At 39.5% G+C, this 288358-nt stretch overlaps 2 protein-coding genes and 3 pseudogenes across 26 annotated transcripts; 2 read left to right on the top strand and 3 right to left on the bottom strand.

Annotated features, from left to right (window-relative positions):
* Positions 1-37188: 37188 nt before the first annotated feature.
* LOC102909594 (small ribosomal subunit protein uS2 pseudogene) lies at positions 37189-38302 on the bottom strand (annotated as a pseudogene).
* Positions 38303-63431: 25129 nt separating this feature from the next.
* Positions 63432-173294, top strand: Cast (calpastatin). 21 transcript variants are annotated; one of them, XM_006979358.4, is made up of 32 exons: positions 63432-63865; positions 76156-76218; positions 91539-91610; positions 123310-123369; positions 127366-127431; positions 128002-128040; positions 129633-129689; positions 130557-130670; positions 131979-132065; positions 135309-135377; positions 136547-136645; positions 137963-138043; positions 138634-138669; positions 139291-139377; positions 139508-139597; positions 140517-140618; positions 143868-143951; positions 145771-145818; positions 147402-147497; positions 148731-148826; positions 150669-150770; positions 151247-151330; positions 155041-155091; positions 155243-155314; positions 160565-160681; positions 163454-163558; positions 165218-165310; positions 166722-166757; positions 167243-167335; positions 169102-169173; positions 171570-171621; positions 172685-173294. In XM_006979358.4, the coding sequence occupies exons 1-31, from the start codon at positions 63791-63793 to the stop codon at positions 171612-171614; spliced, it is 2391 nt and encodes a 796-aa protein (XP_006979420.1). In that variant the 5' UTR covers positions 63432-63790; the 3' UTR covers positions 171615-171621; positions 172685-173294. The 21 variants fall into 21 exon arrangements, with proteins under 21 accessions (XP_006979420.1, XP_006979422.1, XP_076408087.1 ...); XM_015998048.3 differs by having other exon boundaries at positions 63638-63865; positions 167261-167335; XM_006979359.4 differs by lacking the exon at positions 63432-63865 and adding an exon at positions 64355-64508.
* A 1246-nt stretch (positions 173295-174540) lies between these two features.
* Erap1 (endoplasmic reticulum aminopeptidase 1) lies at positions 174541-209596 on the bottom strand. 5 transcript variants are annotated; one of them, XM_006979356.4, is made up of 19 exons: positions 209464-209596; positions 201639-202179; positions 196888-197026; positions 194279-194413; positions 191609-191729; positions 190211-190365; positions 189533-189646; positions 188301-188432; positions 187881-188012; positions 187692-187763; positions 185792-185946; positions 184382-184461; positions 183537-183720; positions 182150-182306; positions 181257-181441; positions 179928-180089; positions 179304-179444; positions 178806-178887; positions 174541-176609 (listed from the first exon to the last, which is right to left on the bottom strand). In XM_006979356.4, exons 2-19 carry the CDS (start codon positions 202160-202162, stop codon positions 176457-176459), a joined length of 2823 nt encoding a protein of 940 aa, XP_006979418.1. In that variant the 5' UTR covers positions 202163-202179; positions 209464-209596; the 3' UTR covers positions 174541-176456. The 5 variants fall into 5 exon arrangements, with proteins under 5 accessions (XP_006979418.1, XP_076408080.1, XP_006979417.1 ...); XM_076551965.1 differs by lacking the exon at positions 209464-209596 and adding an exon at positions 208986-209092; XM_006979355.4 differs by lacking the exon at positions 209464-209596 and adding an exon at positions 208953-209081.
* An 11460-nt stretch (positions 209597-221056) lies between these two features.
* LOC107401472 (integrin alpha-5-like) lies at positions 221057-252024 on the top strand (annotated as a pseudogene).
* Positions 252025-266022: 13998 nt separating this feature from the next.
* LOC102916198 (protein spire homolog 1 pseudogene) lies at positions 266023-269525 on the bottom strand (annotated as a pseudogene).
* Positions 269526-288358: the final 18833 nt, after the last annotated feature.

Here is a 288358-nt window from a genome sequence, read left to right as displayed (position 1 = left end):
CAATCTTCCTTGGATCACTGCTTTCTTTGTTTCATTCATGTATAGAAGTACACTGAAATTGAAGTAAGGTTGTCTACAGCATTAGACATTAGTCTGTCCCATTCTTTCAGGTCCTCAGATGCCAGGTCTAGCAGACACAAATCTGCATATATGAGTCAACAAAAGTTGACAAAATGGTAATAACAAAAAAACCACTCCAAATCCAGAAGACATGAAGATGAAAGCAAAGTGTTTCAAATTTTAGTTCTGTTAATGATACTTTTCTTTACACTTTTTTCTTCTCAATGCTGAAGATTAAAACTGGGACCTCAGAACAGAGGTAAGTGCCTACCTCTGAACTAAATTTCCAGCCTCTTTTAATGGTTCTTATGGTTTTTGCTGGTGTTGATTATTTTGGTCTTTATTAGTTTGTTTGTTTTTATAGTTGTATTTTCTTAGGAAAATGTAGTTTTTTTAGAGATTTTTATTTTATTCCTGAAATTATAATGTAATTATATATTCCTCTTTTCCCTTTTCTCCACAAAAACCCTCCCACAAACCTTTCTTTGATCTCTTTAATCATTGTTACATGCACGCATGCATATATGTTTATGTGTATGTATGTATGTATGCATGTATGTATGTATGTATGTATGTATGTATGTATATTTAGGACTATGTATACATATTTGGTATTGGGTAACTAATTGATATGTCCTTCTAGAGGAAGACTATTTCTCCTGTATTCAGAACTCCCTAGTTGCATGAGTTCTTTGTGTATTGCTGAGGCCTCATGGGCTTTACTCTGTCTACTTTAGCAAGTCTATTGTCTTTGTTCACCTCCTGTTTATGCAGTCATGTCGGTGAGACTTTATGGATATAGCTTCTGACATTACTAAGTTAAACAGTTTCACAGAGAACTACATCATCCTATGGCTCTTGAAATCTTTCTGTCCTGTCTTCCATAATGTTCCCTGAGACTTAGGTGCTGGAGTGTTTTATAAATGAATCTGTTGAGACTGAGCTCCACAACAAATAAGAAATCTCTTGTAAAATGACACAAAACAAAACAAGGAAGTTTAGTATATTGACTTATACCTATAATTTCAGCCTTGGGGAGGTTGAAACAGGACATAGCCTGAGAAGCACAGTGAATCCCTCTAGATTAGTCTGGACTGCAGAGTGAAACTCTATCTCAAACTAAGGGGTTGTTTAGAGAAGTTAAGTACAAAACTTGGGCTTTGGGTACTAGGGTACTGGGAAGCAGCAGCAGAATGTTGGGCCCTAGGGAAGATCAAGCAGGTCATGGGGTAAAGGAGGGGTTCCAGGTTAGACCCCAGAAATGTCCAGAGCAAGTGGTGATCTACAACCAAGATTAAGGAAGAAACAGACAAGCAAGCAAGGACACTTGTAGGCTCAGCCATGTAGAGTTGAGGGACTAGGAGTTAGAAGGTGAGAGGGACTTACACACATCTTGTGAACAGAGGTTTCTCTCCTGCCTGCAGTTCCCAAATAACCACTCAGAGGTTTATATTATACATGCTTGGTCGATGGCTCAGGCTTATTATTAGCTAGCTCTTACATTTAAGTTAGCCCATACTTGTCTATGCTTTGCCATGTGGTTTGTCGCTTTTTACCTCATTTTCTACACATCTTGCTTCCTTGGAGGCTGGCTGCCTACTGCCCCCACTCTACCCTTCTTCATCACTATCTTTAGTTTAGTTGTACCACCTAACCTTATTCTGCCTGGCTGTTGGCCAAAACAGCTTTATTTATCAACCAATGAGAGCAACACATATTCACAGCATACAGAAGGACCATTCCACAGCAACATCTAAAGAACAAAGAGGAAAACTTCAGGCTTCTTCCTTTCCCTCCAGCTCTCAAAGGCCTAACAGGCCTACCAGAGTTCCTGCCTTTATTCATGTGGTGAATTAGGGGGGAAAGATCCCACAAAGACCCTTAGGACCCTCAATCCTAGAGGAGAGGCCTGGCTTTCTGCTCCAGAGACCCTCGCTGCATTGCAAGGGGTTTTTCTATGTACACTGCTGTGTGTGTTTCTTCGCCTTTCATGAAAGCCCTTTCTTCACTAGCTGATTCTAAGATTTCTGAGATTTTCTCTGCCATTTCTGATATTTTCTCTGCTGCTGTCTATTGTGCTGGAGACTTTTACTGCCTTTTAATTCTTTAATTGGCCATGAAAATGAACCCAATCAAGATGGTTATCTGGTAACAGAGTAATGGTACAGAAACTAAAAGGGGCAGTAGGAGTGTTCCAGCTATGGAGAAAGCAATGGTTGTTGTGTTTTGATTGTATGCATTTATGTTATGTGTGTGGTGTTATGTGTTCCTGTGGGTATGTGCAGATACATACACATAGGCTGATGTCAGTTATCATCTCTACCATATTTTTGAGGCAAGATCTCTTATCAAGCATGCAGTTCATCAGCTCAGCTAGACTGGCTGAACAGTGAGTACTGGTGATTCAGCTGTCTCCCCTCCCCTCCAGTTCTGAGATTACAGATCCACATTACCTCTCCCTACACAGATGCTGAGGATCCAAAATCACATCCTCATGCCTGCACTACAGGCAATTTATCCACTAAACCATCTTTCCTGCACTCAAAGCCATGTTTTTAATCTAGCTTAGTGTTTCTGTCTCACAGTAATTTGTCAAGGTTTGTGTTACAAAAACACATTATCTTAATGATTAAACACATAATAGAATGGTATGACTATGGATTTTATGACTTGAAATGTTTAGAATAATATTCTGTAATATAACAAAAGGGACTATCACATCTTTCAATGCAACTCTTAATGTTTTATTCTTTGAAGAGAAATTTTTTATTAAATTTATTATTATGGTCTCATCTTATTTTACTTTTAAATTTTAAGTTAGCATACAAACTAGCAGGTTTCATTAGAGCATTTTTACGCATATATGACAGCATATTTTGTTTTTCTTTGTTCCCTTTCCTCTATCTTCTCCTTTTCCTTTCCTTCTTTTGCTGGTTTCCTTTCTCCCCACCTCAAGTAGTTCCCCCTTCTGATTTTATGTTCCATTTGTTTTATTGCCCTCTTTTTCCCCTTCCTTAAGAGCTCTTGCTCCATTCTGGGGGTAACTTCCTACCCCCCCTTCACATATAGGAAATGTAGTACTTTCTTTTCTGGGTGTAATTTACTTCTCTTTTAGATAATGCTTTCCAGTTGCATCAATTTTCTTGAAAATGCCATAATTTCATTTTTCTTCTTCAACAAAAAATTTCATTGTTTACATGTACTCATTTTCTTTATCCATTTATCTGTTGGTGAACATCTAGACTGTTTCTATTTATTGTGAATAGCACAGCCATGAACATGATTGGCAGCTCTCCATTTCTTTTCTTAATGATAGCTGTTCTGACTGTTGAAAAGAAATCTCAATGAAGTTACACTTTGCATTTCCCTGATGCTAAAGGACATTGAATACTTTAAAAAAAATACTGACCATTGTGTATCTTCTTTTGAGAACTAGTTTATTTTTGTATTTAATTTTTGCAGCTCATTCTCTAGACTGTGTGTTCAAACTGCTGCTTGTTTCCTTTGCCATCCAGAAGCTTCCTAATTTCATGTCAACTCTTTTTTTAAATAACTTATTTTTTATGTGCATTGGTGTTTTACCTGCATGTATGTCTGTGTGAGAGTGTCGAGTCCCCTGGAACTGGAGTTACTGACAGCTGTGAGCTGCCCTGTGGGTGCTGGGAATTGAATACAAGTCCTCTGGAAAAGCAGTCAGTACTTTTAACTGTTGAGCCATCTTTCCAGCCTCTCATGTCAATTCTTCATGTTTTTCTTGTGATATTACAGTTCTTTAAAAGTCCCTTACCAGTGTCTCTGTCAAAGAGGATTTTTATCTGTTTTCCTCCAGCAGTTTTGATCTACTATGTGTGGATAGCATGGTCCCAAGATGATGTTGCTGTTTGGGAAGGTTATAGAACCTATAGGAGGTAGATCTTTGCTGGAGGAAGTGTGTCACTGGAGGTGAGATTTGAAGGTTTATACTTTTGCCCCACTTCCTGTTCTATCTTCTTGCTTCCTGTGTCCATGGAGATGTGATCAACTAGCTTCCTGTTCTTGCCACCATGCTTTTCCTAATTTTGCTATACCTTCTTGCAGGATAGACTCTATCCCTCTGGAACTTATGTAAGCCAAAAATCAACCATTTATTCCCTAAGTTACTTTTGGTCATAGTGTTTTGTCATCACAACAGAAAAGTAATGTTTACAGTGAAAATACAGTTTTCTCCACTCCATATGTTGAAAAGTTGTCATTTTCCAAGTGTGTGTGTTCATATTCTGACCTGTCCCTTGAAATCCTGCCTCTTGGGGCTGCCCTGTATCCTGACATAAAGGAACCTCCCCCCTTTCCTTTCTCTCTTCTGCTCTCTCTCTCTACTCCCAGGAGGTGTGCACTCCTTGACCCCACTCTCTTCCTCTCCCTCTTTCCTATCTTTCTCTTCATCTTTCTATTATAATAAATTCTCTACATGCACACTGTACATTTATTTAATGACTTTCCACATGTCCCATCCCCACCCCCAGCCAACCTTGGGTCCCCCAAGTGCAAGTTCATAACCGTATGTCTTTGATACCATTGTCAAGACTTAGGTAGTTATAGCTGTGTGGGTTTATTTCTAGGTCTTTTATACTATTATTCTGTTTGCATACCTGCCTGTATTTGTCAAGATGATACAGTTTCTGTTACTGTGGCACTGTGGTATAATTTGAGATCAAGCATTATAATATATTCAGCATTGCTTTTTCTACTTTGGATTGCTTTTCCCATTTGGGATCTTTTGTGCATCCATATGAATTTCAGGATTGCTTTCTAATTTTTTTACTGCTTGGAAACTTTGTAGGTTATATAATAAATTTTAGTAATCTCAGGCCAGTCCTGCTTCAACTGAATCCTTCTCAAGAAGTCTCTACCATGTTGTTGTCTAGTCTTGTGAACAATGTGTTTGAAACTTTGATAAGCGTTACATTGAAACTATATATTGCATTTGGTAATATAACCATTTTATTATTTTAATTTTGTGAATCCATGAGATTGGGAGGTCGTTCTATATTCTATTGTTTTGTTTTAATACTTTAAAGTTTTCATTGTAGGCCTCTTTTACCTCTTTGGTTAGGTTTTCCTAAGTATTTTTTGATCTATCGTGAATGTTGTTTTTCTTTGTTTATTTCTCATCAAATTTGTTGTTAGTCTATAAAAAGCTGCAGATTTTGTGTTGGTTATCTAGTCTGCTACTTTACTGAAAATGTTTATTCTAAGAATTTTTTCATGAATTTTTTTAAGTCTCTTCTAAGTATAAGATCATGCTACCTGTAAAAAGGAATAATTTGATTTCTTCCTTTCTTATTTGTATTTCTTTTGTTTCATTTTCTTGTCTTGTTGTTCTAGCTAAGACTTTGATCCCAATAGTGAACAAAAATAGACAGATTGGACACTTCTGTCTCACTTCTGATTTTTAGAAGAAATATTTTCTGTTTTCTCCATTTAGTTTAATGCTGGCTCTAGGTCTTCTATCATAAAAGGATGTTGAATTTTGTCAAAGGCCTTATTTGGCATCTGTTGAGATGGTCTGGTGATTTATCTTTTTATGTATTTATTCATTTTCATCTATTAAATCAAATTTCCATCCCTGGAATGAAAGAAACTTGATCATGGTGTGTGATCTTCTCAGTATGTTTTTAAATTTGTTTTGCAAGTGTTGTGTTTATAATTTCTATGTCTGTGTTCATCAGGAAAGTTAGAATATAATTTTTATTTATTTCATTTGTTTTAGGGTCCTATTTTAAATGTATGGAATATCTCTACTTGTTTTATTTCTCCTCAAGTGCCAATATTTTAACAATTTGGATTATCTTGTCTAGGAAAATAAACATCAATTTGTGCTACAGTCAGTCCAGATCCCACTAAATATTAATCATTCATGGGTGACACATTACACTGAGATTAGTCTGTATTTTATGCATGCTCTAGGACAGGGAGGAGCAGCTCTTAAAAGCCTAGAAATCATATCACAGTTCACTTGACAAGCAGCATCCATCCAGTCCTGAGAACCTGAGATTTCCTCTGGGGTCCATGGAGGAATTAGTAGGGTTGCTTTCTCTCATGGCTGAGAAGCATGTAGAAAAGCTCTTAAAGGCTAACATCTGCCTTTGCTGAAGTCTCCATGAGAAATGAACATAATTCTACTCTAACACCTGGGCTCTTACTACTCTTGTCTACCAGCAAAGTGAGAAATATGTGCAAGTTACTGCCTTGGATCTTGTAGATAAGCTCATAAAAAGACCTTCAAGTTACTAGGGAGTAAGTAAACAAAAGTAAAGGCCTGGGCCCAGCCAACAGGAAGGTGTTATAGACCTGCATAGCAGTGGGTGCCAGTAGTGTCTGTTGTGTACAGGATATGCATGCCACAGTGTTAGCCCAGAAAATGGCCAAAGTGGTTATCTTCAGTATGCAAGTATTCATGAGGGAGGCTGTTATATACCTGTCTCTACACAGGTAATCTTTTCCTCAATGTTAATGAAGGTAACTACTACTCTTTTTTTTTTAAGATTTATTTATTTATTTATTGTACAGTATATAATCTGGCTGCATATACTCCTGCATGCATGAAGAGGGCACCAGATCTCATTACAGATGGTTGTGGGCCACCATGTGGTTGCTGGGAATTGAACTCAGGACCTCTGGAAGAGCTGCCAGTGCACTTAACCGCTGAGCCATCACTCCAGCCCCAGTAACTACTACTCTTGATAGTCTTTGTTCTTCTTGGATCATGAAGACATGGATGGTAAGCAGAGTATGCAGAGGTCATTGCTGCTACAACAGCTATCCCTTTGAAGCCAAAGCAGAAGTAGCCCATTTGCAGGATTCAGGTAGAACATTTTTTCCCTCCCAGCTTCAAACAAAACATGATAGAGGGCATATTTTTCTCCTCACAGAGATAATGCAGCAACTAAATGATATCTAGAGCAGCAGCTAAAGAGAACTGGGGGTCATGATACCTCCAAGAAAAGTACTGGAACAATTGTTGACTTCATACTGTAATACCAAAGCCAGGATAGTATAAGGTTCAAAAGCACTTGTACATAGTTCCTAGTATCCATACACCCATGTTCCTTCTATTCAAAGTAATTGTTTCAGGGACATGAGAAAAAAGAATATAGAAGAAAGTTGAAAACTTGATAGGAAACATAAAATTTGGTTAGTAAAAATAAAACATATATGTATGGAACAAAGTGAATTTGCATTGTTCACAACATGTTAAAGCCAAGTATTTCTGTTCCTTTTTAAATTTATATGAGAAGTTAAACTAAATTAGAAACATGAGAGTAGTATTCCTAGAGCAGTGGTTCTCAATTTTCCTAAGTCAACCCTAACTCTAACCCCCTAGTACAGTTCCTCATGTCATTGTGACCCCCAACCATAAAATCACTTTCATTGCTACTTCCTAACTGTAAACTTCTGTTGTGAATAATACTGTAAATATCTGATATGCAGGATATCTATCTGGTATGCCACCACTGTGAAAGGGACACCCAGTCCCCAAAGGGATCATGACTCACAGTTGAGAATGGCTATCTATCTAAGATGTTCATTGAGGAGAGACTTGGTTCACTCAGAGCCACCAGAATGAGTCAAAAGAGATGAGGTTGATTCTATAACTGGTTTATGCCTGGTAGTATGTGATTCAAATGATAGTAGAGTAGGCTGAATAATGTTCTCCATATCCATAACCTAATTCCTAATTCTTACTTTTACATGGCAGAAGGAACTATGCAGTTGAAGTTATATGATTGACACAGGCAGGTTATCACCACATCATCCAGATAGGCCCATGGAATCTTGATTGCCCTTATAGGAAGGAAGAAAGAGGAATGAGAACCAAAAGACAGAGCAGTGTAGTAATAGAAACAGGATAAGAGTGATGTGGCTATGATTATAAGAACAGCTGCTAAGTACTAAACAAACCAAACAAACAGATTCTCCTTCAGAACCTCAGGAGGAATGACTTTGCTAATATCTTGACTTTAGCTTACTCAGATCAATATTTGGTATTTGACCTCCAAAAACATAAGAGAATGAATTTGTATTATTTTTGAGTCACTTTGTTACATGAGCAATATTAAGCATATGGTAGGACATTCTGTGACCTTCATGGATCATAGTTGGGTACTCAAGATGATAATCCCTGGAGAATGAAGACTCAGATGAACTCATCCGACTGCACTGTATAGAGAGTTCTCAGTTGCCAACAGGCTTTTCTCCCAAGTCCAGAAACCTGAGGTGTCTGAGATACAAGTGCTGGCAGGGTTGGTTTCTGATAAGTCCTGGCTTCCTGACTGTGAAGAGTGACTTCTGACTGTTCTGACCCATATTCTGTGCCTACAAAGAAAGAGTGCTCTTTTTCCCTTTTTTTTTTTTTTTCTCTGAGACAGGGTTCTCTGTGTAGCTTTGGAGCCTGTCCTGGAACTCACTCTGTAGCCTAGGCTGGCCTCAAACTCACAGAGATCCGCCTGCCTCTGCCTCCTGAGTGCTGGGATTAAAGGCGTGCGCCACCACCACTCCGCTCTTTTTCCTCTTCTTATATGGACAGACACCAGGTTAGGACAATGCCCTGAACAATTATATGTTTAATATAATTTTTTCCAAATACAGTTATGTTAGTGGTTATAGCTTTTACATACAAATTTGGGGAGGGGACACTATTGATTCACTAAACGATAGTGACAGTATAGTAAAGGCCTCTGCATTCAGGAATAAGGACCTAATATACATCATTATTGTAAAGATAATATCAAGAAACATTATGAAAAATACTTCCAGTATACCTTTTAATTATCATGTTCTTTGCAGATTTTGTTTTGTTTTGCTTTTTGTTTTTCAAGACAGGTTTTCACTGTGTAGTGTAGCCCTGGCTGTCCTGGATTTCACTCTGTAGACCAGGCTGGCCTTGAACTCACTGAGATCTGCCTGCCTCTGCCTCCTGTGTGCTAGGATTAAAGGCATGTGCCACCAGCTTCTGCAGACTTTCTTATTGACACAGTTTGCCCAGGAACTTATCCATCTGTTCTAAGAAGGAAAGGAAGACTTGGTTGTACACTGCAGTCTTTCTTTAACTCACTTGTATGAAATACTAATTACAGAAAATACAGTGGTAACTCTGTTAAAGAAACAAACAAACAAACATATAGCCAGGAGCCTGCTGACAGTAGCTGCACAAACTGGAAACGGTCTCAGGCAGGGTATAGATGCTACCATCCCAGCTACAGAAAATGCCTTGGGAGCATTCTAATTGCCACCTACTGGCAATTAGATTTAGTCTTCCATCTCTCAAATAACGTCAGCAGCGGAGACATCCTGCACCTTCCAACATCATACTCCTTCATTAATTTACTCTGACTCATCCTCCTCACACTCTACCACCAGATGAGTGATTCCACTGAGCGATTTATCTTTCCTTGTATCAAGTAGCACCCAAGCCACTGCCTTCTTTCTTCCTTATTTCCTACCCCATAATTACTTAGTGTCTCTTTTGTGCATGGACATTCATATAGACTGCTTTAATCAGACTCCATTGCGATCCAGCTATGTAGACATCATTCCTCTGGATTGCCAAAGAGAGGAATCAAGTAGCTTAATGGCTTAGCACTGTTGCTGAGTCACTGCAACAAGCAGCAGTAGAGGGGCCAGAGAAACAGAGAGGAAAGAAAAGCCAGAGGATTTTGCCCTAGAGGATGATCTATGGAGCTCCATTGTTATAAGAATTTGCACATCCTTCTGTGTGAGAATTTATTGGATGTGCTGCTCAGACATAACAAAACCTCTGTGCTATTCTATAAATAGGCTCTAGCTCCTGTGCCTAATGAGATCTTACAGTCACCTAAAGGAAAGTGTACTCTGTCTTTGCTGTCAATTTCCTGTTCTACCCAAGCATAAGAAGAATCATCTCTACATTTCTTCCATAATTTCTTTCCACTCAAGTTGGAACATGACCCTGAATCTGTCTACCTAGTATCATGCCTAGTCAGGACCAGGAGAGAGCATGTCATTTACCACCCATTCAAGCACTAGGGGGAAAATATTCTTTCTTTGTCACATTGTCTTTAGGACAGAGCTTTCATCTCTTTGTAAAGACATGCAATGGATTATATCTGTGTCCTTTCTTTTCAGTGAAATCTTAATTGAGCCACATGGGATACATACTAAAAAGGACTAACCAGGAAATGTTGTTCTTTCTGTTTGTGAGAAAAATGAAAGATAATAGCCATGATAGACTGCAAGTCTTATGTGTTTCACATCATTTCTTCTCAATGTATTGAAGGTTTGACTCAAGTTTAGTAAGTGCACATAAAGTAGTTGAATTGGGTTGTATGGCTGTTACTGAAACTATATATCGAAGATGAAAAAGTGTAATGATGATTGATGGTAAAGGAGTAAATTATACTGAGTAGCTTTTAGTTTTATTGCTTATTTTCCAAGATACCCAACAGACACAGGGAAAGTTTACATATCTGTGGTACTCAAGGTTAACAAGTCTCTAGGATAGCCTTAGTCAATTAAGACATTATATGGATGATGAGTTCTCAGACAGAGAAAAACCGGTGTTAATGGCAGAAGCAACAGAAGCAGAGATCTCAAATGAAGGGATGGGAGTAGAGGAAAACTAAAAGGAACAAATAGCTTCTGTTGATCTGGTGAGAAGACTCCCAAGGACTAGAAATGTGTTCTTACCTAAGGGTCTCTATCTTAGCTGTCTGTGATTCCTGTTTTCCATCCTTCTCTGCATATCTTTTCTATGCCCCTAATCCTCTGAGTAAACCTGAACCTGAAAGAGGCTTGTGCATAATTATTTAAAGAAAAGCTTCAAGCTTAAGAAGTAGAGTAGTTACAGAGCATCAAATAACATCTAGGTAACTGGAGGAGATTTTGAGAGATACCTCAGCTAGTCTGTATGCTGCTTCCCTGCTGTGGAGTTTGGATCTGCTTTTCTTCTAGTTCACATATCCACCTTCTGTTTCCCCCTCTACTTTTCATAGAACATTTCCTTCTCTCTGCCCTTCTCTTCAAGTTTTCTCTCTAACGCAAATGTTTCTTTCCACCTCCTGTATTATCTCCCCTCCCCTTACTCTTCCTCCCCTATCCCTGGGTGTCTCTACTGCCATCTGCTTTCCATCATTTGTTTTACTACCAATTTTCAAAGTCCATAAAATAGAAAGGAAATTTTATTAGAATATATTGTGTTTATCATGTTTTGTGACCTCCTTCATTTAGCAGATGATGAGGATTTCATGCTTTTAATAGTTAAGAGGAAATGCCTAATCTATATACTTTCTTGTTTGTGTTCTTTATTTATTTTTTCTTTTCTTTTTTCTTTTTTTTTTTGTTTTTTTGTTTTTTTGTTTTTTTGAGACAGGGTTTCTCTGCGTAGCTTTGTGCCTTTCCTGGAGCTCACTTTGTAGACCAGGCTGGCCTCGAACTCATAGAGATCCGCCTGGCTCTGCCTCCCGAGTGCTGGGATTAAAGGCGTGCACCACCACTGCCTGGCTTGTTTGTGTTCTTTAATTGGTTGTTTTCTCTAGGATCTCAGAGAAAGTAAAGATTTCTACTCCCAAGACTACATATACAAGGTTACTAAGGAAACAATAGATTTTCTGATCAGTTTATATGGAAGTTGTTTTTTAAATCTCTCTAGTGTTTATTTAAGCAGAGAAGAGAGGAAAGATGCAATCGGTTATTTATTAAATTAGATTATTAATCCAAAAGGTACAAAGCTGTTACTACACAGAAGCTCATGATTTCAGCTTCAGTAAATATTCATTCTCACTCTCCCCTCCCTGCCTCCCCTCTTTCTCCCTCCCTGCCCCCTCCTCTCTGAGGACCTGAAGCTGACACATCAGCTTTCCTAGATTATATAGTAGCATATTTCTTTTCTGAATCTGAAAATAAAGTTTCAGAATGTATTTTACTCTTCACAGACCAAGGCCAAACCCCTTATCATAATTCTGTCATCCTGTCAAATGATCAAAATGCATGCATATTTAATGTTATCAGAGAAGTTACCCAGCATTTTTTAAGTACTGCAATGATAATCACTCCATTTTTGTCCAAGAGTGTAGCCAGCTGCCATCTAGTGTCTTAACAAAAAACTACAATTAATGAGCCATGAAGCCGATGTCTTCAGGTCTCTAAATTGAGGGCTGAACTCCAGTTGGTATGTCTTCAGACTGCTCTGTGTATTAGGGATCTGTCTGTAATGGGCTATTAGATTTTTCTTATCCACATTGAGCAGCAGAGCCTCACCTGCCATAGTCAGGTGACCAATGCATAAGAACATCAACAGAAACTCTATGGTTCCAGTCTTTGTGAGAACAAGGGGTTGGGGGTTGGGGCCTTAGGAACAGCTGAAGCACAGTGACATAGGAGAACATGCATGCTTTATGCCATATGAATATCTCAACTATCAGTATGCCTTGTAATGGCTTTTCCACTGCACACTTTGCAAATCAGTGTGAGTGTCTGCTATGACAGATACTGTGATGAAGCTGTGAATATAAGACAAAAATCCTACTTAGCTTCATGCTCTAGATAGGAAGACACATAACACACAAAGTAAATCCATATTAAAATAAATATTACAAGAATAAGCAGAGTCATGAAATAAACTCATTGGAGAAGACCGCTTGGTTCAATGTGCACAGGAAAAGCCTTTCTTAAAAAGTGGAACTTCAGTGAAACTCAATACCAATGTATTTATCAAATATAAAGTACCTGAGAAAGTCACTCCATATGGAGTGATCCACATGCAAATGCCTTGGGGCCCCTGTGGCCAAAAACCAGAGGAAGAGAGGTAAGTAGCTGAAGTAGTTTAAATGACAGTGGAGTGTTTGTCCCTAAGCATTGTTGATTCAGGACAATCAACATTTTGCCCCTGGGCATTTAAATTAAAAAAAAAAATCAATGCATACAATATCACACATTTATTGGAATTCCTATGGGTACAAAGGGAAGAAATCCAGATTAAAACAAATTACCAGGAAACAAAATTGTGGGGTAGAGCACTTGCTGGATTATGTAATTAGAAAGGATTTAGGTGTGTCTGGAAATGCTAGAACTGGGGCCTGCCACTGGCTCCCTTCTCTGCTGCTTTTTAGGTGTTGGATTCAATTCCTCTTAACATTTGACTAGAACCATGGCTGTTCACAGTTCTTAACTTACACAGTGTTCCCACTGAGGAAGAAATAAGGCTTCTTTCTTCTCTACTCAGTTGAAAAGCCCTATGAAGGGACTCCACGTGCATTCACTGTCCTCAGACCAGCCACCCTGGCCTGTCCTAAGACATACATACATCTTGGCAGCCAGATTAGTGGTCCTTTAAGATGAAACAAAGAAAATGTGTTTAATGACATTTTTACTATCTAAATAACGTGCCCTTTTCAAGAAGTCTTAAATATTAAAATATAAAAAGATGAAAGTCACTAAAATGAATAATAATTCCTACCTAAGGGCTGTCTGGGGAAAAGGTGAATCAGAGCTAATAGCCCCTTTAGTAGCATATATAAATCACCCACTTTCTCTGGATTTGGTTCCTATGTTATCCATCCCATGTTAATTCAACTTAATGAATAGATTTCCAATATTTTTTGCATACGTCCTCACTGGAGATTTGGGAGATCTATGTAGTGCAGGCATCAACATCACTCTTTTGTTCCATGTCTCACATTGTTTCTGTCTCATTTCAGTCTCATTAGGGTTTGGACTTCTTATATAGTTAGCAGTAAATATAATTTTCTCCATCAACCATTGCTGTTGGCAAACATTAAATTTATCTTCCTTAACAATCATGTTGCTAGGAAAATTTTACTACTCTCTAAAGACTCACAAAAAAATGCCTGCATGCTAGATACTTGCTAACAGAAAGTAGCTTCTTTTACATTTTACGGCAGCGTGTGCGTGTGCGTGTGCGTGTGCGTGTGCGTGTGCGTGTGCGTGTGCGTGTGTGTGTGTGTGTGTGTGTGTGTGTATGTATGTGTGTGTCTATGTGTATATGTATCTGTGTGTCTGGTCTCACTGGTTCTTAGCTGCCTTGGAGAAAGCTTTATATTTGATTGCTTTTAACTCAAAAAGTAGTATTTAACCTTGCTGAAAATTGATTCAATATTGGATAAAATTATGAATAGCAATAATATTCAAATGCAAAATATTAGGCATTGCTCTAGATTCCAAGGGTTTATTTTTTAAAATTTTCCTCCATTTATTCACTTACTGACTTGATTAGTATGAATTGAATACTTGCAAAATGCTAGGCACTGAGAAAAAGACAGATGAAAACTGAATACTTACAAGGGTCACACTCTATGGTAATTACTTGATTTCATTGTTTAAATTGAATTTTATTGCATATAGAAAGAAATAATAAATAATATGTGTGGTGGTATTATGTTCCCCAAAATATTGTGTACCTTAATAAACTTACCTGGGGTCAGAGAACAGACAAGCCACTAGTTAGGCAGTGATAGCACACGCCTTTAATCCTAGCATTCCAGAGACAGAAATCCCTCTGGATCTCTGTGAATTCAAGGCCACATTGGAAAAAGCCAAGCATGGTGACATACGCCTTTAATCCCAGAAAGCCAGCCTTTAATCCCAGGGAGTGGTGGTAGAAAGCAAAAAGATATATAAGGCATGAGGACCAGAAACTAGAGGCATTTGGCTGGTTAAGCTTTTGGCTGGTAAAACATGTGGCTGGTTAAGCTTCAGGCTTTCCAGCAGCATTTCAGCTGAGAGCCATTGGGATGAGGACACAGAAGCTTCCAGTCTGAGGAAACAAGACCAGCTGAGAAGTTGACCAGGTGAGGTTAGCTGTGGCTTGTTCTGTCTCTCTGATCTTCCAGCATTGACCCCAATAACTGGCCTTGGGTTTGATTTTATTAATAAGAACTTTTAAGAATCCTGCTACAAATATGTGGGCTCTTTATTTAAAACCTTACAAATGTAGGACTGGACAGATAGAAATGTACACAGATAGTCTTATTCAGCACCATGTGACAGTTTTGTTTTGTTTTTGTTTTTTCGAGACAGGGTTTCTCTGTGTAGTTTTGGTAGTAGTTTCTCTCTGTAGACCAGGCTGTGGTGATATTGTGTCCCCCAATATATTGTGCACCCTAATAAACTTATCTGGGGTCAGAGATAAGCCACTAGATAGACATAGAGGCCAAAAAATAGTGGCACACACACACCTTTAATCCTAGCATTCCAGAGGCAGAGATCCATCCATATCTCTGTGAGTTCAAAGCCACACTGGAAAGAGCCAGGCATGGTGACACACATCTTTAATCCCAGGAAGTGATGGCAGGAAGCAGAAAGTTATATAAGGCATGAGGACCAGGAACTAGAGCCTTGTTAAGCTTTTAGGCTTTGAGCAGCAGTTCAGCTGAGATCCATTCAGATGAGGACTCAGAGGCTTCCAGTTTGAGGAAACAGGATCAGCTGAGGAATTGGCTAGGTGAGGAAGCTGTGGCTTGTTCTGTTTCTCTGATCTCTCAGTGTTCAACACAATACCTGGCTCCGGGTTTGTTTTTATTAATAAGACCTTTTAAGATTCATGTTAAACCAGGATGGCCTCTAACTCATAGAGATCCTCCTGGCTCTGCCTCCTGAGTGCTGGGATTAAAGGCATGTGCCACCACCACCTGGAGCCCATGTGACAGTTTGTAAACAATGTGGTAGAGGTGAGCTGAAGAACATACAAGAAGAAATTGAGGATGCTGTGGGTCTGTCCTTCGTGGTACATGAATAGGTGATGAAGTGAGAGAAATTTCAGGAACATTAAAGGGCTAATTATGGCATTAAGAGATATATTAAGGGGTATGAAATAATTTTATTGGACAGAATCAGATATGTCTTTTTGTGGGATGGAACAGGAAGTGTGGGGTAGATGCATAAAGAGAATAAAAGACTTGGAGGCTAGAATGCAGATTTTCTCTAAAATAAGCTTCAAATTTTGCTCTGTAATCCATCAAATAATGTGTAAGTTTAAAAATGCCTAAAAAAAAAAAAAAAAAAAAAAAAAAACAACTAACAGCACCTAAGGCAGGGAACATTTTGGAAAAGGAAGCAGAAAGATTGTAAGAGCTAATTCCCAGAGGTTTAGGAAATTTGATCTGAGACTGCGTCTTCTACTAATGTCAGAAGCTATGCCCATAAAGTCTCACCACTAGCAGGACTAATAAACATAAGCTGAACATAGACAGCAACAATAGACATGCCAAAATGGTTAGGGAAAGACCATGTGTCTTAACCCTGTACAAAGAACCACATGCAACTAAAGGATTCTTAGACTGGGAGCAATAGATTTCCCCAGGGAACAGCACACCAATTGGTTAGCTGATATCAAATTAGTAGCCCTGAAAACATACAAGTAACATTATGCAAACTGAGACTGTTGTACTTATAAATACATATGTATACATATATACATATATTCATGTAACAACAAAAAAATGAAAAGGAGGCCATGCATTTGAAAGAAAGCAAGAAGTATGTGGGGGTGAATGGTGAGAGGAAAGAGGGAAAATGACATAATTATATTGTAATCTCAAATATAAAAGATAATAAAAAATGTTGGAGCTGAAAAAATGACTTTGTCATCAGCTCACAAGGTAAGCTTAATGAACCAAGAGGCAGGAAGGCTATAGAGAGTGTTGGGATTCTTCATTATCACTTGTACAGGCTAAAGACCAGAAAGCCTGACTCTCTTGGGGATTATGGAAGCAGAGAATAGATGTCATAAGTTGTGGGAAACAGAAAGCTCATTTCATTGTACAATGAGAGGGAAGGAGCAAGGAGGAAGTCTTTTACTATGTAGGGGACAAGTGATGTCTCACTGTGATACAGAAAACTGAAAAATGTTATTCAAATTCCCAATACAGAGTCTGAAACTCCAAGGAAACATTCAGATGAACTATCAAGCCTTTGATTAAATGTCCAAGTTCCTGCCATTCTCCTAGGCATGGAAATACTTACATTTCATAGACTGTCTCCACGTGCTACACATCAAAGTTCAAACACATGCTCTATACCTTTATACAATCAGAGTAAGTACAGAGAGACATCAGCTTGCCAATGCTCATACAGGTAATGATGGGCAGAGTCAAAATTTGAATCTGGGTTTTGTGTGCTTCTAAAATGTTCATATTTTTCAATATACTTTGCTTTGCTGCTGTTCTTCAGAATTTTCTGCTAAGCTTTAGGAAATACTTAAGCTTCACCATTTTAAATGCAGTTATAAAATCTCTCCTTGCCTGAAAAAGAAATAAGTAGAATCATTCACTTTGTCCTTAGCTAGGGCAGGAAGAGAAATGAATGCAGTTAAGTATCTCATGCTCAGAGGCATGCAGCTGGGCACCTCTGAGGCTGAGAACATAGTTCTGTCAGCTGGGTTCCAAGAAAGACTACCTTCCCATGATGTAAAAAAGACATTTTATTCATAAGAAATGTTATTTACAGGACTTTCATCACCAGCTCTTCATTAAACATTATTTGGGACTCTGAAACTATTACATGTAGTTGTCAGCTGGTAAAATTTGTTTTTTCATTACTATTATCTCTTCCTCTGCTAGTATAGCTATGTTTTCAAGAAGCTTTTGTAAGACCCAGATAAAGCTGCTCCAATAGGAGAAACAGATTTACTCCCAAAATATGCAATACAGAGTTCCTTATATTATTCCTTGTGACCAACCTTGTAGAGCTGTTTAGAGTGCATTGAAAATAAACTCTCGTCAGAATTACTTAGATACCCAATGGTGCAGCAGTTCTACACATAGTTCAATTCTTTGATGATTTCACACATGTATACAATATATTCTGGTCATTTTCAACTCCTATTACCCCCTCTCATCCCTAACCCCATCTTGCTGAACCGTCTCTTCCCAATAAGGCCTCCTCTAACTTATATGATTTTGTTTTGTTTTTGTCCACAACTGAGTTTACCTAAAGCTGTTTAAATGAGCCAGTGTGGGGAGTCATTCCCCAAAGCACAGCAACTTGCTAGTCACTCCAACACTAAAATTTAGACTTACCTGGTTTTATTATGTTCTTTCTTGAATTGAAATCATGAAGTTTATGTCTAGTGTTAACTGTAAAATTCTTATAGCTTTGCTTTATATTTTTATATCTTTAATCATATTGAAAAAATTATGTATGATAAAAAGAAATCTAGTTATACACTGAAATTTATATATATATATATATACTGACATATATATACACACATAGAGAGTATATATCATATATGTATACATACACACACGCATATATATTATATATACATGTATATATATAATTATATGTGTAATTTTTCACTATGGTAACCAGTCATTGTAGGATCTTTTAATAATTGTCCTGTGCATTTTCTGTGTATGTATAATGACACCATTGTCATATATCAACTTCTCAAGGCATAGTCTGCACTATATTCTGTTCACTGGCCAGTTTCTACCCCTGTCCAACACCACACTGCCTTACATAATACAATTTTATAGTTCATCTGAATAGTGACCCCCCACCCCCAGCTTGTTCTTCTCTTTCATAATTGTATAAGCTATTCTCAGTTCTTTTACTTTATTCAAATGTTAAAATAAGCTTGTCAAGTTCAACAAAAAAAGGAAACTCAATTGAGGTTGTAATTTGAATTGCATTAGAAGAAATTAATTTGAAGGTAAATGACAGCTTTACAATATTGAGTCTTCTTATCCTTGAACATGATTTCATCTCTCCATTTATGTATTCTCAAATGTCTTTCAATGGAATTTCATACTTTTTCATAATTGCATTTTCATAATGGCTTGACTTACTGCCAGGCACCTTATATTTTTATAACTATGATTTATGCTATCTGAATTTTATGTTAAATCCTCACAGTCTTATGAATAAGACATTGTCTATTATTGTGTCCATATTATAATTAAACTAAGGTTCAGAAAGATGAAGTTTTGAGTGTAGGAAAAAAGGGGCTGGCTAAAGAAACCCACCCTGACCTTGGAGCCTAGAACTAGGGAAAGATGGCTCAGATCAGGGCAGAAAGAAACACAGTTTGGCTCAGTCAGATCAGAGCCATCTCTGCCCCCCTGGCCAACTGACTTGTAAAACTAACCAATCACGGAAGTAGGACAGTAGAACCCTGGGCCCCAAGTCAACCGCTGGCTGACTACACCCTCAAGATATCCTATGTAAACTGCACTGACTGGTCAGTTAGAAAAAGGCTGTTCTCTCCACCCTGGTAGAGGCAGCTACTCTCCTGGACTCCTTCCCAAATAAATCTCTTTCTGAAAAGAGTTTTGGGTGTGAAGATCTTCATTCACTGGCTTAGAAAAGATGCCTGCTGAGATATCCCTCAGTGGGCAAAACAAGGGAGAGCTGAAAGAGCAAAACAAGGAGGAGCTGAACAGAAGATCTTTGCTGACAAGTCTCTCTGTGGACCTAGCAAGAGAGAGAGCTAAAAGTAACACTTTTCTCTGGAGCTGGAGGAGATTGCAACATTTCTGCAGGGGTTTCCCTTTTTGCAGAGTGAAGCAAAAGAAACATCATCTTAGGCTGGAGAAGCAGAGCTCTGCTAGGAAGTCCCCTTAAGTGGAGGCTTAGCTGTAGCAGTTCTCCAGGAGAGGAGCAAGATTGCTATATCCTGCAGGGAGACCATTCCCCATCACACTAGGTATACCCTGACTTTCCCAAACAATCAGGATACCCTTTCCTGCTGAAGCAGTTCCAGGCCTGACTTTCCAGAGAAGTCAAAAAAATTTTCCTTACAGGGTTGGGTTGCTTTTTTGCAGTTCCAACCATCAGAACTGTGCTGAACAGCTCCGGGTGTCCAGGACACCTTCAGGGCTGTTGTTCTGAGCAGCTCCAGGTGTCCGGGTTAACTCTCCCTCCAGGGCTGAGCTATCTCCTTGCAGTTCCAGCCATCAGAGCAGTCCTAAGCAGCTCAAGGTGTTGCCTGACTCCCCAAGTAGTCAGGACACCTTTCCCCAGAGTTGTTGCAACAAATTTCCTTACATTGTTAGTGCTGAAACCAGGGACCAAACCCATAGAGTTGCAACCAATTTACTTACACTGAGGATGTAGCTTAGTGTAGTAAAAAGCTTACCTAGCATGTACATGGCCCTAGGTTCAATCCCCAGGACTGAAGTGGAAGGCAGACTTGTATAATTTGAGTTATTTTTCTCATGTCATCAGTAGCTAATGAGGGTTAGGAGACACAGAGTGAGTGAAATCTAAATCCAGTGCTCTTATCTTCCATTTTATACTCTGTCCCTTGACAGTTGTCTTTATTGACAACATTTTTCAATGAAACAGCTTAAGATACAAATAAATGGCAGTAATAAAATTTATAAATCTTGTAAAAACACTAAGAACAGACAGTACCACACAAAGTTTATGTCTCTATATAACCCAGGGAACTCTATTAAAATGTACATCTTGATCCCATAGGTCTGGGGTGGAGTCTGAAGGTATTTGGAGATTCTTAAATATATCTCCAATAACTTTGAAACTTTTTCATAATTGTGCATCTTTTGTTAAATTTGATACTTGCCACTTTAAATTATTTAATATTGTGGTTTCTTACTTATATGCTATGTCTAAGTCACAAACCTATTAATTTCTCATTTGATAACTAAAAGAATAAGGTACAAAATGATTAATAATGTCAATCGTGGGAAGTGGGTCCTACGAACTCACTTCAAGAACCACTCTAATAAACAGAAAGATTACACCAATGAAGTCCTACCAAAATGGTTGCCTACACATGACCCAAACAGTGATGAAAACAGCAATAGACACAATCATGTGTAAGGGGAAACCCGAGGCTTCCTCAACTCCAAACAAAGAACTACAGGCCATTAGGGAATGCTGAGAGTGGGAAAAATAATCTTGCCCAAAGAAGAGCACACCAATTGGTTATTCAACAATAATTGATCAGTCCTGAAGTTATACATACAAGTAACATTATAGGGACTGAGACTGAGCAGGTTGTATTTTTGTATTTAGGTATACACATGCACACAGACACAGACACCACACACACACACACACACACACACACACACACACACACACACACACCAATTAAAGAGAAAAGGCCATAAATTTCAAAGAGAACAAAAGGGGTGGGATGGAAGAAAGAAAAAGAAGGGAAATTATGTTATTATTTCATAAACTTAATAAATATTAGAAGCATTTTTAAGTGAAGAAGGTGGAGGAAGAAGAGAAGGCAAGAGAAGGAGGAAGAGGAAGAAGAAGGAGCAGCAGCACTCTAACAATTATTGATGGGGAAATTCCACCAGGTGGCAGCAAAAGGTCTTTATTTTTATCTCTAATGATTTTTCTGCGTCTTTGTAGCTGAAAGGCTGACTATTGGCAGATAACTGGCTGCAGGGACATGACTCAGGGCCTCATACTCTTTCTTGCTGCCCCTGCAGGCCTGCCCACAATAGCACTTGTGCTTACAGTGTATTTTCATTAGAAGCATTTAGCTGCCACAATTATGCTCATAACTTTCCACAGAAGCCTTGTCAAGAGATTTGTAAAGGGGAAGGGAAATCAAGATTTCCCTGGGTTGCTTTTCATAGTGTGGGTGCCTAATTCCAAAAGGGAGGTACAATGTGAAACATTTGGTTGGAGATGAGAAGAGGAAAGGAGTTATTTACTGTGGGGTCAGAGGTGCTGCTCAAGCCAAGAAACCTGCAGTCCTGTCCCAGATGCAGGAAACCGATCCTGGTGCAGAGGGCTGTCAGCTTCACCCCAGAGCCCATAGGGTTAGGGGTTATGATTTAGGACACCCAAGCCTGCTTTTGGGGGGCTGTTATCTTAGCCCGAGCAGCCTTGTTCCCAATTTCAGGAAACCAATCTCAATGCAGAGGACTACCAGCTTCATTCCAGAGCCCAGGATGGGTATCCCAGGCAGCACCAAATTGTCCAAATTGCCATTCCTTCTCAAGTCTTCTCTTTAATAATAATAATAATAATAATAATACATGCTTTAATCATAAAAAGGAATCCATCACTTAATCTTTCTCTCTCTAAGCTTGGTCAGGTGAAAATACTCCAGTACCAGTTGCAAGGGTAATGAGTTCACTGTACTGTTGGGACTAATCTCCAGCATAAGCCTGTGTGTGTGGAGGCTCCAGCACTGACCTTTAGTGTGCTTGGCGACATTCTGTAATCCTGGACAGGTCTTGAATTTTCTTCAGCCCTTATCCTGCAGTAACCTCTCTTCTACTGATATGTACAGCCCAGGGCTGTCTCCCAAAGGGGACTAGCACAGTCTAGAGCAGTTTTTCACAATGCAGTGGTGTGGAGAGTGTGCAACAGAAAAGTGTAGCACAACAGAAAAGTGTAGCACAGGTTGGTCATGATTCCTAAGGCTGAGAGAGCTCATCAGCTCATTGGGGTTCAGGCAGGCTCCTGAACATAAGAAGGGCCAGAGGAGGAGGGTAACCCTGAGTAGAAACGAACCATATTATTTAAGGATTCCTGCTTTTTTGTGTGTTCTGGGGGAAGCAGGGAACACACTACTGACATTCAATGCTCTTTACAGGACAATTGTCGAGCTTTACTCTTCAGTCTTCGGGTATTTCTTCTTCACCTGTATCTCCAGAAGGTGTTCCTCTTAGTCTGTAAGTGATCTTCCGTTGAGATCCTAGGAGACCTCCTCCCTAGCCCTGACTCCATTACAAAGTCCTATGAAAGAGTCAGACAGAGGAAGTTGCCAGAGGGATGACCTCTGGCCTCTTGTATTGTTACAACCCCTCAAAGCCAGAGGCTCTGTCAGTGTTAATAGAGTATGAACTGTTCTTGCTGGTCAACTTTAGTATACTTTATCCTCACTACTGTTCTGTGAGGTAACTCTTTATACATAAGTAAACAGCAGCATAGAATGGCCAGGTCACTTCAAAATCATGTACCTACTAAGTGTACAGGTATAATATAAATATGTGACTAATGTTTTGGCCCCAGTACATGAGATTTTAGATTCCAAAATATAATATTCAGTAAGTGTGCCTTAAACTATTTATGAAAAAAGTTACACTTTGGAAGATAACTTGAGAACTAATAATCCAAAGACAAGTTTCTGGCCCAAAGAATGGTACAGCCTTTGGCATCTGCTGCAGACCACAAGGTTCTGTTCTTTGGGTCTGAGGGTTGCAGTTCTAAGCACACCCCAGGGTGTGGTACCCTGCTGACTGGAACTATAGCTTCATTTCCTCAGCACTGCGGTGACCACACCTCTCATCAAACTCCGCCTTATCACTCTGACACACCTAGGCTACAACTTGAATCACAATTAATACTCTGAGGTAGGTTACCACAGTGAATCACTTTGCAGAACAAAGATGCCTTTAAAAGACATTCTTCCAAATTGATTGTATGTTAATCTTTAGATCACAGTCTTCCTGGTAATCTACTAAAAATGACCTATTCTACACACACACACACACACACACACACACACACACACACAACCAGGATGACAACTTAAGTTTATACCTTTATATCTACAAATGCACATTGTAAAATAATTATAGTAGATTAAATAGTCCTGTCTAGTGCCTAAAGTGGTGAGGAAGATTTGAAGAGAATTTCAGCCAGAAAGAATGGTGTTTACACAAGTAGACGAAGTCCAGAGATCTACCCCTTAGAGGATATAGCTCTGCTGTCTAAACAGGGCAAAGTTCTCTGAGGATGTTGGCTAAGGGAACAGGAGGAAAGTTCTTGGCTTAGAATCAGAACACAGCCAAGTCTTGAGTCACATTAACGTGGTCCTGCTCAGCTGACTTCAGGGCCTACATCTAGGAAGAGTAGGTTTCCAGCCTGACAGAAGCAGCTCTGCAGAGCCCCTTACCCTCCTGGGAAGTCTGTCAGAGCTTCATGCATCCTGGACCTAAAGGCAGTAGAACAGAGATTTATAGTCAGGCTGGGGTGACTATCCATTCTGGCTTCTCAGGCATGCCCCAGATTTTAGAGCCGAAATTCTCGCATCTCAGGAAAGCCCTCAATCCTGGAAAAACCAGAATGATGGTCACCCTATTCAAATCCAGGTTCCTCACCTCACCATCTGTGTGACTTTAAGAGAGCTGGCCTTAGCAGCAGGCATCCCCTCTACCCACTTCTCTTTCCTTAAAGGACCTGTCATGGTTAGAGCTCCAACAGACTTCTGAGATCAAAAAGTGACAGTAGGGAAGGAAAACAGCCCTAGGTCAGAGGCAAAGATGGAAGGTAGCTGATCCACAATGGCCAGAAAACTGCCATACCAGCCTTTGACTGTGTTGAAAAGTAAACTCCCATCATCAGACAGTTTCCAAAAGGCACTTGGAAACCTAGTCTCCTCCGGCTTTGTTGTAGCCTTCCTAAAAGTCAATGTTTGGATACTAGGGGAAAAAGGAGACTTCATCTAGGAGTCTTTGTTCCTTTTCCAATATATATTGATTAGGATTCACCTATATACAGAAGGAGGAGTAGAAATTCAGCCCATGGTTTAAAATTGGTAATACAGTGGTGGCTGATTGCTGATGGAAACAAATCTTACTGAACAATTTTTACCTAGGAGTGAAACATTCAGTTGCTATGTGCAAACAGGAGCTAGAATTTCTCACTCAACATGACTTAAAAGGCTTTAAATGGGTACCATGCACACAGTACATTGTGGAGCCTGATGCCAAATACACTCTTCTGATACTTTTTCTTTAGGTGCATGATCCTTCCCAACACTGAGCTTTAATCTCATTCATCTAGGCAGTAAACTGAAATCTTACGGGCCACAAGAATACATTATATAGATTCAGCTGTATATTAAAGCTATACTTTGACTGGCCAAGGGTCTGTTGAAAGACAAGCCATTTATTATGAATATTTGGTGTTATCAGCCTTTAATATTTCAGCTGCCTTCTACTGTGAAATTCTTGCATGGCCAAATATTTTCAGACCCCCTGAACTTCTAGGTTACTAACTCCCCCCACACCCCAGCCTAGGAGACAAGCTGGCTGGAGATGCATAGCTTTGCTTCTTGTGCAAATGAAGCTCAGATCATCTCCTGCCTTGAAGCCTAGTGGCTCTCCAGATTGAGAACAAAAGATATTTTTACACATCAAGGTACAAGGTGGAACAACATTCCTTTTTTTTTTTTTTTTTTGAGACAGGGTTTCTCTGTGTAGTTTGGGTGCCTGTCCTGGATCTCTACCTGTAGACCAGGCTGGCCTCGAACTCACAGAGATCCACCTGGCTCTGCCTCCCAAGTGCTGGGATTAAAGGTGTACGCCACTACCACCTGGCAACAACATTTCCTAAGGAGGCAGATAACCTAAGGGCAGGCATTTTCTGTAGAAGCAGACAGAACGACATGGCGAGAGAGAAGAGAGGAAGACAGACGGTAGAAGAGAGGAAGATAGACGGTAAGCCGATCTTGGGTAGTTTTCTGAGTGCCAGGAGTAGAGAGTAGTGGAAATGGAGAACAAAGAAACAAAGGACAAAAATGAGGCTGGAAGCATAGGAGTTTACTTGTTAGCAGGACTATGAGTTAGGGAACTGGACGGAACTGAAGCTATGGAGACACAATTTCATCTCAGAGAAATAAAGTAGATGGATATGGAGCTTGGTGTATCTAGAATTATTCCTGCCTTAAATGCCAGATGGAACTACAGCTGTATTGATAGAATTTTGTCTTAGATGAATAAAGTTAGCAGACATAGGAGCACAGTGTATGTAGTTTTTTTTTCCCTCAGATATCCCATACCAGATGTAGCTAAACCCCTGGACCCCTGGGAATTCAGTACTGAAACATCCTTTCAGCTGAAGGTGGTAGTAAGAAGTGTCGGTGTTGGCTGCACAAACACAACAGCAAAGTCCTGTGTGTCCCAGATACCCAGTTCTGATACCCAGAAAAAGGATAAAAACCTGGCTGGCCTGTAGAGCATCTACCCACTTAGGAAAATACTTCAGGCAAAATAAGTTTTGGTATACATTTACTGTGAAGAGCAAAACAAAAATAGGCAGGTCTTTTAGTTAAGAAAAAAAAAAGAACTTTAAAGTATACAAACCGTGGATGGCCATTTGTTGATTTATGCCTCGTGGAAGACTCTAAAAGATGATTCAGAGGCAGTGGCAATAGTAGGGTGTGGTGATATTTTATTTGTACTGAAATGTTATTTTAATTTTATGTTAATAAATAAAGTTGCCCTGGGGTCAGAGCTATTAGAGCCATAGTAAGAGCGTGGTGGTTAGAAGAGCTAGGTAGATTTCTGTGTGTTCAGGGATACAGCCAGTATTGGAGACATACGCCTTTAAGACCTGGAGGGCGGTACTTACAGGCAGTGATGAGGCAGTCATGTGGTTGGGTTTACAACCAATGAGAAGGCAGAACAGAAAGATTATTTAAACAGGGACACAGGAAGTACCTCCCTCTCTCGGGGAAGCTAGGAGCACTGCAGGAGGTAAGATTTTATCTCTGAGCTCTGACCTCTCGGCTTTTCTCTTTTACCTTGGCTCTGTGTTTCTTATTTTAATAATACGATTGGTTACATCTACATCTGGCGCCCAACGTGACAAGAATCCATTAAAAACTGCTTGGGGCCGGCTCCCTAGCCGGAGCAGCTGGCTCCCTAGCCCCGGCCCAGGTCTGCTTGGGCTCAGGCTGGACTGTGAGCTGCTTGCTTAAAGCCAGTGCTACAAACAGCTCAGGCCTGCCCTGCTAAACAGGGCCCCTGCCTGTAAAGCCAAGCCTTGACTCGGCTCAAGAGGGAACAAGTGGCTGGCTTTAAGCTTTAGCCGGCTACCCCTTCGCTTTCACTTTCACTTTCACTTTCGCTTTTGCTTTCTCTCTTTCTCTCTCTCTCTCTCTCTCTCTCTCTCTCTCTCTCTCTCTCTGGATTTACACCTAGGACTCTAGGTGGCTGTTTTGAAATTCGCTCGGATTTCTACTGTTCTACGCAGATTTGGTAAGTCATAAAGGAAACTATTTAAACGACAAATTTTTTCCACATTTAAAAAAAAAATGGGTTTTCTGTGTACATTGGAAGAAAATTGGGTTTTTGAAATTTTAGGCAGTCTGACAATGGAACAACTATATGAGAAGATTAATGTTGATCGAATTATGCAGTTTATCACCATGCTTATTCTCATTTTACTATTTAAAAAGATAGTCGATTTAAGTGCCAGGATAACAGCTTTAGAAAAACCTGTTAATTTTAACAGTGAAGTTGGTTCAAGTTTGGATCATAAGGTTACAGAAAGAAAGCCTGTTTTCACACAGTCATCCTTAATTTATCCTGTAACCGTACAGCAGATGCCTGATCAAATGGCTACACAAAATATCTGGGCTCCAATTGAACTGATGGATTTTAAAAGGTTTAAGGAGGCAATAGTATCTTATGGCATGCATTCCCCATATGTAAAGCAAATGTTAAACTCTTGGTCAACATATAATAGGATTATACCACAGGACTGGCGGGACCTTGCACAAGCTGTTCTGGAACCCAGCCAGAGAATTCAATTTCTAACGTGGTTTAAGGAGGAAGCTAGAAACGTAGAAACACAATGGAGGGATAAAGGAATACAAGTTTGTCAGGATCAGCTTATTGGAGAAGGCCAATATGCTTCAATACAAACACAATGTTTATATGATGTTCAAACCGTAATTTTATGTCGAATGGCAGCCTTGAATGCATGGGACAGAGTTGATGAACCAGGAAAAAAACCTGAGTCATTCACAAAGGTTATGCAAGGCCCAAAAGAATCTTTCACAGATTTTTTAGAAAGACTGGCTTCAGCAGTAAACAGAATGGTCTCAGGATCAGAAGCTAGTAAGGCAATAATTGAAGCTTTGGCATTTGAGAATGCGAATACAGCATGCAAAAGAATAATCAGGCCGTTAAGGGCAAGATCTGCACCTTTGGAAGATTGGATTAGAGAAACAATTAATGTTGAGGTTGATGAGCATGATACGTGGGTAGGAGAAGTAATTTCAAAAGGTTTGAGGAGTGTTAGATGTTTTGGGTGTGGAAAGCAAGGACATTTTAAAAGGGACTGTAAACAGGTCATTCCTAGAAGCAATGTTTCTTCAAGGAACAATGGCAACAGAATGCCCCTTCCTTCTGGAGTATGCAGAAGGTGTGGTAAGGGAAAACACTGGACCAACGAATGTAGATCAACAAAGGACAGACAGGGTAATCCTTTGCCTCAGTTTTCGGGAAACTCCCGGAGGGGCCTCATGCAGGCCCCCATAGCAAATCCAGTTCAAACCTTTCCTGCAGCTGTAGAGGAAATCCCTGCTCTGAGCGATTAAATAACCAAATGACTATTGGAATAAATCATGCTGGTCAGGATGATGAAAAAGAGAGAATAGAAAATTCAGGAGAAAACATAAAGAAAATTTTTTGGCAAACTTCTATTAATGAACAGAGACCAAAATTAACGATAAAAATAAATGGTGTTTTGTTGTCTGGTCTGGTAGACACAGGTGCGGACATTACCATAATTGCACCAGAATTTTGGCATCCAGCTTGGCCTCTTCAAGAGGTAAACGTTCAACTGTTAGGAATTGGGACATTATCTGGAGTGAAACAGAGTGCAAGATGGCTGGAATGTATAGGTCCAGAAGGACAGAGAGGAAAATTAAAACCATATGTCGCTAACATAGCTATGAACCTGTGGGGTCGAGACTTGTTGCAACAATGGAATACTCAGATTAAAATCCCTCCAATCTCAGAAACAAATCATAAACTAGCACATGTTTCTGAGAGAAATATTAGAAGGCATTATTTTGAGTGGTCACCAGCCATCCATATTATACAAGAACAGGGCACAACAACTGATAATCTTCCAAAAATACCAACAGCTCTACCTTTAAAATGGTTAACAGACAAGCCTGTATGGGTTCAGCAATGGCCTTTAACAACAGAGAAACTCCAGGCTTTAGAAGAGCTGGTAGAAAAACAGTTAAATGCTCAGCATATTGAACAGTCAACCAGCCCTTGGAATTCTCCTGTATTTGTTATTAAAAAGAAATCTGGTAAATGGAGAATGGTAACAGACCTTAGAGCAATTAACAAAGTAATTCAGCCGATGGGCTCTCTACAATCTGGAATTCCTTTGCCTACTCTGTTACCAAAAGGATGGCCTCTCATAGTTATTGATTTAAAAGACTGTTTCTTTTCAATACCTTTACAAAAAAAGACAGAGAAAGATTTGCTTTCACAGTGCCTACTTATAATAATTCTCAACCGGTTAAAAGATTTCAATGGAGGGTCCTCCCACAGGGAATGTTAAATAGCCCAACTCTGTGCCAATATTTTGTACAACAGCCATTGGAAGTGATACGTAAAAAATTTCCTAAATCTATAATTTATCATTATATGGATGATATTTTACTAGCTGACTCAAATGCAGATACTTTAGAAAGAATGTTTGAAGAAGTAAAGAAAATTTTGCCTTGCTGGGGATTACAAATTGCTCCTGAAAAAATACAAAGAGGAGATTCTATTCATTATATAGGATATAAAATAGAGCTACAAAAAATTAGACCCCAAAAGGTGCAAATTAGGAGAGATAGACTACAGACTCTTAATGACTTTCAAAGATTATTTGGAGATATTTCTCATCTACGAACTATTGTTGGGGTAAAAAATGATGAACTGACTAATTTGTTCAAAACCTTAGAAGGTGACAAGGACTTAAATAGTCCAAGAGAATTATCACCTGAAGCTGAGAAAGAATTGGCCTTGGTAGAAAAGAAAGTACATGAAGGGCACGTGGATCGTATTGATCCAAAGCTGGATTGCATTTTGGTTATTTTACCTTCTAGGCATTCCCCTACTGGAATATTAATGCAGAGGGAAGATATTATATTGGAATGGATATTTTTACCAAATAAACCAAATAAAAAATTAAAAACTTATGGGGAAAAAAATCTCTGACTTGATTTGGAAAGGAAAATTGAGACTTCGTCAATTAGCAGGAATAGACCCAGCAGAAATTGTCGTACCTTTAACTAAGGAGGACATTGAAAAATTATGGACAGAAAGTGAACCTTGGCAAAGAGCTTGCAGTAATTTTTTGGGAGAAATTAACAGCAAATATCCCAAAAGCAACAGAATTGATTTTATAAAGAGAGCTGATTGGATCTTGCCTCGAATTGTACGGCAAAAACCCATATCTGGAGTTCGTACATTTTATACAGATGCCAACAAACAAGGAAAGGCAGGTTACAAATCAGAAAATTTAAGTAAAGTGGTACAAAGTCCTTATAATTCAGTGCAAAAATCAGAATTGTATGCTATTCTGTTGGTATTAATGGATTTTTCAGAACCTCTCAACATAGTAACTGACTCTCAGTATGCTGAAAGAGTGGTATTACATATTGAGACTGCAGAATTTATCCCTGATGCTTCAGAATTAACTTCACTATTTATTCAATTACAAGATACAATCAGGAAAAGGAGTCATCCTTTATATATAACTCACATCCGATCTCATACTGGTCTGCCAGGCCCTCTACCACAAGGCAATGATGAGATTGATAAATTATTGATAGGAAATGTGCTGGAGGCCTCAGAATTTCATAAAAAACATCATGTCAATAGTAAAGGTTTAAAAAAGGATTTTCCCATAACCTGGCAACAAGCCAAAGAAATAGTAAAGAAATGTCCTACTTGTTCCTTCTATAATCAAACACCATTACCAGCAGGATGTAACCCAAAGGGTACTCAGAGGAATGAAATCTGGCAGATGGACGTGTTTCACTTTATAGAATTTGGAAAACTGAAATATGTACACCACACTATCGATACTTATTCAGGATTTCAATGGGCAACTGCTTTGAGTTCTGAAAAAGCTGATTCTGTAATCACTCATTTGCTAGAAGTTATGGCCATCATGGGTATACCTGCACAAATCAAAACTGACAATGCTCCATCATATGTCTCTGTTAAAATGAAACAGTTTTTTGATTATTACAAAATAAAGCATATTACAGGTATACCACATAATCCTACAGGTCAAGCAGTTATAGAAAGATCAAACAGAACTCTAAAGGATATGCTAAATAAACAGAAAGGAGTAACAAAAACCCCCAGAAATAGACTGCATAATGCTCTATTAACTTTGAATTTTCTGAATGCCAATGAGAAAGGAACAACAGCTGCAGAGAGACATTGGGTAATAGAAAAAACTACAGAATTAAATCAACCTATATACTTTAAGGATGTGCTGACCTCAGAATGGAAGCCAGGGTATGTATTACGTTGGGGACGAGGTTTTGCTTTTGTTTCTACAGGAGAAGATAAGCTGTGGGTACCATCAAAATTGATAAAGGTTCGATTTGAACAAGAGAAACCTCTTAATTAGAGGAGGTGATAGTTCATCAATCTGCATGAACATCCAATTTAAACTAACTTGTACCTGTAACACATGTCTTTTCATTTAATCAGATAATAACTTGCCAAAAAGGAACATCCCCAAAATTAGTCTTGGGGGAAGGTTTTTGTTTTTGTCTTTTAGGAGAATGAAGGTTAAGGAATCTGAAGGACACAAGACAAATGAGACAACTGAAGAAAAGGGACAAATCATCTATCCCAGGAAACAGAGTATATGGGAGTATATGGCATATGGGTATATATTATCTAAAAAATTTTATGTCTTCTTAAATGTTTGTTTCTGCTTTTTTCTAAAGATTTAACACTATTGGTTTTCTAATAGTCCCAGTTCAATTAAAATTTAAAGCTGACTTTGGAGTTGGAGAATGGCTCTCTCCTTCTTTAAACTCAAGCATGTTGTTAAAATGAAAATACAAACTCCCTGTATCATGCCAGAAAGAGCCATTTTCTGCTATGGGACAGGACAAAAGCCAAATTAATTAAGGGACTATTCTATTACTAATCTCAACTCTTTGATTTTATTCTGATTCTTTAAACTTTTCTTAAAGTATAAATTTTATATCAAAATTTACAAGATTAATAGATACATATACATTTTAAACTTTGTTAAGATAGGAATGTTCATATAGAGTACTAACTAATTCTAGAAAAAAGGCTTCAATTAGCTGCATATATATGTCTTTGTGTTCGAGTCTCTTATCAGTTTTCTGCAGGAAATCATGGCCAGGCCTAACATCAACTGAAGTCTCCAGGAAGAAAATGGGGCCCCACAACAACAACAACAATTCCACGTGGACAATAATAATATCACTGAACTGACAAACATCATCTATAGATCAGCTTTGAACTACAAGGTGCTCAGAGCAATTTTGAGATGACTAGCTGAGATGATCCTGTGTCAAAGACGACTTGAATAAGGACTTGAGATAAACCCTGAACTTTGGCTTTATACATAGACTGGATAATAATGAAGGATATAGTTATCTTTCCTAGAATTTGACAATTAACCTAAAAAATTTTCTTTCAGGATAAAGATAACTTCGCCCATACCCAGCAGGAAGCAATTTTAAGAATATGACACCCACATTGCCAAAGAAGTGGTGTGGGGCGGGTGGTTTTTTGGTTCTTTTAATGGGTTTTGGGTCTGGGATAATTTTCATTATTTAGGGGGGTAGGTTACAAGTTGTCAAGGGTTAGGAAAAAGGCTAAGCAAAGGAGATTAGATTTAAGGTTTTTGTTTAAAAAAAAAGAAAAGAAAGAAAGAAAGAAAAGAAAAGAAAAAGACAATTACTAATTTTAAATACTTTACATTATTACCAACTATTAGGATATAAAGAAATGAAAGTTAGTAGTTAGACATTACAATAGAAATTGTAGTCATATTAGATATGTTTTAAAAATTGAGCAGATGTATTTTAGACAGGTCATCTTCAAACCCTTCAGAGATCTACAGAATATGGCATTTAAAATGTTTTAATAACTTAGAAATTTTTCTTTTTTGAGACATGTCGGCTCCTGGCAGTACCAATCTACTTCAGAGAAAATATGGGCATTGAAGAAACTGCATATGGAGTTAATTTTCATTGTGGCAAAAGTTAGCCACTGGACAACAAAGTATCCTCAAATCAACAGAAAAAATGGACAGACAGAACACGAAACAAAGGACTACCAATTCCTGCCAAAATAAGTGTGGTTATGGCTTTATCAAAAGGCATCTTCTGAGGCCAGGACAATATGGCACCATCCCTGAAGTCGCCTTCACAATCTGGAAAAGGTACAGTACCCTTTTCTTCGAAGGCAGCTGAACAGGCAGTGGGCCGATGGCTTCTGTTGTGCAATGGAACAGCAACTGAAAGCTCATGCCTCTCAATAGTAGACTGGCATTTAATAGAGGGATGTGGAGAAGGGGATGCTTAGATGAAGCCATATATACACAGCCAAGAAGAATGGACAGCTGAATTCAAAAACCATCAATTTCCAGAATTTAAAATCCTGAATCATGACATGACACTAGTGGAATTCAGGTGTTTCTGGTATATGGACTGCTCTCACCCAATGTGAGGTTGAACTGTTGACCTTGTGTACAACCTATTTCACAAATGAGTCTGTCGGATACGATAGGCCTATAGGCTGAAGATGATGCCCCAGCGCTGTGAAGAAACCTCAGGTGACTGTCCAGGCAGCTGGCTGTTTCTGTCAACTCACAAAATTTTTGGAAGTTGCTTTTGTGCACTTCTTGTTTTTATTTTTGTTAGCTAATATTATTTCCTTCTTGGGTCTCTGAGGGAGTTGAAGATTAGTTAGTTATAGTTGAAGATTAATTAGGATAGAAAGTGAATTAGATACATTTTGGACTTACTAAAATAGGATAGATAAGGGAATTATTTTCTCTGATTTGTCAAATACAAATGGACTAGACATCGTTTAGGTATTTGTTACTTGTATATATTGTATATAGTTATTGTACTTTTGTATATAGTTTTTCTTTTGTTAGTTATAACCTTTTGCCTTTTTTCTTTTTATTAAAATAGAAAAGGGGAAATGTGGTGATATTTTATTTGTACTGAAATGTTATTTTAATTTTATGTTAATAAATAAAGTTGCCCTGGGGTCAGAGCTATTAGAGCCATAGTAAGAGCGTGGTGGTTAGAAGAGCTAGGTAGATTTCTGTGTGTTCAGGGATACAGCCAGTATTGGAGACATACGCCTTTAAGACCTGGAGGGCGGTACTTACAGGCAGTGATGAGGCAGTCATGTGGTTGGGTTTACAACCAATGAGAAGGCAGAACAGAAAGATTATTTAAACAGGGACACAGGAAGTACCTCCCTCTCTCGGGGAAGCTAGGAGCACTGCAGGAAGTAAGATTTTATCTCTGAGCTCTGACCTCTCGGCTTTTCTCTTTTACCTTGGCTCTGTGTTTCTTATTTTAATAATACGATTGGTTACATCTACAGTAGGGGCTAAAGTGCATTATTCTAGTTTAGAGCTGGCTATTTTCTGGATTCAAAAAGCAGTCCTATCCAATGATTCCTTAGAGTAGAAGATCTTGTGAGGAATATAAATTGTTTGTCCTGCACATATTGATTATGTCCTCAGTCCCACAAATTAAATCATGTACAATATACCTTTTTATTTTTTGAGACAGAGATTCACTGTGTAATCAAATTTTCCTATTTGATCTGGAACTTACTGTGTAGCCCAAGCTGACCTCAAACTTATGATTGCCCTGTTTCTGCTTCCCAGGGGCTAGGTGCCAGGTGTGCATTAACATGCCCAGCTTTCATATTTTCTTTAAACTTTCTCATACTGACCTACAACTCCTGACCCCAGCTGATGCTCCTTCACATGGTGAGAACCTGAGGTATATGCATGTGTCACCACATTTGCCCATCCAGGCATAATGCCAGTGCTTTTCTGTGTCCTTTGTTATGATTGGATCTTACAGGTCACAGAATCCAGATCACAGTAGTACCATTTGTTTTCCCAATAGCTCAAAAACAACCAGTCAAGTAAAGATTAAAACAGACACTGTTAAATAAATAGTACATGGTATGAAGTATGAGCATGGAGCCTTTGAGTGGATGCTTTCAAAAGTCAATAACAATAGTTACAGCTGCTATCAACTAGGTTGTCTGCTGGGAGCCATACACTTTGTGAGTTGTTTTAGAGTTATATCCTCATTTAATTCCTCCATTGATGCTTAAAAGTTACATTCACATTCTAATCTTTCAGAAGACAAAAGACAGAAGACTTGAGGTCTTGCTGAATCAGAATTCAGTGTCATTGTTTAAAACTGGGCCTGCCTGACACCAAAACCATGCTCTTTTCTCCTATTCATTTGTGGAGATTCAAATTCCTTTCCCCTGACTTTTGGCACATCTCCTTGGAAGAAAAGGAAGAAAGGTGAAGGGTGGTTTTGTTGTTATTGCTTCTTGATTTAATTTAAAAATTTCCTTAACTTTTCAATGTAATCTAATTCATGATACCAGGGTCAGATTTAAGTTGCAGCCAACATTTTCTCCCCATTTTCCTAGGTTATTAATTGTCTATTTTCTATTTGTGTGTTACATGAAGCTCTCTCCAAATGCTTTGAGGTATAATAAAGAATTAATCACACCTGACTCAAGGGAATGGTGTCATGACTCATGTTATGCTATGGTGTTTTGGTTATCTGCCAGGCACACCATTGTTTGGGAAAGTGTTAGTCAACAGGATGTGTTAATTCACAGACTGAAAATATAACACTGAATGTGCTTAAAAGAGGTGGGAATCCCCAGGAGTTTTAGGCAGGGATAAGGGAAAGGTTTTGCCACCCAGAGGGGAAACTTGTCTCTCAGAAAGAGATTTCGCACACTTCTAACAACTTGTCAGACCTCCTTACAGGATGAGACTGTATGGTGGGTCAATGGTGGGCAGGACCTCATTTTGACCAGGACTGCTTAGATGTGCATATTTTCATTCTTCTATTTAAACTTCAATATCACTCCAGGACTGCAAAGACAGACTTCCAGGAGCCACTGGATCTTTTTGCCCCTTTTCCCAGTTTGGTCATATTAAATAAACTTCCTTCTTTTCTTTTTTTTCCTGAAAAGAAAAGAAAGAAAGGAAGGAAGGAAGGGAGGGAGGGAGGGAGGGAGGGAGGGAGGGAGGGAGGGAAGGAAGGAAGGAAGGAAGGAAGGAAGGAAGGAAGGAAGGAAGGGAGGAAGGGAGGAAGGGAGGGAGGGAGAGAGAGAGAGAAAGGAAGAAAGAAAGAAAGAAAGAAAGAAAGAAAGAAAGAAAGAAAGAAAGAAAGAAAGAAAGAAAGAAAGAAAGAGAAAGAAAGAAAGCAAGGAAGGAAGAAAGGAAGGAAGGAAGGAAAGAAAAAGAAAGAAAGAAAGAAAGAAAGAAAGAAAGAAAGAAAGAAAGAAAGAAAGAAAGAAAGAAAGAAAGAAAGAAAGAAAAATAGAGTCAGAGGAAAGAACATGTCTATTTTTTTTTGTGTGTGTGTGTGTAATGCTTCTGGAAAGCATTTCTGCAGAATTGTAACAGAGATAACTGCCTGATTATAAAATTCTAAGTGAATTTCCATCTTTGTTCTTTCTGAATGCATTACTAATGCAAGACCCGCAAAGCAATATTTTTAATGGATATTTTAAAGAACAAGGGTGTTCCCCAAGCGAAAAACAAGTAGCCAGAGGCACAGTCACATTGAGCTCTTTTGTTCCATGGCCTCTTCTTGCATTGTAGTCATTAATATAAACATCTTTAGCATTTCTGTGCCACTATTGCATTGCTTGAAGTATAAACTAACCTCTGTAAAATAATCCAATCACTAAGACAACACCATTTAATAAGCAAATAGGATCATTGCCTTGGTATGACTTTGTGTTTGCACTTCCTTTGTGCAAGGATTATTTCTAGAGATGAGAATCATGGCATAATTTTGGGTATACATTTCCATGGCAACATGGATTTGACAAAGTGATATTGATATCTTTCCTATTTGTTTTGTGTGATTTTTACAGCATTGTCCTCTCAGATAGAAAGTTAATTTCCTGCCAGATTATTCCATTTGTGATAAATATTTGAAGCAACAGAGAGTTATAATTTGGCATTCAGGATTCACAATAATATACATAATTCTTTAAGCAGCCATAAAGAGTTCAGTGAAATGTCATGTTTTTCATGACAGTTCTCTTTTTTCTGCTTTCCATTTCTTTCTTTCCTTTTCTTTTCTTTTCTTTTCTTTCTTCTTTCTTTCTTTCTTTCTTTCTTTCTTTCTTTCTTTCTTTCTTTCTTTCTTTCTTTCTTTCTCTCTCTTTTCAGACAGGGTTTCTCTGTGTAACAACAGCCTTGGCTGTCCTGGAACTCACTCTTTAAACGAGGCTGGCCTAGAATTCACATAGATCCACCTGCCTCTGTCTCTGACACGCTGGGATTAAAGGTACATGCCACCAAGCCTGGCTTCTTTTTTCCAGCTTTTAGGAACTTTAGTTTCCTTTCAGCTTTTATCCCTTTGCTCAGGTGCCTGCAGAGGAGCTCAAGACCACTTGGCTCCAACCTGCTCAGTGACCTGTGCTGTGGGAGCTTCTGACCAGTCCCAGTGACTGGCTGGGCAGATTTCAGTAGGGAACTGCTGGATGGGTACAGAGGTCATCTGCGCACTCTCAGACCAGTCTGCCTGCTCTAGCTGAGCAGTAGTGAACTCAGAAGCTGGTTGGTCCATTTGCCTTGAAATTCTTCCTTGGTCACAGCCTTCTCAGCAGCAGCATGTTCTTCCTTCTCGGTCTCCTCTGGTCTCTATAGAAGTAAAGATCATGCGTGACTTCTTAAGGGTTCTCACAGGAGATAGTGCCATGCATACGGATTACTTCCCAGGCCAGCATTCATCATATCAGACCCACTGAGTGAGCTCCCTTTTTACACAGGATGGCAATGCCCATGTAACACAGAGGAGAGTCTATGTTATACAGAACAATGTTGGGCAGGTTGACATAAGATGCTTCTGTGAGGGCCTGGTGGTCAGCCCTGGGGTCAGTCTAGATGATGTGACTCTCTGAAGGCTGCTTGGATCTCCTTAGTGAAGACCCCAGGCTTGAAGTGGTCAACACAGAGTCTCCAGTGGCAGCAGCAAACTTCAGCAGCTTGCTGGCAATCCTTCCTGGAGGAGATGGTGCTGATATCAGCAGGGTTCTCAATGGCAACAATAGCCGGAGCTGCAAACAACAGCTCCCAGGCCTTCTTCTGATTTATGATGTAGATACCATGATTTTTCTCTTTGTAGATGTACTGCTCCATCTGAAAGGCAAGGTTGGTGCCACATAAGTGGGTTCCTGCAGCAAGAAATTTGAGGACATCCTCCTTCATCTGCAAGACATTGTGTAATTTTCCCTTTAAGTAATGGCAGGAATCAAGAATAATGCTGTCTGGACCTGTCCCTGGGCAACATGGAAAGCCTTTTTTTTTTCATTTTTATTAGTACATATTGATTATATAAAATTATAGGTGTCATTCTGACATTTCATTCACATATATAATATACTTTGACTACAGTTATCCTCACTCTCAGAAGGGGTCAGAAAATAAAACACCTTTTCAATATAGAGCTATAGAGTGGGATAGCAATGGTGTTTCTCTCTCTCAATGTTAAATATCTCTCTCACTCTCACTAAAAAATATAAAATAGAGGTTTTCCCTCTGTCTTTATTGTAATGGAACAGAATAAACTTTTCTCCTCAAATTATTTCTTGTAGTGATTTCCAGGTAAATAATTGAAACTAGAAAAACAATATTTGGGAAAGCATCACCGTGCTTGCTGTTCTCTGCCTTCTTCCCATTTTCGTACGCATCCAGTGTCTCACTAGTCAAACGGTCTGCAACAACAAAGGAAAGACCAGTTTGAGGGCAGAATGAAAGCCCATAGCTAAGGCCAGAAGTGTTCTAGAAATGAAAATGACCCTCTAAATCAGCATATTGTTTTGTTTTGTTTTGTTTTTCAAGCACTAGAAAATGCTATGTTGCATTCCCAATTGATGTTATCTTCTATGCTTTAAAGTTTGAGGCTGAGTGAAGAAAGCTCCTCACCACCATCTGAACCAATGAAGTGGAAGGGCCAGAGAAAGAGAAAGAACTTGACTTCTGAATAGCTCTGGGACAAATGACCTGATAGGTCCATGGAGACTAATCCTTCCAGTTTCTGGGAGTTGGGGCCTAGGGCTAGGAGCAATAATGACTCAGAGTGGAAAGGGTGAGATCTAGAGACTCCTTGATAGTACAGGTGAGCAACCATGCCAGCTGCTGCACTGTGGGATACCCCACAGTATTTATGCGGAGCCTACACTCACCTGTCTGCTGCCAGTTTCTGAGCATGGCAAAAGTAGTGGAAGGCCTATTCTTGATCCATGCAGAGCACTCATGGCCGGCTTCTCTCTTGGACTTCCTGTCAGCCAGGTTAGACACTTGGAATTCTCCTGTGGTCTGAGATACCTGCCAGTCATCCTTCCACCTCTGGAAAGGTATAGGCTGACACTACAGTCTGATGCCCCCCACTTCTTCCCAACCTCCCTAGTCAACCTTTCCTCCTACACAGTTGTTTCCCAGTGAATCTAACATATATTTAACACCATTCTGACATTCGCTGCTCAGATAAGAGCTAGTGCAGGTTGAAGACCCGGGCTATTCAAGGAATCAGGAGCCTTCATCAACTTAGCTGCGTCCTTTCACATAGATAACACCAAAAGCCAAGAGATATCTTTTTCCACAATAATTACCTGATTGATCTGCTTTTCTCCTAACTCCTATAATGATTAAAATAAAGGAGATGGTTAGGCCAGGTCTTCTCTAACATATACCTTCCCATTTCTCTTACACTATAGTCAGTTCATCAGAACAGTCACAGGCCTTTTAGTCTAGGCACTGCTTCCTTCTCCAGTCTTGTTTCTTCCTATTCTACCCCCCAACCCTCTAGCTTGGCCTTTTTTTTTTTCCTTTCTCAAAGGCATTGAGGATCTTTCTCCTGACATTCCTCATACACTCTCTTTCTTACAAACAGGCCAATCCTCCCCTGACCAAGCCACTCATTCAGTGTCAAAGACCCAATCCAACATTGATGCCTCAGAGCAGGACTCTCTGGCTTCTTCTAAAGTCCTGCATCCTGACCTTCCTCTAAGTTCCCATTTAGCTTTCTTGATAAGTTCCTCCAATACTGTCTATATTGTTGTCATCTCTCACTAAAGCTAAAACAAAATAGAAGCTGTTTGTTACCAGAAGCCCTGTGGCTCTGTGCATAGCAGGAACCGCACGAACAGTTTGTTAAATTAATGATTAGTACTCATTAAACAAGGTTTAACATTGGGTGTGACCATCCCAGCTTCACGGCTTCAGGTAAATGCTGTGGCACTTCTCAGTACTGTGGTGGTTTGAATGTAATTGGCCTCCATAGTCTCGTAGGAAGTGTCACTATTGGGAGGTGTGGCTTTGTTAGAGGAAGTGTGTCACTGTGGTGGTGGTGGGCCTTGAGTTGTCCTATGCTCAGTATTCTTCCCTCTGTCTCAGTTGACTTGCTGTTGCCTGCAAGATGTAGGACTCTTAGCTACTAACTACTCCAGCACCATGTCTTCCTGCCTGCCACCATGCTCCCCATTATGATAATAATGGATGGAACCTCTGAACTGTAAGTGAGTCACCCCAATCAAACATTTGCCATGGTCATGGTGTCTCTTCACAACAATAAAAACCTTAACTTTCACCTTAAGTATTTTATTTGGTGGAATATATATTAATATATAGACCATATTCTAAGTCTCAGACAAAAAACAAAACTATGCAAAAACAACTGCAAGCTATATAGACTATATTCTAAGGTCTCAGTCAAAACAAAACTATATAAAAACAGCTGCATGCCAAGGGCAGAAACAAGGAACTATTGAAGTTGAATTTCAGGAACCAGTATTACAGAATGAGAAAGACAGGAGTACAAAGACCCTACTCCAATTCTATATCTGTACCTCAGTGGTGATGGTAGCTTAGAGTCTATGACTCACCACCTCTGTAAGATGAAAATAAGAATATTTACTTTTAAGGGTTAATGTGAGACCCACTTAGGTGATGTGCAACAGTCTTTAGTGGGCACAGTACAGTCTTTGTAATGGACCTATGCCATTAGAGAGGTGTTTATGGATAGATGAGAATCACACACACATGAGAAGAAGTCATGGTTTCTTTGATGTTCTAGAAATCAATAGCTGTTTGTCAGGATATCTGGAGTGATCCTGGAAGATTATCAGGAAGTTAACACAGTTCTGAACAAGAGGGCTCTTCTAGACTAGCTGATCTGACCTCAACTTCTAACATATCTGTAGATGTAGCCAACCGTCTTATTAAATAAGAAACAGAGAACCAATGTAAAAGAGAAAGCTAAGAGGTCAGAGCTCAGAGAAAAACCTTACCCTTCTTGTGATGCTCCTAGCTCTCTGAAAGAGACCTACTTCCTGTGTGTGTGTCTTTAAATAGTCTTTCTCTTCTGCCTTCTCATTGGTTGTAAACCCAAACACATGACTGCCTCGTCACTGTCTGTAAGTACAGCCCTCCAGGTCTTAAAGGCATATGTCTCCAATGCTGGCTGTATCCCTGAACACACAGAGATCTATGGGATTATAGGCGTGCGCCACCACCGCCACGCTCTTTCTATGGCTCTAATAGCTCTGACCCCCGGGCAACTTTATTTATTAACATACAATTAAAATTGCATTTCAGTACAAATAGAATACCACCATATTTCCCCTTTTCTATTTTAATAAAAAGAAAAAAAAAGCAAAAGGTTATAACTAACACATATCCTCACTTTTTCTCCTACCCTCCAGCATTCCACCCATAAGCCTCTCAATCAAAGTGCATGCATATATTTACTTCCCATCTTTACAGTCCACTGCTCTGCTGCCTGGATACATATTGTCCCTCTGCATTGCTCTAAGTTCAGTCTTGACTAAGCTGGACAATGAGTCCCAGCACCTCTTGACTGATGATGCTAGCAGAAGTGAATTTCATTTACTATGTTTTAATGCCATGAATTTTGTGAATACTAATTTAAACCACTGCTAAGGGCTATACCAGCTAGGACTAGTATATTGTGGACTAGGCTTAGCGAGATTATAGAACAATTCAATTCCTGGTTGTCTCTGGACTCTTAAGGGAGAAGGCATGATCTACATTCTCACAGCTTCCTAGCCTGTACAAGGCACTAGGGGTAAATCAGTGAACCAAACAATCAATTACATCTCCTGTACATAGGGTTTACTGTCAGAAAACACAATTTTTGTAATATGTTCAAGGTTCACTTGTGTTATAACAAGCATTAGCACTTATTTATTTTGATGGCTAAATTCTACTGTGTACCTGTTCATCCTTTGATAAAAGGTGCTTCTGCTTTCCAGCTCTTGTGAGTAATGCTATTACAAATATCTGTGTACACTTTTTTTTCAGTGAATACTTATTTTTAATTTTCTCAAATATGTATTTAGAAGAGAATGGCCCCATTATGTAATAACGCCAGGTTTAACTGTGTTTATTTCGCAATCACCATTTCACTTCAACCATTTTACTTTCCAACCAGCAATGTATGTGTCTTCCAGCTTCCATACCTCCTCAGCAACAGCTGTTACTACATTTTCTGTTATTATCATTGTAGGCACATAAAGGCAGTGGACTGACCCCCTCCCTTTCACTGGGTTGTCCTGGCACTCTGGTCAAACAATTTCATCAAAAATAAACTGCCTATTCCTCTTCTGACAGTTATTTTCTATTCTACCTGATTTCCATGTAGGTCAGTACTACATTTTCTTGATAGAAAATTTTAAATTGGAAGTGGAATCCTCTAACTTTACTTTTCTCTCTCAATGTTTACTATTTGGTACCCAATGTAGCTGAAAGTTCAATAGAACTTTCATTCAATACAGGCCAAATTTTGGGTAGTGTTGAGATCAATATTAAGCCTTCTAATCCATGAATACAAAATGTATTTCTGTTTGTTTAGATTTTGTTTAATTTCTTTCAATAATTTTTCTTTTAGTTTTCAGTGTGTAAGCCTTGCAGTTATTTGGTTAAGTTTTTCCCTTGCAGTTATTTGGTTAAGGTTAATTTTTATTGGTACTATGAAAGGTGTAATTGTTCTCTTAATTGAATTTTCAGATTAGAATATTCTCTCATGTAAAACTCAATTTGCTCTTCACTCAAAATGCTCCAAATGGCAGTTAGTAAACCTATGTGATGTCTTCAATATTCTAGGCACATACTTACATTATATGAATCTTTACTAGGTGCAGAAATCTAATTCCTATTTCCCTTCTTGCAGACAAATGTTCCATCTCCCCTTTCCCCCAGGATGTAGGGTGAGTAGGATTGGTAAAGACCAGGATTGAACATGATTTGAAAGAAAGGGTGAGTTTTTCATAAATAAGGCAAGCAAGAGGGGCTGGAGAGATGACTCAGAGGTTAAGAGCACTGGCTGCTCTTCCAGAGGTCCTGAGTTCAATTTCCAGCAACCACATGGTGGCTCACAACCATCTGTAATGAGATCTGGTGCCTTCTTCTGGCCTGCAGGCATACAGGCAGACAGAACATTGTATACATAAAAAATAAATATATCTTTAAAAAAAAAGTCAAGAAAGATTTGAATCCTTAGTAAGAGAGCTTAGAGAAGGAAACCATGGTATGGCTGTCCTTCAGGGAGATCACACCTCAGGCCTCCCCTTTCCTAAAACCTGTTCCTTTTCTTTTCATTAGGGTAGGTCCAATTGCTAGTTCTCTAACCAGTAACTCATCCTAACTTCCAAATTTCAAAAGCTCAAAAATTATTTCTTTTATTATTTATTATGCTTGTGAGTTCCCTGTGCCAAGCTGTATCAGTTCCCTGGGAAAATAAAGTTTTAAATTTTGTGTTCCATTGATGTGATGACTAACTAAACAACTACTCATCCTCTCATATGATACAAATAGTTTTATATATCCCATTTTGCTTTTGCCCTTTTTTCAAGTGATTTGGGACTCAGCAAAAGTAGAGAGTGTTCAAATACTTCCTGCCTTATTCATTACATATATTACCTAAATTAAGGACGTTATGATTACCATGTGAACATGAAGTCTTGATTTACAAATGTAAATGTTCCTCTTTCTTCTTTTTAAATCCATGGCCCACTTTCATCACTTGAATTTCCAATAAACCAAATCAGGGAGCATGCACTGTTCTCTTGGAAAAAGAGTGAGGCCCTATAGGACAAAGTTGGTTTCCTGACTCTCCTCTGGTGCACTAGTTTTAGGAAATACCAAGAGTGTCTTCAGTCCAAGTCCCACCAGCACAATGTCTCATATAGGGAACCCTCTGAGGTGAGATTTGTGTCACCCAAAACCAGTTTGTATTTAGAGCCACCTTTTAAAAATATGTTCTATGGAACTGTAATTTTCTGTACTTTTTGAGTTTTTAAGAAGCTCATTGAAACCTCAAGACTGAAATACATCCACAAAGCTACCTGTGATTAAAAGCAAATAAATGTTTGCATTCTGTTTGGCACCCAGGTGTTTGGAGGAATCAGAGGAAAAATATTGGACTAGATTTCTCTCTTTACAAGGTTCCTCATTTCATAGTGAGTATAACCAGGTCTGTCTCATAAGCTGTTAAGCTCTTGAAACACAGCAACACTTAATGAATGCACTCTCCAAACCCCAACAGCTCTCCCATATATTTTATATAGTAAAGAAGGGTAATTTTAGGATAAAAAAAAAATCGACGTATACTTGCAGCTATTTTTCATATCAACCCAAAACTTTCTCTAATTCTTTAATGCACTTAGTTTTTTTTTCCGAGACAGGGTTTCACTGTGTAGCTTTGCGCCTTTCCTGGAACTCACTTGGTAGCCCAGGCTGGCCTCGAACTCACAAGATCCGCCTGGCTCTGCCTCCCGAGTGCTGGGATTAAAGGCATGTGCCACCACTGCCCGGCTTGCACTTAGTTTTTAAAGCTATCTGTAGTGTTGCTGGTGGTTTAGTAGCAATGGCTGCCAATTTTATTTGCTTATATCCTGGGGTATGGCTTGTCAGCATTCCAGGACTCAATTGAAAATTATTTCTGTTGGTAAATGAATTCGGCTTCTTAGAATGTATTTTGTAAATATTTTCCCCTGTGATCTATTGTAGGGACAGTAATCAAAGGAAGTTTATGTCTCTAAAATAACATGAAACATATAAACAAACCGCTCAATTAACCTTTAGAAATTATAGTGCTGTCATATTTTTAACCTCTAAGAGTTAGGGTAAAGATAGTTTGCTAGACTAGCAATTGCATTAACAAAACAATTGTCTTATCATAAAAGTAAATTTAACTGCTTAAGTGAAATATAACATGAGAAATCTATGTAAATTTGTGCATTGATTCAAAGGTTGGCCTTATATACTGAGTTCACTTTTCCAGAAAAAGTATAACTGGGACTTGAGGAGAGATGGCTGCATTCCTGAGTCATCATTAGTTTTGAAAAGTAATTAGGAAATTTTGCAGAGGTTTTTTCCTTGAGTGGACTGGCTATGAGGCCTTGCTTGGGTGTTCATATGTGCAAAATACAAAGTACATAGGAAATGGTTTACTTGGCCATATACCATAACTGATTCTTCCCCTTACAGAAAAGCTTTCAATTCCATTTCTACTTCTTCACTAGAAATGTCTTTGGGATTCATTAGAAGATTCTCCCAAATTCCTAGGATGTCTTGTGCAAGAGCCTTACAGACAGCTGACATTTCTTCCTCTTATTTCTGATCAGTTGATTCAAACATAGTTCTGCAACTCTCAGTAGATACACTGTAAGCTCATCCAGCCCCTCACAGCAAACATATTCCAGATGATAAGAGTAGGCTGAAGAAATTTGCACTTCCCAGGGGCCTGTGCAATTCATAGGTTTGAATATTTCCTATCAGTTCCATCAACTCCCAAGGGTTTCTTTTCTAAATGACCCATTAAATGCGTTGTACTTTTATTCCTTAGAGATTGCAACATTTCTCTGCCTTTTTACTTTTTGTCTCTTTACCTCTGCCTCTAGGGAGAATATTGCAGAAGAGATAACTTGACCTTAAGGGTGTCATTCCTTTTCTATATACATGTGTCTTGAGGATGATTTCCTCTGCTTGTGAATTTTTACATCTTTTGATAGCCCACTCATGACTCTTTCCTGATAAGTATCAATAGATCCAGCATCAGTGGGTCATATACCAAAATTATGTAACTCCCATTTCTAGGCCTATTTGTCTTGGGAAAAACGAGGTTACCCTAAGTCAAGGGGATGTACGAGCAGAGGATTTGCCATAAACTTAGACTGCAGGAACCTGGAGCTGTGATCCAAGTATATGCACTAAGAACTTTCCCTGTACTTCTCTCGGCACAGTACTCCCTTCTGTCCTCTACAGAGTAGAAACATAATCTTAGTCGGATATAATTGCATTTTTTAAGAACATAGAAAACCATATTTAATGAAAAAAGCTTTCCTTGGAATTTTCTCTGTAGTTCACCTCTTTACGTAGACTGTCTTCACTCAAGCTCAGGAGTACTCAGCCAGGAACCAGAATTCACACTTACATACCCAAATTCGCTAACACTGAAAGGACCAAACATTAGGCTGGGGAATTTTTCTACTAGTTGTTTTTTGAAGCATTATTTTCCTACCACAAAAGAAAATTAAAATCTTATGTGTATTCACTAGTAAGAAGAGAAATTTTATTTTTATTTCCACTTGAAAAGTTACATTTTGAATAAAGGTTTACAAATAAGGACTTTAATTTTGATTTTTTTCTTCATTATAAAAAAGTTGCCTTGGTGGCATATTATGATGTAATGCTAATTGTTCGTAGGATAGTTAATTGTTAGTATTGAAACCTAATTATCTAGCTGCCACCTTGTAGATGTGGGCAAGTGTCACCAAGCATGTGTTTCATATTTAGTTGCATTGTATGCTACAACTAAGCCAAGGACTCCCAAATATAGTAGGTATGTATAATGTTTCTAAAATTCACAAACTAAGAATGATAAACTATTAATGTAGTTTAGTATTTGCTACTTTTACTATATTCCTTTATTATACATATTTAGGGAAGGCATAGGGATTATAAATTCAGTTTAAATAAAGGTTAAAACTATTTTGTGGTAAAGGGCCTTAGATTCAAGATGGCCAAAGTACTGATATTATTTATATATTTGCTATAAAGAGAATTATAGGTTTTACTTTTCTGATATCAAAAGTTACGAGAAAAAGTTACTTAGTAAATATTTGTTCCCATTAACTAGACAAAATATGTTATTTGCAGGATACTGGCTAGAACCAGAGATCAAGAGAAATAGGCAACACTTAGACAAATATTGCATTATTTTCTCACATAATATATACGTACATGACCAAAAAGTAAAATAGTGAGGAGGAAAAATGGGGTATAATGGGGTAGGAAGGGAAAATTAGAGAAAGTAATGGGGAAAGCAAATGTTTATTGTTACATGAAGAAAATACATGTAGTGTGTGTGTGTGTGTGTGTGTGTGTGTGTGTGTGTGTGTGTGTGTGTGTGATGAAATCAGACATGAGGAAGAGAGGATAATAGGGTAGTAACAGATATATGCATAAACATTTCTTTTTTTTGTTTGTTTCTTTTTTTTTTTTGTTTTGTTTTTTTTGTTTTTTTTTTGAGACAGGGTTTCTCTGTGTAGCTTTGAGCCTTTCCTGGAACTCACTTGGTCGCCCAGGCTGGCCTCGAACTCACAGAGATCCGCCTGGCTCTGCCTCCCAAGTGCTGGGATTAAAGGCGTGTGCCACCACCGCCCGGCCTGAACATTTCTTAATGAAATGCATTATTTTTCACAATTAACATGTGCTAATAAAAATTATAAGAGCTGCAATGACCAAAGCCAAAACAATTTGGGCAAGAAAATATATAATCATAAACACTGTCCTTTTAGAGTATGGGTTTCACAGCTGTCTTACTCTATAGCTGAGGCTGTCCCTGACTTTGTGCATCCTCTTCCTGTGCCACCTGAGAGCTGAGTTTATAGGCACGGACTATCATACTGGCCTCCTTCATTTGTTTCCCTTCTTGGTTTATTGAGACGAGGTATCCCTATGTAAACTGGGCTGGTAGATCCTCTTGTCTCTGGTGTTAATGTCCCCCCTCCAAGCTCTACACACTTAAAACATAACCCACAAAGGGAAGGTTTTAGGTGGTGGGCTTTTGAGAGATGATAAGAACATAGGAGTAGAGCCCTTCTGAAGGATAATATTGCCCTTAAGAAAGAGAAGCCAGAGAAATCCCTCACCCTTTCACTATCTGAGTTATGGTAAGAAGATGTGGCTCTCACCAAACACCAAATCTTCTGACATCTAAATCTTCTACCCTCTAACCCACAGAAATGTGAGATAATAAACCACTGGGTTTACAGTATTTTTTTTTTTTTTTTGAGCTGAGGATCGAACCCAGGGCCTTGCACTTGCTAGGCAAGCGCTCTACCACTGAGCTAAATCCCCAACCCTATAGAATTTTGTTAAAGCATCCCAAATGCTCTAATTCAGACTAAAGTATAAAGCAAACACCTATAACCCATATTGATGCATAAATTATTAAATAAAATAATAAATACATATGAGAAAAAAATCTCTCACACAAGAATGCCAGCTAACTTAGTAGTTATATTCTTCTTTAAGGTGGTGAGCTTGGCTTTTTAGTCAAGTGGTTGACTCACAGAGAATATGAGAAAAGCAACTTTATAGTGAGAAACTTGACAAACATTATGGACAGTAAGGGTAACATTATACCTCATTGCTCACATTCTGTCTTTGACATGATACAGTACAAATGATCCTTCACTTCTGAGATAATCCTCAAAAACCTATACCCACAGACCAGAAAAACACTATACAAACCCAAATTAAAATGCCTAGCTTGCATTTCTCAATACATTCAAGGTCATCAAGACCAAGATAAATCTGAGAAACTGTTATGCATAAGTGCCTATTAAGCTATGACAAATAAACGTAAAAATGTCTGGGATAGGATCTTAAAATGAAAAAAAGATATTGGGGGAAAACAAAACATAAATCTATTTAGAATTTAATTAATGGTAGAATACCAGTGTTGGTTCATTAGTTGTGACAAATGAATCACAGTAATGCACAATGTTAGTAATGGGAGAGCTGCCAGGAGTAGTCATGCATGTCTGAGATCCCAGCACTTGAAAGCCAGGTTGAAAAGGATCTGAGATGAAGGTCAGTCTGGGATCTATAATGAAACCAAGGTAAAATAAACTAAAAGTAAATGAAATAGTGAAAGAAGCCACAGACAGAATTTAAAAACCCTGTGCATAATCATTATGAATTTTCTATAAATCTATAATTATTCTAAAAATATCTTTTGAAAAAATAACTAAGGATTAATTTATGTACCAATATATACTTGAAACAGTAAAGCTGAAAAAACCTTCAGGTATATATGAGCTCCCATTTGCTGGAGGCAGCTATAACTTGGCAATGGGGCATAGTAGGTGAAGCATAGGAACTAGGAGATCCACACAGCTGTGTTCAAATTTCAATGTGTATCATTGAGCTAGTCAGTTGTTGTGAGTCGCAGAAATATGAAGAAGGAATTCAGGGAAATTATGCCCAATGAATGATCAACTACACTCTTAGAAGTTTTTGGGGAAATAATCAAATGGAAAAGCTACAAAAGCCAGTATCACCAAGACCCCTTGAGTTTTGGCTTTATCCTCTGGAAGAGCCCTGCTCTTTTGCTCTTCCAGTTATTAGCTTTTGCCATTGTCAGCTCAATTCCTATTTTATTTTTCTGCGACTCACAACAGTCAGTCACCTGACCACTTTGTACCTCAGTTCCTGTACCTGTTACCTGTGGGTAGTAAAACTAAGCAGCTACTTCTTGAAGTCTTTCTGAGGGCTGAGTGAGGTGATGTATTAAATCATTGTGTATAATTGCACAATTACATTTAGCTACATCCTAGCTAAAGTAATTAAATTGTGTGTTATTATTAATATATTGAGTTACTAAAAACTGCAGGTGGTCTTCTAAATAGGGTAAAGCATTTTTTTTTTTTTTACTGGATTCTAGTGAGAAGCCATCTCCTACTCAATGAATGGATGCTCCAGACCTGTTTATATTCTACCAGCATTCTAGACATTCTTCAGACCAGAGGGTGAGCCATATAGGTTGAGCAATAGGAAAGTTCTGGCCTAGACCACACTCTTGGTCACGCTAATTCTTTATCACAGAATTTAATGCTCGTGCTCAAGAATGGTGTTTTTTTAATTTCCTGAGAAAATACAAATTTGATTGAGAAATGGGTTTAGTTTATGTCAGTGCTGATAAAATGACTGATTATTTGAGATAACTCTAGCAGTTGCTATGCAAAGAGAAAATGAATCTGGCATGATATTTGCTTAGTAATGATGGTATCCAACACAAACCCCTGCCATCCTCCTATCTAGAGACTAGTTAGATCTTCATTATGGTCCCTCATACCTAAAGGCAGCACAGAAGATAGTCATACTCTATAACCTTAACAAATGAGTTGGATTCTTTAGCTATGGTCACTGTCCTGTGGCTTCTTTGCCACTCTGTAAACAACCTTTATGTTGGGTTAATTTCTTGTACAAAAATTTCAGTCCTCTCCATAGCAAACAGCTTGCTTCCAATACTTAAGAAAACTGGATGAATTTCTTAATGTGTTAATTTTATCTAGCGTTTCCTAAGAGAAAGTGATGCACAGAAATCAACTCATTGTAGTTGAACTTTCTTGTTGAGTTGCCAGCTCCCAAATAACAACACAGAAATTTCTTATTAAGTATGAAAGCTTGGTTTCTAGCTTAGGCTTGTTCCCAACTAGCTCTTACAACTTAAATTAACCTGTTTCTATTAATCTACATTCTGCCACATGGCTTTTTATGTCTTTTTCATTCTGTATGTCCAACTCTCTCCATATCTCACTGGTTTCTCTAGCATACCTAGACTCATTCCTCTCTAAGTTCTTCTCTCTTGCCAGAAGTTCTGCCTATTCTCTCCTGGATAGCTACTGGCCGTTCAGATCTTTATTAAATCAACAAAATGGTATCCTGGCAAAGACAGTGCACCAAAGACTATCCCATACAATCATTTTATGACAGAAGTCAAATTAATAGTTAGTCTTTTCTAATATCTATATTGAGTCTACTACCTCCTATTAAAAACACAAAATAGTCATGTTGGTGCTGGAGAGATGGCTCAGCAGTTAAAGGTATCTGCTACTCTTGCAGAGGACCTGGATTCGATTCTCAGCATCTATATGTTGACTCACAATCATCCATGACTCCAGTTTCAAGGCATCTAATACCTTCTGATCTCCTCAGTTACCAGGTTTGTGTTTGGTGCACAGATGTAGATGCTGGCAAAACACTCATACACATAAAATAAAACAAATAAATCTAAAAAGAAATTTATTTTAATTTTCTCTAGGAAACAGGAATATCCCTCCCTGACCTAACCCTCATTTCCTCTTTCAAGACTTCTTCTCCCTCCTCTCCCTTCCCCTCCCCTTCCCTTCCCTCTTGTCTCCTCCTCCTCTTCTTTTTTTTTTTTTAAAGATTTATTTTATTTATTTATTATGTATACAGCATGTTTGACCAGAAGAGGGCACCAGACCTTATTACAGGTGGTTGTGAGCCACCATGTGGTTGCTGGGAATTGAACTCAGGACCTCTGGAAGAGCAATTAGTACTCTTAACCTCTAAGCCATTTCTCCAGCCCCCTCCTCTTCTTCTTTATCCTCCTCCCCCCTCTTCTGTCCTTTCCCCTCCCCTTTCCCCCATGTATCCAAGACTAGCCTCAAACTCTTCATCCTAGACAGTCCACAGGTGCTAGAATTGCAGGCATGCACACCAGCACAAGACTGCTTGCAGAATATCCAGAAGGCCTTCAGAGCTGAACAAACCACATTCCATCATAAAGAGAAAAAAAAAACAAGTCTCCAACTATTGGTCATCAGTGTGACTCATCCCAGACTTCCACCACCACACCCAAACCACACAATGTTGCAGAAGATCTGGTTAGACTAACCCAGAAAATAAAATCATCATGGGTAAAATTGTGTTTCAATGTCAGCCAAATGGCACTTCTTTCCAGTGTTTATAGTAATCTTGACTCTTTTTGCAAATCACTTCACATTACGTATACAGTTTTTTTTTTTGTCTTATTTATTTTAAATTTTTAAAATTATTTTTGTTTGTGGTACTGGGCTAGAAGCCATTAATGCCCTTGTCTGTGCTAGGAAAGTGTGCTGTCACTGACCTTCATGTGCAGTCCTTGGGTTTGCTTTTATTTTCTCCTTGTCCTTTCTCTGTCACGATCAAGTTACCACATGAGGACAACATGCTGAAGAGGCTTTTTAATGGCCAACAAGTCCATTAAAAGAATGACACATAGTTATTTTCATGGAGAAAAAGTGTCTCTTTAGATAAAGGCAATTTGGGCATATAGACAATCTTGATTTCTTAACCCAATTTAATACTAATTGGAAATGTATTTTGTAAATGTATATGTATAAAAGTAAATAAATCCCCAAACAATTGATTATACCCACTAATTTCTAGAGAGGATTAGAATGAGACTGCCCAGAGACCATTTGGAATTTCTGCTCCATCTCCTTCAGATCCTCTTAGGAGTGGACAAGTAGTGCTCCACCATCCTACTCCTTCCCGAGCCCACATTTGAACAAGGCAGACGTTGTCCACAGAGGGGAAAGGAGAGAAGAGGGGGGAGGAGGATAAAGAAGAAGAGGAGGGGGCTGGAGAAATGGCTTAGAGGTTAAGAGTACTAATTGCTCTTCCAGAGGTCCTGAGTTCAATTCCCAGCAACCACATGGTGGCTCACAACCACCTGTAATAAGGTCTGGTGCCCTCTTCTGGTCAAACATGCTGTATACATAATAAATAAATAAAATAAATCTTTAAAAAAAAAAAAGAAGAGGAGGAGGAGACAAGAGGGAAGGGAAGGGGAGGGGAAGGGAGAGGAGGGAGAAGAAGTCTTGAAAGAGGAAATGAGGGTTAGGTCAGGGAGGGATATTCCTGTTTCCTAGAGAAAATTAAAATAAATTTCTTTTTAGATTTATTTGTTTTATTTTATGTGTATGAGTGTTTTGCTAGCATCTACATCTGTGCACCAAACACAAACCTGGTAACTGAGGAGATCAGAAGGTATTAGATGCCTTGAAACTGGAGTCATGGATGATTGTGAGTCAACATATAGATGCTGAGAATCGAATCCAGGTCCTCTGCAAGAGTAGCAGATACCTTTAACTGCTGAGCCATCTCTTCAGCTTTGAACTCACCCAAATGGGTTTACTTTCCCTAGTGGGAGGTGAAAACTAGATTAAGAAAAATTTCTCCAGGTGGCAGGAACTGTGGCAGGAAGCCAGACCCAGCCTTTATCATGGGAACTGAGAACCAGAAACCTAGCCTCTGCAATAAGAATGACCTGGGCTCTGAGGAGAGGGAAGGGAGGGTGACTCGAGCATCATCACGGCCCTCAGCTGTGCAGCCATTGCTGGAGTCCCACTGCCGTCAGAGGTCTTTGATTGTAAAAGGTGTTTTATATCTCTGAAGTCATCTTCCTGGGTTTTGTTTGAACTTGTACAAGATGCCTTCCTGTTACTTAAATATTAAATTGCTACCACATTCAGAGGTTAAACAAAACACATATAAAGTATGCAAATCAGTTTTGGATAATTAATTTTTCTGACTTTTCTCCTACATAGTCCTCAAGAAGAAAAAAGATTTTTATCTTGCAACCAGTCCAAATAATTTGCCAAATAAGTACAGCGTGAAGTTCCATTAAACAAATTTTGTCTTTATTACTTATTGTCAAGTAAAAAACATAGTAATGTAGAATATGTCTTATAAATGGGAACAAATCCAAAAATAAAAAACAAGGATTAAGAAAAATATGTTTTAATACACAGTGGTAACTGCCTACTCACTTTTATTTCAGTCTGGAACACATGAAAAGCAGCCCGCATGTGTCTCTGGCACACTATTAAATGTGGTTTTCTTTTCTTTCTCCTAAAAAAATTGACTCAGGGTTAAAAATCTTGGATTACTGAAACAAATTATTGAGAATGATGATGATGGCAGGTCATAAATTAGTTTTATTTTCTATTTGTTTTTTTCTTCTGTCTTCTCTCTGTCACTCTATCTCTCTCCTTTTTTCTCCATTGTTTGGCTATCCTGTAACTCACTATATAAATCAGGCTGACCCTGAATTCACTGAGATCTCCCTGCCTTTGGCTTCTGAGTGCTGGGTTTAAAACTGCTCATAGTGACCCACCAAATTTTACAATATACTGATTTTACCCTGGTTTTAATAATATGTTATTAAGTACCTACCTCAAGGACAGCTAATGAAAAGCAAGGACTTTCAAGTAACCACAAGCAATAGCCTTGTTCTCACCTAGACTGCTCTCATTTTAGATACTCTCCCCATGGGTAATTCCATTTTTACTCTTGTACTGCTTTTAACTGCTACTTTTAGATGGGGGAGAAGGCATTTTCACTTGACTATGGGCCCCCATTCAAACCCACTTCTCCTTCTTGGTTTTCAGAAATCGTAAAGAACAGGTCCTATAAGCTCTCCCTTTGCCCGGGTCTTTCAGCTCTCCCAACTTTGTCCACAGACAGCCAGCTCAATTGTCCTCCCTAATCGTAGTACTTTCTGCCTCTAGGCCACACATGACCCATGTTTTGTACTCCATTCCTGAAGTTTTCCCCATTGCTGTTCTTGCTGGAGAGGTCTTTCCCGTAATTCAAATCCTGCATAGTCTATATGACCAGGCACAGGTTTACCCACCATGAGGCCTCAGCATTATTCTGTCCCATGCTTTTCTATTCCTTTTCTGATCTCTTAAGGGCTTTAAGCTTTTCTATTTCTTTCTCAGTAACATAGAGAAACGTTCAGGAACCAATGTTAGAAAAAATGTCATGTATATTATATAGCCATATAGAAAGAACGTGATATGTACTAGCATTTGGTGTAAACCATCTTGGTTTATGTTTTCTCAATCATTTCTACAGCAAGAACATAGTATAATAAAGGTAGTAAAAAATTTCTTGACTTGCAAGGACTTCTTGAAAATTTTGCTGGGTATAGTAGTCTGGGCTGGCATCCATGGTCTCTTACAGTCTGCAAGACATCTTTCCAGGCCTTGAAGTCAGGTAAAAGTACCTAGATGTCCATCAACTGAAGAATGGATAAAGAAAATGTTGTACACCTACACAATGAAATATTAGTCATTTGTTTAAAACAAATTACGAAATTTGCTGGCAAATGCATGGAACTAGAAAAAAAATCATCCTGAGTGAGGTAACCCAGATCCAGAAAGACAAACATGGTATGTACTCACTTATAAGTGGCTACTAGCTGTAGTAAAGAATAACCATGCTACAATCCATGGACCCAAAGAAGTTAAGTAACAAGGAAGGTTCATGGTGGAGGCAGAGATGACCCATGAATCTCACTGCAAAGGAGAAATAGACTAGACATCACAGGTGGATGTAGGGGGATAATGTCTGGATTGGGGGCATGGGAACAGGAGAAATCAGGTGAGAGGAGGATGGAGGGAGAGAGTACTCTGTACCTCAGGCCAGGCTCCAAAGACAGGTCACAATTTCCTGACCTCCAGGTGCTGCCCTTTTTCTAAAAGCAATACCTTCATTATTCCCTTTTAACTGCCTTCCCCCGCCCCCAGATTCCTCTCCCCACCACACAAATACACACACACTGAATGGCACATCATTCAGGAGCCTGTTTTTCATTTAGTTCACTCACACACCTATACCCAGTGCTCACCCCTGTACCCAGGGGGAAAGAAGTAGTTGGCTTTGGAGAAGGCCATGATGATGAACACCTGTCTGCTTATCTTCAATTGCAGGTTTGGCCCTGGCTCTGCTGCAAGGCAGAGGATCTAGATTGGCTGGCCTGAAGTCTATTCACACTCCGTGGGAGGTCTGGTCCAACCCTGGAGATACAAGATAAAACGAGGTACAGAGTGATGTCTCCCCGGAGCCTGGGAGAATATAGCCCAGGCAGTAGCTCTTTGATCTGGGGAATAATGACTGAGGGAAGGGCAGTGACAGGGGAGCCTGTAGAGTCTTCTGAGAGATTCTCCTCCAGCACTCAGCTGCATCAGTCCAGCTCCTGATGTGGTCTTGGCTCTTGTGCAGTCACCTTTCCCAAACCTGTGTACTACAGGACAGGGTTTCATGCACTGTGTGCTTCTTCACAAAGGTGCAATACACAGCTCTTGGGATCCTGGTGGCCACCATTTCTGTCACTACTTTTTCTTGTTTTAAGAATCTTTCACTCATTGTATCTTATATTTTACATTGCATTATTTTTAAGATTGACAAAGTGACCACACATGCAAAGAGTCAAGACGCAATCTTGAACAAAGGTGCATATCTCATTCCTTATGTGGGTTTGGCTGAATGCTGGGTATCAGGATTCCCCATGAACATTTAAGGAAGCTTCAAAGAGGAGTCACCTAAACATGGGGTTTCTTTTTGTGGGTGCCTGATTGTATCAGTAGCCAAATTTATAATTAGGTATGGTAGGTTACTCAGTTTTGCTTTATGTCTCTCCTCCAGAGTTTTAATTGTGCAGTATTTAGTGGTTAGGATAAAAAGAAATTATATCAATTATCTTTGCTTAAAGATAGTCCCTATGACCCATTCATTGTATAGTCTCCCCTAAAGTTTGTTATTCTTACACCACAAATATTCTAATTATAGACTGAAGGTTGGAAATCATTTGTAATTATCAAATAAAGAAAAGTCAAACATTGTACCTAATGTTGGGAATGACTTAGTATTGGCCAGCCTTGAATGACCTGTTAACACAACAGTTGCCTGCCTTCTGCTTCACGTAGCCATGGAAAATAGAATTCTATATGGAAAAAAGAATGTAGACTTCAGACTTAGGTAAAAACAGCTGTGATCTAGTTTTGAGGTACTAGGCCACTTAGTTGACCTCTCTGAGATTCAATATATTTTTCTATAAAATGAGTCTGTTAATCAGAGCTGTTGCTTTTAATCCATATCACAGAGAAATTCTAGTTTAATGGATAGATTGATCATGTCTTTTTGTCACTTCTCTCCCATGGAACCCCAGTAAAATGGGGAAAAATGAGTTTAAATAAAAAAAAGGAAAGTTAAAAATTACATAGATAAAGGGACTAGGACATGTGACAATTGCAGACATAGATGTCAATACAATCTTACAAATGGAAAGTAGGAGAGGAAACTGACCTGTTAAAGAGTGGAGAAAGCTACAACTTGAGAGCCCTGGGGGTGGACTCTGATAGTACCGAGCCAGGTGCAATGCCAGTTTGAGGACTCTAGCTTTACACCCAAGCTGAAAAGAGAGGCTTTGCAGCTCATAGTCAACATCTCAGGCACTTTCCATCATTTCAAACAGCAAGGCAAATGTACCATCTCAACCTTTAAAAGGATAAGAGGTTCACTACAAAGTAGAGAGTTCAGGGAGGATAAACTATTATAGAATCTACTCAGAACACACAATGTCTGCCTAGTAGAAGTTCTAAAAAGAGAAGGCAACAAAACAATACCACACACACACACACACACACACACACACACACACACACACACACCCCTGGGCACATCACCGGCATTTTGTCCAAATGAAAACGTTCTAGAGATACAGGGAACACCCTCTGCAGTGCTGCAGAGCACTGGGCGCCCTCACCTCTCCACAAGTCTCTAGCTTCTTCTGCAGGAAACCCTGCATTGCTGCTGAGGAATCCAGGCCACAATAGGTCTTTGTTTAATTCATATAGATGACATGAGGAGAACTAAGTCAACAGTAGCTTCTCTCCAAAGTCATATTTATCTGTTTTTTTCATTTCTTCATTCAAAATTTTTTTCAGTATATTCTTAGAAATTATCTGTCAGCCATGTTGAATTTTGTGGGAAAAGAATATATCAACATATTAGTCAACAAATACTTAATGTGAAAATCTGAAAATAGAATTTCAAATTTCAAGCACAGCTCTAATTATCTGAGTTGTTCTATTCCCTTGAGAAAAAAAAATTCTTTCCTATTTCTCTCTATATCCATCCTTAAAGTATAGTGTAAATTTGAGAAACAATAAATACTGTTTGGAATGGTATATTTCCTTTCTTTGCCTCCATCTATTCTCTATAACACACACACACACACACACACACACACACACACACACACACACACATGCTCACACACACACACACACACACACACACACACACACACACACACACGCGCGCACACACACACACATCAATCACCTGGGCATATCACTGGCACTGTGTTCACATATATGTAAATACAACACACCCAAGATTATTTGAGAGATAGACTGTATGCACTAAAACTATCCTAGTATATGGGTAGAAAATAGGAAGTTATGGTGACATAATAATGCCAGGTATGGGATACCTCCTGATGAATGCTCAGAGAGTATTATGGAGTACCCAGAACAACACAGACTATTATCATAGCTCTACCATAACTGGATAACTTGTGGGAGATTCGATCCTACTTTTACCGCAGGGTACTCTTGTGGAGAAAGAAGTGAGAAATATTTAAATAGAAATATAGAAGGGAGAGAGACAGATAGAAACACAATATAGCCTCGAGAAGGCCTAGATCCTTATCCACCAGCCCCTTCTGGCTCTTCTAAAGGGCTATTTATAGGAATGCCAAGAGGTGGAGCAAATGACCTCCCCCTAGCTCAGCCAAGTGTAGAGCCTTCCAATCACCTAGAAACCATGCACATGGTCAAGCAATCCTCCAATGCAGCTCTGCTGGGTAAAGCAAGCTCAGATCTCAATAAGAAATCTTTGTGGACCTCTATAAAAGCTGGAAAACAAGACCCTATTGCTGAAGGCATCACGTACTTTAGATGCAGGACATAAAGAAATTAAGCAAGAACTGATCTAAAAATCTCCCTATCTGTTGGGTAGCTCTCATAGTGCCAGAAGATGCTAAGTAGGATGCTGGGGCTGGGGAGAAGTTTTAATAGTATCACCCAGCAGTGATCCCTGCATGCTACAATATTGGTCTGCAAGATGTGCCTACTAGTCCAATAATGGCAAGACTGTTAGGAAGTGTAACCAACCACTTCTTGATTTGATTTGATTCCTGATTAGATTTGAGTCTTGCTGCTCAGAAGGGAATCTGTGCTTATTATTGTAAACTTGGTCAAAACCCTTGACTTTGGAGGTGTCTTAGTTAGAGTTTCTATTGTGTGATAAAACAATATGACTAAAAGCAACTTGAGGAGGAATGAGTTTAGTTTACATTACAACTTATTAGTTCATCACAGAGGGAAGCCAGGGAAGGAACTTACAGGAAAGGACTGATGCAGAGGCCATGGAGGAGTGCTGCTTACTGGCTTGCCCCTTATGCCTTGTTCAACCTTCCGTTTATAGCATCCAGGACCATAATCCCAAGGGTGACACCTCCCATAGGGAGCTGGGCCCTCCTACATCAATCACTAATTAAGAAAATGCATGACAGGCTTGCCCATTGGCCAATTTGGTGTGAGCATTTTCTCAGTTCATCTTCACTGCTCATTAATGTATCTAGCTCATGGCAAGTTGATATAAAACTAGCCAGCATGGTTGGTTACAGGCCTTAGGGGTGATTTACTGCCATTTTTTTTTTCTGATAAATGGTCATGATACCAGACTTCTAGATTTTTATGATTATACTCATGGATTGGTGTTGCTTTCAGCCTTAACCATAGAAACTTCCTAATCATATTGGTCAAAATATGAAGAATAAGGGACCTTTGAGTGCACAGCCCTAAATGAGACATCTATGTCAATTCCTGACCCTACCCTAAGACTCAGGGGATATCCCAGAATAAGGGACAGAAAGAATGTAAGAGCTGGAGAATGATGAGTGCTGTGAAATTCTGTCCTCTGGACATGACATGGCTATTACATGCTATTTACACTCTTGCACTGTAGCTATGGTTGTCTCCACATGGTCAAGCCAAGAAGCTTAGTCAATATTCAAGCAGATAGCATTAATAGGACTCTGTGTTTAGAGAAAGGAGGGATATAAAGAGGAGAGGAGGATTTGGGTGGATATGATCATGGTATGCTGATGAATGTGTAAAATTATCAGCAAGTAAAAGAAAAGTAGAAAGAAGAGCCATGCTAATTGTAAAAATTAATTATATATAGAAGTTTATACATTAGAGGAAAATGTTCTGGTTGTTGTACTGAGTTTCAAAGCCCAGGCACAGATTAAAATTTCTATATACAAAGAAAAAATATGAATATATTCCTTTTAGTAGTTTAAGGAAGGTTACAGAACAATAACCAGCCTCCCTGAGTCTTCAATGGCCAAAAAAGTACTGCTTTCTCATGTCTGTTGCATTCCCAGTGGCTCCCCAAGGCAGCTTGTTTCCACAGGCCCATCCCATTTTTACCTTTAACAAATTTTAACTTGAGGCTTACAGCAGAAGATGAAGAAAATGTGGAGAATTCTTATTGCTCTTTTATTCGTTACCTTGGAGTTAACTACATTACTTTCTCTTTTAATTCAGTGATCTGTCCTCATTGCTCCAATTTAGCTACAACTGAGTCTGGGGTAAAGTGAAGTACATAGACATTTGGGAGCATGAAAGGTTTCTTCCAAAGGTTAAGGCATGTCTTCAGTCACAATACTTCATGATGAGGCAGTCTGACAACATGCTTCTGCAAAGTGTATTCCCTCCTCAACTTCCCTTGCTAAGCTTTATGGTATTGCAGAGCACTGAAGAGTGTAATAGATGCAACAAAGCATCCTTATGTCCTCCAGCAGCAACAGAGACCTTGCCCTAGCTTCCAGGAACACTTCTATGAGACAGACCTTATCTGGTAGCCTAATTTGGTAGTTGCTATCTCTTTGCCAATAATAATAGCTAGTGGTTGGTTGATCCAGGTATATTCAAGGGTTAGCTCCTGTTCTCCAGACTTAATCCCAGACAACTCTAAATGGCCATCCCACGATAACATCCTGCAATGTTACCTGAGACATCTATTGAACCTGTCTCCCAGCTCAACCTCTCCCTTTGCCTCCCTTTGCCTCCCCTTCCTCAAGTGTCCCTTCTAAGAGCACTCCTGAGAAGATTCAAACAGTCTTTTTTGGTTCACAGAAATAAGAAAAAAAACATGTGAAGGTCATTTGCGGATATTTTGTTTTGTTTTTTATCTGGAGGAAAGCAGAGCAGAACTCATGAGTAATAAACTCCTAAGGACGCAGTTGTAGGTACTGTATGACTCAAGTTCTTGCTTGGTGGCAGTGCCAATCAAAAACTGCTTTTTGCCATTATTCTTTCTTTCATCTTCCTTTGCTCTTCCATATCAGTTCATTTCCCTCTACTCATTCCATCTGTGTTTTTGTGCATGCTTTAAGTAGATGACCTGAGAGCACCCCAAGGCTCCTATGGCCTCCCATAATTCTCCAAGAAAGGCATACTTTCCCCTCCTTTATGCATAGATTTTTTTTAAACCAGTAAAACCATACTTTTGGGGAATTTAACAATCAGAATCATGAAGCTCCTATCTAAACACATGCATGTTACATGGGGTAGAGGAGGGAGGAGAAGCTGTGAGAATTGTACCTATTAATAAGTCTGCCTATTTGTTAAGACTCTTTTTCTTCTTTTAGGAAACAATAACAATTGAACAAAGAAAACTTGGCTAAAAGGAAGTGGGAAAAAAATAACTGGAAAACCCAGGGAAACTGGAGGACGCTGTACATCATCTGGGTTTTTGTTTGTTTGTTTGTTTGTTTTGCAGTGCTTCTTTTCCAGGGATAGGAATTGGTATATAAATAAACACTTCCTGAAGTGGAAAGGGACTTCTACTATGGGTAACTCAAAAGTACTTAGAATTCTCAATTTTACCTACTGTCTGAGATAACAGCACTGTTCCTTCCTCATCTGATTCAACCTTAGGGTTATATCTTTTATGTTTATATAACCCATAATGTGGGGCAACCTACTCTTTGAGAATTCACTCTTGCCTTGGCCTCTGGAATCTAATGGTCTACCAGTTTCCTTCTGCCCCTAAAGTGCCCTCTCAGCTCCACATTCATTTTCTTTTCCTTTTCTCCTTTTATGCATTTCCCAAAGAAAAGTGGTAAATTCTGAACCAGAGTAGAAGCAGAGGGGATGAAAAAGGATGTAAAATGTAAAAATAGCCTGGAGAGTATCTCAACACACTGGGATCAATCATATGATAAAGGAACAGGTCAGAGCAGTCTTTCTCCATGGTTGACCAGCAGTCTCTACTCCATTAAAGCAAGAAGCCCCTTCTCAGGATCCTACAGCCCTCCCCTCCCCTCCCCCCCACCATGCCTTTGCCTGCCTTTGACCCTGTCCTGTGTGTGTGTGTGGGGGGGACAACTATGTTTTTTTGTGTGTGTGTTTCTCTTATGGTACTATAAAAACCTTTAGCACAGGTCCCTGATACCTCCTTGTAGCAGGAAACTGATGGTGTATTTTTTTAAAGGATAGTTACAATATGCCCAAACATTGTAGGAAATTCCATCTCTATCTATACAGGGGATCTCTAAGTTCCCCACATGCAGATACCTTCCTTTCATGGTCTCATTAACTCTTAACTACAAAGTGAAATACTTCAGCTTCCTTGAGTTTAATTTTTATTCATGGCAATAATGTGCTGGGCAGCAATATTCGACTAATGTGATTCTGAGTCAAGCAAAGCCTGAGAACTAGCCTTGTTGTCTTTAACATATGTTGATTCTGCCAAGCTCCTTATAGCATACCTAATCTGGCTTCTCTCTCTCGGTCTAAAGTACAGTACTCCAGCATTTTGACTCAAGACCGGAAAGGACGGTGATACTGCGGTGGCACAGGCTTTTCTGTGACCAGCATCATCAGCCAACAGCAGCTGCATGCTGGCAGACTCTTGATGAGCACTCAAAGGGATTGCTAAATTTCATGTCCAGCCCCAAACCAGGAAGTGCCGCCTAAGATGAGCCCAAGACAAAAGCAATCCAACCTCAGAAACAAAACCCAGTCTCCAGAAAAGGATATAAATGTTTAAAATCTGTGCTTACTGCTGGTTTGGATCAGAGCGAGCAGGCTCCTGCTTGTAAAACATTAGTAAACTTTCAGAATCGTCCCCCGCCCCCCGCCCCACACACCAAAAAAGAAAAGAAAAGGACAGAAAAACACACAAGTATCCAAATGCATGCTCGAACTCAGAGACGAATTTGTTTTTAAGATCCGCTTTCTTATCTACAGTTCAAACTTAGGCCTGATTTGAGTTAATGATAGATGGAAGAAAAGGTGTCTAATTCTCCAAATTCTTAGGAAAAAAGGTATAGGCCACGCCCCAGTCCAGCTCTCCTGTTTCACAATCACCAGATTGGTCTGGACAAGTCAACCCGGGAACTGCAACCTACGGCTCGGCTCCCCCTGTTTGTCATCCACGGAGAACCCTGCAGTTCTGGGGCCTGTCCAGGGAGGGTCTCTGGGTACGAACCCGGAGCGGAGGGTGTTAAGTTACTGCTCTGGGCCGCCGCCAAGTTTGGCCTGCTGCTGTGAACTGCGGGCAGGAAGGGGAGGGCCCAGCCGGGCAAGGGGGAGCGGGGCGCGGGCTCAGGGCTGGGTCGGAAAAGCTGCCTCACTGCACCGTCCTGCCCCTCCGGCCCGGAGGTCTGACCGGGGCCTCCTATACAGTTTCGCTGCTCCTACCCGGAGGCTGAGCCCGCGGCGGCTTCGCCACAATGTCCCAGCCCGGCCCGAAGCCTGCCGCCTCTCCCAGGCCCCGGCGCGGCGCGGCAGCCCGCCACACCCAGGAGGTGAGTAGCTCTCCTGTCTGAGCCCCCGGGCAAGAGACGAAGGGACCCTGCACCAGGAGTGCCCGGCCGCCGTCCTGGGGCGTTGCCCAACCTCTCCCGGCTTGGCAACTTCCAGCGTCGGGGAAGCGACTAGGGCTCATTGCCTGCAGGAAAGCAGGTGGCCCGAGGCTCTCCAAATTGGGTAGTGACATTAGCGGGGCGGAGGGGCTCGTGGAGCAAAGAGGGCTAGTGAGACAGGCAGTGTGCATGGGAGTGGAGGGGGAGTAAAGCTCACTCGGGACCTCCAGAATGAGTGGGCTCGTGTCACTGGACTGGGAGCTTGTCCTCTGAGTGTCGCCCCTAAACCTCATGTAGGGAGTGGCAGCCTGAGGAACCAACACCTCCTCCCTAACTAGCCTGGGGCCAAATCGGATGGGGCGGGGCCGCGCTAGCGGTGGGCGGGCCGTGGCGCCCCTCCCCCTTGTGCCCGCCCACCTGGCAGCTGTGAGACGCCCAGCAGGGTGCCAGCCAGGTCCCAGCCAGGCAGAGTCAGCCTAGGCCCACCAGCACCTCACTCCGCGTCCTCGCAGGATCCCCATCCGTGCGTCTCGGAGCAAGTCAGGGAGTTGTCGCCATGGCATTCGCAAGCTGGTGGTACAAGACGGTAAATAGAAGCGACCAAACCTGGGCAGGACTGGGAAGGGAGTGTATTTATTTCGCCCCTCTGAGTGGTAGAGGAAATACTGTCAGAAGTTTGAAGGGGCCGGAGTGGGGCTCGGGTACAACCTCCTTGCAGACCTTCTGGTTAGGCTGGGGCAGAAGACAGAGGCTCACCCTTTTGTGGTATGCGGATGTGCTCTGGGCTGTGGAGTCTAGGGGGCGAGGTGCACCAAGCTCAGCTCGCACTCCCAAGTTGAATGGAAAGTAAACCTTAACTCTGCCCTCTGGAACACATATGTAGATACATAGACAAGAGCCACTGGAGCCCAGATCTAGTTTTTCAACTGCTAAATAAAGCTAAAACTTAAAAAGAAAAGAATGCTGAACGTGCAGTTTCAAACTCAAAAGCGGAGGGCGGGGAATGGAAAAGAAGAAAACATCAGGGAGCAACTGTGATCAATGATACTCTTGAAAGGAATGAGAGAAGTGAACAATGGGCTGGGATGGGAGAGAGAGAATGAGATATCTCTGTATTACTTCGCTAGAGGACGAACGTGTTCTATTTGGCTAGTGCATTGAACGCCTGTCCTACCAATTAGGTGTGATACCCAGTCAAGCTGGCACATGTATGTTTTGAAACCAGGAAGCATGGTTTTAGCATTGACATTAAAAACAGACAGACAAACAAGACTTCACAAACACGTTGAAAGTCCTAAGTTGATTTATGGCAAGAATTTCAAAAACTTGGGTCCACCTTCCTTTCAGCATGTGGCATTAAAAAAGTATAGTAACCAAACAATCTTTGCATCTAGAAACTTTGTATTAAAATTAGAAAATGGTTACATATGCAGTGAGTGTTCATTGATCACCCTGGTGTGCTAGCTTCAAGTGCACTGTAGAGTTCTCTTCTTGATTCAAATGGCAATACTTTCAAAAGTCTTTTAAAATGTGTTTCCATATCTGTAAAGTAGCCAAGATAAACATAAGGACTAGATTCACCAGACATGACACATATGTGTTTTTAGTGATGCTTTAACACTTTTCTGTGTTGTTTAAATGTATAGTTTTATTGATGTGTTCTAAGAGCAGAAGTTTTCTTTGAGTCATGACTGTCCCAGGAGTCTTATCAAAATGCACCCTTTAAATTATCTGCAAATATGGATGGCAGGTGTTCAACTAATATCAGACTTCTCTGTCCAAGCTCAGCAGTGTCTAAAGGAAATCGTGCCAGACTCCTTAGATGAAGATAGCTTAAATCTTTCCTTTTAATGCTGACTGCACCATGTTAGCCACCTTGAGATTTCTACTAAAATACTCATTAGAAGCCAGTTTGGGAACTATTGCTTAGACTTCAACGTGGTGGCAACTTTCTAGACTCTTTCAGCATGCCTGTGATCAGGCTCTAACTTTACTCTAGGAGAAACATGCAGTGAGCCACACACGGGCTTTAAGCATTTAACAGCCACATTAACAAAAATATTTAAAGAGGTCAAATTAATGCCAGTAATGTTTTTTGTTAACCCATCCCAGGTAATCTTTTGGCATGTAACCATGTGCTATCAATTATGATTGTTCACCTCCTTTTTGTGTTAATTATTCAAAATCTGGATGTGCTATGTGTTTTATACCCACAGTCCCTTCCAATCATACTTGCGATTGTGACTAGTGGTTTAGCATCAGACGGGAAAGTTCTAGGGGGGGCAGTTCCTAAACTTTAAAAAAAAAAAGCCATTTTTAAGTGATCACAGATCATTTTGAGAATTAAACTGAAGTAATGTAGTACTTTCTCTCAACAATATACATATATAAAGTGCAACTTTAGGGCATGCAAAGCCTGTCCATAAATTTCTCTTGAATGGTTAGCAGAACCAACTTTAAACATATAGATACATATACATGCATATGTTATATATATTCTATTTATATATAAAATATGTATACATATTTTCATACGTGCAGTGTATATATAGTTTTGTTTGTTTATGTGCCTATGAATAAAGATTGGCAATTGAACCCTTTTATCAACATTTTCAGCTACCAATCAAAAATAATTTTAAAAATTGTGTCTTTACTGAACATGCACTGATTTTTGTTATTATTCATCAAACAAAATAGTATAAAACTGTTTTGTATAAAGCACACATGGGAGGCCATGCATAAGTTAGATGTAAACTTGTCATTTTACACAAGCCATTTGAGCATCTGCAGGATTTGGTTCCTGAAGTCAGTTTCCAAATAATACCAATGGATGGCTGTGTACACATCCATCTCAGAATACTAGCAAATCTTATAATATCTTTAGTAGGATTCTTTAAATGCTAAGAATAATGTGAATAATCTAACTTGAGGCAGAATAAAATTGGTGTAATGTAAAGATATGTTCATTTAAGAAGATGCTACCTGTAAAGCCAGCCAAAGAAACATAATGTTCTATATTTTCACATTGAATATCATCACAGTCTGAAGAATTTTCTGATTATAGTAAAAAAGTTACTTCATAAAATATTAAAAACTACACTTACAGAATATCTGATGAGCATCCTGATTATCAGACTTAAGAGTAAATTTGGGTTACAGCAGTAATCAGATTCCTGAGTCATAAGTTGATTCTATTATCCTGTGATAATTAAAGGTGTTTCTTAGTTTAATTAGATTCATAGCCACAGTGAGAGCATAATCAAGGAGCCCAGTCATTTGCAAGGCTCCATCATTTCAGCCAGGCTGGGCGAAGTGTTGCAAACTTCCCATGGCAATACAGACAACTTTGATGCAATGAATTTTAGGGGAAAAAAAAAACACGACAAAATTATAAGGTCTGCACAAGGAGGATAGTATTTAAGGTAGAAAGAGTGAAGAGGTTAAATGTCACTTTTTTTGGCTGACAATCCCTGAATGGATCATTTTCCATTGCATAAAAGCCTTTAAAACTAAGTAACATATGATGATATTGTTATTTAATCTGTTTTGAAACTTCCCAGAAAGTTTTATGCAAGTGCTTTTTAAAAAGTGGTGTGGCTCTCTGGGGTGGAAACAGAGGGTGGTCATTTGCGAGTCCAGGGTGGACAAGAGGGTAATTAGTTGCAAGCAGGCTATTTCAGGACTTGCAGGGTGTATCAGTCAGACCTTCATTTTCCCCACTTTAGGGTATTTTTAAGATATAAAATCTTATTAGCATGACAGTGAAGTTCTGTTCCTCAAGTTGTTTCACTTTCTTTTTATGAAAACTTACTAAAAAAGTTTTATGACTACCATATCTTTGAAAAACATCTATCAGACTTTACTAGTTAAGAAAAACTGCCAGAACTCTTCCATCCAGTGAAGAAATTTGGTTGGATAAGTTACCTTTTCAGATGGAGAGCCAATTAATTCCGGAGAAGGATGGCCTGCGTGTGTGTGTGTGTGTGTGTGTGTGTGTGTGTGTGTGTGTGTGTGCGCGTGCGCGCGCGCCTGCGTGCGAGCGTGCAAGGGGGTGGGTGTCCGTATGCCATAGTGTGCGTGTGGAAGTTTAGAGGACAGCCTGCGGAGCCAGATCTCTCCTACCTGCTGTGCAGCTTCTAGGTATCAAAGTCAGTTGCCAGGCTTGGTGGCAGTGCCTTTACCCACTGAGCCGTCTCACTGGTCCACATTCTCTGATATTTTTTATTTTGTTCCCACAACATTAGCTTGTAATGGACACTAACTATTTTTTTTTCTTTTTTATGGTTAATAAACTCTATCCCTTACAGTCGTCTTTTCTGTGAGTTTTGATATTTTTCAGTTTTAAAACTAAAATAGCTAGGATTTTGCCTTTGGGGGACACTATGGGGAAAACACTCTTGAGATAAGAGTCACCTACAGTTTTCTAAACTTTTTCTTAGTAAAACTTTTACATATGAACAGAAGAAAAAGGTTATAATGAACTGTCACAAATCAGCTGGCATCATTAATAGTCAACATTCTATCTTGATTTATCACCAGATCCTGCTCCCACACTAAGTATTTTAATGCATGTAAATTGCTACTTTAAGTGTTCCATGCATAGCCAAGTTGTAGGCTCTTGAAAAGAATGGATTTTTTATTCTACATGCAGTTAATTTTCTCTGGTTTGATCTGGTGTGAGACAATCTCATGCACTGTGATGTGCTGGAGCACCAAACACTTACCATGGCAACTAGGACTCCTCATACTTTAGGGATAGTAAAACACTAAATTCTTCTTACCTTGTGTTTCTTGACTTAGAAAATGAAACTTTTATATCTATACTTAGTTCTCATATTTGTTTCACACAATCACACTGATGTAAAGAGGAAAAGAGCTATGGCATCACTTTGTATTTTTTAAGACCAGCTTTGTCTTTTAGGCCTACTTCTATTCTTTATTGTTGTTGACTATGTTCCCTCTGTGTTCCCAGTGCAGCAAGAAACATGAGCTTAGACAATTCTAAAATCTCGTTCTTTCTACAGTAGCATCTTTTTCAATAACTCTTAATAAAAGGTATTATTAGCCGGGATTAAAAAAAAAAAAAAGAACCAGACATTGGGCCAGGTACACTTTAACACTGAAAATATAGTAGTTATTGGGATAGTACCATTCTCTATTAAATGAGGAGAAACTTAAAGATTAAATTAAGATCACATAGCCTTCAGGTTTCTGTTCTATCAGTTTATCACATCAGCTAAGAGATAGCAGTGATTCTGAGCATTTAAGTCTAGGGGAATTTAAGATAGGGAGTAGGCTATCCAGGCAACAGATAAGATTGGAAAGCCAGCAGAGAAAGGTAAGGTAACCAGACTTTAGAAGTTAGGAAAAGCTACAATAGTCATAGGTAAGAGAGACTAAAGGAGCTTCAAGATCACCTTGTAGAAGCCTAAATGACAATTTTTTTGGCCTGCTGCAGACACTATATCCTGAATAGGCCTTGAAATCAGAGAGAAATTAAGGGCAGATGCACACATTCACATTACTCTAGGTCAGTGGTTCTCAACCTTCCTAATGCTGCTACCCTTTAATAAAGTTCCTCATGTTGTGGTGACTCCCCAACTATAAAATTATTTTCATTGTTACTTTATAACTGTATTTTTACTACTATTAGGAGTCATAATGTAAATACCTGTGTTTTCTGATTGTCTTAGGCGACCCCTGTGAAAGGGTCATTTGACTCCTATAAAGGTTGCATCCCACAAGTAGAGAACCACAGCACTAGGTTCTCACCCAGGTTCTTACCTCTCATTGGCCAAACCCAGTTTGAGATTTTCCATTCTGACAAGTAGCCAGCTTAGATCTCTGGTGATACCAACAAAAGTGTGGGGGAAGGAATCCACCTCCAAGTGCATAGCCCAGGACTACCCCTGTTTTGAAGCAAATGCAGCTTTACATCTCAGTCCTTTGCTTGGCAAATAATCTCATTGTAATTAGCAGACCACATGCACGCATGGATCTCTAAGGGTTTGTTGGTGTTATTTTATTTTTCTTTTGGAAAACACCAATTTGCACATGGCCCTTTAATTTTAGTCTTCCTACTTCATCTAGTTTAGTTACCTAAAAAGACCAAACATACTTCTCCAGGGATTTTCAGAGGTTTATGGAAATAAATGCATTTAAACAAGTACTGTTACTCATAGTCTTACTCTATGTCCAGAAAAAGAGAGAATATAATTTCCATCTGGTTAGAAAAGCAGTGTGTGCATTTAGGAAGTCATCAGTGAGCAAGTGACAATCAAATAGCAGTTTGCTTGCTTTACTGAGAGATAGGCTGTTGTGAAGATAGGAAGATCTAGTCCTTCCCTACAAAGGCTTGGAATTGGACCGGAAATGCCAGTGTAAAAATAGGACACTGAGCTTCATTGTTGAGCAATCAGTTTCCCCAGGTGATACCCAGCCTGCTTGACCCTGGGAAACTCCCCATGGTACCAGCTCAGTTGGTGTTCTGAAAAGCAGGGAGTTCTTTTATGGTGTGTACAAGACTCCATTCAAAACCAATTGTCCCTGATCCTGGATGCATAGTAGAAACAGCAAAGGAATTTTAGAAAAATTTATCCACTCCCTAACCTACACAGACACAATCTAATATCCTACACTCTGGCACAACTGTCTTCCAAAGCTCCTTCAGTGCTTATAGCATACTGGGCAGGATGGAAGCCTTGCTAACCTAATTGGGTGATTTCTGTCTTCTGGAGGGTGCCAGGACAAACCTTCCTGGAGTTTGTGACAGGACTGACAGAGCTGAGCTGCATGTGCTAGGGAGATCCAGGGCTCCTTAAGTAAACCTTGTCCTTGCTTCACAATTTTGCTGTTGTGTCTCTGGACATGACTGTGTATATCTGAGTGACCTATCTCCATGCTGAAGTACAGTTTTCAAGTAACATTTTCGATCAACTTTGTTTAGACATCACATATTACCATAAAGACTTGATGTAAATCACAAAATCCTATCTAGGTTGTACCTGATTCTATATGGCCCAGGCATTTACCAGATGGTAATCATTAAGTGTCTTGCCAAAACAGAGCATCAACTCTCTTTATCCACAGATGAGGAAACACTGTGTGGTCCCTAGCGTCATTATGGAGAGCAAAGGGGAACACATGCAGAATGCCTAGCACTGACACTAGTTTCTTTCCCCTCATGTAGAATCCATTAATAGTATAGTCCATTCTCTTTTGGAATCTGTTGCTCCTTCTCTGGCCCATGCTTCTTTTTCCTCTATTGTCATCCTACCAGCCACATGTGGTTGTGGTAAACTAATTTCTCTTTGTTACCTTTTAGAAAGATTTACTGCAGGTTTCTTAGATAGATCAAATATCACTCCACATATTTTATTCACCATCTGAATTGAGTGACTTGTGGTCAGTTATTCCCAGTAAATACTTGAATTTCAGTGAAAACATTGAACTGATTTAATGTTTAGAGGAATATATATATATATACTGCTTATAGAGTAAGTCCAAGAAGCTGTGAGGGCAATTATAAATGGGCATTTCCTATCTAGACTGCCCACTCCCCATCCTGGCAGCTGCTTCCAAATTACCACAGAGACTTAATATTATTTATAAATGCTTGTCCAATAATAGCTCAGGCTTGTTACTATCTAACTATTACACTTAAATTAACCCATATTTCTATTTTTGCTTTGTGACGTGGCTCATGGCTTGTTACCTCTTTTTTTTTTTTTTTAACACGTCCTGAGTGCTGGGCAACTGGCTGTCATATCTCTGATTCTGCCCTTGTCTTTCCCATCATCCTTAGCTTGGCCAACTCACATATACTTCCTGTCTGGATACTGGCAAATTAGCATTTTTTAAACCAATAAAGAGTGACAAATCTTTACAGTGTATGAGAGGATTATTCTACAGCAGGCAATGATTATAAAGTTTCTGTGTACTAGAAATTGAACATGATTAGGAAGTTCTTGTTAATGTTCTTAGCATAATAATGGCATTGGATTTATACTGGGAACTGTGCTAAACTTAAGGAAATGCTTAGTGTTTGAAATGTTCAGTGTTAAATTTCAAGAGTTTTGCAGTTTACTTTCAAATAAAGGTATACATCATAATCCTGTGCACATGTTTGTGCAAATATAGCATAATATAGTCTACTGAGTGATTTTGTGTCATCTGAGAGGAGGAAACTTCAATTAAGAAAATACCTCCATAGAATCCTGCTGTATCAAGCCTGTAAGACATTTTGTGGTGCCATCTCTAGGCTGATGGTCCTGGGTTCTATAAGAAAGTAAGCTAATCAAGCCACGAGGAACAAGCCAGTAAGCAGCACCCCAACCATGGCCTCTGCATCAGCTCCTGCCTCCATGTTGCTGCCCTATCCTGACTTCCTTTGATGATAAACAGTGATATGGAAGTGTAAGCTGAATAACCTTTTTCCTCCCCAAGTTGCTTTGTTCATGGTGTTTCATCACAGCGATAGTAACCCCAACTAAGACATACAGTAATAACATTAATTAGCTTCTGAATCTAAGTGGTGGAAATACAGGAAATCAGAATATTAGTCTTAAAACTTTTTTTTTTCATGTACCACTTTTTTTTTTTTTTAAGATTTATTTATTATGTATACAGCATGTATGACTGCAGGCCAGAAGAGGGCGCCAGATCTCATTACAGATGGTTGTGAGCCACCATGTGGTTGCTGGGAATTGAACTCAGGACCTCTGGAAGAGCAGTCAGTGCTCATAACCTCTGAGCCATCTCTCCAGCCCCCAAAACTTTTATGTATGGTTGAAAAACTTTAATAAAATGCTTGATTAAAGAATTAACTGAAAAAATTTTATTCAGGAAGCTGTAAAAAAATGTTGGAGCTTGATCATAAGTGATTTTTATTTGTGTCAATTATTGTTAATAAAAAACCTTTCTATTCTATTAAAAATGTAAATTTATTGATATTAAAAATACCAGTGCTTATAGTATATTTAAAGTTGAAATTGTAACTCAGCATTTTAAAAAGCATATAACTCTCTGAAAATAATGTTTGGAATCTACAAACCTTGGAGAATTTTAGTGTCTCTATAGAAGAAGCTGAATGTCTGGGACTGTGGTAGAAATCATAAAGCACCCAAATGAACCCTTTTTTAGAATGTGTTTAAATCATCCATGTTGCTGTACTCAGTGGGGAAATGGCTCTCAGCATGCTTGCTGGTCGCTAGTGACTATGGCTCACATTTGCCCCCTGAACAAGAAGCAGAGTGAGGTCCTGTGGAGAGGGAAGATTTGTACTGGAAAGAGCAACTTAGACTGTCCCACCTGTAGAATGGAATGTCATACTGGCAACAAAACAAAACACTCAAAGCTGTGAACAACCAATGAAACCCTGTGTATTGTTACTTTACTGAAAAGGCTATATGGTTACAAATGAGTGAATATGCTGTCCTGGTTCTGAAGTTACTGAGTCTGTGAGGAGATAGATTGAGTGGTTTTGTAGATTTGACCCTATCGAATACTATCTTCAAACTGAATGGCTCTTTTAGAGATGTGAAAGAGTTCAGACAAAATAAATTTAAGTGAGTTTTTCTGAGTTCATGAATAGGGCAACGTTAAAACCTAAACATTGAGAGAGCTAGGTTTCAGCAGCAGGAATGATGGATGCTTTCACAGGCTGAACACAGATAAAGAAATTACTGGATTTGCCTTATTTGGGTTTTGATCTCTTAGGAGGCCTCTAGTTTTGTAGCTAATCATCTAGCTGGCTGTTTGTAATCATCTGAGGTGGCTGGATTATTTTTATATAGTCCATTACAAATACAGCATCCAGCTTCTGTTTCAGGAGCTTATGCAAGAATATCCTACAGAGCTAACCTCAAACTGACGGCTTCCTGATTTGAGAACATTAGTCTCTAGCCCTTAGTGTTGTTTCTGTGTTCACCAATTATAACTTGGTATATAGTTTTAGTGTACATGTGGCCTTGTGGAACTGCTTATTATTTACTTACCTGTTTGTTTATTGAGACCCAGTCTCAACATGTTGCCTAGGCTGGTTTCAAGTTTCTGGGATCAAGGGACCCCTCCACCTTAGGCTCCAGTGAGTCCACATTGTCACACTTGGGTTATGCACAGGCTCTTAGGTCCTGTTGTTTGTTTGCTTCATTTTGTTTTTGATTTTTTTCAAGATTCATCAATTGCTCATTGCTGATAGCTCTCACTTTTAGATCTAGATAGGATATCCACAGAGCAATAATAAACCCTGCAGGGAATTCTTTTCATCAAATTGTTTCAATATGGCTCACTTCAGTTATTCACTTATCTCTGCAAGTGCTTCTATAGGGGATAAAGTTTGCAGGAAGTATTCTTGACATGAGTGAGTTCTTATATCGTGGCCATTTCATTTTCCTTTTAATATATCTATGGCTAAGGTTGCTATCACCCAATTTCATCTAGCATGGTAAAGTGGGAAACAACAGACTTGAAGTAAAAACTTGCCTTGTGACTGTTTCACATTTACTAGTTATGTGTCCCCAAAACACCAGATTTCTTAATATGCTTAATTTCTCATTCATAAAACCACACAGCTCATTTTTCAATATCATATAAGAAGGCATAAAATAAATTGTGGATAATACAAATAATTATTATTACTCTTCTTATAATTTCTGTCTACATATCCATGTTATGATTCTGTCATAGAAAATACAATATTCCTTTTAAATTTGGGTTATTTTTTATTGTATTGTTTTAAGTGTATAAGTGTTTAGCCTGTATGTCTATGCATCATGTACAAGCCTAGTGCCCATGGAGGACAGAAGAGGGCTTTGCCCTGGAACTGGAGTTACAGATGGTTATAAGCTACCATGAGGATACTGGAATCCAAACCCAGGTACTCTGGAAGAGTAGCCTGTGCTCTTAACCATGGAGCCATCTCTACCTCCTATAATTTGGTTTCAATAAGGATGATCAGGATTGAAAGCAAGAGAGAACTGTCATTTTTCTCACATTTGACTCCCTTGTCTTATTTTTTCCAGTATCTAGCACTTCTCACAGTATGAAAGAAATTAAATAATACTTTGTTTCCTCTTCCAAGGAACATGCAAATAGTTTTTTTCTTAAAAAGATAATCAATAGAGAGTGAATATATTGACTTATTTTACCTTATTGTCAAAACAAATGAGTATTTGAACTTTTTGAAGCTCTTTGTTCCTCATAAAAAATACTTATATCTATCTTTATTGTATAGGAAAATAATGATTATTCTATTTATGGATATAATTAAAATTTAAAAGCATAAATAGGAGCAGTTACATGCATGGTCTTTCCTTCACATTTTATCATTTTATGTTGGTAAATATTCTGGAAGAACTCCGAGAGAATTCATGCCCTGGCCAGCGGGGTCCTCAACAGGAACCTAAAGGGAGGGCCGGCGAATGAGAGGGACAAGAGACACAAAGAATGAGAGCAAGACAGGATGTCTGATCAAGCTGCAAATTTTTATTTTTCTCTCAAGGCATATATAGGTAGGCAAAGGGGGTTGCAAGCAGGCAGGGACTTAATTATGGGCTGTTTGGCCAGCAGGAAATGTTGCTCTGAAGGTTATCTATCTACCCTTGTCTAACTGCCTAATTGCTTAGCTGCAGCTCATTCACCTGATATCTGAGAAGAGGTTCTGGTATCTGTGAGAAGAGGTTCTGGTGCTATGGAGACTTAAGCAAGGCCTAGATCTAAGAAAAGAGGAGAGAAACCCAAATATGGCAGCATGTGTGTCAAGGGTCGCTTAGGCTTATGGCTCCCGTCAAATTCAGAGCTGATGTGTGATCTAGAAGGTTGTTGTAGACCTTTGTCCTTATCATATACTATTTTCTTGTGCCCATGCTGAACTGTTGCTTAAGTATGTCTTTACACACAACATGGTCCTTAAAAGATCTCATCTCAACGATGAGCAAGACATCTCCCCTACCAGCAATTTGTGCTTTAGAAGTCCATGAGGTACTTTATAGGGGATTAAATGCCAAAGTGGCATTACCATCAGCTTTGCACATGGTTAATTATAGACTGATTTCCTGGCTCCTAAACGAATATCTGTATGATCCTTTGATTTTAAGAGGCTCCAGCTAATGGAGAATTCCCAATATTCTCTAGGGCAACATGAAAGGGGTGCTTATTTGTTTGTTGTTGTTTGTATAGATAACCTTTCTGAATTAAAGATGCAATTGTTTTTTATTTTTAATTTTTACTTTTAGCATGTTAATGAAAAGAATACTGGACCATCTTCCAAGTCAGGAGAAAAGAAAGGATCAGATGAGGTAATTTCTATAATATTATCATTCTCCTTGTTTTGCTTTGAAAATTATGAATTCTGTTTTGCAATATTAAATAATGATGTATTAAGGTATACTTATTTGTCAGTTGACAAATTTATGGAGCTTTTTGTATGTATGTGTACTATGTTGCATATGTGTGTGTTTGTGCAATGATGTTTGTAACTGGATACTATGAGTGCACGTGTACCTGTGTGCATGGATTTGAAGGCCAGAGGTCAGTTGCCTTCAACTTTCAGAGTCTCTGTTACTCCTCTGCTATGTACACAAGGTTAGTTGACCCAGAAGTTTCCAGGGATTCTCCTGTCTCTGCCTCTCATCTCCCTCTAGGAGCTCAGGGATTCACACTATGGATCCAGTTTTCATGAGTTCTGGGGATTTGAACTCAGGTCATCATGCTTGCACAGCAAGTGCATTTGCCCACTGAACCACGTTCTCAGCCTTTAAAAATTTAGCCTGAACTAAGATGTGATTAAAGAATATTAATGGGAAATCTTGACAATAAAATCTCCATAGTGACCATCAGAAAGCAACCTTTTTAGACAGTTTTAATTTAGAAACAGAGCTTCAATTTTGAATGTCTTCCTACAAGAATTGGAAGTTTTCGTTTTGTTGGTGAGCATGGCAAATATAGAAGGAAGCCAAATGCAATAGCAAGAGGGGACAGATGTTTTCATGAGAGTGAACCGTGAGAGGAGAGTAGTGATGGCCTAGATTAAGAGGTCATTCAGATTTGGAGACAAAAGGAAGAGAATTATCTGTTCTGGCAGGAAGAATTCTATGAGCTCTGGGCTCTCACCAAATTCTGAGTGTTTCCCTTGGCCAAAGAAGACAAGCATGGAAATTGATACTTAATAACTAAGATGTTTCCAAAATATCTTTTCAAAGTCTCTAATGGTTTATTCGAATGTAGCAAATGATGAGATATTGTTCAAGAAGCAGTCTTATGTTAGGTACTATTTTAGCCTTTGTTTTCCTGGTTTTCTGGCTAATGCTTTTGTACTTAGCATTCATGGTCAGTTACCATGTCATTTCTTTCCAAAATTTCTGAAGAAGGGCCTCCTGAAACTTATTCTTCTCTCCAAACATATATCATTTCTTTCTCTACCCCTCCTCTGAAAAAAATGGTAGAATTAAGAACGTTTGAGCTGGTGTTCTGTCACAGGACAGTCATTGCTACTTGGAAGGCTGAGGCCAGGGGCCCTAAGTTCAAAGTAAGTCTGACTTACAAAATGAGGCCCCATTACAAAGCAAGCCAACACATGAGAAACAAAAGCCAAACAGTTTTGGGTTTTGGGAATCCATTTTCAGACCAGAATACTCCACTATATTATCCCCAGGAACATGAAATTACAGAAGAAAATCAGTGTGAAAACTACTCTTCCATGGGTAGTTCCTTTAGAGGTATGAGACAAAGGCCCAAAGGAAGGCCTTGTGGGTGGGGGTAGTATAGTAGGAACAGATTATGTTTAATGATAAATGACAACTACTGATATACTGTGTTTCAAAACTTTCTCCTTAAGTATTGTCGATAGCCTTTACTGTTTTGGACTGCATTCCTGTATAGTGGTCTGCAGATGCCTATAGCAGTTCTAATAGCATGAAGCATGTGAAGTGTCATTTATTATGTTGCATTTCAAATGGCAAAGCTTGAAGATGGAACTGACTATAAAAGTTTGTGTTGCTGGAGGGCTTCTCTCCAGGTTCCCCAAGCCCCGCAGTCCCACAATCCACGTATAAAATAATCACTCAGACGCTTATACCACTTATAAACTGTATGGCTGTGGCAGGCTTCTTGCTAACTCTTCTTTTATCTTAAATTAACCCATTTTTATAAATCTATACCTTGCCACGTGGCTGGTGGCTTACCGGCATCTTCACATGCTGCTTGTCCTGGCGGTGGCTGCAGTCTCTCTCTCCTCAGCCTTCTGCTTCCCAGAATTCTCCTCTCTCCTTGTCCCCTCTACTTCCTGCCTGGCCACTTACTTCCTGCCTGGTCACTGGCCATCAGTGTTTTATTTATATAGAACGATATCCACAGCATTTCCCCTTTTCTTCTTTTTTTTAAAAAGTAAGGTTTTAACTTTAACATGGTAAAATTACATATAACAAAACAATTATCGAGCAAGAATTACAGTTACAATATTAAAGAAGATGTCCTATCTATCTTATATTTGTGAATTTAAGGTTTTATATCTAAATAACTGAGGAAATTACAACTATCTAGTTTTCAACCACATCAAAGACCTGAGAAAGAACATAATGGTACCTGAGAAATCGTAGATGGATGCAAGCAACTTTCGGGAATCTTGCAAAAGTAGACCAAGACAGCTGGCAGCCTGGACAGTCACCTAATGTTTCTCAGCATTGTTGGTGCATTTAAATTGGCTACAGGCCTAGAGTATCTGACAGACCATTTTTAGAAGCAGGAATTCTGAGAGACCATCTTACCCTGTCTTGGCAGAGTACAGTGGTCGCTTTCCTTGTGTCCCGCTTGTCCAGAAAGGACAGCATTGCATTCGTACTGTTAGCCATCAAGGCAATGGCAGTTCTTTGCCCAGTAGGCCACTTTGTGCCAAAAAGACAAACTTCCAAATGGAAATGTCTTAGAAGCCCAACATTCTCTTGGGATCAATTGGTGCAGCCAGGAGCAATTGTGTCTCACGTCAACAGAATTCTAAGTTATTTAAATGCCATATTCTCTAGGTCTATGAAGTGTTTGAAGATTACCTATCTATCTGAAATATATCTATGTATACCTAGAATACTTAACTAACATGGCTACAAATATGATTATCATAGATGACTAATTATTAATCTATTTTTTAATTATCCATTACAATTTTAAATGAGTTACATAAACATAATACCTCAAACAAGAATAGAAATATATATATATATATATATATATATATATATATATATATATATATACAGTATAACAAAATTAACTTCAAGTTTGTATCAATAAACTAAAATACCAATGTAAAACATTTTAAACATAAACTAAAATCTATACCAATGTAAAACATTTTAAACAAGTTGTTCTTTAAAAGTAGGTTCATTAATCTACCCTTTTATCTTATCATATCCATATCCTCCTATATATCTATATCATATCCCCTTTTCTTTTTTAGAAAGAGATCACATTTATAATCAACCTGTTTTAAATAAAAATATTGGTTTTTCTCTGTCCCACACCAGAGGGCTCTTCTGATTTGGGACACAAGAATCTCTTAACCATTTTTTTTTTTTAAAGCAATATGTCTGGGTTTAGAGGGGGAGTGAGCCAATTCCACCTCTAAAGCCAGCTTGGTATATTTGGGAATTTGGGCGTAGCATCTCTTACTACTTCCTGCTGGAGGGGGGTGCTGTATCTTATGGGGACGCAAAGAAAATTTTAGGCCTATGGGGTAGTCCGTGAGGCTGTATTGTGTGAACCAGTTGCCTTGAAACCACTCTGGATGTTGGATCATCTGGGCCATGGTGTCATCGGAGACCTTTAAGGGGGTCTTGGCTGGTGAAACCTGATGTATCTTAATCTGGAACAAATCCACAGCCTCTGGCTTTCTGTGGAAACAAAAGCAGAACCTCTTTTCCAAAGTAACATATCCTTATATCCAAATTTTGAAGTCAAGGTACCTTTACAATTTACATTTTGGCATAAGTGAACAGCTTTTACAATCAAATGTTTTTCTTTAGTTATGAATATCAAAGAGAACATAATCCAGATTTTATGTGTGATAGCCATCTGTACGTGGCTTATTACCTTCACTGTTTTTTTTAAACACTTTATTTTTAGATACTATTTGTTTATATAATGGTATATATTTTTTTCTTTAAGCCTGAAACGGCGCTGTGGCTGCTGGCTCCACCCACTTCAGCTTCCCAACATGGTGGTGGTACGTTTTCCGCCAGCTCTGGGAGCCATTAATTCTCAGAAATAGTAGGTCTACGCTTTTAACAAAGCAGCGTGTAGCCCAGAAACCTTTTTTTTTTTTTTTTTTTTAAAATACTAGTAAAGACTAAATCTACCACACAGCATAATGTGCCGCTGGCAGATGCCTCATTTCCACCGCCGGTCAAACGCACACGCCAGGAACCCGCCAGTTTTCAAACCTGCGGTTTGCGGCTTCTAGCTGCCCATATGAGACAAGAAGCAGGAACCTGGTTTTGGCTCTGTTTAGAATTGGTTATTAAATATTTTGAGGTTTAAGGTAGAAATTCGAGCCGTTGGGCGCCGTTTGTTGCTGGAGGGCTTCTCTCCAGGTTCCCCAAGCCCCGCAGTCCCACAATCCACTTATAAAATAATCACTCAGACGCTTATATCACTTATAAACTGTATGGCTGTGGCAGGCTTCTTGCTAACTCTTCTTTTATCTTAAATTAACCCATTTTTATAAATCTATACCTTGCCACGTGGCTGGTGGCTTACCGGCATCTTCACATGCTGCTTGTCCTGGCGGTGGCTGCAGTCTCTCTCTCCTCAGCCTTCTGCTTCCCAGAATTCTCCTCTCTCCTTGTCCCCTCTACTTCCTGCCTGGCCACCTACTTCCTGCCTGGTCACTGGCCATCAGTGTTTTATTTATATAGAACGATATTCACAGCAAGTTTGTGTACACCATTTGTTATGAATTCATCAAATTTTTCTTAAATGTAGGAGAGTTCTAAAACCAAAAGTTGCATGGGCTGAGAAGTCTAAAATAGAACCAGAGTACAGGGAAAACCAAAAACAAAAACATTTAACACCATCATCTTTAAATACTTTGGAACAAAGAAGTCTCCCAAGACTTGCAATCAAATCTATTTAAAGTATTAGAGTGACAGAACTGACCACACTGGGGGAGTATGAGCCTTTTAGAAACTTAACATTAGTGGGATCCTGGAAAATAAAATTTAAAGAAAACCTGAAAGGGCAAGATCTTTCAGAGACAAGTTTAAAATCTTCAAATTTAGTGATGGGTGTGTTTTGTAACTAAAGAGAGAACTCTGTAAGTAGCAATGAAGGGGAAAGCTAGTTCTCATGTTTGTCTTGCCTGAAGAGCCTGCCTAGCCTTGTCTTCCTCATTACTTACTTCTTCTAACATGTGTAAATCAATTATTGGATGATTCAAGCTTCTGATATTTTTCTTTTAATGAAGTCAGTCTTTTTATATCAGAGAATTAATATATAATTAGAAAAATAATGTCACCCACAGTCTCAATTCTCACTGATAATTTTGTGTGTATTTTTAGTTAATGTGATGTCATGTTATATTTATAGTTATTAAATACATTAGGTTTTAGGAAATCTTTAAAAGTCATACATCTAAAATATAATCATTGGGAAAACTATTTGAGGGCACAATACCATCTCTAGAATCTAAAACCCAGAAAGATGGCCACCTTTTACATCTTGTCTTTCTGTAGTACCATTTCTGTTTTCATGGAGAACTGATTCCAAGGCCAATTGTGGCTAACAAACTCCATGGATGCTCACATCCTGTCACATAAGGTGACATAAGATGTCACTTCTAAGTCCTTCCATATCCTATTACCTCTAGAATACTAAGAAGAATGCCTAGTACAAGTGAATGTCATTGGAACAGTTGTTGTAGTATATTATTTATGGAAAAATAACAAGGGGAAGTCATACCTGTGTTGTATAGATCTGTAATTTTCCCTAAATATCCTTGATCTATGGTTGGTTGAATCCATAGACAAGGAAGACTGTGTGTTTAGTGAAATACCATTTTTTTTTTTTTAATAAGCAAAGACAAGAAAAGAGCATGGGCTGGAAATGAGTAATAATATGAGGCAGATAAATATTTTCCAATAACAAAAAGGGTATAGAGTAGCACAATCATGTAACCTTAGCACTGGGTTGGAAAAGGTAGGAGAACTGACACAGATTTATATAGCAAGGTTCCTGGCCAGGCAGGGCTACATGGGAAGAGCCTGTCTTGATAGTTTGAACAGTGTTTCAGCATGAAACTGATTTAGCCATCATTATAAATGAAGTCCTAGAGCAGACTCCTAAGCATTGTTTTATGGTTATAAGCCACTGTAAGAGTTCATTCTGAGTGTAGGTCATTCTTTATCATGTCCCTGTACCAAACTGGAGCTAAAGTGATATGCGAAGTTCAGTCCTATTTGCTTTCCTGGACAATAGTGCCCAATACCAAATCCATCTAAACTCAGGTTCTAAAATTCTTTGGATTCAGAACCCCCATTTTAGTTGATTTTGGGGATGTGTGTATATATGTGTGTGCACATGCATGTTCCTATGTACACAGGAGTGCATGTATATGTAGGTGCCTATGCACCTGTGCATACAAAGGCCAGAAGCTTTTTATGTCAGTTCTCAGAAGCTGTCCAGGTGCACCACCATACTTCAGGCTTTTAAGGAACTATGTCTCTAGCACCCGCACACTCACATATTTAGTTCTAAAGTTTTACGTGTAGAGTATTTTTTAGTGCAGAGTATTTTTAAGATGCTTTTTTCTTCCCTAGGGAGAAGCAGTTTTATGAATATGCTTTCCTATCGGCTTCTCTGAACAAAGTCAATCAACAGAAAATTATTATGAACATTTGTTTGTATTTTCTTTCATATTTTTTCTACCTCTTGCTGTGCAGGCCTCTTGTTCTACAGAGAAGATGACTGGTGCAGCTCAATTCTGATACATTAGTCTTAATTTTGTTTTCACAGTTTAAAAATTCCCAAATGTACCCATTTTGTGTTTTTTAAATGAATATTTTTCCTGGGATGTCTGTGACTTAAGTATCTCTTTATTGTACCTACTTTTGCCCAAACCCCCAATTATACTGAGAACTGAACCCAGGATTTCCCACAGCCTAGGCAATCACTCTACTACTGAGCTGCATATACACACCTCTTTTTGCTTGCTTTTATTTCAGGCAAGCTGCCTCAGACTGCTGTAAACTTGCTGTAGTGGGCCAGATGGTGAACATCCTGCTTCCACCTCCATTTACATAACACTGAGATTTGATGTGTTAATTGTTTGCCTCCTGTAGACAGACTTTTCTTTTTGGGCCACCAGCTCACAAAAAATGACATGGAGACTTATTATTAACTATGAAAGCTCTGCCTTAGCTCAGGCTTGTTTCTAACTAGCTCTTATAACTTAAATTAACCCACATTTTTAAATCTACATTCTTCCATGTGCTCATTACCTCTGCCCATTATGCCCATCCTGCTTAGCACCTGGCTGGTGACTGCCTTTTTTCTTCCCCTAGCTCTCTCTCTGTCCATACCACCTATACCTCATGCCTAGCTATTAGCCATTTGGCTTTTCATTAGACCAATCACAGTGAGACACCTTCACCCAGTGTAAAGGAATATTCCACAACAGTCTCCAGTTAATCCTCTTTCTCAATTTACTATTATGTTGCATTGTTAGTGGTACTGAAACTTGTCCCCTGCATTTCTGTTTGTAAGTTATGCTCTTTGAGACTTAAAATATAGGTTTAAATGTTGTATTTTGTTTCTTTGTGACTCTCTTACCTCTCTTCACCTCCCCTTCAGTCTCTCTGAAGTTATTTTCTTTAGTCTGGTTATAGTGGCAATACACTATACAAATACAGGAGGCATTTGTTTTTCCACATTTTCTTCTGGTGGTATTATGTTATAAGATACACAATACTTTGGTCTTCAGGATAAAAATGCCTGACTTCCTTTCTCTTTGGTATTTTTTAAGTTCCTTCTTTGTCTTTACTCGAATTTAAGTAGATAATTGTCTCTACTTGGAGATTGACAATGGCTATGAGTATACTATACTGTTTTTAATTCTGTTCCCTATGTGTGTGTTCTTAAATTGAGTTTTCTCAGTTATAAGCCTTTGGACAGGGAGCATTTAGGCCCTGCTAAAATTCCATTTTCTAGTGGGATTTTATTATGTATACATCAGGTATGAAATGAAATGTATGGAGGAACTTAATCCCTGTTATAGAAATCCATAGCTGGTCAAAATGTAGAGCAACTGATTGTGGGGTACCCAATCTCAACTGATACATCTACAATACAACTCTTACACCTAAGGCTCAGGGAATATCACAGAAGAGGGGCTACAGATATTGTGAGAGTCAGAGGACCAGAATGGGCCATCTGCTTCAAGATAGTATATTCTATGTATGACAGGGAAGATTGCACCTAAGAAATCTCAAAACTATGGTCTCCCAAACAAGATGCTGCACGATGACAGCACTAGTTGTTATGCTGTCCTGGTTAGTTTTATGTCAACATGACAGAAGCTATAATCACTTGGGAAGGGGGACCCTCCCTTCAGAAAATTCCTGTATAAGATTGGCGAAAAGGCAAGTCTGTTTGACTTCTTGATTGATGATTGATGTCTGAGGGCCCACTGCACCATGAGTGGGACCAGCCCTAGACAAGTGGGCCTTCATTATGTAAGAAAGCAGGCTGAGCAAGCCACAAGGAGCAAGCTGTGTGCAGCATTGTCTCTGTTTCAGTTCCTGTCTCGAGGTTCCTACCTTGAGTTCCAGTCCTGACTTCCCTCAGTGATACAGTATGAGCAGAGAGTTGTAAACTAAAATAAACTCTCTCCTTCCCAAGTTGCTTTTGGCCATGGTGTTTTAACACAGCAATAGAAAGTCTAACTAAGACATATGCCAATATATATGGGGGAAACCTCACAAGGTCACACCCCAGATGATGAACTATGGACAATTAATACCTACTGAAAGAGAGAGATTCACTCTTCTCCAGGGATGAGCTGTTTGACAGATTATCCAATTCTAAGTGGTCAGTACTAAACAGGTATATAGCCACACTAAGTGGACTCAGCAGGTTTTATATTTGTATGTAAGTATACATGTGTGTGACTATATATGTTTGTATGTAAGTATGTATACATCTGTATGAATATATATATATATATGTGTGTGTGTGTGTGTGTGTGTGTTAATCAGGGTTCTCTAGCATAACAGAACTTATAGAATGAATGTCTCTATATACATATAGAAAGTAGATTTATTAGAATGATTTATAGGATGTAGTCCAGCTAATTCAACAATGGCTGGCTGGGAACAGAAAGTCCAAGAATCAAGAAGTTGCTCAGTCCACGAGGCTGGATGTATCAGCTTGTCTAGGTAGATGCTGGAATCTCGAAGAAGTAGGTTTAAATGTCAGTGAAGCAATGGACTTGCTAGTAGGGCTAGGGCAAGCAGGCAAAGCTTCCTTCTTCCATGTCCTTATATAGCTTCCAGCAGAAAGTGTGGCCCAGATTAAAGGTATATCTTCCTGCCTCAAGATCTGGATTAAAAGAATGTGTCTTCCTGCCTCAGAGATCCAGATTAGAAATGGATCTACCTAATTCAAATTAAGTAAAATTCCCTTACAGGTGTGCCCTCCATTTTTGGATTTTATTTAATTCCAGATGTAGTCAAGTTGACAACCAAGAATAGACATCACAGTGTTTATATATGTTTATTTATTTATGATGGGAGGCATGAGAGGAGAAGGGGAGGGGAAATTATATAAGTACAGTATTCATGCATAAAATTCTCAAAATTCTTTAAATTAATTAAAAAATAATTGTACCTCAAAATACAAAGACCGCACTCCATAGACTTTCATATTACTGTTGTCATCTTTTTGTAATTTGTTTCTATATCTCTTCATTCTTCTCTTTCTTCGTTGTACTCTATCGTACAAAGAAGTATAAAGTCAGTTGGAGTTCTATGGTGCAGGCAGAGCCCTCCCTCCTTGCTGAGTTAGAATATAGGGACAGCCTGGATAGCATTCTCCAGACTCCTTGGCAGCTCAGCTGCCTCTAGACCAGAAGATGAGACTGGACCACCTTGTAGATTTCTACCTAGAGATGCTGAACAGGAACTAAGTAATAAACAAAACAAAGAAGAAAATCAAAACAACAACAACAACAACAACAACAACAAATCGAACAAAACCCTGCCAGAGGTGTTGCCAGAGTGTGTGTCATTGGAATATGAAACAGGGCACATTTTTCATTTAAAATTTCTACATAGCATTAGGAGTTATTCATTAGGCTTGCTCCTTACAACATTTATCAATACTTTCCCCTATCAGAATATCCCATTTACTGTGTTACAATTGCAATAGCACATATTCATACTCTTTTATAATAAAAGCAACTTGTACTTATTTGTGGAGCATTTACATGCTGTACAAAATTTTTGTGAATAATAATTAAAGTACTATAATTCCTGGTGCTGAGGAATCTGCCTGCCCTTTAAAAAGGTATCTTTTCTCTGGATAATGTTTCCAAATAATATGTTTTCATGTTGTAATACATGATTGTCATTTAATGGAGTGACTCTTAAGTATGGAACTGGTTTAACAAACACACCAAAAGCTACATATTTTAGCCAGAGCTTACAAATCATGATCCACGAAGTCTAATATGCTATTAATTAAAATGCATGGGTTAAATGCAAATTAAAAAATAAAAGATGGAAATCTGAACAATGCTGTTTCATATTGTTTTTAGGGTGCATTGTAATGCTTAGAGGTATGAAATAAGAAATGGGTGACTTCAGAACAATAAAATTCAACGATAATCTAAGATAATTTCCATTGTTGACATAATTTGAAAGCCATTTCCCACTGTCTTTATACTATAAAACAGTTTATCTCTTCCCTCAGTTATTTTCACTAAGATTATTATCTGCTCCTCTGTTTACCCAGATATGAATCTGGGTAACTTTGGCAGTTTCAGTTACTATTTGTATGTTAGGAAGATAAACATTTGTTTTACCTTTGAAGATATTCAGATGGTGTGTTAGTCTGTCTGTCTGTCTTTCTTTCCTTCTTCCTTTCTTCCTCCCTTCCTTTCTTCCTTTTTTAAAAGGTTTATTTATTTATTTATTTATTTATTTATTTATTTATTTATTTATTTATTTATTATGTATACAGTGTTCTGCCTGCATGTGTCCCTGAAAGCCAGAAGAGGGCACCAGATCTCAATACAGGTGGTTGTGAGCTGCCATGTGGTTGCTGGGAATTGAACTCAGAACCTCTGGAAGATCAGTCATTGCTCTTAACCTCTGAGCCATCTCTCTAGCCCTTGTTACAGTTTCTTAAGGTAGTTCAAGAAACAGGAATCCAAATCCATTTTAGCAGTTATTTGTGCATGCTAGCTTCCAAGTTAAACCTTTAAAAATTTCCACAGTCATTCAGACACAAAAGTTTGTGTACTCAAAGCTGTTACATGTAACATCAGATTAGTCTTATGTAAATCATTGTGAGCTAGAGTCATCATCCCACCCCCTTGAAGACTCTAGACTGTTTTCTGTGTCTTAAGTAGAAAGACAGGCCAGTGGCTTCATACATTGCCCTTCACTCTATGTGGACAAAGAAAAGAGAATTGCTGGGTTGGGGAAAGGTACAGTCTCACCAACTTCCTTGCATGAGGCAGATGGCATCGTCACTGGGTGTTTGGAGGATATAAACTTGAAGATCTGTATGGTGGTATTTTATTTGTACTGAAATATGATTTTAATTGTATGTTAATAAATAAAGTTGCCCGGGGGTCAAAGCTATTAGAGCCATAGCAAAAGCTGGGCGTTGGTGGTGCACGCCTTTAATCCCAGCACTTGGTAGGCAGAGCTAGGTAGATCTCTGTGTGTTCAAGGATACAGCCAGCATTGGAGACACACGCCTTTAATCTCAATACCATAGAAGACCTGGAGGGCTGTACAATGTCTAGTGCTCATCTAGTGATGAGGCAGTCATGTGGTTGGTTTTACAACCAATGAGAAGGCAGAACAGAAAGTCTATATAAAGACAAACAGACAGGAAGTAGCTCTTTTCCGGAGAGGTCTCTTGGCTCAACAGGCTAGCTGCAGCAGGCGGTAAGGCTCTTAGCTCTGATCTATTGGCTTTCTTCTTTGCATTGGTTCTGTGTTTCTTATTTAATACAACAGTTGGTTACATCTACATTTGGCGCCCAATGTGTTGGCAAGAGTTTACACCTAAAACCTGAGTAAAAAGATTCTAAAACAGAGCTAAAAACAGTTCCTAGTTGTCTCTTTCAAATTAGCGGCAGCCTGTGTGTTTGAGCTACTATGGCGGGTTCCTGGCGTGTGTGCTTGACCTGCAGTATGGCGGGAATGAGGCCTCTACAAGTGGCACATTAAGCTGCGTGGTGGATTTAGCCTTTGCTAGTACAAAACAAAAAAGGTTTCTGGGCTACACACTGCTTGGATAAAAGCATAGACCCATAGATAAAAGCTCCCAGAGCTGGTGGTAAACATACCACCGCCATGTTGGGAAGGTGAAGTGGGCGGAGCCAGCAGCCACAGCGCCATTTCAGTCTTAGAATGCTGCAGTTTAAAGCAATAGGCTCAAGGTAAAATAAAAAAATAAGAATCTGGATTATGTTCTCTTTGATATTTGTAACTGAAGAAAGACATTTGATTGCAAAAGCTGTTGAGTTATGACAAAATGTATATTTTAAAGGTACCTTGACTTCAAACTTTGGATGTAAGTATATGTTATTTTGGAAAGGAGGCTCTGCTTTTGTTTTCATAGAAAGTCAGAGGTTATGGATTTGTTCCAGATTAAGATACATCAGGTTTGACCAGCCAAGACCCCCCCTGAAAGGTCTCCAACGACACCATGGCGCAGATGATCCAACATCCAGAACTGTTTCAAGGCAACTGGCTCAGATGATACACCCTCATGGACTACTCCATAATCCTAAAATTTTCTTTGTGTCCCCATAAGATACAGCCCCCCCCCTCCAGCAGGAAGTAGTAAGAGAAGCTACGCCCAAATTCCCAAATATACCAAGCTGGCTTTGGAGATGTGTAAAAGTTAAAACCTTCCTCTTTAAAAAAAAAAAAAAAGAAAAGAAAAGAAAAGAAGTGCTATGGGATGGTCTGTATGTCAAATTGCTCTGATTGGTCAATGAATAAAACACTGATTGGACAGTGGCTAGGCAGGAAGTTTAGGTGGGACTAACAGAGAGGAGAAAAGAGAGAACAGGAAGGCAGAAGGAGACGCTGCCAGCCACCATGACAAACAGCATGTGAAGATGCTGGTAAGCCATGAGCCACGTAGCAAGGTATAGATTTATGGAAATAGATTGATTTAACCTATAAGAACAGTTAGCAAGAAGCCTAACACGGCCATACAGTTTGTAAGCAATTTAAGTCTCTGTATTTACTTGGTTGGGTCTGAGCGGCTGTGGGACTGGCGGGTGACAAAGATTTGTCCTGACTGTGGGCAAGGCAGGAAAACTCTAGCTACAGATCTGCTTGTTCCTTTATTTTATACTCGGCATGAATTAACTGCAATAGTGATTAACTCAAGTTACCAATAATACATCAGTGTTTTATTAAAGAAAAAAATATAAGAACTTCTTGGAGTCATTTAACCAAGAGTGGTCCAGGTTTGAATTTTCCTTTCCATGCTGTCTATGCCTTCCATCTTCTCTCTGTTGCATGAGTCTGAATCTGTGCCTGCCTAGAGGCTGTCTTGTGATCTGTGTCTGTGTGGTCTTTCACTGTGTGTTTCTGTCCCTAACAAAGGGCTTTGCTTTGTCTTTATTGAACAGCACAGTAAGTGTCCCATGGGGGAAGGAACAGGATACTTCACAGAAATCTTTTAACAGCTTCATAAGGGACTAAGTCACTGGATCCAACTTACCCCAACTGTTCCTGACAACAGACAGTGCTACAAACATCATTGTTCATCAGCCAATGTCCATTAACGTGTTCAACCTTTATGGTGCATTTTAGGCAGTTGCTTTCTACCTCTGTATTTGCTGCCTTCAGCAATTGACACATATGCATTACTCTGGGTCAGGGCATGGAAGAGTACATAATTTAAGATTACAGCTATACCTTAGTTTGGATAATAAACGTTGATAACCTGTAAATCCAAGACAAGTAAAGTTGGTTGTAACATTGTCCTCTTAAAGGCAGAGTACACAATAGGATAGCAGTTTATAGTCTTAAGTGACTTCAAGGTGACTTCTGGTTGTGCGGTCCAGCAAAAGTTCCAGTCTCTCAGAATGTAAGAAGTATTTTCATAATAGTGCATTGTCACAATATCCAACCCTTCCTTGGGATTTATTAAAATTGTTGGATTGTTAGGGCCATATTTTTTAAGTACTTTGTTTCTACACCTTTCCTTGGAAGTTGGCAGTTACATGTAAGCTAGCAGCTTGGTTTCCCTCACTAATACCCACATGCTCCTTATAACTTTCTTCTGGCCCTTTTGCTCTCTGGGGTCTTTTGGGATGTTTTCTGTTGCCCATCTCCAGGTCTTTTCTTCTGTGACATCTAATCAGTTCTTAACTGTACTTGCTTTAATTTTCATCACAGGCACTGTGCTTTTTGCTTATAAATACTCGGCTAATATCTTTATTATACTTTCCATGTCTTTCCCTAACACGTTTAAAACATTTGATTTCAGAATAATTATCGATTCACAGGAAGTTGTAAATATGGCATATGTTGATTACTATATCCATATTTATTATATATTGATATTGATGATATATCCATAGTACAATATCAGTCCTAGGGAACTGATATTTATCCATTATGTATGCATTGTTCTGGCCCTGTTATTATATGTGCAGGTCTGTATAGCCAGCACTTCAATCAAGATACTGGTGTAAGACACAAGACACCTACTCTTGAAACACTGTATGTAAAATAGCGCTGCATTTTATTTTGTCTGTGTATGTTTTATCTTATAACTTTTTAAAACATTCCAGATATGTGTGAATAGTGTCTTGTTCATATGTATTTTTTCCTACCATATTTATCTCAGTTTTCTTCCATTTGTGGATGGCAGTGAGTATGTGTTTAGCACATCATAAGTACGCAACATTCCTAAGTATTGTGTATACTGTTTTCAGTTTCTTGATGTTATAGTAGTTCACATTTTAATTGAAAAGTTCTTGCTTTTATTTTTCTAAGACATTTTCTAAGTATAATTGTGTCTTTAAGATTTATTACTAAAATCACCCTCCATAGAGGTTGTGTCGCTCACTACACATGCTCTGTCGAACCATAAAAAAAGGACATAGCCACTACACAGGGGGTGGCATTTTTGGAAAGTAAAGCTTTATGGTTCAATATGATGACTGCTCAGGGGAGAACTTTTGTGAAACTTGCTTTCCTTTTCATTATTTATATACTCTTCAGGCAAAATTATGAATGATTGTTTACTTTGTGTGTGTGTTTAGTGTATTAATCTGACTGTTGTTTAATAAAGTGTTTTTAGTGGTATGATAATTTGCACACTGTTAAGGTGTTCCCTCCCACTGAAATTAATAATTTCTGTTTCCAAGAAAAAAACAGCAATTTTGGGGAGCAGTCAGCCTTCCAAAAACCATTCTGGTGGAGCTGCTACAGTCACCAAGGTAGGTTATTTCTGAATTCAAGAAAGCCTTTGATCCTCTCTGCTCTACAAGGAAGGCATCAGTCAGTGGGGCCAAGAGGGAAAGTAACAAACACACATACACCCCAGGACCCCAGCCTTCAGTGTCATCCTTTCTTTAGAAAGGCTGCATCTCCTAAAACTCCCTAGACCACAATTGGTAAGCTAGTGTTCAAGTACTGGAGCCTACAGGAGGCATTTGTCATTTGCCACATAGCTGCTTGCTTATTTGTTTTGACCTCTGATTGGAAGGGTATGACATATGAAAACTTATTGGGTATCATATTATTTCTATGTTGGAAGAGAGGATGTAGCTTCTTTAAGAATATTTTATTTATGTGAGTGTTAGGTCCTGTGTAAGCTTTTGTGCACCATACAAGTGCAGGTGCCCTCTGAGGCAAGAGGGTTGGAACCCCTGGAACTGGAATTACATGAGTGGGAAATGAACACAGGTCCTGTTCAAGAGCAATAAGAGCTTGTACCCACTGAGCCATCTCTCCCATCCTGGATTTAGCCACTTGAAATGATTTGAATGATTTAAAATATATTAAAATCATTAATGCTATAATTATTGCTGCCATATAATGTGTTCAATAGGTATTATTATAATAAATATCTGTAGATAGTCTTGGGCTTTTGCATATAGTGTGAGTGAACTTTTGTTCTGTTCTTCTAATTATTTAAAAAGAGACTAAAATATCTCTCATAATCATTCATCACACCAGGTTCTCTGCTAAGTGTTGTGTATAATTATGTTATAAAACCCTCTCAGAACCTTATGTTATTTTTCCTCTACTTCTTAGGAAACAATAGCTCAGAGAATTTAGGTAACCTTGATGAGCTCCCCAAACAATAGAGGTAGGATTGATCTTGGTTTCATGAATTGTCCTTGACAATTCCATAAATTCTGAGTATTTTCTTGCAATATTAACACTTTTGAGCTTTGCAGTTTATAAAGGAATCACTGAAACATTACCTTTCAAGTCCACAAATAAGAGAAAAGTTTTTGTTGGTCCTATTGCAACTCTGTGTGTGATCAGTTATATACAAGATTATCTGAAACTTTATGCTATTTCAGATTTCTCCACACAGTATTTCATTTAAGTACCTGTTCTTTAAAACTCATGATTACCCCATGAAATCTGTTAATTTTTACATTTATACCATTTGTTTCATGAGTGGTTGATATTTTATTGTGTTCAGAATCCTCAAGGTACTCAATCCAAGAGTCAGTGAAAAGATGTTGAGCCTGTAAAATTAGACTGGGACCATTACCACCCAAATTTAAGATCTTGAGTGTATCTATAGACCTTTTCAAATCTCTTTTCTACCAGCCAGTAAAAATGGCAAATAACATTGAAAGACAGTGACTCTTTTTTTTTTTTTGAGTAAAACTGAAATTTATTATATGCCACAGTCATCCTAGGGACCTCCATGCTATATATATAGCCTCTATGGTTCTATGGGTTGTGGTCTGATTGTTCATTTTATATCTAGAATCCACCAATGAGTGAGTACATACCATAACTGTCTTTCTGGGTTTGGGTTACCTCACTCAGGATGATTTTTTCTAGTTCCATCCATTTGCCTGCAAATTTCATGCTTTCATTGTTTTTCTCTGCTGAGTAGTACTCCATTGTGTATATGTACCACATTTTTTTCATCCATTCTTCCGTTGACGGGCATCTAGGTTGTTTCCAGGTTCTGGCTATTACAAATAGTGCTGCTATGAACATAGCTGAGCATGTATCTTTATGGTATGTATCAGCATTCTTTGGGTATATGCCCAAGAGTGGGATGGCTGGGTCTTGAGGTAGTTCGATTCCTAATTTTCTGAGAAACCGCCATACTGATTTCCACAGTGGTTGTACAAGTTTACATTCCCACCAACAGTGGAGGAGTGTTCCCTTTGCTCCACATCCTCTCCAACATTGGTTGTCATTGGTGTTTTTGATCTTAGCCATTCTAACAGGTGTAAGGTGGTATCTCAGAGTCGTTTTGATTTGCATTTCTCTGATGATTAAGGATGTTGAGCATTTCTTTAAATGTCTTTCAGCCATTTGTAGTTCTTGTTTTGTGAATTTTCTGTTTAGCTCTTTAGCCCATTTTTTAATTGGATTGTTCAGTGCTTTGATGTCTAGTTTCTTGAGTTCTTTATATATTGTGGAGATCAATCCTCTGTCAGATGTGGGGTTGGGGAAGATCTTTTCCCAATCTGTTGGGTGTCTTTTTGTCTTATTGACTGTGTCTTTTGCCCTGCAAAAGCTTCTCAGTCTTGAGAGGTCCCATTTATTAATGGTTGTGCTCAGGGTCTGTGCTGTCGGTGTTTTATTTAGGAAATGGTCTCCGGTGCCAATGCGTTCAAGAGTGCTTCCTATCTTCTTTTCTATTAAGTTTAGTGTAACTGGATTTATGTTTAGGTCTTTGATCCACTTGGACTTGAGTTTTGTGCATGGTGACAGATATGGATCTATTTGTAATCTTTTACATATTGACATCCAGTTATGCCAGCACCATTTGTTGAAGATACTTTCTTTCCATTGTATAGTTTTGGCTCCTTTGTCAAAAACCAGGTGTTCATATGTGCATGGATTAATGTCAGGGTCTTCAATTCGATTCCATTGGTCCGTATGTCGGTTTTTATACCAGTACCAAGCTGTTTTTATTACTATAGCTCTATAGTAGAGTTTGAGGTCCGGGATGGTGATGCCTCCAAGGGTTGCTTTATCGTATAGGATTCTTTTAGCTATCCTGGGTCTTTTGTTTTTCCATATAAAGTTGAGTATTTTTCTTTCCAAGTCTGTGAAGAATTGTGTTGGGATTTTGATGGGGATTGCATTGAATCTGTAGATTGCTTTTGGTAAGATTGCCATTTTTACTATGTTAATCCTACCTATCCATGAGCATGGGAGATCCTTCCATTTTCTGATATCTTCTTCAATTTCTTTCTTTAGAGATTTAAAGTTCTTATCAAAAAGGTCTTTCACTTGTTTAGTTAGTGTTATCCCAAGGTATTTTATATTATTTGTGGCTATTGTAAAGGGTGATGTTTCTCTGACTTCTTTCTCAGCCCTTTTATCATTTGTGTATAGGAGGGCTACTGATTTTTTTGAGTTGATCTTGTATCCTGCCACTTTACTGAAGGAGTTTATCAGCTGTAGAAGTTCCCTGGTAGAGTTTTTGGGGTCACTTATGTATACTATCATATCATCTGCAAATAGTGAAAGTTTGACTTCTTCCTTGCCAATTTGTATCCCTTTGATCTCCTTTTGTTGTCTTATTGCTCTAGCTAGAACTTCTAGTACTATATTGAATAAATATGGGGAAAGTGGACAGCCTTGTCTTGTTCCTGAATTTAGTGGTATCACTTTGAGTTTCTCTCCATTTAATTTGATGTTTGCTGTTGGCTTGCTATAAATTGCTTTTATTATGTTTAGAAATGTTCCTTGTATTCCTATTCTTTCTAAGACCTTTATCATGAAGGGGTGTTGGATTTTGTCAAAGGCTTTTTCAGCATCTAGGGAGATGATCATGTGGTTTTTTTCTTTCAGTTTGTTTATATGGTGTATTACATTGACTGATTTCCGTATGTTGAACCATCCTTGCATCCCTGGGATGAATCCTACTTGGTCGTGATGGATGATTGTTTTGATGTATTCTTGGATTCGGTTTGCCAATATTTTGTTGAGTATTTTTGCATCAATGTTCATGAGGGAGATTGGTCTGTAGTTCTCTTTCTTTGTTGCATCTTTGTGTGGTTTGGGTATCAGGGTAATTGTAGCCTCATAAAAAGAGTTTGGTAGTGTTCCTTCTGTTTCTATTGTGTGGAACACTTTGAAGAGGATTGGTATTAGTTCTTCTTTGAAAGTCTGGTAGAATTCTGCACTGAAACCATCTGGTCCTGGGCTTTTTTTAGTTGGGAGACTTTTGATGACTGTTTCTATTTCTTTAGGGGTTATTGGTCTATTTAAATGGTTTATCTGGTCTTGATTTAATTTTGGTATTTGGTATTTATCCAGAAAATTGTCCATTTCTTCCTGGTTTTCCATTTTTGTGGAGTACAGGTTTTTGAAGTATGATCTGATGATTCTCTGGATTTCCTCATTGTCTGTTGTTATGTCTCCCTTTTCATTTCTGATTTTGTGAATTTGGGTGTTCTCTCTTTGCTTTTTGGTTAATTTGGCTAGTGGTTTGTCTATCTTGTTGATTTTTTCAAAGAACCAACTCTTTGTTTCATTGATTTTTTGTATTGTTCTCTTGTTTTCTATTTCATTGATTTCAGCCCTCAATTTGATTATTTCCTGGCGTCTATTTCTCCTGGGTGAGTTTGTTTCTTTTTGTTCTAGAGCTTTCAGTTGTGCTGTTAATTCATTGGTATGGGATTGCTCCATCTTCTTTATGTGTGCATTTAGAGCTATGAATTTTCCTCTTAGCACTGCTTTCATAGTGTCCCATAAGTTTGGGTATGTTGTACTTTCATTTTCATTGAATTCTAGGAACTCTTTAATTTCTGTCTTTATTTCTTCCTTGACCCATTGATGTTTCAGGTGGGTATTATTCAGTTTCCATGAGTTTGTGGGTTTTCTATAATTTTTGTTGTTATTGAGTTCTAACTTTAAGGCATGGTGGTCTGATAAAATACAGGAGGTTATTCCAATTTTTTTGTATCTGTTGAGATTTGTTTTGTGTCCAAGCATGTGGTCAATTTTTGAGAAGGTTCCATGGGGTGCTGAGAAGAAGGTATATTCTTTTGTGTTAGGATGGAATATTCTGTAGATATCTGTTAGGTCCATTTGAGTCATAACATCTGTTAGGTCCTTTATTTCTTTGTTAAGTTTCAGTCTGGTAGATCTATCTTTTGGTGAGAGTGGTGTGTTAAAATCTCCCACTACTAATGTGTGGGGTTTGATGTGCGTTTTAAACTTTAGTAGTGTTTCTTTTATGAATGTGGGTGCTTTTGTATTTGGAGCATAAATGTTTAGAATCGAGACTTCATCTTGGTGGATTTTTCCTGTGATGAATATGTAATGTCCATCCTGATCTCTTTTGATTGATTTTAGTTTGAAGTCTATTTTATTAGATATTAGGATAGCTACACCAGCTTGTTTCTTAGGTCCATTTGCTTGGAAAACCTTTTTCCAGCCCTTTACTCGGAGGTAGTGTCTGTCTTTGGAGTTAAGGTGTGTTTCTTGTATGCAGCATATGGATGGGTCCTGTTTTCTAATCCATTCTGTTAGCCTGTGTCTTTTTATAGGTGAGTTGAGACCATTGATATTGATGGATATTAATGACCAGTGATTGTTAATTCCTGTTATTTTTTTGGTTGTGTTGTGTTGTCCTTCTGTGGTGTATGTTGGTGTAGGATTATCTATTGCTTGATTTTTCATGGATGTGTTTAGCTTCTTTGGGTTGAATTTTCCCTTCTAGTGCTTTCTGTAGGGCTGGGTTTGTGGACAGGTATTGATTAAATCTGGTTTTATCCTGGAATATTTTGTTTACTCCGCCTATGGTGATTAAGAGTTTTGCTGGGTATAATAGTCTGGGTTGGCATCCATGGTCTCTTAGTGTCTGCATGAGGTTTGTCCATGATCTTCTATCTTTCATAGTCTCTATTGAGTAGTCTGGTGTTATTCTGATGGGTTTGCCTTTATATGTTACTTGGTCCTTTTCCTTTGCAGCTCTTAATATTTTTTCTTTATTCTGTGTGTTTAGTGTTTTGATTATTATGTGGCGAGGGGACTTTTTTTTTGGATCCAGCCTATTCGGTGTTCTGTAAGCTTCTTGTATCTTCATAGGTATTTCTTTCTTTAGGTTAGGAAAGTTTTCTTCTATGATTTTGTTGAATATATTTTCTGTGCCTTTGAGTTGGTATTCTTCTCCTTCTTCTATCCCTATTATTCTTAGGTTTGGTCTTTTCATGGTGTCCCAAATTTCCTGGACGTTTTGTGTTAGGACTTTTTTGTCTTTATTGTTTTCTTTGACTGACGAATCTATTTTCTCTATCGTGTCTTCAGTGTCAGAGATTCTCTGTTCCATCTCTTGCAATCGGTTGGTTATGCTTGTTTCTGTAGTTCCTGTTCGTTTTGTCAGGATTTCTATTTCCAGCATTCCCTCAGCATGTGTTTTCTTTATTGTCTCAAATTCATTTTTCAGATATTGGAATGTTTCTTTCATCTGTTTAATTGCTTTTTCTTGGCTTTCTTTGATTTCTTCCCATTTTTTGTTCGTTTTTTCTTCCATTTCTTTAAGGGAGTTTTTTATTTCCTCTTTAATGGAGTTTTTCATTTCCTCTTTAAGGGAAGTTTTTATTTCCTCTTTAAGGGAGTTTTTTATTTCCTCTTTAAGAAAAGTTTTTATTTCCTCTTTAAGGTAGTTTTTCAATTCCTCTTTAAGGAAAGTTTTTATTTCCTCATTGAGGGAATGTTTTATTTCTTCTTTAAGGGCCTCTATCATCTTCTTAATGTCATTTTTAGGGTTGATTTCTTCTGCTTCTTCTGTCATGGTATGTTTAGGTCTTGCAGGTGTAGAATCACTAGGTTCTGATGTTGCCATATAGGTCTTTATGTTGTTGCCTGTATTTTTGCACTGGCGTCTACTCATCTCTTCCTCTGTGAGGTGCAGGTGGTGTCTGTGTCTGAGAGTGCCTCTCTTGTTCTAATTTTTAGTCTTGGTTTAGTAGTGGTTCTTGGTTAAATTGGTGCTATTGGGCTATTTCTTCAGGGGCAGCTGATTTCGATCGGTGAATTATATACTTATGATTCTGGTGATCTGGTTTGGTGTCTGGGTAGCACCTTCTTCTGTGTTCTCAGGTCACTTTTTGTTCATTTGTCAACTCCTCAGCTGATCTTGTTTCTTCAGACTTTAAACTGTAGGCATCTGAATCCTCTCCCAGATGGGTTTCAGCTGAGCAGGGTAGTCTCACCAACACCTCCAAGTTGTTGGGTTTCACAGGATCAACAGCTGGGCCCTGGGTTGTCCTCAGACGGAGTGTTCAGATTCGTTCTGGTTCTGACCCACGGAGATAGCTTCTTCCCCAGATGTTGGGGTTAGGGGCGTTCCTGTTCCAAGCTGCAACTGCTTGTCTCCGTCCCTGGGCCTGTCTACCTCTGCGGTCTGCCGCCGGGCCTGTATGTCCCTGTCAGCTGCCGCTGGGTCTGTCTGCCTCTGGGGGCCACCACCAGGCCTGAATGTCCCTGTCGGCCGCTGCCGCCGGGCACGTCTACCTCAGCGGGCTGCCGCTGGGCCCGTCTACCTCCACAGGCCGCCGCCACAGGCCTACCTGCGTCTGCTTGTCTCCGCCGCCGGGCCTGTCTACCTCTGTGGACCACCGCTGGGCCTGAATGTCTCTGCCGGCTGCCGCTGGGCCTGAATGTCCCTGTCGGCTGCCACCGCTGGGCCCGTCTACCCGACAGTGACTCTTAAACACAGGGATGCTTTGCTATTTTAGAGCTGCACTGTTTTCACCTTTGTTGCTGATACTGGGGACCCCACAACACTGCTGCTCACCAAAGAGGTACTGTTTCTTCAGTCTAACAGCCCGAAGTTTGGATTTACTCTTTGCCGTGTATTTCCTTAGTATAACTGAACTCAGCAGAAGATGAATACAATCTCTGTTGTAATGGCTGCTGCAAAGGGGGAAATGAAATAAAATTATGAAGTGCTGCACTAGGGCTGGACAGCTGCCAACTCCTGGGAAACCTGCTCACTGTGGTCCCTCTGGTCAGTCCTCAGTATTTGTTGTTAAGGTGCTGGAGAAGATTTTTCAAGTCTTAATTTTTATGTAATTGGGACCTGTATTTAACTTATGTCTAAATTATGCCTTTAAAATATGATCTAATTCATTAGCAAACCCATGGTATTTAGTGAAGTCATTTGAAGGTTCCAGAATTATTGTTAACTGCAACTGTTGGATACTCAGTACTAGTGAGCAGAACACAACACCTAGTTTTTTTTTCTCTAGAATAGGTATGTGAGCTGAGAGGCCTTTTCCATCAGGGTTTTTTTTTTTTTTTTCACACAAGAAGCTACAAGCCCTCCTTTCTGAGGTTGAGTGGTCAATAAACATGTTCTATCTTTAGAAACAGAAGGAAACTGGAGGCATTTTGACCACATCTTTTTTGTTTTAGTGTTTAAAGGTAAACTTGGAAGAATATATATTTTTACAGGGTTTAATTGTTCTCTCCAACCTCTCTCACAACCTTAATTCTTAGGTTGTATTAGTTACCTTCTATTGCTGTGATCAGATATGATGACTAAGGAACTCAAAGAAGGAAGAATTCATTTGGACTTTCAGTGACAGAGGGAAAGAGTCCATCAGAGTGGAGAGAGATGGTAGCAAGCCGAGAGAACACATCTTCAACATCAGTCCCCAAGCAAATGAGTGGACTGGCTGCATGGCTGCATGCCACCAGTGCAGCTTCCTCCAGCAAGGCTGTGCCTCCCAAACCTCTCTAAACAGCACCACCTACTGGTGACCAAGGATCCAAGTACAGTAGCCTAGGGACGACATTTATCATTCAAACTGCCACATAGGCATTCTCTTATTTCTTTTGATACCTTATTGAAAGGGCTACAACTCAGTAATAGAATCTCAGGCCTTGATGAAAAAAGCAGGGGGTATTGGTGTGAGATAAGTGAAGACTTTTCCTGCATAATTACCATAGTACATATAAGAAAGAAAATATCCCGAAACAGAGAAGTCATGACCAAATGGCAGATAGAGGAGGCTTTGAGGTTTAGTCCTAGTTTGCTTGATTATGAACACATTCAACATGACAGTTAAAATAACTAATGACTGTATAATTATTGATTTTATTGGTATTCAGAAATAAATACATATTGGATTTTATGCTAGTGATGTGTTTATAGAATGTTCCTGCCTACTCCAAAACAGAATTTGTCCTAACAAAGTGAGTGATTATCTCTGTAAGCAATATCCTATCTGCCATGTAATATTATAGGCTTAAAAGATCCAAAACTCTTATGTAATTTAGATAGATCTAACTCAAAATAGTTACTGCAAAATGTTGAGCACTAAAAATTCAATTTTTAATAAATTGATAATGAACACTAATGAAATTGTAGACATTATATAGACTCTGATTAGAGTCATTATGACAATAATTGTGATGTATAATTTGTCATCCAGTTTTATTGCTGGAAGTTTTCTGACAACTATTTGGACCATCAAAATGGCTTCTATAGAATATCTCAGTAGAAGAATGTGTTACTAAGATATAATAGTCAAAGTTATTTCTGATTAGAATCCACCCTGTCTAGTTTAGGATAGAAAAGAATTTCTTCAGGGACAGTAAGCAGCTCATAGGCAATCACAGGAATCCAGCAGAAGGAGACTCAGGCTTTGTTGCTTGGAGTATTGTATAACAGCACATGGAGCTTCTCTGCCTAAATCCTGCTACAACCACAGCTCAGCATTTACCTCAGTTAGGGCTGATACCAGAAACCGTTGCTGTCAAAACCTTTCTGTAGAACTGCTGTCCTTGTGGTTAGAAGCCTCCTCATGCTGCTTATTTCCAAGTTCATCTTAACAGCAACAAAAGATTTATTTTTATTTATGTGAATGTGTATGTCTATGTGTGGGTATGGGCCATGTGAGTAGGTGCCCTCAGAAGCCAGAAGAAAGTGTTGGATCCCCTGGGCCTGCTGTTTTAGACAATGGTAAATTGCCCCTGTGTGGGTACTAGGAACTGAACTCAGGTGTCCTGAAAGGGCAGCAAGCACTCTTAACCCCAGCCTTCTCTGAATTCTCTGAGTATAGCATATTTGACTGGCCAATGTAACAAACATGACTCTATCTTTCTACAAAAGACTACAGATATATAATTTTTCTACATTCTAGTTTTGGGAGACACACTGTTGAAATGGAAAATTGGCAGTATGCTAAAGATTATTGAATATACCATCAGCTGTCAAGTGACAAGTATCCACTAAAGATTGAGAGGCAGGAGAACTCTCTAATTGAACAGAAAGTTTGGTTAGGTCACTGATGGTTTGTTCTTCAGCAGCAACTTGTCTGTAAACAGAAGAAGCTGCAAGCAATGTTTTCCTTAATCTGAAAGGGAGGAGATCAACAAAAGGAAAGCAGCCATTGGGGGAATGCTTTGTGCATGGGTTATGTTCTTTTAACTTTGGTACCACAGTTCCTGTTTTTCTTCTCCATAATCTGTGCCAGGAACTGGATTAATTCTGATGTTCAGAGTTAGATCCCCTGGGTATCATGTGGTTTGTGAGATGACTCAGGTAGATAGGAAACATTTTTATTTTAATAATTATACATATACTTTAATGTACTACAAAGTGGCACATTAAGTTCATAATCATAGTAATACTTTTGCTTAAGACAAGGCTAAATTCTGATTTTAAAGGAAAGTCTATTTTAAAATTAGTATTCATAATATAATTGTAGCTGATTTAAAAATATTATGTAGAGTAATGTATAAGTAATCAATGTTTGGCAGTGCATTCCATGTTATTTTTATATGCAAGTGGATCATTGGGAGTTACTAAAGTAAATGAGATTTCTGATTCAGAAAGTCTAGGGTGAGGTTGATGCCCTGCTTTTCATACAAGCTCCCAACTGTTTAACGACTCTGTCTTAGGTTACCTGTGTATCAATGGAGAATTTGTCCAAAATGAAGATGCTCAGCTTTGAGGCCAAGGAATTGATTCCCAGGGTGGAGCAAGGCCTAGTATTTAAGTATTGAGTCGGCACTGCCAGGAAATGAAAACACCATATGATCTGAAAATCACACTCACTCAGAGGACAAGCCTCAAAGAACATGACAGGCACAGCATTCCCTGGCAAAGGAGGCAGTAAGGAACATGCTTGCTCCTTTCTGAGCCGGGAGCCCCTTTCTCCCTGGCTGAGAGTTTCTGGAGAGAGTACTCCTATCCCGTGGTTACTATTCTGACTCATCTGCAGCACAGAAACCCTCCCTCCTCCCACTTTTCACTGAAGAAGTCACAGCTACCTAATTCTGGGAGCTCCGAGCCGGGGTTCATGCCTATTGGAGTATGTCCCAACCAAGTCTGTGCTATTTTTATCAGGAGGAAAATAACTCAGTGAAAAGTAGGACTGAAGTACCTAACTTCTCCCAAAGAAAGGACAATTCTAGCTATAAACAGGAAGTGAAATTTAGGATATATTCTCATTAAGAAGAATTCTAACAAGATTTTTTGGGGGGATTATAAAATGTTAGCGTTGGCCAGTTGGGCATTGTTTTACTTCTCAGGCTCTATTTGATGGAAGTAAAAGGAAAATGAAAACAAGTCCATTGTGTGGGACACCCTAAGTGGGAAGGCGGAGGGCGGCACCTTCCCTGGCTGACACCACAGTTAAAGGGAAAGCTCCCTCTTTTGAGATTCCCAGTTATCACCTCTGGGTGGCTGAATACAGCACTGAATCTTTGCCCAGCTCTTGTCCTCTCAGCTGGGTCCTCTGTTCCTCAAACACTGGTCACCATCACTCCTCCACTCCAACCCCAAGCCCGACGACTAGAGTGGTTATCTTAGTTGGTCTGTGGCTTTAGGAAAACTTAGATTTCCACATGTTTTGTTTTTTTTTTTAAATATGGTAAATAACTGCATCAGTCACTCTATAACTTGGCTTTCTTCTTTCAGTCTAGAATAGCAGTATCAATTTATGCATTCACACATTTTATTCAATAGTTTCAAATCCATTCTTTGAAGTTTTCAATCATGAAACTGTATAATGTACAATGGTTTAGTACAATTTGTATTCTGTTATACTGTTCTTAAGAATTTATATAATATACAGTTTTAGGTGTTTGGAATCCGGGATTATAACCTTTCATTAGCTTCAGGCCTTCAAAGGGCTATTTAGGGAGTGTACTGGTGAAGGGCGCCCACCATTGCTGCTTATATTGTTAATCAAGAAGTGACATTCCGGAGCAGTAGACCTGTCATCCCCTGCTGCGTACATAGGGCACATAGGGCGTTTGGTCTGTATCACAGGCTGTGGGCTAAGTTAACCAGTCTAGGGAAGCCAAGCACCACTAGGGAGCAAGCACCAAGGGACCTCAGCCCAGACTCGCTGGTTCAGGGCGATCATCCTGCAGAGCGGGGCGGGAGCTGCGGCAGGCCCCGCCTCGCCCTGTGCGTCACTCTGAGGGCTCAGTTTAGGCTCGGAACTGAAAGGCAGAGGTTGAGTTTCAACCCGAATGCAATCATCCTCTAAACCAAGCTGAAGTCCGACGTCACTTTCACGGTGAGTACTGATTTGGGTCGCTTTGCTCCAAAGCCGCCTCTGTCTTTTGCAGGCCCTAAGCATCCCCTGGCCAGCTGACTCCTGGCCGGGCACTCGTTCTCTTACTGTTGCCACGACTGAAGCTATCATTTCTCTACAGATAGGTTCTAACTTTGAAGGAGTTTGCCCCCCACCCTTCCTGTCTGGAACACTCTTACTGACCTTACAGCTGGGAATTTATCAGCTGACAGGACATGAAGGTTTACGAAACCGGGGTTTGCGTCCCCTGGACCTCATATTGCAAGTACAGCAGCAGCTATCTAATGATTTGGCTTAACACTTTCTGGTCTCCAGCATTAGACGCCTGCCCCTTACCCGACCCTGGAGGCCTGCGCCCACCCCCTTCTCCCCGGGGGCCCCCAGTCTATGACCTCTGTTTCAGAGAATGAGCTCACTGTGCGTGACCTTTCTGTGTACCTGACACATACTGGGTGTGGTAGGGCAAGTGTTGTAACATGTTTTAGCTCTGTTTCCCTGAACACAAACCAAGACTGTAGTAGGATAACATCACTGATAGAGACTTCTGCTCTTTCAAGAACATGGTGTCTTCTCAGAGATTTCAGGATGTCTCCCGAAGTGTTAGGGCCCCACATTCTCCAGTTGTTTACTCTCTGAGAAGCAAGCTCATTATTCCTGCTGTGCATGCACCCTGAGAAAATGAGGCCAAGAGTTTATGCAGCTCCCCCTTATTCAGTGGGACTTGGGAGCCAGGAGTCTTTAAGAACAGACCACCTGTGCATCAGTGCTTATTCAGAAGCTCTGGAAACTTCCTGCCTGTCAGACAGAATGTTTTTCTAGATAAAATTTCTGCATTGCAGAGCAGTTCAATAAGGAGCGGCACGTACTGCTCAGAGGCAGGAAGTGTGTTCTCTGGCCAAGAGCTGATATTTTACTTGTGGGAATGAGTTTGATTTTTCAGTATCTGAAAGGAGTATTGATTTCATGGGGATGTGGTAAGGGTTTACACTTGGGCTCTAGAAGCATAAAGGGCTGAAGTGAAGTGGCAGAGGTTAGCAAATTCACGGCAAACTAGAAAACTCACATTGGAGAGTGATGGAGAAGGAGAAGAGATTGGGGTGAGAGGCTAAAGAGGGAAAGCGTGTGTGTGTGTGTGTGTGTGTGTGTGTGTGTGTGTGTGTGTGTGTGTGTGTGTTTGCGTGCATGCCTGTGTGTTAACTATTTTTGTATCTGTTACAAACTTGTGCTTTGCAAACTGTGAGATGGTGTTTATGAAGCAGTCGTTCTGATACGAATGCTGTCTGTGTTGCAGTTCAGTTTTGAGAGATGATTCCTAGTGCATAGAAGGAGCTGATTACATAGAATTAGTTTCCACTAATTTCAGTTTCAGTTCCTCTAGTCTCTGGTAGAACTGGACAAGAATATATCTCCCCCACAATGAAAATGTAAGAGGTATAGTATAAAACAATAATTTAGAAGAATGGAACCAAAAGAAAACCAACGAAAAAGGAGTTTGAGCTAGCTTCTTAAAACTGGTCAGGTATTAGTTTCCCTATTGATGATTTATAAGAACAGCTATGCCTATATCCTTACCACTTCTTAGGTAGAAATACTTCCCTTCCTAAAATGTGAACTGTCTGATGAAACTAGGCTTGTATTCCTGTACACACATATGTCTTTGCATCTTCTCCCTTTTTATAGCTTACAGTTCCTTTGTTTGGGAGATGATGTGAATCTGGAACATATGTATTAGCATCCTTTTGTCTGGCCTGAGAACACATATTTTTCTAATATGCTCTATAGGACTTCTGGGAAAGCACAGTTGTTCTTCATATGTTCCTCTGAATGGCTTGAAGGAAAGCACATCAGCTACCCAATGCTTTTCAATGGATTTATTTTGGCACTTTCTGTGACAGTTCTGAGTTATTCTGTTACTTCATATTTTAAGGATAATTTATAACATCTAGAACTTGAGTAAGTCTATTTATTTGGACGTTAGCTATTTAGGTAACAACTGTACTCATGCTAGTAGCAAAGAGGCATTGCTTAGTTCATGCACAGTAGTCTTCTGTTGTCTATACTAAACAGTAATAAGTTATTTCAAAGTGACTGCAATAGACCCCATGAAAATAGGCTAGCATAATTTGTATTGGAATGATGTTAATACTCATTGCTACATTTACTGAAAAATACTGTGTTCTGACTTACCCTGAGTATTGATATAACATGGTAGTGATGAAAATATAAAATACTTTTATTGTATCCATTTTAAAGATTAGGAAAGTAATATCCACCCCCATTTATTATTTCTTAGTATATATTCAACAGCTCTCTGAAAAATACTTCCCAAACATTGAGTCTTAATGCATGAAAAGTTATTACAGTCTCATTTGGCTGCAGTAACCTTGGTTTTCAGAATTTAAAGTTTACTATCCTGTGAACCTGCCAGAAACACAACCTCATCTTTGAAACTCCACACATCTACCATAGTGCCTTCCACAAAGCACTTACTCAATGAATATTACATTAAATGAATTGCAAAAATATATTAGCTTTATTTTAATATGAACAGAACTCCAGGATGCTGTTGCATTATTATCTGTTCCTTATTTCTATCTTTTATATAATATACTCTTTAAGTTTTAGTCAAATGATGAGCATGTTAAGTTTCAAAAACTATTTGCAATGTATAGAGAAAAATAATGAATGTTATTTTACCATTTCTTTCTAATCTCAAAAAAGTCTCTACATTAATACAACAGTGTTCAGGGACTCTGTTCATACTAAAATAAACTAATCTGGATAATTCTAAAACTCTCTAGTGATATGCCCTTTACTATTTTTCTCTGTGCATAGACTAGGCTTCCATCCACTGTCATGAATGCCAGAAATTTTCATTTTGTCCTGGGGTTTCCTACAGGTAAGCTGGAAGCCTCACAGCAGCAGTCCAAACCAGCTTTGAGAGTCATTCTTTCCAGCTGTTCATCTTGGTTTGTACATACTAGTGTCTTTATTTTCCTTGCCAAGAACACAAAGGTGTAAAAAAAGGAGAGGCAAGCTAATGGGCAGCTAGACTCACCTGCTCTGGAATCCCATGTTTTCTTATCTCTAATGACATATTTGTTTCAGTCTAGTTTCTGATTTTATATTTGGCATCCAACATCTGGAGGATTTGTGACTTTAGCTAGATAAGAAGAATCACATACAGTTTTGCTTACTTAGAAAATTTATTTGCTTAGCTCCTTTCACACAAATGGTTCAAATATATTCATTCCGAAGTTTTTAATATTTAGAGTTGATAGTAGTTATGTGTTTTATTACCAATCTCTTTGAAATACTCTTTAAGATTTGGATTTTTTTAAATTATATGTATGTGTGTGTATCTGTGTGTGGACATGTACATGTGAGTATGAGTGTCCATAGAGACTGTAGGCTTCGGATCATGGGTGGATTTACAGATGGCTGTATGCTCCCTGAACTCAGGTCTTCTCCAAGAGAGTAGTACATGCTCTTAACCAGTGAACTATCTCTCCAGCCCCTGAAATACTCTTAAAGTCATAAAGATTAAAAATAAAACTTTGAGCCCACATGTGGTGATGTATGCCTTTACTCCAAGAACTTGGGAGGCAGAAGCAGGCAGATCTCTGTGAGTTCAAGGCCAGTCTGGCCTACAGAGCGAGATCCAGAAGAACTAGTGATATATAGTGAGACCCTGTTTCAAAAAATAAAATAAAAAAATTGACAGGTGACCCCTTCAATTAGAGTTCAGAAAGTAAGACAGTAGAGTTCAGAAAGTAAGACAGTCTTTTAAGGAAACCTTTGTGTTCTATCCAACAAGCACTTATAAGGCACAGATGGAAGGACTGTTGCAGATTCAAGGCTAGCCTGTTTTTTTTTATGCAAGTTCTAAGTCAGCCAAGGTTACATACAATCTGTCTTTTAAAAAAATCCAATATTTAGATTTATTTGGAGAGAGGAGATATTTACATGTTAGGAAAGGATTCATATCTGCTTTTATTGAGCTCACTGAGTTAACTTTATATAATTTGCCTCTGTTATGTAGGCTCCATAGTCAGTGCATATGACATGGGTCATATGTGAGGTGAATGGTGACGGGAACATTGATAAGAGACTTTCTGATGGATATCAAAAGAGTGATGAATGTAGCTATGTCTAACAAAGGTCTCCTCAGACACAGTGTTCTATGCTTTAGCAGTTGGAATCTCCTCAGAGAAGAGAAGGCCTTCAAACAGAGGAAATGGGTCACTAGGATGACTCTAGATTAACCATAACACTTATGCTCTCCCAGTCTTACCCTAGGGGTGTCACACAACTTTCTGGAATCGATTGGGCAGTGCTTCATGAAGTGTCGACTGGAGTGTATCTGCATTAAAGTCCCGTGGGATAAATTTTGTTAAAATTTCTCTTGAGAAATTTCTCAAGCCCTTTCTCTGGCCACCCAACCAGGGCCACTGAAGAATCTAAATCTCTGGAAAAGCTCTTAACATTCATCAAAAGTTTTATGACCACTGCTCTGAGTAGGAATGAGACTACAAAGATCCCACCTGTAAGCAGCCTTCTGGTCTTCCCAGCACAGCAAAACATCAGTCAGAATTAAAGTTCTGAATCACATAGAAGACAGCAAATTCTCTTAGTGTGCTGTGGCACCCCCGAACCCTGTGATAGAGTGAGGTTCCTCATACAAGTGATTCAAGTAACCAGACCCTGATACCTCCAAGGATATCCTGAACAGTTGCTGTGAAAAGTGTGAAAGAGTACTGTTCCTCAGAAAAATCGGAAGCTCGGCTTTTTTCTTATTCTACGTTGTCATCAGCTATATTGAGTGTAGCCAGAGAAAGTTGCAGAAAATAGAATTATTAGTCCATTTTCTAGTTATATGTGCTTTTTCTATGCTGCAATATGAACAGGACAAATAAAATCATTTGGTTTCATTAGTTTCAAAGACTAGCCATCATTAGTCACATACTATAATCTTCTAGAGGTGTGCCTTTTTTATAAGACACAATTTCAAAGCTTTATTCAGTTCCGAGGGCTGGCCCTACAACAAGGAACTGAAACTCATGGATATAATTTATACTGTCCACCACTGTGACTTTTTAATATTCTCCCTCTCTTTTTCTCTGCTGCAGTTAGATTGATATCTGCAATTGTCTCATCCACTCACTTATGTTCCTGTTCAGGGATGCCTGCCATAATTCACACCTTTATCTATGAATGATGTGGCATTTTCATTCCTTTGTCTCTGAACTTTAAAAAAGTATAGTCTGTTTCATATTACTTTGTTGTCCTTAAAGTCCCGTGGGATAAATTTTTATATATTCAAAGATGGTGAACACTTTCAGCCCTTGAAGATCATTTCCTCAGTGTTTGAAACTGTTGACTTTCACTAATAGTGTGTTCTTCCCCAACGGCATTTGAAACATATGACTTGAAACTTCTTTAGGGAAGCTTGTTTTCCAGGAGTCTATCTCCTTGTGTTGTAGACCTGTTTCTACTAGATATTCATAAAACATCCTACCTGTGATCATTCAGGTTTTATGTGTGTGGATGCCTGTGCTTGAAACCCCTGTGCCACATGGAGAGAGTGATTTGATTTCTGAATGTTCAATGGCATATGTGTGGCTTTCCTTTTTGTCAAAGTGTGTTTTTAAATTCATGGTTCCATCCGGAGAAAATGTGCATTGCCATTGTCCAGGGCAGGGGTTATTGGGGTGGTGTTGCTTAATATGTGCTAGTGGATAGTCTGTTCTTTGTATTTCCCAGCTTTATGCCAATAACTCTGTACAAGGCCTGCAGCCAGGATTCCTTTCATCTTGAGATACTGGGTTCCCAGTTCCAGCTATTAGGTCTGTTTCTGACATCACTGTGAGCCAATCATCTTCCAGTATGCTCAGAGGTGGTCTCCAACAACTACTAGTCTAAAGGATTCACATAATATTTCATTTATTCTTCTCAGTATTTGTATATTCATAAGGTGAAGATGTATTAAGACATTTTAATATATTGTATTCTCATATAATATATCATATTTATATAAAGACATATTTATAAATAAAAAACCATAGCCCCAGAGAATTTAACATGTGTCACACAGATAGGAAGATTTGATTTAATTCTGGTTATTGTTAGTAACTGATCTTATGCAGTCCTATTCTTAGTTTATTTATGTTGTATGAAGCAGAATTTGTATCTGAATTCATGTAAGCAATGGAAATCAATCATATACTTTTATTGTTGTGCCCATTGTATTAATATTGCCTGATTTTTTATGTTTATGTCTGATTAGAATTACTGATTAGAATTAGAGATCTGCTGGTTAGTTTTGTGTCAACTTGATACAAGCTAAAGTCATCTGAAAGGAGGGAACCTTAATTGAGAAAATGCCCCCATAAGATTGGCAAGCCTGTGGGGTTTTTTTTAAATTAGTTATTTTTGGGAGAGGGCTCAGCTCATTGTGGGTTATACCACACCTCGTTGGTGGTCCTGTATTCTATAAGAAAACAGGATGAGCAAGCAATGAGAAGCAAGCCAGTAAGCAGCACTCCATGGACTCCACTTCAGTTCCTGTTTCCAGGTTCCTGCCCTGTTGGAGTTCCTGCTTGGCCTCCCTCAATGGACTGTGACTTGGTATATGTTAAGACAAATAAACCCATTCCTCCCTAAGTTGATTTTGGTCATGGTGTTTCATCACAACAATACTAACCCTAAGACAGAAGATACTAGCTTAGTTGGGCTTATTTAGATCCCTTACATAGGCAGCACGAAAGAAGTGTTCACCATCTTTGAATATAAAAAAATATATTTTATTTAATAGTAGTATATATTAATAGTAGTATTAGTACTGTTATACTGTAGAATTAATAGTAGTATATAACCAAAAATTCCCTTAGTATGTAGGAAATTATAGACTTTTGCTCACATTCAAAGGTAACTGTCATTGACTGCCACGGACTGTCCCACCAGGGGTATCACGACTGTAGGAGAACCAGGGCTTGGGTAGTCAGGAAGGCAAGGATTCAGCGAATGACAGACAGACAACATGCTCAGAAGTGGTTTGAATCTGCTGTAATTTTATTTCTGCAAATCAGTAGTTTATATACAGAAAAGAAAACTATCAAGTCATACAAGGAACAATAAGAGCTTGGCAATAATTTAATTACATCATCTTTAAAAAAAAAACAGCAAGCACACAATTATTAATTGGTGCTAGAAATATCCCTTTACCCACAAGAACTTTATGACCCAAAGAGCAGTCTGTGTTTTTTAAACTTAGTCCCTAGACTTGTGTAGACTTTTTTGCGGTTGCAGCTGTGTCCTTCATCTTATTTTATTATGTACTTAGTTTATTATGCACTTTTACTTTTTTGGTTCTAATGACCCACTTAGCCAGTTTGGATGCTGTAGATCCTCTCTAAGTCCTTTTTAGTTTAGTTTTTTTTTAACCATATATCTCTTTTTAATATAAAACCTTTTTACCTGTTGGAATATGGACTCTTGTACTTGTACTCCTGTAAGGGGAAGGGGCTCTGTTGTAGTCCTTAAGTTTTCCATGCTGAACTTCCTTAACAGAGGGGCCCACCATCTGCTTCCAAGAGCTAACATTTTATACCATAAATCACTTTAGTTGGGATTCCTAAAGGATCCCTAGTGGGTGAGTGTTCATTCCCTAGAAGTGCCTGAACCTTTATACTTTTTTTTATCTAGCGGCTTGGGGTCTTTAAAAAAAATAGCTCATTTTGTTATATCTGATTAAGATCCATGTCCAGCTTCCCCTTTCCTCCATAGTTCACAACTCAAGCATTCATTAATTTTGGCTGTGTTTCATAGATTAATTAGAACATTATCCGAAAAGCAGTTATACAGAACCCATAGCCCAGGGAGCTCATGATCTGTGAAGTACATCTTCTCTGAGAAGGAGGCATAACACGGGCACTCTGACAGGGACCTCCAGGGAGCTTAGTCCTGTGGGACACGTATCTCCTGTCTGCTATTATTGACATAATTGTTCATGTCACATGGACGACACTAGAGTTGGTGTGGCAATTGACCACATTTTTAAATTCAATTTCAAATCAATCATACCTTAAAATATACTCTATCCTACTGAAGCATTTCTGCCTGAAGCGAGGGTGAATTAGTAATAAGCTGGGAGGCACTGCTATATGAAGTAGGCACAGAACAGTTCAGGACTTTGATGAAGGTCACACAGCAGTTCATGCAGTAAGGATACAGAGTTAAGACCCACACATACTCTTCTCTCTACTGTCACGATGACTCTTCAGTATTTATGAAGACTTAACTTGTGGTCATTGTGTATTGTGAATTTCCAGGTGTCGTCTTATTTTTCATTCCCCGTTTTATTTTTGGTCTTCTGAAAGTCATCTTGAATAAGATATCCTTGCTATAATATCTGCCATCTTTTTTTTTTTTTTTTTTTTTTTTTTTTTGGTTTTTCAAGACAGGGTTTCTCTGTGTAGCTTTGCGCCTTTCCTGGGACTCACTTGGTAGTCCAGGCTGGCCTCGAACTCACAGAGATCCGCCTGCCTCTGCCTCCCGAGTGCTGGGATTAAAGGCGTGCGCCACCACCGCCCGGCAATATCTGCCATCTTAACATTCGTGTTAAGAACACAGTTCAGAGCCAGACAGACATTGTGATACATACCTATAATCCCAGTATTGCAAAGACAGACAGTTTCTTCTTTGAGAAAGATAAACAAAATTAGTATGAAACTTCTTAAAGCAATGGTAACAGGGCTGCCTGCCATGCTGGAACAGCTTGACTTACTAGAAAAGCTTTACTTTATGACTTCTGTGGACCTTCATAAGCTTATAGATGTGATAGGACTTATAATCAGACACACATAAGTATAGTCACCCACTCTCTGATCTTCCTAGCTTGTGTTGAGATCATACATCAGCAGTGGCTATTGTCCCAGTTGCTAGGCAACATTTGCCTGTTTATTTTGATTACATCAGAGGCCAAAGTTTCATGTATGCTCCACTGCCAAGAGCAATTTGACTTTTGACACTCTATTTTTATCTTAAATATATTCATCTCTTTAATATACCTCATAAATGTATGACATTCTCAGTTGAGCAGTCATTGTCCACCCCTCCCCCAAGATGAGATTCAGATTGCTTCATTCTGGAGTACTAGATCTGCTACACTCTGCACTGAGTGGCTGCAGGATTTCTCCATATCCAAGTTTGCCTAAGCTATTTCACTCATCTGGAATGCTTACTCATTTCAAGCATTCATCTGTAGTTTTTGCAACCTCCAACTATTTTTAGTTTTTTAAGTGAAGGAATGGAATTTGTCACAGCAAAATATTCATGGACCTTGTTATCAGGTTTGTGTTCAAACCAAGGGTCCATCACTTACAAGCCTCATTTTGCTCATTTACTTATAATGATGTTTACCTCCTAAGTGTTTGTAGAGGTACCCAGAAATCAGCTATGTAAACCATTTGACCCAGTTCATACAAGGGGAAGATTCTTGTAGCTCCTCACCTCCCTATTGGTTACATTGCACTAAATATGCAGTGAATACTATCTTCTTCCTCTGTCAAGCCTTTCCTAATCATCTTTGGAACCATCCTTGAGAAGTGCAGATTGTCTCTGCTGACCACCTATGATGTTTAATTCTACACTAGGTATTTTCATGATCAACCTTGTTTTTGTTTTTTTTTTCAAATAAGTCTTTTTTTTTTTTAATACTTTTTAAACTTGATTTTATGTGCATTGGTGTGAGGGTGTCAGATCTCCTAGAACTGGAGTTACAGACAGTTGTGAGCTGCCGTGTGGGTGCTGGGAATTGAACCCTGGTCCTCTGGAAGAACATCCAGTGCTCTTAACCACTGAACCATCTCTCCAGACCCCATGATCAGCCTTGTTATTTACTATGCTCTGATGTATAAACAACCTGCTAGCACACTGTTGTATTCTCCCTGAGAAAGCTCACCTTCATTTATAAATGACCATTTGCTTATATGTCATCAGATTCCTATTTTATTATATTAAGCACTATATGTTCTTAAACCTTTTCCACCATAACCCCTTTTAGCACAAGAAATTTTATATAACCCTGGATACAAAGTGTATAGAATAGGTATACAACTTGAATATTTACTGATAATAAATCACAAGGAAATTTTATTTTGAAATAATTATTTGCTATATTCATAATTTTACTATTAAAGACAAAAGTCAAATTGCAGACTGATAAAATGGATGTGATTGTTCATTTTTACATTAAGAATTAAGTCTTGATTGAACACTTGGTACTGAAGGACATACAACATCTTCAGTGTAGTCTGTAGTTGGTCAGTGTTTTGATTTTATACTTTTCAGACCTGAGAGTGCTATTTCACACAAATACATAGTACAAAATGGCAGAAGGTGTGTAGGACTATTTAAAAAATTATTGAAAACTCTGTCCTAATCCCAAGCCAAAATTCACTTAATTACATTTTTGTGAAATTCAAGGCAGCAACTCACAGAGCAGTTTTTGAAAACCAGACATTTTGCCACAACACAATTCAAACTAATTCCATACTTACATGTTGAGGAATGAAAAGAAGGAAATGTTAAGTCTTTGTTTTCCACAGTTAAGTCATTATGTGTCTTTAAAATCAGGAAACTTTGTATGTACAATAAAACCTCTAATTCATAATATAATGGTAGCCTACAATCTCAGCTGAGGTTCTTCTGGAAGCATTTATTGCCATTGAATGATGTGATCTCAGGCACAGTGCAGATTGGCTGTGTTGTGTGTTCAGAATCAAGGCCACAGTAAAGTCCCATCATGTGACATGGATAGAGACTTCACAATTCTCCTTAATATTCGTTTCCTCCTCCTTCTCCTCCTCCTCTTCTTTTTAATGGAATAAAGTCTGTTTGTGCTTATGGTTGTAGAGTAATAGGAGTCCATTATGGCTTGGAGGTAGGGCAGCAAGTGGCAGGCAGGGCAGCAGGAGCAGTGAGCTGAGAGATTACATCTTTAACTCTAAGAAGGCCTGAAACTTAGGCAGAGCTCCAACAACCTCCAATTGGGAGGATCCTGCCAAAGATCTTCAGTGGGCCTTCCTGGAGCCCTTCAGGCTGCACAGCTCTCAATATGTCCCAAACCCTCCATCTTAATGCTCTAGAGCCCACGATTATTCTTATGTGTTTGAATTAATTTTTTGTCATTTCATGTTTAGAAATCTTTTACTGTTGGCATCTGCTGTGGGATGTTCTGTATGTTAATTGTGTTGCTCTGATTGGTTAATAAATAAAACACCGATTGGCCAGTAGCCAGGCAGGAAGTATAGGCGGGACAAGCAGAGAAGATAATTCTGGGAAGAAGAAGGCTGAGTTAGAGAGACACTGTCAGCAGCTGCCATGACAAGTGAGATGTAAGGTACCAGTAAGCCACGAGCCATGTGGCAACTTATAGACTAATAGATATGGGTTAATTTAAGATATAAGAACTATGCCGGGCGGTGTTGGCACACGCCTTTTATCCCAGCACTCGGGCGGCAGAGCCGGGCAGATCTCTGTGAGTTCGAAGGCAGCCTGGGCTACCAAGTGAGTCCCAGGAAAGGTGCAAAGCTACACAGAGAAACCCTGTCTCAAAAAACCAAAAAAAAAAAAAAAAAAAAAAAAAAAAAAAAGATATAAGAACTAGATAACAAGAAGCTTGCTGAGGCCATACAGTTTATAAGCAATGTAAATTTCTGTGTGTTTACTTGGTTGGGTCTGAGCGGCTGTGGGACTGGCGAGTAAGAGAGATTTGTCCTGTCTGTGGGCCAGGCAGGAAAACTGTAGCTACAGGCATCATTCTGGTAACCTCTATGTTCATTTAAATGACCCCACAAGACATTTCAGTTATTAAAGCACAGTTGTATTATTTAATAGTTAACAGTACACAAAGGTATGCTATGGTATGACAGCATGGCACACAGGAAACAAATCTGAATGTCTATATATTCATTCCCTGAAGTGAATAACCCATTATTAAGGAAACATGTAAACTTGTATCCACTGGGTGCAGTATTGCTGTTTGTAGAGAGTGTAGCTTTCCCTAAAAAGGTGCTTGCTAGGGAATAAGGCATTTACTAAGTGTTTCTTAAAGGTGTCCTGTACAAAGAGCCTCAGGGGCTTGTTTGTCTAGATCTCCATTTTCTAAGATGTTCAACAACTAAATAGTGACAGTAGTCATGTAAATGATGAATTGTTCAGAATATGTTATCTTTTCCACTTTTCTCTTCTAGTCTGTAAGTAAATTTTCTAGAGATCATGCAGTAAAGTTCACACAGTGCTGCATTTGAACTGTATACTAATAATTTGTGTTTATTGATGTGCAGATCTCATAGAAATGCACAATGAGCAACTTCTGTTAAGCCAGCTTTGGGAACTGGCAGGGTATACACCACCTGGGATGGGCCTGGCTGCTGCCTTGTGCAGTGCACATTCTTCTTTATTTCAGAGATCTTGTGGTTACAGCTGATTTCTTTTATATTAGTTGAAACGTGTTACTAAGCAAGAACCTAGTTTGTGAATCAGAAATGAATGACTTGCTTTTCTCTTGTACATCTAGTAGTGCTAATTTTAGAAGTTAAAAATCAATGTTGATTTGTCCATCTTTTTATTAAATTTATATAGGGTTTAGTATTTTGTGTTTTGTCCAAATTGCCCTTTGCTTTGGGGTATAGAAATGGATCTTATAATAACCCCATAGAGTACCTGGTCCCACAGTCAGGTGATGGTTAGGCTTAACTGACATTCTGCACAGGGGGCAAAGAAGCCACCAAGACTGAAACTTAAATCTTATGACATATTATATAATTGTTGTAGGCTAAAATAAAAAAAAATGTATTAAAACTATAGTTTATTATTTGCAGTTAAAAATGGAATCAAGATTTCAATCAACCTATGATTTTTGAGCTCCTTTCTGCTACCCTGTACTCAGCACCATAATAGGCACTGGAAAGAGTGGGAATACCTTGTTTCTTGATAGGCCTATAGCTTCATTGATAAATCATGACCCAAGTTCATCACAAGAGCTGGGTCAGCCTCCAGTGTAGAATATATGACTACACTTTAAGTGAGAAGTATAGAATTTATGGATTATACCTTGAACCATTATGAAAGATTTCCTAGGCATTAGGGATGGCATGGTGAAGAACTGAGAGGTGGCAGATGGGAGGAGCATGATGGTGAAACTTTGACAATAAGTAGTGATTTTAAAGCGGTAGCTATTTACCAGTCATCATTCATTCACATACCTTAGCTTACCCTTAAAACAGTTTTCAAAATGCTTTAACTAATAAAAATTATAACTATTCTCATTTTGCCTCTGAGGAAACTGAGTCACGGAGTAGCTAAATAACTTGCTTGAGTTTGTGCATGCATTGAATTGTCAGCTGTATTCCACCAAGCAGTCTTAAAGCTAGATTTCCCCCATTCCACTATGAATTAGAGCATAGGGCTATCTGCTAAGATTCTGATGAGATGATCAGGACTCCATTCTGGTGGAGGGAACATAGGGTAGGGAGTCATAGTAAGAGAATGAATGACTAAACAGATCAAATGATGAAGAAAAAGACAGAAAGCACTGAACTATATCCAACATATATTAGAAGACTATTAATATTTTTAGTATGGAAATAGGATGACATTAGTTAGATCAAAACGATTGAGAGATAAATTGCAATAGGGAGGGATGCAGGTGGGAGAGAACAAAGCCCAGAAACTATTAGAAGAACCTTGGAATAATCTAAGTCCTGGTGTGGGTGACTAGACCAGGAGTATGTTCGGCAGTAGAAATAAAAAAAAAAAAAAATGAAATGGTAGGAGGTTGACAACCAACACTCCTGAATACAGGTGATTCTGAATGGGATAAATTTCTTACAAGTCCAAAGCCAACGGGTGATATGCCCATTTTACAGATGTCAAATTGAAGCCCCAAAGAGTTCAATATTTGGGTAAATAAGTGACAAAGCAGGAATCTTAGTCTGAGTCTCTCTCAGTTTCCTCTTTCTAAGGTAGTCTCGTGACAAAGCAGGCTTGTTGATAAGATAAAGTGAATTGCTCACACAATAGAAGATACTTAAAATTCTAGAGAATTCAATATTCCAAGAAAGCATCATTTTAAAAGTCATAGTAACTGATGGGATTGTGAGTAGTAAGGATCATGGAGTAGGTGAAAGAAGCTTCCAGAAGGAAGCAGATCAGAAGAATGAGAAAAGAACCTGAGATTCCCAGTTTGACAGCAGCCAATAAGTGAAAAGGGCCAATGTTTCATGATGAAGCTGCTGTTGAATTATCAAGTAGAAAAGAAGAGCTCAGGCATGGGGCCTGATGTCTTGGTCACTTTCGACAAAGGCAGGCCCAAGAATATGAAGGGCCATCAATGCTGCATGTGGGGAAATGTTAAGGCTGTATTGCTAGTTGGAAAAAGAAGCAAGGTCTAATTTAGGAGAAGAAAATCTAGTACATCTGATGCTCCACTCTGTTTTTTCTCAACTGAATCAGCAGGTAGAGGTGAGGAGAGATTGAAGTGAGCCTGGCTGGCTGCTGCAGAAGTAGTGAGGATCACGGAAGACGTGAACATGCCTGAAAAGAAGCCAAGTGCCTCTGGCAGACAAACATTAAGCTAGGTCTCTGTTCTGTAGCCAGAGAAGTAAAGAGCTGAGGAAATATTTTTTTTTTTAAACTGGAGTTAACGTCAACACAATGGATAAAAGATCATTACAGAAGTCTATCCCTTTATCAGATGCCCTACTCTCCCACCTTTTCCCATTTATCAGAACTTTCAAGGGTTCCCAGAGCCAAAAATCTACTCTACCTTTACAAATAGTCTTTTCTCATGTAGCCTCATAACAAGCTTGAGTTCGACCTGAACTTTATTTAAAGATCAAACATTTGTCATATCCTATGAGAAAATTCTTAACACTTCTGCTAAATCAACTAAGTTATGTGACAAACCTTGGTGATTATTTTGCCTCACTGGACTCAACTCCTCAAGGACGTGATTTTGTCTGTGTATTCTCAAGTCCTGGAGCAGTGTTTTTAAATAATGGCTCTTGAATGGGAGGATGGTGCATTATTTATATCAGGGCATTTCTCTGATGCTTGTTACTCTGATTCTGCCTTAGCTCATATTATAAAGAATTAGTACTACTCTGGGTACTAGGAAATTTCCTTGGATATCTGGAAGGGCAAGTGTTGTTTCAGCTGCATTCTGGTCTGACACCCAGTGCTAGCTCCATGGAGGCATTTCAGTGTATGGGAATACTTGAAAACTGGCAGCCCCTTGACATTCTGTGGACCAATGGTGCTAAGCATTGTAGTACAGGGACACAGGTGGACTTGGCATTGGTGCTGAGATATACAACTATGCATGCCTTATTTAAGGATGCATCTCCCTGGGTGTCTTAGTTTGAGTTTCTATTGCTGTGAAGAGACACCATGACCACAGCAACTCTTGTAAAGGAAAACATTTAATTTGCTGGTCTGTTATCACAGTGGAGCGCAAAGAGAAATGGTGCTGGAGAAGGAGCTGAGAGTTGAACAACTTGATCCCAGGCAGTAGAAGTGACTGTGTATGCAGTTTGAGCATATGAGGCCATATATGAGGCCTCATAATGACACACCTCCTCCAACAAGACCACACCTACTCCAAAAAGGCCACAATTCCTAAGAGTACTACTCCCTGTGGGCCAAGCCTTCAAACACATGAGTCTGTGGGGGCCATACCTAATCAAACCATCACACTGGCCTTTTGCCTTTGTAGTACCTCCTTGTCCTATGCCACCATATAATCTGTCATACCTTCAGAATCACCTGTCTCAGCAGTCCTCTGCTCTGGTTTCATGGTCGGAGTTTTCATGAGACACTGATTTGCTGGAGTGATTGTTTAACTCTTGCCAACCCTGGCTAGGCTCTACCTTTCAGAGGCATATCAATCTGTCTCACCACAGTATCCCTAGAACTTTACAGAGGTACACACATTTTTTTCCACATAAAATGAAGGAACTAGTAAACTGTGGTGACTCCAGGACATGAGATTCCATTTTCTCATCTGTTTAAAGTCTACATGTTAGTCTTTAACAAGGTCATTCATTGCTAAGCTTCACATCCTTTAAAGATCTAGGAGTTAACTTTTCACTTGTTATTTATATTCATGCTTGGCAACTCAAGTGGTACAAAATGAAAGCATATTCAGTCCTTTACATGAGATAATAAACATTAAACATTCTTTACCTTCACTTCTAGAATAAGAGCTGAACAAGATGCAATAACCCAGAGTTCAGCAGGTCAATGGGGTAGCATAATTTCCCCTTACCCCCAGTCCCTGGGAATCAGCATTTGTATTTCAGTTTTGGAAAACGTGACATGTCTTAATGTGAAACTTCCATGGAGGACTCCATGCTGAGGACAGGTAGAGCCAATGCCTTAAGCGAACGTCCTGTTATGACCATACTTATTTGTAGCTGCTATATGGAGAGGTTTGATTATTCTTGGTGGGCCTTTGAATGTCTCCATTATTGGACATGAGGCTCACTTTCAGGGATTATTTAATGCAATATTAGTTAGGCAGGAATAACCTGAAGATATATGATTTTGTAAACAGTTTAATAAATTTATATGTTTAAAAATTAATATTTAATGGGCTGGAGAGATGGTTCCATGGGTAAGAGTACTTGGTACCCTTGCAGAGTATCCTGGTCCAATTCTAAGCACACCCATGGTGGTTCACAACTATCTATCATTCCAGTACCAGGGAACAAGATATTCTCTTCTGACTCCCACTGGACACCAGGCTTGTACATACATAGCAAATACTTACATACAAGCAAATACTCATACAAATAAAATAAATAATAATAATAATATTAACATTTAAATAAATAAATTAATTAAAATAAAATTTTAATTTAAATCTTTGCCTAAAGACTTTAATCATGAAAAGCACTTTCATGTACAGAATTTGTTCCTGCTGCTGGTTTGACATGGATGAGGAAAACAACTGAAGGAATGGGGATTTACTGAATTTGGTTAGAAATTTGAACATTTCTACCTTCATATTGTGGAGGTGGAATTTCCTACATATGAACCCTTTAATCTCTAACAAATTTTATTCTCAACAAAAAAATATGGATATTCATATATTTCTCCACTAATTTAGCTGTAAGGTAAATCTTTGTATGTTTTTTTATCCCAAAGGGAATGTGAAAGCGGTTACTCTGGTGCCTGCAGTGTGTGTGTGTGTGTGTGTGTGTGTGTGTGTGTGTGTGTGTGTGTGTGTGCTCATGCTGTTGAAAGGCACACCTGATTGCTACCTATGAGTGCTTCGAAATAAGTAAGTTCATATGACTTTGTTCAAAAAGTCAGTGTGCTAAAACTGTGGTCTTCTATCTGTAAGTTACCATAGTTCAACTATAGTGTTAGTTGATGCATGTCGGTAAGTGATTTTGGTCATGGGCAATAGGTATTTACAGTCATACTACCATCCCCTTGAATGGGAATGTGAGTGGGAGAAGAGCAGTGACAAGCTTATGCTGCTCTTAATATAGCTTCTGAAGTGGCTCTGGGCCAGGTATTGGAGACAGAGTGAGGCCCACATTATAGACTTTTCCCATCTTCCTGATAGTCACAACTAATTACTGACAGTGGATTGGTTAAGTAGACAGCTTTTTCCCAGATGGAATCCCTGAGCTGGAAATCCTAATGAATTCAAATGTGAAAAGGTTTAAGTGAACCTGCATTGGGATTTGCCAACATGATAAATGTCTATTTTAATATTATCACAATGATACAAGCTAAGTAATGGAATAGTACTCAATACCATACATGCATCCACATGCTCAGGTGTCACCCACTGCTTAGATTATTCACTTGTAGGACTCCACCTCCCCCATGCATTCCAAAGGAGGGCTATTTATTAAGTCTTGTGCTCTATATGAGACAGATATACAGCAATACATTCTCTCTATACCCGTCTTCCATCTTCTTTTTCTTATATTGCATTAAAAGGACAATTGCCATTCATGTTACATACTTGTTTCTTCTATTGTTATGATAGATAGATAGATAGATAGATAGATAGATAGATAGATAGATAGATAGAGTTGATAGATGGGTAGATAGATAAGTTACTAATGGCTGTGATACAATATCTGAAAGAATTTACCTAAAGAAAGCAGAGTTTATTTTAGCTTGTGGGTTTGGAGATATAGTCTATCCCCTAACCATGCCATCCTAATGGCCCACTTCCTCCAGCTAGAGTCCATTTCTAAAAGTTCCATAGCTCTCTAAAAAGTACTAGTTGGGGACCAAGTATTCAAATATACGTGGGGCTTCCTTCACATTCAAATTATGTCCTGTTAGGAATAACGTGCTAGTAATTTTGTTAACATTTATAATGTGGCAGAAATTTTACACAATTATTGCAAATACTTATAAAACCTGTGAAATAGACACTATGTCCCATTTTACATATCTGAAAAACTGAGGCTTAAAGTCACAGTGCTAGTAAATAACAGAGCCAGCTAGGATTTAAACAAAGTTTATAAAGGGTTCTAACAAGTATCAAAGTGCACATTCTTTTTAAAAATAGTATTGACAGTTATAACAAAGTTTACCAAACAGTTGTGTATATAAACTTGCAAGGTAATTGTTATCTACTGAAGAAAAGTTGTGTGTGGGAAACTGAAGATCAGAAACTCAGTAACTGCCTAATATGTAGCACATAACAAACTCTAAATCTGAGCCAATTTGATCTGGTCACAGACTTTTATCCCATGTCCGACAACACATATTGGGAGTTGTGTACATGTTGTGAACATGATAAAATAAACTAGGCAAAACCAAGGTGGAAAGTTAGGGGCAGTGTGAAGAAAAGCTGAGGATAATTTTAAGTAGGTGTCTTTGTTAGGGTTTTTATTGATATGACAAAACACTATGACGAAAAGCAAGTTGGGGTGGAAAGGTTTATTAGGCTTACATTTCAGCATTGCTGTTCATCACTGAAGGAAGTCAGAACAGGAACTCAAACAGAGTAGGATCCCAGAAGCAGGAACTGATGCAGAGGCTATGGATAGCAGCTGCTTACTGGCTTGGTCCCATGGCTTGTTCAGCTCATCTGAGTGATTATTTTATAAGTGACTGCAGGACTGTAGGGCCAGGCAGGACCACTGGGCCTGAGAGGACCTGAGAAAACTTATGGCTACAGATAGCACCAACAACCATTGGCTGGGCCCTCCTCCATTGATCATTAAATGAGAAAATGTCTTACAGCTGGATCTTAAGGAGGCATTTCCTCAGCTGAGGCTCCTTTCTCTGGTGACTCGATAGCTTGTGTCAAGGTGATACACAAACCAGCCAGTACAGTGGGGATTATGGCAAGTCTGACTCTTTGTTTCCTTTCTAGGTGCCAGCTTCATCTGCTGCAGCCAGCAAGTTTCCCAGTATGAGTACCACAGAAGCTAAGGTAAAGAACCTTCAAGGGGAAGCCTGAACAAATGCACTTTAAGTAGATTGTGAAAAATATGCTTGTTGACAGATGGGTTCCTTAGCTTAGGAAGCTCACAATCTGGAAGTCAGCAGCTTCTTCCTGAGTTGGAATCTTGTGCAAATTTTCCTCTAAGAGGTTTCTATTGTTTCAGAATCTTTCAAAAGTGTCACTGTTGGAACTTTTTGCCTTTGATTACATTTTTCAAGAGCAAGGAGATAATCTTTCTGAGTATATTCCTCTGGAACTGAATGAATAGGGACTCTGTCTTTTTGGTAACAGTTGTAATATTTTGGTAGACATTTAGAATAGAAAAAGCTTATACTAAGTGACCACAGAAGCAAAAGAACAGGATACTGATGGTTTGAGATGCTTTCTGATATGTGGGTTATGCAGGAGAGTATTGTCTCTATGACAAACTCCTTAGAGCTCTCTTAGGTATTTATTTTTATATTTATTCCTTGGAATTTCAGAAGAATTAAAGAAGTATAGTTGCTGCAAAGAGTGAGTCCAGTTCTGACAGATGACTGAAGGTACATTAGTGTCTCCACCTTAGTTACTTAGACTCAAGCTGTTTCTTAGAACTATTTAATGGTAGAAATTAAAAAGGAGGCATTTGCAAAGTGTTCTCAACTTGTTTGTTTGTGTATTCCCATATTTGACTGCATTAAGAACTCCCAGTTCCATTATTATCAGATCACTCTATCTACAGCTTCCAGCTTATGTTTGCTGTCTGTGTCCCCTGTCACTATGATGCCTCAGCAGTCTCCTGTTCCAGGGGATGTGGCAGCAGAAGTTACTACCAGGGATCCTCTTGCCTTATCTTGAATTAGAACTGTGCAAATATCTGAGAGTGTCCATTTACCTAAGTTTTATAAAGTTTAGCTTTAAATTTTGTATTTCCCTGGCTGTTTATTTAGTATTTGATATGGATATTTATTTAGTATTTTATATTGATTTCTTAATCATATTAAAATATTAACTATACTATCAGTAACTAATTAGTTATCATTTGTTCAATTATTTTTAAAAGTCATTTATACAAATATGCATACATATATTTGTAGTGTTGGGGATTGAACCTTGAAGCTTCATGTATGCAAGCAACTACATACTATACTTTTGAGGGATGTCCTTAGCTGCTTCAATCTATCTTAATCTTAAAAGACTAAAGAAGAAGCATATACAAAACAAAATGCAAAATAAAACACCATTAGATTTGCCATCAGTGGCTAGGAAAGACAGATATATGAGCTGCTTCTATTGTTTTGGTTCATGTAGCTGCTGCTCAGGTGTGATCACATGTTGCAGCCTGAGGGCTAGTGCTTATTTCCAGGTCCCATGGTTTCCAGAGCATGTATTAGCAATCCTTGAACGTCACAAGTCATCAATCATGCTAATTCTTGGCAGTCAAAACAAACAAAACCTTGGAAGAAGGAAGGTGTAATAGGGTCCTTGCTGTTGTTCCCTTGAGGTGCGGGGGTCAAGTAGGCGCACAGTCAAACCACACAGACTCCGGGAGAATGTCCAAACAACAAGCTCAGTTTATTCAGGAAAAAGCAAGCCTTATATACCCTCCACCCCACCCTGAGGGGAGGTCTGATGAATATGCATCTGTTGGTGTGACATGGCTGTCTCTCATTGGTCCAGGTCATCTCCAGATCATGTTTCAGCTGTTGTTGCTAAGACCATCAGGCAGACCCAGGCTGGCTCTCAGAAAGTATCTTTTTTACTTGTTTGGGCTGTCTGGCCCTCAAGCCCTCAAGCCCTCAAGCCTGTTAGGGATGGGTCATCCCACAGGAAGGAACATAGGAGAGGACGAGAGGGCTTGGGACAAAGAATGAGACACATGTAATGAAGTATTACCTTTCACTGATTTAAACTAGTTTTGTTCTCTATTTTCTTTCCTTGGTGTATTTCAATCACACAGCTCTCAATCATCGAATCTTCATTGCTTCTGCTGTTTCTCATGATTATGCAGTGATGGTTGTAGTAACCTCTTCCTGGAGATGTCTGGATCTTGAGTTTTATAGGCTCATGTCTGCAAATACTTTAAGCTTTTAATGAAAATATGCTAATTCAGGGATACAGTAATTACAAATCCTTGTCTTGTTTACATTTTTCAAGTAGGCCAGACTATATATGAAGAAGATTGTGTGTCTAGAGCTGTGTTCTGTATTTCTTGCCCTGGAATGTTGATTGGTTGTCGTACCATTGATAGTAGGATGAAAGGTCAGACAAGTTGTAGTCCTGATGTAATTCCTGACAATCTGTGCTTCATGGACATTGGAGCCAGACAGCACATCAGAGAATGTTGTTTCTTTTTTTTTTTTTTTTTTTTTTTTTTTTGGTTTTTCGAGACAGGGTTTCTCTGCGTAGCTTTGCGCCTTTCCTGGGACTCACTTGGTAGCCCAGGCTGGCCTCGAACTCACAGAGATCCGCCTGCCTCTGCCTCCCGAGTGCTGGGATTAAAGGCGTGCGCCACCACCGCCTGGCCCGAGAATGTTGTTTCTTTACCAGTGTGGTACTGCACAGTCCCTCTTTGCTTCAGTTCCCTTATCTGTACAATGTGAAGAAAAAGGATAATAGCACCCATTTCAGAGGACTGCATAAGGAAACAAATGGTGAACAGTGCCTGTCCCCAAGCCAATGCCCACTGTGAATGAACTGCTGGCCAGTGGAGAGACCATGAAGCCCTGTGACTAAATACACAACTCCAGCTCCATCACTCACTCTTTTTGGGCACTTATTTGATATTTTAGATCTTGAATTATTTACTGAAAAGAGGTATGATATTAATATTGTCTCTGTGAGTCATGGCCCATTAACAATTGAGTGGTTAGTTGAACTTAGGAAAATTCCTAGTAACTGTGATCTGATGGGTAGGCCCTAATGTATTACTTGTCCCATTAGGATTAACTTTGGCACCATTACTACCAAAAATCATTGTTGTGATTATTGATTTAAATGTACATTATATTAGAAGTTTCTTAAGTCTGAATACACAGTGTTAATTGTAGTTTAAAGGTTTCCCAAGCAATATCTTGATTACCAAATTGTGAATTTGAAGCTTTTAATAAATTTTAATTATGATAATGCTAGCCTTTATTACATTTGTGCAAACTAAGATTCACAGAGGAATGTAAACAAAAATTCATCAGCAAAGACACAGTGTGAAAGAACCCCAAATTTCTTTAGAAACATTTAATAATAAACTTTGATTCCCCCCCCCCCAAACAATAGGAATACTTGTATAACTAGGAGGCATTTCATGAAGATGACTGTACCTTCACCAACAAAGCATCAGACATGATAAATTAAAACAGTATTTTACTTAGCTTCTTCAAATAATACAATTTAAGTTGGAGTTTTGTGGACATCTTCAAGCAGCCAAAAGGGAAAAGGCTATGGGAGACATTGGGACTGATTTGTGGTCACTGCCTTGGAATGTCTATAAAAAGGAATCAAGTTCTGATTTCTACCTTGCCTCCATCTGTGTTGGTTGTATGCATTTATGGAGGTTTATTCTCTTTGTTTATTCGGACAGGTCACCAAGTCTGTAAAATATTGCACCAAGAAGCCCTTTAGAAGCATGCTTCGAACTTCAGAATACAATTCTACACTCAGGAATATAACACATAATTTACCAATTTGTTTTTAAAACTATGGATGGAATTTCAAAAAGCTGATAATGACACTTGTGGCTTTTTTTTTTTTTTGGTCATAGTCAAACATGGGAAATACAGATAGAAGTATAATAGTTTTTACACAAGGATGTAACCTTAAAAATTAATTTTGTAGATGAAATCCTCATGAAAAAACATATACAACCTAAAAGACTTGCTTGGTACCAGGTGTTTATGTGCCTAAATCCCATAAGAGTGAGATATGTGTTTGTGGAGGAGATGTGTCAGGCTAGAAGAAAGGCTCTTGAATGAACATGAAATCATTTTTGGGGATATGCTCTTCTGTTAGGCCATTCCAGTCTGCAAACAAATGGAAGGACCTCATCTGCCTGACAAGAAAAGGCACAGAAAACAGGTGATGTGGTTCACTTGTGTCTGGCAGTTCTGTTTACTAGTCACTTCATCCTCTCAGCACACACTGTAATTCCAGTCCACAGTCATCTGTAACAGCATGACTCCATCACAGGCTTCCTCTAGGCTTAACCATTAAGCACATGCTGGTATTAAAAATAACTGCTCTGCTCTCTGTGCCTCGAAGCTGCCACCATCCTACTCTTTAATACTTTGAACTCAATCTATGGTAAGCATTTTAACGATAAAAAAAAAAAAATTATTAACTTGGTATTAGTAACTTGGAAGGACAACCCTTGGATTTGAGGGAGGAAGACTTACGTTTTATGTTGCTTCCGTGTTTACTACAATGTTATTAGTAAAACTCTTTGTATATCCTTCATACACACAATAAGAAATAAAGTGTTATTTGCCTTATGACTAGTAATAGCTGAACTGAGTGGTCAACTTAAGTCATAAATTTTATATTGATAGTAATAGCAAAATTACTTAGTTGAAGAAAACTTATTACAATTTTAGTAAAGTATCTCCATTGTTATTTTTAACTTTTATTTTTTTATTTTTTTAAATTTAGGCTGTGAAAACAGAGTCTGAGAAGTCGCAATCAAGTAAGGTAAATAATTTAAGTGAATTAATTTGAGTGAATTATTCTGACACTTTTTAGTAACAATTAATTAGTAGTTTCCTATATGTGTAAAGGGATTTGTCAGCTAATTTAAATAACTTTGACTATTCTGTTGAATATAAATTTTTAGAATGCATATAAAATATTTACAACATTAAATGCATACATTGTTAAAAAGATATATAATATTTTATAAACAAAATATTTCACAAGTTATTTTATTCAAATCTAGATTTTAATGAATATTTTTAAAGAAAGAAAGGAGGAAAGGTCAAGCAGAGGAGATGGCCTTGGAGATAAAGGTGCTGGCTATGTAAGCCTGAGCACCTGAGTTCAACCCCCAGAACCCACAGCAGAAGGAGAAAACCAATTCCTGAAAGTTGCCTTTTAACTTCTACCACTCTACCATGACACATGTGTGTACAAGCATACATGTGCACACAGGAAATGTACTTACACAAATATACATGCATATTCATACACCTATACACATATACACATGCTTACACATATGCACTCACACACTCATACACACATACACACACACAACATACCTAGGCACATATGCATGTATACACATGTACACTCACATGCACGCACACACTAATATTTTAAAAGGACAAAGGACAGTGCAAGTTAGAGGTACCTTGAAACACTAGGAGCAGTGTGCTGAACCTGCCCGAGATCTTTGGATGACAGAGAATGAATTAATCTTGACAGTCTTCTCTGGGATGGTGAAGATGCTATGAGTCACTCAGGCCCTTTCCCCTGGGAACAGCTATTCTTGCCTCCCTGGCTGTCCATTCTGAAAGTCATTCTGCCTCCATAGAAAGGTGATTCCAGAGTGCCAGCAGCAGCACATCTTTGTCTTCAGTGCAGTACTGCACTTCACTCTTTCAACTGTGTAAGCAAATACTTAGATAAGACCACAGGGTTTTCTGTAGGGCAGAGACCTGAGTGGAACATGGAAGCAGAGGCACATAGATAGGGCCATGGGGTGAAAGGTAAGGCTTATCTGATTCTGTAAAGGGACTGTCTGTCAGTGGGCCCTGCCTTCAGCCTTTGCATAGTAGATTCTAGAGGGAAGAATTTAGCAACTAGGTGACTTCTGTTCCATAGTTCAGTGCTTGTGGTTTATCTACCAAATGTCTAGAGAATTGGACTTTTGGGGATGTGATCATATTTCATCTCCTGTGGACAGAGAATTTTCAAAATGAATTCCTTAGGGGGCAGAGAGCACATCACTGCTCAGCAAACTTAATGCTCACCTTAATCTTTTGATGCCTTTGTAGATAGTCTGACAACTACTGATCTGTTTTAAGGAATATGCAAAGCAGCCCATAGTTTAGAGAAATGTGTGTCTTTGGTGACATCTTTCTATAGGAAAGACTCAGTTTTCCTTTTTCTGATAATTACCATCAATGGAGACTGTTGGCAGGTCACTGGTGATACTGTGTATGCCTGGAGCTTCTCCTGAGGACAGAGTGGTTTAGTTTGAATTGTATTCGTGGACCAATATAATTATAAAAATAATAGATTCCAATACATTAATTCAGTTTTTACTTCTTTGAAATTAACAGCCATCTGTGGTTCATGAGAAAAAGTCCCAAGAAAGAAAGGCAAAGGAAGGCTCAGAGGTAAGCGTTTTTTACTAGGACTTGACCCTGTGTAGCAGTTTCTGTTGTGAGACTAACTTGTTTATTCAGCTGACCCAGCGCCATCGTGTGGTAATAGCAGTGTTCATTGATTCCCCCCACCCCCAGGTAATGTTTTTTCTCTGTGTAGCCTTGACTCTACTGCAACTAGCTCTATAAACCAGGCTGGCCTTGAACTCATAGATGCTGTGGGATGGTCTGTATGTCAAATTGCTCTGATTGGTCAATAAATAAAACACTGATTGGCCAGTGGCTAGGCAGGAAGTATAGGCAGGACTAACAGAGAGGAGAAAAGAAAGAACAGGAAGGCAGAAGGAGTCACTGCCAGCCTCTGCCATGACAAGAAGCATGTGAAGACGCCAGTAAGCCACGAGCCACGTTGCAAGGTATAGATTTATGAAAATGGATTAATTTAAGCTATAAGAACAGTTAGCAAGAAGCCTGTCACGACCATACAGTTTGTAAGCAATATAAGTCTCTGTGTTTACTCGGTTGGGTCTGAGAGGCTGTGGGACTGGTGGGTGACAAAGATTTGTCCTGACTGTGGGCAAGGCAGGAAAATTCTAGCTACACATAGAGGTCTGCTTTCCTCTCAAGTGCTGGGATTAAAGGTGTGTGTTATCATTGCCTGGCATGTTCAGTGATTCTTAATGATGGTTTGGGGAGGATTTGCAATATTTCAGATTTTGTATGTAAAGTACAATGGCATTTATTTCACACTAATTGATATTTGTGCAGTTCACAACTGCAAAAAACACAACTGTTATATACAGCCCTTATTCTATAAAGAAAAATATTTGAGCTGTTTTAAACCACCATCATGTTAATAATATATGTGTGTGCTTTCAGCCCCCAAACCTTCCCAAGCATGCATCAGATACAGGAAGTAAGCATGCTCATAAAGAAAAAGCAGTTTCCAGATCAAATGAGAAGACGGTGTCAGAAAAATCAGCAGAACCAAAGGTGAGCTTGATAAATATGAAGCAACTAATATCAGTGTACTATTAGGATATGGCTCCTATTGGCCCAAGGTTGAATCTGTGGGGTTGCACTGGATGTGTTTGGTATTGTAATGATTTGGTACTGTTTCTGCACTGGTTTTGCAAGATGCATTGAAAGAATGTGGAACTATGGAGGGCCTGAGTAAGGCCAGCAAATAGATTTAGGGAAACGTACTGTCCAGCCTTCTCATGCTGCTCATGTAGCAGACTCTTGTGTCTCCCAAACAGAAAGGTTTGAAATGAGGCTGCCTCCTAGTCCTCTCTAAACTTGGGTCAGAGAACTATTGCTATTGCCTTGCATTCTCGTTCATATTTGCCCTGTCTCTTCTGTTTCTCTGTGTGTTTGAGTGTCTCTGTGTCTTTCTGTGTCCATCTCTCTGTCTGTCTGTCTGTCTCTCACCCTCTCCCTTTCCCCTTCCACTCTGTGTGTGTGTGTGTGTGTGTGTGTGTGTGTGTGTGTGTGTGTGTGTGTGTGTTACCCCATCTATGCTTGAATCCATGGGCTCAAATAATTTTCCTGCCTCAACCTTCAAAGCACCCGGGACTGCAGCATGACTGACTCCCTCTGCTTTTACACAGAAGTCCTGATGCATTTTTAGGATATTTTGGAAGAAGAACTCATGAAACCTAAACTCAGAAATCTATTCTGTAATTATACAGTTAAAGGCACTTTGCTCTTAGAAGAAGAAATATCTTTGAGATGTTTCTCATTCAGAACATTTGAAGATAGAAGCTAGGCCCATTTTACAATGCATTTTATATCAGAGTTCACAAATACATAACTTGGGAGTTAAATACAACTCCTTGTTTGGTTAAAAATGTTGAAAATTATTTTTAACGGTCTCAAAATTATTTTTAATTAGATTCTGGTAAAAGATGTCAGGACATTTCACATAAAATCCCACTTTACAGCCTTTCTTAAAAGTCAGACTATCTGGAGAACTGGGTTCACATGTCATCAGCTGATGACATCAGTTGACAGGAGCAACCACAACTCCTTTGTGGGATCCAGTTTACCACAGCACATTGACTCTTTGGCCAAGTGTAATGGTGTTTTCACATCTGTGTAACCTGAATGGACTCTGCGGGCTCTTGAGCCTAGCCCTGTGTTGTGCCCAACATCGCACCACATGCAGAAGAAGCTAGTAAACTCTCTCGACAGTGATTCCATGAGAGCAAACTGGCAGGGCTTGGTGACAGCTGAAACTCACGATCTTGGTCATAGTCAAAGGTACTTACTTAGTCCTGTCACTCTTATCTTTGCTCTCAGACAAAATCACAAGATGCTCCTGCTGCTGGAGGGGGTGTGGTTGCTGGTGTGGCAGTGGCTGCAGCATCAGACAAGGTGGATGGCAAGGTGAGCACACGTGCAGATGTAACATGATCCTCCCTGCTTATCAGACTTGTTCTAAGAAGCACACAACAGACAACCTGACATTCAGAAATAATGGGCACTGTGTAGGAATTTTTGTGAAGAAGATAATATGTTTTGGGAATTTAAAGAGAGAAAAATACTAAAATACTTTTGAAGTGTGTATATCCGTTAAATACTTATTGGGCCCCTGGCATACAAAGCCTGATATACTAAAAGAATTAAAATGTGAGTTGGTTCAGGCCCTGCCTTCCAGACTCAAAGGTATGAAATCAAGGACATAAAACATTCACAAGTGTGTAAGTAGACATTACACTCAGCTTTGAATGTTTGCATCAGCAGCCTTAACACTAAGTCAGAGGCACAGCAGAGGCATGAGTTGATAGCTTGCCAAGCCCTCTTAGCACGATTGTAGATGTCCTTCCTGGCCAGTCCAGGAAGCCTGCCTTAGAGCCTTGGAGGAGCTTCAGATGCCAGTCTGGAAGTGTGCAGAAAGTCACAGGCAAAGGTAAAAAGTGTGACGCATACCCTGAAACATCTTGCTTTCTTGGATCTTGGGATACCAGGCACATTATTTTAACCAAACTCATAAAAACTTTTAAGTAGAAACACTCACATATGGGTTTTTGCAATAAATTATTTGTATATTCCCTCAGGACCCCACTATCCCCTGAAATAGTCTTGTTACTGTGGGTGTACTTAAATGATCTAATTTGCAAATGAGTAGATTTAAGGTTAAAGACTAGATATGTTACAACAAATTCTTTTAAATGTATTCAAAATTTGAGGTTTTATTCTAGGTATAAACCAGCCCAAGTTATCAGTAAAAGCTAAATGATCCTACTAAGTTTGAATGGAATTCTGTTATGCATTGGCTTGATTCTGGTCCTTTCCATAAGTTATTTTATTTGACTTTACTACTGATTCCTCAACTCAGTAGGGTTAATTAGAGCTGTCTTATTTTAGTATGTGGCATTTTATAATTGACCTTAGAACGTGCTAGTTACAGGCTACCCCATCTAGTGTCGAAGTAGGTGGAACTTTAACTCAGGACAGAATAAGAGAGACTCCTATAGAGAGACACTTTGTGAGAAAAGAGTGGATTTCATCTGACTTGGGGGATCCACAGGACTTTGAGACGGTATAGACCTTTGTGGTAGGCATGGAAGGACAGCCAGGATTCCAGGCTTGCAAAGACTTCAAAGTGCTGAAAATTTTCAGTTCTGGGTGCAAGCACATTCCAGTGTCATAAAGCAAAGAGTTCAGAGGCGGCAGTAAGACCAGAAAGACAGGTTAAGGCTGCTGGAGAGAATGCTGTGGAGCTTGTGGGTAGTGACAGGGAGGGGAAGGTTGCTTGGGGCCTGTCTCAGTGGTGCTGGTGAGTAATTATATAGTGGAGCTTAGAGTAGAACAGAAGGGGGAGCTAGTTAAAGTTATTACAGAGGTGAAACCTTCAGATTCAGGAGGGAGTTGGCCAAAGAGGCAGAGGTAAAGTAAAATGTTTTGGGGCTTCAGAGTCTGGCATGAGTAGGCTGATAACACTGAAGTAAGATAAGACAGGTGCTATAACACAAGACTTTTGGAAGTTCTCACTATGTGGTCCAAGCACAGTCAACACAGAGAGCAAGTGCCTCCTTATGAGTGGGATGAGTGGAGTGGGGGACCTTGTAGCGCTGTCCCCTGGTTACCTTTCAAAAATCAATAGAAGCTCGTAGAATTCATGTGGGGAAAGGGTGCCTAGTTCAAGATGGACTGGATTGAATATGTATATGACAGGCCTAAGGAAAGATATGTAACAAAGTAATTAAAGTATTGTTCGGTACACAGAAGAAGAGAAGTAGAATGGAAGAGGGAGAAAGAGGAGGGGAGGGAGATAATGGAGATAGAGAGAAAGGAAAAGATTGAGACAGGAAGAAGGAAGAGGAAGGTGTGTGAGTGTGGCTACACAAGGTGGTAACTGACTCCCGGAAGGGGGTTCTGACTTCTACCTTTTTTTCAACACTAAAAGCATAACAGTTGATTATTTAATATTTAATTTTATAGCAAGTACTTACATTGTGCTTTTCAAGTATCATTAACAATCCTCACAACCCCTAGTTAGGTAGCATCATTGTCCTCGCATCACTATGAAACCCAGGGACAGGGGAAGTGACTGGGAAGTCTCAAACAGCCATGCATGTCATTGCTGGTGTACAAATGCAGGCAGCCTGGAATCTGCTTACTAAATATGATGCTTTCAAATGATACATGGCTCTGGATGACCATAAATTAATAAAATAGCCTCACCAATTTAATAAGCTCCTGCCAAGAGCTTAGTCCCTGGTCCTAGAAAATTTGGCATAGATCACCATACTAAGCCGTGAACATACAGAATATATGCTATTGGAAACAAAGCAGAAGAGATGCCCAAGGTGACAGGGCAAGAGCACAAACACAGAATCAGAATGTTCCTTTTCTGTGGCAGGTGTGAGACGTGAGAGCTGACACAGTGATGTTCCTCAGAGATACTGTCTGGACAGAGGCAGGAAGGTTGTAAGAAAGTTACTAGATGTCTTTGAGAGGAATCACAATAATTAATGGTGAGAGAGGAAAATTAAGAAAAGAACAATGATATACTAAGGCAAGAGACACAGTGGTCCTGATGAGTGGAAGTAAAGACCCAGGGAACAGTAGCTGCAAGTAGCAGCTTCAGAAAGAACTAATAGGGTTGCAAGGCCCAGGACAAGTATGGTGAACAAAGGGCCAGGCAGTCCTGGTACAGACCATGGCTTTGTTCTTGCTCTGCAACCCAGGGAATGTTGCTTCATCTCCTTCACCTTCCTTCTTTTTTTCCCTTTCTCAATCTTTCCCTCCCTATCCTCCTCTGCCTCGCTTCTCTTCCTTTCTTCTCCCTACTCTTCCACCTCCGTCTCTTTCATATACCAAACAATATTCTAATCGCCTTTCTATCTGTCTTTCCTTAGACTTGTCATGTGCTTAAATTAGTCTATCACAAATCAGATACATCCAATTTCGTCCATGAACCTGATTTCTCCAAGCCTCTCTCTCTCATCATTAAATAGGCTTAATGTTTGTGATAGTTCTACACATGTAACATTACTATCCAGAGCAGATCAGGGGACTAGTACATGACCTAGGCTATTATATTTGAATTCGTCTTCATTGTATCATAGTGCTGTTTCATAAAGGTATATGAAAGTTTTTAAAGTCCTTCTAAATCCCCACTAGAAAAAAGAAAAGAAGTCATTAACGCCCACTTCACCAGTGGAGTCCAAACTAAGCAAGCCATCTGGCAAGGTATGGAAATCACATGCCAGTTCATCATCACATGTTTGTCCTCTGCTGCTTGTCTCAGCCTGATTTCTTGTGGTTTTAAAGGAAAAATTTAATGACTTAGAGTTTAAAGAAATTATGACTGAGTTGAAAGTGCAGCCTTCACACTGTTTATGCCAATTCTTGGTATAAGCCTCTGTTTTGAAACTCTAGTTCCAGGACACAGAGCTTATTAACAGTTTCTAGTCTATAAATATGTGTTCTTTAGCAACATGTATATTGAGACTTGGAAAGTGACTCTTTCTGTCTCTTGGTTTTAGAGTGAGAATATCTTGGGGGTTGTCTTAAGTATTCTGTATTACCTCTCTATTGGTAAAGAATATAAGGTACTTCTTTGAAATCTATCCCATTTCCCCCAAGAAACCACAACAATAATTTAAAAAGGAAAAATAGTCTAAAGCTAATAGGCCCTAATTTCTATTACATATATCAATAATGATGAGTTCTAAAACCATCATGAGAATGTGGTCATCTTCAGTGATACTTTTAGATTTGAGGTCCGTAGTGAGGGTCTTTCCATTTTCAGGTGCCTGTTCATATTGAGTCATCCATAACTACAAAACAAGGTGGCAGAAGCCTCTCATTAATATATTGAGTTCATGTTGACAGACTAAACTGTCAGTTCATGTGTCTTTACCATTTGATCTCACATGATTTCTCTTCAGAGCTATGTTTGGGCAAGCAAGTGATCAACAACAATGCTCATAAAGAAAGGGAAAAATACAGGAAAATTCATTTTTAAAAATAGATTTTATTTGGAAGAGGAGCTATCTACAGATTTTGTAGTATGAAACTTGGAAGTTGGGGGACTGAAAAGCAACAAGTGCCACATAGCTAATCCTTGCATTTTTTCTTTTCCCATTTTAATGGCTTGGTAGCCATTGTGAACTAATAAATTTGTTGCTGTAGTTAATGACTTGGTAAGTTTTGAAATGGTTATTCTTTCCTTAATGTGCCTTTTTATCTTTCCAACTCGGAATCTAGACTCTGCATCTTCATAATAAAAGTGGACTGAATTTTAATTATTTTTGTGCTTGGAAAAATTACAGTATTTGGTACATGTTTTGTAGTTAAAAATCAAGGATAATATATCTACCAAATAACATTTACATATCTTTCTCTTTCATTTCCAGTCAGGCATAGATGTTGCTTTAGATGACCTGATAGACACTTTAGGGAAACCTGAAGAAACTAACAAAGATGATCCACGATACACTGGACCAATAGTTTTGGTATGTGATTGGAAACCAGTAAGAATTCATCCTCAATGAATAGGAAAGCAAGTAAATCCATGACTGTTAAGCACAGGAGGCAATCTCATGTTCTGTTGATTATGTAGAAGCAGGATGGTATCAGCACTGATATTAGAAACCAAAACTTAGTGGTGAGGGTGGAAATAGTCTGCCTTGTGACAGCTACACAATTGCATTGGTTCAGAAAATATCTGATGATGCTAAAGCACTCACTGAAACAACTGAGTAGGCCAGAAAGTCTTGTTTTTTTGTCCTTTAGATGTGATGCAGTGGACTTGAACTTATTTTGAGTTTTATATCCTTATGATCTTAAGTTAATCTATTCTTAATTTCTAAAAAGTAATGTAATTTTTGTTTTCTGATATTAAAAATATAGACTAGATGAAAACATTGTCAATAGATACCATTAAATATTTGTTTCTAAAGTTTACAATAAACAGAGAAAAAGACAACTGAGTAGAGAATTAAGAGAAAGTTGTTTGGACAATGAACAAATAGCATGAAGGTCTACCAAGGAATTAGGAAAATGACATAAAGCCACATGGTGTGGTGCCACTTTTGTGACCAGACTACCAGAAGTTTAAAAGTTTGACAACTCAGCTAGGTTCTAAAGATAAGTGTCCCTTTCAGTTATAGATCCCTTCCAGAGAGAAAGCCTGGAAGCGTTACTAGTGTGTACAGAGAAGGATAACTGGCAGAACATTTGGAAACAATGTGGTTAACAGAATATAGGAAGCTACTCAGTGCTTCCTTTTTCTAAAGGGAAAATGGCCTCATCATGCATTTATATAATATAAAGCCATAATTTTGGGTAAAATAAACCAGAGCAACAAAATGATACTATTTATATTTATATTTGAAAACATGCAAAGTTATGATGTATAATGTTTATGAATTCCTACATGCAGAATATTTTTAAAATATGCTCCAGTTTAGTTTTTAAAAGGTGATAAAAAATTACATGTATCATGGTATTAGAAATAAACCATTTTTTCAAAAGTAACACAATATTTACTTCTAAAGTTTATAAAGAATAAAAAACACAGAGAAAAAGACAATTCAATAGAAAATGATGGAAATGATAAACTTAAAGTGCAGGATTCTTTCTATCAAGCTAATTAAATAATTGTTAGCATACCATTAGAACTTAAGGGTTATGTTCAGTTTTAGCTTCTTAATGATTTATTTTCATCTCAATAGTTACAGAAAATTAGTACTAGAATAGTACTTTGGTTTCATATATCATTCTCAGCATATTAATTGCATAATATGTCTTTATGTGTGATTTAATTCCAGGACCCAATGGATTCTACCTACATTGAGGCACTAGGTATAAAAGAAGGGACTATTCCTCCAGAGTACAGGGAACTTCTGGCTGTAAGTTATCTTCCACTTTTATTTCACCATTTATTTCTTGGAAGATAATTTCATATCAATATCAAAATTTAGAAAATTGAATGGGGCATATACAGTTGTTATTATTGAAAAGTACCCTTTGTGTGTTAACCTTTTGGAACCTGACAAGGTACCACAGACTGGATAGCTTAACCAAGAGATTTCTCTGTTATTTCTAGAGGCTGGAAGTCACACTTAGGGTCTGGGAACAGCTGGCTCCTTCTAAGAACTCTAAGAGGTAGCTCTCTTCTAGGCCTGCTTGCTAGGCTTATAGATAGCTGTCTTCTCCATGAGTCCTTTCACATTACTTTCCCTCTGTGTTTTTCTGGGTCCCTATTTGTTCTCTTCATAAGGACATTATCACTTGATAAGGATTCCCACTAATGACCTAGCTTCACTGGATTTCTTATAGAGAGATCCTATATCCACATAAGGTACTATTCTGGGGTTCTTCGGAACTTCATCATATGAGTGGGAGAGCACACAGTTTAGTTCATCATAGACTGAGAATACATTTTTATCAATCAAAAGAATTAATTTTGACTTCTCAACTTCTTTCATTTTTGTTTCAGAAAAAGGAAGGGATCACAGGACCTCCTTCAGATTCTGTGAGTTTGTGTACATGTCTTCTAAGGTCTATGTCACCGTGGTGTATCTTTCTTTGGGGGGGCGCATAGAACAACCCCACCTATAATCCCAGTCACTCAGGAGGCTGAGCTCATGGCCAGCCTGGGTAAATTATACTGTCTCAAAATTAAAAGTAAAATGGAATTATAGCTCAGTGGCAGAGTACTTGCATTGTGTGCACGAGGGCCTGGCTTCACAATGAAAAAGCCCTATCAATTCTGTATCTGAAGGTGATCCATGTTAATCTCTCATTCAGATGTTTCTTTCTGTTCCTAGAAAGACAGTGGGCATGGGGCTGTTTCACTGTTCCTTGTCTATATATATGTATATGTATGGAGGTGGAGATGATGGGGTCAAGAAGATAGAAAGATATAGTAAATGCTAATAATTATTAGTAGTATGAGCACATGTAACCACATGTAACTACATTAGAAGGAGGGAAAAGGAGGAGGTACACCCACTGCCTTCCAAACAAGGCTTCCTTCTGAGTTATTTCATTAGCATTTCTCATTTGATATCTAAAGAATGCAAAGATTATTTCTTTTCTGGACTCCTAATCTCTAGTTTGGCTCTTAGGAGTTACTCTGTGCTCTTTTCTCTAGAAACCCATGGGACCTGATGATGCTATAGACGCCTTGTCATCTGACTTCACCTGTAGTTCTCCGCCTGGAAAGCAAACTAAGAAAGAGGTATTGTTTTTAGTCCCATTAAAGAGAACTTTGCTAGAAAGTATCTTGGGTATAAAAATAATGTTTTAGTTCTGTTTATCACAATTGAATTTCCATCACCTGTAAAAATCTTTTGAATTTTCTTTTTCAGAAATCAACAGGGGACGTTTTCAAAGCTCAGGCTGCTGGAGTGACCAGAAGTTCTGTTCCTCCCCAGGAGAAAAAAAGGAAGGTGGAAGAGGTATTTACTTTAAGGAAGTAAACAAATTTTACTATTTATTTAAGGAATAGCCAAGGGCCTATATGACAACAGTTCCTTACCTGATTTTTGCTTATTTATGAATGATTTTAAAGCACAGTCTTTACTGTTGTCATACAAGACCATCTTATGTTGTAACTGCTCTTGAAATATGAAATCTTAGGCTTGAGTTCCTAAAGGGAGCTTTGTGGATCATTATAGGAATGCCAGCACAGCTGTTTCTGCTGCCTCAGCAACAAGCTGATTCTGTCTTCAAAGTTGATCCTGCAGCTCCAGGCTAGATGTGGGCAGGTGCGCCCTGTGTGAATGGTGCTGATAATGCTAAGGACCACTTCTATCAGGGCTGCCCCTGCTTCTGCCCTGCTGGAGGGAATAGTTTATTTTTATCTCAATGGCTGAGAGAGCTGTGGGGAGCACCACACCCTGACAGTGGAAGTTCTCATAGCCCTGAAATTGTATCTTCAGAGGTCACTTCAGCTTTCTCACTTGCTTGAGCTTGTCTGTTTTGCTGAAGAGCCAGACTTTCAGAAGACATTTTACAAGAAAAACAGGGTCATTCAAGTTTACTTGCTGGCAACTTTTTGATAAGAGTCTTTTGTAATTTCATTTCTATTATAATCATATATCTTACTTGCAAAATAAGTGTTGAAGTGTGCCCTATAGCTGTTGCTATAATAAGAGATCTGGTGTTTTAGACCAAGTTTTCATTGATAGGTAAGTCCTTTTTTCTTCCTGTTTTAATTTTCCTTCATATAGTAATTTTCCAATCCACAATTCACCTTTTGTATTTAAAATATATATTTCACAAATAAGAAAATTGATTATATGGATTATCTAAGCTCTAAACTCTGAAGAGTTTTTTTGTTTTGTTTTTATGCACAGACTTTTTCCCTTTTAACAGGATGTCATGAGTGATCAAGCCCTGCAGGCTCTGTCAGATTCACTGGGCACCCGGCAGCCAGACCCTGAGAGCCACCTTAGCCAAGCTGAACAAGTCAAAGAGGTACTGGCCTTGTAATTCATATGCAAAGCTGAACACTGGCACATGACTAGAATTCTTTTACATTGTTAGAATTACTCTTCATTTTCTCATTTTCAGAGTCTGGTAAATGTAGATATTTATTGCTGGGGAGTGAGCGTCCAAGGCAGATGGTTAAGTGTTTGTGTAAAACATCTACTGTGTCAATATTTGAAAAATGAGGGTGTGGCTCAGGGGGTGGAATCCAGCACTTCAAGAATACAAAACCTTTTGGTCCAGTATGTTGGCATATATCATGATTCCAGAACTTAGGAGGCTGAGGCAGGAGGATTGTGAACACGTTTTAGAACGGCCTAGGCTGTATGGTGAGACCCGTCTAGAAAGAAAGGGAGATGGGGGCTGGGCAGGGAGAAAAAGAAACAATAATCTGCTTTGCCAAAGCATGATAACAGTAGTAGTCAGGTGAGAACCTGTAAAGTTAGCTTTTGCTGAGTATTGTGAATATGTATTTTCTAAAGAGTGCTTATAGAAGGAGATGATCAGGGAGAACGCGATGAGCCTTCTTTTGTATATTTTTGAGGAAGAAGGTTGACAATAATGTCTCACGTTGAAATAAATTGAGCCACAATCACCACAATCACTAACTGCTTGCTTATTGGAGCTCACACACACACTTACAGCGTGTTTGTCTCATAGCCTCCATGCCCTTAGCAAACCCATCTAAGCTTTGTAGCAGGTGGTGAAGTGTAATATTAAGTTATGGTTTTTGTATGCTTTTCCAAATTAGTTCTCTGGGGAAAAAAAAAAAGGACAGAAGGCCTATATCTAACTAGGCAGGAATCCTGGAGGAAGACAACCAAAGGCTTTGGGAGCACTACCCTATCAGACCAGGGAAAGGGAACTGGCAAGCAGCACTGTCACAATGCCCCTGACTCTGCTGTCACTTCCTGTTCTGAGTTGTCAGGGAAGGGCAGTCTTCCTGACTCCCAGGAACCTTGCCTGAGTTTGAATTGGCCCAGGTCTACTATGGGCCAGTTTCTGTCTTCTACTTTCTGGGAGGGCTCACCTGCTGCAGTGTGGCATGAGAAGCTTCATGATGTTGAACGCAAGGGAGCTGGAGAAACAATCCCTGTCCTTCAGGAGCATGTGATGTGCTCAGAAGAAAGAGAACATGGGTCCAAACACTGTGAGGTGCATATTACTCAGAGTCATGTTGTCTCTAAGGAGAGTGGTCTTGGTGGAGCCCTGAGTGTGACCAGGAGGTGCTCTACTATGGTTCTATATCCTGGGAGCTATGGATTTCACTTTTGCCTCAGGCTTTTTATAAATAGAGTAATTTAATAAGATAATATATATGGAAAGAGAACGTGTAAACCTGATAGAAGTCCCAGGACAGTCTAACTAACCCAGTCACTAACCCAGATGAAAAGGTGGGAAACAGTGACGTGAAAGGAACTCATGCAGCAGCATGAGTAATCTTGTTACTCTCTGGAGTGTGTACAGGAGTGTGTTCACATGCCATTACTCTCTGGAGTGTGTATAGGAGTGTGTTCACATGCCATTACTCTCTGGAGTGTGTATAGGAGTGTGTTCACATGCCATTACTCTCTGGAGTGTGTATAGGAGTGTGTTCACATGCCATTACTCTCTGGAGTGTGTATAGGAGTGTGTTCACATGCCATTACTCTCTGGAGTGTGTATAGGACTGTGTTCACTGTCTTAGAAACCAGCATCAGCAAACTAATAAGATAACTTTACATTTTTGTCATGCTAGCTTTCTGCTAGTCCTAAACTATATTTCCTAAGAAGATCTTTCAATCCTCTAAATTCTTGAGCTAATTCATGGAGTCTGGGGGTGATGGTTTATAATGATTAGCCTGGTGTTTTGATAAGGCCCCTAAAGGTCCTTGCTTCTTATAGGAGTCCATGGCTATTCCATCACCTCCCCCATTAAATGGCACCTGTACAAACTATGGAAGTCTCTAGAAAACAGACCCAATCCTACTTTGTCTTATATTATATCATACCATAAAATAAACATTTATTTTGCCTATAATGATATCGTTTAAGCCACTCCCATTTTTTAGGTATGTGTACCTGGTCTAGCATGTTTGCAGTATGGTAGACTTCCTCTTGGTGTTTTTGGTGTCTTGAATAGTGTGGCCACTTTAAAAATATAAAGATCAAAGAGGTTAAAAAAAAATGGACCCTATTGTGTGTGTATCTGCCCATAGCCTGGAAGTATGGAGATAGTCTTCCTGTACAGATGGCCCTTGATATTCATGGAGTCTCCTTAGAGAGACATGGCATACATCCCTGAGTTGGGCAGTATTGCTGCATATCAGAATGCCCACAGACAGTAATAGAGTAAAACCTGAAATTTGAAAAGAGATGAAGACCTTTCCATCCTAAATAACAACTCTAGTCCCAGAACAAAGAACATTGAGTGCATGGCTAACTAAAGTTGCTTGATAATTTTTAAGAATTAATCAAGAAAGTAGCCAGTCCAGTCTGAGGTTGAGGTGGAGATGGAATCAGTGAGTTGACTCCTGATTTGCTTAAATAAATTGTGCCGCATACCTTAGGTTCTGAATTATAAATCCATGCCTTGAAATAGATATAAATCCTTACACATGGTATTTTATAGGATTCATCTGCAGATTCTACTACAGATGCTATAGAGGAGAATTAGTCATGTACTGTAGAGGTACTTATTTCTAATCTATTTATTTGCTCCTGGTTCAGTGATCTTGTGAAGTAAGTCCTGCTGCTATTGAATGAGTCCTTTATAAACCATTAAAGCCAGTTCTCCATGAAGAAGCCACATTTGTGACTATCTGCTTCTACCATTGTTGAACTAGATGAGAGAATTGTATATGTGCCTTTCTCCCTTCTTAAATAACTGCCCTGTTGGGCAAGATATATGAAAGCTATTAAAATAATTGCAGCTAATTTCTGCCTATACTTACTGTCCTCCAAGGGGCCTTTATTTACTTTGGTGACCCTTCAGAGTCAGTGAGCTAGGGAGAGTGAGAGCCAGAGAGGCAACACTCTCAAGGGCATCATGACTTCCTAAATCTTGGACCAAGCAGAGTGTCTGTCCCAGTGCCTGCTCACATCTGCTTTCCACAGACTTTCACTTTTTGGTTTACAGAGCATTCCAAACACTCTAACCCAATTCTGGGTTATTCTGTAGTATATGAAGGAGGTGATAACAGTTTATATTACTTACATCATCTAACTGATGCTTTTTTTCCTCCCCATTTTTATCAGGCAAAAGCAAAAGAAGAAAGGCAGGAGAAGTGTGGTGAAGACGATGACACAGTCCCGGCTGAGTACAGGTTAAAGCCGGCTGTGGTAAGCTCTCTGCATAACAGCACACTTCTTGGCATCATGCTTATGATATTCCTCCCCTTGACACCAGGAACAAAGCTGTCGCACTGCAGATATTAACTGCGAGCATGCTGGACCTGTTTCTCTTGGCTCTCTGAAGCCACAGGACCAACCCCCCCAGGGATGGTTTGTCCTTTCATGGCTTCTAAAGTAGTCGTTAAAACTCTAACCTATTTGACTATTTGGTAAGAGGAGAAAACATTTCCTAAATTGTGAAAACTCATGTTCAAAAACTAAATGGTGTTTAAAATCCAAAAATGATATTTATCCCAATCCGAGGTTGGAGAATTGAAGCTTTTTATATTTTAAGACAGGTTCTCAAGGTAGACTTAACTAGCTTCAAACTCACTCTGAAGTGGAGACCATCCTTGGACTGATCCCCTCCAGCTCCCAACTGCTGAGATTACAAACCCAGCTCTGTAGAACTGAGTTTTTTTTTAATCTTCCATTAAGGAAGGGATAGCCTGATGACTCAGTGGTTAGAGACACTTGTCACCAAGACTGACTATCTAAGTTTGATCCCTGGATTCCATGTGATAGGGAAAAACTAACTCTGCACACACCCATACACATAATAAATACTCAAAAAACAATTTCATTAATACAACTGCACTATTCTCTTTTGTTTCATTGTTTTTATTTATTTATTTATCTCTTTGCCTTACCAAACAGTAAATCTTTCAGTAACTTGTAATGAAAAACAAATCATAGCATTCTTAGAAAAGATTTCTATATTGAAACTTATAGAAATTAAATCTAAAATTAATTCACTCAAGTATAAGAAAAAATAAGCTTACCTCTCACATCCTGGGTTTGCCTAAAACAAACATAATAGAATATGAAAGCATGGTCTCCTATTCCTTGTTCTCCCTCTCTGTTCTTGATCCAGCTGGGTTCTCCTGCTCCCACAAGCTCTCTCTCCCTCGACCCCTCGCCCTTCATTACTCCCACTCATGTCCAGGCTGTTCATGTAGATCTCAGAATAGGAGACCATGGTAAATGAAGACCACATGAGAATAGGAAGAAGCAAAGTGCTAGAGAGACCCACAGAAATCCACAAAGATACCCCCACAATAGACTACTGGCAATGGTCGAGAGACAGCCTGAACTGACCTACTCTGGTGATGGGATGGCCAAACACCCTAACTGTCGTGCTAGAAATCTCATCCAATGACTGAGGGATCTGGATGCAGAGATCCATGGCTAGGCCCCAGGTGGAGCTCCGGGAATCTAATTATCGAGAAAGAGAAGGGTTTATATGTGGGAAAATTGTTGAAACCAAGGTTGGATAAAGCACAGGGACAAATAGCCAAACGAATGGAAACACGTGAACTATGAACCACTGGTTGAGGGGGCCCCAACTGGATCAGGCTCTCTGAATGGGTGAGATAGTTGATTGGCTTGATCTGTTTGGGAGGCATCTAGGCAGTGGGACTGGGTTCTGTGCTCATTGCATGAGTTGGCTGTTTGAAACCTGGGGCTTATGCAGGGTTGCTTGGCTTGGCCTGGGAGGAGGGGACTGGACCTGCCTGGACTGAGTTGATCTACGAAGTTGATCTCAGTACTTGGGGGAAGCTTTGCCCTGGAGGAGGTGGGAATGGGGAGTGGGCTAGGGGGAAGGGGTGGGAGGCGGGAGAACAAGGGAATGCACGGCTGATATGTAGAACTGAATTGTATTGTAAAATAAAATAAAATAAAATAATTGGTATTATGAAGACAAAAAAAGAATATCAAAGCAAATTTTTCTATTCTATCTCCAATAAATTTCTAATTTTATTTTCAGGATAAAGATGGAAAACCACTATTGCCAGAACCTGAAGAAAAGTCTAAGGTTGGAAAATTTTCCTAGCACTCAAAACCAGCAAAAATATAAAGTGTAAATTAGGATCATTTTAAAAGACCACATTTCACATGCAACCTAGTACTGGGGTGAATTCTTATAGTAACTCAAGGCTGAGGCCTCTGCTCTTTTGCAAATATTTTAATGATGGTTTCTCTCATGAATTATTACCAGACTATTAAGCAGCATTCACCAATCATTAGGAGTTAATGCTAAAAGAGCTTTTACATTATATTATTTTGGCATTTAATTTAGAATTTGATTTAGTAACTGTGTTATATACTCTTAACACTTTTATTTTGCCCTAAATATATATAGTCAGTTTCCTGTCATGATGACACCAATCAGCATTTTTAATCACCTGCTATGTGCTTAACCTCGCTCTAAGTGCTTTTCACATCTCCATTTCATTTTTTTTTTTTTTTTTTTTTTTTGGTTTTTTTTCGAGACAGGGTTTCTCTGTGTAGCTTTGCGCCTTTCCTGGAACTCACTTGGTAGCCCAGGCTGGCCTCGAACTCACAGAGATCCGCCTGGCTCTGCCTCCCGAGTGCTGGGATTAAAGGCGTGCGCCACCACCGCCCGGCTCCATTTCATTTTTAATGAGCCATTGAGTAAAATTAGTGTTGCTTGCATGAGCCCATGTGTAGGGTTATTTATTAGAGCATGGGCATTTTCTCAGTAGATATACCACTAAAGAAAAATAGCTCCTGTGTTCTAATGCCTGGTAGACCAGGCGTTAACTGTAAGTAGCTCCTCAAAGAATTATGTGTTTTCTTGACCCCCTCTCCCATCTGTGATGGAGTGCTGTGCCGGCACCTGTACTCAGGTTCGGCTGCTGTGAATTCAGTGCAGCAGCCGTGTCCTTTCTAGAAGCAGCACTCACACCACTGCCTCTCTTTCTGCTCCTCCTTCCTTTTCACCACAGGATATTTTCATAGAATCCCCAATCCCCGCATGGGGGGGAGGCTATCAAACTTTCCTGCCAGAGGCCGTTTTCTATCCCCCCTATTTTTCCTCCCTTCCTTTCCCTGGTTATAGAAAATGAGTACATGAATATGTTTTCTCTGCTTTATTCTGAAAGAAAATCATTAAGGGCTAGGAAATGAATAGTCACCTTTAATAACTGCAATTCTCATTGGAGAAAACAGGAAATCTGATTTGAGTAAAGGTGTATAGCAAATCCCATTGTTACTTTGAAAAATGATTTACTCTATTTTTTTTTAAATAATTAAAACTTTATTGTAATGTACTTGTAAATAAAATCATCACAAAGTGAGATTAGCCAGACTAAAAGTCTGGACCTCGCCATGGACTTCTGTGTAGTTCCTAGAGCTGACCTATCAGGTGAGTGAGTAAACCTTTAGCACTTTCACAGCACTCAGGTGGCAAGTAATCTATACGTGTATGCCATTTTTTTTCCCCTCACATCAATAAATGAAGAATATACCTTAACAAGCTAGCTTTTGTTTTTAGATAATACAATGTAGCTAAACTAGATTAACCTCAAAAAAAAAATACTGTCCTATGATTTTACAGAGCAGAGCGTCTTCATAATGCAGCATTTCTCGTTACAGCACCTGAGTGAAGCAGAGCTGATTGGGCAACTTTCAGAAGATTTTGGCCGATCTACATGTCAAGACAAACCATCTATACCCGCTGAGAAAATAGAAGTATGTTCTAATAATGTCTTAAGGGGTTCTAATATTCATTTTTAATCTGAAAACTTGTGTCACCTTTGTCATGGTGTTTTCTTCCTGCCTTTTTCTAGACATATTTTCTGTTGCCAGCCTATCCCTAACATTTTTGAAGTTTAAACCGGCAGTCCTTCCTTCAGGGAAGTGCTTATATCCAAGCTTCCCTTTTGATTGCTGTCACGGAGCTGGTTAAATGAAATTGCCATGCCTCTCAGCCCTTCCCGCTTTTATGTTCACCAGAGTGAACATAACATAACATCCTTTTTGAAGGATGTTTCTAGTTACAGCATTCCACTACTCCAACCTTGAAGTTGCCACTCCCTGTGAACAGATTCTGTACATGCCACTAGTGTATGTTAGTCGTGGATTCCTTTCCACCAGGTTTACTGCATTACTACATTACTCAATGGGAAGGCTCTGCAAAAGCAACCTTTTGTTATTGGTACTTTCCGTTCCTCGTGCAACACACCCTTTATTAAAAAATTCTCACGGCAGGGCTCTTAGTTGCTTTATTGTTTGTTTGTTTATGGGTTTTTGTTGTTGGTTTTTTTTTTTTTTTTTTTTTTTTGTGTGTGTGTGTGTGTGTGTGTGTGTGTGTGTCCCTGTTAAAGCAATTACTTAAAAAGGTTCTGAGCTATACTGGTGCTTCTTTAACCCTAACATCTGTCATTGTAAACAGTACAGTTTCTCAAGGATGATGAGAGCATGCTTTAGCACTACTCTTTCTCCTGGGTGCTTTGCATGTAGGAAAGCTTTGCTAAAGTGTCAGGATTAAAAGCATTTGGAAATTACTGGGACCCTGCCCCTAGAATTCCTCACTGCATTGTGGTGAGAGCCTAAGAATATAAATTTCTCACAAGATATCCAGTGCTGCGGAGGTTACAAGTTTAGGGACCACTCTGAGACTCCTATTCAGTATCATTCCTTACATTCATGCAGATTTATAACTTAAAATATGCTCTCAGATCAATACTTGAGATGTTGTATGTATTTATCAATGTTCTCCTTTCACAAATGTGAAACTGGGTCTGCAAGTTGCAATTACAGTAACGGAAAAGTTTTTAACATGGTTTGGTATGCATATCGCTCAATAAGCATTCAAAAGACTCATGCTTACAACTTACATCTCGTAGTGTCTGAGCCACTATTGTTCAGTTTTATTAGTCAGGCAATTCTAAAATTATTCAGAATACTTGCTTCTTTTCTCAGAAGTCTAAGGACACATCCCCAACTCCTGTGGCCGAGCCTGTGCCTCGGGCCTCCATGTGCAGTATACAGTCAGCACCACCCAAACCAGCATCTTCGGTGAGTGATGCCCTAGCACTGAAAGGGTTTTGAGCAGGTCTTGTTCTTTCTCCCCCCACTTTCTACTGTGTGTCGCCATACTATGCCAAGAAAATGAAGGGAAAGCTAATAGAGTTGCTATTCATTGTTCTTCTGGCTTCAGGGCTGTGCGGGAAACTTCATCTGCACTTAACTTTTATTTTAATTCAGGTGCTGCCTGCTGCTTTGCTTCAGTTTGCTGCTTCTGAAACTCCTTGTAGGTCCACAACTCTCTCCAGTAGTCCCTGTGTCTTGAATGTCTAGTGTCACATTTCTTCCTGGCTTTGTATCCAAATCATGACCACAATCCTGCCCCCTTCCACGTTGGAAGAAAGGTCGCAGCAGCCCTGTGCTTGACCTTCACTCTTTCTTGTTTTCGTCTTTTCTTTAAATTTTTGAATTAAGTGTGATGTTTACCTAAATCCTTATTTAATTTTGATTTCTATGGGTTTAGTTTCTATCCTCTGATGACTCGGAGACTACTGCTTTATACTTACAAAACCTGAATTCTGAATGACTAGCTTTTCTCTTCTATGACACATATGTTCCAGATTCCGTAGTATCTTCTCATTATTGTTTGTGGTACTAAGGATGTGCTGAGGCTTGAGACATGCTTCCTAGGCATTCCTTAACTGACCTACATCTGCTAGTCTCCTTATTTGATGTCTTATAAAGACACTGTAAAGTCTTTTCCGATCACCTTCCTGTATAAATGAAGAATGCAGGCTTTTTGTTGACCTTCAACAGTGTACCTGTATCCTGGTCCTTAACTGTTATGTGAATGGGAAATATGGTGGTGGTCTTGGATACCTTTCAGTTTTCTACAAATATGAGCCAGACCTCAAGTTATGACACAGTCTGAACTTTCCCGTATGAAACACAGTTCCCGTATGGAACATGGATGAAGGAACCTTTTCTTTAAGGAATTTGCAAAGGCTTCTATGTAGAGCGCACGGTCACACTGAGAAGTGAAAATAACATTTCCCAAGGAAAACAGTGAGGCAGAAATATAAAGCACTCGGAGTACTTGGGATATGTTCATTTAGATGCTTGAGAGAACTAGCACCTATACAATAATAAAAATAAAAAAGAAACACTTTAATGAGTGATATTTATTCAGGTTAAGTGTGTTGTATTGTTTTCTTTCTATGAAAAATGTTCTGTCCAGAAAACATTCAAATAATTTTTTAAAACCACTAAGGAACATTTATGACCCATAGTTTGGAAAGCCAGAACCTGTCCTGTCTTTTGACCCATACATGGTTTCTTCATTTCCCCCTTACATGCCTCATTTGTACTCCTGTTCATTTGTTTGAATGTTGGTGTAGCCAAATCCGGCTTATAACATCATGAGTGAGCATATTTCATTCAGAATAGTGAGACTCAGGTAGGTCATTCTCATTGTGCATTGATGATGGTCAATCACAAGCAGGAGAATCCTGAGCCCATGTTAACCATGTGGCTAGTGGAAGCACCAGAGAACAAACTTGTGCCTTCTCCCCTGGGCATGGCCAAGCTTGGTGGCAGAAATCCTGTCTTCTTTCCCTTCTGTCAGCTTCTGTTATCTTTATCTTCTTTTTTCGTGGGCCCAAATTCTAGCTGGATCTTGTAAGGTCTTTATTGTCCATATACAAATTGCATGCACAGTTTTTAATATAAGAAACTTGCTTTAATTTTTAACATTCTTAACATTTCAAAACCTCCATTCTAATTAAATTGATGCCTCAAGTTATTAAAAATAGTGTAGACCTGAAATAAGCATGTGCCTTTCTGAATTGGTAAGTGTGAGTAACAACTTAGGTTTAACCACCTTTGTCCTTGCAGAAGAGCATGGCTCCAGATGATGCTGTCGAAACCTTGGCTGGAAGCCTGGGGAAAAAAGAAGCAAATCCAGAAGATGAAAAACCTGTAGTGGATAAAGTCAAAGTAATGGTGGTTCAAATGTGTCTACAAAATGACTTATTAACCATCCACCTCTGCCCTCCAATAAGTTAACACTCTGTTTTTAAAAATCTATCTGTAAAGCATGATCAGTGGTCTTTCTCTGATACTGCATATATCCTGTTTAATAAGCTAAATCTTAGGAAGTGCCAATGTTGAATCACTATAGTGCCTGTGTCTAAGTTTCATGAATCCCATCTTTGTCCACCTGTATTCATCCTTTGCTGAGGGCTCCTAAGAAAAGTAGAATAATACTCCTCCCAACAGGCGGCTAGCCCAGCAGGCTGAGAGGTGGTATCTGAGCCTGCTAACTGGAAGCAGTGTTAAAAGTTGAAGCTGTTGAGGATCTGTTAACAATGGTCATATGCATGTTTGAAGCTAACAATAGAAACCTCAAATTTAATCTCTGAGGAATGCATTGTGTAGGAGGAGACACTAAAAATGATACCACTTGTATCTAGGAGAAGGCTAAAGAAAAAGACTATGAAAAACTTGGTGAAAAAGAAGAAACAATTCCTCCTGAGTATAAACTAGAAGAGGTCAAGGTAAGCAGGCTGAGTATTTTCCCATATCATTTTCTAACTAAATTTTATAATCATAAAGAGGGAGCTGATAATAGATCTAGAATATAAAGATGCCATTTCTTTATGTTCTGACCCGAAATTGTATTAGCACTAATACCATGTTAGAATAGTAGATATGGAGCTAAATCACATTCTTTTAAAATTTGTTCATTTTAATTTTGTATATGTGTGTGTATACTGAACTTACATCATTTCCCTCCTCTCTAACTCCTCCTATGTCTCTACCTTTCCCCTTCTCCTTCAAATTCAAGGCCTCTTTTTCTTTATTTTTGAAAACACACACACACACATACATGTATACGCATAAGTTAATATATAAATACAAGCTAATGAGTCATTTGGTTTTGTTTGTATGTATGTTTGTTTTTATGACTTAGCACTTTGTTTGGATGAACAGTTATGGAGCTCATCCCTGGGGAATATTGTTTTTTCCTCTCTCAGCATTCATTAGTAGCTCTTCATCTAGACATGAGACCTCTTAAGATTTCCCTCTTCTACATTGGCATGTCAGCTGACATTGTCATTGTTCAAGTCTTGCTTAAGCAATCAAATTGTGAGATTTCATGAGTGTGGCTTTCCCATCATATAGAAGATGCAATCCTGCAGCAGACGTACTGGTCTTCTGGCTCTTACACTCTTTCTGCCTGTTTGTCTGTGATGTTCCCTAAGCCTTAGTTGTGGAGTTGTGTTGTAGATATATCAGTTGGAGCTGGACACCTCACGGTCAGTTGTTCTGTGCATTTTGGTCAGTTGTAGCTTTCTGTGATAATCTTCATCTGCTGCAACAAGAAGCTTCTCTGATGAGGGATGAGAGCTACACTTCTCTGTGGGTATAAGGATTAGTATTAAGAACACAGTTAAGAGCCGGGCAGTGGTGGCGCACGCCTTTAATCCCAGCACTCGGGAGGCAGAGCCAGGCGGATCGCTGTGGCTGTGAGTTCGAGGCCAGCCTGGGCTACCAAGTGAGCTCCAGGAAAGGCGCAAAACTACGCAGAGAAACCCTGTCTCGGAAAGCCAAAAAAAAAAAAAGAACACAGTTAAGATACATATAAGTGCTGGGCGGCGGTGGCACACACCTTTAATCCCAGCACTCGGGATGCAGAAGCAGGTGGATCTCTATGAGTTCCAGGCCAGCCTGGTCTACAGAGAGACATCCAGGACAGGCATCAAAACTACACAGAAAAACTCTGTCTTGAAAAACAAAAATCAAAACAAAACAAAAAAACAAAATACATATAAGTAACATTATATGAACTCAATGGCTTGTATTTAGGAATATACATGTATATACAAATACATATATACATATAATCATGGATGAAAAAAGAGGCCACAGATTTGAAGGAGAGTAAGGAGGGGTGTAAGGGAGAGTTTGAAGGGAGAAAAGGAAAGGGAGAGATGTTGTAATTAAAATAAAATATCAAAAACAAAGAGAATGCAGTTAAAGGTAATATTGGTTTGGGAAAGTTGCAATAATAGATTCTCTATAAAGTTCCATAGCCTCACCAGCCATGGACCCTTGGCTATGTATACAGCACCAGACACAAACTCTTTACTATTGGGCAGTATTTAAGTCTAATTAGAAAGCTGATGGGTAGCACCAAGATATATGTCACTACTGTATCTTTAGGGATATCTTATCATACTAGTCATTGTGGTTCATACCCATCATAGCTGGGTAGGACTATTGACTGATTTTTCCCTTGGCAGCTTGCATAGCATCTTCTAATACAGTGAAAGCTAGTCCTCAGGGAGGAGTCTTCCAGGTCAGTTCCTCCAAGTCCTGTGTCCAAAATTGTAGTGGTGTCAAGCAATAGGGACTTACCTTCAAATTCTGGGAAGCAACCAAGGGCAATAGCAATAGAAACTAAAATATATTCTTAAGTAGCCTTTTCTTCCTTTAATATAAAGAAAAATTAACATCTAGGCCACCAAATATTTTTCCCTTCAGAAATGTGGTTCGTGATAACACCAGCAATATAGGAAAACCTTCTGCAGGTTAAACAGAAGTTATGCAGAAAACTTTTTAATCCTTAAGTATAAGTTGAAAGCATGAGAACTTGTTAAATACTGAGTAAAGTGATAAGTTGACCTGTTCTCTTCATATTGAAAGGACAGGATATGTAGACCAAGTGACCAATGGAGCGATCCCATTATTATTAGTTCCAGTGTACATTTTAAACAGAGCAGACACATAGGCAGTTGAACAAATAGTCATCTTCTTAATGTGCCACCAACAGGAAAGTTCAAATTTACTTTAACAGCAGTTTCGAGAAGCTGAATTCAGAGTCCTCAGCCATCCACATGCACTGGTTTATTTTGCAACTCAAGATCTTACACTGAATTCTCCTTTACTTAAAGTTTATTATCCTGAACACTTCTGCATTTCATACTGCAGCCCAAACTGGTGGAGTTTCAATTATTTGCAGCTCGTACATACATTGTTTTAAAAATTCTTCAGGACATTTTCAAGGCCACAGATCTGTCTCTGATCCTAGTTCCATAGAAGCAGGCCATATGCAGTTACTCAGTAGGAAGCTGGCTACTTTCTCCCCTCACTGAAGCATAGTAGTGCTACTTCAGGGATTGCTTTCCCTGGCCCCCTTTATTTAGTGTTAGTTTGTCCTCTGAATTATCTCAGGCATTGTCAGTTACCCAGTGCTTTGTCACATTTCCAGGTTGCTGGCTTGACCTCTTGTTTAAATATTGTTGTCATTCATTACCTACCTCACATCAGGTCACTATAGTGAGGTTCTGCTCTCTGTTGTGGTCAGACCTCAAATTTCCCCTTCCTGCTACTTGATGAGGTAGTAAAAGGTAGATTTCCATTTTAATGCAGAGCAAAGGAGCCCTCAGGGTCCCATGCCTCACTTGGGATCTTTACTGACTTTTCAGCTAAAACATGGTCTGGAAGTAGCAGATTCCTCCTATAAAAAGGGCTAAAGCTACAAGTGAATTCAGAGGGCAAGGAGGGTTGTCTTAGCTATAAGAAAGCAGCAGATAGCTCTAAACATTTACATAGCACATTTGGAATACAGAAAACAAAGCAAAACATTTTGACCACTTTCCTAGGAGAAATCTTTGAATGTACCCTTGAACTCATTTATACATTGTACAGACAAATAGATGGAAACTGTCATTAATTTATAGATCTTCTTTTATTAAGGAGGCTCAAATAATTCATTGGTTTTGTTCTGCCACTCAAAAGTACCACTAGAAACCACATTTGAAGCTTAACATAATCTGAGCCCTAAATTTGAGAGTGCTCCACCCAGAAACAAGCTCCCTGAGCATTTGGACTTTAGCTGATTGAGGTCCTAGTATTCCCTTATAAAAGAGAGGTTTGCTGATACACCCCTGAAACATACCACTTAAAAAATTCACATATTTTTCTTTTGCATTCATTTCTGTTCTTTGGGTCACAAGCCACACTGAATGTGCTGTTCGACCCCTTGGCCAAGGAAGGCATGATGCATGTAAACTGACTCTAGATATGAATGGAATTACAGTATTACAGTACATATATTCTCTGCTATGATAATGTTTCTTAAATGAATAACCTATGTGAAAATATACAGTAGGTTTAGCCTGTTAATTCCTTATAAGGTGTATAGGTTCCATATTTGGGATAATATGTACAATTATTAATATCATGTTTTTATTCTGAATAGGATAAGGATGGAAAGCCACTCCTGCCAAAAGAGCCCAAGGAACAACTTCCAGTAAGCCATCTGCTTTCTCTGAGTCAGTCTTTTGTGGCCTCTCATTGGTTACTTGGGAAGGGCATAGCTTTCCCTTTTAGTGAGTTTATCAGAGTGTGATATGGTGGAATGCCAGCATTCCTTTTGTTGATATTTTTTCTGTTTCTTGCAGCCCTTGAGTGATGACTTCCTTCTTGATGCCTTGTCTCAGGACTTCTGCAATACCACAAACATATCGTCTCTTGTAAGTATGAAGCACCTGGTTAACTGGCTTTCCTTTCTTGTCATTTCTTCCTTCCTTCCTTCCTTCCTTCCTTCCTTCCTTCCTTCCTTCCTTCCTTCCTCCCTCCCTCCCTCCCTCCCTCCCTCCCTCCCTCCCTCCTCTCCCCTCCCTCCTCCCCCCTCTCTCTTTTGAGGCAGGGTTTCTCTTTAGCCCTTGGGACTGAATGTGTCACCCCTTCTCTGAGACATGTCTAAGCAGATTTGAGTTAAAGCAATTTACTTTTTACAATGTTTTTTTTTTTTAAATTAACAATCAAAGGAAAAATTGTCAGTATGAAAAATATAGTAAATGAAATACAAATACTAAGTTTGGTAAATATCAGATAACAGACTAGAACATTTTTTGGGACACTGTTACAAACTCTAGTGACAAAGTCTCATATTTTGGCTCATAATTTAAATGGAATGGAGTAACTACTGTATATGCCCTCCTTGTTGGTCATAGTAAAATATAAAGGAAATTATGGGGAAAGTAAAATTTTAAAAATGTTTTTCCAAATAATACTAATGTCAAGAAATAAATTCAGAATACACTATTGAAAATAAAACAACACAAAGTTAAATTAAAAGTAGCCAAAGCAGTATTCATGTATTTCCTGCCATTCATCTTTAAAAACAAAACCAGGTAAATTTGATAAATCTGATATCTAATAAATTCTCCCCAGGTGCCTGCCCTGAGGAGATTTCTACCAGGGTCCAGAATAGAAGCTACAAGCAGCTACGGATTCTAATCTGAGGGATATAAAATGAATCTAAGCACACTGAGTTCTTTAGTCCATTCACTTTATTCTTCTAAATTCATTCACTTTATTCTTCTAAGTCAATTCTATCTACACAGTTTCTTTTCTGTTCTCTTACTTAGCTCCTCTCAGTCCCTCCTGCTCTCAGTCCCTTCTGCTGTTCTCTCATCTCTGTCTAGTTCTTTCCATCTTCATTCTCATCTTGTTCTTCTCAATCAATTCCCCCAGTGCTGTGCGGGAACCAGTATGTATACCCAAGCAGTAGTTCTTTGGCAAAGCAATTCAAGGGTTGCAGAGAGAGGTGATAAGGATCCACACATAAAGCAATAAATGTCAGCTTCCAATTACAACCCAAAAGGGGAGTGACTAAAGGGAGTTCTCTGGTAGAATCATCTAAAGCATAAGATCAATTAGGGAATCTAGGAATAGCACCTGGCTGAGGAGGAATTAAAATTTGATTTGCACAAGAAAGAAGCTTGGCATCTATCACCTGCCTCACCTTGAAGGCAATCTCCTTGGGTCAGTGGGAAGTAACTAACTCAGTAACTAGCAGATGGCTAAAACATCATCCCAGGAATGTGAGCAGTAAATCCACCTTAAATTAGGGTCTTGTGTAAATAACTCCGGGGTGAAGATAAGGAGTTGAGGATTTAATTGCTAGTGGTTATTTTCTCTAGCTGTGGGTGAGATGAGCTAATGTTTATCTATGTGCAGTTTTGTCCTTGGAAAAAGGTATCTTTGCTGAAATACTTTTGTCTGGAGAATGGCCCTGGCCAGATTTATGTAAAATAAGCACAGCTGGGGACAGTTATGCAATTACCCCAATGTATAGGGAAAGTTGTGCCCAAGATTGAGATGCAATCGTGAGATCACATGTACACATAACATGGAGATGCACGGTAAATGGGGAGAATCATGGCTGTTATTGCACAAGAAGTTTGCAACAAGAGACAGCCACTTCATTCAAAAGGCAGTAATTCCATAACACCTTGCATGATGGTTTCTTCTAACAGAACCCTTAGTTCTGATAGGTTGACCTTCTGAACTCTAGTTGTCACCTGCTGTATACTCCCATGGTTTTTTGCTACCAGCGGCTCTCAATAGATATCTGTTGAATTTTAATTTTCTAACAGCCATAGTATGTAGCGTAGGAAGTTTAAGCCTGTGTGGAATGTAGCACCTAACATGCTGGAACATGCCACAGCCTAACAGGCTAACTGACCAGAAGCTGTTTCTTTTGAAAACATGGGTACTTTGTAAAATACACATGCATGTCAGACATCAATTCTGTTTTTATATTTCAAAGCCAACCATTAATTTGTTCTTACAAATGTCAAATCTTAAAACGTTCTGGTGGATATAATAGAGGAAAAATAATATAGTAAGCCCAATTTAATGTAAAAACAAGAAAGATGTAACAGGCAGTAACAGAGTTAAACTGATTTGGGGAGAAACTGCACAAGAATTTTAAAGAAATTCTAGACAAAAACACAGTCAGTACAATTATTAAAACCTAAAAAAAAAACCAAAAAAAAAAAAAAAAAAACAACAGCAAAACTAAAGAAAATGTGAGAACTGCTTATTCTTCTAAAGGTCACTTTCTGCTTAGCCTGCTGTGACATTCTGCAAAGCTGCTTCTTACAAATAATCATCCTCACTTTAAAAATCTCATCAAGTATGACAATGTCAGTAAAGCTCACTTTAGTTGACAGGTATAAAAGTATTGACATTCACTATAATGTACTGAAGTCATTATTTGCCAAAATCATATTCATTGGCAAGGAAATTGCCAATATAGCATAGTAATATAGCCACTAGAAATAATCAAATAGTTATGTCCATATAAAAGATACATTTAAAGACCAGGGGTGATGGTGTCTGCCTCTAATCTCAGCAAGAGGCAGGTGGCTCTCTGGGAGTTCAAAGCCAGCCTGGTGTATATAGTAAGATACTGTCTCAAAAGTTGAAATAGGACTAGAGAGTTTTCTCAGTAGTTAAGATCTCTTAACCACTTGCTCTTACAGAGGACCCAGGTTTGATTCCCAGCACCTACATGGCTGCTCACAACTGTCTGTAACTATAGGACCAAGGGATCTGATGCCTACTTCTTACCTTCACAGACACCAGGAATACACATGGTGTATATATGTGCATGCAGATAAAACATTCATACACATGAAATCTTTAAAACAAAATTATATATTTGAAATTTAGCATACATTCATGCTTTAAATAAAAACCTTGAACAAGTGGCAATCCCTTAATGGTATCTGTTCATTGCCAAGAACAAAATATTTATTATAAAATGAGAGACATTTTCTAAAATTATAAAACTTTAATTTTTGTTAAATGTGATAAGGGAAAGTCATTAGCAATAGCTGGAAAGTAATTCACAAACTTTCAAAAGGAATACCTTCATATATTTGTGGGTATGGCTGTTTGAGATAAGACATATAAATGACATTACGTGTGCTAGTTTCTTGTTAAAAACAAATGAGTAAATTTTATTAATAGGAGACTATAAACTTACATAAAAAACACAAATTAAAAAATGAATAGAAAAAGGCAAAGCAATAGGAATCTATTTATCTAAGATGGGTTCATTGTTCTAAAAGAGCAATGGCTATTCCTTTGTTTAGTTAATAAATTATTTTGTTACTAAAATATCCCTAAGGTACCTTCTATAACTCAATAAAATTATTCTAAAATGTATTTGAGAAGTAAATCTATAAAAATATGAAAGCATATTTATTTTTAAATGTTTTAGGTAATATTCACCCAGGAAAACCTTGGGCCTTTGATACAGTAATAATAAGTAAAAACTACAGCACTGGTTCCAAGAATAAACTTACAACAGAGTTCACAGGAGTAAAAAAGAAAATCAACATAGGTGAGAAGTGTAGCATGTTAAAGGGAACCAGAGAATAAATATTATTTCAGAAAGTTTCAGAAATAATTTGTTGTGCATCATTCAGAATAAACCACTACTGATGGTTTAATGCATATAGCACAATGTGACAGCGACAGAAGTATGTCACTGTGCAGTTACCAGAAGTGAACATATGATATAAAAGTCTAACTATGGCAATAGCAAACAGGACTTTTGTCCATTCTTTTCAGCAGTATGTATTCGTATTAGAGAGTGCCAGTGCTGTGGATTTTAAAAACTCATGTATTAAAAAATGATGAGGTAAATGTTGCTAAATGGTAGAAGAAAATATTTTGAAATTTTTTACCATAAGGAAATGATAAATATTTGCAGAAATAGATTTAACCTCATTTAAACATTACATAATATATAAATGCATTTTGGTATTGTACTTTACTCCATTAATGTGTACAGATTTTCTACTCTGTATCAGTTAAAAAAAACAAGTTTAAAATTTTCTCTTCTACAGAATTCCTATATCTTGTCAATGACGGCAATACTGAATATGACAATTTTTTTTTTTTTTTTTTGGTTTTTCGAGACAGGGTTTCTCTGCGTAGCTTTGCGCCTTTCCTGGAGCTAACTTGGTAGCCCAGGCTGGCCTCGAACTCACAGAGATCCACCTGGCTCTGCCTCCCAAGTGCTGGGATTAAAGGCGTGCGCCACAACCGCCCGGCCCTTGAATATGACAATTTTTAAAGATCTAACTTTCTCTATCTAACTGGAGCATCAGAGATGAGGCTATACTCCTCCTCCTAAAGCCCTCATCTTGGTACCCGAAGACCTCTGTCCATCTAAGGGAAATGGTCCACGTTTGAATATACTCTCTCTTGGCTACTTCAGGATGCTAGATTCATAACTTTGATAGGTCTTACCCCATAGGCACTTCCCATTACATCTTGCCTCTGTCCTTGGATTCATTTGAACAGAAGCTAAGCTGGAAAAAACATTTTAAGTGCCCCCTCCCAAAAGACACATCTATAACTTATATAGAACTTAATTGCAAAATAATTTTAAAAACTTTTAATAACCCATTGTCCAACAGGAAACATAAAATAAGTCACAGAACTCTGAGTAGATTGTTGGATGATGTTTAGAATACCAGATGTGAAATAGAGACAGAAATCATGGGCTGGACAGATGTCCCAGTGGCTAAGAGCATATACTGTTCTTCCAGAGGGCCCAAATTCAGTCCCCAGCACACACATAAGGTGGCTCATATCTTTATGTAACTACAGCTCCAGGTGATCCAATGCCTTCTTCTGACCATCATGGCCAACTGTACTCACAGACACATACACCCTCATAGACACACATACATACACATAATTAACAATAAAAATAGATCTAAGAAAATAAAAATGAGAAATTGTAAAAATACCATAGAGACAGAAATGGGAAAACAGTGCTTTAAAGATTGCTATGAGGCATGTATTTGAATAAAGGAATAAAATAAAATGGTTTTAAGACCTGTATTTTAAACAATGATATTATGGTCATAATATTATATGCAACATGTTAATAATAATTTTTTTAATAAAAGGAATTTGAAGATGCCAAACTTTCTGCTGCCATCTCTGAAGTAGTTTCCCAGACACCTGTGCCTAGCACCCACGCAGCTCCTAGCACCCACGCAGCAGCCCCTCCGCCTGATACTGAGGTGAGCAACATGCCGTCCTTGGGAAATAGTCTTAAAACAGCAACAAGAAAGAAAACGAGGCACCTGTTTAGCACAAATGAAAACAGGAAAAATTATTAGAAAAATCCAGTACTTTGTATTACAGAAAAACTTAGATTGGTGATTCTGGGAAATGACAAATCCTGTCTGTGAGGGGACAAAAGGAGACAACATGAAAATATTTCACTTCCAGCCTAGGAACTTAATGTTGCTGTTAGTCTATTGTAAGCACGGTGATGTGTAATCTCTCTTTCCATATGTGTGTGTCTGTTTAGAATGTCAGTAAAACTAAATGAAAAGTTTTATTTTAATGAATTATATGTGAGCATCAGAGTTAACTAAACTATCATCATTCATGTAAACTTTCTTTGCTGTGTCTAACAGCCTGTCAGAAAAATTATATATGTGCGGAGTATCCTGAGAAATATTTTTAAAAAGCTATATGATTAAATCACCTGGGGAGCCTGTTCCTCGTGGCTTTACCCAGCAGGTCCGCATAGAGGATGATCAGGACCACGGGCCTGAGTGCAGGTGTCTGAGATGGTCTGCACTTTGCTATGCTGGGGGAGGAGGTCTTTTGCTCCACCCCTTGGCGTCTCTATAAAAAACCTGGGGCAGAGACAGGGCCCGTTGGAATAGGTTCCAGGCCCTCTCGAGGCTATCCTTTATTTTCTATCTGTTTATCTCTGCGAGATTCTCCACTATAAATCCTTCTATCTAATATTTCCTGCTGATTGCACTCAAGAAAACTCTGGGGAACTGTGGGGGTGGTGGGTAAATGCCCCACAATCACCCTTGTAGGAAAGCCTTTTTTGAGAAGGACCTAGAAAAAACATAAATATTACTGAGAATAGCAGAGAAAGGTTCACCATGCTTTCTTTTTTTTTAATTAAAATTTTTCATTTATTTTACATACCAACCACAATTTCACCTCCGTCCTCTCTTCCCTGCTCCCTGCCTCTACCTCCTGTCTTATGCTCCCCCATGCCCATCCACTTCTCAGTTCAGAAAGGGGCAGGCCTCCCATGGCATGGCATATCAAGCTGAAGCAAGACCAAGCTCTTCCCCCTGCATCAAGGCTGGACAGGCATCCCAGCATGGGGAATAAGTTCCAAAAAGCCAGCTCACACACCAGGGACAGGTCCTGATCCCAGTGCTAGGGGCCCTACAAACAGACCAAGCTACACAACTGTCAGCCACATGCGGCCCTAGGTCAGTTCCATACAGGCTCCCTAGCTGTCAGTCCAGAGTCCGTGAGCTCCCAGGAGCTCATGTCAGCTGTCTCTGTGGGTTCCCCGTCATGCTCCTCACCTGCCTTGCTCATACAACCTCTCCTTCCTCTCTTCAGCTGGCTTCCAGTCCAGGACCTGGCTTCCATTCATTCTTTAGCAATGTATTTTAAGCAGTTAGCTTAGCTTCCCTGTGCTTGTTTCTTCTGAAATATACTGTTGTGTTACCCAGAGGATTCCCATGGACAGCAAATAGGACTGGATAAAGTATGATAGCACATTTTCAGTAATTGCAGGACACAGCCCAGCAGGGTGTCTTGTATAATACAGACGTTAGACATATTTTAAATTGAATCTGTATGGATATAAACTAAACTCACATAGGTATAGACAGCCAACATTTTGAACCTATTATGTTAAGATAGTTTGGAATAGCTTTGTAGAACTTCACTACAATAACAAGATCAATAATGATGCATTATTTACTTACTGTTACTGAGTGTCAGTGCATAGTCCTCTCAACAGTATGACTTGTAGGTATCACTCAGTTTTCCTAGCTGAGAAAACTCAGGCTTGGGAGGTGAATTGCCTTACCTGAATTGAACAGTAAACAAATGTAAAATGAAATGTTGTAGTGGTTAGCTTGACTACAGTGATCTGGTGGATTTTTTCCCCAAGAATACCTTCCACCGCTTTCTTCAGTTTAGCTTTCATGGCCTTCCTGGAGGTAAAAAAAGAGATTCTCCACTAGTTCCAAAGTTCTCTGAAGTTTTTTAGGAACCCACATAATGTGTCAGAGACACTCTCTTCACTCAGTGACATCAACTGTACTTCTGTGGAGTTGTGTGCTTCAAGAAATGGGGACATAATGGCACTGAGTTTTTTTTTTTTTTTTTTTTTTTTTTGGTTTTTTCGAGACAGGGTTTCTCTGTGTAGCTTTGCGCCTTTCCTGGAGCTCACTTGGTAGACCAGGCTGGCCTCGAACTCACAGAGATCCACCTGGCTCTGCCTCCCGAGTGCTGGGATTAAAGGCGTGCGCCACCACCGCCCGGCGGCACTGAGTTTTATGGCTATACTTTGTCATGTCCACCCCTCCCCCAATCTGATCTTAGAGTAACCAAAGACAAATTCATGCTCTACTGAAAATTCTGCTCACTAGCCATCTGACTCTATCAGTGGATTAAAAAGGAAAGTGATTTTGTGTGTGTGTGTGTGTGTGTGTGTGTGTGTGTGTGTGTGTGTGTGTGTAGCCTCTAGGTAAGATTTAGGTCACTTATTTGTGTGCAGCCCCTGATGTTTCCACTAAAAGACTTCCTTAACCTGGTTGTATTTTCATGAGGCAGCTGGTTAGGGGAGGCAAACATTTTCAATGCTCTTTGTCTCTTCCACCATCAGCATATCTGTTCTCTGATGTCTATCCCTGTGACTTACTTACTATGTCCATACTAAAATGATGGGGTTGCTGGGTGAGTTCCATGAACAGTTTGGCTAACTTGTAACTAATTCAGAATTATTTATCTTTTAGCACAGAGACAAAGAACTCAGTGATGCCTTGGATGAACTCTCTGACCGTCTTGGGGAAAGACAGCCTGACCCAGATGAGAACAAACCAGTAGATGATAAAGTAAAGGTAAATGATAGTCCGTTACCCGCCACACAAAAGAAAGACACTCTCTGGCATTGTCTGGAGGTGGTGAACAGCTCAAGCATTCCATCTAATTTTCCTGTTTAATGGTGTAGTTTGCATTTCTTTTTTCTCACTAAAGATTGTTTGTGGTGCAGATTGCATTACAGGAAACATTCCTGTTTCCAGACTGAATTATAAAGCTATGTTTTAAGTTTTTTCTCTTCCAATATTTTTTTCCTGGTCTTACCTGGGACCATTACCCAAGGGCATATAACCCAAAGGAATATACTCGTTGAGTGGATACACTTTGTGTTCATAGTGGCAGAGATCACATGCTTAGCAAAGGTTTTCCTGCATCTCTTTTGCAAGCATAACTGAATCTGAATTCAAATTATATGTAAGAAGCTTTTCTCTGCAGAGGTATGTCTAGAAGGACACAATGAACTAACTGCACTATATTCAATGTGTATAAAAAACATTTATATTTAAGACACAATATTTAACAAGCCATTTTCACTGACTTGATCATATTTTAGAATCAAGAAATAACTGGAGTTGGGGAGATGGCTCAGTGGCTAAAGTGCTTGCCACGCAAGCCTTACAACATGAGTTCAAATCCTTGGTCATGTAGTATGAGTGTTCATAGTTCCAGCCCACACAGAGATTAGCGGCACAGACAGGAGAGCTGTTGGAAGGTTGTGGACCAGCTAGTCTGGCAAGGACATTGGAAAAGCAACAGACCCTGTATCAAACAAAGTGGAAGTGGAGGAATGACATTCAAGGTTGTTCTCCAACCTCTACATTCATGCTGTGCATGCCTCTGCACACACACACATGCACATGCACACACACACAAATCATACACACAAAAAATAAAATAATAAAAGAGAAGTAACTTTCTGAGCATCTGAAACAATGTCCCAAAGACAAGACATTGTCATTGTCATTCTCTCATCATTGTATGAATATTGAGATGAACTTAACTCATATTTTAAAAACTAAATTGTAGCTGGGCGTTGGTGGCGCACGCCTTTAATCCCAGCACTCGGGAGGCAGAGCCAGGCGGATCTCTGTGAGTTCGAGGCCAGCCTGGGCTACCAAGTGAGCTCCAGGAAAGGCGCAAAGCTACACAGAGAAACCCTGTCTCGAAAAACCAAAAAAAAAAAAAAAAACTAAATTGTAATGCTGCACAGAGATTAATCTGTCCTCCATTGAATCTGTGATAGAGACCAGGGAACCTCACAGGGCACGGTACCAGGATGGGCATGGTCAGTCTCTCCTGGCTTGCTCCTTTACAGTGCTTTAAAATAGAGCTGGAAATATTATCTCTCTGCCTGCCATGACATGGGGACCTGACTTTTAATATAAAAAGCAAAATTCAATCAGGAAAATAAATTTTATTCCTGTGGGCTTTTAGCTACCAGTAAGGTTTCTGAGGATAACTATTTGACCCTTTCATTTGAAAATTCACAGATCTGGGGTGACATAGAGAAGAATACGTATTCACATTTTTCAGCAACTCTCGGCTTACCATCTATTTTGTTGCTCTGTTTCTTATGTTTTGCTTTAGGAGAATACAATAACTGTAGTATCTGCACCTTGAATTGTATTTTGTAAGTGAGAAAGGAAATGAACATCCTTTTATCTCTTCAATGTTTATAGGAAAAAATTAAAGCAGAACATCGTGAGAAACTTGGAGAAAGAGATGACACTATCCCACCTGAGTATAGGCATCTCCTGGACAATGATGGGCAGGTAAACTAAGGCACACAGTATAGATTAGGCCACTGCTCTAACTTCACTGGAAGTGAATGGAACCTGCATTCTTACAGTGCATAAAAGCACATCATGACAGTCCTTTTTATGGCCCTCCAGAGGTGACAAGCAGGCTGTCTACCCCTCTGCTATATCTTCTTGAGATGGTCTTATTAGATACTCATGTTCTGAGCCCTGCTGTGAAAACACTGTTGAGTAATGCTTACTGGTTCTTAATAATGATTCCAAAAAATATATAGTTAAAAATTAATTTTTCAAGAAAAGTCTCTAAAAAGGACTGAAGGAATGAGATGTCAAAGGAAGCAGTCTGTGTATAAAGAGACCAGAGGAGGGGCAGTGGTGGAAAAACTTAGAGGACAAATAAACAAGACTGCCATCCCAGCCTGGCCTCCCTCCTTCAGTACCGCAGAGCCGGGGCAGACAAGGCCTCTCTGCAGTCACTGGTCTATTTCCCCATCACAGAGTCCCTAGATTTTCTTTTTCTTAAACCCATCTGACTGCTTTCCCTTTCTGTTTGGGGATGGACAAATCATCCTTCCCAGTCCTGCTCACAAATGGAGCAAGGGAGTCCAAGTTCCATCTGTATGCTCTGAAGCCTTTGGTGGGGCCTCAGTGAGTGCTGAAATAGGAGTCCTTTGTTTTGCTTACACTAAGTGTTCCTGGCAATTCTGTATCCTACTATCATTCACCGTCCCCCATGTTAATATTGCCATATCATCCTGTTTGCCATCACTGGAGGAGTTTCATTTAGTGTTCTCACCTTAAGAAGAATAAAATCCTTTAAGTTAGTGGTACTTGTAATTCCTCTCTAAAAAGAATCTTCAGATCTTTTGAAATACAATGAGCATCAGGCGTGGTGCAGGCCTATAGTCAGTTATTTGGAAGGATGAGCAAGAAGCATTGGAAGTTCAAGGCAATCCTGGGTAACTTAGAAAACAAAACAACAACAAACTGTAACAAAAGCAAAAACAAAACAAAACAAAAAAACAAGAAAGAAAAAAGAAAAGAAAAAGAAAAAAGATGGCTAGGAATGAAACTCACTGAGCTCTTGCCTGGAATGTACCAGGCTTTAGGCTCATTTCCAGTATGACCCAAACCAACCAAACAAAGAAAAAAAAACTCAAAGTATCATTGGTAATATTTTAAGTGGATATAAATCTTAATATCTAGTCACAGAAAATTTCTACATAGTCTCTGCGTCACTTCCAGAATCAAATCCTTGTACCCCTGTTACTATTGAAATGCCTGTGAAAATGAAGATCTGGGTTAGGTGCCAAGTTTATCAATTCTGTATAGTCCTTGAATAATATATTCTAAAAATACTGTCTTTGAACTGAGTGAGCCTATACAGAGATAATGTGGTTAAACGAAACTCTAACTTGTTTTTAAGGGCAAACCAGAGAAGCCACCTACAAAGAAATCAAAGGTAAATACTATGATATATACTTTCATTCTTTTTAGTATAGATGTAGCCTTCTTTTAAATTTTAAAGAAACTAAAATTTGTTAAGTATTTTTGTCCTGTGTCAATGTGTGCAGATAAACCTATATATTACTAACTCTAATTTATTTCTTGCAAGAGTCTCTTAAAAATAGCACCAGATTTCTGAGTAAGAAAACTTGTAGTAAAGAGTATAAAATGAACCAAGCATCGTGTTACATGCCTATAATCCCAACACTTGGTAAGGGAAACAGAAAAATACCAGGTTCATGGTTACATAGTGAATTTGAGGTTGGCTCAGGATACATGAGACTGAATGCTCAGGTTTTCATGCTTTTTGTCTCCTTTACATAGTTTAGTATTTTTAGGAAAATAAATGCCAGTGAGCTTTTCTTCTTAAACATATTTTACTGTTAAGTATGTGAGATGTTGCTCTATGGCAATCCCCTTGTGTTTCTACTAACATCTTAGAAGCCTGATCATGACCAGGACCCCATTGATGCCCTCTCAGAAGATTTGAATAGCTGCCCCTCAACTACAGAGACCTCACAGAATACAGCAAAGGTACTCTGCTTTTTCATACTTATTTCTTTGAAATACACATGAGCATGTATGTATACATCTATACAATTTTTATAGTGTAGAATGAATAGAATAATGTTATAGAGAACCTTAAAGGAAAGTTATAATTCTACTGCCCACAGCATTATTGTCATATTTCCTTGTCTTTGTCAATTTTTACAAAATTGTTCTCATGCTTCGTTTATTACACATAATTTAACAGAATTCCATCAAGTTTCTGCCTGTGGCCTAAAGCTTCCAAAGCCATCATTTTTGTTTGTTACATGGTTTTGTGAGTGACAGTAGGTCGGTCTGTGCTCAATTTTCATGACAGTCTTTGACCCCCTAGACTGTCTTCCACTCATTTGTTCTTTGGAATTTCCTCCTGTCCCTCTTGGTGCAGCTGGCTGACTCAGGCTCTGCAGGGCCATTTCTGGTTTTTGTCTCCTCTTAGGCCATCCTGGCAGCCTTTGCACAGTCTCCCTTCATGTGGTCACCTGTCACCAGCTACCTATTTCCCATTGAGCTGGGTACTGCATCTATAGTTGGATCTTTGATTTCTGTGCTCAGATTAGCAGAGTGCTAATATTTAATACGTGCTCAAAACATGTAATTTGAATTGAATAAAAAAACTAAACCCATTGTTTTGTTCCATTAATATGTTAGTAAAATAAATGAAAACAAATGTGTAATTCAGCAGTTGAGGTTCACTTAACCTATATAGCACATGTCTGAAATCACACAAAAGGGTGGATGTTGCCGTCTGTTTGCTGTTGTTTTAGCTGCTTTTAAACACAACACATGATCATGCCCTCCATACCAAGTGATTTAATTGACAGACTCCTTCAGCCTCCTGCTTCTTTCTTCTAGAAATGCTTACTTGATGTTTCTGTCTCCTTTCCTCTTTATTCTCTTGTCTCACTTTATTTTCCCATTACTTTTCCCTCCTCTCCTGTTTTCTCTCCACTTGGTTCCAACCCATTCTTTCCTTTTGTTTTCATGCAGTCTAGACAGCTTGTAACAGTTCTTATTGTTAGATTCATTTCTCTGCTAAGGCTGAAAGCAGGAGTTTGGGTTTTGGTTTTTGCTTTCCTCCATGGCACATAAAAGTCAGCCCAAGTAAAGAAAAGCTCTGAATTTTTTTTTTAACCTCTGGTTTTCTAAAATAAAATTGTAGGTATATATTTGGGGTTCACATGACATGATGAGATGTATTAAACACCAGTGTGAACCACAGTTTTCTTATTTGTAGCCTTTTATAGGTGGAAGTTTCTCTCCTGCCTGCCTGTTCCCAAATACCCAGCAGCCACTTCTTAAATAATTGAGTTGGAGGCTAATATTATTTATAAATGCTCAGCCAGTAGCTCAGGCTTATTGCTAACTAGCTCTTATATCTTTCTATTATTCTATATATCACCATGTAGCCAGTGGCTTACCAATACTTTCACATCTTGCATATTGGGTGACTTGCTGGCATCTCCCCAACTCTGCCCTTCTCCTGTATTTCTGCTTCTATTTCCTACCTTCCTCTATCCTGCCTTGCCATAGGCCAAACCAGCTTTATTAACTAATGGGAGCAAAACATATGTACAGACTAAAATATGAGTATATTCACTATTATTTTAAAAATCAGTACCAAGCTACCCATTTTTATTCAGTTAAATTGGGAATGTGCAGGCTGTTTAACAAGAGTGTCTGGATTCATCTGATGACCAATGTCTCCATGGATTGATGATGATACTAGCCTCATTACATTTCCATTGCTATAGGAGAAGAGCAAGAAGATGGGTTCAAGTTCCAAAGCACCCAAGAATGGAGTGAAAACAAAGGATTCCTCCAAGGTAAACATGGCCATAAACATATCAGTATTAGTTTATCAATTGCAAGGAAGTAAGATTTACTTGTTAGTGATTTAGTTAGTTATTGTAAGCTATTTAGAGCTAAAGTCTTTTAACCAATAGCTACCTCCTTGCATGCTTTACTAAAATAAATAAATACATATGTATATAAATAAATAAATAAAATGCATCTCGTGGGGGCTGGAGCAATGGCTGAGCTGTTAAAAGTACTGACTGCTCTTTCGGGGATCTGGATTTGGTTCCCAACACCCACATGTGGCTTACAGCCATCTGGAACTCCTGTTCCAGGTGATAGAATGCCCTCTTCCAGCCTTTGGGGCACAAAGCATACACGTGGTGCACAGATATACATGCAGGCAAAATACCAGTACACATAAAATTTAAAAAAAAGTTTTTAAAAGCTATTTAAGTTGAAGCTTTAAAGATAGGAACACATGTGCATATATAATGTTTTTAAGTAACCGGTGCTTTGAAAATATAAATGTGTCATTCACACAATTCAAGTGGCATGTGGTTCTTGCTTTTATTACAGTATCACCAGAGCATGTGGCTTACATAGATTTTAGAACAGGGAATTTATTCTAGTTTGACTTCTGATGCAATAATAAAACACCCTGACTAAAAGTACCTTACTGGAGGAAAGGGTTTATTTGGCTCACACTTCAGATCACATTCAATCATTGAGAAACCATGGAAATAATGCTGCTTGCTAGCTCTCTCACAGACCCATGCTGAGCCAGTTTTCTTATACAAGCCAGGCCCACTTGCCCAGGGACTAATGTCGCTCACAGTGGGCTCAGCCCTTTTACATCAATTACCAGTCAAGACAGTCTTACACAGACATGCCCACAGACCAGGCTGAACTGAACAATCTCTCAACTGAGAATCCCTTCCAATCCCAGTGCCTCTAGGCAATGTTAAATTGACCAAATTCTAACTAGGACAGAAGGTAATTTGTAAAGTTAGGAAAGATATTAGAGTTTTCACAGTCCAATGGATTAGTTGCACAGTATTTGTGAGGGAGATTAGTAAATAATGAGACAACTCATATAATGACCAGCATTTTGTCACTTATACTTGAGATAATTAAGTTACAAGGAGAAAAGATTGATTCTGATCAATTTAGGGGCTCCATCTTATGATCGATTGTCCTATTGCTTGGTTCCCCTGGCTGGGGCAGTGCTTTATAACAGGAGTCTGTTGGGGGGCAAACTGCTCACCTCTTAAGTCAGGAAACACAGAAGAGAATGGGATACCACAACTCTGAGAGAGATTAGGGCATACCACCAATGGCCTAAGGACATCAGATAAGGCCTTGCCTTGTAAAAGTCTATAACACCCCTGGTAGTTCCTGCCTGAGGCCAAGAATTTTACTCATGGCTCTTTGAGGGGCATTCAATATCCAATTCATGTAGCAGTACATAACTTTCCATGTTGTGCAAAGTAGAATGAAAACCAATGGGTGGAAGTTACAGGTTCAAACTAAGTGTTGAGAACTGGGCATATGTAGCACAATAGTTGGACACTTCCTATCACTAAAATCCCTCAAGCTGGAGTCAGGAATGGATAATTACTCAAAGAATTTTTACGTTCCTTCCAATTTCATGTATAACTTTAACTACAATCCTCTGACCAGGAGAAATTAAACTAGACCTTCATGGTTTAGTTGCATCAACACTTTGGTTTTTTTTTCTTTTCTCTTTGAGGTTATAATATAATTAAATGATTTCCCCCTTCTCTTTCCTTACTCCAAACTCTGATATATTATCCCTCCTTGCTCTTTTTCAAATTCATGGCCTCTTTTTTCATTGATTGAATCAGTACTTCTTAAGAACAAGCTAATGAAATCTTCATGTAATTGATTTTATCACAGGATGCAAGAACATTGTTTCTCAAATAGGTTAAATTATTAATCTCTTATCATTTAATTATAATTATAAAGGGGCCTGATCAACCCATTTACAGAAAATAGAAATTGTAATGGCTCCACACAGTGGAAATGAGTCAGTTGGCCCCTTCCCAGTGCAGAAGAGGATGGGGTCATTGTGGGATGGTGAGATGCTGACCTTTTAGTTCCAGAAACATTTTAAAGTTTTCTTATAGTGGCCAATAAAAACATAAGTTTAAAGTGGAAAATTTAGGGTTAGTTAAGACTACTTATAGCTTATAACTTAAAAATAGAGTGAAAGGACAGGCTGTGTCAGATGAAGAAAAGCATAGACGAGGCTCTTTTATCCCCCCACCTCTCACCCCACCCCTTTATCTTCTGTTTGTTTAGTCCCTAGGAGCCCATTTTCTCATTAAACTTTCCTGGTGAAGCAGGGTTGAGCACTGATTTAGAAATGAAAGCACTGACTCTAGCTTTGCTTCCCCCTTAGAAGACAGAAGTGTCCAATCCAAAGGCTGACGAAAAGGAAAGCTAAACATTTGGTAAGTTGAGATTTCATGGTAGGTAGCAATAACTGTCCCTTCTGGCAACCTGCATTATGGGGAGAGACATGAGGTTCATCTCTTGAGTACTTTATACTTGTGGACTACTTTCAGGAAACACAAGTTGCAAAGTTCAAAGCATTCCATTCTCCAAAAAGCACTAAAGGGATTATCGTGTTACTAGAATTTAAAAAAGAATTATATGATGAAGAACTCTTTAAGGAGCTGAGTGGTGATTGCACACACCTTTAATCCCAGCACTCAGGAGGCAGAGGCAGGTGGATCTCTGTAAATTCAAGGCCAGCCTGGTCTACAGAGTGAGTTCCAGGACAGTCATGGCTACACAGAGAAACCCTGTCTTGGAAAACAAAAAATAAAACAAACAAACCAAAACCTTTTAAGGTACTCAGACTTTTAAGATTTTTAAAGAAAATCATACATCAGAAGCTAGTGGAATCTTTGAAATCCAGATGTTTTTGTACAGGTTTTTCTTGCAAAGCAAATTAACATATTACAATTTGTAGCAAAAAGGCATTAATTGGTATCTGAAATACCAATCATACTGAGTGGTGGAAATGATAGAGTTTGGAAATAGAGACAGTTTAAACTTTTTAACCTTGTTTATTTGTCTCAATTTTGGAAAGAACAATGATTGATTCTGACCTATCCTTCAATAGATGGGCTCTGGCCTTCCTACAAGTCATAAAATGAAACTGCTTGCTCAACAAAGCCTAAAAAAATTGAAATGGGGCTGGCATGGTGACTCAGTAGGTAAAGGTACTTGGCACCAAGCCTAACCACCCGAGTTCCCTTGTTGATGCACCTGGTAGGTCCACAAAAGTTACCCCCTGACTCCCATATGCACAGTGTGGCATACACATCTAAATGAAATTTTAAAGTAGGAATTTTTCAAAAGAAAAATATGGATAAAATCAGGCCCAGCTGTTTTACCATGATCCATTTCATTTCCTGTAGAAATATACCAACTAGAACTACTCCATTTTTTCTCAGTTAAGTGATGATTTTATATTAATAACCCATTCATATATACTTGTATTTTCAGGGTATCTGAATAGAAATTCTTCAGCTGGTGGATGGTGACTTTTGAAGAACAACGGCTTTGGTGACAACTTTTCTGGGTGGCTTCTAGACAGTGGTATTTGTTACGTCTTTTGACATCTTAAACATTGGTTTGTTATTCTTTTGCAAGAAGAAAATGAATTTGTCTGGTTTACCTGTGTTACTGTATTGAGTATGGATAAACTTCAAAGATTTTAAATTGCCTTTAGGTGGGAGAAGGAAACTTTATATTTGTAAGAAATATATTTCATAGTTTCTTAAAACACCAAAAACAAAAACAAAAAACAAAAAACAAAAAAAACCAGAAAACCTTTGCAAACTTTTGCACATTATACATACAGTGCCTATAAATCTCATTAGTAGTTTTGGTTTGCACTTAATGTTTTTAGCATTTGAAAAATAATGCTCTCATCTTTTGTCAGTATTCTGATTTCTTATTACCTCTTTTCCTCTTCGGCTTTTGAACTGTATTTGATGTATCTTTGGGTTAATGTTGATGAGTCAAGTATAAAATATTATACGTTGGGCACATAACTCCTTTGGGGCTGCTAGTAATAAACTGATAGATAACCTGGGCAAACCAGGGAGCACTAGTCTCCTTTTGTACCTGATTTCTCCTTTACTAGGAATGAGGACTTCTACTCATGGTCAGAGAGGTCACACTGAGACTTGAATTAAGTCAGCAGAAGAGCAAAGTACAGGCTAGTGATGCTACTGCACAGCAAGTTTCAACACTGAAGTTGGAATTCTTAGAATATTCATGTGGCTTAAACTATACTGGTTTACCATAATATTAAACTATGGTTTCCATTGTCTGCATGAGCCCCAGATTGCAATCATTTGCTTAGAATCATTTGCCCCACTGTCTATATGTGGTTTTATGGAAGTCAAATTTACCAAACACAAAAATTAATTTCTTTAAAATAACATACATACACATATACATACAGTATATATATATGTATATACTGAAATTTAAAATCTGCTTCTATATCATAGCAGGTTAAGATATCCTAATATCTTTGAATGGTATCTCAGATTTTTCTGAGCACTGCACTGGTATTATTGATGGAATTTTGATAAACAATTCCATCTATACTTCCTGGCATTGAATGCTGGAAAAAATGTCAGGTATATATAAACCAGACTTTAATTTTCTTGTTTCCAGAGACCACAGCCTTCTTTGCCATCAATGCAAAGATTTTATTAGGATTTTAATTAACTTTACTAAACATAACTAACATCACCAGTGATTCCTGGGGGCAGGTAAGACTAAGCAAAAGTAATAACACTCATAATGAACATGATACTTGTTAACTGCATCCAAAAGTACTTTCATCCATGCACCTTTTAGATGTCAAATTCTACCTACAAAAGTGTTGAATTCCCAGTCTCATAAAAAGGGTGGTACTGTTCTGTTTTCAAGGCACTAACAAGAAAAGAATATACTCCTTGAGAGATTTGAACCCATTGGTGTCTGATACTTGGATCTGGGCAATATAGGTGTTTGCTCTTTTTGTTTCTAAAAACATGTTGAAACCTTTGACATTGACAAATATACCTCCAAGGCTATGGCTGTAGTATATAATCATCCATACACATATAGGAATATTTTCAAATGATGTAACAAAATACATAAATTTAAGAGTGCCTATAAAATTATACATACACTTAAGGTACCAATAATAGTTTTCTTAATTGGGAATATCCTCAAGACTTGAGCAAACGCTCAATTCACAGTGACTTGCATAAGTTATGGAACTAAAGAAGTCCTTTTCATTCTTTTTTGCCTTTTACTTTTTAAATCCATTTAGTCAAGAGAAAACAATTGCAGCTATCTCCTTAGAACAGATGGATTTTATTACCAAAAAGTTGCTGCACATATAATATTTTATCTGTTTAGAAAGTGGGATTTTCCAAAAGTGTAAGTGACCAAAGCAAAAATCAGTATTTGTGTTTCATTAATCAAGATATAAAATGCAATTAAAGGAAAATATTTTACATGAAAATCTTGGCTATGTGTTCTTTTTTAGATGTAGTCTGTGGAAAAAATTACAAATGATTTATTTTTATTTTATTCTCAAGCCATCACATGGAGTCACTATAAAAAAATAGAATTGTAAACACATTCGTTGTAGTTTTGATATGAAGTATCCCTCTAGCAGGCTCCCATGTTGAAGTTTTCGCTCCCAGTTGGTGGCAATAGTAAAAGAGAGGAGTGGATCATGAGGGCTCAGCTCTTTAGTGGGTTAATCTATTTGCAGTCACCAGTGCATTTATGACTTCATACTTGAATGGGCTATTAGGAGGTAGATGATAGTTGGAGGAAGTAGGTCCAGTCTGTGGGAGTATGCTGTGACAAAGTACACTGTGTCCCCAGACTACTCTCTGGCTCTTCTATTTTCTGGCCACTATTAGGTAAGCATTCTTCCCTGGAAACTGTTATGGTTGCCATAATGTCTTACCATAGGCCGGTTAACAAGAGATCCAGCAAACCACAGACTAAAAGCACTGAGCCAAAAATCTTTCGTTTGAGCTGATTTAAGGTATTTTTTTAGAGCAATGAAAATATGATAATTGAGACCCCAGCCCCACAGTATCTCTATTCCATAGTATATTACAGTATATATTATTATTTTGACATTGTTCTTATCAGTCATATTCATTTATCCTGAAATACATGCCATTCATCTAAAAATTCTTATGTAAGACTTAAAGCATTCTTTCCTTGTACTAATGTAAGTGCATTGTTCATATTATCCTTTATTACTGAGTCTTCAATAATATATTTGCAATAAGTGCCAATATGAGTCATTCAGGAATTTAAAACACAACTCCCTACTTTAGGATCAGTGATTCTCCAGTGTATCTTAAAATGAAGGGTATTTCTGATACAGAATTGAATGCACTCAATTTTTTTAGGAGTGAGGTTCCAAAGGAAGTAGGTGGCTATCATATTTATACTTATCTGAGGAGGGTTCTAGCTGCACATTTTTTTATAAAGGTTTAAGTAGAGTGTGTAAAAATGACCAGTATTGCCACGACTGGTATCACCAGGTTCCCACGATTGTCCCTTGCCCTGAATGGATGAGGAGCAGTTACTAGAGACAAGAAATAGAAAAAGACTGTGTGGAAAAGAAGACTATCTCTCAGGAGGAAGACTTGTGAAAACCTGCCAGACATAAACACAGGGAAATAAATGCCTCTACCCATTCTCTCCAGAGTCCTAGAATCATCTATCAGTAAAAACCCAGAGGGCAAAGATGCCTGGTTAACTGGACGCTGCAAGGCAGCACCCATACATGAAGCCAGCAAGACAGGATGGACAGGAGACTTAGAGTGAGCAACAGGAAGGCTGCTGCACAGCCGTTTTCCAGTGTGGCTAACGATCCAAGCATTTGCTACACACGTGTCTCACTAGCCACGGTCTTGAAGAGACATGGATGAGTGTCTGGCACAGGAGGCACAGGGGTTTGCAAGCTGCAGGGCTGAAGTATGAAATGAGAAGAAGCCCCTTGGCTTCTCTGTGGCAAGGAAGTGGGCACTTGGGTTTACACTGCAGGGCCATAACTGTCGGCCAGACCCATGGCAGCAACAGACACTGAAGACAAACTTTTCTCAGACATGGTCAAGAGAAATGAAATAAGAAAATATCTTCAGTGGGAGCCAAAACAACTATCTTTAGTTTGAAAATACTCAAATTGAACAAAATTTTGTTGATTATAAATCACAGGAACTTGGTAAGAAACAAACTGTTATATTTCCAGCTTTTGTTTTTGCAGCCATAGTCTGATTTTTTCAAAATTCTTATCCATCCATCGTATGTTTTCCTCAATGGTCTCAATGGTTTGTTGAACACAACGGAGCTGAGAACCATTTTCTTTCAAGGACATGAAGAATTCTTTTACCTTGGGAAGAAAATGTGAATTTTAAAACATTAGTTTTGTTACATTAAGCAAATGGTTATTTAAAGCCAGTTAAAAGAAAAGTAGAGCCAGAACGCCATGTTGAAGGAAGTCCAAGGGGTCTGGATATGATTATGTATAACTTAACTTTGAGCTACACAAAATGAGCTCATGCCACATGATGTCAGGTTCTTTATTCTGTAGCTCTTTTATTTATTCACAGTTGCCAGACTTTAAAAAGCTTTACTGTTTACCATTTCATAATTAAGGGTTAAGAGTGTGTCTATTTAATATGGATTCTGTTACATATACACAGATAAAGACTTAAGTTTTTCAATATATCTGAAAAGCACAATGTACAGAGTAACTTCTTTGCCAAGTAAAACATTGTCAATGACATAAATGCAGTCATTTTCTGGAGCCTGTCCTTTATTACTGCCAACACTATAAAGAAATGGGACTCTCAGTAAGTTATGGTGGTAAGATCCCAAACCTTGCCAATATTTTTACTCCAATCCACAATTCCTGCTTTATTCCCTCCAGATTAAATCTACATAGAGTTACCCATAGTTCTGGAGAAATAAGAGACTTCACCACTCTCTCCTCAAAATATATCTTTTTTTCTTGTTGCATCCCTGGGTATCTGAACCCTTAAGCTCATATGATGGACAAGCTGCCTTTGTCAAGGCACTGAAAATAGTACTATTTCCTGTCTCCTTCCACAACCCATAAATTTTCACAGCACTTATCCATTTTTTTGGAGTCAAGGAGGAAGTATAGTACAAGATGTTTTATTAATTATGAATTCCAGGCAGCTAAGTCCTCAAAAACCCATATCATAACACCATGTTACAAGTTTACCAATAGCAGGTGGAGAAAGAGTGACTTTTAGAAAGATCACGTTCCAGTGAGTAATGATGCAGAGTTGTTCTAAAATTACTAAAAGTCCAGTGGCTGGGGGAGAGAGGAGACATTCCCTTCTCTCTGCCCCATCCTATGCTTCAGCTCAGTCTACTGCTGCAGGACACAAGATTGATTCCTCATTACGTTGGGCACTCAACAACTTAATAAGACATCAATCATTTCACTTCACTTATTATCTAAAACATTTCATTTATCCTTGAGCCCATTGTGGTGTCATGGCTGAAATGTGGACTTCTACACAAGCTCTAGCAAAGCCAGCTTTTAACACTTCCCCTTGACCCCAGATTGTGTCTTCTGTCACACAGATTCAGCTGAGTACCCAATTCAGATGTGCCTCACTGCTTAGAAGGGTGGAAGAAAGTCCCCTTTTGTAGAATTTATATGTCTGTTAGTCCCTCTGACTAGACAGTTTCATATCAATTTCTTATTTTTGCCTGACCACTAGGAAGCTCTGTGATAATTGTCAAATGTCATTGCAATAAGTATCATAGTTATCTCCTATCTTCTATGCAGCTTTTTATTCTTTCATATTTATTTTACAGATGGACCTTGTAGATGCCTAAAATTCTTTTTTTTTTTTTTTTTTTTTTTTTGGTTTTTCAAGACAAGGTTTCTCTATGTAGCTTTGCGCCTTTCCTAGAACTCGCTTTGGAGAGCAGGCTGGCCTTGAACTCAGAGATCCGCCTGCCTATGCCTCCCGAGTGCTGGGATTAAAGGTGTGTGCCACCACTGCTGGCCTAAAATTCTTTTGAGAAGTATATGATAATATAAGTGAGAAGAGAAACATGACTTTGGATCCAGAAACACCTGGACCCTCTCTGCCTCTTCCACAATAGGTGGTCAGAATACTGTCCATCTGCACCTCTAGGATTCACTTTTAACTTCTTTAAGTGAGGGCCAATTGTGTTGAGTCGTTTTCTTTTTAAGCTGAAGGTTTTTGTTTTTTTTTTTATTTTGCTTTGAGACAAGGTGTCACTATATACTCCTGACTAAACTGGAATTTGCTTTGTAGACCAGGCTGGCTTTAACTCACAGCCTGCTGCTGCCTCTAGAGTGCTTGGATTAAAAGCATTTGCCCTAACATCTGGCAAAGTCCAAGTTTTTAATTGCAGAGCAAAGCTTGTCTCATGAGATGCATACACACTGGAACTCAAAAATTGCATCAAATGACAAATTCATTCTCAGAATACCAAACCTCTTGTTCCTGCTTTTTTCTAATAGCTAACTGACACTTAAGTTCAAAAGAAAGAATTTTTCACACACATGCCCCTTTACCTCTTCAAGGCGAGCTCTGGTAGAAAACTGGTCTGTTGTTCCTGTTACCATGTGCGCTATGGTCGGTGAGCCAAGTTCAAACCTAGAAAATGACAAAAGGTGTCCATTCAATTTACACTTGAAGTGTCTTGTATATCCTATAGCATTTAAACAATCTATTTGTAAAATGTAATCTATACCAAGAGTAATTAAAAGATCAAAAGCATAAAGGAAATGACAGCTCTAGGCAGTGCTGATAGAGTTAGGGGAAAGCTACACTGACTTTGGAGGAGGGAGGCTTCAGGAAGCCCAAGAGTACCAGAAGAAACAGATGGGGTGGGAAGCATTACTATCCAGATGCATGGACTCATGTTGTAAATCACATAGGGATATTTTAATTTGAAAAGTTATCTTCAACCTAAGATACTCCTTCATATAAATAGCAAAGGTTAAGCACACATGGGAGGAAGGAGATGAAAGAATGCATGCAGTCCTACCACAATTTTTGGCACTACTTACTTTTGTACAAGTTTATTCCAGTTTTCCCTCAGAAACTTCCAGGCCAATGGATAACCCACTGGGTTTCTGCCAATGAGTATGAGAATATGTGGAAATTCCTGGGTTTTTATTATCTCTCCCTTAAAACTTTGGTCTAGAAGCCTATAATGATTAAAAGAAATGTTAGTAATTAATTAAGTGATTGAAGAGTAACAAAAATGTTCAATAAAATAACTTTTCTAAAAGAAAAAAATCTGTTTGCCAATAATAAAGTCCTAAAAGGTAAACTGGTAGAGTCTTGATAAACCCACTATGGCAACATGATTAAGAGCTAACATTTATATAGTGTTTAATAACATTTATATAGTGTTAAAAGACCTATATAGCATCTCATTTCCTCAAAACACTTTCTACAAGTATCCCTAAATATTTCAAATATGTTATTGCTGTAAAGACAAACAATACACACCTCCTTAAATATTTTCCCAAAACTTGGTTCTAATTACTTGGCATCCTTAGTAGATGTGTGCCCACTTACACAGTGTTTCCAGCAAAATAAATAATTCATGGGTAATAGAGCAAGAACAAGAGCCAAAATGATCTCTTTTATTCAGTTTCCCATGGCCACATCACACCATGACTCACCACTGAAGCTTTTCCGGGTCTTGGCTTGTGCAGAGGGCAAATTCAATTTGGCTTTTCTCCGTACTAGACAAAGACGACTGATATTTACTATAAAGAAAATCCCAGCCTTCTGTGTTCTGGGCCCCCACAGCAAACACTGCCATTGTCACATCAATAGGGAGGCTGTGGGAAAGAATAAACACATAAGGTCCTGAGACAGAGCAAGTGCTCTTAAATACATAATGGGGAGCAGTTATGAACTAGTTTCATATTCACAGGTTCATTCCTGAAAACATGAATACTGTTTCCTTCTGTTACACTTTATGAAAAGAGGCAAGAGAAAATGTCTAAAACTAGATTTAAGCAGCCTCAGAAATACAGTAATAAATGTCACTCATAAATGCCTACTCATCTATCTTTTAAATGATGAGAAAGAAATTCAATTGAAATTCAAAATTTATTCCATGAAGAAAAGGAATCTCAATAGCATTATGGTTAGTAAACATGTCCTTTAAAGGCAAATATCCAAATGGTTACCAAAAATGATTCCTGGATGCCATTAAATTCTAAATACAAACAAATTAGCAGGAGTGGAGATTGCAGACACTGCAGAGCCTATCTTTCCAGTATGAACAATTTTTCTAGATTCTCTGGGCAGAGTTTTTGAAGATATCAACTTGTGGGAGCCCAGAGATTTCCTAGTGAGATCTGAGCTTGCTTTACTCAGCAGGGCTGCATAAGAGGATGACTGTGCCATGGGCCTGGGTACCAGGTATTTGGAAGGGTCTACACTTGGCTGTTTCTAGCAGGGGGAGGTCTTTTGCCTCATCCCTTGGCATTGTTATAAAAAGCCCTTTTGAATAAAGTTCTGGGCCTTTGGGTATTGACCCAGGTCTTCTCGAAGCTACCCTGTATTTCTGTCTTTCCTCTCGTTTGCTAGGCCTATCATTTCTATCTACAAGTTTCTTATCCCTCTCTCCTCAAGAGTACCCTGGAAAAAGTGGGGGAAGGTCCCCCCACATAAATTCCTGTAAAATATAATTGCCTCTGTTTCAGCCTGCCATGGTCATGTCAGTTCAATCATTTTATACACACTACACAAAGTAGGAGTTACTGAAATTGTGTTTTAACTCCACCCCTAGACATTGATTTTTAGGCACAGATGTTCTTTGTTGCATTTCTTAAAATAGAAAGTTGAGAAATGTATAAATTTTAAAAGGCAATTTATTTTCCAAAAACATGAAATAGGGAAGACTTATCTATCCATCCTCTCCCTGTGGTTAGTGCCAATATGGGGAACAGGAAGGATACTCTTTACATCAATAGACTGCATGTTCAGTGTGAACTGACCTCATGTTTCCATTGGATGCCTTCCACTCTCTGAAATAGCCCTCTGCCCTCTGCACACAGGGCTTATACTTGCGCACACAAGCAAGGAGGAGGAGCTGGCTCCTGAGCATCCTCTCTGAGACAGAGCCCTCGTCTGTCCATGTCTGCTTATCAATAAGGTCCTTCAGCAGCCTGAGGAGGAAGGCCTGAGGAGCACAACAGGAACAGTGACAATATGAGTCCTGCACAGCATTTCATAGTCACACAGCCTAGTTCTCCTGGTGATAAGAAAATCACAAACACATATTGAATGTATTTTAATAATGTTGAGTGAGTGGTCCCCTTACAAGAAAAAAAATTCAAATGGAACTATTCCTTAATGCTCAACCCCACTTCTTTAAAAGTTTGCATCTCTATTTAATTCAGTTATAAAAGGAACAAAAAATAAAAAAATTATTTTAACATTATCACAGTAATCTTTTCTAAAGGTATTCCATCTACTTTTTCCCATATATGTAAATTAGGATGAACAGACTAAATTTTATGAGCAAAGTGTACAAATGGTCACATTTGCTCAAAAATAGCAATTTTGGATTTCTTCTTCAAGTGCCACTTAGAATCCTGGAAAATAGGGAAAAAAAATAGAAATTATAGCAGATAAGTCAAGTGAAATAAAATATTTGTAGGGGAAAAAAGTACAGAATCTAACACCACTGTTCCTATTTAGTATCAAAAGCCTAACCTTTGCTTCAGTCAATCCAAACTGAATTTTTGCTTTTCCTTAATGTATAAGGGGACATATATGTGTATTTGTAGGTGTATATACATTCAAATAAATAGAATAATAAGCACACTTTTTATTCACAAGAAAAATGCAGTTATACTATAGCTATTTGATTGATCTTAGGTTTTACCTTGAATTGAGTTTCCACCTCACTCATATCTCTTTTCTCCATTAACTTATACATAGGTATCAGTTCATTCAGACCTTGGAATACAGGCATAATTTCTGTTTCATCTTTCAAGTACAGAGTTAAATCCAGGGCTTTTTCAATCGATAACTTTCCAATGCTGAGCAAGAGACAACATGGTTACAGGTTTATAGATAATCTTTTTGCTTCAACATATATTGCAATAATCTTCTAGAAAAGCAGCAATCATTTATAAATAATGAATTTTTGCATTGAAATAATTTCTGATGCACACAAGATGACATTGGGGGAGAAGATTCATAACTATAAAGTCTAGCTTGTGGCTAAGATGAAATGATGCATGTTAGTGTCTGTCACACAGAATACACCAAACTGTGTGCTGAGCTTTCAGACTAAGCTAAGAACTTCGATCCAAGATGCTCAGGGATCCAGGCCAATGAGATTGCTGCTTAGAAAAAATAAGAATCCCTGTCATAAATGAATTTTCTCTGTTCACAAAATACACTGGCTATCAGACTTCCAGTTTCAGTAGGCCATGCAAAAAAACTTGGGTACAGGAAAAAGCAACTGGTTAATCAACCTTTATTTCTCTCTGCTTTTTTCACCTTGGGAGGCTCAATGTAGTAATAAGAGAACCAGAAGGAAAGATTCTACATTCAGAGTAGAGAGATAGCAGATCTGAGAATTACAGAGCTGTCTCATCCCACCCAGCTGGCTCCCTTAGAACTTCATCACTACCTAAATAATGAAGGCATTTGTGTTTTCAGCTCAGAAAATACTTCCTTTCCCCTTTATAAAACAAGGAAGAATAAGTAATGTTCACTCTAGCCTCAATTAGTCAAAGATCATTTGATAGGGCCAAATTATATAAACTATAGTCCCTAAAGATGCAGTGCAATTCATTATCTTTAAAAGAGAAATCTATATTTTGACAGTACATGAAATGTGAACAATTGTACCTGCATTAATTAGTCTCACACAAAGGCTTCAAGAGGCTTAAAGAGAAACCCCATCCCTACACACAGTCAGAAAGTTGCAAGACAAAGCTGTAGAAATAGGCAAGAGGCTCACCAAGATACTATCTCAAGGTTTCCTGCCATTGCCTTAGCCTGATTTCAATTATTAATAAGAAAGATTAAAATACAGATTCTGTTTTTTACATCAACTAACAGTTAAAGAAGAAGATTAAGTTTCAGGCTAAAGCTATGTTGCACTGTTAGAAGAAAGTGGGGGAGGGGATGCCTTTCAAAGTCTCATTATCAATCAATCAATCAATCAATCAACCAATCACTTTTTGATTGAAATCAAGTATCTGAACAGTAACAGCTGCTTTCAGTAATAAACTACAAATTGATGCAGCTTGCATTACCTGACGAGCTGAAATGCGTTGTTGATGAGACTTGCCCGGTCATTACTGCTGATCGTTGTGTGTGCTGCTTTTAAAAGGCCACTCAGAGAATCCCATCCATTATCCTCGTAATGAACAATGTAATAGCCATTCATTCCCACATTAAATTTGATCCATTCCACTGCTTCTGGGAGGATGAGCACATCTAGAGCAAATAGGCTAAGTCTCAGAACCATTTATTCTCTGGATGGATAGATGCTTTTCTGATCTGAGGTTATACAAGGAGATTGGGGAAAACTCTAATACTAAACAAACGGAGTTCATTTATTTCTTGTAGAATCAAATAATAGCCACCCAGTAGACAAATGTCAATGGTAGCATTAAACACAGATTCTGTGATATTTATAGAAATGATGCAACCACATTTCTGACCAACAAATATTTCCCAGTATTGTTAACAAAATAATGAGAATTTTCATTGCTAATCTATTCTTTTTAGAGAATGACACTGGCTGTTCCTCAGATTCTGTACATTTTGTCAGGAAAAGAGATGCAATAGGAACACTCACTGGCCTTGGACTTGACAGCCAGGATCTACTGTCTGCACCTTCCCAGCACTGGGGTTACAAGCATGTATTGTAACGCTCACCTTCTCTTTTAGTGTAAGTGCTGAAGATCAAATTCAAGTCCTCACATTTATAAGATAAGCACTCTACCAATGAGCCACCTTGCAAGTCTAGCAAGAATTCTCACCTATTCCCTTTTCTTTTAGCCAAAATCAATACCTAAAGAAGTTTAGTAGCTAATTTCTACCCACTTCTATACTTCTTACTTGAATTAACCTAATTATTTCTGTGACAAATTACCTGTCTTTGTCTTCAGCAAAAACCTCTGGACTGAGTCTGATCTGCTGGTAATGAATGTCAGGGGAACATGCCACAGATACCTAAAAGAAAGCAAGTATGCATTGCTCATTGTTTGTATTCACTCAATGAGCAGCTTTTAAGACATCTACCCATCAGGTGCCAGTTTAAAACGGTGGCATTGAGAAAGTTATGCCAAGACCAAGTAGCTGGCTGCCTTCCAGCTCAGCTACTATTCCTCCTTCTCGGACTCTAATGTGAAGAGAAAAGCAGGCTCAAGTAACTAATGACTAGCAGCCCAAAGCCTAACCTCAAATAATGATCACTAGTAATGGCACAAATTGTCATCATGTCCCTCCTTAATCATGTACCAAAAAGATACATGTCACTTCTCTTCTGTGGAGTTTCTCCAAACAACCTGAATCTGATCAAGAAGAAACAGTAGAAGAAAATAGAATTGAAGAAAATTCTAGTAAAGTAACTCCCTTGAACTAGAAAAATAAAAAGTGTCAAGGGGCACAAGGACTGGAAAATTGCTACAAAAAAGTGAAACCAAAATTATGTGGCAATAAAATATGAAATATACTAAATTTGGGAGTAAAATTTTTCTATTTTGATATGAGGACATTTTAAGACAACTTGAAAAACTGAATAGGCATTATAGATTAAATTATGGTATTGTATTAAGTTTATTTCCTAATTGTGCTATGATTACATAAGTGAATGTTTTTATTTTCTTAAAAATATAATTTCTCTATATATCTTGATGTATATATAATATATGTAATATGTTACATATGCTATTGCATTCATATTGCCTACACACATGTAAGTTATATATTATATAATGCTTTCTTTTTATGTATACAAAGAATCATAAATCAAGCGTGATAGAATTAACACATCTGTGTAAAGTATATGTAGAAATTCTTTTCACTACTTTTGTAATGTTCTAATTGAAATTAGTTCAAGATATAGCAAATACCTTATAAGTAGCAACATGTCATTTCTAATAATACTCCAGGATGTAACTCAGAATTCTAAAGAAGAGAATTGTCTCATAATTCCTGGAAATCACATAAATTCTTTTGTCAACTCCAACTAATGCCAGGCACCACTGCAACTTAGCAGCAGCTACTTACTTAGATCAGAGCTGATTTCAAGCCAGCAACTAGAAATGACATCCTATTAACCTACTAAACAGGAGATTGTAAAAATAATGATATAATGATAGATTGCCAGCTTTACAGACATTCAAAGCCCCTTTAATCCTTTTGGGAAGGTAGGGGTATAGGTTATCTAAGTGGGACACACAGATTCATAGCTGAAACATTCTAAGGACAGGGGTGAGGGCAGGACTTCAAAAGGAAGACTTTATCCCACCAAGGAGGAGACACCCCCTGTGAACATTACCCAGTCTCTGAGATGCTTTCAGAACCCTTCATATAGTGTTCTTGCTTCATGTGCACATTCCGCCCTCTTACAGTGATGGTTATCAGGGGAAAGCCCTTCTGCAGTGTCCACGTGTTCATCATGGTCTTCACATCTACACCTTCCTGAAGCCAGTGCTGGTTTATAGACAAAGGGGGGGGGGGCGAATGCATCATCTGAGATCCTACTCTGAGAAGAAGAGGAAAGGTTGTGCTCCCAGACCCACTAGCTACTTCCAGTCTCCTCTGTTCTTCAGCTTCCTTTCCTAGGTGCCCTTCCCTCCTATCCCCAGACATTGAGACTGTCTACCTTTTCATCATCTCCTCTAAACCTATGTGTCTTGACTGGTAGTATCGTTGGCCCTGTTTGGCACAGCTAATGACCAGGCATATTCATCAGACAGGAAGCTGGCATATGAGCAAAAGAATGAGAGAAGCGGGTAAGGGGACAGCAAGGTTTTCAACACCAGCATGACTGTGCTGGCTCTTGGACAACCAAGGTAGGAAAACTATTCAGTGAATGGGCTGTGCTTCTAAAGCGATAGCTCTGAGATGGCCTGTACTTGACCAGCAGGTGGAAGTACAAAAGATATATTCCTTGGCACTAAAAAAGCTTTTAAGAAAAGATAAAGGATAAAATATTCTATTGTATTAACTAGAAACTATTAATAATTCTATCTCTGAAAGCAAAAAAGCCAAGGAAATAAAAATATGGTAAATAAATTTGGTTGAATTTCTAGTCATCCATAGCTTTCTATGAAAATATTCCACAAATCCAGATTAAACAAAGTCAGATTATTTTGTGGCTCAGCTGGTATGAATCCTAGATTGCTGAACAGTTGAAAACATGAGGTAAAATGGAATTCATGCAAGTTACCACCATATACTCTTAGATCTCCCATTCCCATTACCACATTTAAAGACCTGGATAGTAATAGCACTTGGCTCATGGGTCTGTTGAGAGGAATAAAGATTATATGCCTAATTGTTTAGCATGAGCCTGATGCATAGTAAGTGTCCAAGAGTTTTCTCTGCCATTGTGTGATTTTTTTCAAATGCAGTGCTCTGGAAATGACTGACACCTTCTTTACTGATAGAATCTAATCCCAGGCCTGTGGTAATATTTTATTTGTACTTTAATAAATAAAGATTTCCTGGAGATCAGAGGAAAAAGGCCAGGCATTATAAGTAAACAAAGAGTCAGGCAGTGGTAGCACATGCCTTTAATCCTATCATTTAGCAGGCAGGATCTCTGTGTGTTCGAGGCCACACTGGAAACAGAGCCAGGTGTGGTGGCACTTGCCATAATTCCAACACTAGTTAACCATGGAGATCTGGAGGTCTGTACAGACAGATAGGAAGTGACAAGAGCTGGGCATGAAGAGGAAGTGATATAACTGAACAGAGAGAGCAAATCAGATGGCAGAACAGCAAGTCATATAGGCATGGGTAGACAGAGGAGTAACTTGCATTTAGAAGCTGCTGAGTTGGTGAAATAAGGTTAGCTGTGGCTTTCTCTATTTCCCTGATCTCTCTAAGGCTTTCACCCCTATATCTGGCTCTGTGTTTTTTAATCTAATAAGACCATTTAGAAATTCATCTACACAGCCCACCACTGAAACTTTTCCTAACTCCACTGTTTTATGGAGTTAGGAGTGAAAGGAATGAGTGTCTGTGAGAAGTCACCAAGGTTGTGACACCCTCTTACATAGACAATTCTTAGGAAAATTTGTAAAAGGCTGGTAGCCTGGTTTGGTTTAAATGATTTAAGTTGAATGAGAGTGATTTAACTGAGGACCTCAAAAAGTTTGGCACAGAGATACCCCTTAAAGAATATGGAGAAGAACATGCATGGGTGGACAGGTACAGACAGAGAGACTTACTGAGGTTGGTGCTGAGTGATGGCTTCTAGAGCAGAAGCCATCCATTGTTTGTGTGTCATCTGTGGGGCAAATCTAAAACCAAAAATAAAACACTCTCATTTCTGTAGAAAGCACTTTGGTTCTTTGTGAAGGAGTACCACAATACAGGAAAAACAAAATAAAACAAGGCAGCTCTCTAGCACTACTCACACTTGCCATGCTATTCCAAAGGTCCTCATTTTTTGTGTTTTTATAACTATACTTCTGGAGATACTGCACAATTCCTCTTTTAAATGTATCTGCGCTCAGATAATCTCTTAGCATATTCAGAATGCAAGCCCCCTGAAAAGATAAGAAAAATAATTGTTATCTATAGTTTATACATTTCAATGCAGCTGCATTTAGTTTTTGAAAAATTTCAACCATAGAAACAGTAAAAATTGACCAGAATCTAATCTTTAGGATTATGGGCCAAACTACAAGTTCAACCTGAAAGAGCTCACATCAGCTAGCATAGTCAGGACCAAAACCATCAAATCTGGGTTGCTCCTATCCTATACCTGAGCTATAACCCTTTTATCCAACTACTAATGGGTTTAGTGCCCAAACTTCTCTGCAATCTGCTTTTACCTTTTCATAAGAAACATCATCAAACATCTCCCGAATCTGTGCAGGATTCGCCACAGGTGTGGACACAGGGTGTGAGGAGTTGAATGCATCAACTTCCATTGCATCAAAACACTTGCCAAAAAAATGCTCTTCCTATTGACATAGAGAAAAGAAAGACAGGGGAGAAAGAAAGACAAGAAGAATAAAAAGAGGAAGGCTTGATTTGTGGTAATGGAACTAGAATTTTAATTTCTATATCAACTGATTTCATATTTATAGAATTAATACAATAGTCTTGCTAAGCTTTTTTAAAGAGCACCCAAGCACCTAAGAAACAGTGGCTGTAAGTAAGCAATTTATATTTCATTTATTTTGAATATTTACCACTTTAGAATAAAGTTAATCTCATGTTAATCTAAAAACAAGACCATTCCACTTATAGCCAAAAAACAAAAAACAGAGAAGCAAAAATGTATAGTGATTCCATCAAAGCATATATATTTAACTTTAGCACCATGTAGTGAAAGACAATAAATTAGTAGCAAATTCCAACCTCAGCTTTCTTTACTTGGCATATTCAGCCAAATATGTATCTATAATCTTTTTTATTATTAAAGATGATATATAGAAATGGGATACACTTATGATGCATGGCAATATAATATAATATGTACCTATAATTACAACTGTTTATAAGCATATTATGGGTACAGATATATGAAAAAAGGAAATAACTACCTATAAATGAAAATTATACTAAAAAATTAATTTTTTTGTAGAAAGTGAATTTATTTTTGTTTGCTATTTATGATTTTCTCATGGTTAACACATGGTATTAAATACACATATAAGTTATAAAACATTAAATCTGTGATCTAAAAGTCTAGATTGATAATGTAATGTGTGGTTACTTCAGCTATAACTCATATAATTTGTCAATTTGGTTTGTATGCAGATTAACAGTAATATTCATCTAATATTTAAATTGCAATGAGCAATCTGAAAGTTGGAAAACGGCACAGAACTCTCAGCCTATCATTAGCCCTATTTCTTTACTCTTAAGGGAAAATACAATTTAATACTTCATTTATATAGAAAGTTCATTTAGCATTTTCAAACATGATTCATCTCTAAGCTTCCATGAAGCTATCATTTCTATAAATTATAAAATCAAAAATGCTGAGTATTTTGCAGAAATATTGAAAAAACAACAGGTTAAACTAAGATATAAAACATAAATAACAACCACGTACAACTTTTAGTTCAGGATGGGTCACAGTGACAGACACAAACTCCATGAACTTGGCAAATCCTTCATTGAGCCAAAGATCATTCCACCATTCCATGGTGACCAGATTGCCGAACCACTGAAAGGAAAATATGACTGCTTATTCACAAATTTATAGAGAAATTGTATTATCTGCTATGTATTATGGGAGAAATAGCTTCAATAAACTTAGAAACATGTAAAATGACTATCAGTTTATAAATGGAAAAATTTATCAGAGGAAAAATGAGAACTTTTCAACATTCATTAAAAATCAAGAAACTTAATGCTTTAAGGAAATAACTCTTCTATGAAATGACAAAATAAACAAAGTAACTATATGAGTAGCATCATTTGTCCCAAAAGAGACATGAACATTAAATCACCCTAAGAATCATTCTTCTCTGAGGCTGCTAGATCATCTATTCTCCAGTGAAGTATCCACCCATGCACCTATGGGCAGCACTAATTGTATTTAGTGGGTTGTCAAAAAAAAATGTTTTTAAAAAGGAAGAAGATATGAAGTTGGGATGTGGATGTTTTGCTAGGGGGATCCAGAAATGAATGGGGGCAGAAATAGGGAGTGGATATGATCTTATGTTATTGTATACATCTATGAAATTCGCAAAGATCAAAAAACTTATGTGTGACTAAATGTTTGTACCTGGTGAGCAAGTTCATGGGACACAATCATTGTGATACCAAGCTTACTGGATGCAGAAGACTTTTCCTTATCATATAATAGAGAGGATTCTCTGTATGTTGTCAGGCCCCAGTTCTCCATAGCACCAGACTGAAAGTCGGGAATTGCAGCAAGATCTTGGGCAGGAAAGAATACAGCTCATTATCAATCTCACAGCTATATACTCCCCAAAACATGTTAAATAAACATCTGAATGGATGGGTATTAGGAGAAAATGAAAAGCTAATCCAGGCATCCAGAATTAGGGAGCTCCAGAGAGAAAGCTTTCCTTGTGGAGAAAGAGAGGCTCCATGACTATCATGTTGCTACCAAAGTGACTCAGACTTGGGCTAGAACCTCTCAGGATATCCCTTCTGATTGTGAGAGAGAGAGAGAGAGAGAGAGAGAGAGAGAGAGAGAGAGAGAGAGAGAGAGAGAGAGAGAGAGAGAGAGAGAGAGAGAAGAAGAAGAAGAAGAAGAAGAAGAAGAAGAAGAAGAAGAAGAAGAAGAAGAAGAAGAAGAAGAAGAAGAAGAGAAGAGAAGAGAAGAGAAGAGAAGAGAAGAGAAGAGAAGAGGAGAGGAGAGAGAGAAAGAAGAGGAGGAGGAGGAGGAGGAGGAGGAGGAGGAGGAGGAGGAGGAGGAGAAGAGAGAGCGTTCATTTGGCAATACTTCAAATTGAACCTAGGTCCCCGTGCATGTGTGCTGAACAAGTGCTCTACCACTGATATATATCCCCACATCTCTATTTTTTATTCTGAGACAGGTCTAACTCCATTTATTAGTCTGACCTTGAACTTCCAATCCTCCTGCTTCAGCCTTCTGAGTACCTAGGACTGGCCTGACGAATCAGGCTTGGCTCCATCATTACTATTTAGACCATGAGTTTGGGGACTGAACAATCAAAAAGAATCATCTCCATAATCCATTGTTTTTTGGAATGCCTACACCTACATATACTTAAAATAGCTTTGAGGGTTCATAGCAAATCTCAATTTTCTTATTCTTATACTAGGCAAATGTACTCATTCAGAAAAGGATATTGAGTTGCTCTCTATTCTGCTAAGTATGTACTGATAATGACAAAAACAAAAAAGCAGCCTCTGTACTCTTCTGTCTCTAATAACACCTGAATGTAGAGTCATCCTCAGGCCACATTGCCAGGAATTGTACATTGTACCATGATTTATCATTAGTAGTTGGCTGTATAAAGCAGAGGTGAGGGGATACTCAGAAAGATCAACTTGTTGTTTGAACTTTGCTGGGAACATCATTATGTGAAGAGCAATGTGGAGAACCATGGGGATGCAACAATTATAATAATAATGTTATCTATGTTGGGGGGCAATCAAATGCCACCTAGAAATGTCTATAATATACTACCTTGCTTGGGTAAAGGATATGGAATGCTGAAATAATCCTCATAAAATTCTAGAAGAGTCACCGCAGCATCCAAAGCATAATCTGCTTGGTTTATCTTGTCTGGCACAGCATACACAGAGACCTAAAGAGGAAGGCACAGGAGGATATTCAAATAACAGAGTGGTTTCCCCCCCACAACCAGAGAGAAGAATGGCTTTAATGGTCCTTACTATGGGATATGGATGTCAATATTACAGAAGACATCTGGGAATTCCATTATTTTAATTCTGTCTGCCTCTAATCATCTTCATTTCTGAAAACAACAAAAAGCTACAAATATAGGCTTAAAGCAGTTTTCTGAAATGTTTTTATAATATGCCAATAAATATGACTTAGAAAGCAATAGCAAGATGTCAGCTTGACCCTAGGAAGTCAGAAGGGCCTCACAGCCAGCCTTTCCCCTGTGGATCCTAATCCAGCACAGATGGACTGTAGCTCTGGTTCTCATGGCATTGACAGACTCTAGGGACAAAGAGTGGAATGCAGGTCCTGACCAAGGCAAGAAATATATACAGCAGGAGATACTAACCCTCCATAAAACCACCCAAAGGCTACCTCCTTAGTGTATGGGTAAACTAAAAATAAATTGCAATTCTCTCAAAGAAAATGCAAGTGAAAGAAAAAAAGATAGAAAAGAAGGAAAGGAGGAAAGAAGAAAGGAGGGAAGGAAGGAAAGGAGAGAAGGAATAAAGCAAGGAAGGAAGGAGAGAAGGAAGGAAGAAAGCAAGAAAAGAAAGAAGGAAGGAGAGGGAGGAAGGAGAGGAAGGAGGGAGGGAGGGAGGGAGGGAGGGAGGAAGGAAGGAAGGAAGGAAGGAAGGAAGGAAGGAAGGAAGGAAGGAAGGAAGGAAGGAAGGAAGGAAGGAAGGAAGGAAGGAAGGTTTTGCTATGCATTGGTGTAGCAGGAATCTTAGAGTCTTATTAATAAAATCAAACCCAGGGCCAGTTATTGGGGTGAAATGCTGGATGGTCAGAGAGACAGAACAAGCCATAGCTAACCTCACCTGGCCAACTTCTCAGCTGGTCTTGTTTCCTCAGACTGGAAGCCTCTGTGTCCTCATATCTGAATGGCTCTCAGCTGAACTGTGCTGCTAGACGCCTGAAAGCTTAACCAGCCAAATGCTTCTTGTTTCTGGTCTTCATGCCTTATATAGCTTTCCTTTCTACCATCACTCCCTGGGATTAAAGGCTGGCTTTCTGGGATTAAAGGTGTGTGTCACCATGCCTGGCTGTTTCCAATGTGGCCTTGAACTCACCTCTGAAATGCTAGGATTAAAAGTGTGAGTGCCACCATTTTCTAGCCTTTGTATCTAGTGGCTGTTCTGTCTCTGACCCCAGATAAGTTTATTAGGGTGCACAATATTTTGGGGAACACAATACCACCACACATTGGTATTACACAAAAGAGAATGGGAAAGTCTTAAAGAAACTGTAGTTTAAAATGAACGCTTACAGTACTTAAGAGCTGAAACTGCAGTAACTAGATAACCTAAAATCTTGAAGCTAATACCCTCATTTAAAGTGATCTTTGCATTGGAAGAACTCGGTCACCTGGCAGAAGTGGATACACATTTTCTAGGAGAGTCCACTTTTGACTGAGGAATAACCCATAAGAAATGCAAAGAAATAAAATACCATGAACAAGAGCCTGCAGAAACAAGATGCACAAAAACATCAGATATGACAATGACCATGCCCAGTATATAAAATATGTATACTTAATGTGTTTCAAGGAAGATGAAAAATGTGAGCATTGCTTAGACATTATAAAAACATGAGCACAATTGAGTCAGGAAAACATGCAAAGCAACAGGCAGGTTATTCTCTTCATCTAAGTCACTAACTCTCCTTTCAAATATCCATAGCACTAGAAGAACAGATGGTAACTCAGAGTGGCTCAGGCCTCAGGGACAGCATTACAAACTTATAAAGTAACTTCAGTTCCCCTTTAAAATGTTTCCTTTCTGGGCTATGAGAATGGGCATTGTGAAGGCAGAAGTGCTAAGCTCAGGTGTAAATGATGCTTGAAGCAGGGATTTATTCCAGCATTCTAATATTCTCTGACATAAATTGCTCTTCCTAAAGACTCCCTCTACCCCAAGCCAGCAAGTAGCTTTATCTTCTTTCCTCCCCACAACATTGCCTTCAATATTGTAGATAGTTATAATCAGATGCAAGCTTAGAAACCTCTGATAGATGTAGTCCAATCTACTTATTCTTTGTTTGTTGCTTGTTTTTTGAGTCAAGGTCTCACTCTGTAGCCCTAGCTGGCCTGGAACTCACTATATGTAGACCAGGCTGGTCTTGAACTCACAGAGATCTGACCAGCTCTGTCATGATGCCTGGCCAACTTATACATTTAAAAGAAGCATAATCTACATTCCACAAGAAAAATGGCCAAGGTCAGAGAGCCAATTAGCAATAGAGCCAGGTAATTCATGACTTACGCATGGCCAGGGTCTCTCTACATTTTTATTAGTAGTGCATTGCTATCAGGTAAGTATTTGTGACAATAGAATCATATGCTATCCTGTTTTTCCTAAGGTTGAGAGAGTCCCAGGAAGCAGGACTACAGTTTTGAAAACAGGAATACTAGCACAGATTGATCATCTTGTGAGGCAATCACATGCTCACCTTGACTCCACTCTTAGTCATCTTGCTCACAGATTTAAAGTCAGAAATAATGAAGGCCACCAAGTAAGTGCTCATCTTCACAGTGACGTCAAAATGGTCTTCTATGAGTCCTTCAGCAATATTCACAGATTTCACCTATTATCAGAGTAAATTACCAAGTAATCCAATTGTTCAACACACTGTCACACATTATAAAGATAAATCTCCAGAAGTAACAGACATATTGAAGGGACCAGCACAATATTTCTTTAATTACTTTTAAAAGTCTCTATTAGAAATCTTACTATAATTTAGATGTCAACGCCAGACCATTTGATTTAATCTCTTTTTTATTGGGATATAAGTACACTCTACACCAGGCAAAATGTACATAACCACTTACTATCTAAAAATAACTTCTGGTTTTTCTATGAAGTTGAAAGTGCCCTATTACTTTGCCTAATATGCAAATTCTCTCCCAGTCTCAGCCTTGTTTTATTGGAATGAATTTTAAGTCCAACTGAGGTATAAGAAACCTTGAAGAAAGAGTTGCATGTTTGTGGTTACAGTCTAAGAGGCATGCTCCCAGAGAAAAACCTAATACTTCAGCATAATAAGTATTGAGGTGAGAACTTATGGAAAGGACCAGCCTAGGGAAAAGCATGCAGATGGACATTTTCCTATGATTGATCCCACACCTGCCCATTTTTGTGTCCTCAGCCTTTCTAACACCTACTAGTCACTAAGTATGGTACTTGCCGGCTAGCTTCTGGTCATTTCAACCAATGCTGCTAAACAACTTAGCTTTACTCCTCAAGAATCTCAAGCTATCCTTTCTATTTAAATGGCTTTGATATACACCCAGCCAAAATTTCCATTTTGGTGTACTAATTAATAGGAAAACAACCTAACTGTACTAATCTAAGATGTGCTTAAGTCCCTGCCAACTGCCTAAACTTTGACTTTTCTAACCCATTGTTCTTCCTCTCAGCTCCACATCTGTGTGGGCAGCTGGGCCACTCCTAAAAGTGGGAGACTTTCCTGCTCCAGGAGCAAGATGTCACTAGAGGCTTTGTTGTGCTTATGGCAGATCCTGGACACCCAGTGGAGTAGGATGCCATTATCTTTGTGCTATTTCTAGAGCTCCCTGCTTTCCATCTGCAAGCCTAAGCATTTTTCCACAAAATCCTTGATGTTCTTTTTTTCCCTAGAGCTAGGGCACTCTCAGAGAATACACTTCTGTGCTACAGAGCAGTGGCATAACAGTGCTTGAGGTAGGAAACCGTAATATGAAAATGTATATTTTCTATCTCAAATTTATACCAAGACAGCCTAATTATTTGTTTATTTATATACAAAAGTGGGAACAGGGACAGAGCTAGATGATAAGAATTTGCAAAGGACACAGCACTCTAGGGTGGGCAGAATTTTGCTTGATAACGGGATCTTACAGGTGTTCAAAAGAGTTGTAATGCTGTCATGTTTATTTGGGGTTCTGGGTCCCTTTGTCATGGTCACCATAATGAAATTGGAAACTCTTTAGAATTCTACCCTGGGTCTCACCTAGTGTCAATGAATTAAGAACCACAGCAAAACGATGCATTTCCTGGTAATGGTGCATCACAGCTGCAGTCATGCTTGACTCAGCAGATCATGAGATAAAGAAAGTAGGTGAGTGGTTTCCTTCCTTTGGCATGGACATCTTCCTGCCATTCTTAAAATCAGCCTTGAAATTGGAGAAATGGCTTCTCTTAAGGGAGGTAACACAACTATTACCATTCAGCTCTGACATTAGAGGCTCTGAAAAGACTACTGCTCTTTTGGTTGCCTGTTTAATATCACACATATAACTATCTGCTGTATAGTTAATAACAGTAGAGATTAAATGGAAATTATTATTACTTTATTTTATTTTTAAGACTATAATATATACATCATTTCCCCTTTCCCTTTCTTCCCTCCAAACCCTCCCATATACCTTCCCCCATTCTCTTTTAAATGCATAACCACTTTTTTCACTAATTGTTGTTACATGAATATACATGTATATTCCTAAATACAAGCTGATCAGTCTGTTAATGCTACTTGTATATATGTTTTCAGCTTCTTTATTTACTGTCATGTATTTAGGGTTGGCCATTTGGTTTTGAACAACCAATTGGTGTGCTCTTCCCTAGGAAAGACCATTCCTCCCACTCTCAACATTCCTTAGTTGCCTATAATTTTTAGTGTAGGGTTGAGGCCCCTCATGGGCTTTCCCTGCTCATTTTGGCATGTATAATGTTGTACTTGTTCAGCTCATGTTTAGGTAGTCATGCTCATGTTTAGGTAGTCATGAAAATGAGGGTGAAAGCATTTTGTGAAGGGAAATATCTGTTGAACCTAGTGTGAATTCCTGACAATTCCCTCCCATGTGTCTGAAAACCTAAGTTTTTAAGGGATATTGTTTTCTTTGGTTATCAACAAATTGTGGCTTGAAACAAACACATTGGTTGGAAGTGAAGAGAAAAGTAAATATAACTAAATATAACCGTCAGGAAATAAAAACAAAGGTAAATGAAATATTGTTGGAGGATCAGACATCACAGAGAAAGGCAGTTTTCCCAGGAGCAGAAGGCATTCACACTCACCAAGGGCATGTTGGAGATGGCCAGGTGCCTTGGGTCCCTCCTTATCTTGATGGAGAAACTCGCCTTGAATGCAGGCTCATCAAAGCAGGGAAAGGCCATTCTAGCAGCTGTGGGTTCAAACTGTGTTGATGCAAGTATTCTACAACCACAGGAAGTGAATTGAAATCAAGGGCTGTGCACCAGGGACTCTGAAGTAAGTATTTGCATCTTAATTCCTGGATTAATTTAAGGTCCTTGGATTTGACTACTGGTTTTTTGTTGTTGTTATTGTTTTTTTTTTTTTTTTTTTTTTTTAAGAGAAGGCCTCACTGTGTAGCCCTGGCTAGCCTGGAATTTGCTATGGGGACCAGGCTGGCCTTAAATTCACAGAGATCTGCCTGCCTTTGCTTCCCAAGTTCTGGAGCAAATGGATATTTTTTAAAGTAAAAAGGGAGCTATGGAATGGCTCAGCTGGTAAAATGCCTATCCTACAAGCACGAGGACCTGAATTCAGATCTCCAACACATACATGAAAAGCTGGATATAAAGACATGGAACCCTAACAACGGGGAGACAGAGACAGGTAGCTTCCCAGAGATCACTGGCCACCCAGTCTCCCCAGTCAATGAGCATTAACCAGGTTCAGTGGCTTGATAAATAATTAAATAAGTGAGGGAATTAAATAAATAAATAGGAAGGAAGAGAGGGAGGGAAGGATGGAGGGAGGGAAGAAGGAAGAAAGAAGGAAGGGAGAGAGGGAGGGAGGAGAGGGAGGGAGGGAGGGTGGAAGACGAGGTGCTAAGAAGACATCAGACTTTGACTGTATACACACATGTACACATACTTTCATACAAATATACACAAGGAAAGAAAAGGGAAAAGAAAAAAATCCTATAACAAAATCTCTTATGAAAAACCACTGAGAAATACATAGGAAAATATGCAGGGAAAAATTAATAGCCCTAGACAATACACTCTAAAACTGATTAGAAAATGGTCAATGAATAAGTGGAATCTCAGACATAACAATTCAGAAAGGAAACTTATTCATCATTAATAAACATGCTTAAAATTGCTCTACCTTCTTAATGGGTAAACTAATAAGAATTGAGGGAGACGTCATTTTTTAACATTTTGCTCTTAAAAAAATGACCTTAGTCAGAAGTAAGAAAACAGGGTTTTCAGAAGATGGTAGACTCTGACTTATTGGTTTTAGTCTAATGAATATGTATAAGGGTATTCTTTAAACTGTTGTTGATATTATAAAGTAGAAACAACTTAATATCTATACATTAGATCTTTAGATATTAAATAAATTAATATATTTCAATAAAATTACTGACATGATGTACAGTGATAAAAACATTTTTAAAAACCTTGCTTCTAAAGCAGAAAATATGAGTTCATACATGGATATCCAGGAATAACTCTGCAATGATATTAGCTGGAGGCTATAAATTTTTCTTCAAATAATCTGATTTTGACCTTTTATTTTACCAAAAAGAATATGGAATCAACATAATCGACAAAGAAAATCTGATGTTACAATTCAGTATAAGATCTCCTCAAACAGGCCAGGTGTGGTTGTGCACATTTATCCCAGCATTTGGGAAGCAGAGGCTAGTGGATTCCTGTAAATTCAAGGCCAGCCAGGGCTATAAAGTGAGACCCTGCCTCAAAAGAAAGAGAAAGAGAGAGAGAGAGAGAGAGAGAGAGAGAGAGAGAGAGAGAGAGAGAGAGAGAGAGAGAGAGAGAGATTTCTAATCTGTTCCTAATCTGAGGTCTGTGGCGATGGGCTGCTCAGTGGTTAAGAGCACTGGTTGCTCTTCCAGGGAACTTGGGTTTGATTCTTAGCATGCACAGGACAGCTCATCACCATCAATAACTCCAGTCCCAAGAGCTCCACTGCTGTCTTCTGGCCTCCCCGGCACAGGTACTTCAGGGCTGCACTAGCATACATATAGGCAAAAATACTTTTAAGCATAAAAAATAAAAATAAAAACTACTAAATAAAAGAGCTCCCCTACAGGGAATCACTAAGTTGGCCTGGACTAGCTGCCTTGAGAGGCATGCATTGTAGGTTTTTTAGGTTAGAGTCCATAGCTCCTGAGGCATGGTGCCACACCAACTCCAGTGTTGTCCGTGTGACATGAACAATTATGTCAATAATAGCAGACAGGAGATACGTGTCCCACGGGACTAAGCTCCCTGGAGGACCCTGGCAGAGTGCCCGTGTTATGCTTCCTTCTCAGAGAAGAAGATCATGAGCTCCCTGGGCTATGGGTTCTGTATAACTGCTTTTCAGATAATGTTCTAATTAATCTATGAAGCACAGCCAAAATTAATGAATGCTTGGGTTGTAAACTATGGAGGAAAGGGGAAGCTGGACATGGCTCTTAATTAAATATAGCAGAATGAGCTATTTTTTAAAGACCCCAAGTCACTATATAAAGAAAGTATAATAGTTCAGGCACTTCTAGGGAATGAACACTCACCCACTAGGAATCCTTTAGGAATCCCAACTAAAGTGATTTATGGTAGAAAAACGTTATCTCATAGGAGGCAGATGGTGGGCCCCTCTGTTAAGGAAGTTCAGCATAGGAAACTTAAGGACTACAACAGAACCTCTTCCCCTTACAGGTGTAAAAGTACAAGAGTCCATATTCCAACAGGTAAAAAGGTTTTATATTAAAGAGATTTAAAAAAAAAACCTAAAAAAGACTTAGAGAGGGTCTGCAGCATCCAAATCGGCTAAGTGGGCCATGGGAACCAGAAGAGTAAAAATGTATTATAAACTAAAAAACTGCTGAGATAAGATAAAGGACACAACTGCAACCATAAGAAGTCTACATAAGTCTAGGAACTGTATTAAGTTTAGAAATCACAGACTGCTCTTTGGATCATAAAGTTCTTGTGGGTGAAGGGATATGTTTAGCACCGATTAATAATTGTGTGCTTGCTGTTTTTTAAAGATGATGTAAGTGAATTATTGTCAAGCTCTTGTTGTTCCTTGTATGACTTGATAGTTTTCTTTTCTGTATATAAACTACTGATTTGCAGAAGTAAAATTGCAACAGATTCAAACCACTTCTGAATGTGTTGTCTGTCTGTCATTTGCTGAATCCTTGCCTTCCTGACTACCCAAGCCCTGGTTCTCTTATAGTCATGGTACCCCCAAGGGGCCAGTCTGTGACAGCATAGTATGCCTTTCAGTTCCTGAGAGATGGAGGTAATCCTTCAGATAGTGAAACATTCGGGCCAGTTTGTGTTTTTCTGTATGTTCCCTTAAAAATCAAGAAAGCATGGAAGCTGGACAGACAATTGGTCTTAGACATTAATCTTGTGTACCCTATATAGCTTGTAAACTAAGGGAGTCACTGCAGGTATCCAGGTAGGGAAGCAAACCCCGAAAAGAGATAAAGATGAACAGCTGGTGCAGATTGACCTTGTCAACCTGGATAAGATTTTGGGGAGTCTAATAACAAGCAGTTTATTCCCAATGTATAATTTGGAAAAAAAATTTTCCTGGTGTAATACAATCCCCATTGCACAAGGAATCATAATTACATAGAAACTTAGGGAACACGTCATTTCTTCCAAGAAGGTAGGCTCTAGAGACACAGTACCTGTATTAGCTTAAGGACCTAAGGGTCTGGCCTGCTCTTGTCATACAGATAATGTAGAGGTCATTTGGACTATTAGCTACCTCTGATCCTGGTTGTAGGTGCTTGATATGGCCTGGCCCAACAGATAAGGCTGTTAACCACTTCCAAATCTCAGCTTTCTGGATGGAAGAACCGGTTTTTCCTCTTTCCCATTGGAAAGACAATCCTGTGTGCTTAACATTCCTGGTTTCTCTGGAGAGATCCATGGGCACAAAGACCTTCCTGGTATGTTCCCAACAGCAAACATCATTGTAGCCTGGCACCTACAGCTGTATTGATCCTGGAAATTGCCCCTATATTCTGTTTCTGATAAGAGTATAAAAAGTCTGATTTGTCTCAATATATTTGCCATAGCCTCAGTCTTGCTGTGGCCCCTCCAACTGATGAAGTCCTTAGCTAGTCATATCAGGTAACGTTGGCCCAGAAGTGTGGGCTAAAGCAAGAACTAAAGCAAGGCATTGGAGTTATCTTTAAAAAAAATTTAACAGAGAGAAAAACATTACCTGTGATTGCCTCCAAAGACATGTCGAGGTCCCGACTCTCAGTATGTCCAAGTGTGCCCATATTTGGAAATGGGAACTTTGCAAGTGAAAAAAGCTAAGATGTGACCTTAAGCAATATGACTGGTATTCTGATTTGAAAATTTGGATTCTAGACACTCAGGGTGCAAGGAGGATTAGAGCTGAGAGGATCAGGAGACAACAGAGCAAGGAGGGATTTCATCCAGAGTAAGAGGAACACAGGTCTACTCAGGACTTGATTTCAGTGTTCTATCCTCCAAAACTGGGAGAAAATCAAGACTATTCTAAGGGATCTAGTTTGTGGCACCTGTTAGGACAGTCCCAGGAAACTAATGCAAAGAATTAAAATATTTATTATAGCTCAGAAATCTAATTATATAAGCAAAAAGACATTTACTCTGCTAAAGCTGGAGGAATGAAAATGGAATGAAAAAAATGAGGCAAAAAAAGCAAGGAAAAAGATTTAGTCATTTTTAACAGGCTAAAGATGAAAACATGACTGAACAGAATTCAGCGTGAAAGGAACAAGCATCTAAATAATACATTTAGTGTGGGCACACTAGAAGCTGAAAACACTTCCCATTACCTCATTTCCCCTTCCTGGGTTCTGTAGGTGCTTTTATAAAATCCATGGAAGCTTTCAGACAGGTTTCCAGCATAGTTGATAATAACTGTGTACCGGGGTCCAGGAAGGAGTGGCTGGGGAGACAGCAGTGCAACTTGCTCATTAGCAGGGTACTCCAGGACACCCAGTGGTTCTTCAGACAGCCTGTCTTCAGCTTCTCTCAGGAGGAGGGTGGCCTTAGATATTTGCAGCTGGTGACTATGCATGATAATGGTGCTGGTGGGCTGACTGGCTGTGATTTCTACTTCTGTTGTTCCCCAGAAGGTCAGAGTGCTGAGGTTTGCATGGATCATGAGATCATAATGAAGTGGAATGATATACTCAGGGAGTCGAATGTTATTCCAAGGGAATGGGGCGCCATTACTTGCTTTTGGAGATGCTGTATCACTGCTCTGACTCCAAGAAGTAGATGACACAGCTAAAAAAGTCAATAGTAAGGAAAGTAGAAAGGGCATGCTTGCCATCGGCTGTTTGAGAGGCACCATCTCCTTGCTCAAATTACCTGCAGGCACAATAAAAGCAAAATGTAGAAAAGTAAATTTAAAAGTCAGTAATATTAAATATTATTATAGCATGGCAAAATGTTATTATTATAGCATGCCAAAATATTATTATTATAGCATGCCAAAATCAGTCAAAAATTAACAGACACAGATGAATCTTACAAAAGTTCTAGATATTTAAAATTGCCTTCTTTGTGTAACTGGGAGCACTCTTTATTCTTCTTGTTTTTTCTCAGATAGCCTCATTGTGTATTTCTGGGTAGCCCGAAACTTGCTTCATAAACCAGGCTGGCTTTCAGCATGCAGTTACCCTCCTGCCTCTGTCTCTGAGTACTGGAACTGCAAGCACAACTGGCTAGTAGCACTTTTCAGACCCACTAGAAAGCATCATTTGACTTTCAAATTTTAACTTTTATTTCAACTAAAATAATAGAATAAAATAACAAAGTAATAGAAGAAACTCTAACAAAAAAAGAGGAAATATTAAAGGGTCTATAGTAGCTCAATAAATAGACATTTGGGAATAAAACAGGTAAGGGTTGTCAGGAAGAGCTGCAGCCAAGTATGATGAAAGCACCATTGCTCATCCGCATTCAATTTCCGGTGGCGTTGGGGGAGGTTCGGGGGGCGGGGGGGGGGGGGGAGGGTTCCTGTAGTGCTCTATTGCCCTGGAGTCAGAATCTGGTTCTGCTGCAGTTATGGCTACAATGATATTCCACAAACCCTACAACAGCTTCACCAGCTTTGAAGTTCACTTGTCTGAAATAAAGTGAGGAAGAAACTAGACTGTTCAGCTTCTGCAAAAGGTGACAGGCCTTGCATCCTAGCAGTCCTCACAAGATAGATAGAAATATTCATGTACAAATAGACAACACAACATAGGATGGTGGAGTGTTTTAGAAACAATAATAACTTGGTATTGGGAAGAATAGAATGATATTTACAAAGCAAAAAACTAAATCTGGCTGCAGTGACTCTGGGATGCAAGGCCAGCATGTGATTACAGCCCAGAAGGACATCTCAGATTTGGAAAAAAGCAGGGCATTACAAGTACTGCATTTCAAGTAAGCAGGTCAGGAGCTAAAGCACAACGATAAAACAGAGAAAGAACTGTTGGGCAATTGGCATGGCTTCCCAGATTCCTGCTTAGATCAGATGAAATCAGAGTTCAGGGTAGTATGACCATAGACTGGGCAATTTATATGGAAAGAAGTATACTCCAGAGAGACTTGTGGGAAAATGCCTAGCCTCAAAGGAAGTTATATAAAGATTATACTTACAGCCTACTGGAAATGAAGCCACAGCCCATATGCTTTTGCTTTTGCTTATGCTTATGCTAAAGGGCATATGAAGAATATGTGTTTGAAATTTATTCTCTAGAATCAAGCATAGTTTCATTATCTTACACAAACCCCTTTTATCCTAAGTTTTCCATGAAGGGTGTTGTGGGATATTTGTACACTGTGTGAAAATGTATTGCTGTGATTGGTATAATAAAAATCTGAATGGCCAATAGCTTGGCAGGAGGTAGAGGTAGGATTTCCAGGGAGACAAAGGAAGAGGAGGAGGAATCAAGGCACACAAGAGAAGCCAGGAGACATGGAGAGGAAACAGAAGGTGCAAGATAAGGACACATGGTAGAATATAGATTAATAAAAATGAGTTAATTTAAGTTATAAGAGCTAGTTAGGAACAAGCCTAAGCTATAGGCCAAGCTTTCATAATTAATAAGTCTCCATGTCATTATTTATGAGCTGGTGACCCAAAGAAAAGTATGACTACAGAAGTGTCCCTAACAGACGAGCTTGAGGGAATGGTTCCAATTCTCTCAGACTCTTCTGGCTTCTGGACATTTGAACCAAATCAGAAATGTGGATCCTCCAAAATGATCATGCCCCCCTAAGTTTTCACTCTAAGATACAAAAGTTCTCAACTCTGGCTGCACTTATGAAGAGTTTTATATCATTAAAAATGACTAAATCTTTTCCTTTGCTTTTTTCAATCTAAATTTTTTTATTTAACTTTCTTTCCTCCAGCTGTAGTGGAGTTACTATCTATTCGCCTAGATTTCAGAGTTATAATAACTATTTCAATTATTTGGGCTGCAAATTTACATCTCCTATGTCTATTACTTTCAACTAAGATAAAAGTTAAAATTTGAAAATCATTTGATGCTTTCTAGTGGATCTGAAGAGTGCTACTAGCCAGATGTACTTTGCTAACACTCAGGGGACAGAGGAAGGAGCATCAGTGCAAATTGAAGGTGAACTTAGTTTATGTAGCAAGTTTTAGGCTACCCATGGATACATAGTGAGGATGTCTCAGGAAAAACAAAAAGAGTGGTGAGTGTTCCCAATAGCACAAGGAAGACAATTTTAAATGCCTAGTACTTTTGGAAGATTCTGTCTGTATCTATTAATGCCAGATAGAGGCACTCTAACATATATAACTATATATGTATGACTCTTTCTAGTTTTTGATACCTGGATCCCTACTGACGATAATTAAACTGGAAATTATAGTGACATAATCTAATAATCAACTTTTTAAAAAACTTCCTAGGGATTTTATTGGCAAGCCAGGGTTGAAAGCTTCCACCATAATCCCTTCCAAACTCTGGCCCTACCCTTTAATAGCTTTGCTGCAGGACATTACCACAAGGCAATATTTGATGCATACTCCTCTACCACTCATTCTCCATCCTACTTTTTCTCCCTAACTCAGAGTTAAAGCTACTACTGTTGGTAGTGTATTTAGTAGTGGAACAGAAAGGGTTCCCCAGACCATCAATGTAGAGACTACAATCTGAATTCCAAAGACAACATCCAAATGAAAGGGCAACCCCAAAGGAACTGATTTGGGGTTTACTTTTCTTTCTTTCTTTCTTTCTTTCTTTCTTTCTTTCTTTCTTTCTTTCTTTCTTTCTTTCTTTCTTTCTTTCTTTCTTTCTTTTTAATCTAAAACCAATTGAAAGACATCTCCATAATATTGAAGGAACAGCACAATTTCAAGTAAAATAAAGCTTAAGTGTTAATATGGTACAGAACTACTGCCCCTATATTTTCAGGCATGGTGCCAAATCAGGAACAAAATGCTGGACTTCCTTGAGTGGATAGACAGAGTAAAGGTAAGTGATATCCTGCTTCTCTCTGAAGGTGTGGCCCTTGGCCCAGGACAGAAGAAAGTGGCATGAATGTGGCAGGTGCAAACAGGCAAGCACCGAGAAAGTCCCCAGCAGTCTCCAGCAGCACCGGAGGAGAGGCCAAAGCTGCAAGTGGCTTTGAGTTGACAGAAAGGCTCATGAGCAACTGGTGTGGTGAGGCCTTACACTGAAGACTTAGCACAAATGGGCTCATAAGAGAGCTAGGGGGAATACAGCTGTGCCTCAAGGCTTCAGTGCCAGGAAACCAAAATGGGGTGTGATACAGACAGCTCAAATGCCAATGCTTATCCATGAAAAGTCAGTGGGTAAATGAGGCAAACTGCCCTAAGTTCTTGTTCTTTCCTAAGAAAATTATCTTTCATTTTTACCTAATCTAAGGTAAGATGTTTATAATTAGCACTAACCATTAAAAGCCACTGAATTTTGTGTTCTATCTAATTCAGTGAAGAGTTCTATCTTGGACCGGTAACATTTTAGTGAACTCAATATTTTTCACGTCTTGTTCTCTTTTCTAAAAGAACTTCCCAGAGGACTGTGTCCTTTGATCTGATATGCCACAGGTACTCACTGGATGTATGGAACTGAATCACTAAGATGTAGATTCTTCTTCTACATCACCAGACTGTAAAACATCTCTAAAGTAGTCTTCAGAGGCTCTTCTCCCTGCTAGACTGCTCTCTATTCCCCAAAGTCTGGGAACCAAGGCTCTACCCAGGCACCCCACACCCACCTTGTAGCTGAAGTTTTTGTGTCCTGCCCAGCCGTTCAGGCCCAAATGAACACACAGATGCTTATATTAATTAAAACTGCTCAGCCATTAGCTCAGGCTTTCCACTGACTAGCTCTTACATATAAACTCACCCCATTTCTGTTCATCTATATGTTGCCACATGTCCCATGGCTTTACCTGTGTGACATTACATGCTGCTGCCTGGATGGCAGGCTGGTATCTCCTTACTCAGCCTTCCATTTCCCAGCATTCCCCTCTCTGCTTGCCTCGCCTATACTTCCTGCCTGGCTACTGGCCAATCAGCATTTTATTTATTAACCAATCAGAGCAACACATATTCACATCATACAGAACATCTTACAGCACCTACCCCAAGCCTAGTATACTGTTATCAGAATTTACCTAGGAAATTTTTCTCTTTCTGCATCTCTTTCTGGGATTCCCTCCCTCTCAACATCTTTCTCATGTCTTTCAAGGTCCAATTCAAATGAGGCAACTCTGAGAATCCTTCCTAGAATATACCAGGCACAAATAACTACTTCTTGGACCCCACCCCATCCCCCTCCCAGTACTTTCTCTGTTCCTCTCACAGCATTTTCCTAGCCCTGACTCTTAATGCTGGCATTGATGCATTTATGATGCATGCCTGACTGCACCAGAAACTGATGTAGAGCAATAGTGCATCTATCTTCACATTCCCACTGCACCTAAAAGTACAGCCTGAGAGCGGTTTGATAAAACTCAGTGTAATGAGAAGTATTTCACTGTTAAAATTCCTTGGCTAATCCCAAACAATCTGAGGTCATGTTCCAGTATGTTTAGCTCTTTCCTTGAAAAAATAGCTGTTCTCATCTGGTATAAATATTCATTTCAACACAGCATTTCATAGTTCCGAAAGGCCTCCTAAGACCTGGCTTTATTAAACATTCTCTAAGAGAACATGGGGAGAAAGCTCCCTAAAACAATTTATTCAATATATGCAACTGCTTCACTAACACTTAAAAGAACAGAAATCAAGGAGAAATATAATAACTAAGCTCTGATAAAGCATCACCATTTTACACTTGTTGTCTTGACCTAGTAGTGTATAATCACACGCACACACACATGCACACAGTATCTAAAGTATATATAGGAAAAGGGACATTCTGGCTTTTAGTCTTTGCTTCAGCACCAACTGTATGACCTTGGTCATGTTACTTTAGTTCTGATTTCACTTTCTTTATGAGTAAAATGAGAAATATCCCCTTAGAAGATTGCTGTAAAGACCAAATCAGTTTAAATTTTTTCAGCAATGGATTACACAAACATTTATCAAGAGCCTATTTGTGGCCTTTTGCTTGGTGCTAGGGATACCAATGTAACACAGGTCCCTGGCCTCAAAGTTTACAATGCTGGTGGTGAGAGATTAATAAGTTTATACAGATACAGGGTGAAGCTCTGGATATATATATATATATATATATATATATATATATATATATATATATAAAACTCTCTCTCTCTCTCTCTCTCTCTCTCTCTCTCTCCCTTCATAGGAAAAGAGAGTAAGAGTAGGTCAAATTACATTTTGGCTGGGACTATCTTAAGGATATTTTAGCTAAGCCTTGAAGAACAAAACGCAAGTTAACTAGGAACAGGGGAAGGTGCTCCCAGACAGGGGAAACAGCAGCACCTTTGTAGGGAGAGGCAGTCACCAGCAGTGATTCTGACTGCCAGTGAAGGTGAGACAAAGGAGGAAGAACTGGCTGTGCAGAGGTGGCCAGAGGCAGACCACTGTGCACTCCTGCAGATGTGTTCTGTACTGGAAGGAGAATACAATCCTAAACACAAAGACAAACAGTTTTTAGCTAGAAGGTCTTGGGATCCAATTCACAGATTAATAAAATCCTTCTGGTGCTATATGGAGAAATGAAAGCAGCAAGCAGGAAGGCCTGAGGGTAAGCCTGGAGAGAGTGGAGCTCTTCTGTGTTTAGGATGAGCTGGAAGTTGGGATAGAAGAGAAGGCAGTTATCAAGAAAGGCTACAGTATGTCTAGAATGAACATCTGGTAGGCACTGGTGTCTTTTACTGAACTAGAGAAGACTAGTACAGTAACTTTTAAAGGGAGAAAGGATCCGGGGTTCATTTATTAAAATGTTTAACTTTGATATCTAAAGGAAACTGAAGATGAAACTTCAAGCAGACACTGTAACACCGATTACATTCTAATTTTAAGAACACTGTAAAATATTTTCCTTTTTCATATGATGAAACTGAAGAATTGTCCACTGTTAACGTGTGGCAGTCTCTATTACCTAACTTTAACTCAAGCCAGACTCAAGAGGAGTCTGCCATTTTAGAAATCTTATTTGAGCTGTCTGGTAATTCTGACTTTTCATGCTCCTCAAGGAAGTTAAAGGCCACTGTTTGCATGATTTCCCATTTGTATTAGGACAATCAATGCAAAACAAATCAACAATCAGCAACATGTGTGCTTCCTAACTTCCCCCAGTATAAGCCAAACTTTTGTAAACAGTAAAGTTAACAAGCATTGAAAATGGCTCATGACTTCTGGCAAATTATTTCAATGTGGAGTTAAATGTATGTAAATATACCAGAATTTTTCTATTAGGTCCACCTTAAAAAGCTGCCAATTTAAGGTACATTTCCAAATCTGGGCAGGAAAGAGCTGGTGGGTGGGAGCTGTGAAACTGTAGCCAATTAAAAAATTTTTTAATTGTTGATCATATACGGAGCGGACAGTAATTCTGGCATTCAAAAGAAAAACGTGTTCTTTTTAAACCTGAGTTACTCAAAGAACCGTCATCGAAAGCTTAAGAAAGTGTTCTCGTGCTCCTTCCCTTCCTCTTATGAAATTAACCACTCCAGCAGCATACCTTGTGAGTGAAGCGTCCAGAAAAGGCACTCACTTTGCTTTCCATGAAGGTCAAGTTCAGCAACATGGGAGTGGGTGGGTGGGGTTCGAGGCTGGGAGTACAGGAGCCATGCTCTCCCCAGCGCCCCTTCGTTCGGAACACCCTCAAGGTGCCCTTCAAGGCCTGACCCCAAAGTCCACCCCGCCCTCCCTGGTCGCCACTAGGCCTTAGGGGGATGGAGCCGCTGGCCAGCCTCCAGCAGCGAGGCGGAGCGTGGCCAGCAGCAGGCCAGCCTGACGATGACTCGAGCCGGGGAGTGCGCAGGCCTCACGGCCTTCGCCTTCCCCGACCTGCCCCGGCCGCCCGCCCTGTCCCGGCGCTCCCAGGCGCTTTGCAGACTCCAGCTCCCGACCCACCGCGCCCGTCCTGCCCGCTGGAGCCTGAGTCCCCGCTGATGCCAGCTAGCGAGAGCCCCGCTCAGCCCGGGCCCCACCGGCCCAGCGCTCCACCAGGCCGAGCCAGGCCGCCTCACCTTCACCGCCGACAGCCTCGCCGCCCCGACCCGACCGAAAGTGAAAGTGGAGCTGGGCAGAGGCAGCGAGGGCAGGAGCGGGTTATCCCCGACCGAGGTGCTAAAGGAGAGAAGAGCAAGCCCGGGGTGCGGCCTGGCCAGGGCTACCACAGCCTCGGGGCCCAAATTTAGGGACCCGGATTGAATGCTGGAGGGGTGGGGTGGGGGGCCTGGCAGAGCATCACAACGCAGTGTTTTGTTTTGTTTTGTTTTCTGTGTGTCTAATGGTGTGTTTACTTTGTTTGCTAACTTCACTAACGGAGGAAACAGCAATGTGCAAGATTGGTGCTCAGTAAGGCATTCAAACTGGCTTTGCCCGCCAAGACTGCAGGGACACCCACTGGATGGAGATGTTCATCATTTCCTCTCTGCAAGTGGCTGATAGCCTTGCCATGCCCGCCCACCCACCCCCATCCCCCCAAATAAACAGCCCAGAAGTAACCTGTTGTAAAATTCTGAGGGCTCCGAGGTGTGCTAGGCAGTGTAGGTACTTTAGATGCTGTTTTAGGGTGTGTATGTGTGTGTGTTTGGGGGGTGGGGGGCGATGATTAGAGATGGCCTCCAGAACTTCCCTATCCCTAATAAGGAAGAGACACTGCACCACAGAGGACTGTCTGCTTCCCTCATAATACCGCCTCGGGTTTTGTTATTATTTTTTTCCCAAAGTTCCATAAAAGCCCAGTTTTAAACAGAAGCAATAAAACACAAGTATCCAAATTCACCAAAGGCTGTGGTTGATCCCGCATTCTATTCCCTGTCCAAATACCATCCTTGCTTTTGCTTAGGCTAGATTCTCAGCTTCCTGTCCATTAAGAACTTGACTTCCAAGTCTCTGAGCAGAATTTTCAGCACTTTTTTTGAACTTGTGGCTCACTTCTGCAAAAATATGTACATTTTGTATTAGAAAATTTAGCATCCTGTCCCAGATTCAAATAGAGAAGAAATATGGGAAGTGTTTTATTAAAATTAAGCAGGATTATGTGGGTTTTGGAATCTGGTCATTTCTGTGATCACATGATGGTTTGCATCATTGAGTAGCTTTAGCTTTACAAGTCTCCAGGCAGCTCTAAAAACTCAGAGTTATCTTAGCTTGTTCAGACCCTTGCATTGTTTTGCATTTTGTTTATTATTATTTTATGTGATGGCTTCCCTTTTGTTAATAATAAGCTTCCCTTTTACATCAATATGTTCATACTATCTTCCTCCTTCCCTCCCTCCCTCCTTCTTTTCCTTCTTCACAAGTCTTGTGAATGCTAGGCAAGTCCTTAACCACTGAACTATACCCATATAGACATAAAGACATTCCTTGAAGATCAGGTTGGTAGAAGCAAATGGATCAAAAGACTTGAAGCTGATACAGAAGTCAGCTAAAAATACAGGAGGAAGTGGATGCCTCTGTGTGAACTAGGCAGGAAAGAGCTGGCCAATGGGCAAGGAAAAACCTAACATCACTGCGCACTTACTCTGACTCAGAATTACCCTCAGCTACACTGGCTGTGGTTTAGTCTCTAGAATCAAAGAGCAGTATAGAGTAGAGTGTAAGAGTAGATTTGGCAGTATTGACTTCTAGTTCCAAACATTACCTGAGACTTTTTAAAATGCTGATCTTGGATTTCAGAATTTAAATAGTAAGGTCAGTTATAGAGTCTGTGAAATAAAAACTTAGAAAACTACCAAACTTAGTAATAGTCAGAGGGAAAAAGAAAGGATACCTATGGTAATATTTTATCTGTGCCCCCAATAAAGTTTATCTGAGTATTATAGTAAACATAGAAGTCAGGCAGTGGTAGTACATGCCTTCAATCCTATCTTTTGGGAGGTAGAGATCTGTCTGGATCTCTGTGGGTTCAAGGCCATACTGGGAACACAGCCAAGGTGGTACATGCCTTAAATCCCAGCACTAACCGTAAAGGTCTGGAGGTCTGTACAGACAGACAGGAAGTGACAGAGCTGGGCTGCAATGTAGCTGGGCAGGAAGTGATGCAGCTGGTCAGGTAGGAAATGAGTTGGCAGAACAGAAAGGCATATAGGCAAGGGTATACAGGAAGTAGGTCTCTTTGGAAGCTGCTGAATTGGTGAGGTGAGGTTAGCTGTGACTTTTCCTATTCCTCTGATCTCTTGGGTTTTAACCCTGATGCCTGGTTTTTTATTTAATAAGACCTTTTAAGATTCCTGTTACAGATACCTAGATTTGTGGCTTATGTTAATCCCACTGATAGAGAATAAGACCACTACCACAGTTTAAAGCCAAATTTGAAGCAAGATTTAATTGAATACTGGCCAGCTAGATGGTCTCTGGCTAGATCCATACCCATGTTCCTGGGAAATGGCCCAGAATCAAGTATGGCAAGGGCTTAAGAAGAAAAACCCATAATTCTTTGCATTTCCCATCAAGTCCAATCAGGGACAAGCATACATCCTGACATATTTCCTGTCTATGTACCTCCTGCCCACATGTGATCAAGCACTTCCTGTGCAGATGAGTCAAACAAACTTGTTTAGGGAAGGGAAAACATGTGGCTTGTTATCTCCCATAAAAAATAGCCTTCAGCATTTCAGGAACTATCTGTTTGGGGCAAGAGACTTGCAGATCAGAGGCATTTTTGTTTTGTGAATCTCTAAGGCATAGTAATTAAAACTTAAAATGTAATTTTGGCTCTCACACTTACCTACCATTAGTTACTGTTTTGAATGCAAGTCACAGCTCACTTGCTTGTCCTCTCTGTATCTGTCTCTGTCTGCCTGTCTTTTTTTCTGTGTGTGTGTCTGTCTGCGCACCCCCCCCCATATCTATCCAGCAACCCTATAATGTAGGTACTGTATTTTATAGTTGAGAAGACAGAGATTTGCATCTTGCTCAGTCAAAAAGAAATTACTAAAACCTATTTGGATTACATATAGATCTGTTGACTCTGAGGTCATTGTTCTTTTCCATCAAATCTGTTTCCTTGGCTGGTTCTTATTCACTTCTCCTTACTCACCCCACCTCTCTTTCATTCAGCACTTCCATTAGAAGTGCATCTACAGCCAGCTCCTATGAATGAGCTTTCCTGAAGAAACCTTTTTAAAATGTCTAGTTTTTTTTTCCTGAGTGAGTACAGTGTTAAATTTTGATGTTGTAAATAGTAAAAGTCATCCCTTAAGCACCCAGAGCTGCTTTTCACACATCCTACATAGGCACTGTTGTTAGGCAGAGTACTACACCCTGAACAGCCACTTTGGACTTGGGGAGGCTTCTCATCTTGTGTGTACACAGCTTTGACCCCCTAGGTCCTCATGGCAGAAAAGAGAAAGTATGGAGAATTGCTAATCTTTTCTTTTTAAAAACCACTTCAGTGCTGAATAATATATAACACTTCCCCTGGTGTTTTCTCAGCCAGAATTAGTAGTTGGAAAAACTACCCATACCATCGGCCATAAAGTGTAGGAGGCCCAGTTGAGCCCATCCATTTCCAGGGCTTTTCACTGTCCTTAGTCCAAAGTGAGCAGGAGAAGTGAGGGAGGGGGCATGTGCCGGGGGCACCTCCTTAGGCTTGAGCTGTTTAAACAGGTGCAGATTTGGTATATTACAGTGATCAATTGTTGTTGGTTTTGTGTTACCAAATATGAACAAGCAGGGTTCAGTTTCTCTCTAATTGAGTCACTTCTGCCTTAATAAGTTTTTTGTCAATTGATGCCAAAATTTGGCTTATTTATTTTATTTGATTGCCAATGTTACTGCCATTTCATAATATTTCTTCTGTCCTTTTGGCTTACTCAGAAGCATGAATTAGAGAAAAGACAAAATAAGTAAGGTTGCCCTGGTAACAGAAATAACTGCATCCATCCATTCATTCCTTACCTTCTGCTTCTGATGCCTCCTGCTGGATATGTGTGTAATTTTCTATAATGAAGAAACTGAGGGATTGAAATGGTAAGTGACCTGCCAGAGGCAACCACATATAGGAGCTGGACTTAAAGTACAGAGGAAAGCAGAAAGAGCAAACAAACCCTCTGAAGGCCTCTGTGATGGTTCAACTTTGTCAATTTGGCTGGTGTAGTGGGTGAATGATAATGGCCTCCATAGGCTTATATATTTGAATGTGTGGTCCCCAGTTGGTGGAACTATTTGGGAAGGATAAGGAGATGTGGTATTTTTGGAGGAAGTGTGTAACTGGGGGTAGGCTTTGGGGTTAGCTCTTTCTGCCTCAGAGTTATTGTCTCAAGATGCTCAAGCACCATGCCTGTCTACCTGATATCATGTTGCTCCCTGCCATGATGGTTATGAATTTATCCTCTGAAACTGTAAGCCACCACACCAATAAACTTTCTTCTATAAGTTTCCTTGGTAATGGTGTCTTCACAACAATAGAAAATTAACTAAGACAGCTGGATTGAGAATTGCTTAAGACCCTAGCAAAGCACATCTGTAAGTGTGTGTTCAAGAGAGAATTTACTAAAGGGGGGAAAGTCTGTCCTCAATATAGGTGGCACTATTCCATCAACTAAGAGACAGGGTGGGATCAAAAGCGGAAAGGGGAGCACCTAGAAGTAAGACATTCTATTTCCTGAATCTATGCACTATTTCTTTCTACCATGTCCTCCCTACCATGATAGACTGAAACATCTAAAGCTGAATACAATAAGTCCTCCAAGTTGTTTTCCCATGTCTTATTTAGTAACACACACTCATGTCCAGCTGGGGCTAAGTAGGCTGTACTCTTGGACTTTGCAGTCAAGACAAATAATATATTCTTTTCCAATTCACCCAATTAGAGCCAGACAATATAAAGAGTTCAAATCATCTTGAAAGAGCACCATAAAAGAAAGCAATGAATAGCCTTGGTAGAAATCACATATTAAGGCACCAAAACTATTCTAGAATTTCCAGAACCACTGGGTCCTGAAATGCAATCTAGGTGCTGTTGTTACTAAGGAATTGGCCTTCCCTTATTAATAGAAGATTTAAAAATGGACTCAGATAGAAGCTCAAGGACCATTTTATTAGTTTGAAAGAAAAACAAGGCAGGAAAGCTATAAACTTGGGAGCTACCAGAAGGAAGAAGATGGAGACAAAGTTATTACTTTTAAATTAGCCATGGAGGTCCAAAGCAGCTATAGAAAGCAGCTGGAGGGCCCACAGAAGAAGTCAAGAATATCAGAGCAAGCATGCTTAAGATTTTTTGAGGGTCAGGCTAGAGAGATGGCTCAGTGGATGAGAGCACTGACTGCTCTTCCAGAGGACATGGGTTCAATTTCCTGCACCTACATGGCAGCTCACAACTGTCTGTAACTCCAACTCCAGGGGATCTGACATCCTCATGCAGGCAAAACATCAATGTACATAAAACATAATAAATTAAAAACGGATTTTTCTTTGATATCCGAATAAGAGATAAAAAGAAGAAAAAGTGAGACAAGTGAGAACTCTGGAACAAGTAGGCTCTGCAGTGAAGCTCAGAAAGCAACCAAACTGAGGAAGGAGCTCTGGGAGGAACAGGTACATTCTCTCATTAAGGGAATAATTACTCTTCCCACACCCTCAGCACATCTTCAGGTGAATCCACCCTCCTTCAGAAACTTAGTCTCCTGACTAAGGTGATTGACAGGCCCAGCTGGATTAGCTCTTAAGGGAGGTGGTAATAAGAGAGGTGGTAATATTGTTCGTATCTTTAAGGCAGATCAGGATGACAAGTTTCCACCAGGGCTAGACACAGAACTCAGATTTCATAATTTTGACCAGGAGGAGTAATTTTCCCTTAATGGCCCTCAACAAAGCCCTGAAAAGCTGTTGCTTTCCTTCCTAGTGTGGCTAGGTGGAGTCCTAAACTAGCTATGAGGGAGATGTCCCTTCTCATTGGCCTCTAGACTAGCTAATGACTGTCTAGCTACCTAAAACTCTAAGGACTGATTACATGTTTCCTATTTCCTTTCCATTCTCAAGTATTCATTCCATTATACCTGCCAAGAGGGAACCTAGACATGTCTTTACTTCTTGTAGCCTGACAGAACACAGGAATATTATTTGTCCTTTATCCCAGGCATTCTGTATTACTATTCTGTTTTTTGTTTGGTGTTTTTTTTGTTTTGTTTTGTTTTGTTTTTCACTCCTTTCAACAAAGAAATAAATCATAATTACATTTGTTTTTTCTTTAAATTTGAATTTCTTTCATTGTTAATGAGACTGAGCACATCATACACGGACCATATGTTTATTAGAAATGCTTTTGCTTTTATTTCTTCTTTTGAAGATTGTATTTTTGTGTTTGTTACACATCTATCTATTGGGAAATTGATGTTTTGTTATATAAAGATTATCTGTTACTCACTGGAAAAGACAATCTCATTAAAATGTAAAATATGATTGTTGTTAAGGCTTTCCTTTTGCAGTATATTTGGACGAATCACGTGAAGCTCATAATATGCAGAATTGGGCCTTCTCTGAAACAGCATTTGAAATTCACTATCAACTCAACATTTAGTTTACTGTGTATATTGCCAATCTGAACACATTAAAGTTGACATCCAAGCTTTTTTTTTTGGTTTTTCGAGACAGGGTTTCTCTGTGTAGCTTTGCACCTTTCCTGGAACTCACTTGGTAGCCCAGGCTGGCCTCGAACTCACAGAGACCCGCCTGCCTCTGCCTCCCGAGTGCTGGGATTAAAGGCGTGCGCCACCACCGCCCGGCTCGACATCCAAGCTTATTGGCTTTATAAAGGTCCCTCTGATACCGCAGTTATTCAAAAGTTGTTCAAAAAGTCTTTCTATGAGTATGCATATCATTTGCGTATTGCATAGTTGTCTGTGTTTTAAGGGAGGACCTTTATTTTATTTGCAATGTGTCTAAAAGGTGAATAAGCCAGGAATTAAGAAGCCCTTGGAGATAAGAACTAACTACAATACAACAGAAAAGGAAAATAGTTTGAGAATAAAGATTTTAAAGAAATAAGATACATGCATATATGTTACAGTTGTGTAACTTGGTCTTCTTGTGGGACTCCTAACAGTGGAAACAGGACCTGTCTCTGACCCTTTTGTCAACTATTGGGACCCTATTCCTCATACTGGATCTCCTTGCCCAGGCTTAATACAAGGGGAGGTGCTTAACCTTTTTGCAACTTGATATGCCATATTTTGTTGATATTCATGGGAGTCCTGCCCTTTTCTGAATAGAAACCAAGAGGAGTGAATGGGGAAGAGGTAGGATGCAGAAGGGAGATGAGTGGAGGGGCTTGGAGGAGAGGATAGAAAGAAACTTTGTTCAGGATATAAATAGGAAGAGAGAGAGAGAGAGAGAGAGAGAGAGAGAGAGAGAGAGAGAGAAGAAAAGAAACAAGGTAATATACATTTTAAAAATAATCCAAGAAGGTCAGGAAAATTAGCCTATAAGTTAACCTCATGAATCATCTCACTTCGTTTGGTTCCAACACTGTAGGTTTTTTTCTTCTGAGTAGAAACTTCATTAAGCTACAGAACTACAATGGCAGACACTCTTAGTAACCCGTCCCCAACCCATTTCCCTTTATTTTTTACTGACAGTTGTGAGTGTACCTGAGCGAATTGCCTATATATAATCATAAGATTGATAGTCTATGTCTTTGAAATAAAAGATACATGCATAAGAGAAACAATTGACAGATAAATATTAAATATTTGTGAAGAAACTAGACACTAGAAACTAGTAAGATTTTTTCTATATCTCCCAAATTATGACATATTAATGAGAAGTTAATGCTACCTAAAATCTTTCACTTACACAAACTGAGTTACAACAAGTCTTTTTCTGTCCTGCCAACCAGCTCCCAAATAATAACACAGAGATTTCTTATTAATTATAAATCTTGCCTTATGGCTTAGGCTTGTTCCTAACTAGCTCTTATAACTGAAATTAACCTGTTTATATTAATCTATGTTTTATTACGTGGTGTTACCTCTCTTCCATCTGATACCTTCTGTTTCCTCTATCTGGCTGGCTTCTCTGCCTCTCTTCCTCTCAGAGTCCTCTCTGTGCCTGGAAGTCCCACCTATGCCTCCTGCCTAGCTAATGGCCATTTAGCTCTGTATTAAAACAATCAAAAGGCACCTTGGCAATGATGCATCTTCACAATGTACAAAAGGATTTTTTCACAATGAGTTATCTTCTGGCCCCCAGAAGAACTGATACCAAACTCATGGAGAATATGTTTCCTGTCCTCATGACTACTAAGGAGACCAGGATCCAGTCACTAGAATCAAACATTTGGTAAGGAAGGTCACTAAATCCTTTATAAAACAGAGATGACAATGTGAAACCAACAGAAGCCTGAAGTCAAAGAGAATTACATCAGAGAGGCAAAGGAAGAGGAGCCATAGAACTGGACCTTAGAGCAGGTTTCAGCAGGCCCGAAGACCTGCAGACAAGCTTGGCAAGGTTACAGACAGACAAAGCAGAGAGTCTCAAGAGACTCAAAGTACTAGCCAACTCCTTGCCACTGGCCCACCTTTCAACCTAATAGAATTAAGAGGGAAAGAGAACAAGACAGAATCAAAGATGTTAAACTTACATGAGTTAAATTAATATGAATTTTGAATTTATGTTGGTGCTGTGTTAGATTTGCTTTCATCCTTGCTAAATTCCTTAGAATCTCAATGAGTTAAGTAATCTAAAAACAAAAACAAAACAAAACAAAAAAACCTGACCATCAAGAAAGAAAATAGCAAGATCATAATAAAGTAAAAATTTACATTAGGTACTTAATTTGTTGAATGCACTGCTCAATAAAATACCCAAATTATTCAGGTGTTTCACTCCTTTTTAAATTTTTTGTAATCAGTAACTTGGTCATAGATGAAAGGTTCAGTATGCAAATTGGAGCAAAAGAACATGTAAGAAAACCCAGAGTAACTGAAAGAAACCTATTTTGTTTTGTTTTAAAGATGTGTGAGTCCCACTCTGAGAAGTCCTGATGTTATAGATCTTCAATGTAGATTGATACAGAAAGAGGTAGGTAGATAGATAGGTAGGTAGACAGAAAGATAGATGGTAGGTAGACAGATGTAGGAATATAGCAGAGCCACTGTATCTAGGGTAGACATTAGAATAGTTTTCATTGTATCCAAGGTATAAACATTAGGTGAATAGTTGTTTTCTAGAAGTATTTTGACCTTGAAGAATTATTGTGGAAAATAGTGAAGACTCATTTTGGAAAACAATGGTTGTTTTTCATGATTTATAGAATTGGTATTCTGAAGGTGTTATGCCCAGATTGTGACCCCAAAGAGACCACCAAAGACCTTGGATGTCCAGAATGCAACATCAAGGTTTATTCTGTAGATACAAGTCTAGACAGGGAACTCATTCCTACACCCAATACAGTGAGGCAGGGAGGAGTTGCTCTTTCTTTGTGAGGCTAGCTATTTAAAGACAAAAAAACCACAAGCCCTTCAGGGCGGTTGGGGGGTGGGTTGCATGGGACTCCGATTGGTTTATTTTCAATCTCTGTTTTTTTTTTTTAATTGGGTGAGGGTATGTAACCTTTGAATTTACTGGTTGGGAGTTACAATTATCATTTTGGGGGCTGTCCAGGACAAGTCACAGGCTTTGTCCTTTGAGCCCCCATGGGGGCTGGCTGGCCTAGCACATACTAACTGTGGGAGCTGGTTCAGTGGTCTAGGCTCTGTCCTTGACTCATGCACATAGCTCTAAGTTGGTGAGGGGTCCCAGACAGTAAACAACTGGCTGAACTTTGAGCCATCAGAGTACGTGTAGAAAGTGAGCTACTGCAAAAGACTATGTCTTTTGTTCATGGCCCTCCCAGAGAATGCTTGCTCAGTCTCAGGAAACTGAAATTGAGGCCCGATCTCTGAGAGAAGACTGAGCAGCCTGTTATGGTATCTGCTTGGTCCTTTCAAAGGGACATTACAGTCTTTGTATGACTTTGGTCATAAGACACCTCTAGCATACCTGAAGTTCTTGGATTATTGTGGACTGCAAATGGTATACAATAAAGGACTAAAGTTATGTAGTCATGTGATGCTTTCCTTTAGAGAGACATATAGATTAGATAGAACCTTGGTATGAGGAAATACTTTGCCCAAAAAGAACAACTTTGTGTAATAATCAATAAATATACTTTTAGACAGCTGTTTGAGGTTCAGCTCATCAGCAGCTGGATCTTCATGCTGCCACATAGGCCTTAAGATTTTATCTTGGAGTGAACTCTTTCTTTGTTCAACCCACACAACAGAGAATACCCCAACAATAGATAATAAACTTCAGGGAGAATATAAGCTTTATTTAAAATAAATAACTTTATTACTACTGCTCTAAGGATATAGGGATTTCCCACAATTTATGCAGAAAACACAAGAGACTGATTGACCTTCTGAGTATCAGCCTTCTAAACTAGGCAGCATCAGCCATCTTCTGGGCCTTAATTAAAAATGTGAGAGAAAGAAAACAGCCTGAGTCAGTTGCAACTATTGGGATCTTTCCTTTTCCTTTCTCCTTCTAATTGAAATCAGAGCTACATAATTACTCTCTTGGAGATTAAAACATGGTTTTAAGAGAAGGAATCAGAATGGCTAAACTTTAGCTTTTGATCCATAGACTCTCAGATGACAAAAATGATTGAGTATGCTATAAAGAATGAATAAATATTGTCCAGAAGTAAAAACACTATAGTGAAAGATGACCCAAAGGCAAGAAGATAACCTCAAAAATAGCACCTTGGAAAGGGAAAAGCAATACCAACTTAACACAGAAGTAAAGCTAGGCAACATGCCTGGGTCAAGTCTCCCCTCTCACTGTGAAGTATATGAGTGATGTTGTCCCTTTGCAAGACATTTTGAAATACTGAGCATTTGACAAATGAAGTTCATGTAATATCCTCATTGACAGACCCAAATAACTTTACTAATAGAACACATTCCCTAAGAGTAAAGCAGGCCAAAAGTGCTGGTCAGTCTCAGGCACAAAACAGAGGTGAAAAGGTTACAGAATGACAATGAAAGGAGAAATGAGTGACCCCAGCCCAGGCATGTAGAACAACAGCAGGCATTTCCTATAGAATTGAAATGACTACATATAATTTAGGAACTATATAACCTCATAATCTACAATCTCGTTGAGCATAACAATTCCAACTTTACTGTGTGTTTTATATTCATGCAGTTTCAAAGAAAATAAGAAAACCTAGAAAGCCAATGGTAGTTTAAAAATTATGGGACAGTGCAGGCAGAGTGCCCCCTCGGGGAATTTGTTCCAGACTCTCATTCATGCTTATCTTCCCCTTGGTCAGGGCAAGGAGAAGTCTAAATACTACATCAGAGCCCTAAGGTCTGACTCACAGTAGGGAGCCTAGGGATCCAGAATGCCTGGGATTTCCTGTTTGAGGGTAGTAAATTGTGGCAAGACAAGAGTATCAAGATGCTTCAGTCTGTCCTTTTCTCCAGGCTTGATGACCTGCTGGTAAGGGCACCCCTGATCATAGAGCAGACGGCTCATTGGAGACCTCTGGAGGTGGGCAGGGTTTACATCTACCTGCAGCACCTGCTGGCATAGAACCAACACGCACCCTTAACCACACTGCCCAAGATGAGTTTGGCTGATTTGGCAGCTCCTTGGCATCCCTGGGTAACTTGGACCAAGTTGGCTACCATGGTAAGTGTCATGGCCCAGGGGGCTGGGGCTGAGTGTATGTGTGTGCTGGGGGAAAGGTGGTTGCACAGGAATTTAGTAGGAGGGTTCTGTCAGCTAAACTACCCAGGGATTAGAATAAGAATTGACAGGTGGGCTAAAAATAGGATCCTGAGATTTTAAGGCAGGGTTTTAGACCCCTGGGCTCCTAATCTGATGAGTGTTATATCTTGCAGATGTCCCCTTTGGGGCTACCTTTGGTGGGAAGACCCAACAGGGAGTCATTTATATTTCCCTGAGGCCTAGGAGTACTGTGCACTAAGCCTTCCCAGGTGTTGTAGCCCCTTTGAAAAGGCCTGGGTCTGTCTGGATACCCTAGTAAGCTGTGTCCATTGCCTCTTTCATTTTAGAATTTAAGCTCTAGAGTGCAATTCTAGGTAGGTACCACCAGATGGCACACTCCCTGGCTCAGTCCTAGAGCCATGGAATGAGAAGCTGGGATCCTGATTTGGGGCTTGTTGTGAAGCGTGGTATCTTGGCTTTTTGCAGATCTAATCTTGGGTCCTTCGTTGTGAACAAGGCTCTGGTGTACAGGAATGAACTCAGGGAGACTGAAGCAGCCTGGGGAACTAGAAATGGTCTTTTAGAACTAAGACTGGGAACATCAGTGCAGAGGAAACTGGAGTCCTGGGAAGGATGCTTAGCCCTCAGGGGAGCCTTAATTCTATTTAACCCACAATTCACTCTCAGCCCCATTATATCTGCCAACCATCTCTCACTATCTTGTCCTCCATGTTCAACCCAGAGGAGCACAGCTGCGGCCTAGAAGGAAACCCCCATGTCCTGGTGAGCTGAGCCAGGAGCCTGCAGAGATCTGCACCTGTCAGTGGGAGTGAGGGGCTGGGCGAGAGGAGGTAGGAGGAGGAGGGCGAGGGGGTAGGGTGGGGTGGCATGTGTGCCTCAAGAAGGGACAAACAGTGGTGTCTTTGACTCAAACAAAAAGTCTGGATCTTTCCAGTTACACTCAGTGTGGGGGACCCAAAACAGCTTGACTACACAGCTGCCATGACAGGTTTAGGGGCCCAGACACAGCTTCTGTGACAGGCTTACTGACAGACAACACAGGTACATTTTCTGTGTCTACTTTCGTTTTGTGCCCCGGCCAGCGGGCTCTTCAATGGGGACCTAAATGGAAGGCCAGCAAATGAGAGGGACAAGAGACACAAAGAATGAAAGCAAGACAGGACGTCTGATCAAGCTCCAAATTTTTTTTTGTTGTTGTTGTTGTTTTTGTTTTTCGAGACAGGGTTTCTCTGTGTAACTTTGCACCTTTCCTGGATCTCGATGTAGACCAGGCTGGCCTCGAACTCACAGAGGCCTGCCTCTGCCTCCCAAGTGCTGGGATTAAAGGCATGGAGGGATAGCTCAGCCATTAAAGGCTAGGCTCACAAACAAAAATACAAGCTCCAAAATTTTATTTTTCTCTCAAGGCATTTATAGGTAGGTAAAGGGGGTTGGGAGCAGGAAGAGACTTAATTATGGGCTGTTCCGCCAGCAGGAAATGTTGCTCTGAGGGTTATCTATCTACCCTTGTCTAACTGCCTAATTGCTTAACTGCAGCTCATTTACCTGATATCTGAGAAGAGGTTCTGGTGCTATGGAGATTTAAGCAAAGCCTAGATCTAAGAAAAGAGGAGAGAAACCTAAATATGGCAGCATGTGTGTCAAGGGTCACTTAGGCTTATGGCTCCCATCAGTTTTGTGTCTTTCTGTTTTGGTTATCCTTTTGTAAGTTGGCCTTTTGGATATTCTTTTGTAAGTGAGCCCAAAATTTGTAAGTGCCTGAAGCTGGTCCTTTGAATGGGTTTCTCTGTGTAGCTTTGGTGGATTTGCATTTGAATTTGATTTGTACAGATGATGCTGGTTGCTCCTGTAGGACCAGCATGAGGCTGGTGTCTTCCTTTTGGTTTTGTCTCTGGGTGACAGGAGAGCTGTTTTGTTGTCTTGAGTGTTGTAATTTTGTTCTTTTCCTAATTTATGAAAATGGTAGACTCTTATTTTAGGAATTTTGAGTTGGTTAGCTGACACTGTTTCCCTGGGAAAAGTTTTGTTTGCCTTTCTGTTGGAATGTCCTGCCTATGAGTGTGTGAGTAAAGTGGCCACAAGTATGCATACTTTATGCCTGGGCTTGTGTGTGTTGTGACTTCAGATAAAAACTGTACATGAAGACCCTTTGGGGCTGGATGGCCAGCAGAAGGGACAGAGGGTCCCTTTAGATGAATTGGGACAGAGGTTCCACTGTTTGAACTGGGACAAAACAAATCACTACTGCAAAATGGAACTCTGTCATCACTCTCCTGCCTGTGGTAGGGGTGGCAGAAGCAGGCCACAAGGGCATGCTGCAGGCTGGGCTTGTACTTGGTGGGCTGAAGAGATCTGCAGCCTCTGTAGCTTTCACAGGGGACACAGTTGTGCTCAATACTGGCAGTGTGGCAGGGCAGCCAGTCTCTCCTGGTTTCATTCTGCCTTTCCCCACCTTTGCAGGGAGGGGTCTTTTTCTGTCTCTGGGTCCCTAGGCCTGACTGATGGGACCTCACTTGCCATCTCCTCCCCTAGAATGACTCAGCCAGAGTGGGGAGTCATTTCCAGCCTGACGATCTAGTGTACTTGAGAATCTAGGGTTAATAACAATCCTTTGTTCCCTCCCATGCTGGTGGGTGGAGCTCCCATGACCTGCTCTGGAGGCTGCTTGCCAAACCTGACTGAGGTTTGGCTCCAAGGGTGGAGAGTCACTGTCTATGGTTGTTAAGCTATGGTGGCTGTGTTATAATGCTGTAACCAGGGCTGCTTTGACCATTCAGACCTGATGGATTATAAATATTTGTCATCATTTAGAAGAGTTGATTACAAATCATTATTGGTTAAAAAGAAAAAGAAAAGAAAAACCTACTGCTAGTTTCAGATGCTTCACATTGGTACAGTGATGATGCAAATTTAGAGTTATTCTTGTTGTGATATATACATGTATTTCTGTATTGATTATTCAGGGTCCGAGGATTTTACTACATCCAGCATGGGATATCTGAGGAGAAAAAATCTACATACACTATGCTGTTATGTCTGTTAACTTTATTCCTCTAAGACAAAATTCCATCTATTCAACTACAGCTCTGTCAAGCATTCAGGACAAGAATAAATCTAGATACACCAAGCTCCTTATCCATCTACTTTATTTCTCCTGAATGAAATCCTGTCTCCATAACTTCAGTTCCATCCTGTCCTCAGTTCCTCATTTTCCTCTTTTTATTATTTCCTCAAAGTCCTGTTAACAACTAAGCTTCCTGCCTCATCTTCATCCTCTGCTTCTTCTCCCTCCATCCCTACTTGCTCTCTACTCCTGGTGTAAGGATTTGGTCCTTAATTACATCATCAGCCTTTGATGGCATCCCAGCCTAAAAAGCAGGTGGGCCCTGTGTGCGCTCTCTGTCTCTCTCCTTTCTGCTCCTTCCTCCTGTTGGCCCCCCTCTCTCCCTCCTCCCCTCTGTCTCTGTCTGTCTGTCTGTCTGTCTGTCTGTCTCTCCCCCCCCTCACCTCCCAATAAAGCTCTAAAAGGTAACCATGGCCGAGATTCTTTCAATCAGCATGCTCCTCTGATGGCATGGCCGCCACTGGCGGTGATCAGCCACGAGGAGCAGCACCACAGCATAACTAACATTGGTGCCATTCCGACTCAGATACACCACCGAGCACCAAGGACCTGCTGTGACCACTGCCGCCTCTCCCCCCTATCCAGTGAGACCTTGAGACTGTGAGTGCTTGCGCATCCCTTGCTGCCTCTGCTGGACCCCCACACCACTACGGCCATATTCTTCACCACAGTGAGTCTGCTGTTCTCACAGCTGTAGTCTGAGCTATATTCTTTGTGAGGGACACCCCAGGGGTTGTCCTCGGGCTCTACTGGCAATGACACATTTTCGTTTCTGATGAGAAAGTAAATGCTGTCTCCAGTATACTGGGTGGACCAACTGCAGGGCAGCCGCAGCCCTTCTCATCCCTTGATGAAGAGGATGGCAAACTTGAGCTGATTCATGGATCTCTCTCCACTCTTTGGGGTCGCCCAAGATTGTAGTCTGATCCCGGTTTGTTATTTTAATTTTTAATTTTTTTTTCTCTCAGCTACAGCCATGGGACAAAGGGGCTGATACATTGATGGATAGGGTCAGGCACTGGTAAACCTGGCCTCATAACAGTTGCGGCAGCTTCTGCCAGGGAATGGGCAAATAAGAGTTACTTTACCTCCAAGCTTTCTGCTAAAGTTCTAAAACCCTTCTCCTTCCCCACTTCTGCATCTGCCACATGCAACCTTTTCTGTCTGACTTCCACAGGCAGTGGGTGGGCTCGAATGGGCGGGCTTGGGCAGCTTCTATGACTCGCCCTAACTCACCTTAACTCCACCCACTCATTCTCAAACTGCCTTGAGAAACACAGAAGAGTCTAGAAGTGGCTAAGATCCATACAAATAAGTTTACACTAGTCAGGATGGCTCTTAAGCCAAAAATCAGCTTGTAGCCTACTGACAGATCTTCCAAAAGCTGTCCTTAAGCCATCAATCATCAGGGAAAAGAAAATTCAGGGGTTGGAGTAAAATCCGTCTCTTGTTCCCCAGACCTCCCCGACTAAAACATAAGCATCTGGAGAGCAAGGCTCCTGACCCTACAGGCAAAAGAGACATCTGTGACATTTAAGGTGTGCCAGGGAAGAGATAAAAGCCCAAAAACAAAATTGCCAAGTGCTAGCACTCGGTGACTCCCAAAAGCTGTTTGGGAGTGTTTTAAGTGAGGAAAAGGCCATGGGCTAGCGAATGCCCTGCTAGGCCATGAACAGCCTTGTTAAAAGTGCCGCCTAGAGGAGAGATTCAAGATGGCAGAGACAAGCAGACGCAGGTAGGCCTGTGGCAGCGGCCCGTGGAGGTAGACGGTCCGGCGGCAGTGGCTGACAGGGACATTTAGGCCCGGCGGCAGCTGGCGGAGACATTCAGGCCCAGCGGCGGCCCACAGAGGTGGACAGGCCCTGCGGCAGAGATAGGCAGACAGAGGTGGACAGGACCACTGGCGGCGGCGGCCGACAGAGACATTCAGGCCTGGCGGCGGTCCACAGAGGTGAACAGGCCACACGGCAGAGACAGGCGGACGCAGGTCGGCGACTTGCGGAGGTGGAAGGGCCCAGTGGCAGCGGCCGACAGGGACATACAAGCCCAGCGGCAACCGGCAGAGACGTGCAGGCCCCGTGGCGGTTTGCAGAGGTGGATGGGCCCGGCAGCAGTGACAAGCAGAGGTAGGTAGGCCCGAGGTGGCAGCTGGCAGAGACATACAGGCCGCCCGCAGAGGTAGACAGACCCAGCGGCAGCTGACAGGGACATACGGGCCCAGAGGTGGAGACAAGTGGACGCAGGTGGGCCTGTGGCGGTGGGCCACAGGGGTGGACAGGCCCGGGGACGGAGAGGGGTGGACACAGCTTGGAACGGGGACGCCCCTAGCCCCAACACCTGGGGAAGAGGCTATCTCCGTGGGTCGGAACCAGGGCGAGTCTGGACACTCCGTCTGGGGACAACCCAGGGCCCAACTGCTGATCCTGTGAAACCCAACAACTTGGAGGTGTTGGTGAGACTACCCTGCTCAGCTGAAACCCATCTGGGAGAGGATTCAGATGCCTACAGTTTGAAGTCTGAAGAAACAAGATCAGCTGAGGAGTTGACAAATGAACAAAACGTGACCTGGGAACACAGAAGAAGGCGCTACCCAGTCACCAAACCAGATCACGAGAATCATAAGTATATAATTCACCGACTGAAATCAGCTGTCCCTGAAGAAACAGCCCAATAGCACCAATTTAACCAAGAACCCCTACTAAACCAAGACTAAAAATTAGAACAAGAGAGGCACTCTCAGACACAGACACCACCTGCACCGCACAGAGGAAAAGATGAGTAGATGCCAGTGCAAAAATACAGGCAAAAACATAAAGACCTATATGGCAACATCAGAACCTAGTGATTCTACACCTGCAAGACCTAAACATACCATGACAGAAGAAACAGAAGAGATCAACCCTAAAAATGACTTTAAGAAGATGATAGAGGCCCTTAAAGAAGAAATAAAACATTCCCTCAATGACGAAATAAAAACTTTCCTTAAAGAGGAAATGAAAAACTACCTTAAAGAGGAAATAAAAACTTTCCTTAAAGAGGAAATGAAAAACTCTCTTAAAGAGGAAATAAAAACTTCCCTTAAAGAGGAAATGAAAAACTCCATTAGAGAGGAAATTAAAAACTCCCTTAAAGAAATGGAAGAAAAAACGAACAAAAAATGGGAAGAAATCAAATCAAGCCAAGAAAAAGCAATTAAACAGATGAAAGAAACATTCCAAGATCTGAAAAATGAATTTGAGACAATAAAGAAAACACATGCTGAGGGAATGCTGGAAATAGAAATCCTGACAAAACGAACAGGAACTACAGAAACGAGCATAACCAACCGATTGCAAGAGATGGAACAGAGAATCTCTGACACTGAAGACATGATAGAGAAAATAGATTCGTCAGTCAAAGAAAACACTAAAGACAAAAAAGTCATAACACAAAACGTCCAGGAAATTTGGGACACCATGAAAAGACCAAACCTAAGAATAATAGGGATAGAAGAAGGAGAAGAATACCAACTCAAAGGCACAGAAAATATATTCAACAAAATTATAGAAGAAAACTTTCCTAACCTAAAGAAAGAAATACATATGAAGATACAAGAAGCTTACAGAACACCGAATAGGCTGGATCCAAAAAAAAAGTCCCCTCGCCACATAATAATCAAAACACTAAACACACAGAACAAAGAAAAAATATTAAGAGCCGCAAAGGAAAAAGACCAAGTAACATATAAAGGTAAACCCATCAGAATAACACCAGACTACTCAATAGAGACTATGAAAGCTAGAAGATCATGGACAAATCTCATGCAGACACTAAGAGACCACGGATGCCAACCCAGACTATTATACCCAGCAAAACTCTTAATCACCATAGGAGGAGTAAACAAAATATTCCAGGATAAAACCAGATTTAATCAATACCTGTCTACAAACCCAGCCCTACAGAAAGCACTAGAAGGGAAAATTCAACCCAAAGAAGCTAAACACATCCATGAAAAATCAAGCAATAGATAATCCCACACCAACATACACCACAGAAGAAACAAGCTAGTGTAGCTATCCTAATATCTAGAGAAAAAGGGTGTTTCAAAAGAGAAGAAGTCTTGTGGCAATGCCTCAGTGGTCCAGGTAACTACCAGAACTCGGAAAAGTTGGTTGAATTTGGGATTGACTGGGAGGCCAAAGATTTAAAAAGCAGAAGATTCTCTCAAGACACAAGTTGTGTGATAATAGTGTGTTTTGTGTGTGTGAATGAGAATTTGTAAATGTTGAATTCTAGGCTTCGACAATCATTGTCAGTGCAGATTAAGCTGCAAGTACTTATGCTTTAAAACTTAAATTATAAAGCTAGTTACGTCTTTCTAACAACTAGTTTTAATGTTTATGAGCATATTTTACCTACATTACCTTTTCAGGATGTTGAGAAAGATGCATCACAAGCAAAGGCTGGAGGCTGGGGGCTAGATGGTTTTGAGGAAGAGGTCTTGGTGGACTCTTTTATAGAGCAAAGGGAAGCAATGCCTTCTGGGAAATGAGCTAAGTTTTAATCTAGTCTTTAGGATTAGAAGTCAAAAACAAAAATATTAAGGAAAGGAAAACCTAATTGATCTTTGAAGTATTGTTATATGGAATTGAGTGGGACTTTTGAGGCCTTTCTTCCAGAAAACAAGGTCTTGGTTGTCAGGCCTATATTAGGCCTAAACCCTGGTGCCATGTAGTTGTACTTAAATCATTTCAATGGAAAGTGTCTTAGTGATTGGAACTTCTAGTGCAGTTTGGAGTTCTTCCATTTGAAAAATGTGATATTTGCAAGGGATTGTTTGAATCTTGTTTTCTAGTCCCTCCCCATCACCACCCTCATAGTCTGAAGGTAGATTTTTCTCTTGATAAAGGAACAAAAAAGGTGAACATCTTGTTTGTAAATAGGTATCTAGTAACTAGTGGTAAACTTGAAATGGTAGAATTCTTTAAAGCCTAATTCTAGATAGCCTTAAGAAAATATATCTTAATTACTTTTAAACCTGTATTCACCTTGTTTTTTTCAAATATCTTAAGTTATATTTTTTTTTTCAGAGCTGCTTCTTATTTGGGGCTACTTTTTTTTTTTAATTGAGGCGTAATTCATAAAAGGGTATATTGTTTTGATGAGACTTTTTACAACTGTGGCTGGATGTCTTTCTTTAGTCTTCCAAGAAGGGCCATTTTACTTTTTTAGAGTTACTTTTTAAAGTCATGAGGTCAACGACTTGGACTACTATGCATGTAAGTGCTAATGCAAATTAAAGCCCAAGTTGACCTCCAGCAGCAGTTCATTCTATGTTGACAGTGAGAGAACACTTTGCCTGTTAGGATACTGTTACTCGTGGACTGAAATGCTGAAGAAACCCCTCCCCCTATTTTGTCTTTTTGCAAAAATCAAGGTATATTCTAGGGTTTCCTGGTTGACCTCAACAGATAAACTGAGATGATAGTCTTAGTTCAGAAATGATCTGAATGTAGATTTACAGTCTACGTGTACAGCTGGCTAAGTGAGATCGCTTTCACAGTTCTGCATGTATCCCATCGGCTCCCCATTAGTCACTGAACTCTTAAAACTGGTATTGTAACATTATTACAATGTTTTGCGCCAATTTTATAAACTTTACAGTACAATATGTGTTCCTTTTCTGAGGCAAACCAAAGGTATATTTCTCAAGGTTCTGCTGCTATCAGCAGTGTTGATGGAGGATTTTTATACATTTGTAATAGATAGAAATAAACCAGAAAAAAAGAAGAAAAAAAAGTGGTGGAGGAAAAGGTGAACACTGCAAGAATACTCAAAAGGGCTGAGAGTTGCAAACGCCAAGATTGGCTTTGCATAGTAAATGGAATAGAACAGCTCTGAACTATAGCTTACTTTTCCTGGTTTGGTCTGACAGAATGATTGAATGCTTTTGTACAAAAATCAGAGCCTTAAAAACAAGGATTTGGTGAGATTGTAAAATGGTGTGCCACTTTGGCAAAACAGTCTGGTGGTTGGTCAAAATGCAAAACATTGTTACTCTGTTACTCAACAATTCTACCCTTAGGAATATAACCTCAAACTACTGAAAATATGCACCTATGAAACATGTACATGAAGATTTACAGCAGTGTGTTGCTAATAGTAAAAAAGTTAAAACAACTCAAATAGCTATCAAATACTGGAGAGAAATAAAATGTGGCTTATTCATACAATAGAATATTATTAAGACATAAAAATGAATGAGAAACTGACAGATTAAATGACTTTGGTGAACCTTCATAATTTCATTTGTAGATCTTTCCATCTCTAATTTATAAATACATTTGGGGTTATAAATTATAAATGTACTGCCTCCTGTCAACATTGTATACTTCTATTTGATGATTTCTGTGTCAAATATTATATGGAAATGTTTCCAAGTATTTTCTGTATTAACTGTGAATGAATAGAACAAAATAAATTGCCTGTGATGGAAAAAAAAAAGTGCCACCTAGAAAGACAAAGAGTCAGCTGACTGCCCCCAGGCACCAAGATATATGGGTACATCAAGCTAAGACCTCCAGCAGACCTAGGCTTGGCTACAGGCATGACAGGGAACCCAGAACGCAGCAGGGAAGTGGTCTGTTTCTTTCCTTCTGGACACCAGAGCCACTGACTAAGTCCTGGGAGTTTTGGGATGCCACCTCTCCTTTATTGTCAGGTACAGAAGACAGCCTTACCACCTCTGGAAAGATTTAATTGCACTCTCAGAATTACTTAATGAAAAAAGATTTCCACCTAAAACAAGAGCTCATTGTTTCACTCCAGATCAACTGCCTGTGTTTCTCATGTGCATACAGACAGGGCCCTGATCTTTGCCTTGTCCCTAATTCCAAAAAAATAAATTCTCATGCACCACAAGCTTTTCTCTTCCCAGATCCCTGTTCTAACTCACTGTTCAGCTAATGGTACAGGACCACCATAGAACTGGAGTCTAGAGATCATCAAATAAGAAACTGTAACAGCTAAAATGTATTTACACCCCCAGACCCAAAAGCATCTGGGCACTACAAAAAGACTTTAATGTAAACATCTATTACTATGAGATGCTTTTAACAATTGATCACCTGTCTCCTAGATGCTGAACTAGTAAAGGAAACAGGTGCTTTAAAATAATCTGTCTCTGATAAAGCTTACGATGTTTCAAAATCCATAGGGACAGGCCGGATCTATCTCAGATAAATGTCAACATAAAATTGTTGTGCCCAGATCGTGACCCCCAGAGAGACCACCAAAGACGAGCATGCCGGAATGCAAAAGCTAGGTTTAATTCTGGATATCCAAAAGCAATACAAGCCTAGGCAGGGGCTTCATCCTATACATCCAATGCAGTGGAGGCTGGAGGAAGTGCCCACCTGTCTGCAAGCTCAGCTTTTAAAAGGAAAAATCACAAGGTTACATCATTTAGGGGTGCTAGTACGGGTACAATTCTAATTGGCTGGCTTCTAGGGACTTCTAGAAATTACTTCTAAGGGAGTGTTTGCCCACCACCATTTTTCATTGGCTGCCCTCAGGTGGGGGCATTTCTGTGGTCAGTTACCCTGGAAATCAGGGAGAGGACATTCCATAGTCCGGCAGGCATTACCTTGTGACTCTGTACTTTTATACTTCCTGGTTTCTGGAACCTGGACTGACTGGTTTCAGTAACTATTGGCCTATTCCTAAAAGGAAAAATCTTAGGCCTTAGTTTTTGGGTGAAAGCATTTTGGTCTTATTTCTAAGATGGCTCATTTTGGTCTCACAAAAATAATAATTCTCTTATTTAAGTTTTTTTTTTCTGTGTCACCAGCATCTTGTCAAACAGACAGTTCCCAGCCACAGCCAAGAGGGATACATGTCTCCAGAGCAAACAGATGACAGACAGCATCCCACAACGCCTGTCTACCTCGGAAAACTCCACTTCTCCATTCCCCCCCAGAGCCAACCAACGCCCAAGTCAGCTGGAAGCAGTTTTTGAGAGGAACGACGTCCCTAGTCCCATCTACCTGCTTTTTTTTTTTTTTTTTTTTTTTTTTTTTTTTTTTTTTATAATAAGGGAAAGTCTGGGATGTAAGGATTTGGTCCTTAATTACTTCATCAGTCTTCATGGCATCCCAGTCTAAAAAGCGGGTGGGCCCTCTGTGCACTCTCTGTCCTCTGTCTCTCTCCTTTCCGCTCCTTCCTCCCGTTGGCCCCCCTCTCTCCCTCCCCCCCCCCCTCTCTCTCTCTCTCTCTCTCTCTCTCTATCCCCCTCCCAATAAAGCTCTAAAAGGTAACCATGGCTGTGATTCTTTCAGTCAGCACGCTCCTCCGATGGCATAGCTGCTGCAGGTGGCAACCAGCCACGAGGAGCAGCGCTGTAGCATAAACAACACCTGGTTCAAGAGTTCTGCCTTAAAATTTACACTACCTCTATGTTCTTCCCTTCTCCATGGTCATGCCATTCACTTTGTTCTACAGAAAAATGCCTGTCTCTTCTTCTGCTAGCCATGGTTCTCTGCCTCCTTGGGAATGTTGCTCCATCCTACCTTCCACCTTAGAGGATGACCTGAACTTCATTAGCACAAGAAATAAAGCTATGTGTCTCCAGCCAGCTTGTCTTCTAGGCTCAGTGTGGGAGTTAGTTACCTTTATAGGTTCAGCAGGTCTGGAAATATTTGGGCACACAAGAATTTCATAGCAGAAGACAGCTGAAATAGTAAAAGCTGGATAACACCAAATATTCATAATAAATTGATTGCCTTTTGATAGACCCTTGGCTGGTCAAAGTATAGCTTTAATACAGAGCTGAATCTCTATAATATATTCTTGGTTCACCACATTTCTGTTCTTGTTTAAAATATTGTAGCCATACAATATATTCTATACTACTGAGGGGAACCACAAGAAAGACTTTGGTAAGAGTTTCTGTGTTGCTTCGATGCAAGATTGTAAAACATCAGTAGCGAACTTCTGCCCTCAGGGGTCCTCCCATTGTTCTATAAGCCTGTAATTAAGACCTCCTACCCCATTCAAGAAATGACATTTGACATTTATATATGACATTTGACATATATATATATATATATATATATATATATATATATATATATATGAATGAATACTGCGGATGTAATCTATGAATACCACAAATGTGATTAATATCATGAATGTAATTTAAAAAATAAATAAAGAAAGAAAAAAAGTTTCTGTGCTTAGAAAATAAGAAAGAAGGCAGGAGACTGGAATAATAAAGAGAAGGAAAGGGAAAGAGGAATTTGTCTGAAGCAAAAATGTCTGAGGAATCAAAGGAACAGACTGAAGGAAGGTATATAGAGGGTTGTAGAAGGCCAGAGGGGATGTGAACTATGTTTGTTGTGGTTTCTCATACCTGCAAACACTGAATTTGAAATTTGATCATATTAGTTTAATTCTGGTTAGTTTTCTTCATTTTAAAAATAGTTGATAATTCTTCACTGCAAAATGTTTATATTAAAAATAGAGATACAGCCAGGCAGTGGTAGGCACACCTTTAATCCCAGCACTCGGGAGGCAGAGGCAGGTGGATCTCTGTGAGTTCAAGGCCAGCCTGGTCTCCAAAAACGAGTTCCAGGAAAGGCGCAAAGCTACACAGAGAAACCCTGTCTCGAAAAACAAAAACAAAAACAAAACAAAAAAAAATAGAGATACATACATGTGTGTGTATGTACACATGTATGTGACTTGGATTTAACTCTATATGTGTGAATGTAAGCTAGCTTTAGCTCTGTATCTATGTGTATTTCACTTAGATCCAACTATGCATATGTGTGCATGTAATTATTGTTTAGAAAAACATGTTTTAAACAGCAACCATGTGACTTTCCTCCATCTTGGCTGGTGACCTCATCATGACGCAGGCAGCCATGTGTCTGGCAAGCATCTTTTACTAAGGGTAAGTACATTTATCTCTGTTCATTTATCTCCTTTTAGACTAAGGAAGCAACAAGTCTTAAATATTTCACATTGGTATTAACTGATAAAATTTTAAGGTTATAAAGATGTATTCACATTAACAAAAGCTAACTTAGAGATTTATACCAAAGTACTTATGTCTTTGCCAAGTGCTCAACAGCAAGCTTCTAGAATATTTAAATAGATGGCTGGCTGCATGTGTGTGATAAATAAGTTATTGGATAATAAGATATTAAAGTTGCACCTCAATGCTTTTATTCATAAGAATATACCTTGTTCTGGCAGCTAAACTTTGTAACTTAATTGATCACCCAGATGATAATGTGGCTAGAATTCTGAAGGGAGTCCAGTTAAACGGAGCAGGCTGAGTTCTAGAAGGCAGGCTATGTATTCAATGCTAGCCTCTAGGCTCCCTTAGTCCCTGCTCATGGGCCAGGACCCAACTCATCCCTCTCTCCTATTTGTAGACAAAATTCTAAACAGTTTTATTAAATAAGAAATAAAGAGCCAAATACAGAGTTAAAAGCCCAAGAGATCAGAGCACTAGTGAATAGCCTTTAGCTTACCACTCACTGCTGTTCTTCCCCTGAGAGAGAGACCTTCTTCGGTGTGACCTGTCTTTTTATTGCCTTTCTGTTTTGCCTTCTCATTGGTTCTAAACCCAACCACATGACTTCTTCATCACTGCCTGTCTATACAGACCTCTAGGTCTCTATGGTGGTACTGGGATTAAAAGTTCAGATCACCTTGTTTGGCCTTGACCACACAGAGACTCTGCCTGCCATGTGATTGAATTAAGGGCGTGTGCTACCACTGCCAGACTTCTGCTTAATTTATTATTTTTATAAAAATCACATTTCAGCACAAATAAAATATCACCACACTTCCCCCTTGTATCCTAATAAAAAGAAAAAAGGAAAAACGTTATAAGTAATATAAGAAAAACTATGTACAATAAGTACAATAACTATATACAATATATATAAGCAATAAATACCTAAACAATGTCTAGTCCATTTGTATTTGACAAACTCAGAGAAAATATTCCATTATCTATCCTATTTTGGTAAGTCCAAAATGTACCTAATTTGCTTTCTATCCTAACTTATATTACTAACAGAGAACTATCTTATAATTGTGAGACCAAAATGAGCCATCTTAGAAATAAGACCAAAATGCTTTCACCCAAAAACTAAGGCCTAAGATTTTTCCTTTTAGGAATAGGCCAATAGTTACTGAAACCAGTCAGTCCAGGTTCCAGAAACCAGGAAGTGTAAAAGTACAGAGTCACAAGGTAGTCACAAGGTAATGCCTGCTGGACTATGGAATGTCCTCTCCCTGGTTTCCAGGGTAACTGACCACAGAAATGCCCCCACCTGAGGGCATCCAATGAAAAATGGTGGTGGGCAAACACTCCCTTAGAAGTAATTTCTAGAAGTCCCTAGAAGCCAGCCAATTAGAATTGTACCCGTACTAGCACCCCTAAATGATGTAACCTTGTGATTTTTCCCTTTAAAAGCTGAGCTTGCAGACAGGTGGGCACTTCCTCCAGCCTCCACTGCATTGGATGTATAGGATGAAGCCCCTGCCTAGGCTTGTATTGCTTTTGGATATCCATATTTAAACCTTGCTTTTGCATTCTGGCATGCTCATCTTTGGTGGTCTCTCTGGGGGTCACAATCTGGGCACAACAATAATGTCTTTCAAATTTATACACTTACACCTCTTTAGTGAGTTTTTTCCTGAAATTCTAAACAAGGAAAACTATAATTATATCTAATCTTTAACTATAATTATAACTATGTAATCTTCAACTAACTATAACTATCTAAATCTTCAACTCCCTCAGAGACCCAAGAAGGAAATAATATTACCTAAAAAAACAGGAAGTGTACACAAGCGGCTTCTAAAAAAATGTGAGTTGACAGAAACAGCCAGCTGCTTGGACAGTCGCTCAAGGTTTCTCCGCAATGTTGGGGCATCATCTTCAGTTTATAGGCTTAGCATATCTGACAGATTTATTTGTGAAGTAGGATGTATGCAAGGCCTACAGTCCGACCTCACATTTGGTGAGAGTAGTCCATGTACCAGAAACACCTGAATTCCACTAGTGTACTGTCATGATTCAGGATTTTAAATTCTGGACATTGTTGATGTTTTTGGAATTCAGCTGTCCATTCTTCTTGGCTTGTGTGTAGCTTCATCTCAGCATCCCGTTCTTCTCTGCATCCCATTCTTCTCAGCTTGTGGGTGGCTTCATCTCTTTTATTACATGCCAGATTACCATTGAGAGGTTAGAATCTGTCAGCTTAGTTACTCTTTCAAGAATAACTGTTTCAGCTATTGTTCCACTGCACATCAGAAGCCATCGGTCCACTGCCAGTTCAGCTGCCTTCCAAGAAAGGGGCACTGTACCTTTTCCGGATTGCAAAGACCACTTCAGCGATGGTGCCATATTGTCCTGGCCTCAGAGGATGCATGTTGCTAAAGCCACAACCACACTTGTCTTGGCAAGGATTGGTAGTCCTTTGTTTTGTGTCCTGTCTGTCCATTTTGTCCTGTTTGTCAGCAGTTGATTTGAAGATACTTTGTTGTCCAGTGGCTAACTTTTGACACAATGAAAGTTAATTCCATATGCTGTTTTTTAAATGGCCATATCTTCTCTGAAGTAGATTGGTGCTACCAGGAGCTGACATGAAAAAAAAGAAAAAAAAATCTAAGTTATTAAAACACTTTAAATGCCATATTCTGTGGATCTCTGAAGGGTTTGAAGATGACTTGTCTATCTAAAATATATCTACTTAATCTTGAAAACATACCTAATATGACTACAAGTTCAATTGTAATTTCTAACTACTAACTTTCATTTCTTTATATTCTGATGGTTGGTAATAATAACATTGAAGGATTAGCAAATTGCATTACATTGTTAAATAAACTATATAATTACAATATCTTGAACAAGATTAGAAATATACATATAGCATTTTCTAACAACCTCAATCTCAATATATATAATTTGTATACAATATACAAAAATCCAATCCAATGTAAAGTATTTAAAACTAGTAATTGTCTTTTAAAAGTAGATTCAATAATCTATCTTTTTATCTATATCAAATTTATATCTTTTCTTTACTTTTCAGAGTAGATTCAATAACCTACCCTCTATTCTATAATTATATATATATATATACATATATATATATATATATATATATATATCAAGAACATTAAATCTAATCTCCTTTGCTTAGCCCTTTCCCTAACACTAACAACAACTTGTTACTGACCCTACTAAACAATGAAAATTATTCCAGACCCAAAACCCATTAAAAGACCAAAAGCCACCCACCCCACACCACCTCTTTGGGAATGTGGGTGTTGTGTTTTTAAAATTGCTTCCTGCTGGTTATGGGTGAAAGAGTCTTTATTCTGAATAGAAAAATATTGGGTTAATTGTCAAATTCTAGGAAAGGTAGCTATATCCTTTGTTGTCCAGTTTGTGCATAATGCCAAAGTTATCTCAAGACCTTATTCAAGTAGTCTGTGAAACTGGGTCATCTCAGCTAGCCATCTCAAAATTTCTCTAAGCAATTTGTAGTCCAAAGCTGATCTGTAGATGATGTTTGTCAGCTTAGTGTTATTATTATTGTCCATGTGGAATTGTTGTTGTTATGGGGCCCCATCTTCTTCCTGGAGACTTCAAATTTGATGTTAAGCCTGGCCATGATTTCCTGCAGAAAACTGATGGAGACTTGAACACAAAGACATGTATTGGCAGCTAACTGAAGCCTTTATTTTAGAATTAGTTAGTACTCTATGTGTCCATTAATATGTTTAAAAAATACATTTTTAACAAAGTTTAAAAATGTATATGTATTAATCATGTAAATTTTGATATAAAATTCATACTTTAAGAAAAGATTAAAGAATCAGGATAGAATCAAAGAATTGAGATTATTAGTAATAGAATAGTCCCTTAATTTTTTTTTGTTTTCTCCTGTCCCATATCAGAAGATTGCTCTTTCTTCTGGCATGATACAGAGAGTTTGCATTTTCCTTTTAACAGCATGCTTGGGTTTAAAGAAGGAGAGAGCCATTCTCCAACTCCAAAGCCAGCTTTAATTTTTAATTGAACTGGGACTACAAGAACACTGTTTGTGTTAAATGTTTTTAGAGAAGAGCAGAAACAAACATTTAGGAAGACTTATGAAATTTTATAGATGATATACCAATAGGCCATTTTACTCTTTTTTCTTGGGAGATTTTTTCTAGATGATTTGTCCTTTTTCTTCAGATGTCTCATTTGTTCAGTGTTCTTCAGATTCCTTGGCCTTCATTCTCCTAAAAGACAAAAACAAAAACCTTTCCCCAAGACTAATTTTTGGGAGTTTCCCTTTGGGGCAAGTTATGTCTGATTAAATGAAAAGGCATGTGTTAATGATATAAGTTAGTTTAAATTGGATGGTCATGCTGGTTGATGAACTATCACCTCTTCTATTAAGAGGTCTTTCTTGTTCAAACTGAACCTTTATTAATCTTAATGGTATCAACAGCTTACCTTCTCTTGTAGAAACAAAAGCAAAACCTTGTCCCCAATGTAACACGTATCCTGGTTTCCATTCTGAGGTCAGCATGTTCTTAAAGTAAATAGGCTGATTTAATCCGGTAGTTTTTTCTATTATCTAATGTCTCTCTGCAGCTGTTGTTCCTTTCTCATTAGCATGGAGAAAAATTCAAAGAGCATTATTCAGTCTATTTCGGGGGGGGGTGTTACCCCTTTCTGTTTATTTAGCATATCCTTTAGAGTTCTGGTTGATCTCTCTATAACTGCTTGACCTGTAGGATTATGTGGATTACCTGTAATATGCTTTATATTGTAATAAGCAAAAAACTGGAGCATTGTCAGTTTTAATTTGTCCAGGTATACCAATGATGACCATAACTTCTAGCAAATGCATGATTACAGAATCAGCTTTTTCAGAACTCAAAGCAGTTGTCTATTAAAATCCTGAATAAGTATCAATGATATGGTGTACATATTTCAATTTTCCAAATTCTGCAAAGTGAAACACATCCATCTGGCAGACTTCATTCCTCTGAGTACCCTTTGGGTTGCATCCTGCTGATAATGGCATTTGATTGTAAAAGAAACAGGTAGGATATTTCCTTACAATATCCTTGCCTTGTAGCCAGGTTATGGAAAAAATCCTTTTTTAAACCTTTGCTATTGACATGATATTTTTAATGAAATTCTGAGGCCTCCAGCACATTTCTTATCAATAATTTATCAGTCTCATCATTACCTTGTGCTAGAGGCCCAGGCAGACCCATATGGGATCAGATGTGAGTTATATATAAATGATGCTTCCTATTCCTGATTATATCCTATAATTGAATAAATAGTGAAGTTAATTATGACTCATCAGGGATGAATTCTGCAGTCTCAATATGTAATACCACTCTTTCAGCATACTGAGAGTTAGTAACTATGTTGAGAGGTTCTGAAATATCCATTAATACCAACAGTATGGCATACAATTGCAATTTTTGAACTGAATTATAAGGACTTTGAACCACTTTACTTAAATTTTCTGATTTTTGACCTGCCTTTCCCTGTTCGTTTGCATCTGTATAAAATGTATGAGCTCCAGATATGGGTGTTTCCCACACAATTCGAGGCAAAATCCAATCAGCTCTCTTTATAAGTTCAATTCTATTGCTTTTGGGATATTTGCTGTTAATCTCTCCCAAAAAATTACTGCAAGATCTTTGCCAAGGTTCACTTTCTGCCCATAATTTTACAATGTCCTCCTTAGTTAAAGGTATAGACAATTTCTGCAGGGTCTATTCCTGCTAATTGACACAGTCTCAATTTTCCTTTCAAAATCAAGTCAGAGATATTTTCCACATAAGTTTTTAATTTTTTACTCTGTTTATTTGGTAAAAATATCCATTCCAATATAATATCTTCCCTCTGGATTAAAATTCCTATAAGAGAATGCCTAGATTGTAAAATAACCAAAATGCAATCCAGCTTTGGATCAACATGATCTACATGTCCTTCCTGTACTTTCTTTTCTACCAAGGCCATTTTTTTCTCAGCTTCAGGAGATAATTCTCTTGGACTATTTAAGTCCTTGTCACCTTCTAAGGTTTTGAACAGATTACTCAGTTCATCATTATTTTACCCCAACAATAGTTTGTAGATGAGAAATGTCTCCAAATAATCTTTGAAAGTCATTAAGAGTCCGTAATTGATCTCTTCTAATTTGCACCTTTTGGGGTCTAATTTTTGTAGAACTATTTTATATCCTAAATAATTGATACAATCTCCTCTTTGTATCTTTTCAGGAGCAATTTGTAAACCCCAACAAGGCATTTTTTTTACTTCTTCAAACATTCTTTCTAAAGTATCTGTTTTTGAGTGAGCTAGTAAAATATCATCTGTACAATGATAAATTATAGATTTAAGGATTTTTTTTGTTTTTTCTTTTTTTGTGTGTATCTTTGGAGCCTGTCCTGGAACTCACTCTGTAGCCCAGGATGGCCTCAAACTCACAGAGATCCTCCTGCCTCTTCCTCCCAAGTGCTGGGATTAAAGGCATGTGCCACCACTGCCTGGTGAAATTTTTTATATATCACTTCCAATGGCTGTTGTATGAAATATTGGCACAGGGTTGGGCTATTCAACATTCCCTGTGGAAGGACCCTCCATAGATATCTCTTAACCATTTGAGAATTATTATAAGTAGGTACCTTGAAGGCAAATCTTTCTCTGTCTTTTTCTTGTAAGGGTATTGAAAAGAAACAGTCTTTTAAATCGATAACTATAAGAGGCCATCCTTTAGGTTACAGAGTAGGCAAAGGAATTCCTGGCTGTAGAGAGCCCATTGGCTGAATTACTTTGTTAACTGCTCTGAGATCTGTTACCATTCTTCATTTACCAGATTTCTTTTTAATAACAAATACAGAAGAATTCCAAGGGCTGGTTGTTTCTTCAATGTGCTGAGCATTTAACTGCTCTTATACCAGCTCTTCTAAAGCCTGGAGTTTCTTTGTTGTTAAAGGCCGTTGCTGAATCCATACAGGCTTGTCTGTTAACCATTTTAAAGGTAGAGCTATTGTTGTCTTTGGAAGATCATCAGTTGTTGTGCCCATTTTACCCTGGGATCTTTCACTTGTCATTTCTTTGCTTTCCCAGGAGACAGCCTCAACAGCTTGGTATAAACTTGTTTTGTTTGTATCCACAGAATGACTATTTTTGTTTTGGAATATTTACTGAACCCGCATTTGATACTAGAAGTCCTTGAATGCAAAATCATTGTTTTTAAGGTTACATATTGTAGACTGTCAGAGAACACAGGTATATAGTCAGTCATCTTATAAATAGTGAAGTTCTTTAATTGTAGTCATGCTAAGTACTGATGTAATTAATTACAGGGATAAGCCTTACATAGTCCCTTGTATATGTTTTCAAGGTTGAGCTTAAAACAAGCAGCTAGAAATGAAGTTTTTCTATTCATATATGCCTGGACAGTCCCCAAATACTTCAGAGATCTGCAGAATATGGCATTTAAAACATTGATTAAAAAGCTTATTATATCAGACATACTCCCAGATCCTAGCAGTGACCCAAGGTCTCCAAAGAAGATTATGAGTCACTATAATGTTTCCACTTGGTTGTGGTAATGCTGACCACAGGGCAAGATGCCCCAATGTAACACCTGCCACCAGGACCTGGCCCAGACTGTGAACAAGTAGCATGACACTGGAGAATTGATTGCACACTTTTTACCTACTCAAAGTAAAGCCAATCTTCCCCATGTCCCTCTTCCACAGGAAAAACTCTCCCCTTTAGGCCTGGCAGGTGAAGACTGATACTGTTCTGATACCTCTGCCTCCAATGCAATAGAGACCTGGGTATGGATAACTGGGTATGGACTGGTCCCTGTCATTTCATAGATTCAGAAGCTGCTTGGTCTGCACTCAGTTATAATTTATCCTCAGATTTCTGATAGTATTGATGGCTAGGCTCACTATAACTTTGTCAGCTTGGCAGCATCAGACAACCAGATCCTTCAGCAAGTCTATACCTAGCTTGTTACCTCATTTTTAAGATAATGTTCTAAAATATGAAAATTTTAAATAAGTCATAAAGCTTTAATTATGGGTCTGAAAAAAGGTCTGAGGATATGAAAGCTTATAAGCTTTGAGGATCTCAGGAAACAATTTAAGATATAAGTGCAAGTTTTGAAGATATAAATAAATGATTTAGATTATGAGAATGTTTTGGATTGCTTTTCCTTCTATGATATAGAAGTTCAGACCTTAACATTTAATAGAGTTCTGATACACTGGTAGAATAGTCACTACTTACTATTCAGTCACAAGCTCAACATTTTAGATTTATTTTGATTGTCTCTAAATATAAATTTAAAACTGCTTCTCAACAGGTCAAATAAATCTCTGTCCAATCTATACCTGGATCTCTAGACAGAAAGAAAATGCACATGCTTTTGATCCAAATCTATAGTTTTTGTTAGGACTCATAAAGGGTATGAGTCCACTTCTGTTGTTTTACAGATACCCATTTGTCTATGTTTTACAGATACCTGTTTTGTCTATGATATGGATTTCAGTACAGATTGGTAATACTAGCATATCTAAAACTTTTATGTAGTTTTGAAAGAAAAATTCATATAGGCCTCAGAGGATTAAAAGAGTCATAAAACTTGGATCTACTTCACAGAGGTCAAAAGGACTCCAGATAAGTATAGCTTAAAATTTTCTCACCTGTCTATTCCTAAGGATGATATTGTTCTCTTTCCTGTTCTTGGCACTCCTGCTCTTTCCAATGACTAAAACAATGGGCCTAAAATTTCCAAACAAGTGCATAAAATTTAACTTCTGTTCCTAGTTTGAATTTGTCTCAATTGGTTTCTACTTGGCTGGCAGACGCATCCAAGCTTTGGTTGCTGAGTACAACCTGCTCCAAATGACTACAAGCTCTGGACTTGCTAAAAGCTGATGTGGACCAATTCAGCCAATGTGATCGTTCCCTGACTCTACAGCGGGGACAGATAGCCACAGGCTTCTGACAAATGCCCCATTGTCTAGCCTTTGACTAGCCTTTCAGTCTTTGACTAGGCTTTTAGCCTTTGACTAGGCTTTCAGCCATTTTTGGCCCTGACAACAATGTACCAGTGTCAGCTTGAAGTAGTTCCAGAAGACAATACATTGTCCTATGCTCCCTACCTCAAATTGGTTGAAATGATGGATCAAAAAGAAACTCCCTGGCATAGGGGACAAAATGGCTAACTATATGCCCATTCACATACCAGGAAAATAAGTTCAGAGTTGTCAGTTGATGAATTTATTAACTAAAATGGTTCTGCAATAAGATAAGACTCTTGATCTTCTTTCTCCAGAACCAAAGAGGTATTATATGGCTTTTAGAAATTATTATTTTGGCCGGGTAGTAGTTGTGCATGCCTTTAATCCCAGCACTCAAGAGGCAGTGGCAGGCAGATCTCTGTGAGTTTGAGGCCAGCCTGGGCTATAGAGTGAGTTCCAGGAAAGGTGCAATGCTACACAGAGAAACCCTGTCTCGAAAAACCAAAAAGAAATTTTTTCTATATAAATCATTCAGATATATAAACTGGCTGTACTCAAAGATCAGAACTACAGGGCCTTAAGAATGGCAATAGATATGGATGTCACTGCCCTAGAAAAGTCTGTTAGCTAATGGTTCTTAGGTCCCAATACCATTAACCCCCTCGACAGATAAGAATCATGATTGAGTCCTGTCATTGGTACTTGTGAAGGGAGGGAATGTGAGGGGCCCCAAACAGCTTTACCACACAGCTGCCATGGCAGAGTTTGGGGCCCAGTCATAGCTGATAGGCAACACCTGGATCCAGGAAAAGTCATAAGCTGACACCACCCAAAGATCCACCAAAGGATGGACCAGCATCTAAGGGGAAGTACCTGACATCCCAAACTTTCCAACCCAAACATTAGATAAGATTAGATAAGAACACAGGATTTCCCTGAGTCTAGCACAAACCTCTTTCCCTTTTATAGATACCCATAGACAAATGTCAGCTAATCAGGAACCAAGAAATCACCTCACCCCAAACTTTGCTATTATAAAAACCCTACCCTGTGTGGGCTTGGGGCTCTCTGCTCTCATGGCTGCATTGGACAGACAAAGAGACCAAGTTCCAAGCTTGAAATAAAGGCTCTTTGTTTTTACTTATGGGATTCAATCTATGTGGTGGTCTTTTGGGGGGTCCCTGTGATCTGGGCATAACACTCAGTACTTTCTCCTTGGTGTTTCTCCAATGTCAACTTTAGCTTCTGCCTCAATGCCTCTAGAAAACACATCCCCAACTCTATAAGGTGAGGGAGACTGCTTGAGTGTGGCAGAGTGCAAGGTGGGATGGAAGGGTTGAGTCCAGCAGATACTAAAGGCAGACTCATGCCATGTTTTCCTGACTCCAAGCTTAGAGATAGAACTTCAACTGGACTGGCAGAAGCAAAAGGAGGTGACCTGGTGGATGCTGTCCCTGGCCTCCAAGCAGGACACTCTTACCCTGACCATACTTATCCAGAACAGGGTTCAGGAGGACTGCAGTGAGATGAAGATCTATGTCAGTGTAAGGCCTGCAGGTGAGGGTGGCCTGGCCTTGGGGGGTGGCCTCATAGAACAAAAGACTTCAGCAATGTGTGTGTGTGTGTGTGTGTGTGTGTGTGTGTGTGTGTATGTGTGTCTGTCTGTCTGTCTGTCTGTCTGTGTATATGTCTGGGAGGTTTCCCAAAATGGCTTGGGATTCTTGGGAGGCTAAAGAAAAAGGCCTTCCATCAGAAGAGCCAGACACTAAATGCCTAGGCCTAGAGAGCAATGAGGATTGTTAGATTTTAGCACTGAGCAAATAGTGGGAGAAGGGAGACTTAAAAGGAGGGCCACTGAGGCCCCAGAGTCCCTGATTCTGTGCACTCCCCCTTTTCTCCCCTGGCCCTATTCTGTCCAATTCACATTGTTCTCAACTTCTACTTGGACCCAAAGTGCCCGTGACAGTCATGACCTCTGGTCAGTTCTACACCACCAGAGCAAGAGCTGGATAGAAGACAAGGAAAGGAAAGAACATGGGAAGACAGGCCTGGAACCTGAGGTAGGGCTTTGGGAAAGGGATGGCAGGACCCTTCTCAAGGCAGTGAGGACATCTGTGTACCTGACCTACAGTTGGATATGTGTTGGTGAATAAGACTGTCACATGACAAAGACTCAGGGACACCCTAGATGAGTGGCCTTGTGAGGTCTGTGAGCATCCCTGGATTTTATCTTTGTCTATAGAAAGCACTTGTTTCTCTGGCTCTAGACAAATTAAATGCAGTACTTCCATAATGACTTATGCCTGCTTGAACTAGGGCCCACTGTGTTATTACCATGCCCCATCTCCCTGGTTTGTGAATTCATTCGTTAGTGTCCTTACCCTGCATGCCCCCTCTAGGAAGAAGAAACATGTGTATCTGGATGATAACAACTCACTGAACCTGATGTTCCATGCCCAAAATATAGATGAGAGTGGCACCTATGAGGCTAAACTTTGGGTCATAGCTCTCTGGAGGCTGAGTACTCAGGACTTCTCAGGCACCCAGGGATGAGGAGGAACTCTTTTTTGTTTTGTTTTGTTTTGTTTTGTTTTGTTTTGTTTTGTTTTGTTTTGTTTTGTTTTGTTTTGTTTTTTGAGACAGGGTTTCTCTGTGTATCTTTGGCTATCCTGGAACTCACTCTGTAGACCAGTCTGGCTTTGAACTCAGAGAGATCCACCTGCCTCTGCCTCCTGAGTGCTAGGATTAAAGGCATGCACTACCATGCCTGGCTCTGAAAGAGATTCTTGAGTGGGGCTGCAGTAGTGATCCCCTTAAGAGGGATACCAAAACCTGATTGACCTGTACCCACTTGTCCCCAGAACTTCTCCAGCCTGAGCTGTGACTACTTTGCTGTGAACCAGAGCTAACAGCTGATGGTTGACCTGGGCAACCCAATGAAGGCAGGCACCAGTATAAATCAGGCATGGAAAAGGAAGGCCTGGGAGAGAGCACAGGACAGGGTCCTGGTGCCTCAGCACATAGCTAAACACCCCAACTAACAGCCTCTTTGTCCTTCTTATTTCACAGCTCTTGGGTGGCCTTCAGTTCACTGTTCTCATCCCCAAGACACAAAGAAAACCATCCAGTTTGTCTTCCAGGTTGGGAGTGACTGGACCTTATTTGAGATTGAGCTAAGAATGTAAGAAGGGAGGATGAGGCAGGTATCAGAGCCTGGTACCTGGGGATTCTCATCAAACTGCTTCACTTCTTCCTTTATCCTATAGCAAGAATCTGAACAACTCATAAAGCAGCATGGCCTCCTTTCTGCTCTCTATGGAGGCTCAAGCCCAGGTTTTCTTTAATGGGTCAGTGCCTAGGCTGAATGGGTTCTTTAGAGGGAAGGGTGATAGACTAGAGAAGGACACATGGGTCCTCTTGCCCACTCTGAACCATCCTCTTCTTCAGCATCTCTAAGCCCAAAGCTATGCTGTTCCCTATCAATGACTGGTATCCTCACGACTAGTCTCAGAAGGAGGGAGATATGGGCCCTGCTGTTATGATGTCAATGAGGTGAGTGGGGATTGCAAGACAAGTCAGGGTTGAGCCACATGAGGAGAAAGAAAGGTGAATCCAGTATAAATGACAGCACTTGGGAGTTGGATAATTGGGGCAACAGAAGAGGGAAGTACCTGGTGAGTCCTTAAGGTCTATGAGAGATGACCAGAGGAGGTACATACCAGTCCATTGCTTTATAAAGGAGACCTATTTTGGGATTATTGCTGTGGGTTCTAGGCCAGCATAGACTATACAATAAGTTTCAGGTCAGTCTGTGTACAGAATGAGACCTTGTCTCAAAAGCAATGGCAAAGTAGATTTTCATTGTCGCTGTGTTCCTTAAATTCTCAGACAGGAGCCCTGATGCAGCGTGTATGGGTGGTAAACCAGGCCAGCATTTTGGCAATTCCATACTTGTGCACATGCATTTTGATTATATGCACCCTGTTCCTCTCTCATGCTCCTCTTGTTCCTTCTGGAACCCCAATACATCTGGAACCATCTTTCCAACATATCTTTTCTATTTTATTTTCATGTCCTTTGTTGTATTTTATTGCAGTTGCCTACATGGACGGGTTTGTTTACTGGCTTCCTGGCAAGTTACCAGTGGCTCAGTCACTGAAAACTTCCCTTCAGCAACAACTGAGCAAAGTTGGATCATGGTTTTCTAAAGTGGTTGTTCTTTCCAATATGACAGATCATGCCCCTCTTGGCTAGTTGAAGAGTTTGTAAAAATACCAACAAAATTAATAAAAATTAGATTTGAACAGGAGAAATCCCTTGATGGGGAGAAATAAAAGCTCACCCACCAATGTCACATCTCTATAAGTTGTAAGAAAAATTTAACAATCAAAAAGTTGGGTAGGGTTCTGTTTTTGTCTTTCCAGGATAATGGAAATACCCATCTTCCAGAAATCATAAAGCCTTGGATATCCAGATGTTTACAGCAGAAAAAAAGAATCTATTGGTACCAATCTACACAGGGTAAAATTTCACTGTCTAACATCTATATCTCTATCAATCTAGAAAAGTTGTGGTTCCAATTCATTTATAAACCAAGCTGGCTTTGAAGATGGAGTTGGTTCACTCCTTCTCAAAACCCAAGCATATTGCTAAAAGAAAAGGTTGAGAGATTCTTCAGTCCCATATCAAAAGAGCCCTCTGGTGTGAGACAGAAGGAAACCAATAAAAAGGGACATTTGTCTTCAAGATTCTAATTCTCTCCATACCTACTCTTGATTTCTCGGAATCCTTTCTTACATGTCATGTCATCTTTAAATCTAAACTTTCCATTTTGATAAAAAATAAGTTTTTCCCATAGCAATCTCTGAAGTTTCCAGAAGGAAGATGGGGCCCCAAAACAACAACTCTACCCAATCCAGAATGATGCCATGGTAATCATCATCATACTACACTTCTTGCCATAATTTCAGACAATCTTACCTGTTACTCTGAGACTTGCTGCAGAATCTACAGTTAGTCTAACTGAGATTTAACTATCTGAGCTTTCTCACAGTACCCAACAGAGATACCATCACCCCCTAAACATCAGGAAGCAATTCTAAGAAAATGACACCCCTTCTCCCTAAGGTTTGATATTTCTCAGGGTTATGGATGACGGTTATAGGGTTGGGGGAGAAAGAAAATATTAACTCAGTATTCTCCTTAAGAAAAGAAAAACTGTCTCAAAAAAGGAAAAGAGGAAATAGAATGGATAGGTATAAGATATTATGGTAGATTATTGTATATACTAGTAAACAAATTTAGTAAAATAACAGCCCTAGATAATTTGCACTGTTATGGATTTTTATATGTTGATACAAATGTTAACCATCTTTATATTCCTGTTTAAGATAATTTGTATATTGATACAAATACAGAACTGTATTTGTTATAATATACATATATTTCTATTCTTATTTGAAATATTTGTATATTGATACAAATGTAAATTTGTATCTGTCATACTGTATGTATGTTCTGCTTTTGTTTAGGATATTCTGTATATTGATATATATTTAAGATTATTGTCATATTGCATATTGCACTATACATTCCTACTTCTGTTATAAATATCTTGAGTATTGTCACAAATTTGAGGTCATTGTCCTTTACCATACATTTGCTTATAGACTGTTTAATTTGTTTACATGAAGCCTTAGTCCTTAGTTTATTTAGGTAGATAAGACTTATAGATTTATAGTTACCAATGCTTGTCATCTCTATAGTTATGTTAGTTAGGTTATCCAGATTTACAAATAAATAGGTCAGATGGACAGGTAATCTTCAAACACTTCATAGACCTAGAGAATATGGCATTTAAATAACTTAGAACTCTGTTCATGTGAGACACAATTGCTCCTGGCAGCACCCATTTGATCCCAAGGGTTCTAAGACATTTCCATTTGGGAGTTTGTCTTCTTGGCACAAAATGGCCTATTGGGCAAAGAACTTCCATTGCCTCAACTGCTGACAATACAAGGGCTGTCCTTCTGGACAGGCATAACACAAGGAAAAGTGACTTCTGAACTCTGCCAAGACAGGGTAAGATGGTCTTTCAGAATTCCTGCTTCTGAAAATGGTCTGTCAGATACTCTAGGCCTACAGCCAATTTGAATGCACCAACAATGCTGAGAAACATTAAGTAACTGTCCAGGCTGACAGCTAGCTCTGTCTACTCGTGCAAGATTCCTGAAAGTTGCTTGTATCCATCTTCCATTTCTCAGGTACCATTATATTCTTTCTCAGATTTTTGATGGGATTGAAGACTAGCAGTTATAGTTACAACTTAGTGTGTGTGTGTGTATAAATATATATATACACACACATACATACACATACATACACACACACATATATATACATATATATATATATATATATATATATATATATATATATATATATATATATATAAATCTTAGAACATATTAAGTATTAGATTCAAGTTCTTTAGGATAGGACACCTTTTGGAATGATCAGCCTTTTAGTGCTCAGTTACATGGGTGCTCATATGTCAGTTCCTTGCCTCTCAGGCCCCACACCTTCCTCCACTCTAGGAACTACTGAGATGTTGGATGTGGGATTGAGGTAGATTCAAGAAGATCTTGAGCTTCAGATGAGCTTAAGGTACATCATGACATCAAACCCAGCTTAAATTATTAGGGAGCCACTCTCTCATAAAACAAAGATAGTGAAGTCTTTTCAGTAGGCACAATTTTGGAGTCTACTTACTCTCTGGGATTGCATCTAAAATGATGTTTTAATTTGAAACTTTCTTATGTTTATACATGTGTTGACATGTGTGGGGGTACCTGTGTAGAGGTGGGTGCACACATGGAGGCTAAAGTGGTAACTCTCAATATCAATGGTCTCAAACCCCTCCCCAAAACACAGACTAACAGATTGGATTTGAAAACAAGATCTATCCTTCTGCTACACCCACGAGGATGAGATTCAGAGAATGAGCCTATCCCTGCTCTTTGACCAGGCATGTGATCACACCAACATGTGCCCTCTTCCTGAGACAGGGTCTGTGGTAGTTTGAATAGGAATGGCCCCTATAAACTCATATGTTTGAAAGCTTGGCCCATAGGGAGTGGCACTATTAAGAGGCCTTGTTGGAGGAAATGTGTCATTGTGGGGGAAGGTTTTGAGGTCTCATATGCTGAAGCTATGCCCAGGGTGGCACAGAGTCTTTGTCTGCTGTCTGCAGGTCAAGATGTAGAACTCTCAGCTCCCTTATCCAGCATCATGTCTGCCTGCACACTGCCATGCTTCCAATCATGATAATAATGGACTAAACTTCTGAAACTGTAAGTCAACCTCAATTTAAATGTTTTCCTTCCTTTATAAGAGTTGCTGTGGTCATAGTGTCTCTTTAAAGCAATAGAAATCCTAACTAAGACAGGGTCTCTCCCTGAAACTGGAGCTTGCCTTTTTTGGAAAGCTGGCCAACCATCAAGTCCCCAGCATCAAGTCTGGGCATCAAACTCAGGCCTGCATGCTTACACATATTGCACACTAAGCTATCTCCTCACCTCCTCCTCCTCCTCTTTTTTTCCTCTAAGATTGATTTTATTTTGTGTACACAGTGAAACCCTGCATTTAAAAACAAAAATTTGGCAAATGTTTTTCTGTTGACTTAGGAGCCACACCTAAATCTACTGATATTTCAACTACTGTCTGTGCCCCATGGCCCCATAGTCAGCACCCAGCCTCTCAGACTGCAGACTGCCAGAATTTCAAGTCCCATGGGCTCAGCAGCAGCTGCCAAAAGTAGGTTTTAACAAAGTCTCTATCTTTCTATTTACCAATAAACACTCAAGTGTCAAATGTTGGGGTAAAAACCTACTAGATCAGAGAAGCAACCAACTGACCTTCCTTTTGGGATGGAGACCCAGCAAGAGAAGCATCTCTCTACTTATCCCAAACCAAAAAAGACTGCAAATCTCTAAGTATCGCCCTTCTCCTTCCTGTGCTCTATCAGTCTTCCTGGCTTCTCTGTCCTCTCTGTGGCTAGTTTCTGTCAGCTAGTTGCTGGCTCGGCCCCTGATCCACAAGCTCAATACAATCTCAAAGTTTCACAGTGTAATCATATCCCACACCAACTATTACTTTATCTGTGTGTTTGCAAGACACAACCTGCATGTGGAGTTTAGAGGACAGCTTTTAAGAATGGGTTCTCTCGTTCTACCATGTGGGTCACACTCAACTCATCAGGTTTGGCAGTAAGTGTTTTTTATCTACTGAGCCATCTCAACAGTCCTTATTGCATTTTTTTTTTGAGATATAGTATTCCTCTGTAGCCCGGCCTTCCCAGGAAGTCAGAGCCTCTGTCTGTTCTGTTTGTCATAAAGAATTTGTGACTTCCCTCAGCACCCCACTCCTTAGTACTCAGACATGAGATTCTGATACTTGGCCCACCATGGGCATGTAAGTCAGCCACACATCTGCCTCACCCACGTATCCACATCAGTCCTCCTCTGCACCACTGCTCACACTCCTTCAACCCATGTACATGCTTCCTCCAGGACCCAGTCGCACCTCTCCTTGTCACGTCACTCTGCCCTGGATGGACACAGCCCTTGTGGTAGCCATTAGCCAGTAGAGTCACTTTAATTTATTTTTAAAATTTTATTAATTTATTTACTTATTTATTTTTCAGGCAGAGTTTCATGTAGCCCAGGCTGGCCTCCAACTACATATGTAGTGGAGACTGACCTTGGCCTACTGACCCTCCACCCTTCACATCAGCAGTGCTGGGATGACAGAAATGTATCACCATGTCTAGCTGAACACTTCTTATCTAGACAATACTGGGAGGGTAGCTGAATGAGTAAGGTATCTCCCCAGTTCTTACATTACTCCTCATGCCTAATATATTCACAATGGGCTACCCTCCTTCCAATATTCTAATCATTCCAACATCTATGTCAGAGGCACTGGTGTTAAGTCTGTAGCTGGCTAATTTGGATGGAAGTACAAATAGATCTGCCCAGCCTTGGCAGCTGCCTGTACATTCTGGCCCTTCAAACCTAGGCCACATGCGTCCACAGCCCCATCCTGAGTGAACAGAGATTTGCATTCTTTGGTATATATTCATGCAGTACCCAAAACATCCAGAGGAGGATGATAGCTACCTATCCACTTGCTTCAGTGACTAGATGTGGGCAATACATCCCCATGCACTATGCAAAGAAACCAGAAAAGGCAATAGATCCCTATGGTGAACCCCATACACAAAACATGTCACAAGAGTGTGATAGATCCCCATGCCTTTCCTAAAGTGTCCAGAAAATCAATATAGAGTCCCATGCAGTATCAAAAGAATCCAGAACCAGGCAATAGATTACTTAAAGTTTCCTGAAGAGGTGAATAGATTCCCCCTTCAATATGCACAGAATCCTTAAGTGGGTGATAGATCCCCATTATGATACTCATGTAGTATACAAGCTCCACTTTCAGTACCCAGAACAAATAGACAAGGGTGATAGATGCCATGCCTTTCCCAAAGTATCCAGCATAAGGTGATAGTTTCCCATGTAGTAGCTTCAGCAAACAGAAGATTGTCATTGATTCCCTTCCTGTACCCAAAGCAGGCAGAAAGAGGTGATAGTTCCTCCATTCCTATCTTAGTTAGGGTTTCTATTGTTGCTTTGAAACACCATGACCAAAAAGCAAGTTGGGGAAGAAAGGGTTTACTTGCCTTACATTTCCACATCACTGTTAATTATTGAAGGAAGTTAGGGCAGGAACTTGAACTCAAGGCATACACAAAAGAGGGCAATAGATTTCCATGCACATCCCCATGCAGTACCCAAAGCATGCAGAAATCAACAATAGAATCCTTTGCAATATCCAAAGCATCTAAATGGAGATGATAGGTCCCAATTTAAATCTCCATGCAGTATGCAAAGAAACCAAAATCAGGCGAGAGGTCCCCAGAAGTACATAAGGCACCTAGAAGAGTGTGATAGAGCCCTGTGCAGTAAGACAAACAGGCAGAAGAGTGTACCCAGAAGAGATTACTTGAGCCCCATGCAGTATTTAATGAATCTAGAAAAGGGCAAGAGATCTCCTTGCAGGGAAAAAAATAATCTGGAAATGGGTGATTGCTCTCCATTCACTTTCATCTGCAATAGATCCATATGCAGTACCCAAAGCTCCCAGAAGATGGCAAAAGTACCAAAACATCCAGAAGAAGGTGATAGATCTCCATGCAGTACCCAAATGTCTTATACAGTTTTGCATTGCTCTGAAGAAACACCATGACCATGGCAATTTTTTTTTTTTTGGTTTTTCGAGGCAGGGTTTCTCTGTGTAGCTTTGCGCCTTTCCTGGAACTCACTTGGTAGCCCAGGCTGGCCTCGAACTCACAGAGATCTGCCTGCCTCTGCCTCCCGAGTGCTGGGATTAAAGGCGTGCGCCACCACCGCCCGGCGACCATGGCAATTCTTATAAAGAAACGATTTAATTGGTGCTTACTTACAGTTTCAGAGATTTAGTCCATTATAATCACTGTGTAAAACAGCAGCAGGGCATCAGACATGGTCCTGGAGAAGTAACTAAAAATTCTATCTATACCCAGATCAGCTGACAGAAGGGAGAGGATCTGTGCTTCAAATGGGCTTTTTTAAATCTCCAGTGGAACACCTCCTCCAACAAGGCCATATCTCCTAATTTTTTCAAATAATGCCATTCTCTGGTAACCAAGTATTTGAATCTATGATGCTATGGAAGCTATACTCATTCACACCACCACAAAAAGCATGCAGAATAGGGTGATAGATGTGATGCAGTACCCAAATCATCCAGAAGAGGGTGATAGAATCCCATGAAGTACTTTCAGAGAGCAGATGGGAATGAAACACCACCTTGCAGTACCCAAAGTATCCAGAAGAAAGTGGTAAGTCCCCATGCAGATGCCTGGGAAGCACCCAGAGCATCCAGATAAGGGCAATAGAGTTTCATACAATTTCCAAAGCATCCAGAACTGGGCAATAGATTCTCCTTGGTGTATTCAGAGCACTCTGAAGTAGACAATAAACTTCCTTGTAGTGCCCACAGAATATTGAAGAGCCCCATTATTAGTGAGAGGTGGGCAATGGGGGGGTGTCATAGCCACCTGCCGAGGGCTGCCACTATAGCATGGGCAGCGTCGCAGGCCGCTACTGCTGAGGCATGGGTATGAGCGATCAAAAAATAAAAAGTAATTTTCCATTTTCTACTCCTTTTCCTTTGCTCCCAAACCTGCTTGTTTCTCTATGCTCTCTCTCTCTCCCTCTCTCTGTCTCTCTCTCTCTCTCTCTCTCTCTCTCTCTCTGTCTCTCTCTCTCTCTCTCCCTAAACTACATAAATTTCATGTCGGTATGTTTGTTACAACATGGGAGTCAGAAATGGAGAGGCTCCTGCCTCTCCCTGCAATGTCTAAAGCTGCTGCCTTTGCAACATGCATGCAGATACTGCCCAGCAGGAGTGCTTGCTGAAATTAATCCCAGGGATGAGGGGGCCAGATATCCACACAGTGCTCTCAGCGCCCCGTCCCCCCTCGGTGCTCCACCAATACAGATGTTTTCCCTTCCACAAGGGGTTCATTTCCTGCTAGAATTGCTGTTCCTTTCATCGTGCAGGGACAGCCACCCCTCCCGGCATACCTGCAACTGCTGTTTCTTCCCCATACATGTGTGTGCTAGGCTGGCTACTACAGCCTGAAGCACCACGTGGAGATCTCCTTTTCTGCTCCCTTCCCTCTCCCAGGAGCTATGATCCTGTCTGCAGAAGCCTAAAAGACACTAAAAATCTTTTCTCTATATTTTAAAGTTATGCTGTTAACTCTTATCTCAGGATTTATAAGTTGCCCATCAGGCATGGTTTAAAAATGTATATAATTCGTAACAAACTATCCTTCCCATGGGAAGTTTTTGTTTTTCTATTTCTTGAGAAATCTGTCATTAGGTTTGTTTGTGCATTCTTGTGTGTTCAGCAAAAGCTTAGATGTTTTTCGGTGTTCTATTTTATTAAAAACTGTTTCTAGAGTTGGGGTCTGGCTCTTCCCTCCTGTAGATTCAAGCATGTTTATGCCCTGTGTCAGATTGAATTTCATGGCATAGAGAGCAAAGCAAAACTGCCAAAAAAACTAGACTTGTTTGTGTAAACATTCTACACTTCAATATTTATAAGTTCATTTCATTGAATTTCATTAAAAATCTGTTAAATCTGTAAAAAGGGTTAACTAGTAACATATGATTGATAGTTAAAAATCAATGCATAGGTAATCTTAAAGAGATGTGTACCATGATCCCATTCTGGCATATAAGCAACATGTTGCTTGCTGCCATCTCTAGACAGCCACATGGGTGGTCGCCATTTTTGATGGGGTTGGAGAAGATGAATGCCATGTGACTTCACCACCATACATTTAAAGGTGACCACATGGAATGGGCCTACCAAAAAGACAACAACAGGTCTCCAAGATTTTTTTATATTAGGATGGACTTTTGTGTGATAATTCCTGTCTTGTCCTAAAAATAAGGTTTATAAATAAATCTCAAATATAAAATAATCAATAATCTACACGATTAGAGCTTGCTTTTACCTACTGTGGATTATGGTTGTGCTCTGTTTTTTTCCTCTTGAAGTAAAAAAGGGTACTTTATTTTTGAAAGATATTAAACTTTATGTACTTTATTTTTGATAGATCTTAAGAGGAACTTTCAAAATTTACATTTAAATTACAAAAATGTGAGACATATTTTAAGAAACAGTTTTTAAAAGTATTTACTGTTTTTAAGACATTTTAAGTTCATAAAAGATTTTATTATAATATAATCTTGATAAATAAGTAGCTTTAACAACAACAAAACTTCAGCTTCCTTCTCAGTTCTCTTTGTGAGTAAAATTCAGGTATCAGGTCTCATTCTCCTAGAGCTCCTACTAGGTCTAGATACAGTGTACCTTGTTACCAGACTCTGAATAGAGATAAACCTACAAAACAGATTTCAATGTAACTTTTTAAAATTTATTTTATTTTATTTTATTTTACAATACCATTCAGTTCTACATATCAGCCACGGGTTCCCCTATTCTCCCCCCTCCCACACCCTCCCCTTACCCCCAACCCACCCCCCATTCCCGCCTCCTCCAGGGTAAATCCTCCCCCGAGGACTGCGATCAACCTGGTAGACTCAGTCCAGGCAGGTCCAGTCCCTTCCTCCCAGACTGAGCAAAGTGTCCCTGCATAAGCTCCAGGTTTCAAACAGCCAACTCATGCAATGAGCACAGGACTCGGTCCCACTGCCTAGTTGCCTCCCAAACTGATCAAGCCAATCAACTGTCTCACCTATTCAGAGGGCCTGATCCAGCTGGGAGCCCCTCAGCCTTTGGTTCATAGTTCATGTGTTTCCATTTTTTGGCTAGTTTTTTTCAATAATTGAGTAAAACTGAATTTTTTTTATAAGCCACAGTCGTCCTAGGGACCTCCATGCTATATATATAGCCTCTATGGTTCTATGGGTTGTGGTCTGATTGTTCTTTATTTTATATCTAGAATCCACTTATGAGTGTGTACATACCATGACTGTCTGGGTTGGAGTTACCTCACTCAGGATGATTTTTTTCTAGTTCCACCCATTTGCCTGCAAATTTCATACTTTCATTGTTTTTCTCTATTGTGTATATGTACCACATTTTTTTCATCCATTCTTCCATTGACGGGCATCTACGTTGTTTCCAGGTTCTGGCTATTACAAATAGTGCTGCTATGAACATAGCTGAGCATGTATCTTTATGGTATGAATCAGCATTCCTTGGGTATATGCCCAAGAGTGGGATGGCTGGGTCTTGAGGTAGTTCGATTCCTAATTTTCTGAGAAACCGCCATACTGATTTCCACAGTGGTTGTACAAGTTAACATTCCCACCAACAGTGGAGGAGTGTTCCCTTTGCTCCACATCTTCTCCAACATTGGTTGTCATTGGTGCTTTTGATCATAGCCATTCTAACAGGCGTAAGGTGGTATCTCAGAGTCGTTTTGATTTGCATTTCTCTGATGATTAAGGATGTTGAACATTTCTTTAAATGTCTTTCAGCCATTTGTGATTCTTGTTTTGTGAATTCTCTGTTTAGCTCTTTAGCCCATTTTTTAATTGGACTGTTCAGTATTTTGATGTCTAGTTTCTTGAGTTCTTTATATACTGTGGAGATCAATCCTCTGTCAGATGTGGGGTTGGTGAAGATCTTTTCCCATTCTGTTGGCTGTCTTTTTGTCTTATTGTCTGTGTCTTTTGCCCTGCAAAAGCTTCTCAATTTCGAGAGGTCCCATTTATTAATTGTTGTGCTCAGGGTCTGTGCTGTTGGTGTTTTATTTAGGAAATGGTCTCCGGTGCCAATGCATTCAAGAGTGCTTCCTACTTTCTTTTCTATTAAGTTTAGTGTAACTGGATTTATGTTCAGGTCTTTGATCCACTTGGACTTGAGTTTTGTGCATGGTGACAGATATAGATCTATTTGTAATCTTTTACATATTGACATCCAGTTATGCCAGCACCATTTGTTGAAGATACTTTCTTTTTTCCATTGTATTGTTTTGGCTCCTTTGTCAAAAACCAGGTGTACATATGTGCATGGATTAATGTCAGGGTCTTCAATTTGATTCCATTGGTCCGTATGTCAGTTTTTATACCAGTACCAAGCTGTTTTTATTACTATAGCTCTATAGTAGAGTTTGAGGTCAGGGATGGTGATGCCTCCAAAGGTTGCTTTATCTTATAGGATTCTTTTAGCTCTCCTGGGTCTTTTGTTTTTCCATATGAAGTTGAGTATTTTTCTTTCCAAGTCTGTGAAGAATTGTGTTGGGATTTTGATGGGGATTGCATTGAATCTGTAGATTGCTTTTGGTAAGATTGCCATTTTTATTATGTTAATCCTACCTATCCATGAGCATGGGAGATCTTTCCATTTTCTGATATCTTCTTCAATTTCTTTCTTTAGAGATTTAAAGTTCTTATCAAAAAGGTCCTTCATTTGTTTAGTTAGTGTTATCCCAAGGTATTTTTTTAGTATTTGTGGCTATTGTAAAGGGTGATGTTTCTCTGACTTCTTTCTCAGCCCTTTTATCATTTGTGTATAGGAGGGCTACTTATTTTTTTGAGTTGATCTTGTATCCTGCCACTTTACTGAAGGAGTTTATCAGCTGTAGGAGTTTATCTATCCCTGGTAGAGTTTTGGGGGTCACTTATGTATACTATCATATCATCTGCAAATAGTGAAAGTTTGATTTCTTCCTTGCCAATTTGTATCCCTTTGATCTCCTTTTGTTGTCTTATAACTCTAGCTAGAACTTCTAGTACTATATTGAATAAATATGGGGAGAGTGGACAGCCTTGTCTTGTTCCTGAATTTTGTGGTATCGCTTTGAGTTTCTCTCCGTTTAATTTGATGTTTGCTGTTGGCTTGCTATAAATTGCTTTTATTATGTTTAGAAATGTTCCTTGTATTCCTGATCTTTTTAAGACCTTTATCATGAAGGGGTGATGGATTTTGTCAAAGGCTTTTTCAGCATCTAAGGAGATGATCATATGGTTTTTTCTTTCAGTTTGTTTATATGGTGTATTACATTGACTGATTTTCATATGTTGAACTATCCTTGCTTCCCTGGGATGAATCCTACTTGGTCATGATGGGTAATTGTTTTGATGTATTCTTGGATTCGGTTTGCTAATATTTTGTTGAGTATTTTTGCATCAATGTTCATGAGGGAGATTGGTCTGTAGTTCTCTTTCTTTGTTGCATCTTTGTGTGGCTTGGGTATCAGGGTAATTGTAGCCTCATAAAAAGAGTTTGGTAGTGTTCCTTCTGTTTCTATTGTGTGGAACACTTTGAAGAGTATTGGTATTAGTTCTTCTTTGAAAGTCTGGTAGAATTCTGCACTGAAACCATCTGGTCCTGGGCTTTTTTTGGTTGGGAGACTTTTGATGACTGTTTCTATTTCTTTAGGGTTTATTGGTCTATTTAAATGGTTTATCTGGTCTTGATTTAATTTTGGTATGTGGTATTTATCCAGAAAATTGTCCATTTCTTCCTGGTTTTCCATTTTTCTGTGGAGTACAGGTTTTTGAAGTATGATCTGATGATTCTCTGGATTTCCTCATTGTCTGTTGTTATGTCTCCCTTTTCATTTCTGATTTTGTTAATTTTGGTGCTCTCTCTTTGCCTTTTGGTTAATTTGGCTAGGGGTTTGTCTATCTTGTTGATTTTTTCAAAGAATCAACTCTTTGTTTCATTGATTTTTTTGTATTGTTCTCTTGTTTTCTATTTCTTTGATTTCAGCCCTCAATTTGATTATTTCCTGGCATCTATTTCTCCTGGGTGAGTTTGTTTCTTTTTGTTCTAGAGCTTTCAGTTGTGCTGTTAATTCATTGGTATGTGATTGCTCCATCTTCTTTATGTGTGCATTTAGAGCTATAAATTTTCCTCTTAGCACTGCTTTCATAGTGTCCCATAAGTTTGGGTATGTTGTACTTTCATTTTCATTGAATTCCAGGAAATCTTTAATTTCTTTATTTCTTCCTTGACCCATTGATGTTTCAGGTGGGCATTATTCAATTTTCACGAGTTTGTGGGTTTTCTATAATTTTTGTTGTTGTTGAGGTCTAACTTTAAGGCATGGTGGTCTGACAAGATACAGGAGGTTATTCCGATTTTTGTATCTGGTGAGGTTTGTTTTGTGGCCAACCATGTGGTCAATTTTTGAGAAGGTTCCATGGGGTGTTGAAAAGAAGGTATATTCTGTTGTGTTAGGATGGAATGTTCTGTAGATAACTATTAAGTCCATTTGAGTCATAACATCTGTTAGGTCCTTTATTTCTTTGTTAAGTTTCTGTCTGGTAGATCTGTCTTTTGGTGAGAGTGGTGTGTTAAAATCTCCCACTACTAATGTGTGGGGTTTGATGTGCGTTTTAAACTTTAGTAGTGTTTCTTTTACGAATGTGGGTGCTTTTGTGTTTGGAGCATAAATGTTTAGAATTGAGACTTCATCTTGGTGGATTTTTCCTCTGATAAATATGTAATGTCCATTCTGATCTCTTTTGATTGATTTTAGTTTGAAGTCTATTTTATTAGATATTAGGATAGCTACACCAGGTTGTTTCTTAGATTCATTTGCTTGGAAAGCCTTTTCCCAGCCCTTTACTCAGAGGTAGTGTCTGTCTTTGAAGTTAAGGTGTGTTTCTTGCATGCAGCAGACAGATGGGTCCTGTTTTCTTATCCATTCTGTTAGCCTGTGTCTTTTTATAGGTGAGTTGAGACCATTGATATTGATGGATATTAATGACCAATGATTATTAATTCCTTTTATTATTTGGGATTGTGTTGTGTTGTCCTTCTTTGGGGTATGTTAGTGTGGGATTATCTATTGCCTGATTTTTCATGGATGTGTTTAGCTTCTTTGGGTTGGATTTTCCTTTCTAGTGCTTTCTGTCGGGTTTGTGGACAGGTATTGATTAAATCTGGTTTTATCCTGGAATATTTTGTTTACTCCACCTATGGTGATTGAGAGTTTTGCTGGGTATAATAGTCTGGGTTGGCATCCGTGGTCTCTTAGTGTCTACATAAGATTTGTCCATGATCTTCTAGCTTTCATAGTCTCTATGTCTGGTGTTATTCTGATGGGTTTGCCTTTATATGTTACTTGGTCTTTTTCCTTTGCGGCTCTTAATATTTTTTCTTTGTTCTGTGTGTTTAGTGTTTTGATTATTATGTGGCGAGGGTACTTTTTTTTTTTGGATCCAGCCTATTCGGTGTTCTGTATGCTTTTTGTATCTTCATAGGTATATCTTTCTTTAGGTTAGGAAAGTTTTCTTCTATGATTTTGTGGAATATATTTTCTGTACCTTTGAGTTGGTATTCTTCTCCTTCTTCTATCCCTATTATTCTTAGGTTTGGTCTTTTCATGGTGTCCCAAATTTCCTGGACGTTTTATGTTACAACTTTTTTGTCTTTAGTGTTTTCTTTGACTGACGAATCTGTTTTCTCTATTGTGTCTTCAGTGTCAGAGATTCTCTGTTCCATCTCTTGCAGTCAGTTGGTTATGCTTGTTTTTGTAGTTCCTGTTCATTTAGTCAGGATTTCTATTTCCAGCATTCCCTCAGCATGTGTTTTCTTTATTGTCTCAAATTCATTTTTCAGATCTTGGAATGTTTCTTTCATCTGTTTAATTGCTTTTTCTTGGCTTTCTTTGATTTCTTCCCATTTTTTGTTCATTTTTTCTTCCATTTCTTTAAGGAAGTTTTTATTTCCTCTATAATAGAGTTTTTCATTTCCTCTTTAAGGGAGTTTTTCATTTCCTCTTTAATGGAGTTTTTCATTTCCTCTTTAAGGAAAGTTTTTATTTCCTCTTTAATGGAGTTTTTCATTTCCTCTTTAAGGGAAGTTTTTATTTCCTCTTTGAGGGAATTTTTTTATTTCTTCTTTAAGGGCCTCTATCATCTTCTTAAAGTCATTTTTAGGTCTTAAAGTCATTTTGATTTCTTTTGTTTCTTCTGTCTTGATATGTTCAGGTCTTGCAGGTGTAGAATCACTACGTTCTGATGTTGCCATATAGGTCTTTATGTTGTTGCCTGTATTTTTGCACTGGCATCTGCTCATCTCTTCCTCTGCTTGGTGCAGGTGGTGTCTGTGTCTGAGAGTGCCTCTCTTCTTCTAATTTTTAGTCTTGGTTCAGTAGGAGTTCTTGGTTAAATTGGTGCTATTGGGCTGTTTCTTCAGGAGCAGCTGATCTCAGTTGGTGAAGTACATACTTATGACTCTGGTGATCTTTTTGGGTGGCTGGGCAGCACCTTCTTCTGTGTTCTCAGATCACGTTTTGTTCATTCATCAACTTCTCAGCTGATCTTGTTTCTTCAGACTTCAAACTGTAGGGATCTGAATCTTCTCCCAGATGGATTTCAGCTGATCAGAGAAGTCTCATCAACACCTCCAAGTTGTTGGGTTTCGCAGGAACAGCAGCTGGGCCCTGGGTTGTCCTCAGATGGAGTGTTCAGATTCGTTCTGGTTCTGTGCCACAGAGATAGCTTCTTCCCCGGGTGTTAGGGTTACAGGCATCCATGTTCCAAGCTTTGGATTAAGAGTTTGTTTTCACTAGCTCTTCAGAGGGTGATAGCTCTGTTTCTGGTCTTTATTGCGACTATGTTTCGGCCGTCACCTGCTGTGCCTGCCTGCCTCCACTCCAGGCCTGCCTGCCTCTGCCGGGTCAGTCTAACTCTGCTGGCTGCTGCTGCGGGCCTACTTGTATCTGCTTGTCTCCGCCACTGGGCCTGTCTACCTCTGCGGGCCACCGCCAAGCCTGTATGTCTCTTCTGGATGCCGATGGGCCTGTATGTCTCTGCCAGCTGCCACCGGGCCTGTATGTCCCTGCCAATCTCCATACGGCCAGAATGTCTCTGTCCCAGAGTGTGTTTCTTGTAAGCCAAATTTGGGTTAAATTCCCATTCCTAAACGGAGTTCAATCACATGCAGTTTCTCATTCTACCAGCGACAGTTCTTTTAGGATAAGGGTAGTCACTCTTGTGCTCTCATTGCCATACACAGTGCAAATAGGACTCGTGGATCTTCCCAGCTTGTACAGTGTAATGGACTGAAGGGAAGCTCCTGTTCTAATCAGTTTCCTCAGCATAGTTGTACTACATATGGCCCAAATGAATGAAGGACAGTTCTTTTGTTCTGAGCCAGTTCACTCTTCTGGCCCTCTAAAAAACACAGTAGAGTAGAAGAGGGCCCGTCTTCTCAAAAGCAGAGAGTGTTTTATGTAAGGCAAGCTAGGGTTGAATTTCCCTTCCTAAACAGAGTTGAATCACATGCCATTTCTCATTCTACCAGCAACAGTTCTTTACAGAGAAGGAAAGTCAATATTGTGCTCTCATTGTCATAAAAAGTGCAAATAGCTCTTGCATCTGTTAGCAGCAAGTACAGTGTAATCTCACTGTTCTGGCCCTATAGGAAACACAGTAGAGAACCAGAGTGCCCGTTTCTCAAAATCAGAGTGTTTTTCTTGTAAGCCAAGCTAGGGTTTAATTCCCCTTCCTAAACTGAGTTGAATCACAAGCAGTTTCTCGTTCTACCAGCAACAGTTCTTTTCAGGTAAGAAAAGTCACTATTGAGCTCCCATTGCCATACACAGTTCAAATAGCACTCTTGTCTGTTCCCAGCAAGTACAGTGTATTGCACTGAAGGGAAGCTCCTGTTTTAGGCAGTTTCCTAAGCAGAGTTGAACTAGATATTTCCTGTGTGTGTAGGAAGCACAGATCTTTTGTTGTGTGTGAGCTCACTGCTCTAGTCCCATAGGAATCACAGAAAAGTAGAAGATTGCCTCTTTTTCTTAAGCAGAGAGTGTTTCTTGTAAGGGAAGCTAGGGTTCAATTCCCCTTCCTAAACAGAGTAGAATTACATGTAGTTTCTTGTTCTAGCAGCACAAGTTCTTTTGGAATAAAGAAAGTCACTATTGAGCTCCCAGAGCCATACACAGTACAAATAGCACTTGCGTCTGTTCCCAGCATGTACAGTGTATTGCACTGAAGAAAAGCTCCTGTTCTAAAAAGTTTCTGAAGCATAGTTCAACTTGATATGGTCCGTGTGTATAATGCAAATTTCTTCTGTTCTGAGACAGTTCAATTTTTTGGCCCTAGAAAAGAAAATAATAGAGAAGAAGAGGGCCCCTTCTCAGAATCAGAGTTTGTTTTATGTAAAGCAAGCTAGGGGTCAATTTCCCATAATGAATGGAGTTGAATCACATGCAGTTTCTCATTCTATCAACAACAGTTCTCTACCAGTAAGGAAAGTCACTATTGCACTCTCATTGACAAAAACAGAGCAAATAGTTCTTGCGTCTGTTCACAGGATGTACAGTGTATTGGACTGAAGAGAAGCTCCTGTTCTAGTCAGTTTCCTAAGCAGAGTTGAACTCAATATGGCCCATGTGTTAAGGAAGTACAATTTTTTTGTTCTGATGCAGATCACTGTTCTGGCCCTATGGGAAACGCAGAAGAGTAGAAGAGTGCCCCTTTCTCAAAAGCAGAGTTTGTTTCTTGTAAGGTAAACAATGGTACAATTCCCCTTCCTAAACAGAGGTGAATTACTTGCAGTTTCTCGTTCTACAATCAACAGGGCTTTTAGGTTAAGGATAGTCACTCTTGTGCTCCAAATGCCTTACAGAGTGCAAATAGCATTTGTGTGTTCCAGGCTTGTACAGTGTAATGGACTGAAGAGGAGCTCCTGTTCTAATCAGATCCGTAAGCATAGTTATACTAGATATGTCACAAGTGTACGAAGCATAGTTCTTTGTTATGAGCCAGCTCACTCTTATGGCTGTCTAGGAAAACAGTAGAGTCAAAGAGTGCCCCTTTATCAAAAGCAGAGAGTATTTTATGTAAGGAAAGCTAGGATTCAATTCCCCTTCCTAGACAACGTTGAATCACATGCAGTATCTCGTGCTCCCCTTGCCATACACAGTGCAAATAGCACCTGTGTCTGTTCCCAGTGAGTATCGTGTATTGGACTGAAGAGGAGCTCCTGTTTTAGTCAGTTTCCTATGCTGAGTTGAACTGGATATGGCCCGAGTGTGTAGGAAGCACAATTCTTTGGTTGTGAGCCAGCTCACTATTCTGGCACTATAGGAAACATAGTAGAGTACCAGAGTGCCCCTTTCTCAAAAGCAGAGTGTTTTTGTTTTAAGGCAAGCTAGGGTTCCATTTACCTTTCTAAATGGACATGAATCCCATTGACTTTCAAGTTCTTGCAGCAAGAGTTAGTTTGGGATAAGGACAGCCACTCTTGTCCTCCCCTTACCATACATGTGCAAATAGCACTTGCGTCTGTTCCCAGCAAGTACAGTGTTTGGACTGAAGAGGAGCTCCTGTTTTAGTCAGTTTCCTATGCTGAATTGAATTGGATATGGTCCATGTATGTAGGAAGCACATTGCATTTTTTCTGAGCATGCTCACTCTTCTGGTATTAAAGGAAACACAGTAGCATACCAGAGTACCCCTTTCTCAAAAGCAGAATGTTTTTCTTGTAAGGCTAGCTAGTGTTCCATTAGGCTTCCAAAACTGAGGTGAATCCCATTCAATTTGAAGTTCTAGCAGCAAGAGTTAATTTGGGGTAAGGACAGCAACTTTTTGTGCTCTCCTTGCCATACACAGTGCAAATAGCACTCGCATCTGTTCCCAGCAAGTACAGTGTTTGGACTGAAGAGGAGATCCTGTTTAAGTCAGTTACCTATGCTGAGTTGAACTGGATATGGCTTGTGTGTAGGAAGCACAGTTTTTTTTGTTGTGAGCCAGCTCACTCTTCTGGCCCTATAGGAAACACAGTAGAGTACATGAGTGCCCCTTACTCAAAATCAGAGTGTTTTTCTTGTAAGGCAAGCTAGGGTTCCACTCCCCTTCCTAAATGGAGTTGATTCCCATTTAGTTTGAATTTCCAGCAGCAAGAGTTAGTTTGGGTAAAGGATAACAACTCTTGTGTTCTCCTTGCAATAAACAGTGCAAATAGCACTCGCATCTGTTTCCTGCAAGAACAGTGTATTGGACTGTTTTAGTCAGATTCTTTTTTTTTTTTTTTTTACTTTAGTCAATTGGTAAAGTTTATTTTGTCAGTATAAGTAATTTAAAGCCATTTACTAAACTATAAATTTCAATGCATTAGAAATGACTACTGGAGCATTTCTGAGGTGTCACTGTCAATTTAATGTGGCAATGTTACTTTATCTTGATGTTGGTATGAAATGCAACTGTCATGCCTTTCATCATTAAATGGAGCTGTCATCAGTGGTGTTTGAGAGTGTTTTTTAATAGCTTTCAGGAATTACTGTGCATGTGCTGTAACTGATTTTCCAACCATTAGTGGCAATCTGACTGACCGGTTATTTCTAGGCATATGGAAATGAGGGACAGCCCATGGCATGTATCACAGGAACTGAGGAATTTCAGGTGCCTAACACTGCCTGCCAACTGCCCTTTGTCAGAAACTTGGGAACACTTACAAGACAACTACTGCAGAAAGCATCCGAAAGTTATGCACGGCAACAGGTTAATTTTCTTGACAATTTAAACAGCCAGGATTTTTCTTTTAAAATTCATTTATAAAAATAAATTTCAGTTTGAGTCTCAGGTACCAAACTGTGATTAATTTAGTCACAATGGCCACACTAGAAAGTTATGGAAAATGTTGCTAAAACTGTATGAGATGTAGTTCTTTTCTGTGGCACCCTCTGCGGTCACAGCCTGTCACAGTCTATCAAAACACATTTAGCTGCTTGACAAAATTTTAGTCTTCCTTTTTCCTCAAACGTCCACAAAATTTTAATTCTTAAACGTGTGTTATAAAACCAGAACCATATATATACACAACAGGGAATAAGGGCCCTGTCAGCAGCTCAGGGACAGGGAGGCATGGTGCCTGGGTAGACCAGGCAACTCAGGGAAGCGGCTACCTGTCCGGCTTCCTTGGATGTTCTGCACTGGATGCAGCCGGAGCCCCAAAGTAGGAGAATTATCAGCAAGGCCTTCAAGGTTTGTGCTGTGAGACAATAGCCAACGTGGCCCACTCCAGGGAGCCAGTGTGTGGCAGGGCTTTGGACCGTTATGTACATGGATAGGAACACTGTCAAGTGGAATGCCAATATGACTTACTGCTTAGAACTGTGCTAACATCAACACTCTGTCAGACTGATTTCACACACAAGAAGCTTTGCCTTAGGAAATTATCTGAAGAACATTGAGAAACTGAACTAAGGAAGTTTCTGGCTTCCCTAGTCACATACACAAAATCAAGTTTTAGGCTTTCTGAGTGTAAATAAGCAACTGGCTGACCTGCCTTGTACCATCGACTGATCTGAACACAGCCTTGAGTCTGTGCCACAAGGTGCGGCACAAGCCTGCCCTGCTGCAGATGGAGCCTGTTCGGCAGACCCCGGGAAGAGTCCTGCAGCACTGATGCACTGAGGCGCGCGCCTCTGGACACAAGAGGAAAAGGAAGGCACAGGGCTCAGATCTCATTGATAGTCCTCTCGGAGGGGCAGTACTCCGAGGGGCCTGCCGAGGACATGTAGAAAGACTGTGTCTTCCTTTTCAACCGGGCTCTTTTGTTGGCCAACACCAGGCTGCGCCGGCTGGAGCTGATGATTTCAGAAATGAACTTTTTGCAGTCTACACAGACCTCCATTGTACTCCAATCCTCCATGAACTCTCTGGGGAACTGGAGTTTTTCATCTGATTTGTCCACCGACTTCGATTTTGAGGAAAACCTGGCGATACTTCAAAGTGGCCGATGGTGACTAGTGGAGGGTTTTTCTGACCTTGTACAACTTTCCCCCCTTTGCAAGGCAGAAGGTCCCAACGAGAAGATAGGTAGAGTAGAATATGGCTTGGAGGGCAGCCGCATCTTTTTGCAACACAGTGAGCACACGGGCCTCTTACAGAACTGACAGGTGTAGGACCACATGAAGAAGGAAAACCTCCAGGTTCGGCAACAGAAGCAGAGCTTTCCTTTTTTCAGGGCAGTGTAGACATCCTTATACTGTTGGTACTTTTCCAGCTCTGCTTTCACCAGGACCTGACGAATATGCATCACTTCCTCCACAGTGAGAGCAAGGCACTCCACTGGGTAGCAGAATTCCTCCTTTGAGGGTTTCCACCTGCTGGTAAAAGCTCTCTCAAACAGATAATACATAGCCCCTGCTACCCCAAACATGGCTGCTTCAAAAGGATGAGAACTCAGCAGAGAAGTTGTTTGTATGGTAGAGAAAAGTGGTCTGAAAGGCATCCTGGGCCATACACTGGTTATCCTAGGAATGAGAGAGCGTGAACTCTGCCTGGACGGCGACAGAAACTGCCTCACATTCATAGGTGTCTTCTTTTCAATGGAATGGCGTCTCTGGGGTGGCTGCCGTCTCTCTGGCTGGGGTGTCGACGAGATGGGCAAGAATTTTGGAGGTTTCTTCCTTGTGCACATGGCCTCCAGTACCGGGTCCTCATAGAGGGAGGGAGACGCACTGTTGCTGCTGGTGGACTTGTGCAGGGTTTCCTCCTCAGAGTCAGAGCTGTCCAGCTCAGCCAGGGTCGGGGCTTTGAGAATCTTCTTCCGCTGTGCAGGCCCTTTCAGGGCAGCACCTACCCCATTTTCTTTTGTTTGAGATGTTAAGCCTCCATTCACCATAGATGATTCCCCAACATTCTTTGGAGATTCTGGGGTAGTGACATCTAGTCAGCTCCGTCTAATCTCTTCTGGTGAGACAGGCCGCAGCTTTCTTTCTGCTTTGATCTCCTCTAATATTCTTTCATGGAGGCTCCGAGGTCGTGGCGGGGTTGGTTTCAATTTTCTGGCTGAGGCTGGATTTAAAGGGGGTCTTGATCAGATGAAGTCAACGATGATCTCATGAGCACTCTTTCTTAACTGAGAGGGAATGTCACCATTTACCATTACTTTTCTCAAGGTGTATCTTTTGCACCGAATATCGTCCATGAGCATCTCTTAAGGGGTGAGCTGGTATTCAATCGGCAACGGGTTCTACTGCTGCTGTTGGACCTTCTTAAGTTTTACCTCATTTCGCAAATCTCTCATCACCTGTACCCAGAATCGTGCCCAGTCTGCATTTTTCAGGTCGTCCAGATCTGGGCTAGATTCATCAGTCTTTTCCATTTCTTGAATCTTCTTAAGATTCTCCTTCGCACTCTTAATTTTGGTCAGAAATGTATGAAGTTCCATGGTTTCTGCAAACAGTGCTCGACATACTTCCTGATAATGATTTGGTGCCTCCGACTCAGCTGGGAGATGAGCAGCACATATCTTCATGACATCTTGATAGGACCGAATAGCTGAGATGCTTCTCTTTTCTCCATCTTCATCTTCCGGGCCTTCATCTGCAGCCTCATCGGTGTTACCATCAGCCTCCACAGTGTTGGCCATTTGGTCGATGAGCTGCTCCAGAGGAGGCCTCAGCTCCCTTTCTTCTTTTTCCTTCAAGCCACAGTCCAGTGCTTTATAAATAATAATTCCCAGGGACTCAATAACCTCTGTTTCTGTACAATGTGAATATCCCACTTTACCGGAGGCGGGGGGTGCGGGGGGGAGGCGGCGGCTCTCCCTCTTCGCCGGCGGTGGGCACCAGGGTGACGGCGCCATCCCTCCAGACGAGGATTTGTGCGGCCCAGCGCACCCGGCGGTGGGGCTGGCAGCAGGCGGCGGTGCACAGGGAGCCTCAGCACTGGAAGCACATGGCCCACGCCTGCTCCTCGTTGATGGGCTGTTTGTAGAGGCGCAGGATCTCCTCCAGGCTCAGCGCGTTCCGGGAGCACCCTGTGGCGCCGAGCTGCGGCCCCTCGCTGCCTGGGCCGCCTCCGCATCCCTGGGGCCGCCGCCGCGGACACCGCCGCCCAGGCCGGCCGCAAACTCCGCAGAGACTAAGCGGGGACGCCGCGGCGCTCGGTGCTGGCCAGCACGCCACCTGCCGGTCTTTAGTCAGATTCTTACACTGAGTTGAACTGGATATGGCCTGGGTATGTAGGAAGCACATTTCTTTTGTTCCTAGCCAGCTCACTGTTCTGCCATACAGGAAACACAGTAGAATATCATAGTGCCCCTTTCTCACAAGCAGAGTGTTTTTCTTGTAAGCCAAGCTAGGATTCAATTTCTCTTCCTAAACGGAGTTGAATCCCATTAAGTTTTAAGTTCTAGCAACAAGAGTTAGTTTGGAACAAGGACAACAGCTCTTGTGCTCCCCTTTCCATACACAGTACAAAAAGAACTCATGTCTGCTCCCAGCAAGTACAGTGTTTGGACTGAAGAGGAGCTCCTGTTTTAGTCAGCTTCCTATGCTGAGTTGAACTTTATATGGCCTGTTTGTTTAGGAAGCACAGTTCTTTTGTTATGAGCCAGCTCACTGTTCTGGCCCTATAGGAAACACAGTAGAGTGCAAGAATGCCCGTTTCTCAAAAGCGGAGTGTTTTTCTTGCATGGCACACTAGAGTTCAATTAAACTTCCTAAACGGAGTTGAATCACGTTCAGTTTCAAGTTCTAGCAGCAAGTGTTAATTCAGGGTAAGAACACCACTCTTGTGCTCTTCTTGCCATACACAGTGCAAATAGCACTCGATTAGGTTGCCCTGCAAGTACAGTGTATTGGACTGAAGAGGAGCTACTGTTTTAGTCAGTTTCATATGCTGAGTTGAACTGGATATGGACTGTGAGTGTAGGAAGCCCAATTTTTTATTCTGAGCCAGCTTACTGTTCTGGCCATATAGGAAACACAGTAGAGTACCAGAGTGCTCCTTTCTCAAAAGCAGAGTGTTTTTCTTGTAAGCCTAGCTAGGGTTCAAATCCCCTTCCTAAACGGAGTTGAATCCCATTCAGTTTGAACTTCTAGCAGCAAGCGTTAGTTTAGGGTAAGTTCAACCACACTATGCTTGCTCCTCTTGCCGTACAATGTGCAAATAGCACTCATGTCTGTTCCCAGCAACTACAGTGTATTGGACTGAAGAGGAGCTCCTGTTTTAGTCAGTTTCCTATGCTGAGATGAGCTGGATGTGCCTCTTGAGTGTAGAAATAACAGTTCTTTTCTTTTGAGCCAGCTGACTTTTCTGGCCCTATAGGAAACACAACAGAGTACCTGAGTGCCCCTTTCTCAAATCAGAGTGTTTTTCTTGTAAGCCAAGCTGCGGTCAAATCCCCTTCATTATCGGAGTTGAATCCCATTCAGCTTGAACTTCTAGCAGCAAGAGTTAGTTTCGGGTAAGTTCAACCACTCTTATGCTCTCCTTGCCATGCACACTGCAAATAGCACTCGCGTCTCTTCCCAGCAATTACAGTGTGTTGGAGTGAGGAGGATCTCCTGTTTTAGTCAGTTTCCTATGCTCAGTTGAACTGAATATGCCCGGTGTGTGTTTGAATCACAGTTATTTGTTGTGGCCCTATAGGAAACACAGTAGAGTATCAGAGTGCCCCTTTCTCAAAAGCAGAGTGTTTTTTTTTTCTTTTCTTTTTTTATCATTGATATGTTTTTATTTTCAAAGTAATAAGGCTAAGGTTGTACATGTTCATATTTCACAAATATTTTTTTTCTTCTGCTACATTTTATTACTTAACGATATTAAAATAATATCACATTTTAATTCAAGGATTACTTATCACCACATCAGTGAGCAGAATAAAACAACAGAGATGAATACAGTGAGAACAGCAACAATGGTTATTTGACAATGAAGTTGACTGCTCTAGGTAGTACGTATCAGTCTTTTGTTTTCTACACAGATACTGCTGGTCCCAATTAATTACAGTTTGAACAGCATTTAGTGATCCTTAGTTAAAATATGCAAACTATTGCAGAATCATATCATTGTACTTCCTCTAAAATGCAGCTCAACTGATAAGGTTTGTTGTCCTTGGCTTAGCATGCTCTCATGTCATTTTCAGATCATTTTTCTCTATCATTGTTTCCATGATTATCCTCTCAATTCTGAAACTCAGCTACAATAGCAATGCATTTCAGTTAATACTTCAAGACATGCTTCACAATACCATAAAAACTTATTTGACAGCTAACTACATAATAAATAATGTGTTGATTCTTTTTTTTGAAAAAGAAAATATAACTTAAGATATGTGAAAAAAAACAAGGTGAATACAGGTTCAAAAATAATTAAGATACATTTTCCTAAGGCTACCTAGAATTAGGCTTTAAAGAAATCTACCATTTCAAGTTTACCACTAGTTACTAGATACCAATTTACAAACAAGATATTCACTTTTTTTTGTTCCTTTATCAAGAGAAAAATCTACCTTCAGACTATGAGGGTGGTGATGGGGAGGGACTAGAAAACAAAATTCAAACAATCCCATGTAAATATCACATTTTTCAAATGGAAGAACTCCAAACTGCACTAGAAGTTCCAATCACTAAGACACTTTCCATTGAAATGATTTAAGTACAAATACATGACACCAAGGTTTAGGCCTAATATAGGCCTGACAACCAAGTCCTTGTTTTCTGGAAGAAAGGCCTCAATAGTCCCACTCAATTCCACATAACAATGCTTCAAAGATCAATTAGGTTTTCATTTCCTTAATATTTTTGTTTTTGACTTCTAATCTTAAAGACTAGATTAAAACTTAGCTCAATTCCCAGAAGGCATTGCTTCCCTTTGCTCTATGAAAGGGTCCACCAAGACCTCTTCCTCAAAACCATCCACCCCCAGCCTCCAGCCTGTGCTTGTGATGCATCTTTCTCAACATCCTGAAAAGGTAATGTAGGTAAAATATGCACATAAACATTAAAACTAGTTGTTAGAAAGACGTAACTAGCTTTATAATTTAAGTTTTAAAACATAAATACTTGCAGCTTGATCTGCACTGACAATGATTGTCGGAGCCTAGAATTCAACATTTACAAATCCTCATTCACACACACAAAACACACTATTACCACACAACTTGTGTCTTGAGAGAATCTTCTGCTTTTTAAATCTTTGGCCTCCCAGTCAATCCCAAGTTCAACCAACTTTAACTAAAACTTCACTCAGAATTTCTCCAAGCTTTTCACCCACACATTAATGCTTGTCATATCTTTCATCAACTGTCAAAATCTGAAGCCTGTTCAGAGATTGCCCAGTAAAAGATAATAAATGAAATACACAGAGGTTATTTCAAAAGAGAACATGACCATCAAAAAAAAAAAAAAATCTCGATTCCCAATTGGGATCATCCTTTGTTTACTACCAGTAAGAAAAATCCCATGTTGGACTATTTCACACTCTGGCATTGGCCAAAGGACACAAGAGCTGGTTCTGGAGCATGCAGTTTCTCACTCAGGTGTCCCCAGAGGAACACCAGGGACAAAGTCACGTGAGGCCTCTCCCGTACAGAGGCTGTCTCACAGGGGCAGCGAGGATACCCACTAGTTTGTGGAGATCCCAGAGAAAGTATGATTCTTAAAATCTGGAGTGTACATAATTCACATCAGCCCTGTTCAGGTACTCACTGGAAGAAAGATGCAACTGTTTGCCAGAACTCAGCACTCCACTCTAGATCAGCTATGTGGCCATGATGGCTTTCTCACAAGTGATATTCTCTAGTTTAAAGGATAATTATGTTGGGCTACAGATTTACTATTTCCAAGGATGACTTGGAGTTCATCACTCATCACTTGATTTGAGTAACCATCCCCAAATCAACCATCTATTGAAAAAAGAAACTCTTCAAAGAATGACTTCTCACTCTGTAAGAAATAAGCTAGAAACAGCAAAGTAAAAAAACTCTAATGGCTGATACTGAGATTAAATTGTGTTCATTATGGGATCTAGTGGCTTACTGCAAAAACCAGACCTGGAGAGCTGTAGAATTACACATATGCTCACCATCAAAATAACTTACATGAAACTGCTTCTGGCATAGATCAAGAGGTTAAGATTAAAAAAATAAAAATAATGGATTGAACCTGCATGTTCCATTGCTCATAAACTTACACACACTATTATTCTGCAAAAAAGACAACTGCTGCAAAGAAAAATGGCCCGTTTGAAAACAAGCCTAAAAGTAACCCCCAAAAAGAAAAAAAAATAACATGCATATACGTATAAAGTGTTACTATTAAACACAATGCTATCTCTAGGGGGGGAATTAACTGCATAGGTTAAAAAAGAAAAACAAAAAACCATGTGCAACATCTTAAGCCAGTAAAGCACCAAAATAAAAAAAAAATTAAAAACCCACCAAAAATCACTTTTCATAATGATTAACATAGAAGCACAAAATATTGACCATAAGTCAGGAAGAAATTACCTGGACAGATGCAATGTCCACTGTTGAAAGAATTTTTCTTCAAATTAAATGTCTTTTCTCATCTCTAAAGAAACCTAAAGTGCTAACTTTACTTATATAAAGCAAGCAAATTCTTCAAGTAATTTGCTAAGCCAATTTTTATCAGCCTAAACAAGGAACTAAAAATAGCAAGTGAAGTGAAAAGGGCAGAACACGCGACCAGTTCCACACAGGTAGACACCCCGGAGACCGTCACCTACCATCCCGCCTTTCTTCACTGCACTGCACAAGATAACAGATTAAGCATCTGTTTTCTTACATTAACTCCCTAGGATTTGCTAAGGTTTTTGCAAGTCACTAGGTAACACATACAGTCCTAAGGAAATAATGTCACTTAAAAATCAGCACACTATGGGAGCTGGAGAGATGGCTCAGAGGTTAAGAGCACTGGCTGTTCTTCCGGAGGTCATGAGTTCAATTCCCAGCAACCATATGGTGGCTCACAACCATCTATAATGAGATCTAGTGCCCTCTTCTGGCCTGCAGGCAGAACACTGTATATAAAATAAATAAATAAATAAATAAATATATCTTAAAAAAAATCAGCACACTAATTAAAGCGAGCTTGTGTGTGTCTACTGCCTTAAACTAAAAGTGAGGCATTGCTTACAAACTGTGACGAGCCGCCCTCCACCAGCCGGCTCGCTACTCCTGACCCTTGGCTGCTTTTTCAAGGAAGTATACATTAACCAGATGGCGACTGAGGTGCTTGCTGTAATCCTTTTCCATTCTGAAAAACCGATCACAGAATATACAAACAAACTCTCCCTCGGTTATTTTAACTGCCAACCACTCCTTCCCACTTTTTGAACTTGCTTCTTGTGGCACTGGCCGAGCCCCATGCAGCCCAGAATCATCACTTACCTCGGACATATTATCACTCAGGTGACTTCCATCATGGCTGTGGATGCCTTCGTCTTCATCAATGTCCGGTGACTCATTTTTCAGCCACAGTGATAGGAGACGAGGCCATTACAGTTGGTGATGGGACCAGACGCAATAGTGACACCGGTTCGGGTGCTGAGGCTTTCACAGGGACACTGTCTGGTTGAATGGATTCAGTTTGAACTTCTGGCTGCAAGAGTTAATTTGGGGTAATGACAACCACTCTTGTGCTCCTCTTGAAATACACAGTGCAAATAGCACTCGTGTCTGTTCCCAGCAAGTACAGTGTATTGGACTGAAGAGGAGCTCCTGTTTCAGTCAGTTTCCTATGCTGAGTTGAACTGGGTGTGGCTCTTGTGTGTAGGAATAACAGTTCTTTTGTTCTGAGCCAGCTCACTGTTGTGGCCCTATACAAAACACAGTAGAGTACCAGCTTGCCCCATTCTCAAAAGCAGAGTGTTTTTCTTGTAAGCCAAGCTAGTGTTCAAATCCCTTTCCTAAATGGAGTTGAATACCTTTCAGTTTGAACTTCTAGCAAAAAGAGTTAGTATGGGGTAATGACAAACATTCTTGTGCTCCTCTTGAAATACACAGTGCAAGTAGCACTGCTGTCTTTTCCCAGCAAGTACAGTGTATTGGACTGACGAGGAGCTCCTGTTTTAGTCAGTTTCCAATGCTGAGTTGAACTGAATATGCCCCGTGTGTGTAGGAATCACAGTTCTTTTGTTTGAAGCAGCTCACTGTTATGGCACTATAGCAAACAGAATAGAGTACCAGAGTACTCCTTTCTCAAAGCAGAGTGTTTTTCTTGTTAGCCAAGCTAGGGTTTAATTCCCATTCCTAAAAGGAGTTGAATCCCATTCAGTTTGAACTTCGAGCAAAAAGGGATAGTTTAGGGTAAGTTCAACCACTCTTAAGCTCCACTTGCCATATAGAGTACAAATAGCACTCTCTTTTGTTCCCAGAAGTACAGTGTATTGGATTGAAGAGGAGCTCCTGTTTTAGTCAGTTTCCTATGCTGAGTTGAACTGAATATGCCCCGTGTGTGCAGGAATCACAGGTCTTTTGTTCTGAAGCAGCTCACTGTTCTGTCCTTATAGCAAACAGAATAGAGTACCAGAGTGATCCATTCTAAAGCAGAGTATTTTTCTTGTAATCCAAGCTAGGGTTTAATTTCCCTTCCTAAACAGAGTTGTAGCCAATTCAGTTTGAACTTCTAGCAAAAAGAGGTAGTTTAGGGTAAGTTCAACTTGACATATATAGTACAAATAGCACTCGCTTTTGTTCCCAGCAAGTAAAGTGTATTGGACTGAAGAGGAGCTCCTGTTTTAATCAGTTTCCTATGCTGAGTTGAATTGATTATGTCCTGTGTGTGTGTGAATCACATTTCTTTTGTTCTGAAGCAGCTCACTGTTCTGTCCTTATAGCAAACAGAATAGAGTACCAGAGTGCTCCTTTCTGAAAAGCAGAGTGTTTTTCTTGTAAGCCAAGCTAGGGTTAAATTTCCCTTTCTAAACAGAGTTGTATGCCATTCATTTGAACTTCCAGCAAAATGAGTTAGTTTAGGATAAGTTCAATTTGCCATATACAGTTCAAATAGCACTTGCTTTTGTTCCCAGCAGGTACAGTGTATTGGACTGACGAGGAGATCCTGTTTTTGTCAGTTTCCTATGCTGATTTGAACTGAACATGCACTGTGTGTGTAGGAATCATAGTTCTTTTGTTCTGAAGCAACTCACTGTTCTGGCCCTATTGCAAACAGAATAGAGTACCAGAGTGCTCCTTTCTCAAATGCAGAGTGTTTTTCTTGTAAGCCAAGCTAGGGTTTAATTCCCATTTCTCAATGGAGTTGAATCCCATTGAGTTTGAACTTCTAGCAAAAAGAGTTAGTTTAGGGTAAGTTCAACCACTCTTATGCTCCTCTTTCAGTATACAGTGCAAATAGCACTCTCTTTTGTTCCAGCAAGTACAGTGTATTGGACTGAAGACAAGCACCTGTTTTAGTCAGTTTCCTATGCTGAGTTGAACTGAATATGCCCCGTGTGTGTAGGAATCACAGTTCTTTTGTTCTGAAGTACCTAGTATTCAGGCCTTATAGCAAACAGAATAGAGTACCAGAGTGCTCCTTTCTCAAAAGCAGAGTGTTTTTCTTGTAAGTCAAGCTATGGTTTAATTCCCCTTCCTAAATGAGCTTTTATCTAATTCAGTTTGAATTTCTTGCAAAAATTTTAGTTTAGGGTAAGTTCAACCACTCTTAAGCTCCACTTGCCATAATCAGGGCAAATCGAACTTGTGTCTGCTCCCAGCAAGTAGAGTGTATTGGACTGAAGAGGAGCTACTGTTTTAGTCAGTTTAATGCTGAGTTGAACTGGATGTGGCCCTTGTGTGTAGGAATAACAGTTGTTTTGTTCTGAGACAGCTCACTGTTCTGGCCATATAGGAAACACAGTAGAGTACCAGAGAACCCCTTTCTCAAAAGCAGAGTGTTTTTCCTATAAGCCAAGCTAGGGTTTAATTCCTCTTCCTAAACAATGTTTAATTCCATTCAGTTTAAACTTCTAGCAAAAAGAGTTAGTTTAGGGTAAGTTCAAATAGTCTTATGCTCCGGTGGCCGTATACAGTACAAATAGCACTCGCTTCTGTTCCCAGCATGTACAGTGTATTGGACTGAAGAGTAGCTCCTGTTTTAGTCAGTTTCCTATGCTGAGTTGAACTGAATATGCCCGGTGTGTGTAGGAATCACATTTCTTTTGTTCTGAAGCAGCTCACTGTTCTGTCCCTACAGAAAACAGAATAGAGTACCAGAGTGCTTCTTTCTCAAAAGCAGAGTGTTTTTCTCGTAAGCCAAGCTAGGGTTTCATTCCCATTCCTAAACTGAGTTGACCCATTCTGTTAGAACTTCTAGCAAAAATAGTTAGTTTAGGGTAAGTTGAACCCCTCCTATGCCCTACATGCCATATACAGTGAAAATTGCACATGCTTTTGTTCCCAGCAAGCACAGTGTATTGGACTGAAGGGGAGCTCCTGTTTTAGTCAGTTTCCTATGCTGAGTTGAACTGAATATGCCCCCTGTGTGTAGGAATCATAGTTCTTTTGTTCTCAAGCAGCTCACAGTTCTGGCACTATAGCAAACAGAATAGAGTACCAGAGTGCTCCCTTCTCAAAAGCAGAGTATTTTTCTTGTAATTCAAGCAAGGGTTTAATTTCCCTTCCTAAACAGAGTTGTGTAGCTGGAGAGCTTCTCTCCAGGTTCCCCAAGCCCCGAAGTCCCACAATCCACTTATAAAATAATCACTCAGACGCTTATATCACTTATAAACTGTATGGCCGTGGCAAGCTTCTTGCTAACTGTTCTTTTATCTTAAATTAACCCATTTCCTTAAATCTATACCTTGCCACGTGGCTGGTGGCTTACCGACATCTTCATATGCTGCTGGTCATGGCGGCGGCTGCAGTGTCTCTCTGCCTCAGCCTTCTGCTTCCCACAATTCTCCTCTCTCCTTGTCCCACCTACTTCCTGCCTGGCCACTGGCCAATCAGTGTTTTATTTATTGACCAATCAGAGCAATTTGACATACAGACCGTCCCACAGCACTTCCCCTTTCTTTTTTTTTAAAAGGAAGGTTTTAACTTTTACACATCTCCAAAGTCAGCTTGGTATATTTGGGAATTTGGGCGTAGCTTCTCTTACTACTTCCTGCTGGAGGGGGGCGCTGTATCTTATGGGGACACAAAGAAAATTTTAGGATCATGGAGTAGTCCGTGAGACCATATCGTCTGAGCCAGTTACCTTGAAATGATTCTGGATTTTGGATCATCTGGGCCATGGTGTCATCGGAGACCTTTCAGGTGGTCTTGACTGGTCAAACCTGATGTATCTTAATCTGGAACAAATCCATAGCCTCTGGCTTTCTGTAGAAACAAAAGCAGAGCCTCTTTTCCAAAGCAACATATCCTTATAGCCAAATTTTGAAGTCAAGGTACCTTTAAAATATACATTTTGGCATAACTCAACAGCTTTTGCAATCAAATGTTTTTCTTCAGTTACGAATATCAAAGAGAACATAATCCAGATTCTCTGTGTGGTAGCCATCTTTATGTGGCTTATGTTTTGTATTACCTTGAGCCTATTGCTTTAAACTGCAGCCTTTTAAGCCTGAAACGGCGCTGTGGCTGCTGATTCAGCCCACTTCAGCTTCCCAACATGGCGGTGGTATCTTTTCCGCCAGCTCTGGGAGCCATCCTGGGTCTATGCTTTTATTCAAGCAGTGTGTAGCCCAGAAACCTCTTTTTGTTTTGTACTAGCAAAGGCTAAATCCACCACACAGCTTAATGTGCCACTTGCAGAGGCCTCATTCCCGCCATACTGCAGGTCAAGCGCACATGCTAGGAACCTGCCAGTAGCTCAAACCGGCAGGCTGCCGCTCATTTGAGAGAGACAATTAGGAAGCTGTTTTTAGTTCCATTTTAGAATCTTTTCTCAGGTTTTAGGTGGAAACTCTTGCCAACTCATTGGGTGCCATTTGTAGCTGGAGAGCTTCTCTCCAGGTTCCCCAAGCCCTGAAGTCCCACAATCCACTTATAAAATAATCACTAGACGCTTATATCACTTATAAACTGTATGGCCATGGCAGGCTTCTTGCTAACTGTTCTTTTATCTTAAATTAACCCATTTCCTTAAATCTATACCTTGCCATGTGGCTGGTGGCTTACCGACGTCTTCACATGCTGCTGGTCATGGCGGCGGCTGCAGTGTCTCTCTGCCTCAGTCTTCTGCTTCCCACAATTCTCCTCTCTCCTTGTCCCACCTACATCCTGCCTGGCCACTGGCCAATCAGTGTTTTATTTATTGACCAGTCAGAGCAATTTGACATACAGACCATCCCACAGCAGAGTTGTAGCCAATTCTGTTTGAATTTCAAGCAAAAAGAGTTAGTTTAGGGTAAGTTCAACTTGCTGTATATAGTGCAAATAGCACTTCCTTTTGTTCCCAGCAAGTACAGTGCATTGGACTGAAGACGAGCTCCTGTTTTAGTCAGTTTCCTATGCTGGGTTGAACTGTAAATGGGCCATGTGTAGGAATCACAGTTCTTTTGTTCTGAAGCTCCTACTTTTCTGGCCCTATAGCAAACAGAATAGAGTACCAGAGTGCTCCTTTCTCAAAGGCAGAGTGTTTTTCTCAAAAGCCAATCCCGGGTTTAATTCCCATTCCTCAACGGAGCTGAATCCCATTCAGTTTGAACTTCTAGTGAAAAGAGTTAGTTTAGGTTAAGTTCAACTACTCTTATGCTCCACTTGCCGTATACAGTGAAATAGCACTTGCTTTTGTTCCCAGCAAGTACAGTGTATTGGACTGATGAGGAGCTCCTGTTTTAGTCAGTTTCCTATGCTGAGTTGAACTGAATATGCCCCTTTGTGTAGGAATCACAGTTCTTTTGTTCTGAAGCAGCTCACTGTTCTGGCCCTATAGAAAACAGAATAGAGTACCAAAGTGCACTTTTCTCAAAAACAGATTGTTTTTCTAGAAAGCCAAGCTAGGGTTTCATTCCCATTACTAAACTGAGTCGAATCCCAATCTGTTAGAACTTCTAGCAAAAATAGTTACTTTAGGGTAAGTTCAACCACTCTTATGCCCTATATGCCGTTTATAGGGCAAATAGCACTTGCTTTTGATCCCTGCAAGAACTGTGTATTGGACTGAAGAGGACCTCCTGTTTTAGTCAGCTTCCTATGCTGAGTTGCACTGAATATGCCCCATGTGTGTAGGAATCACAGCTCTTTTGTTCTGAACCCGCTCATTTTTCTGGCCCTACAGCAAACAGAATAGAGTACCAGAGTGCTCCTTTCTCAAAAGCAGAGTGTTTTTCTCACAAGCCAAGCTAGGGTTTATTCTGATTCCTAAATGGAGTTGAATCCCATTCATTTTGAACTTCTAGCAAAAAGAGTTAGTTTAGGGAAAGTTCAACCACTCTTATGCCCTACATGCCGTATACAGTGCAAGTAGCACTTGCTTTTGTTCCCATCTAGTACAGTGTATTGGACTGAAGAGGAGCTCCTGTTTTAGTCAGTTTCCTATGCTGAGTTGAACTGAATATGCTCTGTGTGTGTAGGAATCACAGTTCTTTTGTTCTCAAGCAGCTCACTGTTCTGGCCCTGTAGCAAACAGAATAGAGTACCAGAGTGCTCCTGTCTCAAAAGCATAGTGTTTTTCTCACAAACAAAGCTAGGGTTTAATTCCATTCCCTAAACGGAGTTGAATCCCATTCAGTTTGAACTTCTACCAAAAAGAGTTAGTTTAGAGTAAGTTCAACCACTCTTATGCCCTACTTGCCGTATACAGTGCAAGTAGCACTTGCTTTTCTTCCCAGCAAGTACAGCGTATTGGACTGAAGTGGAGCTCCTGTTTTAGTCAGTTTCCTATGCTGAGTTGAATGGTATATGCCCCGTGTGTGTAGGAATCACATTTCTTTTGTTCTGAAGCAGCTCACCGTTCTGGCCTTATAGCAAACAGAATAGAGTACCAGAGTTATCCTTTCTCAAAAGCAGAGTGTTTATCTCGTAAGCCAAGGTAGGGTTTAATTCCCATTCCTAAATGGAGTTGAATTCCATTCAGTTTGAACTTCTAGCGAAAAGAGATAGTTTAGTGTAAGTTCAACCACTCTTATGCTCCACTTCCCGTATAGAGTGAAAATATCACTCTTTTTTCTTCCCAGCTAGTACAGTGTATTGGACTGAAGAGGAGCTCCGGTTTTAGGCAGTTTCCTATGCTGAGTTGAACTGAATATGCCCCGTGTGTGTAGGAATCACAGTTCTTTTGCTCTCAAGCAGCTCACACTTCTGTCTCTACAGAAAACAGAATAGAGTACCAGAGTGCTCCTTTCTCAAAAGCAGATTGTTTTTCTTGTTAGCCAAGCTAGGGTTTAATTCCCATTCCTAAACTGAGTTGACTCCCATTCAGTTTGAACTTCTAGTGAAAAGAGTTAGTTTAGGGTAAGTCCAACCACTCTTATTCTCCACTTGCCGTGTACAGTGCAAATAGTACTCTGGCTTTTATTTCCAGCAAATAGAGTGTAATGGACTGAAGAGGACTTCCTGTTTTAGTCAATTTCCTATCCTGAGTTGAACTGAATATGCCACGTGTGTGTAGGAATCACAGTTCTTTTGTTCTGAAGCACCTAGTATTCTGGCCCTATAGCAACCAGAATAGAGTACCAGAGTGCTCCTTACTCAAAAGCAGATTGTTTTTCTTGTAAGCCAAACTAGGGTTTAATTCCCATTCCTCAACGGCGTTGAATCCCATTCAGTTTGAACTTCTAACAAAATGAGTTAGTTTAGGCTAAGTTCAACTTGCCATATATAGTCTAAATAACACTCCCTTTTGTTCCCAGCAAGTACAGTGTATTGGACTGAAGAGGAACTCCTGTTTTCGTCAGTTTCCTATGCTGAGTTGAACTGAATATGCCCTGTGTGTGTAGAAATCACAGTTCTTTTGTTCTGAAGCAGCTCACTGTTCTGGTCCTATAGGAAACAGAATAGAGTTCCAGAGAGCTCCTTTCTCAAAAGCAGAGTGTTTTTCTCATAAGCCAAGCTAGGGTTTAATTCCCATTCCTAAACGGAATAGAATCCCATTCAGTTTGAACTTCTAGGGAACAGAGTTATTTTAGGGTAAGTTCAACCACTCTTATGCTCTACTTGCCATATACAGTGCAAATAGCACTCGCTTTTGTTCCCAGCAACTACAGTGTATTCGACTGAAGAGGACCTCCTGTTTTAGTCAATTTCCTATGCTGAGTTGAACTGAATATACCCGTGTGTGTAGGAATCACATTTCATTTGTTCTGAAGAAGCTCACTGTTCTGGCACTATAGCAAACAGAATAGAGTACCAGTGTGCTCCTTTATCAAAAGCACAGTGTTTTTCATGTAATCCAAGCTAGGGAATCATATCCATTCCTAAACAGAGTTGAATCCCATTCAGTTTGAACTTCTAGCAAAAAGAGTTAGTTTAGGGTAAGTTAAACCACTCTTATGTTCCACTTGCCATATATAGAACAAATAGCACCTGTTTTTGTTCCAAGCAAGTACAGTGTATTGGACTGAAAGGAGCTCCTGTTTTAGTCAGTTTCCTATGCTGAGTTGAACTGAATATGCCCTGTGTGTGTAAGAATCACAGTTCTTTTGTTGGGAAGCAGCTCATTCTTCTGACCCTAAAGCTAACAGAATAGAGTACCAGAGTGTTTTTTTGTCAAAAGCAGAGTGTTTTTCTCATATCCAAGCTAGGGTTTAATTCTCATTCCTAAACGGAGTTGAATCCCACTCAGTTTGAACTTCTAGCAAAAGGAGATAATTTAGCATAAGTTCAATCACTCTTATGCTCCACTTGCCATATACAGTGCAAATAAGCAATCTCTTTTGTTCCAGCAAGTACAGGGAATTGGCCTTAAGAGGAGCTTCTGTTTTTGTCAGTTTCCTATGTTGAGTTGAATTGAATATACCCGGTGTGTGTAGGAATCACAATTCTTTTGTTCTGAAGCAGCTCACTGTTCAGGCACTATAGCAAACAGAATAGAGTACCACAGTGCTCCTTTCTCAAAAGCAGAGTTTTTTTCTTGTAAGCAAGCTAGGGTTTAATTCCCATTCCTAAATGGAGTTGAATCCCATTCAGTTTGAACTTCTAGCAAAAAGAGATAGTTTAGCATAAGTTCAAACACTATTATGCTCCACTTGGCATATACAGTGAAAATATCACTCGTTTTTGTACCCAGTAAGTACAGGGTATTGGTGAAGGGGAGTTCCTGTATTAGTCAGTTTCCTATGCTGAGTTGAACTGGATGTGGCCCATTTGTGTAGGAATAACAGTTTTTTTTTATTCTGGGCGAGCTCACTGTTCTGGCCCTATAGGAAACACAGTAGAGTACCAGAGTGACCGTTTCTCAAAAGCAGAGTGTTTTTCTTTTAAGCCAAGCTAGGGTTTACTTCCCCTTCTAGCAAAAAGAGTTAGTTGAAGGTAATTTCAACCACTCTTATGCTCCACTTGCTCTATAGAGTGCAAATGGCATTCTCGTTGTTTCCAGCATGTACAGTGTATCGGATTGAAGAGGAGTTCCTTTTTTAGTCATTTCCTATGCTGAGTTGAACTGGATGTGGCCTGTGTGTGGGAATAACTTTTATTTGTTCTCATCCAGTGCATTGTTCTGGCCATATAGGAAAGACAGTAGGGTACAAGAATGCCCCTTTCTGAAAAGCAGAGTGTTTTTCTTGTAAGCCAAACTAGGGTTTAATTCCCCTTCCTAAACAGAGTTGAATCACATTCAGTTTCAAGTTCCATCAGCAAGTGTTAATTCAGGGTAAGAACAGCCACTCTTGTGCTCTTCTGGCCACACACAGTGCAAATAGCACTCACGTCTGGTCCCAGCAAGTACAGTGTATTGGACTGAAGAGAAGCTCTTATTCTAGTCAGTTTGCAATGCTGAATTGATCTAGATATGCCCGGTTTGTTTAGGAAGCACAGTTCTTTTGTTCTGTGCCACACCAATGCTATTGTCGTCCCTGTGACATGAACAATTATGTCAATTATAGCTGATGGGAGATACGTGTCCCATGGGACTAAGCTCCCTGGAGGTCCCTGGCAGAGTGCCCATGTTATGTCTCATTCTCGAAGGAGACGTGCTTCAGAGATCATGAGCTCCCTGGGCTATGGGTTCTGTATAACTGCTTTTCTGATAATGTTCTAATTAATCTATAAAACACAGCCAAAATTAATGAATGCCTGGGTTGTGAACTGTGGAGAAAAAGGGAAGCTGGACATGGACCTTATTTGGATATAACAGAATGTACTATTCCTTAAAGACCTCAAGCCTCAAGCTGCTAGATAATAGAAAGTATAATATCTCAGGTATTTCTAGGGAATGAACACTCACCCACTAGGAATCCTCTAGGAATCCCAACTAAAGTGATTTATGGCAGAAAACATTATCTCATAGGAGGCAGATGGTGGGCCCCTCTGTTTAGGAAGTTCAGCACAGAAAACTTAAGGACTACAGCAGAACCCCTTCCTCTCACAGGTGTAAAAGTACAAGAGTCCATATTCCAGCAGGTTAAAAGGTTTTATATTAGAGGAGATATATGGTAAAGAACTGAAGAAATACTTAGGGAGGATCTGCAGCATCAAAATTGGCTAAATGGGTCATGAGAACCAGGAAAGTAGAAGTTCATAATAAACTAGAGAGCGGCTGAGATAAAGATGAAGGACACAGCCGCAACTGCAAAGAAGCCTTCACAAGTCTAGGTACTGTACTGTTTATAAAACACAGACTGCTCTTTAGGTCATAAAGTTCTTGTGAGTGAAGGGATATGTCTAGTGCCGATTAGTGACTGTGTGCTTGGTTTTTTTTAAAAAGATGATGTAATTAAATTATTGCCAAGCTCTTGTTGTTCCCTGTATGACTTGATAGTTTTCTTTTCTGTATATAAACTACTGATTTACAGAAGTAAAATTGCAGCAGATTCAAACAACTTTTGAATGTGTTATCTGACTGTCAGTCGCTGAATCCTTACCTTCCTGACTACCCAAGCCCTGATTCTCCTACGGTCGTGGTACTCCCAGTGGACCAGTCCGTGACAGTTCTGAGCCAGCTCACTCTTCTGGCCCTATAGGAAACACACTAGAGTACAAGAGTGCCCGTTTCTCAAAAGCAGAGTGTTTTGCTTGAAAGGCAAGCTAGGGTTCAATTGCCATTCTTAAACGGAGTTGAGTCACGTACAGTTTCATGTTCTAGCAGCAAATGTTAATTCAGGGTAAGAAGAGCCACTCTTGTGCTCTTCTGGCCATACAGAGTGCAAATAGCACTTGCGTCTCTTCCCAGCAAGTACAGTTATTGGACTGAAGAGAAGCTTCTATTCTAGTCAGTTTCCAATGCTGATTTCAACTAGATATGCCTCGTTTGTGTAGGAAGCACAATTCTTTTGTTCTGAGCCAGCTCATTGTTCTGGCCCTATAGGAAACACAGTAAAGAATGCCCAGTTTGTGTAAGAAGCACAGTTCTTTTGTTCTGAGACAGCTCACTGTTCTGGCCCTGTAGGAAACACATTAGAGTACAATAGAGCCTGTTTCTCTAAAGCAGAGTGTTTTTCTTATAAGGCAAGCTAGGGATCAATTGCCAATCTTAAACGGAGTTGAATCCCATTGAGTTTCACGTACTAGCAGCAAGTGTTAAATCAGGGTAAGAACAGCAACTCTTGTGCTCTTCTGGCCATACACAGTGCAAATTGCACTCATGTCTGTTCCCAGATAGTACAGTGTATTGGACTGAAGAGAAGCTCCTATTCTAGTCAGTTTCCAATGCTGAGTTGAACTAGATATACCTCGTTTGTTTAGGAAGCAAAAGTTCTTTTGTTCTGAGCCAGCTCACTCTTCTGGCCCTATAGGAAACACAGTAGAGTACAAGACTGCCCGTTTCTCAAAAGCAAAGTGTTTTTCTTGAAAGGCAAGCTAGGGTACAAGTGCCATTCTTAAATGGAATTGAATCACATTCAGTTTCACTTTCTAGCAGTAAGTGTTAATTTAGGGTACGAATATCCACTCTTGTGCTCTTCTGGCCATACACAGTGCAAATAGCACTTGCGTCAGTTCCCAGCAAGTACAGTGTATTGGACTGAAGAGAAGCTCCTATTTTAGTCAGTTTCCAATGCTGAGTTGAACTAGATATGCCCTATTTGTTTAAGAAGCACAGTTCTTTTGTTCTGAGCCAGCTTTCTGTTTTGGCCCTAAGGGAACACAGTAGAGTACATGAGTGCCCGTTTTTCAAAAGCAGAGTGTTTTTCTTGTAAGGCAAGCTAGGGTTCAATTGCCAATCTAAAACATAGTTGAATCAAGTTCAGTTTCACGTTCGTTCTAGCAGCAAGTGTTTATTCAGGGTAAGAACAGCCTCTCTTGTGCTCTTCTGGCCATACACAGTGCAAATAGCACTTTCGTCTGGCCCCAGCAAGTAAAGTGTTTGGAATTAAGAGAAGCTCCTATTCTAGTCAGTTTCGAATGCTGAGTTGAACTAGATATGCCCCGTTTGTTTAGGATGCACAGTTCTTTTGTTGTGAGCAAGCTCACTGTTCTGACCATATGGGAAATACAATAGAGTACCAGAGTGCCTTTTTCTCAAAAGCAGAGTGTTTTTCTTGTAAGGCAATCTGGGGTTCACCTGCCATTCTTAAACGGAGTTGAATCACGTTCAGATTCACGATCTATCAGCAAGTGTTAATCCATGGTAAGAGCAGCCACTCTTGTGCTCTTCTGGCCACACACAGTGCAAATAGCACTCACGTCTGGTCCCAGCAAGTACAGTGTATTGGACTGAAGAGAAGCTCTTATTCTAGTCAGTTTGCAATGCTGAGTTGATCTAGATATGCCCGGTTTGTTTAGGAAGCACAGTTCTTTTGTTCTGTGCCACACCAATGCTATTGTCGTCCCTGTGACATGAACAATTATGTCAAGTATAGCTGATGGGAGATAAGTGTCCCATGGGACTAAGCTCCCTGGAGGTCCCTGGCAGAGTGCCCATGTTATGTCTCATTCTCGAAGGAGACGTGCTTCAGAGATCATGAGCTCCCTGGGCTATGGGTTCTGTATAACTGCTTTTCTGATAATGTTCTAATTAATCTATAAAACACAGCCAAAATTAATGAATGCCTGGGTTGTGAACTGTGGAGAAAAAGGGAAGCTGGACATGGACCTTATTTAGATATAACAGAATGAACTATTCCTTAAAGACCTCAAGCCTCAAGCTGCTAGATAATAGAAAGTATAATATCTCAGGTGTTTCTAGGGAATGAACACTCACCCACTAGGAATCCTCTAGGAATCCCAACTAAAGTGATTTATGGCAGAAAACATTATCTCATAGGAGGCAGATGGTGGGCCCCTCTGTTTAGGAAGTTCAACACAGAAAACTTAAGGACTACAGCAGAACCCCTTCCCCTCACAGGTGTAAAAGTACAAGAGTCCATATTCCAGCAGGTAAAAAGGTTTTATATTAGAGGAGATATATGGTAAAGAACTGAAGAAATACTTAGGGAGGATCTGCAGCATCAAAATTGGCTAAATGGGTCATGAGAACCAGGAAAGTAGAAGTTCATAATAAACTAGAGAGCGGCTGAGATAAAGATGAAGGACACAGCCGCAACCGCAAAGAAGCCTTCACAAGT

Source organism: Peromyscus maniculatus, chromosome 15, assembly GCF_049852395.1.
Source record: "Peromyscus maniculatus bairdii isolate BWxNUB_F1_BW_parent chromosome 15, HU_Pman_BW_mat_3.1, whole genome shotgun sequence".
NCBI classification, from domain to species: Eukaryota; Metazoa; Chordata; class Mammalia; order Rodentia; family Cricetidae; genus Peromyscus; species Peromyscus maniculatus.
The sequence above is the reverse complement of the archived record's forward strand: the minus strand, read 5'-3'. Positions and strand labels throughout refer to the sequence as shown.

What these genes read in the sequence shown, in the direction of transcription:
- Cast (XM_006979358.4), top strand. Translation starts at nt 63,791, where the DNA reads ATGTCCCAGCCCGGCCCGAAGCCTGCCGCCTCTCCCAGGCCCCGGCGC. An exon ending in AGCCCAAGGAACAACTTCCA is followed by an intron (nt 155,092 to 155,242) that starts GTAAGCCATCTG and finishes TGTTTCTTGCAG; the next exon opens with CCCTTGAGTGATGACTTCCT. An exon ending in CCACAAACATATCGTCTCTT is followed by an intron (nt 155,315 to 160,564) that starts GTAAGTATGAAG and finishes TTTTAATAAAAG; the next exon opens with GAATTTGAAGATGCCAAACT.
- Erap1 (XM_006979356.4), bottom strand. Translation starts at nt 202,162, where the DNA reads ATGGTGCCTCTCAAACAGCCGATGGCAAGCATGCCCTTTCTACTTTCC. An exon ending in GAAAGCATCTCAGAGACTGG is followed by an intron (nt 184,462 to 185,791) that starts GTAATGTTCACA and finishes GCTTTCTTTTAG; the next exon opens with GTATCTGTGGCATGTTCCCC. An exon ending in AGGTGGAAACTCAATTCAAG is followed by an intron (nt 181,442 to 182,149) that starts GTAAAACCTAAG and finishes TGTGCTCCTCAG; the next exon opens with GCCTTCCTCCTCAGGCTGCT.